The sequence below is a fragment of the Mustela lutreola genome, chromosome 9 (genome assembly GCF_030435805.1).
Source record: "Mustela lutreola isolate mMusLut2 chromosome 9, mMusLut2.pri, whole genome shotgun sequence".
NCBI classification, from domain to species: domain Eukaryota; kingdom Metazoa; phylum Chordata; class Mammalia; order Carnivora; family Mustelidae; genus Mustela; species Mustela lutreola.
In genome coordinates this window covers 71,685,592-71,973,949 of record NC_081298.1, presented here as the reverse complement: position 1 = coordinate 71,973,949, position 288,358 = coordinate 71,685,592, and the positions used below count along the sequence as shown (strand labels likewise).

The 288,358-nt window shown below is 37.4% G+C and overlaps 7 protein-coding genes across 30 annotated transcripts; 4 read left to right on the top strand and 3 right to left on the bottom strand.

Moving 5' to 3' along the window:
• Nucleotides 1–23,308: 23,308 nt before the first annotated feature.
• LYG1 (lysozyme g1) lies at nucleotides 23,309–28,520 on the top strand. Its single transcript, XM_059134683.1, has 5 exons — nucleotides 23,309–23,380; nucleotides 25,365–25,469; nucleotides 26,396–26,589; nucleotides 28,074–28,206; nucleotides 28,402–28,520. The coding sequence occupies exons 1-5, from the start codon at nucleotides 23,338–23,340 to the stop codon at nucleotides 28,518–28,520; spliced, it is 594 nt and encodes a 197-aa protein (XP_058990666.1). The 5' UTR covers nucleotides 23,309–23,337.
• A 36,537-nt stretch (nucleotides 28,521–65,057) lies between these two features.
• Nucleotides 65,058–74,580, top strand: LYG2 (lysozyme g2). The gene is made up of 5 exons (XM_059187675.1): nucleotides 65,058–65,100; nucleotides 70,856–70,996; nucleotides 72,010–72,206; nucleotides 72,979–73,117; nucleotides 74,462–74,580. The coding sequence occupies exons 1-5, from the start codon at nucleotides 65,058–65,060 to the stop codon at nucleotides 74,578–74,580; spliced, it is 639 nt and encodes a 212-aa protein (XP_059043658.1).
• An 8,955-nt stretch (nucleotides 74,581–83,535) lies between these two features.
• On the bottom strand, nucleotides 83,536–111,208 carry MRPL30 (mitochondrial ribosomal protein L30). Of its 5 annotated transcripts, none has more exons than XM_059134727.1 (6): nucleotides 111,084–111,208; nucleotides 93,084–93,161; nucleotides 90,825–90,905; nucleotides 88,430–88,576; nucleotides 88,127–88,200; nucleotides 83,536–88,047 (listed from the first exon to the last, which is right to left on the bottom strand). In XM_059134727.1, the coding sequence occupies exons 2-6, from the start codon at nucleotides 93,132–93,134 to the stop codon at nucleotides 87,918–87,920; spliced, it is 483 nt and encodes a 160-aa protein (XP_058990710.1). In that variant the 5' UTR covers nucleotides 93,135–93,161; nucleotides 111,084–111,208; the 3' UTR covers nucleotides 83,536–87,917. The 5 variants fall into 5 exon arrangements, with proteins under 5 accessions (XP_058990710.1, XP_058990708.1, XP_058990709.1 ...); XM_059134725.1 differs by lacking the exon at nucleotides 111,084–111,208 and adding an exon at nucleotides 97,919–98,034; XM_059134726.1 differs by lacking the exon at nucleotides 111,084–111,208 and adding an exon at nucleotides 97,610–97,912.
• MITD1 (microtubule interacting and trafficking domain containing 1) lies at nucleotides 98,062–115,669 on the top strand. 6 transcript variants are annotated; one of them, XM_059134719.1, is made up of 8 exons: nucleotides 98,062–98,295; nucleotides 100,704–100,805; nucleotides 102,556–102,692; nucleotides 102,773–102,859; nucleotides 103,769–103,884; nucleotides 104,766–104,826; nucleotides 106,018–106,203; nucleotides 115,534–115,669. In XM_059134719.1, the coding sequence occupies exons 1-7, from the start codon at nucleotides 98,145–98,147 to the stop codon at nucleotides 106,117–106,119; spliced, it is 756 nt and encodes a 251-aa protein (XP_058990702.1). In that variant the 5' UTR covers nucleotides 98,062–98,144; the 3' UTR covers nucleotides 106,120–106,203; nucleotides 115,534–115,669. The 6 variants fall into 6 exon arrangements, with proteins under 6 accessions (XP_058990702.1, XP_058990703.1, XP_058990705.1 ...); XM_059134720.1 differs by lacking the exon at nucleotides 115,534–115,669 and adding an exon at nucleotides 111,078–111,214; XM_059134721.1 differs by lacking the exons at nucleotides 106,018–106,203; nucleotides 115,534–115,669 and adding an exon at nucleotides 104,931–105,145 and having other exon boundaries at nucleotides 98,064–98,295.
• LIPT1 (lipoyltransferase 1) lies at nucleotides 114,616–115,794 on the bottom strand. The gene has a single exon (XM_059134718.1). The coding sequence runs from the start codon at nucleotides 115,792–115,794 to the stop codon at nucleotides 114,673–114,675; it is 1,122 nt and encodes a 373-aa protein (XP_058990701.1). The 3' UTR covers nucleotides 114,616–114,672.
• Nucleotides 115,795–121,309: 5,515 nt separating this feature from the next.
• C9H2orf15 (chromosome 9 C2orf15 homolog) lies at nucleotides 121,310–136,037 on the bottom strand. Of its 11 annotated transcripts, none has more exons than XM_059134732.1 (6): nucleotides 135,316–136,003; nucleotides 134,663–134,778; nucleotides 131,486–131,662; nucleotides 130,205–130,299; nucleotides 128,869–128,938; nucleotides 121,310–124,201 (listed from the first exon to the last, which is right to left on the bottom strand). In XM_059134732.1, exon 6 carries the CDS (start codon nucleotides 124,129–124,131, stop codon nucleotides 123,856–123,858), a length of 276 nt encoding a protein of 91 aa, XP_058990715.1. In that variant the 5' UTR covers nucleotides 124,132–124,201; nucleotides 128,869–128,938; nucleotides 130,205–130,299; nucleotides 131,486–131,662; nucleotides 134,663–134,778; nucleotides 135,316–136,003; the 3' UTR covers nucleotides 121,310–123,855. The 11 variants fall into 11 exon arrangements, 9 of the variants coding, with proteins under 9 accessions (XP_058990715.1, XP_058990716.1, XP_058990723.1 ...); XM_059134733.1 differs by having other exon boundaries at nucleotides 130,205–130,282; XM_059134740.1 differs by having other exon boundaries at nucleotides 131,486–131,609.
• TSGA10 (testis specific 10) lies at nucleotides 135,835–288,078 on the top strand. 5 transcript variants are annotated; one of them, XM_059134717.1, is made up of 20 exons: nucleotides 135,835–135,927; nucleotides 149,336–149,422; nucleotides 159,618–159,833; nucleotides 169,156–169,221; nucleotides 170,813–170,980; nucleotides 173,219–173,374; nucleotides 177,486–177,656; nucleotides 177,746–177,823; nucleotides 179,278–179,429; nucleotides 189,153–189,268; nucleotides 191,612–191,766; nucleotides 195,549–195,604; nucleotides 196,692–196,860; nucleotides 200,434–200,544; nucleotides 212,423–212,608; nucleotides 242,537–242,746; nucleotides 267,788–267,990; nucleotides 273,198–273,302; nucleotides 273,484–273,633; nucleotides 287,107–288,078. In XM_059134717.1, exons 5-20 carry the CDS (start codon nucleotides 170,930–170,932, stop codon nucleotides 287,129–287,131), a joined length of 2,094 nt encoding a protein of 697 aa, XP_058990700.1. In that variant the 5' UTR covers nucleotides 135,835–135,927; nucleotides 149,336–149,422; nucleotides 159,618–159,833; nucleotides 169,156–169,221; nucleotides 170,813–170,929; the 3' UTR covers nucleotides 287,132–288,078. The 5 variants fall into 5 exon arrangements, 4 of the variants coding, with proteins under 4 accessions (XP_058990700.1, XP_058990699.1, XP_058990698.1 ...); XM_059134716.1 differs by having other exon boundaries at nucleotides 149,336–149,464; XM_059134715.1 differs by lacking the exon at nucleotides 135,835–135,927 and adding an exon at nucleotides 136,056–136,190.
• The last annotated feature ends 280 nt before the right edge of the window (nucleotides 288,079–288,358 follow it).

The following is a 288,358-nucleotide window of genomic DNA, read 5'->3' as shown; positions in this document are numbered from 1 at the left end:
CTCTTAATCTCACAAAACAAACTGAGGGTTGCTGGGGGGAGGGGGTTTGGGAGAAGGGGGTGGGATTATGGACATTGGGGAGGGTATGTGCTTTGGTGAGTGCTGTGAAGTGTGTAAACCTGGTGATTCACAGACCTGTACCCCTGGGGATAAAAATATATGTTTATAAAAAATAAAAAATTTAAAAAAATGTCCACTCCATCCATTTGCAATTAATTAATTTTAATTAATGCAGTTCTATCAAAAAATCAATGGCATATTTCACAGAAACAGAAAAAAAAATCTAAAAAATCTGTATAGAGCAACAGAAGACTCCAAATAGGCAAAGCAATCTTGAGAAATAAGAACAAAGTTAGAGCCATCACATTTCCTTATTTCAAACTATACTACAAAGCTTTAATAATTATATCAGTATGGTACTGGCATAAAAATAAACAACTAGACCAATAAAATTGAATAGAGAGCCAAGAAATAAAATCCTGCATATGTGATCAACTAATATTTGACATAAGAGCCAAGAATGCTCAATGTGGAAAAAATGGTCTCTCCAACAAATGGCGTTGCAAAAATTGAACAACCACATGCAGGAAAAGGAAATTGGACCCTTATCTTACACCACACACAAAAATAAGCCCAAAACAGATGAAAGTCTTAAATGTAAGACCTGGTACTTTAAAACTCCAAGAAAAGAGGAAAAAAAATTTCTTGACATTGGTCTTGACCATAATTTATTTTAATAGGACACCAAAAAACAAATAACAAACGAAAAAATCAACAAGGGGACTACATCAAATTCAAAGACTTCTACACAGTAAAAGAAATTATTTATAAAATGAAAAGGCAACTTACGGAATGTGAGAAAATGTTTGCAAACATACTGGATAAGGGGTTAATATCCAAAATATATGAAAAGAACTCCTACAGTTCAGTAACAAACAAACAACAACAAAACCCCCAAGCAATCTAATTAAAAATAAGAAGAATGATTGAATAGAAAAAAGACATTCAGAGTGGCAAACAATGAATGAAAATATACTCAACATTACTAACCATAAGGGAAAGACAATCAAAACCACAATGAAATGGAATGAATAAGTCATGGAAATAAAAGGTAGAACATAGGGACACCTGGGTTGCTCAGTTGGTTAAGTGGCTGCCTTCATCTCAGGTCAGGACGTCCTCACACTGGGCTCCTTGCTCAACAGGGAGCCTGCTTCTTCCTCTGCCTCTGACTGCTATTCTGTCTGCCTGTGCTTGCACGCTCACTCTCTCTCGCTCTCTGACCAAAAAAAAAAAAAAAAAAAAGGTAGAGCATAGGAAATAGAGCCAATGGTATTGAAATAGTGTTGTGTAGGACAGATGCCAGCTGTGCTTATGGTGAGCCAGTGTAAGGTATAGACTTGTTCAGTCAATATGTTGTACATAAGAACAAAGACAAACATAACATTGTGCCTCAACTGTACTTCAGTGAAAAATAAAGAACTGAAAACAAAACAAGAAACAACAATAAGACATCATATCATACCTGTTAGAATGGCTATCATCAAGAAGATGAGTGATAACGAGTGCTGACAAGGATGTGGAGATAGAATGTGGCAAGGATTGTGCAGTGTTAATGGGAATGTAATCTGGCATAGCCTCTATGGGCAATAGTATTCAGTTTCCTGAAGAAAAAAAAAAAGTTCTATTTAAAAATAAAGCAACTGGGGCACCTGGCTCTGTTGTTTATGTCCCACTCTTGATCTTGGCTCAGGTCTTGATCTCAGGATCATAAGTTCAAGCCCCACACTGGGCTCTACACTAGGTATGGAGGCTACTTTAAACAGAAAAGCAAAATATGGGCGACTGGGTGGCTCAGTCAGTTGGGCATCTGTCTGCCTTTGGCTCAGGTCATCATACCAGAGTTCTGGGATCAAGTCTTGTGTCAGACTTCCTGCTTCTCCCTCTGTCTGCACCTCTCTCTCAATCTGTGTCTCTCATGAATAAATAAAATCTTAAAAAAATAAAAAGAAAGAAAAATAGACTACCATATGATTCATCAATCCCGCTTCTAGGTATATATCCAAAGGAATGAAAGCAAGATGTTGAAAAGCTATCTGCAATCCCATGTTTATTGCAACATTATCCACAATAGCCAAGATATGGAAATGACCTAAATTCTGTCAATAGATAAGTAGATAAATTAGATGTTGCACTTTCTCTCTCTCTCTCTCTCTCTCTCTCTCACACACACACACACACACACACACATATTCCTTAGCCATAAAAAGGAAAGTCTGCCATTTGGACAACATGGATGATCTTGAGAGCATTAAGCTTCCTGAGATAAGTCGAACAAAGACAAATATTATACAATATCACTTACATGTGCAATCTAAAAACCAAATATCCTAGAAACAAAATATAACAGTGGTTTCTAGAGGCTGGGGTAATTTGGGACATGTTAAAGCGCACAAACCTGCAATCAGAAGATGAATAAGTTCTGAATATCTAACACACAGCATAGCAATTATAGTCACAATACGTACTGTATGCGTTAATATTGCTAAGAGACTAGATCTTAATTGTTCTTACCACAAAAGAGAAATAAGTATGTGATATCACAGAGGTTTTGGCTAAAAGTATGGTAGTAATAAATTTGCAGCCTATAAATCTATCAAAACTACACCTACACCCTAAGCTTGTGCAGCGTTATATGTAAAGTAGATCTCAGGGGCGCCTGGGTGGCTCAGTGGGTTAAAGCCTCTGCCTTCAGGTCAGGTCATGATCCCAGCATCCTGGGAGGGAGCCCCACATCGGGCTCTCTGTTTAGCGGGGAGCCTGCTTCTTCCTCTCTCCCTCTCTGCCTATCTCTCTGCATATTTGTGATATCTGTCTGTCAAATAAATAAATAAAATCTTTTAAAAAAATAAAGTAGATCTCAATTTTTAAAATTTAGAAAAAAAAAGTAAAGGAGAACTGGAAACAGTTGAGGTAAGTCCCTTTCTCTCAGGAGAAGTCACATCCAGAAAGATGGAAAAATGACTTTGGCAAATAACGGCTGTGAGCCAACAAAAACTGCAGCTGTAGCTGTTAAACTTGGATGCATGAATCCATTTCTGTTGTTGCCTGAAAGTTACTGTAGACACGATGACCTAAAGCAAGTTTATTACCTAACTGTTGTAGGGGGTCAGAAGTTAGAAATGGCACTCACTGAGCCAAAATCCAAGTGTCAGCAAGGCCACTGTCCTTCCAGAGGCTCTATAAGAATCCATTTTCTTGCTTTTTCCAGTTTCTCTAGACAGACTCCTTCCCTGGCCCATGGCACCCTCCTCCATCTTCTAAAGCATCTACAACTTGTGGAACCTCACATCATGTTGTTCTGACATCTTTCTTCCGTGTCCCTCTTCCACATTTAAAGGGCTTGGTGATGGCTCATTGGGCCCACCTGGATCATCCAGGATAGTCTCCCTATTTTAATGTCGGTTGATTAGCAATCTTAGTTCCATCTGCTACCTTGATTCCCTTCTGCTGTGTAACACACTTACAGAAACATGTCACAGGTTCAAAGGATTAGGACATGGACTTCTTTGGGAGGTCATTTTTCTGCCTACCACAGCTGGGGAACTTCAAAAGGTACTGATGCCTGGGCCCCCACCCAGAGATTCTGATGTCATTGACCTAGAATGTGCCATGGGCATCCTGCTGTTTTTAAAGCTCCCTAGGCAATTTTAATGAGCAGCCACTAAAAACCACTGATCTAAAAAAAATAGAATGTAAAATAGAATATATAAATATATGATAGATAATATATTCTATTATTGCATGTATATTCTCTCTCTCTCTCTCTCTCTATATATATATATATATATATATATACATCATGCACTCTTCTGCTTTTATTATTTACATACCATTTAGCCTTTATAACAATGTATTTATATGTAACAACTGCTAAAGTAACTAGATTAGGTCTGAGATGGAATGGCTCATTTTAAGCCGATGTCAAAAGTCCAAAACTTTAACCCACTGAGCCACCCAGGCACCCTCAACAGGCCAAAACTATGCTTAGCTCACTCAGGAGAGGAAGGCATTAGAAAACCAATCAGTCCTTGCCTGCTCAGCGAAGTTACCTGACCCAGCTCCAAAATGTCCCTTTGCTCCATATAAGGGGTAACCCTACTTTAACCAGCCAGCAAATGTCCAGTATAACTTCCTTGTTTCTGCTCACTTTGGTCCATAAAAATCTCTTACCTGGATGCAGCATGGGGGGTTTGGGAGGTAGGAAAAGAATAAATGAAACAAGAAGAGATCAGGAGGGAAGACAAACCATAAGAGACTCTTAATGTCACAAAACAAACTGAGAGGGGTTTGGGGGGAGGGGAAAGGGAGCGGGTGGTGGGGTTATGGACATTGGGGAGGGTATGTGCTATGGTGAGTGCTGTGAAGTGTGTGAACCTGGCGATTCACAGACCTGTACCCTGGGGCTAATAATACATTATATGTTTATTAAAATTTTTTAAAAAATCATATAAAAAAGTCTCTCACCTGGTGTAGTTCTCTGAAACTCCTTTCTTTCTTTTTTTTTTTTTTTAATAAATTTTTTTATTTTTTATAAACATATATTTTTATCCCCAGGGGTACAGGTCTGTGAATCACCAGGTTTACACACTTCACAGCACTCACCAAAACACATACCCTCCCCAATGTCCATAATACCACCCCCTTCTCCCAAACCCCCTCCCCCCAACAACCCTCAGTTTGTTTTGTGAGATTAAGAGTCACTTATGGTTTGTCTCCCTCCCAATCCCATCTTCTTTCATTTATTCTTCTCGTATCCACTTAAGCCCCCATGTTGCATCACCACTTCCTCATATCAGGGAGATCATATGATAGTTGTCTTTCTCCGCCTGACTTATTTCGCTAAGCATGATACGCTCTAGTTCCATCCATGTTGTCGCAAATGGCAAGATTTCATTTCTTTTGATGGCTGCATAGTATTCCATTGTGTATATATACCACATCTTCTTGATCCATTCATCTGTTGATGGACATCTAGGTTCTTTCCATAGTTTGGCTATTGAGGACATTGCTGCTATAAACATTCGAGTACACGTGCCCCTTTGGATCACTACGTTTGTATCTTTAGGGTAAATGCCCAATAGTGCAATTGCTGGGTCATAGGGCAGTTCTATTTTCAACATTTTGAGGAACCTCCATGCTGTTTTCCAGAGAGGTTGCACCAGCTTGCATTCCCACCAACAGTGTAGGAGGGTTCCCCTTTCTCCGCATCCTCGCCAGCATCTGTCATTTCCTGACTTGTTGATGAAACTCCTTTCTATCTGTTAGGCTGGATGCTGCCTAATTCACGAATTGCTGAATAAATTAGATCTTTGTAAAATTTATGATTGTTAGATTCTCTTTGTCAAAATATAATTAATATTTATATGCCTGGCATTGTGATAAGTTAACTGTGCCAACATCGTGCTGATATTTTACAAATATTTCCTCTCAAAGAATTCCCACAACAACACTATGAAGTAGATATTGTTTTTATTCCCATTTTACAGACAAAGGAAGAGACTCAGAAATTTGCCCAAGATCATGTGGTAGTAAGCTGTTGAGCAAAGATCCTGGCTGTTTGCTTTTTGATAGTAGAGCTACAATAATATTTAGAGTTTAGACTTAGAAACAAAAACGTGTTAATTAGATATTTAATGTCTAAATTCCAGAAGGATTATAAACTATGATGAGTGCTAGAAACTAGAGCTTTGGTCTGAGGAGTTCTGATACAGGGAGTCAGTGTTTAGAGTAGTAGTAATAAGCTCATAACCAGGAACTTTAAAGTATGTATGGGACACATTACATTTCATGATTTATAAGCCAATACTGAGGTTAAACTTTAAAGTATGTATGGGACAGGTTACATTTCATGATTTATAAGCCAATACTGAGGTTAACTAATTTTAGGTGTGCATTTAAAATAAAACTATATATACATAGTTTTTACACAGAACATCCCTGATTTTTGCTAGGGTTCCATGTCATAAAGTCAGCCAAACTTAGCATAATTTCCCAATCAAGCACCATTCCTCAGCTTTTGACAGTTTTCTTGTGAAGAACTAGGAAGTTTCTCTAGGCCTTACTGGGAAGCCCCAACCCCTTCTAATGATTTAGAAACACCTCCATGACCACATTTGTGGCTTACTATAATTTTTTATTTAACACTTCGGCATCTAGGCTTCCCTTGATCTCCATCTTTGAGAGTAGGAGAATGAGCGACCATGAAAATACCACCAATGGGAATTGTGCTGTGTGGTCATGGATCCTCTCTAGAAAGCAAATGGATATTAAGGCTGAGCAAGGTGCTGGCTGGTTAACCAGACCTCATAGCCTTACACTGACAGTATAACCTGGCCTTCCATCCCTACCTAGTGCTAATAACGTCTTCGCCTTTTGGAGCAATGTCAGAGGAAGCTAGTTAAAACAGGTTTAGGTAAGAACCAGTTTCATACATAGCACCTCAAATGTCCAGGTTTCAATGGAAAAATCACTCATGATTCCAAGAACCAGTAATATCTCCCAACTGAATGCAAAAAGGCAATCAATAGATACCAATATTCAGATGACAGAGATGTTAGACTTATCTGATAAAGATTTCTTTTTTTTATGTTGTTGCTTTTGTTTTATTGTTTTTTTTTAAAGATTTTATTTATTTATCAGAGAGAGAGGGGGAGAGAGCGAGCACAGGCAGACAGAATGGCAGGCAGAGGCAGAGGGAGAAGCAGGCTCCCTGCTGAGCAAGGAGCCCGATGTGGGACTAGATCCCAGGATGCTGGGATCATGACCTGAGACAAAGGCAGCTGCTTAACCAACTGAGCCACCCAGGCGTCCCGTTTGTTTGGTTTTTTATCTGACAAAGATTTCTAAGCGCTTCATCAATTACAAATACATGTAAACAAATGGAAAGAATCTGGGGCACCTGGGTGGCTCAGTCAGTTAAGCATCTGACTCTCCCAATCTCAGCTCAGGTGTTGATCTTGGGATTGTGAATTCAAGTCCCACATTGGACTCCATGCTGGGGAAACTACTTAATGAAAAAAGTCTCAGCAAAAGAAAAAAGGAGGAAAGATATATAAAGGAGAACCAAATAGAGTTAAATAATGTAATAACACTCATTTCCAGAAGTGTAGTGGATCCCATTATAAATTATTAATTTGAGGATCCTAAGGCATAATAGCCAATTGGCATGTCTCAACCTAAATTAAAGTTAATTCAGAGCCAGTGTGATAGGAAGCCCTAGCAGCCTTCAACAGGCTCCTTCTGATATAGATATCAGACAGTTCCATTTATTGAAGAGACTGTCTTTCTTTCATTGGATATTTTTTCCTGCTTTGTCGAAGATTAGTTGACCATAGAGTTGAGCATCCATATCCGGGCTCTCTATTCTGTTCCATTAGTGTATGTGTCTGTTTTTGTAACAGTACCATGCTGTCTTGGTGATCACAGCTTTGTAATATAGCTTGAAGTCAGGCAATGTGATACAACCAGGTTTGTTTTTCTTTTTCAACATTTCCTGGGTGATTCGGGGTTAGCCCAGTGAAAGGTATTAAGGAGGGCACATATTGCATAGAGCACTGGGTGTTACATGCAAACAATGAATCATGGAACACTACATTAAAAACTAATATATACTGTGTGGTGACTAACATAACACAATAAAAAAATCAGAAAAAAAGATATCAGGCAATTATATCTCAAAGGATTACCTGTGAATTATAGGATTTCCTGATTTCATTAGTCAAGTGGCCACCGTTAAAGAGACCCTAGTGACGTGGAATTTTTGGCTGCTAATGAGCTCCTGACACTCAGGCCTTTGCTTCTCAAGGTAAACAAATCCTAATACCGAAATAAGCCTCCATTTCAGTATTTCCACAGTCATTCTTGACTTGGTATTAATGATTCCGTGATCTGGGCTTCCCCTGTCATCTGACTTCATGTAATAACCACAAAAGTTCCATGCTCTTCTACAGAAGCTATAGAGAGCATCCAATCTCCTCCATTCCTGAATACAAATCCTGAAGGTATGGGACACGCAGCTCCATTTCCTGACCTGAGGCAAGAGTAATCTCTCCAGCCTTGGTAGGGATGTATCCTAACCCTGGGTTCCTAGTCACCATCTGAGGACAATCACCTCTATATCATGGTGGACCATTCTGCCCACATAAAAAGCAATGTTTTGGGGCCTTGACTGATGCTGGTTCCCAAATCATGGTACTCCCCAGAGATCCCACTAAATTTAAGAGAGGAACCCTATGTTCTCTGAGGAGTCACAGGACAAAAAGATTGAAGGCAAACAAATCTATCTTAATCAACCATTGACCTGTTGGTAATTTGGTAACCCAGACAAGTCATTTAATTACTGAGTTTCATACTTTGTTCATCTGTAAAATATGGGTAATAGTTATGCCTGCACATGTGAAAGTATTTTATACCCTGGGAAGTAATCCACAACTGTGAGGTGTGACTGAGTGATCCCTTGGGCATTTTCCCATATTTGGGATATTTTAAACAAATTGCATGAATCACAGTATCCTCAAGTTTTATTGGTTCCTGGATAAGACAGTTTTATTTGTCTCACTCTTCCATGCCTTTGGACAATAAAGAATTTACTTAGCATTGCCTCATCATTTTGTTGCTGGATGGCTGATGGATTCTGTGGAGTTTTATGATCAGCACATGAAAGGTTTAATGTGGCTTCAGGAGGAGCCATCAATTTAGCCCCTTTGAACAAAAGAACTTGGGAAAAAGCACATTAACTCTATGACAGAGAGCTTTTTGAGGGCAGAGACTGTCTTATTTTATTCCTGGCCTGTAGCCCAGTGGCTGCTCCACTGTAGGCACTAAGTAAACATTTATTTAATCAGTGGACAGAAATATTTTGTAAGGAATAACGTTGTTCCTTGCTTCCTCTACTTGCCTCTCTCCAAGGTTAGCCTAGGCATTTATTTTTTTGCCTTGATTTTGTGTTATATTTTGTTGTTGTTGTTACATGGGGTCAGTATTTTACTTTACACCTATTAGAGAAAAGACATCATATGAATATAAACTGAAAATACACAAAAAAACTTGTACCAGGTTCATAATTCCATTCTTTTTCTTCATAAACCAGAAGAAACTAAAAACACACTAAAGATCCAGGCTTCCTTCACAGTTAATACCCCAAATGCTTTTAGGCAAAATTAGTTTCAGGCTCATGTGACAATTGAAAAGTACTTCTCTTGGACATTTTATTAGTAGTAAGGGGAAATAAAAGATGTGTGTTTACATATCTAAATTTATATAATTACCCACACACTTACAAATTGGTATTAAATCATTGTTCTCAATGCACAAGGGAATTTCACAAGTCAGGGATGTGCCAAGCCAAAGATAAAAAGCTGGAATGCAAAATAGAGGATTTTTTTTTTTCCCCACAGAAAAAGACAAACATGGTAGAATCTCTCAATGAACTGGGGTTTGACATTTAGAAAAAGTCAACTCTCTCTGAGCCATAAATTTGGCAAGAGGTTTCTTGTGAGCAAGAGAGATCAATCTACTTCTTCTCCAGCAATTCCACACAAGAATAGCAGCAAGATATTTGAGTGGTCTTTGCTACAACGAGCAGTGTATTTAGACAAGACACCTTTTTCCAACTGATGGTTTTAGGTAGTCAAATTTCTCTTACACTGAGATTTCAGTTGTTGCTTTCCTTCATTGACTTTATTTTTTTTATTTACTTTTTAAAGATTAAAAAAAAAAGATTTTATTTACTTGTTTGAGAGAGAAAGCAAGAGCACAAGCAGGTGGAAGGGGCAGATGGAGAGGGAGAAGCAGACTCCCCACTGAGCAGGGAGCCCCACATGGGGCTTGATCCCTCGACCCTGAGATCATGACCTGAGCAGAAGGCAGAGGCTTAACTAAGCCACTGAATGCCCCCTTCATTGACTTTAATGGAAACTGGAAGATGTAGTTTTTTGTAATGATAATGCTTGGCGTGACATATAGACTTTTGTTTCTAAGGATGGCATCATACAGTGTGAAAAGAAATAGAAAAAAAATCTGTACATTTTGTGTTCAATGTATAAAAAGAAATTGCACAGATTTTGTTGTTTCTGATGTTTCAGCTAACATATGGTGAAGAGCAATGATAAGGTTTATATGATCCTAGGGTCTCTTCAAATGAATATAAAGATTCTATAGTGCACATCAGATCAATTTTGCACTTTGCTCTCATTAAAATACTACAAAGATGTTTCCAGGATATGGAAACAGAAGGCCCTCTTGAGGTTGTCTACCGAGTGAGTGTTTGTCATATCATATGTACTGGGTACATGCTCTGAGACTGTACCCCAAAACTCTGTCTAGGACCAGCCTCAGGGGAGGGCAAGAAAAGCTTCCAATTTTTTCCCTAGGAAAGATTAGCAGAACACACTGAGGCATCTGCCCCATCCAGTTACTTCTTATAAGAAGCCACCAGGAGCATTCCCGGGCTTGAACACATACAATAGCATAAAACTCAGAGGACTGGCACAGCTGAAGCCCCTACTGAATGAAGTCAACAGCATTTTCTGAAGGGGGTGCTGGATGCCAATAACAATGCCCTAGGACTGAGATAACTCAAAAAATACCACCCATATTTCCATATTCTTCTATTTAAAAACAATTCAGCACATCAGTGGTGTCTAAAACCAGCACTTTCCTGGCATCTGTGGCCATAATTGCCCCTAGCCTAGTAAAGCTGTCAAAAATGATTAGGCATAATGACTTCTTTGCCCCTCCTTTATCTGAGAAGAGGACGCTGCTGACAGCATTGTTGGCAGCCAGTCTCCTTGTGAGCAGGACTTGTTTAATAGCCACCTCAGAAAGTTCCACAGGACTTAGCTGAAGATTCCAGTAAGTAATTTGGAAGTTCTTAGATGAAAAAGGCTTTACAAATACAAATTTCTATCAGTCTTTCTCCCTTTTCCCTCCTCCTTTTCTTTACTGAGTTGCTACCTTAAAATGTTTGTCCCTACCTTAAAATGAATTGGTAGTGTTGATTTGAGCTGGAAAGAAGGAGTTATAAAGAATGCCAAAAATACCATTGTCATTCACAAACATTATCTCATTTAATCCTTAAAGCCTCCTTGCGAGGTTGCCACCACCATTTTAACAGCCAAGAAAACAGGCTAAAAGAGATTAATTAGCCAAAGGTTACCCAGAACCCTGGGATCTCAAAGTCCTTACTTTCAGACACTCTGCTTTCCTTTCCCAGCCAACCCCTGGCATAAACTCTCAGTCATCTGAGAGTTACTCTCAGTCATCTTCAAGTTGACTACTCCATTTCTTACTCCCTTGAAGCATTTTCAAGCTCTTCCTCTGCTGGGTTTTTCCTGTTAGTGTTCAGAGATGTCTTCATAGTCCCTGTTGTATAAGTAAGTAATAAATACTCCCCCTTTGCTTCTACAACTCAGTCCAGTTAGCACATCATCTCACTTTTCTGAGAAAGTTGCTAAAGTGATTCTCTCTCTCTCCTCTAGATTTGAATGAGAAAGTATGAACCCTGGGAATTGTTGGAAGCCATCTTGGTTGGTGTGTAGGGGAGACAGAAAGCATTAGGATGAGGCTGACACTGAAGAAAGCAGAGTGGAGTACTGGATATTTGCCCAAAGAAAAAGAAAACATTGATTTGTAAAGATACAAAGCACCCCTATGTTTATTGCTGCATTATTTATGATAGTCAAGGTATGAAAGAAACCTAACTGTTCATCGATAATTAATGGATAAAGAAGATATGATGTGTATGTGTTTGTGTGCATATGTGTGTGTATACACACACAATGGAATATTATTCAGATGTAAAAAAGAGTGAGATCATGCCATTTGTGACAACGTGGGTAGATCTAGAGGATTTTATGCTAAGTGAAATATGTCAGACAGAGAAAGACAAATACCATATGATTTCACATATATGTGGAATCTAAAAAACAAAACAAATGAACAAACAAAAAAGCAGAAACAGACCCATAAATACAGAGAACACACTGGTGGTTGTCAGAGGGGAGGAGTGTGAAGGGATGGGCAAAATGGGTAAAGAGGAGTGTGGGAGGTAAAGGCTTCCAGTTATGGAATGAGTGAGTCACAGGGATGAAAGCATAGCATAGGGAATATAGTCAATGGTATTATAACAGTGTTGTGTGGTGACAGATAGTAGCTACACTTGTGGTAAGCATAGCATAATGTGTAGAGAATCGCTATGTTGTACACTTGAAATGATGGTAACATTGTATGTCAATTCTATTCCAATTTTTAAAAAGAAGAAGAAAGAAAGAAAGCAGAATGAAACGACAAGAAAATTCCAGGTGCACAACAACATTGTTGAACTGTTGAATTAAACCCTCTCTGAAACTTAGCCTACCTCTGAGCATCCTGTTATGTAAGTTAATAAATATTTACTGAGTCAAATTTTCAGTTGCTTACAACAGAATGAATCCTGGTAATCAGTATCAGAATGAATCCTGGTACACCTGTATCAAGATTACTCTTGCCTGATATTGAGAGACCTCCATGTAGCTAAATGCAATAATCTCATTTCAGTCTTGTCTTCTCAACAGCATTTGACAAAGATATCATTAACTCCTTGGCTTCCAGGATACCATATCGTTAAAGAACAAAAATTCTTGAGTAAATTTAAAGATCTAACTAGCTTTATTCAACAGTTCATGAATCTGGCAGCATTTCCTCTGACAAATAGAAGGGTGCTCTGAGGAGTTGCATAAAATGGAAGACATTTATAAGGAGGAAGGTGAGACAAGAAAATAATTAGGAAAAAAAAAATGTTGGGTCACCTTCCCTGAGTGAAAAGAACAGGGGATATTATCATGCAGATGACCCTATTAGTGCTGATCTGGGAAACTCCAGACCCATTGGTTTAAAATTCCACTCCTGGGAGATGATGAAACTGCAGTTATGTTCGGTATTAAGTATTGATGGGGCTTAACATAAGTGATTCCATTTTGGACCTCTTTTTTCTTTTTAACAATACTCTACTTGTTTTCCCTTTCCCTGTGGTCTCTCTTTTTTTTTTGGGGGGGGGCTCCTTTTCCAGCTGTTTTTCTTTTCCTCAGTTCCTAAATATTGGGGTTCCTCAGGGAACTTTCTTCCTAGGCAATGTCTTCTATTTCCCTGTCTTTACTTCCTCTGTGTGGCAATGACTCCCAGATGAGCTCCAAATGCCACTGTGATATCTTTACTTTGATATCTCACAGGCATCTGAAACCTAACTAATTATATTATAATATAAGCTTTTTAAAGGGCAGGGGCCATAGCTGTGCTGTTCACCACTGTGTAACCCATTCCCAGCATTGTGCCTGACACAAAATAAGCTCTTTATAAAAGTTTTGAATGAATGAATGAGAGCTGAATAAGTGTGTAAACTAAATAGTACCATTTAGTTGCAGATATCATTATCCTAACTCAAACTAATTTAAATAACAAGAGGAATTTAATATAACATAATTCAATTGAGGTGTCTCAGCTGAACTTGAGAACAGGAATGTGGTTGGACCTCAAGGTCATTTGGAACTTTGGTTTAGGATGTTGTCAAGACTCTCTTCTGTTGGGTCGGTGGCTCTGGGAATGCAGAAGCGACAGTAGAAATGACTGCGGGGCTGCCATCTTCCAGCCCCTTCCCCCCCTTCCTCAACCCTTGACTCTACCGCCAAAAGGATGTATGCCCAGGTCACATCTCCATAGGTAACCCCATACCTATGCAGGAAATAGAAGTATCAGGACCCCCACACACACACCATACTCTCTGATCACCAAATACCCTACCATATGTGGATGTGAGCCCATGCCCTGCCTTGGCCAGATAAAAGACTCCCGCCAACTCCGTCCTAGTGCGACTTCCCAGACTCCGCTTTCCAGAGTCTCGGAACCTCGCTGGAGGGTGCTACCTCCTCCTGGAGCGACTTTGCTGGCTCCCCTTCTCCTGAGCCCTGGAACTTCGCCAGAGAGTTTAATAAATCTTTAATAAATCTTGCCTTGTGCCTACCTTGCCTGGTGTCGTGTTTATCTTGCCTATAAAACCTTACATCTTCAATTATTCCTTCTTCATTCCTCCTGTGCAGCTACTTGATTTTTTCTCTCTAGCTAAATTTTTTGTTTTAGTTCCTCAGACCAAATGGAAATTGTAGACCAGGGGTTGGAAAGCTTTTTTTTTTTTTTTTTTAAGATTTTATTTATTTATTTGAAAAAGAGAGAATGAGCGAGAGAGAAAGAGAGCATGAGATGGGGGAGGGTCAGAGGAGAACCAGACTTCCGCTGAGCAGGGACCCTGACAGGGGACTAGATCCCAGGACTCCAGGATCATGACCTGAGCTGGAGACAGTTGTTTAACCAACTGAGCCACCTAGGCACCCTGGCAAGCTTTTTCTTAAAGGCTCAGGCAGACTTGTGGGCCAGGTGGTCTCTGTCGCAAATACTCACTTCTACCATTATAACACAAAAACAGTCATAGGCAATATGTAAATGAATGCCCATGGGCTGTATTCCAATTAAATTTTATTTATAAAACAAATAGTGGCCCTTGGGATGCAGTTTTCCCACCCCTGTTCGAAACTACCAGCAGATATCAAATCTAGATGTCCTTGATTTCAGCAATTTGGAGAGAAATTATCACCTCTCTCTTGATTCAGTTGCCTCCTGGTCCAGCTCAGGTTATTTTCCCATGCCTGGTCCAGCTCAGGTTATTTTCCCATGCCTGGTCTGGGTGTGTATGGCTAAGAGGCAGGTCAAGTTACAAATAGCTACTCTCATGGTACTTACCCGTTTTATAGGAGAATTGAAGATGCGGGCAGTTCCTGAGAAAGATCATGCTGCAAAATTCTAATGTCTAAAACTCAATTCTTAGTCTTCTTTCACAAAGCTGCTCCATCTCTAACATTCCAGACTCAGCACCATTCTGCTAGTTGCTTATGCTCTCTTTCTTTCCCTCATCTTCTGTGTCTAGTCCTTTCCTTATGCACATGTTAGTGCAACCACCATCTCTCCCGTGGTCTTCTGCAATATCTCTCAACTCTTGTTCAACTCCAATCTAATTGGCAGCCAGGATACTTTTAAAACATAAATCTGTCATTTTTCTGCAGTGTCAAGGAGAGTTTATAGACAATGCTTCCCTAGATCACTAGGAATCTTAGGAAGACACAGGTTCAGTGGAGAGGAGTTGGAAGTCATCACAGAATTGGCAGGGTCCATGAGAAGCCATTTCTCAGAGACATGAATAGCAACCAAAGACAGTAGCTCCACTCAGGACTGAAGGTGGTTGAAAGGTTAAACACTGAGCAGGGCAGGAGGCTGAAGAAACAGGAGTCCAGGAAATACCTGCCTAAAAGAGATGGCCCAGAATTTATGAGCTGAATGCTGCTTTAGTCAGTCAGCATCTAGGGGAAGAGATAAGCTGGGTTCTTAACTCAGTCCCTTCATTCCCAAACAAGGTATTTTCCTCATCTGTCAACTCAGATTTTTAAGTAAGGAGTAAAAGAGATGACATTTGCAATAGGTTCTGAGTTGTGTAAAGGCCACTTTTAGGTAACAGACATGATGATCAAGGCAGAAAGGCCCACAGTGACGGAACTGATGCAAACAGGTTCATTGAGCAACTCACCTTGAAATAGCCAGAGGCCCTACTGGCCAATTACAACCAGGCACAGTTGCTAAGATTACCTGAAAAGGAAAAATTCCATATGCCCCCATACTCCCTTACCCCATCCTAAAACTGGCCCTTTACTACCTCCTCCTGGCAGACAATCTCTCCTTTGTTGTCCTGCCTGCTGCTCCCTTGCAGTGTATTCAATTAACTTCTATCTTCTTTGTTCTGCCTTGGGTGAATTCTTTTACCGCCCATACTGCTGGGCCCCCATCTAATCAGGACACTCTACAATTTGCTCAGTAAACGCTTTAAACCTATATGCAGCAGAATCTTGTAATATTTATTATTTTACTAGATTATTAGAAAATGCCAAGAGGCACCAGGAGCAAAGAAGGATGGGGAAAAGAATATTATTTAGGAGACATTTTAGAGAAAAAATATGGTTGAGAACAGACACTTTCTGGAACTTTGGAGAGATGGATGGGCAAAGAAGATTTTTAAGAAGTTTGGTGTTGTGCAGAATGATTCTATTTTGGTACCTCTCAGTGTAATTTCCTGTAAGCTATCTATTTGTTTTCGGGGCTTTTGTCAATTGATTTGTGTTCCTTTGGAGAGATACTATGCAGAACACAGCCTTAAGGTAAGAGTAAGAAAGCTAAATTCATTTAAGGCACATACTCAAGCTGAGAAGGTCCTGTGTCTGTGAAGTAAGGCTATGGTGGGAGTGAGGTGAGGGAGTATGCTATTGTGATTTGTAATGAGAAATATATATTTGGACTCCAACAACATACATTTATTTTGTCACATTTTGGAGGGTCCAAAATTGAGATGTTGGCTGATTGGGATTGCCCTGAGCCCTCGTTGCTTCCTGGCTTGCAGATGGCTAGCTACCCTCTTGATGTGTTTCAAATGGCCTTTTGTCTACATGCATTCATCTTGGTATCTCTTCCAATTCTTATAAAGACACGACTGGATTATTAAAACAAAAACAATAACAAATATGTATTTGATCTTAATCCCTATTCCTGGTACACGGCTCCTAAAATGCTTGGAATTTCCAAAGGGCTAAGAAAAATAAAGGTGCTTTTTATTATGTTAACGAGGTGGATTTTGGAAAGCTCCAGAGGATGGGGCCTGGGTTGTGGGGTGGTAGACACTAACTTGTGATTAAAGGGTTAGAATTTTCAATACCCCTCCACCCCAAACTCTGGGTAAGGGTGAGGGACTCAAGATTGAGTTCAAGCTCCATGACCAGTGATTTAATCAGTCATGGCTAAGTAATGCCTCCATAAGAACAACCCAAGAGGAAGAGATTGGTGAACATGGAGATTCAGGGCCAGTAGTGTGTATGGAGAGAGCACAGAAGGTCCATACCCTGTCCCTAAACCTTGCCCTACGAAACCCCTCCATCTGGTTACATCCTTTTACAATAAACCAGTAAGTAGGCACTATAAAATGTTTCTCTGAGATCTGTAAGCCATTAGCCAATTAATTAACCCTAAGGAGAGTTCTTCAGAACCTCAGATTTATAGCCTATTGGTCAGAGGCACAGGTGACAACCAGGTCTTGTGATTGGTGTCTGACACGGGGTGAGGGCAGTCTCTGAGGACTGAGCCGTTAACTGCAATCTGATGTTGTCTCCAGGTAGACAGTGTAGGAATTGAGCTGAATTGTAGGACACCCAGCTGGTGTCACAGAATTGCCTGGTATGGGAAATAAAACAAAACAAAAAACAGGTCAGAATTGGCATCAGAATTATAAGGGCACTCATTTCTCGCCTGGCTGTGGGGGCAGGACAGGGAATATCTTGAGCTGTTTGTTTAGTCTCACTCAAGTCTAAGTGCAGCAAGCTTTTTTCTGATACTCCCATCACCTCCCCTACTGATGTACACCAGGTTTATGGAAGGAAGTGTCCATATGGGCACTGGCTGAGGACTGAATAAGCCTGAGGCTTAGATAGGCATCATCTCTGTGGAGCTGTTGCTTGGCAACATGCTGGCTGTCCTCCAGGGAGAACCTTTGAGGACATGAACATGGGCACTGGGTTAGATCAGACCTGGTGACATGGTGCTTTGGCAGAGGGGGTCAGGGTGTTCCCACATTTCCTCACATTGTAATGCATTTTAGTTGCCAGTGTGTGCTAGACAAAATAAAGGGAGAGGGTTTCAGTTTAGTGTAGGCATATGGTTTTTAATGGAGCACATTACTGCTCTGCTTTTTACTCTAACTCTGCCAACAAGAGAGAGAAGACCTGCATTCTCATATCCTCCTTCCCAGATTCAAAGGTTAGGTACTCCCTGGGTGTCCAGTTCTGGATCCTCGCTCAGAGTGCCCTGCTTCCTTACTTCATCTTCTCAGCCATTGATAGCAACAAAATCCTAATCCCCAAAGTCTGAGCTGCAAATGACCAGTCAGTGATTTCCTATGTCCTAAGTATTCTTTAATTCACTTGTTTATTATTTCCATAAACATTTATTGAATATCTCCTATGTGCCATTTAGGGGATACAGGAAAAGAGACCCAGTCTTTGTTCTCATGTTGTTTTCAGGCTGAACAGACTGAAAAAAAATTTTTTTTTGTCACAGATACAGTGATAGAAGTATCCACAGAGCTGCATGGGACATGATCAATGCTAGCTTACCCTGGGACCTGGCGCTGGGGACCCAATCTGAATCTTGTGTGGGGTTGTAGGAGTTCTGCATGCCTTGATTGATTCAACAGTTATTTACTGAGCACTATAATGTGCCAGGCTCTTATTTGGGCTCTGAACACCCAGTCATAATGAAGCAGCCGAGGTCACTGCTCAGGGCTTACATTCTGATTGTGGCAGGGTGGCGGCAGGGGGAGAAGACAAGGGGTTTATAGGAAACAGATTATAAACAAATTAGCAATGAGCAAGCCATTTATTCCACGGGTTTTATTGAGTATTTCCTATGTGTCAGGTAGGGTGTTAGGTGGTGGGGTTATAAGGACAAATGAGACGAAGTCCCTGTCCCTGTCCCTGTCCCTAAGGGTATTTCAGGCAGGGTAAGAGCCTATAGAAAGAAGACATAAAGCAAACATTCTGGCTGTGTTGGGGGAAAAATCAAGTCATTAGAGATGGGCAAAGGGTGTGATTAGTGATAGAAAGGGTTCCCTCTCTTAGTTTTGAAACTCATTTCTTGGGCAATCTAGGGCCATGAGTCCTTCCTGGAAACGTCATATAAAACCTCTTAAAGTATTTATTGAGGTAGACATTTAGGGACAAACTGTATGTACTAGCCATATATAAAAGAAGATCATTCAGCCTAAGGTGTGGTTCTGCTTGCCTGAAATACAGATCAAGAATATGTTTTTGACATTCCAAATTCCATTTCTCCCCCCCTTCCCTCCCTTCTTCTCCCTTTCTCCTTCCTTCCTTCCTTCCTTCTTTTCTTACCTGTCTTTATTCTTAGAAACTGGTGTGAATAAAAGTGAATGTTGGATTGAAATCACCAACATGAATCTACAAACAATGATCTGCCTTCCAAGGTTCTGTTAGGGAACTAGTTGGTTAATGTTTGCAAAATGCCAGGACATTCTTGAATAAAAAGCCCTATATAAGTTCAAAGTATTTGTAATTACTGTGATTATTACTATAACTTGTAAGACTTGACCATAAATCTTTTCATAAAAGGATGAAGTCAACACTTTTAAAAAGAGGAAGCAGGACAGGGACTCTATATAAAGCGTTGCAGACTGACAGCCTCTGAGGACAAGAGGTAACAGAAGACGGGTGAGTGTCAGACAGACTGGTGACTTACATTCAGGCTTATTGAGAATGAAAGATCCAGTCTGTGGTGATCAGATGGTAATGATTGTGTCTTTGCTGCCAAGTAAACAAGACAATTTGGAGTAGGATAAAACTTAAGGACCTTGCAAGGAAAGCCCAAGTTATAAAAGATTATGTAGATGATGGGACGATTTTTTTTCCTGTTCATTATACCTATAAAAACCTAGATTTCTGTTAATGCAAGTATATGGTTACTTTTGGATTTGTGAACATATGCAAAGGAAGAGAAATATATGTGCTTTTAACGGAAGCTGTAATAGGCTGAATGGGATGTCTTTGCTGTGAATTCAAAGCCAAAGGATTGAAGTATTGGCATTTTGCCAGATAGCAATCTCTCCACCACCCTCATTCTCCTGCCAACAGTACATTAACCTCATATTCCTTGCGTGATATGGTATTTTCTCTGGAAGCTCTGAAAGGACAAAGGCCTACATGTCTAATAGCTGAGGCCTGGCAGAGTAAAAGGATAGACAAACTTCAGGAGTCTTGGATGAAACAGAGAAGCCATGGTCTCTTTGATTTTATTTTGTTCAGAAAGGGATATTCCTGGGACAGGTCCTAGCACAGGAGAGAATTCCTGCAATTCTCAACTCTGGGAATCCCAGATGGACAAAGTGAGGAGAACAAGCACAGAGGCCTTATGGAAAGAAGGAAAGGATTTGCCTGCAGGGAGTAAAGAGAAGCTATCACATCTCCAAGCACTTTGGGGCTTATAATCTGCTCCTAATCCAAATTCAGGAAATGTCTATTTTCACAAACCACATAACTCTGCCAAAGAGTGAGTTCAGAAGGAGCCTTTGGATTTTTCTCAAGAAAACATGATCACAGTGGCAGAAACATTTATTATTTGTGACTGTCACTGCTACCATTTTAATTTAGGACATTTTGGTGTATAGCCATCCACAGGGCAATGGGCTGGGGGGTTGCTGTGTGTGAGGAGGGAGGGTAAGGATGGGGTAGCAAGAGGGTGGACGATTAAGATGAGCTGCTGCTAGAAAGGCCTATCAGCTCACAAGGAGCAAGCAGATGGAGAGACCAGTTAGCAGTAAAAGTAGGGTGAGCAGAGAGTGTGGAGTGGGAGACCTATGTGCATGTGTAGAGCAGTCCTCAGTTCTTTCAGGATCAAATGGGAGACCATGATGGGACAGGGACACATTAACACCTGAGGGTGCTAATGCAGCACATTTTCCAGGCTGGTTGGAGGGTCCTAAGGATGCGGAGTGACTATGGTTTAAGGGTTCTGGTGAAGGGGCGCCTGGGTGGCTCAGTGGGTTAAGCCGCTGCCTTCGGCTCAGGTCATGATCTCAGGGTCCTGGGATCGAGTCCCGCATCGGGCTCTCTGCTCAGCAGGGAGCCTGCTTCCTTCTCTCTCTCTCTCTGCCTGCCTCTCAGTGTACTTGTAATTTCTCTCTGTCAAATAAATAAATAAAATCTTAAAAAAAAAAAAAAGGGTTCTGGTGAAGACCTAGGAGAGCATTCCTGAAAAAGACATTTTCACAGGAGTTCTGTGGTGAGATTAAAGACCAAGGACCTTTATTTTCATCTCTTCCAGGAAAATAGTTTAAGGGAGGAGTAAATGGTCTATTACGCCTTACAAATCTAAATGATGCTTTGGGAATGACAAAGTCCTCGGTGGAGGGAAAGGGGTAGAGGCCACCAGGGACTTGAACTGGCCCCAAGGGATGCTTGGGTTGTTTGTTTTCCCTGTGCTCAGCAGGCTATGGCTCCAGTCTGTTGACATCCCTGTGCTGTTTGTCACTGTTTAACTCTCCAGGAAGGGAGAAGAGGGATGCCATCAGAGACACTGTGCTTGGCATTATGAGCACTGTGCTGTCTTGGTCTGACTTTCTAATAATAGTTTCAAGTGCATGGAGCCACAGGGACATTAAGAATTTAGTCACAGGTACAAATGGACACTCCCTGAGCACATTCCCCCCATGCCTCAATAGTCTCTTCCAAACACAGAGAGTTTTGTGACATCTGTAAAGTTGGCCCACAAAGCTTGAGTTGCTTCAACATGCTGTGTTTTATTTTTCCATTGCCATTTCTTGCTTTTTCCTGATGTAATTAAAACGTGACAAAAAGGAACTCTGTGTTTCTAAGTAATTGACACGTGGGATTACATAGACTCTTTTCAACAGAGCTTTTAGTTCAATGCTTGGAACATGAGGTAGCTTTCATCATGAAGTTGAAGTACTTTTCCTCTTGGGTTTCCAGGAAGAAGTATGTCTTTTCCCTGAGAAAGCAGCAACAAGGAAAAGACTCTGGGTTTAGTGTCTGGGTGCCAGCCGCACTCTCTTCTGCAGGGTTCTTTCCATAAAGCCAGGAAGAAGCCTCTGGAAAGATCAAATTTCCTGACTATATGAGCTTTTTCTGTGCCTAAGTGAATCTTTCTCCATTATCTTTCCTGGGATTGAGTGTCTTCTCTCAGTCAGTATGGCAGGGCTGGGGATGGTGGCTCAGTGGATGTCGAATAAATGGTTCTTGTCCGGTGACTGAGCATGAGAATTTCTGCAGACCCAGCTAAAATTCCATGTTCCTGTATCTTTCTGGTGTTGGGACTGAGCATGGCATCTTCTGTTCAGCTAAGGGAAATCAGGTAGACCATTTCAACATTGTAGGGAAGAAAAACAAAACAAACAACAACAACAACAAAAAATGACAATATCTGAGAAGCACACAAATGCTTGGCATAAGATGTAATTTAAATGAATTCCTTGACACCTTTGCTTTATCTTGAGACAAAATCTCCTTCTGGATGTTTGGAAGGAAATACTCATAAGAATAACCTTAAAGCAAAGGAGGTGAGAAAGTACCAAGTACCGACTTTATATGCCTACTCCTACTTATAATGACAGTAATAATTCAAAATGATAGGTAGCCAGGCTCTCCAGACCCAGGGAGAGGTTGGGAACACTCTGCAGTGGGGTGTTGTGGGGAGGTGGAGGTTTTGGGGGTAGGAGGCCAGATCCTCCAGCATTGCCTGGGGTCAACTACAACGTGTTCTGTTTGACATTTGTGTATTCATTTGGAGAACCAAAGCTCTTTGTACCCATGGAGGGTGGTTAAAGAAATGGTTGGATGAGAAAGAGAGAAAAATGAGTGAGTGCAAATGCATGCCAATGACCAGTCACCACTTCTTCCATCTAGCTAGCACCATATGAGTTTAATCCTGCCCATGACCCGACTTTTGGGGATTTGACTAGGTTTTCTCCTGCACAGGAGTTTTGCAGAAGAGGAATGTGGAGAATGGCTCAAGGTGGCCAAAAGGGTCTGAGACTCCCAGGCTCGGGGATTAGAGCAACGGGAAAGGTCTACCAATTCCTTCCTCCAACCAAAGCAGAGTATGTTCCAAGATACTGAGGAATGTGTAACCTTTTCTCTACACTGAAAGAAAAAGAACCCAAACGAAAAGAAACACTAATATAAAATTCTCCTTTTCACATTATCTTTTGATAAGGAAAATTCTACTACTGAGATAAGGCACATGCACCAAAAAATTGCTTTTCAGGATCTGGACTCAAGTCACTATGTTTCTCAGTGTTGGGAATCAAAGTATCTTGGCTTTCTGAAATAATTCTCTCTGGTAGCTCAATGGTCTGGTGAGTCTCTGTGAGCCAAGCAGGAGTCTCGTCATATTTAAGTTAATTCAAAGGATGGATGGAGCACAAGTCTTACTTTTGCTTTTTTCATTATGATTCAGATCATTACTTTTCTTAGTTCAGACATGGAGAAACTTATTCTTTCCTTTTCTTTTTTTACCTCTTTCCATAGAAACATTACATATTGTTCTGATGATAATGGATGTTATCACATCTTTGAACTAATTTCTATTATAAAATCATTTTAGGACCTGTAGAGCCAGCTCATCAAAATGTCTGTGCTGTGGCTACTTCTGGGTCTTCTTGCCCTTACTGGTGAGTGTATTTAATGTTTCCCATTTGACCTGGGAGATGGGAAGGATAAGCATAGGGACAGAATGGTATTTCTGATACTTGCAACTTGCAACTGTGCTGAAAATGTTATTTTTCTTTTAAGTTGTCCGATAAATACTGGACTTACTAACAGCCACTGATGAATGGCCTCTTTCCAGGTGCCCTGCAAAAGGAGGGGGCTCTCCAGAATGTGGAGTAGGTTTAAATCAGCATTGCTGGAGACTAGACTTTAAATATACATCATTGTTAAGTACTCATTGTCCCTCTATAAAAACCATCTCACCAAAAGTAGTTACTGAAATTATTCATAGACCACGTATTTCCATAAGAGGATTGAGATGGTTCACAATAATAAGACTAATGTAATTTCAAATAGTAAACTATCACAAAGGGGATCGAGGACATGTGACTAAGCTAACCACTGAAGCTGACATAATTGCTATGCTTGCATTTCAGATTTGGTCTTAAGGTTCCTTGCAAACCAAAATGGAAAAGTACATGTCTTTTGATTTAAAAAAAAAAAAAAAAAAAAGAAAGAAAAAAAGGAAGAAGCATAGTTCCTCTGGAGAAGCAAACTTTTTCCTGGCTCTAAATTCTGATGATTTCTCTGATGGGGTCTTACATTCATTCATTCATTGAGTGATCCATTTATTTGACAAGTATTTTTAAATTTCTAAAATATATTCTGGGAATATGGAACTTCAAGGAGTATCTAATGTGACTATGGAGTGGCTATGGGGCAGAGAGCAATGAATGACACAATCCATTACAATATTAAGGGTATTTGTCACCAGTTATAAAGACAAACAAATTAAAAAATATGAAAGAACACATTGGGTTGTTTAATTTTTGGTACACTTTTAAAAGACCAGATCATTCAATCTCCACATTTCTTTCAGATTTCTTATCAAAAGTTTGTGAAGTAGAAGCATTTACTCCAAAATATTAATATCTTCAGATGTCAACTCCAAGAAGCTCTTAATAAGAAAATAGAAACTTAAGAGGCATTTACATGAACATACAATACACACATGATGATGTGCAATGGATTTGTTGCCAAAGACTTGCAAACCATTAAGATCTGATGATATGAGCAAAGAATAAAGCAAATAAAAAAGAGTAATCTAATGAGGAGTCCTTACAGGTTTATCACAGTGAGATGATTTTCTCAATGGGCACCTTCCTGCCCCCCTGTAGGTATCTCATTACTGTTCATTACTCTCATGTGTACTTCTAGTTTGAATTATGAATACTAGGAAATGTCCTTTTTTCAGTGGCCTTTGTGAAAAATCTCTCCTCCCTGGAAGGATAGCAGCAGGTAGAGAGAGAGAGATGGAAACGCAAAGACTGAAAAGGAAGAAGTGGAAAGAGGGAGCCCCCTGTGGAGACCTGGTCCTGTGCTCCCTTAGATGTCCTCCCCTCTTTGCTGTCTTAGGCACCCCCATCTAGAAGAACACACATCCAGGGAAAGCCAGCTCCAAGTCCCTGTGCCTTTACTTTGGGTCTGGTTTGAGACCCCGGGGAAGACCAGGCTTTGTACATGTTTCTCTAGAGCAACGATAAATATCTCACCAGACCAGCCAGACAGGAATATTTGAAGGAGAAGAAGTACTGAGGGTTTACCTAAGATATAGGATGAAGACTACTTACAGGGAACAGATCCTCTGGTTTGATTCCAAGACACCAACTCAACAGCACTGGATAGTTCAGGGCTTTTTGCGAGGAATATAGCTGCTACAACAGTTGCTCATGCCTGTAGGATAGGAGGTGACAACTTAGTATTGAGGAAGTTTCTATGATAATTTCCTAGTCACTGTACTGTAAATTTCAAAATGTTTCAGTTCAGAGTGAACTTCTTGTTGTTACTGATTTTGGTAAAATTCTTTTTATTAATGGCATTTCATTTGTGGACAGAAGATGATCAAAGCCGTTCAATGCCTTAGGCCGAAAATTTCTCAATTTGTAGATTTATCTGAAAGCAGCAACTGGGGATGCTATGGAAATATCCGAAACTTTGAGACCCCTGGGGCTTCTTGCGGGATTGGAAAGCGTCATGGCCTGAACTACTGTGGTAGGTTATAATCTCATTGTCCACCTCCCCTCCTCTTCTTTCTCTCAGAAGATGCCTCCTTTTGGCAAGGGTGGCTTTAACAGGATTTTGCCCCTTCCCTTGATATCCCACACCCATGTGTCCCTCTCTTTCTCCTTCATTTCCCACTATTTCCCACAACCCTACACTACCAAGTGGCAGGAAGAGCACTAAACATCGAATCCAAAGAACTTGTCTGAGTGTGGGCTCTGGTTCTTCAACAAGTCACTTAGTTCTCCTCTGCCTCCACAGAAAGGGGTTAAAAATACTCACTTTACAATTTTGTTGTAAACTCAGGTTGATAGAATGTGGATGAGAGTATTTTGAAACCAAAAAAAAAATGCTTACAAGGTGAGTGGGCTAGCCAGGTAAATTAGCATTGGTTTTCATTTTGCCCAATACCCTTGTTATTTTATGAAGATTTAAGCTCATGCAATTTCTGAGTGTCATTTTAGGGTGGAAAGGTGGGCAAGAGTGAGCAAATCTGTCAGGGAAACTCTCCAACAACTTCTTGAAGGCGTTGGAAGAATCTCTCTTTTATATATGGTGCTCATTGTAGCTAATGGACAAGTACTTTTTACTGGGTAACTCTCTTTGGGGTGCTTAGGATGGAGTCAGTGTGCTTGTGCCCAGGGAATTGTCCTGCATGGGCCAGAGCAGCCTCTGAGAGACCAGCAAGGGGCACTGGCAGTCATAAAGAACATTGCCTGTGTGGATGCCAACTCAAGCTTAAAGGAGGAGAATCATAGTCTCAGGTCTAGGAATGGCCTCAAGGGATTTCAGACTGAGGCAAGGACTTCTTGGTCCTAGACCACTACCCAGATACCTGCAGTGTGATTTCTCTTCTCTTGAGCTCCCACGTCAGCATAAGTCACACAGCCACATCCTTCCTTCTGTGTTTGCATTAGGAGTTCGTGCTTCTGAAAGGCTGGCTGAAATAGACATGCCATACCTCTTGAGATACCAGCCTGTGATTCGTACTGCTGGCCAAAAGTACTGTGTGGATCCTGCAGTGATTGCTGGTGTCTTGTCCAGGGAGTCTCATGGCGGCAACGTTATGACCAATGTGGGCAACATGGGCGATGGCATCGGGGCTGTGCAGGTAAACCCCTGTCAGTTATGGCATATGGCCGTCGTGCTGCATGGTGCAATGCTAAGGGGACATCTTCACATTTGTTGTTGTTGACACTCTGGAGCACAGTGCCATGGGATACAGAGTGAAAGGTACTCCATACCAGTAGCAACATCATGGCTTCGTGAGCCATGGTTTCTTTTCAGAATCAACTGTGCTGTGTTTCCAGGATCTTATCCATGGTACCCTATCTTGAATACTTGCTCTGTTATTTTGCTACCATGTGACCTCATTTAATCTCCCTAGGATTCAATTTCCTCACCTATGAAACACCAGCCTCCTGGAACTGTTAATGAAGACTCAATGGAATGTTATGAAAACATGTTTAGTATCCGGCAGATTTTTAGCAAATACTGAATTCATTCTCCTTTGTCTTCTTCCTTCCTTTGTCTTCTCCTTCTTCCTCCTGTCTTCAATCCTGAGTTCTGAAGATCCAGCTTTATTTTTGCACAAATTCTGCCTGGTTTCACTTGTCCCAGAAAATCTCCCAAGGAACTGGGCATTAACCCCACAGTTGAATTAACTGTGTACTGGGGGAATCGGTGATAGCAAGGAGACAGTGGCACAGTGATTTTTTTCTATTGCATTTCACATCATTGTTGCAGCAGTTGAGAAGCCTTTATGTAGTACAGTCATTTCTTAAGCTTTTAGGAAAATATATTCCTCAGTGATCTTTAAACTGGCTTCCCAGTTTAAAGTGGAATGACACTTGCCAATTTAAAAGTACTTTCAAATACTCTATCTTTTTTACTTGGGGCCGCATCCAATAATCGGATGAGGATGGGATGAGGGAAGGCATGCAATCCATCATTTCCAAGTGAGGAAGTAACCACTTACTTACAAGGAGAGGGTCGTTCCTGCAAAGTCACATGGCAGCTGGAAAATGCCGAACCAGGACCAAGAGCAACTTAGGCGATGTTAGGGTCAGCATCACTTAGCACTCTGCCTTCTTTGTAAAATCTTGTTTTTGGGAAAATGATGCCTCCATCTACTTTGAAGTTGAAAGAATTCTCCAGAGTCAGACATTTCTTCTAAATATGTTGAAACAAAGTTGTATAAGAAAAATTAGAAGCACTTTTAGACATTCAGAAGATCTGGAAGGAGAATTACAAGTACAGATAGAAAACCCCCTTTCTGACCTATTTGGAAGGCTTGTGCTTGCAGCATTGAAAGAGGGCATCAGACTGGTATGTCCACTACTTCTATCACCTTTGACTTCCAACTCTTCCGCTCACCATTATAATGAAGCAGCTGTGAAATGTCTGCTCATCCTTCCTTTGCCCAAACCTTGTAGCTTTACTGTTTATCTGCAGGGAGATTAGAGGTGGCATTAGTTTAGCTAAAGGAGAAGGAGAGAAAAAAGGAGGGAAATGAGAATGCAGTACTGGTCCCATTAAGTCCTGTCACCCTCCCACATGGCTTACATCATTTTTCCTCTGCCTCTCTCCCTCTAGGACCCTGGTCTTTATGCTCCAACATCCTGGATCAGCGAGTCCCGGGTTTCTCAAATAACCGAGGTCTTAACTGTTAGGATCAAAGAAATCCAGAGGAGGTTTCCAACCTGGAACTCTGATCAGTATCTAAGAGGTAAGTGTAACACAGGACTTGGTGATTTCACAGCATGGAATTAATCAGAACAAATATAAGACCTTGCACAAGATTCCCCCAAACCTCAGTTGCCTTCTGATGACCAATTAGGAAAGAGAATCTAAGTTAACCACTGAGACCTTGGAGCAATGAGGGGCTACAAGGTCAGCATTAACCGATCTCACAAAATTCCAGGTGGACTCTGTGCTTATGCTGGAGCTCCTGAGTACATCAGAAGCAGCCAGGACCTGAGCTGTGATTTCTGCAATGATGTCCTTGCCCGAGCCAAATACTTCAAGAGACATGGCTTCTAATGTTTCAGAGCAAATCCAAGGTCATTATCACATAGAAGACCTCAGCTGTTACACAGATAAAACTAGCCAATGGGGCTTGTACCTGTGAATCTGAATTTGACCTGAAGTTCATCAAAATAACATGAAGCACATTAAAGGAGGAATTGTCTGCATTTTGTGGTGTGGTGAGTGTGTAAATGAAAGACTGTGTCTCTAATTAAAGTTACTCCCATGGAAGTTAGCTGCAATGTGGATTTCCATGAAATGAATCCTCTTCCTCATTGACTGGCATTGCCAGATTTAGCAAATAAAAATACAGGAAGCCCAGTTAAATTTGTATTCCAGGTAAAGAATGATTTTTTTGTGTAAGTACCAATGCAATATTTAGAACACATTTATCCTAAAAAATTATTCACAGTTTATCTGAAATTTAAATTATCTGGGTACCTGATATTTTATCTGGCAAACTCCATCACTGATTTCTTTGATAAAAATCATAGTTGCAAATTTTAATTAAAAACTTTTTTTTAAGATTGTATTTATTCATTTGAGACAGAGAGTGAGCTAAAAGAGAAAGTGAGGGAAGGGGTAGAAGGAGAGGGAGCAGCAGATTTCCAGTTGAACAGGGATTCCTCATGGTGGGTAGGGTGTGTGCTCCATCCCAGGACCCTGGAACCATACCCTGAGCTCAAGGCAGACACCAAACCTCACTGAAAACTTCTGATGAGAAAAAGGTGAGATGGTGGCTAGCTCCATCTGCTGGGTGGAAAGGTTTCAGAAGAGTCACTTGTTTTTTTTTTGTTGTTGTTTTTTAAGATTTTATTTATTTGAGAGAGAAAAAACATAAGCAAGGGGAGCAGCAGAGGGAGAAGCAGGCTTCCCACTGAGCAGGGAGCCCCACACAGAGTTCAATCCCAGGACCCCAAAATCATGACTTGAGCTAAAGGCAGATGCTTAACCTACTGAGCCACCCAGTTGCCCCAGAGAGTCACTTGTTAACTCCACAGCATTAGCTTAGCCCTAGGAGAGCCTCTCTGTCATCTCATTTTACCTCCTTTCTTGGACCCTGGGCCACAGAATCTTCTCCCACACCCATCTTCCCTCAACTCAGCTGAACTATTCCCTGGTTTGGGGCAGTTAAGACTAACAGAGCCAAGGCATAATACAGTGCTTCATCAGTCAGAATTGCCCTCAAGGATGCTGCCCAGCAGTATGCTGGTAAATTATTTAATTCAAGGGGTTGTGTGTTCTGTCAATGTAATGAGTGTCCTGTTCTACAAAGTATAGGATGTCAACACTCTGCAGAGTGTCATTTTAGGATCACTGTCATCATCTGAGGCAGAAGTGCTTTTAAGAAACTACTGTGTGCTCAGCACTACTTGAAGACCATACCAGAGTCTGTGGCCTCAGAAACAGTTAAGTCACACAGTTTAGTTGGGGATCATAGCCAACCACATGAGTGCAAAAGTTACAGACTCAGTGCCTCCCTCAGGGAGAACAGTGAAGTGCTCTTCTTCTGTGTCAGGGGCTCGTGGAACCTACATGCTCATGATCTTTGGTGCCCTTGACTTCCTTCCTCGTCTCCCCACCCACTGCTTTCCAAGACCTCCTCTCAAGGCTGAATGCAGTTAAGAGATTCCCACCACAAAAACGTGATGAGAAACCTTGTGAATACACTCTCTTTGGGGATTCATATTTCACTGGCACAAGGAAAAGAGATTGTAAGGCACTGATCATGAGCCCACAGGGGAGACATCTGGGTGAATAAAATCTTCCTAAAGTCAGACCCACATGGACAGCCTCATGCAGCCCCCACTATAGACACACAGGCCCAGTAATGTGGATAACTTGTGTACATGCTGACAGAGACTCTCTGAGGAAATATCCAGCCCAAGAAGCCCATGGGAGCACCATGGTGTGACAAAAGGAGCCCTGGAGAAGACACAACTGCGTGAGAGGTTGGCAAAAGTACAGGGTATTAATTATATAGCCATTAATAAATCCTTATTTGTAGAACAAAACCTTCTACCTAGCAACCCCTAAAAACTGTACTAAAAACTGTGAAGGGGAAATCCACGCTCACAAAAGCTCCTGTTCTGGTTGGGATACAGATACACTAACACTTGGGACAAATAAGAATTTCTCTAAAGCAGAGATAAGTAAACATTGACTTGGAACTTCAGTGAAGAACTGAGGCCTGAATTCAAACAAGTGGTTAGGCTGTTCATTAGGTGCTGAATTCTCACACTGGCCCTGACAGGATACACTATTTTCATTCAACTGAATAAAAAGAACTGTGACCAGAACCGTTATGGCCCTTGCCTTAGTCATAGAACCAGAATCCAAGCCCAGGTTTCTTCCATTTAAAACCTTTTTATTTCCCTAGGTGACACATGCACATAATTAGATGATTATATTTTTTAAAGATTATTTATTTATTTGAGATAGCGAGAACAAGTGGGGGAGTAGTTGCAGTGGGAGTGAGAGAATATCAAGGAGACTCTTCCCTCAGTTTGGAGCCCTACGTGGGCTCCGTCCCACAATCCTGACATCATGACCTGAGCCGAAATCAAGAGTCAGACACTTAAGTGACTGAGCCACCTAGACAGCCCTGTGTACACCTTTTTAAAACCTCCTCCTGAGTTAGCTTTTTATCAACTTTATAACTCAGAATTTTTTTAAGAGGTCTGGGAGCCATCCCTTTGAAATGTAAACATTCAGGAAGATAGCTTACCTATGCACCTGTCACTGTAGTAGTTTAACCTCTAGGCATCTACTTGTCATAGAAATAAGAAAATTTTATTACTTCTTCTGAAAAAGGTGAATTTAGGGTAAACTACTAAAGAATATACAGGAAATGGTGCTGTTAAGTTTTCTTATATGTATGTAATGGCTAAAAAGAGAGCAACAAAAACCATCATAACTTCTTGGCTGCTTACATAGGATAGAATTTCTTTCTTTATAATCTCTTTGCAGGTGATCAACCATGTCCATGTTCCAGTTTATGCCTATTCAATAATAAAACTTCTTTCATTTTGATGTTTTGTGTAGATTTTTCATTCCCTAACAACACAAAAAGAAAAGAATGTTTGGTTAAAGATCACTCAGTCCTGGGCTGACAGTCAGTCAGTTCCTGTGTGAGGAACTGGCGTCCCAAAATGTCTTAATCACATCACAGTTCTTTGGTTTTTCTCTCTTCCCAGTACAAGATTGTCATCAAGAGGCCAGAGATTTCCTCATAGAGATTGTGAATCTTGTCACACAAAATGGTTTTGTCCCAGAGCAGACACTATGCAATCACAGTTCACGGTCAAGCTGTGTAGTATCCCAAGATTACTTTCTTGAATAATTTTGGTTTTCCATGAAGTTAATAATCGTCTTTTACTTGCTTACTGCCTTACTTTTCTTTGTATTTATCTAGAATTGAATACTAAAGGGATTCCTCATGGTGGGTAGGGTGTGTGCTCCATCCCAGGACCCTGGAACCATACCCTGAGCTCAAGGCAGACATGATTTACCTCGCATCGGAGGTAAATCAGAAGGCTCTGAGAGCATCGTGGGATCCCCGCCACCATTAGCCCTTTGCGGCTGTCCTGTGTTGCTCCCTCCATTTTTTGCATCCTTCTTAGCTTACCCTTTTGATGGAGGACATCCTCCAGCAGCTTCCTGAGAAAAGTGAGTGGAAGGGAAATTGTTTTGAGACCTCTCATATGCAAAATGTCATTTTTTCAACTGTCACGTGAATTGGTGATTTGACCTGGTACAAAACTGTAATGTGGAAAAAATTCTAAAATTCTTTAAAATTCTGAAAGCATTACCCATTGTCCTTCTGGTTTCCAGGGTTACTCTTGAGAAGCCTGAGGTCATATTAGTTTTAATCCTTTATATATAATACATCCCCTCCTCCCTTCTAGAAGACTGTAGAATCTTTTCTTGTCACACGTTTGATATTTCACAATGATGTGCTTTAGTAGGATTCTGGTTTTATCCATTAAGGTAGGCATTCAGTCAGTCAGTGCTTTCAAATTTAATTTAAAATTTTTTTAAATTTTACCGATAAATTCATTCCCTCCATTTTTCTCTGTCCTCTCTTGTGTTATTAAGCTTGGACCTTCTGGACTGGTCCTCTAGATTTCTGACTTTTTTTTCTTTCTTTCTTAATTTTCACTTCTATCTCTTTTGCTTTCTAGAAAATTTCTTTATCTCTTAATGTTTCCAATAAGCTTTTCATTTCTGCTATCATGTTTTATTTTCCAGGAGGTTTTTTGTTTTACTTTGGTTTTTTGCTGTTCTATGAATGTTTCTCTTCAGAGCATCTTGTTTTGGTTCTCTTACTTCTCTGAGTGTATTATTGAGAGTCCTCCCCACTGCCCAAAGTCTTCTTCTTGAACCACCTCTGTTTCTTCCTGGGTGCATTTTTCTGTTTGTGCTGACATCTATTTCCTGTTGGAGGCTTTAGTCAAATGTCAGGAATTTTTTGTTATCTGGACATATTTAAAAGTGCGGGAACTAGAGAGTTCATCAGACACTCTGAGCACGTGGGTGGAGCTTGTATGAACAACCCCATAAAGTGATCCTGCTGGGCTATTTGTTTGGAAACCCCCTACATCTATGTATCTTTACATATTTTCTTTTGGCTGTTCATATGCCTGGGGGGGGGGGGGAAACATAGTTTTTAGGCTTTTCTAGAGAGTAAAGACCTGGCTGCCTGTGTTCTGGAATCCAAGTGGAAGTAACAGGCCAAGAAACTCAGCATCAATATGCATTTCACTGGGTCTTCCTCTTTTCTATATGGCCCCTGTGCCAAATATGCCATGCATTTTCCTGCCCAGAGACCTTCTGTATTATCCTCTCCACAGACAAAATCTCTGCTGGGATTGGGGAAGAGATCCAGGGTTTCAGCTGCTTCTAAATCATCTTTGAAATGTAAATATCTTTTCTTACCTCCAGTTTCCCTCACTTCTGGAGGTGGCCAATGCCATCAAGTCTGAGTCTTCTGAGGATTTTACAACGTGAATCAAGTTGGTTCTTTGCTTTCTCACTGCCAAGTAAGGATTTTACTTCCTAAGCCTGTTTTATCAGTGTCCACTTGTCCAAGTGTTTTCCAGCTTTAATAATTTTGCTGCTTTTATCTATCAGAGTCTAGAAATGTCTCCAAGGACTAGGCGTTTTCAACCAGAATTTTTCTGCTTTTTGTATGTCATACTTTGAGCAAAGTTTGTAGATTTCTCATGCTGTGGATTTATGTTCTGGTAGATCCTAGTAGATCACTGTGGCAGACAGGCTCTAAGGTGCTGTCTATGGTCCTCTCCTTCTGGTGTTCATGCTCTTGTGGAATTCCCTCCCTTTCACTCTGGGTGGTAACTGGGTCTTGCTTTCAACAAAGAGAATATGGCAAAGATGATGGGATATTACTTCTGTGATTACATTACAAAAGACTGTAACTTCCATCTTGTTAGCCAACTCTCTCTTTAGCTGGGTTTGATGAAACAAGTTGCTATGTTTGGGAAGCCTATGTGGCAAAGAATAGAGGGTGGCCTCTGGCTAACAGTCAGCAAGGTACTGAGGACCTTGTTTCAACAACCCAAAAGAACTGAATCCTACCAGCAAACCATATGAGTGAGCTTTGCAGCTGGTCCTTCCATAACATAAGCTTTCAGATGAGACTCTAGCCCTGGTTGTTTGCAGCCTTATCAAAGACACTGAAGCAGAGGATCTAGCTGAGCTGTGCCTGGATTCCACAGAAACTGAGATAATAAATGCATTTTTAAAGTCACTAAGTTTGTGGTAATATGTTATGTAGCAACTAATACCACCACTATCAAAATAATGGCTGGTCTGCCCTACTGCCAAACAAAATCAGTTATATTTTTGAAGGGTAATCAGTGCAGAATCAAGAAGATTACGTAATTAGATAAATATTAGGGAAGTATAGTTGTTTCCCAAACAAAAAAAAAATTATCTTATATTTTAAAAATTTTTTGTATTGCTCCCTTTTTATCAGTGTAATATAAAAACATACAAAAAATAGAATTGTGCAAATAATAAAAAGCAGAGGGGTGCCTGGGTAACTCAGTAATCGAGTGTCTGCCTTTGGCTCAGGTCATGATGCCAGGGTCCTGGGTTTGAGCCCCAGGGAGCCTGGTTTTCCTTCTCTCATTCCGACTGTTCGTGTTCCCTCTCTCACTGTGTCTCCCTCTGTCAAATAAATCAATAAAATCTTAAAAAAAAAAAACAAAAACAGAAATAGCCTTACTCCACCCCTCCTCACGCAGCTTTAAGGCAACAAAATTCTTTTAATTAATGTTTATTTCATTCCATTATGTGGATATACCATTATTTAATAAATTTCTTAATGGATTTTTGGATCATCGACATCCTTCTCTATGCCTGAATATTATTGTGGAAATTTTCAAACAAATAGGAAGGTTGAAAACTTTTATAGTGAGCACCCACATTACCACCACCTAGATTCTACCCCTTAATGTATTACTATACTTGCTTTATTACATATCTACTCAACTATCCATCTTCTACTCATCCATCAATCCATCTGGTTTTTTTATGCATTTCAGACTAATTTAGAGAGATTGTTTTTACTTCCTTCCAGATGCTTTAGTCAGTATAAGATTAACAGGAGTTCGGTATTTGTTGATGATGATTTTTTTTTTTTTTTTAGAAGCAAGTGAGAAAGAAGGGGACAGAGAGAATCTTAACCAGGCTTCATGCCCAGCAAAGAGCCCAATGCAGGGCTTGATCTCACAACCCTAAGATCATGACCTGAGCTGAAATCAAGAGTTGGTTGCTTAACTCTCTGAGCCAACCCCAGGAGAGGAATTTTCGAGTCAAAGCAATCACTTTTAATTATTTCCTTTGTAGTCCTTATGGTAAACTTCTTAATGCTAAGTAATAATAAGTAATAAGTAATTTTCCCATTATCTATCACTTTTATATTACAATTTTTCCCAGACCTCAGTAATCAGTATTAATTCATAAATACTGGCTAAAGACTATCTCTTATCAAATAATTCAAATGTGGTCTTATTTTTTTGTTATAGTTAGATATAGTTAATTATACAATTGGGTGTTTTTAGCAATTTAATAATCACACAGGCTCACTCTGACACCAGAATAAAAGCTAGGGTTCTAACAATAAATAAGATACTGTTACATGTATTGTTCCTTTTCTTTCACCATTGTACCTCCTTGCAGCTCTCCACCCAGGATAACTATCAACATGAATCTTGTGTTCATCATTCGCTTGCTTTCCTTTACATATAGCTTTTCATTCTTATTTTAGTTTTCAGCATTATAAAAAAGATGATGGGGGAAAAAGCCACATGATCTTCTTAACTGATACAGGAAAATAGTGTGACAAAATTCAACACCCTTTTATGATAAAAACACTCAACAAACTAGAAACAAAAGAAAATTAGCTCAACATAATTAAGGCCATATATGAAAAAAAAAAAAAAAACAACCCTACAGCTATCAATACATTCAGTGATAAAACCCAAAGCTTTCTCTCTAATATCAGGAACAAGACAAGGTTGCCTGCTTTCGGCAATATGTTCAACATAGTATTGGAAGCCCTACTTAACAACAATCAGACAAGAAAAAGAAAGGAAAGACGTTCAAAATGTAAAGGAAGAAGTAAAATTATGTCTGTTTGCAGATGATAAGATCTTATATGTGGGAAACCCTAAAGATTACACATGCACACATATAAACACATATACACAAAACTTGTTAGGACTAATAAATGAATTCAGTAAAGCTGCAGGGTACAAAATCAGTATCTTCTGATTGGTTTTATTTCTATGCACCAATAATGAATGATCCAAAAAAGAAATTAACAAAACAATTCCATTTATAGTATCATCAAAAAGAGTAAAATACTAAAGAACTTAATTAAGCAGGAAAAAGAGCTATATGCTGAAAACTATAAAATGTTGCTGAAATTAAAGAAAGCACAAATAAGTGGAGTGACATCCCATGTTCTGAGATCAGCAAACTTAGTACTGTTGGGTTATGAACACTACCCAAAGTGATCTACAGATTCAATGCAATCTTTATTAAAATCCCAAGATCGTTTTGGTTTTGTTTTTGTTATTTTCAAAATTGAAAAACCGATTTTATTTATTTTTTTAAGGATTTTTATTTATTTATTTGAGAGAGAGCATGAGTGGGGAGAAGGTCAGAAGGAGAAGCAGATTCTCCATGGAACTGGGACCCCAATGCTCGACTCGATCCCAGGACTCCAGGATCATGACCTGTGCAGAAGGCAGTCGTTTAACCAACTGAGCCACCTAGGTGCCTGAAAAGCCCATTTAAAAAATCAAATGGAATCTCAAGGGACCCTGGATTGCCAAAATATTATTGAAAAAGAACAAAGTTGAAGGTCTCCCATTTCTTGATTTCAAAACTTACTACAAAGCTACAGTAATTAAATCAGTGTGCTACTGGAATAAAGGCAGACTTATAGACCAATGGGATAGAATAGAAAGCTTGAAAATAAAGTCTTGCATATATAGTCAAATGATTTTTGACAAGAGTGCCAAAACCATTCAATGGGAGTAAGGATAGTCTTTCCAACAAATGTTGCTGGGAAAACTGAACAATCACATGAATTAAAAAAGACAAAAATGAAGATGAAGACAAAGATGAAGATGAAGAAGAAGCAGCAGCAGCAGTTAGACCCTTACCTTACACCATATACAAAAATGAACTTAAAATGGGTCCAAAACCTAAACATAAGAGATAAAACTATAAATATCTCAGAAGATAGGGAGAAATATTTATGATAATTGGATTTGGCAATGATTTCTTATCAAAATCCAGCCAATGAAAAGCATAGCCAACAACAACAACAACAACAAAAATCATCAAAACATCAAAATTTTTTAGATTGTCCATCAAAAGACACTGTCCCAGAGAAGAAAGGCAATTCATGGAATGGAAGAAAATATTTGCAAATCACATATCTGGAAAGAAATTAATATCCAGAATATTTAGAGAACTCCCAAACTCAACAACAACAACAAAAACCAAATAACACCACTAAGTATATGAAAAGATATTCATCTTCACTAGTCATTAGGGAAATGAAAAGCAAAATCACAATGAGACACCACCTCATACTCGTTACAATAACTCTTAAAATCAACAAGAATTTAAAAAAAAATTTTTTTTTAATGGGCCGAGGGGGTGCATCTGGGAGGCTTAATCGGTTAAACATCTGCCTTCTGCTAAGGTCATGATCCCAGATTCCCAGGATGGAGAACCACATCAGGATCCCTGCTCAGCCCAGAGCTTGCTTCTCCCTCTGCTCCTCACCCACTTGTCCTCTCTCTCTCTCTTGCTTTCTCTCTCATAAATAAAATAAAAAATCTTAAAAAAAAAAAAAAAAGGACCAAGGACCTGTATAAACACTTCTCCTAAGGAGTTTTATACATGGCTTAAAAGTCATTGTTAAAAAGAGAAACACAGGGGCACCTGGGTGGCTCAGTTGGTTATGCATCTGACTTCAACTCTGTTCATGATCTCAGGGTCCTGGGATTGAGACCTCCCCGCCTTGGGCTCTGTGCTCAGCTGGGAGTCTGCTTGTCCCTCTGCCCCTCTTCTCACTCACACACTCTCTCTCTGTGTCTCTCCTTCTCTCAAAGAAGTAAATAAATAAATGAAATCTTTTTAAAAAGACAACACAAAACCACAGGCCAAAATTGGCATCACATATATTAGAACCCCGAGTCAGTAATGCAAGACATAATACCTAACCTAACAGCAGTTTCAACACCCTTGGGAATGTCACCTTTACCCAGTCAACATAGAATTTCCTGGTCAATCCTGGGAAATTTACTGATAGACCCTTTTTGCATCCCCTTAGTAGGGCAAACTTGCCCAGATATTACATTCTTTACTAATAAATTCCTCTCTTCTTCCTTTTTTTTAAAATGCCCTTTTTTTGCCTTTAAAAACTTTTCTTTTGTTTAACTAGTGGAGTTCTTCTCTACTTCCTAGATGGGAAGCTGCCCAAATCATGAACTGTTTTTTTTTTTTAATTTTTTATTTTTTATAAACATATATTTTTATCCCCAGGGGTACAGGTCTGTAAATCACCAGGTTTACACACTTCACAGCACTCACCCAAGCACATACCCTCCCCAATGTCCATAATCCCACCCCCTTCTCCCAAACCCCCTCCCCCCAGCAACCCTCAGTTTGTTTTGTGAGATCAAGAGTCACTTATGGTTTGTCTCCCTCCCAATCCCATCTTGTTTCATTTATTCTTCTCCTACCCACTTAAGCCCCCATGTTGCATCACCACTTCCTCATATCAGGGAGATCATATGATAGTTGTCTTTCTCTGCTTGACTTATTTCGCTAAGCATGATACGCTCTAGTTCCATCCATGTTGTCGCAAATGGCAAGATTTCATTTCTTTTGATGGCTGCATAGTATTCCATTGTGTATATATACCACATCTTCTTGATCCATTCATCTGTTGATGGACATCTAGGTTCTTTCCATAGTTTGGCTATTGTGGACATTGCTGCTATAAACATTCGGGTGCACGTGCCCCTTTGGATCACTACGTTTGTATCTTTAGGGTAAATACCCAATAGTGCAATTGCTGGGTCATAGGGCAGTTCTATTTTCAACATTTTGAGGAACCTCCATGCTGCTTTCCAGAGTGGTTGTACCAGCTTGCATTCCCACCAACAGTGTAGGAGGGTTCCCCTTTCTCCGCATCCTCGCCAGCATCTGTCATTTCCTGACTTGTTGATTTTAGCCATTCTGACTGGTGTGAGGTGATATCTCATTGTGGTTTTGATTTGTATTTCCCTGATGCCGAATGATATGGAGCACTTTTTCATGTGTCTGTTGGCCATCTGGATGTCTTCTTTGCAGAAATGTCTGCTCATTTCTTGATTGGATTATTTGTTCTTTGGGTGTTGAGTTTGCTAAGTTCTTTATAGATTCTGGACACTAGTCCTTTATCTGATATGTCGTTTGCAAATATCTTCTCCCATTCTGTCAGTTGTCTTTTGATTTTGTTAACTGTTTCCTTTGCTGTGCAAAAGCTTTTGATCTTGATGAAGTCCCAATAGTTCATTTTTTCCCTTGCTTCCCTTGCCTTTTGCATTGTTCCAAGGAAGATGTTGCTGTGGCAGAGGTTGAAGAGGTTGCTGCCCGTGTTCTCCTCAAGGATTTTGATGGATTCCTTTCGCACATTGAGGTCCTTCATCCATTTTGAGTCTATTTTTGTGTGTGGTGTAAGGAAATGGTCCAATTTCATTTTTCTGCATGTGACTGTCCAATTTTCCCAGCACCATTTATTGAAGAAGCTGTCTTTTTTCCATTGGACATTCTTTCTGCTTTGTCGAAGATTAGTTGACTGTAGAGTTGAGGGTCTATTTCTGGGCTCTCTATTCTGTTCCATTGATCTATGTGTCTGTTTTTGTGCCAGTACCATGCTGTCTTGATGATGACAGCTTTGTAATAGAGCTTGAAGTCCGGAATTGTGATGCCACCGACGTTGGCTTTCTTTTTCAATATCCCTTTGGCTATTCGAGGTCTTTTCTGGTTCCATATAAATTTTAGCATTATTTGTTCCATTTCTTTGAAAAAGATGGATGGTACTTTGATAGGAATTGCGTTAAATGTGTAGATTGCTTTAGGTAGCATAGACATTTTCACAATATTTATTCTTCCAATCCAGGAGCATGGAACATTTTTCCATTTCTTTGTGTCTTCCTCATCAGAAGAAAGCAGGAGTGGCAATCCTTATATCAGATCAATTAGATTTTAAGCCAAAGACTATAATAAGAGATGAGGAAGGACACTATATCATACTCAAAGGGTCTGTCCAACAAGAAGATTTAACAATTTTAAATATCTATGCCCCCAACGTGGGAGCAGCCAACTATATAAACCAATTAATAACAAATCAAAGAAACACATCAACAATAATACAATAATAGTAGGGGACTTTAACACTCCCCTCACTGAAATGGACAGATCATCCAAGCAAAAGATCAGCAAGGAAATAAAGGCCTTAAACGACACACTGGACCAGATGGACATCACAGATATATTCAGAATATTTCATCCCCAAGCAACAGAATACACATTCTTCTCTAGTGCACATGGAACATTCTCCAGAATAGATCACATCCTCCGTCCTAAATCAGGACTCAACCGGTATCAAAAGATTGTTTAATAAACAATTAGATCTTCAATTTTACTTGTTCGAATTTTGTTACCTTTTTTTAAAGATTTTATTTATTTGACAGAGAGATAGAGAGAGAGAGAGAGAGAGAGTGTGTGTGTGCAAAAGTAGGCAGAGAAGCAGGCAGAGGGAAGTGGGAGAAACAGATTCCCTGCTGAGAAATGAGCCCAATGCAGGGCTTGACCCCAGGACCCTGGGATCATGACCTGAGCTGAAGGCAAACGCTTAATGCCTGAGACACCCAGGTGCCCCTGGATTTTGTTTCTTAACAATAGTCTATCAATAACAAAGGGAAGAAAATTGAAATTTGTTTACTATGATGGTAAACCTACTAGTTTCTCTTTGTAGATCACATTTCATTTAATATATTCTGAGGTTATTTTATGAGCCTTTGCATGTTTAAAATTGATATATCTTATTAATGAATTAAATCTGTCATTCATGTAGTATTTCTATCTTTAATAATGTGCTTTTATCTTAAGGCCTATTTTATTTGATGCAATGTTGCCACACCAGTCTTACTTAGCTAGTATTTGCCATGAATGTCTAACTTCAATTATTGTATATCCTTATATTTTAGATATCTCTTATATTCCCACCAATAACAGTGTAAGAGGGTTCCCCTTTCTCCACATCCTCTCCAACACATGTTGTTTACTCTCTTGTTAATTGTGGCCATTCTAAATGGTATAAGGTGGTATCTCAATGTTGTTTTCATTTGGATCTCTCTGATGGCCAGTGATGATGAACATTTTTTCATGTGTCTGTTAGTCATTTGTATGTCTTCATTGGAGAAGTGTCTGTTCATGTCTTCTGCCCATTTTTTCACATGATCATCTGTTTTTTGTGTGTTGAGTTTGAGGAGTTCTTTATAGATCCTGGATATCAGCCCTTTGTCTGTATTGTCATTTGCAAATATCTTCTCCCATTCCATGGGTTGTCTCTTTGTTTTGTTGACTGTTTCCTTTGCTGTGCAGAAACTTTTGATCTTAATGTAGATATCTCTTATAAGCAGATTATACCTAGATTTTTTAAGTCTAATTTGTCAACAAACTCAATGAATAGTGAATTTATTCTATTTACATTTAGTATAATTAATCATGAAATTGGATCTACTCTTACCATCTTAATGTATTATTTTGATTTGCCTACTCAATTTACATTTTTTTTTGTTTTGCTTTTTTGTTTTTTAAAAAAGCTTTTATTTATTTGAGAAAGTACAAGCTGGGGGAGAGGCAGAGGTAAAGGGAGAAGCAGACTCCCAGTGAGCAGGAAGCCCAATGTGGGGCTGGATCCAGGACCCTGAGATCATTGCCTGAACTGAAGACAAACACTTAACTGACTGAGCCACCCAGACACCCTACATTTCTTTTTAATTCTTTCTTATAATTTAAATTTTTTTAAAAAATTGATATTGATATCTCTCCCTAAATAACACAAGAAACTAGCAGGCTCTCACATTCATAGGTCTCTCCCTATTGCAACCCTATCAGGTTGGTACTTTCTAGATTTTCAATTTTGAGTTATTATGGATTTATTTTTACTCCTTTGTTTTTTGTTTTTTGTTTTTTAAGACAAGAACTGTTAACCTAAATAATGAAGTAAACCAGGGGAAGTTCAAATTAGCAGAAACCAAGTTTATTCAGGAATGGTAGAGAAATTACAACTCGGAAAACGCAGTATAGCAAGCTACAAGGCAAGTCCGCTGAGGGTTTGATTTTGTTTGCAGGTTGTTTTGATGGGCAAAAAGTGTAGAGGGGAAAGCCCACTAAATAGTCCAAGCAGTGAGTTTTATTGGCTTGGGATGGGGAGAGATTCTTGGTGGATATAATATCATTGGTGAGGAAATAGTCTCCATCTTCTATAAATCAGGCATTTACAGGAAATCAGTCCCTCAGTTCTTAAGTTCCATTTTTTTGAAGGTGCATATGTAAGATCCTCTATTTCATATCCTCTGGTTCCACTACAAACATATTTCATTATCTTTCCTTCATTTGTTTTTTAATTAATATTTTATTTATCTAAAATAATATATTTTATTTATTTATTTTGTGGTCTCTCCTGGATATACTACTCTTCTTCTTTTTAAGTATGTCATCCAAAGCTCTCCAATGTAGACTTTTAGTGCAGCATCTCTTTAGAGGCCATATCTGCATGAGGATTTATTTTTTTATCGTGCTCTTCTATTTGGCTAGGTATTAAGTTATATGTCCTAAATTAGTTTCTATCACTACTCTTTACTATTATCCCATTATTAATATTCTTGAATTATCCTATAGTGTATCTACATGTGAATTTGTTATTATCCTTCCTCTTTGCACTCTCTGAGTCCTTTCAATCTGAGGCTTACCACCTTTCTAAAATTCTAGGTAACTAATATCCAGTATTTCTTCAAATAAGTCCTCTTTTCATTTTAATTTTTTTCTCTTTCTGGGACATCTGCTATATAGATTAATATCTGAATAATACTTCTGTTTCTAGCTATCATACCTTTCACTTTTCCCTAAATTTAAAATTAAGCTAATTTAAAATTATTTATTGATCTCTGCTAATATTTTTGCTTTTGATGGAATCTATGTTATTTTCCTTTTGAAATGCTCCCTCAAAGTTCTAATAATCCTAGCTTGTGAATCCATTTGCCCCAGGGTATTGTCTCTGCAGGCAGCTTCAGAAATCAGAGACCTAACAGAGTTGGCCCCCATGGGTGCTGAGGTTTGGGAAGGGGTAGGGTGGGAAGGGCCCCAGGAGAGAGAGTCTTGGGTCCCAGCCAATCATTTGTTCCAGGAGGAAGAGGGTAGGAGAAGGTTAGTTGGTCATTACCTGCTTCTATTCCTCCAAAGCCCAGGGATTCTGTCTGGCTTAATTTGACACTGGGGAACAACTGAACCAGGCTGCAGGTGTTAGCAGGTCCTGTTTTTCCCAAGGTAACACAGAATGGTCTGGAAGCAAGATTAAAACTTGAACAGTTCCCTCCTATTTTACTCTCCAATCAGCCTGGCTGCCTGCAGTACAGGCCTCATCTGAACACATAACATTTAAAAAACAGTCCCACCCCACCTTGGGGGATCGAACTTGACCCTGGAGGGGGATGCACCAGCCTCTCTGTTATATTTCTTGTAGCCCCACCCTTAAAAAAAATCAAATACACATATGTTTTTTTTTAATTTTACATTTTAAAATAATAAATTCTATAGTTTATAATTTATAACTCAATATATTTTTTAAAGATTTTATTTATTCATTTGAGACAGAGAGATAGAGAGAGCATGAGCAGGGGGAGAGGCATAGGGAGAGGGAGAAACAGACTCCCTGCTAAGCCAGGAGCCCTACCTGTGGCTTGATCCCAGGACCTGGAGATTATGACCTGAGCTGAAAGCAGACATTTAACCATCTGAGCCACCCAAGTGCCCCTACTTGTGTGGTTTTAAAAAAGAGAGAGATTAGAGTTTATAATAAAAAGCATGGGCCTCTCACTCTATCCCACCTCCTTCCTAGTCACACTCCCTGGGAGCAAACACTTTAATCCTTTATTTTTTATAGCTTTCCTGATGGATACCTGTAAGGGAAGAACTCTTTCTTTTTCTCTCCTACTAAGGAAAACCTGAATTCTTCCCTATTGTGTTTCCCCCTGGAAGTCACTTACTACTCACACAGAACACATTACTTCTGGTGTGCAGCTGCACCCCAGCAGACTTGAAGCCTGCTTCCCCCTCTTTCTGCCTGCCTCTCTGCCTACTTGTGATCTCTCTCTCTCTCTCTCTCTCTCTGTCAAATAAATAAATAAAATCTTGAGAAAAGAAAAGAAATTGGGGAAGATACAAAGAAATGGAAAAATCTTCCATGCTCATGGATTGGAAGAACAAATATTGTGAAAATGTCTATGCTACCTAGAGCAATCTATACATTTAATGCAATCCCTATCAAAATACCATCAACGTTTTTTAAAGAACGGGAACAAATAATCCTAAAGTTTATTTGGAACCAGAAGAGACCCTGAGTACCCAGAGGAGTGTTGAAAAGGAAAACCAAAGCTGGTGGCATCACAATTCCAGACTTCAAGCTCTATTACAAAGTGTTAGGGCCAATTTAATTATAAAACCTGTTTAACTATTAGGGCCTGCTTAGCCAGAGTGACTCCATATTGCTTAGGTAGCCAAATTGTTGTTTACAACCACAGACTTCATTCCAGGAATAAACGCCCCATTAGCTCCTGGTATCAATTCTGGGTATCGATTCTGGGAGTAAACACCTTAACAATAGAAGCCACGTACCTTGGGTCTGCAGTTATGCCCTATAAAACCAGACTGTGAGATTGGGAGGGGATGGCTTTCTTCAGAGGCAGCCCTGGCCTGTCAGTCTGACTTCTAGTGCTTAGCATAGAATAAAGCTTTGCATAACTTTCACTTTGTCTCAGTCTTGTTCCCCTGGCCAGTCAGTCTAACTTCCAATGCTTGGCATAGAATAAAACTTTGCATAACTTTCACTTTGTCTCAGTCTCATTCCTTTGATAACAGACCCCAACACAAAGCTGTCACCATCAAGACAATATGGTACTGGCACAAAAACAGACACATAAACCAAAGGAACAGAATAGAGAGCCCAGAAATGAACCCTCAACAGTATGGTCAATTAATCTTAGACAAAGAAGAAAAGAATGTCCAAAGGAAAAAAGTCAGTCTCTTCAACAAATGGTGCTGGGAAAATTGGACAGTCATATGCAGAAGAATGAAACTGGACCATTTCCTCGCAACACAAATAAAAATAGACTCCAAATGGATAAAAGACCTGAATTTGAGAGAGGAATTCATCAAAATCCTAGAGGAGAACAGAGGCAGCAACCTCTTCAACCTCAGCCACAGCAACTTCTTCCTAGAAACATCACCAAAGGCAAGGGATACAAGGGTGAAAATGAACTATTGGGACTTCACCAAGATAAAAAGCCTTTGTACAGCAAAGGAAACAGTCCATAAAACCAGAAGACAACTGAAAGAATAGGAGAAGATATTTACAAATGACATATCAGATAAAGGGCTAGTATCCAAAATTTATAAAGAACTTATCAGACTCAACACCCAAAGAACAAATAATCCAATCAAGAACTGAGCAGAAGACATGAACAGACATTTCAGCAAAGAAGACATCCAAATGGCCAACAGACACATGAAAAAGTGCTCAACATCACTCAGCATCAGGGAAATACAAATCAAAACCACAGTTAGATACCACCTCACACCAATCACAATGGCTAAAGTTAACATTTCAGGAAATGACAGGTGTTGGTGAGGATGAAGAGAAATGGGAATGTTCCTACATTGTCGGTGGGAATGCAAGCTTGTATAGCCATTCTGGAAAACAGTACAGAGGGTCCTCAAAAAGTTGAAAATAGAGCTACCCTAAGACCCAGGAATTGCACTACTGGGTATGTACCTCCCAAAGTTATTAACGTAGTGATCCAAAGGGGCACCTGCACCCTGATGTTTATAGCAGCAATGTCCACAATTGCCAAACTATGGAAAGACCCTAGATGTCCATCGACAGATAAATGGATAAAGATGTAGTATATATACACAATGGAATATTATGCAGCCATCAAAAAACTCCCAAATCTTGCCATTTGCAATGAGTGGATGGAACTAGAGGGTGTTATGCCAAGTGAAATAAGTCAATCAGAGAAAGACAATTATCATATGATCTCACTGATATGAGCAATTTGAGAAACAAGACAGAAGATAATAGGGGAAGGGAGGGAAAAATGAAACAAGATGAAACCAGAGAGGGAAACAAACCATAAGAGACTCTTAAACTTAGGAAACAAACTGAGGGTTGCTGGAGGGAGGGATGGGTATGATGGAGTGGCTCGGTGATGGACACTGGGGAGTGTATGTGCTATGGTGAGTGCTGTGAATTCTGTAAGACTGATGAATCACAAACCTGTACCCCTGAAACAAATAATACATTATATGTTTATTAAAAAGAAGAAGAAGAAAAGATTTTTTTTTAAAAGATTTTATTTATTTATTTGACAGAGAGAGATCACAAACAGGCAGAGAGGCAGGCAGAGAGAGAGGAGGAAGCAGGCTCCCTGCTGAGCAGAGAGCCCGATGTGGGACTCGATCCCAGGACCCTGAGATCATGACCTGAGCCAAAGGCAGCGGCCTAACCCACTGAGCCACCCAGGTGCCCGAAGAAGAAAAGATTTTTAAAAAGGAATTGATAAGATGTTGGTTGAAAAAGAAAGAAGAAAATTTTAAAGAAAATAGAAAAGGAAAAAAATTTAAAAATTAAAGAATTAACTTTGAAAGACTAAAGAATCATTGGAAAAAAGCTATGAATTCTATGTACTATATTCCACTAATGCTGGCATTTTGCAGTTCTCATTGATCGGTAAACTTGGTCTTGGTTGGATGTTCTTGCTGATCTGGGAGAGGGGCCTGTTGCAGTGATTCTCAAATTTCTTTGCCAAAGATGGAATTGCACTGCCCTTGCCAGGGGCCAGGCTAAGTATTCTGCTCAGGTTTGTTCCCAGTAGCTTTTGTTCCCTGAAATCTTTCCATACCACTTTGAAGGAGGAAAATGAAAATGGCAATCTCTGGTCCCAGAGATGCTGAGAGCTTGGGGTCCCACTCCTCAGTGTGCCCTCAGAGAAAAGCAGTCAATCACCCCTGTCGCCCTGGTCTCCGGCCGTGCTCTGTGCTCGCTGGGCCTGTGACCAAGCATTTATATCTCTGGCACATGGCCCTGTAGTCTCCAAACCCAGAAGATTCCTGTGGTACCCTCCCATGCTGCTCCTCCCAGGGGAGGAAAGGGAGTCTCCTCAGATCTCCCTGCTCGAAGAGCAGTGGCCCAACTCTGCCTCAAATCATGGTTTAAGGTAACCCGGAGCTAAGAGCCCACTCCTTGGCTCCATCTCTGCAGCTGGCTTCCCTGCTCTGACACTCAGGAGCTCTGTCGCATTCAGGCACCCCCAGTCTTTCTGTGACCCTTAGGGTCTGGAGACCACACTGTCGCAGTGAGGGTTCCACCGTCCCACCCCACCCCCCTTAGCCACTGGAGTGATGTCCCTCAGTGGGGCAGACTTTTAAAAGCTCCAATTTTGTGCTCCACTGCTCTGTCACTTACTGGTAGCCGGCTGACAGAAGCTCCCTCCCCCTGCAGTTTATCTTCCATATATCACCTCGGATTCACATCTCCTCAGGTCTTACCTTCCAGAAAGTGGTCGTTTTTCTGTTCATAGAGTTGCTGCTATTCTTTTCTTCAATCTCCTGTTGAGTTCGTAGGTATTCAGAATGGTTTGATAACTATCTAGCTGAACTCCTGGAACCAGAAAGAATTTAGGTCTCCTACTCCTCTGCAATCTTGTTCAGTTCCCTCAGTCGTACCTTTTTAATAGCAGCTTTATTGAGATACAATTCACATATCATACAATTTACTCTTTTAAAGTATAGAATTAGTGATTTTTACATATTCATGCTGTTGTGTGACCATCACCATGAATTTCAGAACATCTTCATCATCCCCAAAATAAACCCTATATTTATAAATCAGTCACTCCCCATTCCCCCCAAATACCCCATCCCCCAGCTGCCACTAATCTACTTTTTTTCTATGGATTTGTCTAATGTACATTTCACATAAAAGAAATAAAATAATATGTGTTTTTTGTGCTGTGCTTGGGTGGCTCAGTTGGTTGGGCATCTGACTCTTGGTCTTGGGCTTGGGTCATGGTGTCGGGTCATGGGATTGAGCCCTGCATTGGGGTCCCTGCTCAGCCTGGAGTCTGCTTAAGATTCTCTTACACCCCCCCCTGCTCTGAACCACCCTCACCCCCCACCGGCTTGTGCACACATTCTCTTGTCTCTCTCTAAAATAAAGGAGTAAAAATAAAATCTTTTAAAAATAATATGTGGTTTCAGTGTCTGGATTTTTTCACCCTGCATAATGTTTTTCGGTACATTCCTGTTGTACTATGTATAAGTAATTAATTTCTTTTTATAGATGGATAATAGTCCACTGTATAGATATATGCATTTAATGTATTCATTAGTTGATACACATTTTGATTGTTTCCTACTTTTGGCTACTGTGAATAATAGTGTTATGAAAATTTGTTCACAGGAGTGCCTGGCCGGCTCAGTGGGTTAAAGCCTCTGCCTTCGGCTCAGGTCATGATCCCAGGGTCCTGGGATTGAGCCCCACATCAGGCTCTCTGCTCAGTGGGGAGCCTGCTTCCCTTCCTCTCTTTGTCTGCCTCTCTGTCTACTTGTAATCTCTGTCTGTCAAATAAATAAATAAATAATCTTTAAAAAAAAAAAAAGAAAAGAAAATTTGTTCACAGGTTTTTTTGTGTGGACATATACGTTTTCAGTTCTCCTTGTTATAAACCTGGGAGAAGAGGTGCTGGGTCATGTGGTTACTCTATGGATAACTTTTGGAGGCAATGCCAAACTGTTTTCCAAAAGGGCTGTACCATTTTATAATCCTACCAGCAATGAATTAGAGTTCCTATCCCCACATCCCTGGCAGTCATGATTGTCCATCTTGTGATTTTAGCCAACTAAGGAGGGTCAAGTGGAAGCTCATTGTGGTTTTGATTTGATTTTCCTGATGACTAATAATGTTGAACATCCTTTTATTGGCTTTTTGTATATCTTCTTTGGATATACCTATTCAGATACCTTACTTATTTTCAATTGACTTTCTTGTCTCAATTTTGGTTGTAAGTATTCTTTACATATTCTAGATATAAACCTTTGATCAGGTTTATGATTTGTAAGTATTTTCTCCCATTCTGTCTATTGTCTTTTCATTTTTTTGATAGCATGGAGATGGCCCAACTTAGACCATGAGGAAAAAAAAAAAAACACTTAGGGATGGTAGAGCAATAACATAGAAGAAGGATGATTCATCAGAGAGAAGTAAATTTTTACTTTGTTGAATCACTGATGATAATTATGTCATATATCCAATAGTGCATTTTCCCTTTTCGACTGCTGTCATATCTATTACTGGACTGTGTTTCCATAGAAGCTCTGTGAGATAGGTAGAATCATGTTATTCCCATCTTATAAGACAGAAACCTGAGACTCAGAAAACTCAGTGACTGACATGGTGTCACACAGCTTGTGGGTGCAAAGCAGCAATGAATTCTTAGTACCAAGGTTCCCTGCCTCCTACCAGCCCTGAGCTCTTAGCTGGGGAGTAGAGAAAGGTATATTTTGTCTTAAGGGAAGAAGGCATATGGTCACGACACACCTTTGGTCAAAAGTCTAGACTGTTTCTATTTATTGTGTACACTTTTATGGTAACTTAAGCTTTCTGAGCCACAGTTTTCTTACTTAAAAATTAAATAGTTGGACAGGTTGATACTCTGAACTTCCTACCAGGTGTAAATTTCATTTAATATAATTATCCTGCTGCTAGGTAATTGTTTTGACTACCTGTTATGCTAAATATTTGCTCATATGGCATAACCACCTCTACTAAACTTTATATTGGGAAATTCTTTTGGATGCCAGTTTAACAAAGGCAGCTGCCCTTAAGCAACAACAGAAATATAGGATGCCTAGGTGGCTCAGTTGGTTAAGTGTCTGACTTTTCATTTTGGCTCAGGTCATGATCTCAAGGTTGTGAGATTGAGTTCTATGTTGGGCTCTGTGCTCAGTGAGGAGTCTATTTGAGATTCTCTCTCCCTATGCCTCTCCCCCCAACTCTCTCTGTCTTTCTAAAATAAATATATGCATCTTAAAAAAGAGAGAGAGAAAGAGAGATGTATCTTCACAAAAGACCTTTGGGAAGTCACTCCATGTCTCTGCTTGAATTTCCTCATCTGTGGAATGAGAATTAAAGGACATAATGTGTGTAAAATGCTGATTACAGTCCCTGAAATGGGTAGGGACTCAATAAATGACAAAAATAACTATTATTATATGAGATAGATGTGTAATCCATTAACCCCCTGGTAACAAGGGGTCAAGATTGCATGTGATGGAGTTCACACGTACTCATAGAGAAGCTTGTCTGAGGAAGGCATAGCAGGACTCTTGGGAGAAATAGGATTTTCTTAGGCTCTCATTTGAATGAAATCTTTATGAAAGCCCAAGGCTGCACTGATCAATTAAGACACTGGGACCCCAGACAGCCTCTCTTCTTGGGTTGAATGCTGTCACACAAATATCATTACCTAGCAGAAAATTAAAGAGGGGCTTGAGATGGCATTGTTTATGGATTAAGAGTTTAGGGAGGGGAAATCAACTTAGAAAAATAAAGAACAATTGTTCTTGCTAGCACTGGTATGATTCCATTTCCATGTTCTGAGAGAAGATAAAACAAAAACAAACAAAACAAAACAAAACAAAAAAACTAAAGTTGTATATAGTAAAGAACAAAATGCCTGCCCTGCCCTTGGGAAGCCTGTTTTCAGGGAGATCTCTAAGCTCCCAGTCCAACATTAGCATTCAGAGCTGCAGCTGTGATTTCAATTTCCTGGGGAACAGGGTTTGTTATTTGTCAGTCCTGAAGGGAAGCCCTTTCTTTGCTTCTTAGATGAAAGACTGTCTCTACCATACCCCATATAACTTCATCTTTTGTTCTTTCATCTGCCTGAGACCACAGATATCCATGTCTCTGGAATTATGCAATTGAATCTTTCAAAAAAAAAGTGTTTATATGGTCTCAGAGTCTGCTGCTGCCTTATTTGATGAAGCTGCATGGGGACACCTTATTTGAAACATCCCAGGATAGGAAACTGGTTATAAATTCCCTTATAGGTTAAGGTAGCAACACTGATTATAGCATGGCAGGGAAACAGGACTCTCAGAGTTGCTTCTATAATATTACCTTCAAAACTCAGCAGAGTGAAAATACAATGATGAAACATTTAAACATTTAAACTAAAACATTTTTAAAAGGGCTTTGTTACTCTGATATTCTCCTTGACTTCTGTGGGAAATAGTTTGCAGAGCCTGTCTGGGGTCCCAGAACAAAAAAAAAAAAAAAAAAAAAAAAGTATTCCTAAGCAAACTGGGAAGTTATCCTCAAGCATTTCTTTCCTGTGGGGGACTTGCTGCCCTGCTGCCTTCATCCAAGGACCAATTAGCCTCCTAATAATGATTTCTCACATGAATATCTACCTTGTTCCATCAAAATGCACCTCTGTTGCTTCGCTTCTCTATATCTTTCTCTCTGCTTTCTAACTAAAAGAGAGTAGGAAAGATAGTGAAAGAGAGAGAGAGAGAGAGAAGGGGAGAGAAAGAGAAAGATTTAAACCCACCAATGTGCTAATATAAGTTGCAATTTCCTCATCTATAAAGCAAAAATAACACTAGAAATAGTCAAACTGAATTAAAATATATTTAGGAGTGGGGCACCTGGATGGCTCAGCCGGTTAAATGTCTGACTCTTAATTTGGGCTCAGGTGATGATCTCAGGGTCCTGGAATTAAGCCCCATGTTGGGCTCTGTGCTCAGCAGGGAGTTGGCTAGAAATTCTTTCCCTCTCCTTCTACTCCTCTCCTGCACCCCACTCATGCTCACTTTCTGTCTCAAATAAATAAATAAATCTTTTAAAAAATTATATATATATATATATATATATATATATATATATATATATCTGCCTGCAGTTGAGGAAAATGCTCAGGTTACTTCAGATGATGGTTCTCTCTTGTCAAGATTCATAAGGAAGTAAGTGAGAAAGCAGAGGAAGCTGGTTCAGCAGAGGATGAATAGGTGGCATGGAGAACTAGAATGTTCTCCAGAAGACTACAGCCCCCTAGTGGCCCAGGAGCAGCTCTTGGTGGTCTGTTCTTGGGATTCCTTTCATCTTTGTATCAAAAGCTACTACCTCTGACAGCCAAAATGATTTTTCTGACTAATCTCTGGTCTCCTGTCTGCTCACTCAAGTCTTTTCCTGCCTCGTGGCTTTTGCTTCCTGCCTTCTTTCTGTGGATTTTTCTGCTTCTTGCTACTCTACTCTCTGTACCTTACAACAAAACTCTCTAATCAGGAAAACCAACCAAAACCAAAACCTTCCCAATCAGAGCTTCATTGATTGTTCTCAAGTACAATTACCCACAGATTTTTTCAAACTTACTTTTTCTCCCGGCTCATCTTAGAGATTTATCAAAAGTAGAATGACACCTTTACATGTTTATCAGACTTGCTTTTCCCCATGTGCTTTCTCACTTCACTCCTAGGGCCTGTGATACGCCGAATACTATGCCAAGTACTGGGGATAGCAAGATGACAGAACATGAATTAACAGACTATGAGAGAGACAACCCAGAAGGACTCTTCCTCCCTGAATAACAGCCGTCCCCTGGCCTGATCTAGTCATAGAAAGTCCAGCACAACTGAGCAGCATAGGAGAAGCAATAATGGTAATAATGGTAAAGAGTTACCATTTGTTAGCAGGAAAGAATGTCCAATAGAAAAAAGACAGCCTCTTCAACAAATGGTGTTGGGAAAATTGGACAACCACATGCAGAAAAATGAAACTGGACCATTTCTTTACACCACACATGAAAATAGACTCAAAATGGATGAAGGACCTCAATGTGAGAAAGGAATCCATCAAAATCCTTGAGGACAACACAGGCAGCAACCTCTGGGGCAAAAATGAACTATTGAGACTTCATCAAGATCAAAAGCTTTTGCACAGCAAAGGAAGTGGTTAACAAAACCAAAAGACAACTGAAAGAATGGGAGAAGATATTTGCAAATGACATATCAGATAAAGGGTTAGTGTCCAAAATCTATAAAGAACTTAGCAAACTCAACACCCAAAGAACAAATAATCCAAACAAGAAATGGGTAGAGGACATGAACAGACATTTCTGCAAAGAAGACATCCAGATGGCCAGCAGACACATGAAAAAGTGCTCCATATCACTCGGCATAAGGGAAATACAAATCAAAACCACAATGAGATATCACCTCACACCAGTCAGAATGGCTAAAATCAACAAGTCAGGAAATGACAGATGCTGGTGAGGATGCAGAGAAAGGGGAACCCTCCTACACTGTTGGTGGGAATGCAAGCTGGTACAACCACTCTGGAAAGCAGCATGGAGTTTCCTCAAAATGTTGAAAATAGAACTGCCCTATGACCCAGCAATTGCACTATTGGGTATTTACCCTAAAGATACAAACGTAGTGATCCAAAGGGGCACGTGCACTCGAATGTTTATAGCAGCAATGTCCACAATAGCCAAACTATGGAAAGAACCTAGATGTCTATCAACAGATGAATGGATAAAGAAGAGGTGGTATATATACACAATGAAATACTATGCAGCCATCAAAAGAAATGAAATCTTGCCATTTGTGACAACATGGATGGAACTAGAGGGTATCGTGCTTAGCGAAATAAGTCAATCGGAGAAAGACATCTATCATATGATCTCCCTGATATGAGGAAGTGGAGATGCAATGTGGAGGGTTTGGGGGGTAGGAAAAGAATAAATGGAACAAGATGGGATTGGGAGGGAAACAAACCATAAGTGACTCTTAATCTCACAAAACAAACTGAGGGCTGCTGGGGGAAGGGATTTGGGAGAGGGGAGTGGGGTTAGGGACATTGGGGAGGGTATGTGCTATAGTGAGTGTTGTGAAGTGTATAAACCTGACAATTCACAGACCTGTACCCCTGGGGATAAAAATACATTATATGTTTATAAAAAAATTTAAAATTTAAAATTTAAAAAAAGAGTTACCATTTGTTGAATGATTGCTATGTATGATAGGCATCATAATAGGTGCTTTATATAGAATTAAATATAATTCTTACAACACCATAACTAAATAATAGTATTCTGGTTAAGTTAGTTAATCAGGGAGGTTAAGTTAGTTTCTCAAGGTCAAATGGCCAATTAAGGGCAGATCAGGGTTTGATCTAAGGTCTAAGGTTTCAGCACTACAAATACTTTAAGGGAGATTGGGGTTGACATGACCTGGTATAGTGCAACCTGAAATACCTAAAAACATCTCCTCTATAGATATAAAAAATTTCTTTTTTATATCTGTGTTAGGTGACTCATTTGTCTTAAGGCATCAAAAGTTCATGTGAAGTCATCATTCAGAACTGTGTCATCCAACATGGTAACCTGAGTATAGCCATATGTGACTACTGAGTACTTGAAATGTGGTTAGGTTGAACAGAGCTGTGCTGTGATTCTAAAATACACAAATTTAATATGAAAGATATTATAAAATATCTCAATCCTTATACTGAAATTATAATTTAGATGTATTGGGTTAAATATACTTTAAAATTAATCTTATCATTTTTCCCCCTTTTCAATGTGGCTACTAGAAAATTTAAAATCAAATTCATGGCTCATATTACATACCTATTAGACAGTGCTGGTCTGGAAAATCCCTGAACATAGAACTCCCAAAGGTCTATTTTCCAATGGGAATGAATACTACTCAAAAGCTCATTTAAATTTCTGAAGCACTGTGCAAATATAAGATATTTAAAAAACACTGCTTATGTTATAATACTGGCTCAGTCTGGCTGTACAGAGAGAGGTTGATTATTTTCAAAGTGTATAATTACTTTAAAGACAATTTGGCATTGAATATATTGGTGTGTTTATGCTTCTGTTTATGCAGGAGAGCAAAAAGAAATGAAGATGAAGAAAGCCAATAGCTTCCATTTTTTTCTTCTTTTTTTCTATCATAGTTATAACTCCCTAAGGAACTTTGGATGAGAATTCTGGAACACAGCAAAATCAAGTAAATCAGGCTGAGATAATAAATAGAACAAAAGTTGCTGTAGGATGATGTTTCAGGCTGAGCTACTCACTCCACCCAAGCTGGCATCTTCCTGGGTTGGCTCTTTTCAGAGGCAAAGGCAGAACAATGCTTCTCTGTGTTGTTAACAGTGTGGCATGACCAGCTGGGGCCATTTCCCCATTTTTTCTTTAACAGTCAGTTTCCCAGGCCTGTCAGAAGTTCCTACAAAGGAGCCCAGAGAAGCCAGGGGTGCCTGAGGCATTCTTACCCCTCTGTCAGCCTCAGGAATACGGGCTGAGGTTGGATCAACCTGAAGGGTGACTGCTGACAGCTATGACTCCTCCTACATCTCTCCATTACTTGTTCTGGACTGTACCCTCAGGGAGGCCAACGTTCTCCTGGGTCTCTATGTTGCTGTACATATCTGGAATTAAACTCAGGCTCTATTCCCTCAGCCCTCAATTTGATACAAAGAGGATGGACAAATGTAAACGGCCTCTGATGATCCCACATTCCCAGTCACCTTCTGAGGTAAGGCTCCAGGAGTTGGAATTCTAGGAGGTGACCTTGAAGTCTTCACAAAACTCCAGGAGCCCAGGGCCATCTAAAGGAAATCCCTATACAGTATTCATCTGTTGGATAAGGCTCAGCTACACGCTGGAGAACACATAGAGTTCTTTAAAACTCTAGGAAATTTTAAAACAGTGCTTCTTTCTGATAACTAAATTCATACATATTCTTTGTAGAATACTTGAAAGTTACTGAAAGGTACTATGATTACACCTGCATAAATTATTCATTATTTTGTTTTATGTTCTGTAATTCCTTTTTTTAATATTTCATATAATTAATAAAAGGCAAAAAAAACCCCACCCTATCCCAGAACAAAAACAACAACAAAAGACTAGGATCCAGACTGCAATGTACTTAGGATTCCCACTTTTTAAAAATGAGAAAAAAGCAAATGATCCAGTAAAAGATTATCAAAAGATATAAGCAGGTAGTTTAGAGAAGCTGTAAGTGGAATGGTGAATATGCATAAAAGAAAAGACACCCAACCTCAATCAAGAAAATGAGACTTTCCCACTCAGTTTAAAAGTCTGATAATAGTAAAGTTTGGGGGAGACGTGGGGGATTGGGAACACTCATACCCTACTTTAGAGAGTAGGTGTGGTGTAGCTTCTTTGAAGAAAATTCTATAACATCTGGTACGGGTGAAGATGCAGTTCAGCTTATTTTCCATGACTGCATACACATACACTTAAAATAAAATTGGAACCATTCATTAATACAATTTATATCCTACTTAAGTAAAGAGATTAAAGACACATCATGAACATTTTTCTGTTGCTAAACAAGAAAACTTATTATTAAAAAGCCTCCAGCAAATGCTCCTAACCCATGCTTCCCCTCTCTACACTTTGAGGGGCCTAGCATTTTGGTGCTTCCAAAACATTTATGGACTCTGACCTCAACCAGTCCATATCTGGACTCTATTAATCTTTTTGACTCTCTTGTGAGGTCTCTTTTTCTCCACAGCTGCTTTCCCACATTTTCTCCATTTGCCTAAACCTCTAATTTGACATAATTTTTACTCTCAGCACATGATCCAACCTTCTGTTTCATATGGCAATTACAAATCATAGATAACTCTGTTTTCCCCAATTGACTCTATAAGTTGAACTGCATTACTCTCTGATTTTGTCCTCTTTTCGTTCAATTACAATGGGAGAAACATTACCATGCATGCCTCAGGCCAATCTCTATTCCTAGGCATTTGATCTCATGCCTTTAGCCTTATTGGATCACATAATGCTTCCATTCCCATATCCTCATTATCTTCTACAACACTTAAATATTAAGTCACTCCCATGATAAACCATAACAAAGTGACTGGATCCAAGCCTTCCTCCAGATACTGCCCTACCTCGTCTCTCTAACAAGGTATAGAGAACAACTGTGGCACATTTTAAAAAGAATCAGACTTCTCCTTTCTCCTTTTCAAGCAAATGTATTCCTAGACACAGTTGAATGGTCCAGAGGTGGGCACTTAACCCAACCTAGGTTATTTGGAGTTCCTCCCTAATTTGTTTATTAATCTTGGTATTATTCTATTATGCAGCTATATCATGATTGTTAATCCATTCCCCTGTTGGAGAAGTTTTGGAATGTTTCCAGTATTTGGGCTATTGTAAATAAAGTTACTATGAACATTCTTGTGCAAGTCTTTGTATTTGTTTCCATTTCTCTTAGATAAATACCCAGGATTGGAATTGCTGGGTAATATGTTAGATGTATGCAAATGTTCGATGCATAAGAGCCAAGAGTAGACCACTCCAAAATGCGCCACTTTGGCAAATTAATTATTTAAAATTAAAGTTAGTTAAAAGGAGCTAGTGCAAGAACATTCTGATCTCCCTTTGCCTCCAGAAAGCAGAAATTTCCCATGTGAAAAGTACCCTCCCTGTACCAAGAAGTAAAGAGACATCCTTCTTAACAGAGACAGGGAATTCAGGCCAAGAAGGCAATATACCAACAAACCTTGTACTTTTTTGTAATTTACTACCCCAGCCCAAATTCTGTTCAAAATTCCTTATTAACTAAACCTCCCAAACATAATTTATCTTTGTCCTGTCAATTCCTCACATAGTTATTGTCTCTGTCTAAAAACTATAAAAAACTGCCTGCCTTGGTCATTCTTTAGGTCTCAATTTCATTATTGGGCCTCTTTGTGCATATAATTAAGCTTTATTTTTTATTCTGTTAATCTGTCTCATGTCAATTTAATTCTTAGACTTGTTAGAAGAACTCTGAAGGTTGGAGAAAAAATTTTCCTCTCCAACATATGTTTAACTTTACAAAACTGCTAAACAGTTCTCCAAAGCAATTATACCATTTCACATTCTAAACAGTAATGTACAAGTGTTCCATTTCATTTATATTTCCACCAATATTTGATATAAGCACTCTTTGATGTTAGCCTTTTTAAAAAGTGTGGAATGTTATCTCATTGTGGTTTTACTTTGTATTTTCTTGATGCCTAATGATGTTGAGCACCTTTTCATGAGCTTTTTGATGACTTGTATATCTTCTCTTCCGAACTGTTGGTCAAATGTTTGACACTGGAAGACTTTGTACTTTCATCAGGGTACAGTATTCTATTTACTATAGAACAGATTAAACTTAAGACAAAAAAAGAAAAGAATACAGCAGTTTAAGCCAGGCACTAAAATATCTTGAGGTTAAATTCAGCTTTTTTAGTGAAATTTTGTGAAAGGGCTCCCCTTCTGCCTTCCCACAAGCCATTATTCCTATCGTACCTTTGCCATGTATTCTTTGGCAGCCCCTTCATTCTGCAGTTTCTAAGTTGTGCAGTGGACATTTAGACTACATGTGACTGTTTCTGATATCGTCATTCCTCCAACACCACCAGGCAGGGTGCAGAGTTGCAGCAACAGCCTTTGCTTGTCTTGCCAAATGTCCTTCCTGGTTGAAGTGAAGCTTTACTTGTTATTTCCTGTCCTATAAGTCAACTCTTCATTATGTTTCCTGGTGTCCCATGGACAAATAAACAAACAAATGAATAAATCAACAAGAAGCTAAACCATCAGGATTTGTGTGCAACACCATCATAGTAATAACCGGCATGTATATGAAGCATTGCAGTTTATAACATGTTTTCACACATATAATTTATTTTTATCTTCAAAACAGTCATGGGGCATCATTATCATCTCCATTTTACAGATGAAGCAAACTAAGGCTCAGAGAGGTTAAATGAGTTGCCCATGGTAATCATCCCTGGTTGTTCTTGAGAAAGGAGAGGTGAGACTGGGATTCCCAAATGGTGACATGCTGGGGCAACCCAGGCTCTAAAACCATAGACCAGTATTAGGAGGAAGGTAAACGGGGATGAGGAAGAAAAGAGGACCAACCCAGCTTGAGATACTGGGCTCTTTTAACTCCCAAGAGTGCTGACCTAGGCCAGCACATGGCACAAGTGCAGCTCTCTCTGTGATGTGTTCTGAGGAGTCCTTCAAGGAACTCCCACCAAAATCTATTTCCAGGGGCATGCACACTGCCTTAGATTCCATCATCATTCCTTTGCTTCTATTAAATAGGACAATACTTCTAAAAATTTTCCACTGAAACTCTCTCAATGGCATAGGCATAGAAAGGCTATCCTGGGTAGATGGTGGTTTGGAATAGAGTTCCAAGTGGGAGCTGAAAGAGAGAATTTTCTGAATCTGGTTTTTTATCTTAAAAATTAAAGCAGATTTAACTTTTTTCCCCACAATAAAGGCGTGTATTTTCAAAATGCATGTATTTTATTATAAAAATAATAATTTTTTTTGCAAAGAGGTCTGTGTGTGTGTGTGCAAGTGCCTGTGTGATGGTTGTCCTCTAGTTTCTGCATTCCCTTGGCAAACAGACTCATTTCTCACTTTGAAAAAATAAGACTTCAGGTATTGAAGACACCAGTTAAAATTTAAAATTAAATTTTACCTGCAAATGATATCACTTTAAGTTTCTGTCATTAATTAATTAATTAATTAATTAATATAATTCTGTTATCAGATTAACCTAAGGGGGAGCAGGACACTGGTTTAGGAAGCAGAGAGGCAACAGAAAGAAAAGTTAAAAATTCTGTGAATTTGCCAGAGGATTTGAGTCTTGTCTTGGGCTTCAGAATCACAGTGATAGGCATTGTGACAGGAATAATGATTCCCCAGACTGTGATCCCCATCTAGCCCCAGTCTATGAGATACAGCAATCTGAACTTGGATCTAAAAGTCTCCTGACTATTACGACAAAAGCAATCTTGGTTTTTCAGTGTACTATATTTTTAAGTCATTTATATTATTTTTAGCAATTCTGGGACTACTTTTGACAATTGCAAAGTTAAAACTTTCATGGGTCTTGCTCATAGCTTCTGCAGCTCACCCAGCATGACAGGGAAATCTGTTACTATGGCTGAGACCAACAAGTAAGCAAGCAAGCAAACAAATAACATCCCTTTCTTGCTGCCCTTGTCAATATGAAAATGATTGATGATCAGGATCCTGAACTCAAAGTTCTACTACTTGTCAGTTACGAGATAGAGAGGAAAATTTACTTTGAATCCACCCTAAAACATAGGAAGAATTGCATGGCATTTGTAATTTTGATGAGAACTAAAATGCAGTCCAAGTTACCCTGAAAAATTGTAATGTAGACTTAATCCATATTTAAACCTCTCTGTTTGACCTCCCATATTTATTTCCTCTTCTGGATCCAATAGATTGCTAGAGCCAGAAAAGGGGCTGAATATCATCTATTGATGATCTTCCTGCCACACCCTGCTTTGGTGACACTGAGGGAAAGCAAGCTGTTTTTGTGGAAGCTACATACATTTTGGCTTAAGGTCTCTTGGCGAGGTCATTCAGATTAGGGATGATTGGAGTCCTCACCCCTAGGACCAGGAACCACAACTAGAGAACTGTTATCTTGAAAAGTCTTAAAGGTAAACAACTGTTTGGGAGGTTGATGGAACTCAAGGGACTGGTCGCAGTGCTTCATTTGTATAGCAAGAATACTTGCTTTTAAAAAGATGTATTTATTTATTTTTGAGAGAGAGAGAGAGAGAGAGAGAGAGAGAGAGAGCAGGAAGGACAGAGGGAGAGGAAGAGAGAATCTCAAGCAGACTCCAGGCTAAGTGGGGGCCTGAGTTCAGAGGCTGATATGGGGCTCTATCCCATGACCCCAAGATCTCAACCTGAGCTGAAACTAAGATTCAGATGCTTAACTGACTTCAACCAGGTGCCTCAAGGACATTTTTAAAAGAGATTTTATTTCTTCATTTAGAGAGACAGAGATGTGTGCCTGGGCGGCTCAGTTGGTTAAACATCTGCCTTTGACTGAAGTCATGATCCCAGGATCCTGGGATCAAGTCCTACATCAGGATTCCTAATCACCATAAAGTCTGCTTCTTCTGTTGCCCCTCCCCACTGCTCATGCTCTCTCTCTCTCTCTCTCTCTCTCAAATAAATAAAATCTTAAGATAGTAGTAGTAGTAGGAGGAGGAGTAATAAAAAAATAATAATTTTTTTTTAAACTAGAGAGAGATTGAGAGAGCATGAGCGGGAGGTGGGGGGTGGGTGGCTGAGGGAGAGGGAGAGAGAGAATGACAAGCAGACTCCATGCCAAGTGCACAGTCTGATGCCAGGCTTGATCCCATGACCCTGAGATCATGAGCAGAGCCAAAATCAAGAGTCAGATGCTCAACAGACTGAGTCACCCAGATGCCACGAGAAAGGATGTTTTTTTTGCATATAGATTATATTGTTACTTTGGAAAAACAGGGGGTCTGATGTAGATTATAACAAATGACTCATCCATCCAAGTTCCTCCTGGCACCATCAGTACAACCCACATGTACAGTCACTGTTAGCACCCTTGGGAGGAGATGGGGGAATCATTCATTCTGTAAATTACTTTTCAATATCAAAATTTGCCTCAGACCCTTATATGATAGCATCCACACTTAACCATTCATTGAGTTTTAGGTTATTAATTAAAAGTTAAGCTTTGGAATGCAACAAACCTGGGTGCAGACCTAGGCTATACCCCTTACTACTGTTCTTCCAGGCCTACTATAGAAACTCAATGCATGTTATTGGTGAAGATACAAAGTGACAGCCTGTAAATGCAGTTGATTCATATTTGTATTTAAAAATTACAACAGCATCAGGGTGCCTGGGTGGCTCAGCTGGTGAAGCATCTGTTTTCAGCTTAGGTCATGATCTCAGGGTTGTGAGATAGAGCCCCATGTTGGGGCTGTGTGCTGAGCACGGAGCCTACTTAAGATTCTCTTTCTCTCTCCATCTGCTTTCCTTAGCCTTCACTCTTTCTCTCTCCCCTCTCAAAAAAAAAAAAAAATTACTACAACATCTACAGACAAATGACTGCTAAATATCTGCAACCGGAGTGATTTATTCAGATCACAGACAATGTTTTGTGTGCAAATTGATTGATTTGAACCTGTTGTAATAATTATTCTGAAGGGTCATCAGTCCATAGCACTAGTATCTTGGACATAGTAGGAAAGCATGGATTTTGGAATCTTATAGACCTGGGCTCAAATCCCAGCTTTGCCATGTCCTGACTGTGCCATCTTTGACAAGTTGCTTAATTTCTCTGAGTCTCAGTTTCCTCATCTCTAAAATAGGTATAACACCTATCTTACAGAGTTGTTGGAGGATTTAATGATATATGTACATAGGAACCTGATGTATGATGGGTGTCAAATAAATGTTTATTTGTATTCTCAAAATTTGAAGAAAACTTAATAAGATCCACATCAGTTTGAAGGCATTTACTTAAATTACAGAGGGCCTGGACATTAAGAACTTCATACCTAGAAGGACTTGCAGTCCCACTATGTGAAAACAGGGAGAGGAATAAAATAGGCTTCCAATGTTTTAACAGTACTTCCAATGTTTTGTTTTTACTTTTGTTCTATAGGAGCATCTACCTAGAATCTTTTAGATACTTTTCATTCTTCCTTTATTCCTTCTTCTTCCTTTCCTCTTTCTCCCACCTTGTCCTGCAGGGGAGCAGGGGAGTGGGGGAAAGGGGGGGTGGGGAGGGTCATGAGCACAATGTCAGTGTAATGTTGCCACTGTAACTAGTGATGGCCCATGTGTTCCTGAGGACCATGCTGGAGAAGCTGGACTCATGCAAAACCCCTTATTAAAGAGTAGCCCTGACTGCAAGCATTGATGGTGGTAGAGCCAGCCCCTGCCATGAATCATTTTCATGATAGTCAAGGCAGGAATCAACATTGGTTCAGAATATCCCCACCCTTCTTCCCTGGAATGGAAGGCTGGAGGACACTTAAAGGGAAATCTATTCTACAAACAGGAAGGCAGGCAGGGCAGAAGTGAATACAATGAGATAGTGCAGAGATCAGCTTCATGAGGGCATGATCTCCTAGAAGCTGTGGTTTATTTATGGTCAGGGAGCCTAGCAAGTTGTTTACTTAAGGCCTTCATCTTCATCACCTCCTGCTCAGTCTCTCTCATACCTGTGTTCACCTGGTGGGTTTATGGAAGGATTGTGTACAGTCTTAGAAACTTCTGACACTTGTAGTAGGATCTGTGTTAAATTTCTTGCCCTTTGGAAAATGTGCTTGCCTATCTCAAGAATGTCCTTTCCATTTATTATTCCCAGGACTGCACAATGTGCTTTATCTCTTCTTTCAGACATAAGTGTGAAGAGAGAGACACTCCATCCTTGAAAAAATGTTCATCCATGGCCAAATCTTTTTTTCCCATTTCCTCAGATAGTTTGGGAAACTAGTGCTACTCTCTGGCTTTGTACTGATCTCCCAGAGCAGGTGGGCACTCTTGGCTCTATTTGTTAGAGTATAATTGGAACAAGGAGCCATGTGACATATTGGTATGCAGATCATGTGACGATGGAATGAGGAACAAAGAGCAGGAGGCTCAGCCTTCAGGCGAACAACCAATCTGGGAATGAGAGCTGCTCATATTTTCTGTTTATCTTTTTAATGCTAATTATCTGCTTCTTGTTCTCAAATTTAGAAGCTGTTGACCCAGCTCAATTTTAGATACCCAGAAACTATCCACCAAATATATGCCTCCAATATAACTTGGGGGTTCATTAGATTAATTAATTAATAGTGGTTAATAAATGCTTTGAAATATTTTTATTAAAAGGGCCACCTAAGTACAAAGTGTCATTATAATCAGGTCTAATGAGGTCAGTGGTTTAAAGAGAGGGTTTTAAAACCATATATAAAGCTCCTCCAACCATCAGTGGTACAGGATGAAGGTAAGAAGAGGCAGGTAAGTCTACGTACTGGCATTTAGAATCTCCTCCATAGGGGAAGAACCACATTGAAGTTTACTTGGATCAAAGAAAGGTAATCATAAAGCTACCAACTAATCGGTTCTCAAATTGTTTAACTCGTCTTTTAGGGCAAAAGCCACTGCTTTATTAAAGCCTGGCGTGCAAGGTAGTGCTGAAGACAGGGGATTTTCCTAAACAGAGGGGAGAGACTTTCTCTGCAAGGTCACAAACCAGGTTAGTGCTCACCTTCTTGTATTATGTAGAATAATTAAGTTGTCTTTTGAATGAAAACAAAGATAGAGTTGATGGAGGAAGCACAGGGGAGCACAGCAAACCTCTTGAGTCATGATCTCTGATGCTCCTCTCAGTGGCTTACCTTGGTTTTCTAAGGAGACTACAATAGAAGAATGGGAACAAAATTGTGATATGAGCAAGACTGGAGAAAGGATGGGCATATGTGTTAGCCTAACATATTTAAGATATTTGTAGGCTCATGTCAACATGAAATTGGATTAAAATGAGTTGGAAGATTATACTTAGGAAAGAGTGATCCAATGAATCATAATACCAAGCCTATGAGACTAATATCTTGGAACTGGCAAAAAAGGTATTATACTGGAAATGATTCTATACTTTCTTTTAGTTAAAACACATTTCCTTCAGGAAACTTTTAAGTTTTAAAATTAACCAGTTTCTCTTTCAAATTATAATAGGAGCTGTAGGATAAGATTCACAACCATGCTGTCCTTTATCCTGTTTTGGGGACTTATTGCCCTCATTGGTAAGTCATTGATTGACATTTAGCATCTTTTGCAGGGTGTCTACAAAAACGTGTAGCATAGTCATGAATCAGAAAGAGCAATGATTACATGTAATCATTAGGGCTCTTCTAATCAGCCTGGCCATCAATCAGCTGCTGACATCTATAATTAACAGTGTATTCTGCTTGCCAAGCAGGTAAAGGCACTGTTAGTGGGAATTTATGGAACAGTGCCTTCAGAGGCAAGACATATGAAGATAAAATTATTAATACCAGGCAGTAAATAAGAGTTAAATGAGTATAGACAGAAAAAGACTCTAGTCTGGGAAGAGTTTAGGATAAAGAGTTCACATCTAGTCAGGATGTTGAGACCAAAAAGTGGAGGATGTAATACTTGAAGAATGTTTGGTATTATTTGATAAGAGAAGAAAAGAGTCTGCTGGATGGGTAGAATGCCTTTTGTATAGGGAGGCAGAAATGCATGAAGAGTATTGGGAGGGGGAACCTGGGTGGCACAGTGGGTTAAGCCTCTGCCTTCGGCTCAGGTCATGATCTCAGAGTCCTGGGATCAAGTCCCGCATCGGGCTCTCTGCTCAGTGGGGAGCCTGCTTCCTCCTCTCTCTCTCTCTCTGCCTGCCTCTCTGCCTACTTGTGATCTCTCTCTCTGTGTCAGATAAAGAAATAAAATCTTTTAAAAAAGAGTATTGGAAGTACAGTAAATAGATCAGTGCAACAATACAGAAGTGAGGACTTCTGAGGATAAGGCTAGAAAAGTAGGCTGGTGAGATGCTGAGGGACTTTGAATAAGAAAAGATTGAAAATTTGGCTTAGGAAAAATGAAAAGCCATTGTAAATAATGTTCAAGTTGTCTTTATGAATAGAGTGAAGATTGAGAAGAAAGTGTTTCTATAATGTTTAATTCTAAATTTGAAAAAGTGAGGTTACAGAAAACTGATAATTTCCGACTATTTATATGGTCAAAGGCAGAGGAACATAGTTTTAAATTTTTATTCCTTCTTTAATTTCCAGGTAGGAGCAGAGTTATATAACAAGTAGGCTAATTATGAGCTACTCTACTACCTATGTTTAACTGAAAGGGGACTATAATTAAGAAAGACCTGTGTGTTTATGATGTCAACACAAGTAGTGTAAAGTCCATGGTCATATTCTAATCCCCTTAAAGCAAACTTAGGTATGTAAGCTGGGAATCCCGGTTAACCTACACCTTATACCTAAAGACTCTGGTTCAATAGACCAAGTATGAGGAGTCCATAAATATGCATTTTTAATAGGCATCCAGATCACACTGATAACTGTGGTCTGTGGGCTACACATGGAGCATAGCAAAGGCCAGCTCTCCAGTAAAAAGAAATCGAAACTTTTTTTTTCAAGATTTTATTTATTTATTTGTCAGAGAGAGAGAGAGAGCACAAGCAGGGGGAGCAGACAGAGGGAGAAGCAGGGTCCTTGCCAAGCAAGGAGCCCGATGTGGCACTTGATCCCAGACCTGAGCCAAAGGTAGATGCTTAACTGACTGAGCCACCAGGTCTCTCAAATGTAAACTTTTGACATATGGGCTTGTTCCAGATAACTTAGATAATTCCTTTACTTCTCATTCATTCATAAATCTATCCATCCATCCATCCATTCAATATCCATTCACAAATATTTATTGAATGTCCACTTTGTGGGGCGCCTAGGTGGCCCAGTCGGTTGAATGTCTGCCTTCAGCTTGGGTCATGATCCTGGGGTCCTGGGATCGAGTCCCACAACAGGCTCCTCACTTAGTGGGGAGTCTGCTTCTCCCTCTCCCTCTGTCCCTGCTCTCTCTCTCTCTCTCTCTAATAAATAAATAAAATCTTTTTTTAAAAAAAAGAATGTCCACTTTGTCCCAGGCACTATTCTAGGTGCTGAGGAGGAGATAGGATAGGGAAAAAAGTATTCTAGTGAGAGGAATAGATAGAAAAAAAAAGAAAGAAAGAAATATAAGAAGGAAGGAAGGAAGACATGTCAGGTGGTGACAGGTGATATAAATAAAATAATGTAAGGTAATGGATGATAAGGAATGAGGCATGAGTGTGTTGCCTTTTTAATGTAGGTAGAAAAAAAGACTCTTTAATAAGGTAAGTAAATATTTGTTGTAGAATGTTTCAAACACATAAAATGGGGGAGGCAACAGTATAACTCCCATGTACCATCAGCAAACGTCTATGGTTTTCAACACTTTGCTTTCTTATTTTATCTATCCCTCATCTCTGCATTTTTTGGGAGGGGAGGAGGTTAGAATATTGTAAGACAACCCAAAAGATCAAAACATTTTATCTACAAATGTTTTTGTATGTGTCTAAAATGTGTAAGGACCAGCTCTGGTACATGAAGATGTTCCTGGCTCACCTGAACCATTTCCTGCCCCAGACCAGAAATGAGACTTTTTCTGAAGTGCACTGGTTCCTCTGAGTGGGAAATAGTATTTAGAGACCACAGTATATGTCCCAGGGGTGCTCCATTGCTATAGGGCGTAATTCCTTCCAGGTCTTTTCAGTGGGGAGAACTTAGACAGTATATATATATATTTTTTTTTAAAGAGAAAAATAATTATGTATTCATACTGATATTCCATATTAATATTTATGAATACAAAGGATATACTAAAATCCTGGCTCCTAATAACATTAACATGATTAGTTATTTACATATATTAGTTTCAAAATAACTATGGCACTATTACCAACCAACGATGATCCTGTGCATATAGTTTAAGATTTATTTATGATTCTTCATGTTTATAGGATGTATTCCACTAGTGGTATATATTTACACTGACTTGTTTTTAAGTAGCCAGAAATGATCCTCCTCTATGTGTTAATTAAATTTTCAATTTGATATAATGTTAGATTTGTCTTTTACGTTTTAGGATTTTTTCTATTCAATTTAAAATTTTAAATTATAGAAATATTTACATGGCTCCAAAATAAAAACTATAAAAAAGGTACATTTAGAGAAGTCTCGCCTCTATCCCTGTCCCTTTTACCTCTTCTTATCTTGCCCCACAACTAACAATATTTACTAGTTTTTGGTTCATCTTTGTATTGTTTCTTTTGAATATATAGGGAAATCTCTCTCTCTCACACACGCACATACACAAACACATACAATCATATTTTCTCCTTTTTTCAAAGAAAGAATATAATTCTAGAAATATTATTCTGTACCTGGAAATAATGCTATAGAATGTTATAGAATCATATATCTATACAGTTCTTCCTCTTTCCTTTCTGCAACTGCATAGTAATCTGTGTGTGGAAGTGGCTTAGCTTCCTCAGTCCCTATATGGATGACACGTGCGTTGTTCCCAGACGTTTCCTGCTATAAATAGTGCTGAAACAACAGCCTATTGCAAAATCTCCTTCCACAGCAATGTGTAAGACTGATACTTCCCCCACAGCCTCATTGTCACAATACATTGTCAAATTTTTGGATTCTTGCCAATTAAATAGGCAAAATGTAGTGTCTTGATGATGTTTTATTATAGTATTCTCTTTTGAGTGTGGTTGAGCACCTTTTTATACATTTAAGGATTCCTTTCTTTTTTGTCTATGAACTGTTTATTCATATCTTTCACTGATAGGTGGTACTTGAACAGAATCCTGAAGGCAGTGAGGCAGCAAATCATGTACATACCTGGAGAAATAGCATTCTAGGCAAAAGGATCTATAAATATAAAGGCCTTGAGGCAGAAACCTGCCTGGGATGCTGAAGGAGAATCAAGAAAAATGTGACTGGAGAAGAGTGAGGAAAGGGAAGGAAAAGTCGGAAAGTGAGCAGGGACCAGATCAGTCAGGGATTGATGTCCACAAATGAATGATTGGAAAACCACTGGAAGGGTCGGAGAAAGGAATGATATGATCCCATGCATGTTTCCAGAAACCAGTCTCGGTGCTGGAGAACAGACTGCAAAGGTTTGGAAGGAAGATCGATTAGGGAGGTTTTATAATAATCAAGATGAGCAATGGTTGTAGTTTGGACCCTGGTGGTAGCAGGCGTGGTGAAAAGTGGTCATATTTTGGTTATATGTTGTCAGTCTGCACCCTCACTCACAGCTTCTACACCTCTATCTTACATATGATCTATGTCATGGAAATCTATCTATTCATTCACTCATGTGTATTTCCTACACATTTTGGATGCAAAAAGTTCTATGCTGAGGGCCATGGAGACTGCCAATGCCATGCTTTTTGCATCACATGGAAATCCACACTACTTAGAGAAATTTAATGGCTTTGCTGATTTCTACTGCTTTTGTTACCTAAATAGATTTTCTAAGTATTCTGAGTTACTTGACAGTTTCACCATCTGACTTTCTGATGCATTTATAATAGCTTTTTTTTTTTTTTTTTTTTTGCCTGTTTGTAGTTGGGAGAAAGTAGATTGTACCTGTATTTTCATTTGTTTTGATAAGATTTGTTTTTTAAAAAGTTAATCTTTAGAGTTGCTTTGTTTTCCTTCTAAAATCCATATTTATATGGAGTAGTTCCAATGATTGTGTGCCTAATTCTAAGACAGTTTCTTTATACTGTCAAGTTAATCAGAACTAGACCTACAGTGAATGGATAAAATCCATCTCTCTTTAAAAAACACCATTTACAATGCTAAGTGAAACAATGTAGTATTTTACATCAAATATTGTAACAAATATATTTCTTATAACAAGTATTTGTAGTCTTAAGATATAAATCAACAGTTCCAGGAGCTATTAGAACAAATTTTTCAATTTACAGAAAAGATCTTTATCTCCTTTAGTAAATAGACTTGGACAGTAAGTCACTTCATAAGGACAAAATAAAAAAATAAGAATAGGATTTAACTTAAGTTTTTATGGTAGGTTGAATTTTATTTCCAATTTTACTAATTATACTTAGAAGCTCAACTTCACAGAAACATGATATAAAATGGACATTTTAAGTTAATGGTACCCTTCTTTTTTAACGTAAGTGGTATTAGTACCCTTCTTTCTTATTTTCTTAAGCAAAGGCAATTGTTAATCCAGATGTTTACATCCCCAGATGTAGAAGTGGTAGAAGTGTCTTAAGATTTCTCTCAGAGTTCCTGCTTAAAACTCTAGTGGCGATTTTAATTCTGATCAAGATTGCAGAAAATGTTTTTGAGACCTATAAAAATTGGTTTTCATAATACTTTTTACAATGTTTAGAATTAAGTATTTCTTTAAAAATTTTGGGGGGTTCCTGGCTGGTTCAGTCAGTAGAGCATGTGAGTCTTTTTTTTTTTTTTACTGATATCTGATTTTTTAGTGTCTTTTTAAAAATTTATTTATTTATTTATTTGTCAGAGAGAGAGAGAGCACATAGGCAGACAGAGTGGCAGGCAGAGGGAGAAGAAGGCTCCCTGTCGAGCAAGGAGCCTGATGTGGGATTCATCCCAGGAAGCTGGGATCATGACACAAGCTGAAGGCAGCAGCTTAACTGATTGAGCCACCCAGGCATCCCGAGCAGGTGACACTTGATCTCTAGGTCATGAGTTTGAGCCCCACGATGCTTAAAAAAAAATTTTTTTTTAAGGTTGGAGAAAACGGGTTGGGGGGAATCTTCTGTTTTGTGTTCTCTGATGAGGTATCCTAGGGGTCTTCGAGAGCATGTTAGGAAAGAGTAAGTATGGTTTCACGTTGGTGAGCCTTCACCTTGGTTTAGTAATGCTTGTTACAGCAACTCGAGCAATATTTCTCACAAGTTTCCTGAGAATTATCATTCTCTCCCCCCAGGCACTTCTAGGGGCTCATACCCCTTCACTCACTCAATGAACCCTCACCTGCATCCCCGCTTGTACCATGGCTGCTATGGTGATATCATGACCATGGAGACCTCTGGTGCCACCTGTGATATAACCAGGTTGATGAACTGTGGTAAGTGAAAGCAAAGCAAATATTTGGCTTTCCCCCTTTCATCATTTTCATATTCTCCCTTTCATCATTTTCATATTCTTTTTTAGGAGGTAGCTTAATTTTGAAAAGATATAATTGCTGTTATAGCAAAAGATCAAAGTTAAAAATTAGAAGTAAGTGGTGCCTGGGTGGCTCAGTGGGTTAAAGCCTCTGCCTTCAGCTCAGGTCATGATCCCAGGGTCCTGGGATCAAGCCCCGCATTGAGCTCTCTGCTCAGCAGAGAGCCCACTTCCCTCTCTCTCTCTGCCTGCCTCTCTGCCTACTTGTGATCTCTGTCTGTCAAATAAATAAATAAAATCTTTTTTAAAAAATAAAATAAAATTAGAAGTAAGCAGAATCTTAACAAACCTAGCAAACTACTTCTACTCATTTTCCCTCAGTCTTTCCAAACCTTACCTAAATTTGTTTATTTCTACATAATTAAATGATTGCTTACATAAAATATTAAATTCTGCCTTTATTTTTTGTTTGTTGTATTTACTTCATGTTATAGCATGAGCTTTTTAAGAGAGTCTCTTGCTTTTTGTACATCCTCTCTTTTGTAATCCTGTTCCAAAGTCTTCTTTATGTTATCCCAGTATTAGAACATCAGTGCTGGAAGCAACTACAAGGTCAATCTAATCCTACCTCCCCAATTTATAGATCTGAAAACTGAGGCTCAGCAAGAAGAGACTTCTCATGGGCCTGGAGCTAGGTAGTAGCAGAACCAGACTCAAATTTAGGTTGGCTGACTTCTAGTTCAAGAGTCTTCCCAAGGCACCAATGTGGCAGGTAACAGAAGAACAAGAAAGAGAGCAGAAATGGTACTGCCTGGGGTTGTGGACCTTTCTGGGTTTATGCAATTAGAGATTTAAAAAAATGTCCTAGAATAGTTGTCCCAAGCTGTGGTCTGTGGTCGGGGACTGTGATTGACTTACTAAACTTTGAAAAAGGGTTCTCTTCTGGAGTAAACAGTTTATTTTCTATTGACTTAGGGATCCGTGGTTCTGAAATGTTTGCTGAGATGGATTTGAGGGCCTTAAAACCTTACCAGATTCTGATCAAAGAAGTTGGGCTGAGGTACTGTGTGGACCCTGCTCTCATCGCAGCCATAATCTCCAGAGAAAGCCATGGTGGAGCTGTCCTACAAGATGGCTGGGACCACAGGGGACTTAAATTTGGCTTGATGCAGGTACTTGGCCAGAAAATTTCAGTCAGCCCCACTTTATCCTTCCTTATGCAAGCTCAAACCAAACTAGATGTCTATTGGTAGTACTTTCAGGCTTCAGAACACCATGGTATTTCAGATAATTTGTACTTCTGTATTTCTGTAACATGTCTTTGGTATTTAATTCTAGATTTAGCAGTTTTGGGGTATCTTCAGGAAAAGTATTTTATCAGTTTTAAAACTACAGTTTGCAATTAATAATATGCAAAACACTTAAATTGAGAAAATCTTACAAAGGGCACTGATTAGAGGTGTACATTTGGGGTTCATAAAGTAGTGAATTTTATCTATGGATCAAAACACTGTAATTAAGCTCTACTTGAATCAAACGGTTCTTTAGGCAAATTGGAGGAAGGGGATCCAAATTATCTGGATGTTTGAATTTTTATTTTAAATTGTCTGTGGAGACCTAAGCTTTGAACTATCTTAATTAGAAACGAATTTTTATTTTTGATTGCAAATGTCTAGTCATTGAATGCTAATTATTTGTTTTGAAAAATTTTCATATATGTATATGAGAGTTTAATGAAAACTATGCCACACCCACATCTCCCAAATCATACTTTGTTTATCTGACTCTCTTTTCTGTAAGAGAAGGTAGAATTGATTCTTTGGAGATAAAGTAAGGGGGCCGAGGCCAGTGGCTCTGTACTTGAACACAAGGAATAGAAATCAGGAATAGTAGAAAAATGTGCAGCTTCATCCAGATGCTAACATTATTATCTGATTTTTCTAGCTTGATAAAAAAATTCATCACCCTGTTGGTACCTGGGACAGCAAAGAACACCTTTTGCAGGGTGTTGGAATTCTAGCAGACAAAATTAAGGCAATCCAGAAAAAATTCCCCACGTGGAGTGTGGCTCAACACCTGAAAGGTAAGTCATGTTTGTGGAGCTTTGTTTAAAAGAGCAGTGCGTGAGACCCCTGAAGGCCAGATGTGCCCTGGGCCTCCCTGGGAGTATTCCCAAGGGGTCAGCAGTGGGGCTGGACAGGGCTGCCAAAAGGCTGCACTAATGCTCTCTGAACAACTGAGTTTACTTTGAGGGGTCTTCCTCCCCAACTTCCATTTCCCCTCCTGCCAGATGTTGGTATTCATATCATATCTCACATCAGTTAATGCAAAAACTATTGCAAAAAGAATGTTTGCCTTCCTCTAATAGTTTTTATCCTAATGCAAGAAATCAACCACTTTCTTTGTTTGAACAAATGTTTACTCTGAGCTGTGATACCAGGGCTTTCAGTATCGTATCTAAGTGGAGATCTCTGCTTGGCTGATCACAGACCTCAAGTTCCGCATCATCCAGATTGAATTAAGTCACTAGCTTCCCACCATAAGCTTGCTCTTTTTTCTGTTTTTCTGTCTCTTCTCTCTTTTTTTTGTCTCTGTGAATTGCACCATAATATGTCTAGTCATTCCAGCCAGAAAACCAGATTGTTTTTTTATGTTCTCTGGTTCATTCTGTTTTTATATCCAACCACATCAAGTCCTATTAAGTGTACCTCTTACAGACCCATGGTGTACATATAACTTTCTCCTCCCACATTTACCATCCTTAATTTAGAATAAACAATTTCTATTTTTAGTTTCAAGGTCCTTGAAATCAGGGATCAGGATAAGGGGTCTTTTTCTCTATATATCAGAGCAAAGCACAGTCATGTATACACATAAATAATTATTGAAGATTAAAATTTTGAGGTAAAATCACATACACACGTGCATACGCACACATATCCCTACAAAAAAAAAATGATTATGTCTTGGGAACCATTATGTACCCGCACTCGTGTGGCACCCATCCTGGCACATAGTAGGTGCATAAAAACATTTATTGAATGACTGAATGAGGCAGTGAATAAATGAGTAAATTTTTAAAAAATGAGTAAGTTATTTAATGACTGGGAGAATGCTATAAATATTCTCAGACTGAAGATTTGCTGGGGATCAAGTTTTGCCAGGCCTGGACTACATTAGAAGCAAATATGGATTTTGCAGGAAGAAAAACAAAAGTCTTTTAAAAGGAGAGAGAAGGAAAACAATCTGGAATTTTCCCAGAGATTCTTGAGGTGGTTGAACTTTTCAGGAAGGGAGGGAGGGGGAAGGAGAATTTGGGACTGCCTGCTTTGAAAAAACTTGCCTGGAGGGCTGACATCCTGGGAATGCTCATTTCTTATTTCTGCTGAAAGTTAATATTTCAATCTGAATCTCTATTTCATTTCAGGTGGTCTCTCAGCCTTTAAGTCAGGAATTGATTCCATTGTCACCCCAACGGACATAGACAATGACTTGGTCAATGACCTTCTTGCCCGAGCTAAATTCTATAAAAGACATGGCTTCTAAGCAAAAGCTCTGTGGGGGGCAGTGTTGACAGGTGTTCAGATGGCCCCTCTTTGTGAGTTTGATATGGATGTGTTGTAGTCAACACAAAGAAATGGTTGCATTTATGACAAAATTCAGTTTTCTTAATGCAAATAAGCATCAAAAAGAGAAAAAGAAAAGGAAATCTACCCAGTTCATAATATGATTTCCATAAAATGTTCACAGACATATATGCACAATTATTTTATAGTAAATGTGAATATCATGGTATGTGACATCTACATATTTCAATGGACCCTATTTTATTCCATGATTTCAATGCCTGCTGACTCTGTTTTACCAAATTGCTAACAGGAGAGTCTGACCTGAGCCTTTGTCCTTTTCCAAGTATTTGTCCAAGCCACTAGGGCTTTGATTGTGAGATATGATTAACTCATAAGCTAGTCAACCTGTGGGACAATGAAGAAACAAGAGATGGAATTCTAGCTTCACAAGTAACTGAGAGCTGACTGTGGTGAAACTGATCTTCCAAAAGTGAATGCCATGTCCCTGGCTCACACCAACCTTCTGTGTCATCTTCCTCTTGTTTGCTGAAGATCCAGGGAATTGCTTCTTCTATTTTCAGGAATTTCTGCCACACACTTGTTCAAGGAGTCCATCCCCACAAAACATGGCTGAAGATAAGCATATAGGACCTGAATGAGTTTATGGTTCTTTAATTGCAAGCAAACGTAACTAGTTCTGGAAAGTTGAAGGAATAAAAGGCAATTATTAGAAGGCTATCAAAAGACTCATAGAAACAACAAGGTCAAAGACATGAAGAGAAACCAGGCAACTCTGTGTGCAGCAGGAACCAGCTGACCATACTTGATAGCATCCTCAATGCATGAATGAATAAGCACTCTCCTTGCATAAATGTACTCCAGAGAGTTTTTCTTCCATCCTTTCATCATTCTGCTTCACTTTCGTAGTTCCAGGAGAGAGACTCTGATGGGCTTATCTTGGGTCAAATACATACCTACACCTTGGCTACTCTGCTCTTAGGTCTTGTCCAGACTACTCACAATGGAAAAAAGTTCCCTAGAATGAAAAACCTGGTGCAGTTTGTGGCTTTGCTACCATCCTCAGGAGAGGGCACAAATAATAATGTTGGAGCGTAAAACCCTCAAAGTCCTTGCCGACAATGGCACCTGCTTGGCTTTTAGCTTTTGGGAGGAATATTTGATAAAAATTTCTACCCATTACTTTTCTTTCTAAGAAGGAATCAAAATTAAACCCACCTACCTCCAAGTGCCCACGGAGAAAGCTCGGTAAACCTTCTCCGTGCAACAACCTTTTAACCTAGCCTGAAGATTTGACTCAGGCAGAACTGGAACCCTGTATTACACTGGGCAGAGTCAATGGTCAGCTAGTATGGCAGCCCTGCAGAATACAGTCCAACATCTCTTATACTTGGTTGAAGACCATACTGTACCAGTTGTTAAAGATTTTGACATTGTCCCTGCATGTCGCAATCCAGAATGTTTACTTTACTTAAAACTGATTTCCTCCAGGCTTTCCACCACAAGCATGTACTCCCCTTCAATTGCCAGCCCCTTCAATGTCACTACTAAAGCAATAAAGTACATTTAGGTGGGAAAATTTCCAAGTAACTTGAAAAACAAGAAATAGTATGCTGACTTAGATTCTGAATCAATTCCCCCAGTATTCTCTTTATGACTTGGATAACAAGAGATGTTCTATAGCAGAGTCCATATTTAAGGTGTCTAAGGTTGATTCCTACCGAAACAGACCCTGAGACAGGGAGTCAGGTCCAGGAAGCTTATTTGAGATTTGTAGGGACTTGGTGATACAGGGAAGGGAAGAAAGACAGTAAAATGTGGTCATCGAACCACCTACTGTGGTGGGCACTGGAGCTCAATCCTCCAAGCAAACATCAAGAAATGGTACAAAACATAGAGTTCAGGATTATTTTACCTAGGGGATAAGGAGCTGGGGTATTTATACATCTACTCTAAAGAGTCATTGATTGGGGGATTTCCCTTTTGGGGGCTAGGGGAAGGCACGTTACTTCTGTGCTCCTCTGCTCCATCATGCAAATAGGCAGCACACTTTTCTGCAATTCCAAGGAAAAGAGATTGTAAGCACAGAAATGCAGATAATGTCAGTTGGAAATTACCTGAGGATCCAGAAATTCTTAGGAATATGGGAAAGGTACTGAAAGCATCTGCTTCACAAAGGTTAGATATAGCTGGAGGCTGGGGTACCTTCCAACACTGCTTGCTTTCCTCTGTGACCTAACAATGTAGTAAGAACAATATGGAAATAAATACAAGTCTCATTATGCCTCATGGTTTCCATGCCAAGCTTTTCCATAATCTATTAGAATTACTAATTAAATATGATAGAACTGTCCCAGTCTATTTTTCCAGTTGATAATAAGAACAATATTAAAGATGTTAGATTCAAATGTGGCTCCATTAAATATTCTTTCAGTCATCCTCAACTTTCTTTGTAATTTTTTTTTGCCTATGTCTTCTTCAGTGATAATGAATGGCTCTGTTTACATTCCAGTGTATACAATGTCACTTCTTTTTGTTGTCTAAAAACTAAGCTCTCTCTGGAAAATGAAGAAAGATTGTCTTATAAATAGTTTTGAAAGTAACAACAACAACAAAAATTCTCATCTTTTCTTTTCTTGGCAATCAATACCTCACAGGACTTTAAGCATCAGTGCTAAGAACATTATTAGAGGTCACAGATATGGAAGAACTTCCTTCCCTTACTTCCTCTGCATTATGCTAAAGGGAAATACATGATTAATGGCCCTAATAAGACTAACTATGAGTATTGTGGAGACTGAAGGAAAAAGTATTTGAAAAATTACTAAGCAGTCATTGGTGGTGGTATGGTGGTAGCATCCCCAGAATGAAAAGCTTTGCAAGCAGGGTGGGGTTCATGAAGACACAGGATTCCTGGGAGAGAGGGAGCTCTGAAAGTTCAAAGACTCTAAAGGTAAAATGACTGACTGCAGTTTTCTTCTTTGCCAGCCCCACTGGGTGGGTATAGCCTGTGAGGCAGCCCTTAGTTTGTCTGCCTAGTGAATACAAAAGAGAGTGGAGTTATCTCTCGGTTACTTCTTTTTAGTTGTCATCTGGACGTTTATTTGTATTCAATTTAAAATCCACTTTTTTAAAGATTTATTTTAGAGAGAGAGAGCATGCATGCACACAAGTGGGAGGGGCAGAGGGAGAGGGAGAGAAAAATCTCAAGCAGACTCCATGCTGAGCATGGAGCCCAACCCGGGGCTCAATCTCACAAACCAAGAGATCACAACCTGAACCAAAACAGAGTCAGACACTTAACCAACTACACCACCCAGGTACCCCTAAAATCCTCTCTTTAAAAAAAAAAAGCTGTTTTCGGGGCACCTGGGTGGCTTAGTTGGTTAAGCAACTGCATTCGGCTCAGGTCATGGTCCTGGAGTTCTGGGATCGAGTCCCACATTGGGCTCCTTGCTGGCCAGGGAGTCTGCTTCTCCCACTGACATCTCTCCTCTCATGCTTTCTCTCTCTCTCTCACTCACTCTCTCAAAATAAATAAATAAAAATCTTTAAAAAAAAACTTTTTAAAATTGTGAATCAATATACATATGGAAGAGTTTGTGTAATAAAAAACCTGTTTAGCACAATAAATTATTAAAAAAAAGACTAGCCACAGAACAGAAGAAGGTATTTCAACAAGTAAGTAAATATTTTATTGTAGTCTAATTAATCAATCTATTCCCTTTTTATGGGACCCAAAGTGATATTTTAATTGGTTTTTATAAAGTTTTTTAAATGAAGTTTCATTAATATTTTATTCCAGGTCTCATGAAGGAAAAAAAAAAACCCACTGGAAATTCAAATCCTACAATTCATATGTTAAATTATGCACTTATTGTCCTGCTTAATTTTTTTCTTGATTTTTTTTTCAATTTTTAAATTTTGGTAAAATACATAACACAAAATTTACCATGTAACCATTTTTAGGTGTACAGTTCAGAGGCATTAAATATATTCATAACGTTGTGCAATCATTATCACCATCCATTTCTGTAACTTACTTCATCTTATAAAATCTATACTCATTAAACAATAACCCCCAGCCTGCCCAGCACCTGGCAATTACTATTCTGCTTTCTGTCTCCATGATTTTGACTATTCTAAGTACCTTATATAAATATTTCCTTATTCTTAATATTTCTCATGCCCCATTTAAGGAGTATTTTCCATCATCAGATTATGAAGATATTCTCTTACCTTACTTCCGAATGCCTGCTTTGTATTTCACATGTGGGTTTATACAACACTGGGTTTTTGGTGTGGTGTGATTCAGAGATCCAATTTAAATATTTTTCTTTGTAGATATCTAAAATTGTTTCAAAAACACTTATTGAAAGGATCGTCTTTCCCTCACTGTCCTGCATTACCATCTCCATTTCTGATCTCTCTCTTCTGCTCATTGTTTACTTATTTCTACTAAGAAGAAACTGAGTTAGTAGGCTTAATTGTGATCTTGGTTCTTGGTAAGACAAGTCTTCTAAACTTGTTTTTCTCCTTAAATTTTTATATAAATTTTACAATTAGCTTGTCAATTTCCAGAAAAACAACTGTTAGTATTTTTTAATTAATAAATTTTGGTTTCTAGAGAAGTTTTCGATTCACAGAAAAACTGAGCAGAAAAAGTACCAGAGTTCCCATCTACTCCCCAATCTCACATGTGCACAGCTTCCCCCAATATCGATATCCAACACTACAGTGGTATATTTGTTATAATCAAAGAACCTAAACTGACACTTTATCATCTGAAGTCCATAGTCTATATTGGGTTCATTCTTGGTGTTGTACATTTAATGGGCTTTGACAAATATATAAGGACATGTGTCCATCATTAGAGTATCATACAAAATAGTTTCACTGCCCCTAAAACTCCTATTCATCCTTCCCTCTGCCTTACCCTCAGCCATTGATTATTTTATTGTCTCAATAGTTGTACCTCTTCTTGAATGTCTTAGTGTGTACATACAGTGTGTAGTCTTTTTAGATTGGCTTTCTTCATTTAGTAATATGCATTCAAGTTTCCTCCATATCTTTTCAAGGCTTTATACCTCATTTCTTTTTAGCACTGAATAATATTGCATTATCTAAACATACCACAATTTATTTTTCCATTACCTGCTGAAGACATCTTGGTGGCTCCCAATTTTTGGTAATTATCAATAAAGCTGCTATAAACATTTGTATGCAGGTTTTTCTGTGGGCATAGTTTTTGGTTCATCTGGGTAAATACCAGGACCATGATTGCTGGATCACCTGGGAAAGTATGTTTTGTTCAGAAACTGCCACACTATCTTCTAAATTGGATGTACCATTTTTCCCCATTAACAATGAGTGAGAGCTTTTGTTGCTCCACATCTTTGTCAGGATTTCATATTGTTGGTGTTCTGGATTTCAGCCATTCTAGTAGGTATGTAGAGATCTTATTTTAACTTGCAATTTCCTAATGATATATGATGTTGGACATCTTTTCAGATGCTCACTTCCCATCACATATCTTTTTTGGTGAAGTGCTATTAAGGTCTTTGACACATCTTTTAATTACATTGTTTATTTTCCTGTTGTTGGCTTTTAAGAATTCTTTGTATGTTTTGAATAATAGTCCTTTATCAGATGTGTATTTTGCAAATATTTTCTCCCAGTCTGTGTTTTGTCTTGTCATTCTCTCGACACTATCTTTGACAGAACAGAAGGTTTTAGTTTTAATGAAATCCAGCATATCAGTGTTTTCTTTCATGGATCATGTCTTTGGTGTTGTATCTAAAAAGTCATCAATATACCTGAGGTCACATGATATCTTCTCCTATGTTATCTTCTAAGAGTTTTAGTTTTGCACTTTGCACTGATGTATAGATTCATTTGGACTTAATTTTTGTGAAGAGTGTAAAGTCTGTGTCTAGATCTCTCTCTCTCTCTCTTTTTGGGTGTGGATGTCCAATTGTTCCAGCACCATTTTTTGAGTACATGATTTTTGCTCCCTTGTATTGCCTTTGCCTCTTTGTCAAAGATCGGTTAACTGTATTTATGTGTCTATTTCTGAGCTGTCTCTATCCTGTTGCATTGATCTATTTGTCCATTCTTTCTCAAATACCACACTGTTTTGATTAATGTAGTTTTGTAGTAAGTCTTGAAGCCAGGTAATATCAGTTCCTCCAACTTTGTTCTTTAATGTTGAGTTGGCCATTCCTGGGTCTTTGCCTGTCCATATAAACTTTAGAATCAGCTTGCTGATATTCAACAAATAACTTGCTAGGATTTTGATTGGGATTACTTTGAATCTATAAATGAAGTTGAGAAGAACTGACATCTTGACAAATTGAGTCTTCCCATTAATAAACATGAAACATCTCTTTACTGATTTAGCTTCTCTTTGTTTTCTTTCACAAGAGTTTTGTAGTTTTTCTCATAAGATATTATACATATTTTATTAGATTTATACCTAAGTATTTCATTTTTGTGTAGTGCCAATGTAAAGGGCAATGTCTTTTTTATAAGATTTTATTTATTTATTTATTTATTTGACAGAGAAAGAGAGATCACAAGTAGAGAGGCAGGCAGAGAGAGGGGGAAGCAGGCTCCCTGCTGAATAGAGAGCCCAATGCAGGACTTGATCTGAGGACCCTAAGATCATGACCTGAGTCGAAAGCAGAGGCTTAACCCACTGAGCCACCCAGGTGCCCCATGTCTTTTTAATTTCAAATTATACTTTATTCATTGCTGGCATATAGGAAATTGAATGGCTTTAGTATATTAATTTTGTATGCTGAAACCTTGCCATAATTGCTAATTTATTTTAGGAAAATTTTAGTTGATTCTTTAGGATTTTCTACATAGACAACATGTCATCTGAGACAAAGACAGCTTTATTTCTTCCTTCACATTCTGTACACCTTTTATCTTTTTAGTGCATTAACTAGGACTTCCAGTACAATGTTGAAAAGCAATAGTGAAAGGGGACATCCTTGCCTGCTCCTGATCTTACTGGGAAAGTTTTGAGTTTCTCACCATCAAATATGTATGTTTTTTGTGGCTGTCTTTTTAGTCAAGTTGAGAAAGCTCCCCTCTATTCTTGGTTTGCCAAGAGTTTTTCCTGTGATGTGTATTGGATTTTTTGGATGATTTTTCTGCATCTATCAATATGATTGTGTGGTTTTTCTTCTTTAACATGTTGATGTGATTAATTACATTAATTAATTTTCAAATGTTGAAAAGGAGAACCCTCCCTCTTACACTGTTGGGAATGCAAGTTGGTGTAGCCACTTTGGAAAACAGTGTGAAGGTTCCCCAAAAAATTAAAAATAGAACTACTCTATGACCCAGCAATTGCATTACTAGGTATTTACCCCAAAGATACAGATGTAGTGAAAAGAAGGGCCATATGCTCCCCAGTGTTCATAGCAGCAACCTCCACAATAGCCAAACTGTGAAAAGAACAGAGATGTTCTTCAACAGACGAATGGATAAGAAGATATGGCCCATATACACATAAGAAAGGACGAATGCAGCTTTTGCATCAACATGGATGGGACTGGAGATTTTGCTGAGTGAAATAAGCAAAGAAAGTCAAATAGCATATGGTTTCACTTACTTGTGGACCATAAGGAATAGCATGGAGGACATTAGGAAAAGGAAGGTAAAAATGAAGAGGGGGGAATTGAAGGGAGAGACGAACCATGACAGACTATGGACTCCAAGAAACAAACTGAGGGTTTTAGAGGGGAGGAGGTTGGGGAATGGGTTGGCCCAGTGATGGGTATTAAGGAGGGTACATATTATATGCAAACAATGAATCTTGGAACATTACATCAAAAACTAATGATGTACTGTATGGTGACTAACATAATAAAAGAATAATAATAATAATAATAAAATTTTTTTCAAATGTTGAACCAGCCTTGTGTATCTGTAAATCCCACTTGGTCATGGTGTACAATTCTTTTTATATGTTGTTGGATTTCACTTGCTAACATTTATCATTCTGAAAATTGAAATTCTTAGGGCCCTTAGGAATTATGCTAAATCTACTCTCCCTATTCTCCATAAATGGAATGACAAGGCCTGGATGACAGTGCATCTGTTTACAATATAGTTCACTGCATATTTTAGGCCCATGATTGAGACCTACTGGTCAGGAAAAAAAAAAAGATTCCTTTCAAAATATTACTACTGGGGTCCCTGGCTGGCTCAGTTGGCAGAGCATGTGACTCTTGAGGTTGTGAGTGTGAGCCCCACATTGGCTGTAGCGATTACTTAAAAATAAAATCTTTTTTAAAAATCCCAGAAAATATTACTATTCATTGACGATGAACCTCAAGAAATGGGAATGCAAATTGGTTCAGCTACTATGGAAAACAGTATGGAGGTTCCTTAAAATGTTAAAAATAAAACTACTATAAATCCCACTTCTGTATATATCCAAAGGAACTGAAAGCAGGATACCAGAAATATATGCACTCCTGTGTTAATATGCAGCATTAATTGCAATAGTCAAGATATGGAAACAACCTAAATATTTATCGACAGATGAATGGATAAAGAAGTTGTGGTGTATATATATAATGGAATATTCTTTAGCCATGAGGGGGAAAAAAAAAGAAATCCTGCCATTTGCAACAACAAGGATGGACCCTGAGGGTGTTATGCTAAGTGAGATAAGTCAGCAGAGAAAGACAAATACTGTCTTTTAAATGTGAAATCTAAAAAAACCAAACTCATAAAAATAGAGTGTAACATGATGGTTACCAGAGACTGGGGAGTGGAGGAATTGGGGACACATTGTTTAAGGGTACAAACTGGGAATAGGTAGATAAGTAAATTCTGAAGAACAAAGGCATAGGGATTAGAGTCAACAAGATTGTATTTTAAACTTCAAACTTGCTTAGAGTTCTAGATCTTTATTGTTTCCACCACACACACACAAAATGATACTTAATGAGACATGACATAGGTGTTAGCTAATGTTACAGTGGTAATCATAGGACATTATACAATAGGCAACAGTATGACAATATATAAATGTATCAAATGAACACATGGTACACCTTAAAGTTACACAATGTTATATGTCAATTATACTTCAATTTAAAAATTAAAAAATCATTTAAAACATTTGATTGGTTAATCATATAGTTGTGTTTATCTCTGGGTTTTCTCTTCTCTTCCATTGATCTATGTCTGTTTTTGTGCCAATACCATACTGTCTTGGTAACTATATATAGTTTTGTAATATAACTTTAAGTCCAGAATTGTGATGCCTGCAGCTCTGCTTTTCCTTTCTTCTGCTGGCTTTAGCCTTCATTTATTCTTTTTCTAGCTCCTCTAGATGTGAGGTTAGATTGTTTTTAAGATTTTTCTTGCTTTTCTGAGGTAGGCCTATATTACTCTCTTATGACTACTGCTGCATTATGACTGCTGCAGCCCAAAGGTTTTGGACTGTTGTGTTTTCATTTTCATTTATTTCCATATTTTTTTTTTAAATTTCTTAATTTCCTAGTTGACTCATTCATTCTTCAGTAAGATGTTTTTTAGCCTCCGTGTATATGTGGTCTTTCCAATTTTTTTTCTTGTGGTTGACCCAAGTTTCATAGCATTGTGGCTGGAGAATATGCATGGTGTGTCCTTAATACTTTTGTATTAATTGAGGCCTGACCTGTGACCTAATATGTGATCTATTCTGAGGAAGGTCCTATGTGCACTTGGAAAGAATGTGTATCCTACTGCTTTAGGATGAAATGTTCTGAATAAAACTGTTAAGTCCATCTGGTTCAGTGTGTCATTCAGAGCCATTGTTTCCTTGTTGATTTTCTGCTTAGATGACCCATTCTTTAATGTAATTGGGGTGTTAAAGACCCCTACTATTATTGTATCATCAATAAATTCCTTTATGTTATTGTTTTATATATTTGTGTGCTCCCAATTTGGGGGCATAAATATTTACAATTGTTAGATCTTGTTGGAATGACCCCTCTATTTTTTTTTTTTTAAGATTTTATTTATTTATTTGAGAGAGAGAGACACAGCAAGAGAGGGAACAGAAGCAGGGGGAGTGGGAGGAGGTTTCACACTGAGCAAGGAGCCTGACACGGGGCTCAATCCCAGGACCCTGAGACCATGACTGAGCTGAAGGCAGACACATAACAACTGAGCCACCGAGGTGCCCGGGAATGACCCCTTTATTATGATACAGTGCTGTTCTTCATCTCTTATTACAGTCTTTGGTTTAAAATCTAGTTTGTCTGATAGAAGTATTGTTACTCTGGCTTTCTTTTGACATCCATTGCCACGTAAACTGTTACTCCCTTCCCTCACTTTCAATTTGCAGGTGTCTTTGTCTAAAATGTGTCTTCTCTGGCCTGCCAATTTTCTGTGGAAAGATCTGCTGCTACCTTTGTCTTCCCTTGTAAGTTAGGGACTTCTTTTGTCTTGCAGCTTTTAGGATTTTTTCTTTATATTTTGCAAATTTATCTATATGTCTTGGCATTGGCCTACTTTTGATTCTGATGTGAGTTTTCTGTGCTTCCTGTATTTGGAAGCCTGTTTTCTCTCCCAGATTAGGGAAGTTTCCAGCTATAATTTCCTCAAATAAACATTCTGCTCCCTTTTTCTATTTTCTTCTTCTGGGACTCCTATGATAGAAATGTTACTATGTTTCATGGAAACACTGAGTTCCCCAATTCCACTTTCTGATCCAAGATTTTCCTTTCTCTTTTGATCAGTTTATTTTCCATAATTCTATCTTCTGTATCACTTATTCATCCCTCTGCTTCTTCCATCCTTGTGGTCATTATATCCAGTCAGTTTTGAATCTCAGTTATTGCATTTTTCATTTTGGTCTGATGGGTCTTAAGCTCTTTTATCTCTGTGTTAAAGGGGCCCCCTCATGTCTTCTAAGCTTTTCTCAAGTCCAGCTTGTATCCTTATGATTGTTTTAAATTCTAGATCAGGCGTATTACTTGTATCTTTAGAACCCTGGTCGTTCTTTCTTTTGGGATAAATTCCTCCATCTTGCCACTTTGTATAGGTCTCTGTCTTCTACTGTGTGTTAGGAAGCCTATTATGTTCCCTGGTCCTGACAGTAATAGCTTTATAAAGAGGTCGTATAATGTTCAGGGACCTGGTGCTTTAGGAAATGTCTGTGTGTGTATGCTGTGTGTACTCTGCTGCTGTGTTACAGTTCCTCTCTCCCTCAGGTCAGTTCTCTGCAGGGCTTTTTGTCTGCAGTGGTTTGTTTGGACCTTGGCCAGAGTATTAACTAGGTGTACTCTGGTCTGCTTGTTAAAAGAGACATGAAGCTATTCCCACTAGAGCTGAATTTTCACAGTACCCTATGATCAGTAGACTTGGTATATGCAGGTGTTTGTGCTGGTCTTTTGAGGGAGGGGCCAATGTGCTGGTTCTCAGACACACTTGCCTGGGGAAAGCAGTAACAGCAGAGGGCAGGGCAGCAGGTTTTTGTGTAAGCAATTTAAGCATCCAATATTGTGTTGTTAACTGAAGATGGTTTATGTTTAGGTGTGGGGAAGCTAGCTCCTTTATTCCTGGAAAAGAGAGTACATGCTCACTGCTATCAGGGAAGCAGTCCCTGAGCAAATAATTTATCATTGTGTGTTGTAGGTGTTTTTCAGGTCGCTGTTTTCACTGTGTCTCGGTTGCTTGCCCACTTGAGCAGCATAGTGTACTTCGGGCTCTATCCCAGTCAGGATGACTAAGTTTAAAATTCTAAACTTTAGGGATCTGGCATGGTGGGGATCTGCATTGATCCTCTGGGGAAGGTGCAGGTTTGACCCTGAAGGGCAGCTGCATCAGAGTGCAGGAGCATGGCTTTGGAGCAAAATGCACTAAGGAGCCAGTGGCCAGGTGATCTGCCCTCAGCAGGTATCTCTGTGCCTAAGCTGAGGGGTAGAGGAGAATGAGAGAACTGGTATGGTCCTTAACGTTAGAGCCAGGGGTGCCTGGGTGACTCAGCTTGTTGAGCATCCAGCTCTTGATTTCAGCTCAGGTCATGATCTCAGTGTCGTAAGATCAAGCCCCACATTGGGCTCTGCACTCAGCAAGGAGACTGCTTAAGGATTCTCTCTCTTAAGGATTCTCTCTTTTCCTCTGCCCCTCCTGTGGCTCGTATTCTCTCAAATAAATAAATCTTTTTTTTAAAAAAAAAGTTTATTAGACTCTTTGGGTAAAAATTAACCAATGTTCTTTTCCCCATTTTAAACAACACTAATATTAGTACAGTGAAAGAAATGGTAAAAACAAAACAAAACAAAAACCTGGCAGTGATGAGCTTTTACTTACACAGCTATCCTCAACCTGCCTGCAGCAAGGACACATTTTGTTGTAGCACAGAGGTCTCTCTAATGAGAATGAGCTCCCTGAAGTTGTTTAGTGTCCTTTGGCTTTATAGCCCCTCTAGGATTTACACTTATAGGATATTCAATAACTGTTGAATTAGAACTGTTCAAGCTAAGTAATTAATGATACCTGGGGTGCCTGGGTGAAGCAGTTGGTTGAGCATCTGACTCTTGGTTTTGGCTCAGGTTATGATTTCAGGGTCAAAGGACTGAGTACCTTGTTGGGTTCCACACTCAGTGGGGAGTCTGCTTGAGATTCTCTCTCCCTCTGCCCTTCCTCCCTGTTCTTTCTAATAGATAAATAAATCTTTTTTTAAAATTTAAATTCCAGGGCGCCTGGGTTAAGCTGCTGCCTTCGGCTCAGGTTATGATCTCAGGGTCCTAGGATCGAGTCCCCATCGGGCTCTCTGCTCAGCAGGGAGCCTGCTTTCCTCTCTCTCTCTCTTTGCCTGCCTCTCTGCCTACTTGTGATCTCTCTCTGTCAAATAAATAAATAAATAAAATCTTTTAAAAAAACTAAATAAAATAAAATTTAAATTCCATTAGCCAACATAAAGTACATCATTGATGTACAGATGCAGAGTTCAGTTCTTCATCAGCTGCATATAACACCAGTGGCTCATTACATCACATGCCCCCCCTTAATGCCCATCACCCAGTTAACCCATTCCCTACCCAGCTCCCTCCCAGCAGCCCTCCATTTGTTTCTTAGAGTTAAGAGTCTCATGGGTTGTCTCCCTGATTTCTTTCCCTTCAGTTTCCCCTCCCTTCCACTACAGTCCTCTGCACTGAATCTCAAGCCTATATAAGGAAGAATCACACCATGTTTAGCCAGTGAAAAGGACTAGTATTTAAAATATATTTTAATGAGAACACAATGATTTACATTTCTTAATATGAAACTGCTCCAGCCTTAGGACTTAACTGCTTCTTGGTTTATGGGGTTTAGATGCCACCGCACTAATTCCCCAGTGCTCTTGAGGCACGTGTTGGACATGTCCTCCTCTGCTGGAAGTCCTTGGGGTAACTTCAGGGGCTTGATCCTATATTATAAAGAAATGCTTTTAGAATTATACCAGGTAACACATTTTTTAAAAAATGCTGAAGTAGCAAACAACAAACCTTATCAAATGTTTAACCACTTTCAGTTTTGCATTCACTGAAGGGATATTCTTGTGAACTTGAGGAGTATGTGCCTACAGAGAAAGGAAACCATGTAATGGATTGGATTCAGAACAGATGGACCCATATTTCAGCAAAATGTGAAAATGAAGGCCTATTATGTCTAAATCAAAGTTTCAAATAAATTACACTAAATAATATATTTAAACAAAAGAAATAGTAAAAATACACCTTAAAGTTTAAGAATTATAAACTTTAAAGCAAATTTAAACCTCTCATAAGATGACTTAAATAGTTGCGTACTTTTTCTAGTCCAAGCATCTTTATTGTATCTTTTTCCCAGTATGGACGTCTTTTTGTACTTTTTATTCTGGTAACAATATGCAGTTTATGAGGATGCTGTGGATCCCCACCATATTTTTCATGATCTGCAGGTGAAGGCTGAAATACCTAAGAAGGAAAAATTATAAATGGTAAATTTTCAACTTCTATATATGTATGTATTTCAACTTCTATGTATCTATGTGTCTAAGTATCTTTTTTTTCTTAAAAAAAAAAAAAAATGACTACATAATGATCTCATCCCAAATCTTTCTGTAATCCTAGCCTCAAACTGAACATTTATACCCATTTGATTACTTAGATAGACTAAGTCTAATAATTTCATACTCTGAAAAAAATATCGCACAAAGATTGCTTTAAGATTGAAGCAGGAGCAATCAAAGGACACTAAAAAGTTCAAATGCCTGGAGACTGTATTAGCACTAAAAAAGCTCAGCACAGCTGCATCCTCCACCCTATTCAAGCAGGGGAACAAAGATAAGCCTACAATAACAGTAACACATGAGGATCATTAAAAAGTATGTACAAAGCACCAGGAGAGTACAAATGATTCCCTATGAAGGATTAGAAATGGGTCCACAGAACTGATTCTCTAAGAATCAAAAAGTTCCAGTAAGCTATCCTATGGAAAACTTCCCTACGTACATAAAATGTACTGAATAAGGACGTATATGGTAATACTATTTGTAATACTGAAAAATTTAAAGGTCACATCCATGTTCCTCATAGGATAACTGTATGAATTACAATGTATACATTCTAAATAAAACTAAAACTAACAATAACAAAACCGAACAAAATATGATACAACTAAATAATGATGTATCCAATAGGATACAATGCTGCCATTAAAATGTGGTCTACTATCTTAGCAGCTACTAACTTTGAAGAATGGCCACAAAACATTCTTAAACAAAAAAATAATAAAAAATAAAATCCATACAACCATGTGTAATAGGATTTTTTTTAAAAAAGATTTTATTTATTTGAGAGAAAAAGAAGAGATAGAGAGCATGAGCAGAAAGAAAGGGAAGAGGGAAAGAGATGCAGACCCCCTGCATGACACAGGACTGAAACCCCAGGACCCCAGGATCATGACCTGAACCAAAGTCAGACACTTAACTAAGCCACCCAGGCACCCCTGTAGTAGGCTCTTGGATTTGTTTCATCTGTACCAAAATACACAGGTTTGTATTTATGATACATTACATAAATACTGATTCTAAGAAATCATGTTATACACACACACACACACACACACACACACACTTAGGTACCTGTAAAGGTTTCAAAGATACTAGATTAAGAATTATACCTCCTGGGGATCACACGCACAAAAGATGGCACTTTAATCAAAAAGCGTATAATTCAGGGGCACCTGGGTGGCTCAGTCGTTAAGCATCTGCCTTTGGCTCAGGCCACAATCCCAGGGTCCTGGGATTAAGCCCCGCATCGGGTTCCCTGATCAGCAGGAAGCCTGCTTCTCTCCCTTCCACTCCCCCTGCTTGTGTTTCCTCGCTCACTATGTCTCTCTCTGTCAAAAAAAAGGGCATATAATTCAATCATGAAAATAATATTGCAGAAACTTATCTGCTAAGAGGTTCCCACTATATTGCTAAATGAAGAAAGCAACTAGAAAAACATTATACATGAGATGATTCATATCTTTAAAAATATAAAACAGAAAAGGATGTGGTAGCTGTGGTAGGTGGGATTAAGTATGCTTTTCAGTTGTTATTGCTTGTTTGGATTTTCTAGGTGCTTTGAAGAGACCCAGGGTGAGAAGAATGGTGGAAGACAGAGGATGGGGCAGGCATCCCAAAGAGAAGGAGAGAAGAAAGAAAGAAACAGTATAAAGAGCATGGAATACTTGGGAAAATATGGCTAATGTAGGAAAAAAAACCACGAAAAGCAATGTAGCTTGTATTTTCCGAAAGAATGGTATGTACAGATAAATCTAGCAGAGAAAACTCAAAGATCCCAAGTTGCAATATTCGATATAGAAGTGAACACAGAGCCATATGTCTGAGCAGGAAGAAGACTCACTGTTTTCTGAGGACAATGGTAATACGAAAACACAAAATATTAAGGCAAAAAACCATAAGCAGGAATAAAGAGATTCCAGAATGATAAAAACCTACTACTACAAAGGCCAGTAGTACATTTAAAAAGATAAAAAAAAAAATCATTATTTAGATAAATTCTACCATGTTTTGTTTAAACTCTACCCTACCACCAACCTCCACAAATTACTTAACATAAAAGTTTTCAATATTACAAAAGCAGGTACCTTTTAAAACATCACCTGCTAAAAAAATAGTAACGTTCACCCCCTTCTCCCAACCCTTATTCTTACTTTATCTGGAATTCTTGACTTGGTAAATTTGTGACGAATCCAATCCATGTAAATAAGAGACTCCATACCTTTTGTCATCATCTAAAACATGATATAAAACATTTCTTTAAAGAACTCTGTCTAGGGCAGAAATCCATACCTACCAATTTTTAGGTGACAAGTCTGTTTTTACCTAACCTATAATTATCAAACATTTATCTCAGCCCCTTAGCTGAAAGAATATATTCATCTTACCACTAACATTAGAAAGCAAAAAGCACATACAGATTTTCTGTTTTTTTTCCAAGATTTTATTTAAATTCCAGTTTGTTAACATAGTGTACTCTTAGTTTCAGGTATAGAATTTAGTGATTCCTCACTTACTTACAACAGCTGGTACACACTGCAAGTGTCCTCCTTAATTCCCATCACCCATTTAGCCCAACCCCTCCCCTCCAGTAACCCTCAGTTTGTTCTCTAGAGTTAAGTGTCTGTTTTCTGGTTTGCCCCTCTTTTCTCATTTCCCCTATGTTCTTCTGTTCTGTAACTTAAATTCCACATATGAGTGAAATAGAGACTTCCTGACCAGGGGTGCAATATTTTTCTGTAAAGGATCAAACAGGAAGTTATTTCCAGCTTTGGGGCTGCATGGTTTCCACTGCCAAGTCTCAACTCTGCTAATGGGGGACAAAAGCAACCCAGAACAGTATGTAAATAAGTGGGCGTGGCTACTTCCAATAAAGCCTGATTTATAGAAGTAGGTGGTGGACTGAATTCAATCTGCAGACGGTGGTTTCCAACTCCTGCTCTATACAATGTGGAATAATAATCTTCAACAATACTCTGTAAAAAGAAATGAGTTTATCGTTTTCTTTCTAATCCCTATAATGTCATCAGTCCTAGTTCCTATCTCTTTTTCCCCTTCAGCAATCTTCAGTCCTGTTGCTTTCAATTGGCTCAAGTGAAAGGATTCACTGCCAATGCTTCATATCTGGAAACTCCTCTCTGGATGGGCAATATTCACTCTCTTCATGCCTTCTCTGTCCTGCAGAGACCCATACATAATTAAAGAGTAAGTAGAAGTGAATGAGAGATGGAAAGGAAAAATATGGGCTTCTAATTCTGATTCTGCGCTTATCATCTGTAAGAAATGAGACACTTATCCTCTCAGAGAATCAACTGCCTCAGCTATTTCAAAAGGAAATAATACTAATACCACAGGACTACTTGTTATGCCCCAATAATGGGTCCATGATTAAAGGAGCGAGACTGATACAAAGCGAAGGTCAAGCAAAGCTTTATTTCGAGCCAAGCATCAAGAATCTAACCAAACGTTCGGGGCTGCACCTCTTACAAGAGAGGGCGACCCTTCTGTTTCAGACTAGCTTTTAAGGACAAAGGCCATGCGGTCGGGCCTGGCCACGCACAGGTGGCCGATGAGATTGTAACACACATAGGAAACTCCACAGTGATGCCAGGGGACCAACTGAATTACAATTTACCCTAGTAGACATTTGAACCAGCCTATTACACCTTGACTGGGATTGGCGCCCAAAGGGCGCGGCCCATACTCCTTGGTAACCAGGGAGACAGTATGCAACCCCCACTGATGGGATGTCTCCACCTGGCCTGACCCCCCTTTGTATCTGGGCTTTGTTACCTGAAGCTGGTTTCCGGGACTTGTCTCCAAGTAAATCCCTTTGGGGAAGGGGAACAGGGACAGTTTCTAAATAGGTCCTTACACTAACCTAAGGTTAAGGTAATGTATGTAAAGCACCTAACATTATTATCTATAGCCAGCAGCACACCTGTATCTAGACTCTGGCCCTCATGAACAGATTAGGCTGAGCTGCTTAATTTCTGTAAGAAAGACTAGAAGGAAATACATGAAAATATACGCATAAATGGTTTCTGGAGAGTACATTTCTTCTTTCTGCTCCCATAGTTTTTTATTTTTCTATGATTGAAAACACAATGTTTTCATAACTGAAGACAATAAACCCTTAAACTTTTAAAAAGATTAAGGGGAAATCAACATTGGACATTTTTTACCAGCATGTTCTCTAGGAAAAGACCTTTTGTGATGTCAATTCCTTAGTGATAAAAAAGCAGATAAATCATAAATAAAACTGACCCTCAAAATTAATATATATATATATATATATATATAGGAACTTGTGCAGTTTAACTTGCCTGTTTTGTTAATTACAGAAGAGAAAGAAACAGTTATTAAGGAATTAAAAAAAAAGAGAGAGAGAAAGAGAGAACTTGAACACTTACTTGGAGTCTGCCTGGGGGCCTCTGAACTATTGAGCACAAAATCCCCGCCATGAGTGTGGTGACGGTTTTCTTCTGAGGCTACGACAAGCAGAAATAGATCCATGGGTCAAATGTGTCTTGGAAATTGACAGTTAATTAACTTGGAAATCAAGTTAATTATAAACTTGATTTAAGTTTCACAGTGAAATCTTATTATTTTAATAAAATAAAGGTAAGAATTAAGTTATAACAAATATGTTACTTGGAGTTCAGCAAAACCATAGGTAATAACTATACATTAACCACATCCCATTTTTGCCAGATGAGTTAGAACCTAAGCTGACTCAACAAAAATGGGTAAAGGAGGTTATTATTATTTAAAAATATTCTTCAACAATGAGCACAAAGAATGCTTTGTTATAGAATCAGAAAATGGAAGGGCTAGAAGGGACTGAAGAAATCCTGACTCCTACAACTAGAATGAACAATCTTCTTGTGTGGAAAATGAAATATCAATCATTTACCCAAGGGCATCCAGCAATCCAAGGAGTATATGGTCTGGAGCCCAATTCTAGTTCCTAGTCCAGTGCATTTTCACTAAATCATAACCCCTTTCTGATAAAAAGCAAACCATAACTTCCTTTTTTGCTTATTTGTATTTTTAAACTATTCTTAAATTTCTATGATGTGAAGTTATGTTAATTTAGACACAAATAGTTACAACTACTATACTGATATATACTGAAAACAGAGAAGATTAGGTTTATGAAGTACATGTATATTTTGGATAGGTTATTTAATTTGTGTGCTTCAATTTTTTCCCAAAAGAAAGAATATAATACCTAACTTGCAAATGAGTTATTCTAAAACTCCTAAAACAGTATGTAGCACATAAGAAGCCCTCAATAAATGGTAGCTTTTACTAAAACAAAAACATTAAATTATTAGTTGACATTATCATGTCAACTCCTTTTCTCATTCTTATTACAAAACCGTAATAAGAATACTCTAACACACCAAAATAGGATATAATGCTGTATTTCAGTGAATCCACCAGATTCTGACTCATTCAAGCTCTGCAAGTCTTTCCTGTGATGTGGACAAAGCAATGAAGTTGTGGGAATCAATGCAAGGTGTCCCATTAAAAGAGCCAGACTTCAGAAAAATTTTTAGCTACTGAACCAGTCTCTCAAAATTAATTACGTATTCAGTTTTAGAAGAGTTAACTACCAAATCCTTAGAACCATAAAAGCAGAATTTTGTCTTGTTCACTTTCTACTCTCAGTATCTAGCACAGTATCTGATGAACAGTAAGCATCCAGTGTTTGTTTCTGAATGTCTGAATCAAATAATGGGTTAGAGCTATGATCTGCTCAACTCAGAATTCAGAAGTACATCGAAATACCTTGACTGTCATTCCTACTTCAGACCTTAAACACTATCACACAGAATATCAATTTCTAGTTCAAATCAGCATCTAGTTCAAATCATCAGCCACTGCTTGGCTGGTTGTTTATATATAGATTTTGTATCAAGGCTCTTAGAAGAGATGCTTAATTTTCCTTAGAAGCGATGCTTATTTAATCCTCCCACCATTCAATCAAATGGGTTATGAAAAAGTATTTACTTTACCATACTTCCTCCCAAGTTAAACAATATACTAATCCAACTCATCGGGCTTCACACTTTGTTACTTTTTTTCTTATCACTTAAATGTCAACAAAAGCCTCCTCAATGGCCTTCTGGCTTCCATTCCAACTTCCCTAAGATCTCTTCTCCATGGCAGCACTCATCTAATTAAAATCCTAAATCAGAGGGGCACCTGGGTGGCTAAGTGGTGAAGCCTCTGCCTTCAGCTCAGGTCATGATCCCAGGGTCCTGGAATCGAGCCCCGCATCAGGCTCTCTCCCTGCTCGGGAGGGAGCCCGCTTCCCTTCCTCTTTCTCTGCCTGCCTCTCTGCCTACTTGTGATCTCTGTCTGTCAAATAAATAAATAAAGTCTTTAAAAATAAATAAATAAATAAATAAAATAAAATCCTAAATCAGATCATGTCAACTCCTTTTCTCAAAACCTTCCAGTGAGCCAGCCTTTCTCACCATTGGATTAAGAAGTAACATATAAACAAGAGGAAAAAGCCAGAATAAATACATGTGATCCAATGACACAGATTAGAGTTTGAGCTCATGTTTAGCTAAATATAGTGATGGATAAAGAAATAATCACAGGCACGTATGTACATGTGGGTTAGCTGTTAGCTAAAATGACCAAAAAGCAATGGCATCCCAGTAGCAATGAGCATACCCAGCACCCTGATCTTGGCATTCTCTAATAAAAGATAAAATGGCTGATTGGAGGGCTACAGCAGGAAATATACAAACAAGGGCATCTTGTAGCACTAGAAAGGAACCAATCAGAAAATCAAAATGATTGGACCATGTCAAAGGGACATAGGAAAAGAGCTTCCAGTGGCTAAAGCTGGACCAATATGAGCAACAAAGTAAGTAACAAAGTATTGGCTTATAATCCAAACTATAAAATAACCATTTCCATACTCATATAAATGAAGAAGTAAATTAATGGGAGAGAACAAATCTCCCTTAGAGAATTTCAAATAACTTATGCAGATACTTCCCTCTCAAACAGGTGGAGAAAAACCACTCATCTCTTAAGTATAAGCTATGCTTAATAACTTGCTCCCCAAGTACAGTATAGAAAGGGGGAAAATAACATTGTACTAGAGGAACCTCACAAACACTATGTCTGCCAGGTGATCACGGTTAATATCAACTGTTATAAAAGTCAAGTTGATAGCATGCACACTTGATACGATGGAATGAGAATGGCACTTCTTGTCTGTGGTTTTCTTCCCCAAAACCCCTAACACCAGGCTGAGAGAAAAACATCAAATTCCATTTGAAGGACATTGTGAAAAATACTTGACCAGTACCTCGTCAAATACCTGAGTGCCTTAAAACTGTCAAGGTCACCAAAAACAAGGAAAGTGAGATACTACCATAGTCAAGAGGAGCCTAAGGAGCCATGACAACTAAATGGGATTCTGGAACAGTTAAAGGACATCTAGTAAACACTAAGAAATCTGAACGAAGTATGAACTTTGGTTAATGATGCATCAGTAGTGATTCATCAATTATAACATATGTACCATACTAATGTAAGATACTAATAAAAGGGGAAATCAGGTGTGGGGTATATAGGAACTCTGTACTATCTTCACAACTTTCCCATAAACCCAAAATTATTCTAAAATAAAAAAGTTAATTTATTAAATACCCAAAAGCTTTAATGCATGAGAGTGACAGCCAGTCCTTAACCCCCACCTCTAGGACTTCATCTCCAATCACTCTTAGTTAATACACACACTGGCCTCCTTACAGGTCCTCCAAGTTGCCAGGCAGCCATGCTCCTTTGGACAGGCTGTTCTTTCTCCTGGAATGCTCCTGATATTCATACTTAATTCTCTTAGTTCCTTCAATTCTTGGCTCAAATCTTTTTTCAGTGGGGCCTACCCTTATTCCATTATTCAATATTCTGATGGACCCCCAAATTGTCAGACTTTTTACTTCCCTTGATTTTCTTTCCATAGCACTTTTCTTCTAACACAGTTTATTAGGTTTGTTGTTTACCGTCTGTCTCCACCCAGAAACATGTTAATTCCACAAGGACAATAATTTTTATATTTTATTTTGTTTTTGGTCTGCCCTGTCTCTTCACAGAGGTATCCCAAGTATATACCTAAAACAGCACATGTCATGGACTAGGCACACAATCGGTTTTTGTTGAACTAAGTTTAATTCACCGACTTCAGAAGGAGTAACAGTCAAAAGTTATAAGTTCTAATAAAAAGTAAAGATTATTGCTAATAATAAGGCACACAACTCTTGGACCTTGAAGTAACTATACCATCTTCTACTGTACAATAACTTCTGTTGCACCGATGCAAAAGAATACATACGTCATGAGGAATATGATCCCTTTTCCATTAAAAAAAGGAAAAAAAAAAAAGAATGTGTGTATATAGAGAAAATCTCTGGAAGGCTATCAGTAAGCAAATGTTAACATACCCTTGCGGGGAAGGCTATCAAGGCGATTTTCCGCTCCCAGTTAATGTCTGAATAGCTTTTTAATTAAAAAAAACATCTATTTAACAACAAATGGAGGGGAAACACAACTGAAAATGCACAACACAGAATATCCCTTTCAATAAACCGAGATCTCTGAAGGCAATAAATGTCTCTTCTTGTAATTCCTCATGCCTATCAAGTAATGGGCAGTCCTCCTCCTCATCCGCGCCTCCTGGCAAAAGGACACAGAACAGGCCGCTATGGCGAGGTGGTGATCAAAACAGGGTTGCAAAATGACAGCTTTGGGTAAAACGGCAGATTTTTTAACTGCCAACCCTGGAAGTTTTGCCTTCTAAAATGCAATTGGGTAAGATTTTATCTTTATTAACAAAAATCAAGTTACGCTGACCCCCAGTGGGAAACCGAAATAGTAAAACAGAAGCAAAGAAACTGCTCAAACCAACCTGAACCCCCCTCCTCACTAGCTCCCGCGCCTAGGCGGCCCGGCCCTCGGGCTCCACAAACCGAGGGGCTCGCGAACTGGGAAACAGCATCCGGTCGACCGCTGGCTTTTCGCGAGGCCGTGGGACAGTACATGGGCCCAGGGCCAGTTAGGCTCCTGCGACCCGCAAACTCAGAATCCAACAGGAAAACCAACCGGCATCTCCCTAGCGTTCCCACGTACGAACTCCAAGAAAAAAGGCAAAACTTTCCGCCACTCATTCCCCTCTCACCAGCCACCGCTCAATCTGGTTCAAATCGAACCTACTCACCGAGTGAAAAGTGAACAGTTAAGAAGAGGAAGCGCCACACTCAACCCCAGCCGACACAGCGCGCACCGACGGCGAAAACACGCACTTTTCGTTCCGGCTTTGTCCCGCCCACTTACGGGCCATAAAAAAGAGCGCAAGCGCACTGGTATCACGTGCTCGCCCCCGGAAGCGCGACCGACTGGCTCGGCTCTGGTTGGGCTTGGGAGCGAAGGAGAGTTTCCGAGCTATGGCGAAGTCCGGGAGGGAGGTGGATTCCCAGAGCGTGGCTGCGTTCACCGTGTTAAAGCGGGCGGTGGAGCTAGACTCGGAGTCCCGGTACCAGCAGGCTCTGGTTTGTTACCAAGAGGGGATAGACCTGCTCATGCAGGTTCTGAGAGGTGAGCAGGGAGCCGTGGAGAGAGGAGGAGAAGAAAGGAACTGGATCCCTTTATCTGGGGGCGGAGTGAAAGTTAAAGATCCTTTCTGTGAAAGGAAGCAAATACAGAAGGTGGATATTCTACAGAACAAGTGGACTGGTTTCTTTTATATCTTTAATAGATGTCATCAAAAAAGAGGGACAGTACTCTAGACTTTTAAGAGACAGAATAAAATGTAATATATAAACTTTCATAGGACTAGTTTTGAGCAAAATGTAAAAGACTTTTGGAGCAGTTTTGGAAAGTTTGAGTATGGATTGGGTAACACTCAAATTACTGACTTCGTTAAGCAGTATGGTATTTTTGAAAACTGTCTTTGGTTTTTAGAGATGTAGACTGAAGTGTCCTGGGAAGAATTTGTCATGATGGCTGAATTTAATTTTAAGAAAAAACAAACAAACAAAAAAACAGGTGGAGCAAATGTGGCAGATCTACATGATGTAGATCTACATGATGTAGGTAATAAGGGTGTTCATTACACTATGATTACTTTTCTGTTTAGACATTTTGGTTAGAAGTAAACAAAAATAAAATCATGTAGCGGTAAAAGAAAAAACATTTGTAAGAAACATGTATACTGAATTTCAGTGGGAGAAATGCATAATTGTGGGTGGGGCAGTGAGAATTTATCTGTCCCGTAGTTATTCAATTTTGAGAAGTACCCAAACAACCATTAACAGCTAGTACAATCCCTGGCCTGTAGTAGACACCAGTAATTAGGTATTAAACTGATTTTAGACTGGTCCCTGCTCCACACCCTCTGGGGCTCCCAGTCTGGCCTAAGATCTCCCCATTGTGCCTTTTAGCGTAAGTGTTAAAGAAGCTTTGAAAAGACAGCAGAGAGTGGGGTGCTTTGGTCAGATCTGTGAAACTACAGGAGCATCTGGATGACTCAGATGGTTAAGCCTCTGACTTCAGCTGGTCATGATACTGGAGTTCTGAGATAGAGCAGCCCACTGGGTTCCACACTCAGCTAGCTGAGACTCTGCTTCTCCTTTTGCCCCTCCCCCCCACTCCTGAGTGCCCATACTCTCTCAAAATCCAACCAAAAAAAAGAACTATCTGCTTTGGGGGGCGCCTGGGTGGCTCAGTGGGTTAAAGCCTCTGCCTTCTGCTCAGGTCATGATCTCAGAGTCCTGGGATGGAGCCCCACATCCATCGGGCTCTCTGCTCAGCAGGGAGCCTGCTTCCTCCTCTCTCTCTGCCTGCCTCTCTGCCTACTTGTAATCTCTGTCAAATAAATAAATAAAATCTTAAAATAAAAATTTAAAAGCTGCTTTGGGAAAGCCCATTTGATGATGATAGTGATGGTGATGATAAAAGTAATTATCATTTATAAGTGCTGAGTGGTGGCACTGTGCGGAGCACATCAAAATCATGATCTTGTTTCATCCCTACAATTGCCCTATAAAATAGGAGGTGAGATCATCCTCATTTGCAGCATAACATTAAGCTTTTCAGTTCTACCACAATTAGTTGGGTCACAATTGGAGCCCAGAGTTTTAAAGACTCAGGTATACTGACTGCCCAAAAGACAGTGTACCCTGTTGGTCAGGTGTTGCTCTGCTAAAGTTCTGGTGTTTTAGGATTTGTTTGTTGGAACACTGCTCAAGTTCTGGCACTCTGGGAATCTGAATCAGGAGAATCACAGTTTTGCTCCAGTGTGCTCTGCTGATTCTGTGTGGAATTTAAGAAACAAACAAACAAAAAAAAAAAAGAGGGAGGCAAACCAAGAAACAGACTCATAACTATAGAGAATAAACTGATGGGAGTTTAAAAATGAAATTATTATGGAAAATATAAGCAATATCAAAAGGATGGAATGAAGAAACTAGAAGTGAGTTGATGACTAAGTTTTGGGGGGTGGGGCTTGGGGTAAGATTTTATTGATAATGTATATTTTAAAAATACCTTACATTTTTGGGGTGGCTGGGAAAATGATTGAACATGAATTATAATGGGGAAGTCTGAAAGAGAAGCTGGTTTTGTGGAAGAAAGATAGATATTGTTTGGTGTGTTTTGATTATGCTAAGATTTCAGGCTTGTGGTTGATTAGACAAAATAGTTCTCATACTCAGCTTTGACGTGTAATAAGCCCCCTTTGTCACTTCTCCAAATTTGGGGTCCCTGCCAGTGAGTCACAATTTCAGAATCTCAACTCCTATATAAAGCTGTTTCAGAGGCTTAGTGTAAAAAATGAAGGTCTTTTGTGATCAGGGCAAATTTGAGCCCATTTGTGCATTTTAGGACTGAGGCAAACCATGTCTAAGGATAGGAAATTTGTAGAAGACTTGAGAAACTGGAAATAATTCCTGTACTAATTAGAAAAACTTTTTTGGAAATTTGAGAATGTATTTTTAAATTTGTAGGTACCAAAGATGACACAAAGAAATCTAATCTCAGAAAGCAAATTACTGGCTACATGGATAGAGCAGAAATAGTGAAGAAATACTTGGATCAAGAAAAAGAAGGTAAAGGCTGATTTACAGAATGTGTCTATAAACTGTTGCAACAAAGCCCATTTTGTGCCTTGTTTCTGGCTCTGCCTTTTGGAACTCTTTGTGGTCTGGACCGTTTAAACCTAGAGATTTACTCTGCACTTCCACTTCCCTATACATAATCTATTCTTAACCTTTTTTGTGGGATCCAGGGGGGAGGTGGTTTTCACATACCCTGTTGAGAATCTGATGAGAGCTATACATACTGCAAACTCTGCATGCTGTTTTAAGGAATTCACAGATCCCCCATGAAGCTTAGTGTGAACTGCACTTGAAAGAATACTGCACAGAAATAGGGAATGTAAATCATGTATTTTATTTGTGTTTCCCGTTAGAAAAGGACCAAAATGTTGAAGTAGCTAAAGAAACTCCTGGAACTTCTTTAGGATTTTGCTTTGAATCAAAACATTTCAGGAGTTAAGTATTCCTAATGACTAGAGATGCCGTAGGTGTCCATCTCTACTTAGTAGTCTTATTTTTGGTTTCCGCTCAGGTCTTGACCTCAGGGTTGTGAGATTGAGCTCTGTGTTGGGCTCTGTGTGCAGGCAGCATAGAGGCTGCTTAAGATTCTCTCTCCCTCTGCCCCTCCCCACACCCTGCTCTAAATAAATAAATAAGTAAAATCTTCAAAAGATCCATTAAAAAAAAAAAAAAAAACCAACCCACATCAGTGGCTCCAGCCCTCAGCTGCTCTTCTTACTGTTTATACAGCAACCCCCCGCCCCCACCTTCCTAGTATTCTGTATGAGCCCATACCATGGGTGTCTCCCTCCCCGAGCTCTTCTGTTGGGTTGGAACAAAATGGTGTTTTCTTCACCCTAAATTGAAATGTACAATGAAATTTTCTTTTAGAACATGGGTGAAATATAGTACCATCAGCATTGTGTTTTGAATACATTGGCTTGAAAACTGATGCATAGTTGCTAATATTATATTTGTGGAAACATTAGGAACAGAATCCAAACTTCTGGTTTTTAAATAAACTTTAAATATGCAACCATAATATAAATTAGGAACTGCCATTAGGGATCATATTGTTAAAAAATCTTAAGGGTCTGTGATAATGAATTAATAATTACTCATTTGGAAGAAACAAAAACAATGGAACTATTTTACTGATCCTGTGGCATCCTAGTCATTGGCTTGGGTTGTTAAGAAGTGCTATAAATTTCTGCGTAAAATATTCTCTGTAAGTTCTAAGAAAGACTTCTAAATTCCATATAATACTGCATTTACATGTTTCATACTTTAGCTATTAAATTGAGGATATAAAATACTTAAATCTGAAGAGGATAAGGTAGCCCCTGAGTTCTAGCTTACGGTTCTACTCACGGTGACAGAATGTCAGCTATCATACATCTAGGCTTCTCTTGAATCAACTGCCTGGTTTATAGGATTCGACTCAAGAACATGTTCCAGGAAATCTCTGTAACTTTCCTACTTGGCCTCCATGAAGATAGAAGTCACTTACGGAATTGTTTGCCTTATTTATCTCTGCGTATAGCATCTTCTATTATCTCTCGTATATCTGTAGTAGGTATTTAGATATGTCTGCTGAGGGAGAAGTTAAGAAAATGAACTTGTACCTGATCCTGATTAATCACTGTATGTAAATATGTGTAAAAAGAAAATAAATGCTCGCTGATTTTATTATTATTTTATTATCGATCTTTATTATTATTTTATTATTGAAATTATTATTGAAACGATTATTGTTTTGTAGATGGAAAATATCACGAGCAGATTAAAATAGAAGAGAATGCAACAGGTTTCAGTTATGAGTCGCTTTTTCAAAAATACCTTAATGAAACAGTTACAGAAGTTTGGATACAAGATCCTTATATTAGACAGATTCATCAGGTAAGTGAAGTGTACAAAAGTATGATGAAATGTTATTTAAAATGTATGAGTTAATAATAACCTATCCCAATATCTTTCAGCTATATAACTTTCTTCGATTTTGTGAGATGCTTATTAAGAAACCATGTAAAGTAAAAACTATTCATCTTCTCACCTCTCTGGATGAAGTAGGTATCTGGAAGCATTTACTCTTTCTTCGTTAACTTTATTCAGTTACGAGATGTAGTTTGAGTAAGGAAAATGTGGACACATTTCAGCTAGAACTATTTCTTTGGGAATTATCTAACAATAGGCCTAAAATACCTGCCAAGAAATATTGTTGATTTTTTTCTGATTTTGTTTTACCTTGGTTTGGCCACTTTGCTAAACTCTCAGATTCAAGTAGCTCATCAGTTTAGTCTCTTATATGTTCCAGGAGATGATCACATGCCTGCACTATTGGTAGTTTTGTCTCTTCTTTACCAGTGATTATATCTCTTTTTCTTGATTTATTGTATTGGCCTTTGGGTGGATCATAGCATGATAGTGAGCATTTCCATCTTGATTTTGACTTAAATAGGAATGCTTCTAAATAAACCAGATTCCTGGGGCGCCTGGGTGGCTCAGTGGGTTAAGCCGCTGCCTTCGGCTCAGGTCATGATCTCAGGGTCCTGGGATCGAGTCCCGCATCGGGCTCTCTGCTCAGTGGGGAGCCTGCTTCCTCCTCTCTCTGTCTGCCTCTCTGCCTACTTGTGATCTCTCTCTGTCAAATAAATAAATAAAATCTTTAAAAAAAAAAAAAAATAAACCAGATTCCTAGGATTAATTTGAAAAGAAAGCAGCCCCATCTGAATAACTAAACAGCATTACTAAAACACATTTTAGGAGAAGGGACAGAATGGTGTTATGTACACATTAGAAAAAGACATTTTCACAAAAACAAGTGCTATTAAACTGCTTCATACTCTGGTTAATAGACTTTGAAACTAATATGGAATCTTTCCCATTTTAATTCACCCATGATACACATTGCACAGCTTAATAATGATTTGAAATACTAGTAACTGAACAGAAAATTGTATTTTTCCTATTAACAGGGTAGTGGGAAACAGCAGCAAAGTAGTGGTCTGCAAGAAATAAAAGAGTCACTCCAGAATCATGGGGTGCTGTTGGAAATAGAATATTCTTCTTCAGTTCATGACCGAGAAATTAGGTTAGTGTATACCAATATTTTAATTTTTATGCTGTTGAAAATACTTATTTTTATTTCTTTTAATACATTTATATAATTGTATATAAATATTATTAAAATTTTAAGTAAAGCTCAATTTTAGTATCTTTTCACTTTTGAGGAAAAAATCTGGCTTATGTCTGAGTTCATAATGGAATTCATAATGGAATAAAGTTTACGTGTTCTATTTCATGTTAGAAGAGGAAATACTTTTCTATTCAAGTAGGTAGTGTTATGGTATTGGAATAATTTTCTGGTGATAATATTTAATATTCTGATGATTTTAGTATTCTTACAGTTTATTAAATAATCTCATAGGTGTGATAGTATGCGACAGTGTCAGAAGGAAACAGTATATGCAGGTATGTTAGTAGTGTGTTCCTCTATTTAGCACAGTGGCTTTCATACATTTATAGTAACTGCACCCTTAGTTTTAATGAAAACTTAAGCACAACCTAAATGCAGAGCAGGTGAAAATGCAATGCTGTGGTTGAAGCAGAGGTCAGCATCCAGAGCTCTTCTTGCTTATGTCCTCCATCTCTAGGTAACCCCTGTAACACACTATAGTCTGCCTGAATACATGTAGCAAAACAGGAAGGTTTTGTCAGAAATCTGAAATTCAAGAGTAAGATTTAATTGAATTGTCACACTTATTACTGGCTAATCAAATCAATTCATGGTTTCTTTGGATATTTTTATTTCATTGTAGACATAGCCCATGAGTAACCCCTGATTTTGTTCAACTCATGGCACTGCAGAAAGTGATTTTCTTTGTTAGGAGGAAATGTTGCTGATGCTTGCTATACTACACCTTTGATAACTGTCTGACCTAAATTTCTGGAATATAATACTGTATTCAATAGGTTTAATAATGGATGGATGATTAAGATTGGAAGGGGACTTGACTATTTTAAGAAACCACAGGTAGGATATAGTCTTATGAGTATGTTATACTCTTTTTGTATCATTTTAACAACATGGCTGTGGGTATTTTTAATTAAAAAAAACCTCTTTTCTTCTCTTCTTAGAGTCGTTTTTCCCTTGGATATTGTGATTTTGATTTAAGACCATGTCATGAAACAACAGTGGACATTTTTCATAATAAGCACACAAAAAAAATATGATGGGTAGCAGCTTAATTTGCATTATATATTTCTATTTTAAGTGAATATTGATTTTGTTACTTTGGACAGATCATTCCTATAATTATGAATTTAACAATAAATTTTTACATTTCTACTAATTTATGGATCCATTTTTCAGTTATGTAACCAATCCTAAATGTTTTTATAAATACATTATTCAGTAGATTTACAGCATTTCCAGTCACAAGATTAATTTGAACATTTTACTAGCTTTTCTCTTATTTGACTGTTGGAGAATGAATCAATAAATAATGAGCACCAATTATGAAAATGAATTGGATATTAATCTTGCCCTGGGAATTTAGCATCTGGGAGGAAAAATCATGGATTAGAGTATTCTTTTAAGAGGCAGATGGGCTTGTGGGTCTAATAACCAGGAAAAAAATGTTAATTTTATTACAATTACGTGTCCCTGTTAGAAATTCACCAACATTCATTTATCCAGTATCACTTTACTCTGTAAAGGCAAATCAACCTGCTTAGTTATGCAGATACATTTTGCATCTTATTCAACCTTGGTTGGCACATTTGTAAAGCTTTGCAGCTTATAATCAATTGTTCGGGTAAGCTTATCCATCCAGATGCCAGTTGACTGGTTGGGGATGAAGACTAGGTTCCATGGAGATAGGCTGGGATTGGGAATAAAGGTAGAAGTAATGGGCAGTCCAGAAGCTTAAAGAATAAGGTAAGCCAGTCTGTGGAGGGAAATAGAAGTACTCGTGTTGGGGAATACATGCATATAAATATCATATCTGGAGAAGACTGAAGATTACCTTCAAGATTAAATAGTGTGTAAGACCAAAGCCAGGTAGAAGCCATGGGAACAAGGTCAGGCAGAGTGGTCCTGGGTGACTTGGACACCAGGTTTATGTTTTACCTCTGGGAGCCAGCAGTCACCTGACTTAGTTGACATAAAAGACCAACAAGGGATTCCAAAAAAGTTCCTAATGTTTTTGTTTAATATTTTCAGGTTCAGGTGCTGGTAATGCTGAATCTGAAAAGTCTCAAGCCAGTTTGTCAAGCTTTTTCATATGGAAATTCAGGGTCTCAGGAGAGCAAGTGTTGGACTTAATCAGAAGTTACTTTCTACAAAGTATTGTAGCTTATTTTGCCAGGTGCCTATCAGGATGTGGAAGTAGAAGGGCTTTTCATTCAGGTGAGAACATGTATTAGACCTCCTCCTTTTTATGTTAAAATAACCACTCTGATTTCTTCTAGAGCATGTGAATCTATCACTATAGAGATTCAGCAGTCACAACCCTATGAAATTAACTTTGGGTTAACCAACCTACATAGGGATACTGCCTAAGAGGTACTGATATTTAAGGAAGAGCACCTATCCATTATTTATAGTAATGGATAAAACAGTAATGCATCCATTATTCTAGATATTTGAAATCTATCCCCAGATTCAATTAAAACATTAGAAGACTACCATATGCAAGTTACTTATTAAATACATCAAGAAATGTGCAAGAACTGTGTGATAAAACTGTAAACTTTATGGAAGAATGTAAAAGAAAACTAGGAAAGACAATTATATTCTTGAATGGGAAGGCTTAATAAGATGTTATTTCTCCCTAATTTGTAAATTAAATGACAAAGAGACTAACACTAGGAGACTTGCTTGATAAGTTTAGAGACAAAAAGTTATAATATATATATTTTTAAAGTATGAGCATAAGAATGGACAAATCAGTGGGGTAAAGAGTCTGGAAACACCGGAGAGAGAAAGTAAATGTGTATATGGGTCCTTAATGCACAACAAAGGTATGATTCATATTAGTGGGGAAAGAGTAGACTATACAATAAATGTTTGGAAAAAAACATTAGATCTCTACCTCACATAGAGGTTATTCTGTTAAAGAGCTAATTAAATGAAAAAAGAAAATTTTTTTTTCCCCTAAGATTTTATCCATTTGGGAGAAAGAGAACATGAGAGAGAGACAGAGAGCAAGGGCAGATATATAGAGCAGGGAGCCTGATGTGGGACTCCATCCCAAGACTCTGGGATCATGACCTGACCCAAGGCAGATGCTTTTTTTTTTTTAATTAAATTTATTTATTTTTTTAAATAAACATATAATGTATTTTTATCCCCAGGGGTACAGGTCTATGAATTGCCAGGTTTACACATTTCACAGCACTCATCATAGCACATACCCTCCCCAATGTCCATATCCCCTCCACCCTCTCCCGTCCTCCCTCCCCCCAGCAACCCTCAGTCTGTTTTTTGAGATTGAGTCTTTTATGGTTTGTCTCCCTCCCAATCCCACCTTCTTTCATTTTTTCTTTTCCTACCCCCCAACCCCCCACATTACATCTCCACTTCTTCATATCAGGGAGATCATATGATAGTTGTCTTTCTCTGATTGACTTATTTCGCTAAGCATGATACCCTCTAATTCTATCCACTTCGTCGCAAATGGCAAGATTTCATTTCTTTTGATGGCTGCATAGTATTCCATTGTGTATATATACCACATCTTCTTTATCCATTCATCTGTTGATGGACATCTAGGTTCTTTCCATAGTTTGGCTATTGTGGACATTGCTGCTATAAACATTCGGGTGCACGTGCCCCTTTGGAGCACCACGTTTGTATCTTTAGGATATATACCCAGTGGTGCAATCGCTGGGTCATAGGGTAGCTCTATTTTCAGTTTTTTGAGGAACCTCCACATGGTTTTCCAGAGTGGTTGCACCAGCTTGTATTCCCACCAACAGTGTAGGAGGGTACCCCTCTCTAAGGCAGATGCTTAATTGACTGAGCCATCCAGGTGCCCTGAAAAGTTAACGCTCAACTAAATATACTAGGATAACACAAAACCCAGGAATTATCAAGGAAAGGAAAAGGCAAAAGATTTGATCATGTAAATATTGAAAACTTGAGAGAACCATAAAAAGTTATGTTGACATCAAATTTATAGCATATAAAGGGTTAATAGTACTAATACATAAGGAAGATAGCCAGATTTTCCAGAAGTGAGTTCAACCTTGCCTCCCTTAGCCTTACTAAGGACTTGGGGCGATCTTTTCCTCTCTGCTGCATTGTTTCTGCCAGTACAGACCTGCCCAGCCAAGATACTACCCACCCTATTTCTTTGTTCTTTGTGAACAAACTCCCTAAAGTTCTCTATACAGTTTTCCCCATTTCCTTACCACGTATTAATACTTCAGTGCACTTTAACCAGGCTATCCAATCATTCCACTGAAATTCCTCTTGCTAAGGTCACCAGTGACTTCCATTATTACAATATCTGGTGGGTACTTCCTAACCTTCATATTACTTGAACTTTCAGGAGTATTTGACCCAATTGGCCACTCCCTTCTTAAAATTCTTAAATTCCATGAAACATACTTTCCTTCTCCTCCATCCTGTTTTTTAAATATTGATATTCTCCTAAATTAGATATTAAGTAGAACCACTTTTTTTAAAAAAAAATCTACACTCTCCCTCACATGATTATACCAGTAATTTCTTATTGAAAAGCCACAGAAACTGCTTTTACTTGATGTAAGCAAAAAAGAGATTATAAAGATAGTGGGTAGTTCTGACCATCACCCCAAGAGTTACAGACTGGGCCTTGGAAGTGCTGCAGTGAAAAAAACCCATATCTAGAATCACATCACAGAACTAATTGTTGGTACTACTGCTGACCCTAAGGCAGCCTGAACTTTAAGTAGCCTTATTACCACTTCTGTCACTTAAATTATTGGGCACTTAAATGCTGCCATGCTTAGCACCTACACCCCAGAAATTCAGGCCCTGGTACTACTGCCAGAGAAGGGTTTTCCCCACCCTAGGTTCACTTCATCATGTTCCATTCAGAGTCTGAAGCAAGCACATCAGATTGGTCTAAGTCATGTACCCTCACCCTAGATTCAAGAGAGGCTTAGGAAGAGAGTACAGTGAAAATTTCAGTGTCCACAGAGGGGAGTGATGTTGTTTTTTAACCTCTGGAGTTCCCCAGGTGAAATTCAAAACTGGTGTCCATACACTCAGGGAAAGGAGAGACTAAAGAAAGAGGCAGACCACTCCAGATTGGTAGGTGGGGTTTAATAAGCAATGGAACTTACAAATGAGGCTTGTCTTGGGTGGCTACAAGATAAGTAATCTCCACACATGCCGTGGAGAGGTGGTCAAGAATTCATGGAGGCCTTGATGGGATACAAGTCACATACACAATCTGGATAGTCTCAGTAACATATTACTCTCTCAAAGCTGAGTCCATGAAGTGGCTTCTAGTGTGGGAGCACTGGGCAGAACACACATTCCAAGGATGGGAGGGTGTAAAGAGCCACTGATTGCCCATATCCAGTTCAGGGGTCAACTGCAGTCACATCCTTTTGACGTCTCCAACAGGTGGGTTCTGCCTTGCAGCAAGGTTTTTTAAGTTGGAGAAATCCTCAAAGAGTGAGGGGACTCAGGTGCTAAACACTTATGCTTTAAGATGAATATAAAGATTCACAAGTATCCATTTTCATGACTTAAAATACTATGTATGTGCTGTCACCTCCTAAATATATAAATTAAGCCAAAGCTTTCCTTGGAGCTGTGATCCTATAAATTCAGCTGCCTATTTGGCATTTTTTCTGGCATTTCAGAAGCACACAGTCATTTCAAATACAGGATGCTGCAACCGAACTTCAGAAACACATTCCCCCACTGGGAGTGGGATGGGAGCATCCATCCAGTTGCTCAAATAAGAAATCTAGGAATCGTTCTTGATTCCTCATCTCCTTTATCCTCATATGGGAGCAATCAGAAAATTCTGTGGACTCTCACTGCAAAACATACCTTTTCTATTCCAGGTGATGTTTGTTAAATTTCCCTTTTGGAACTTGAAGTCTTTAATCACCTTTCAACTGATGATATCCTTGCTTTTAAGAAACAAGTGGTATCAGAAAAGCATGAGTTCTTTATTGTCCCAAAGCACATCATGCCAGGTTTTTACACCTTTCTTGGAAAGCAATTTTAACACATTGCAGCAAATATGATGCATAAAAAATATGCCCATGAGAAATTTCTTCAAAATTGTTTATTTGCTATTTAATATTGCTGGAGAAGAACAGAAGGACCTGCCTATGAAACCTGACTCAAATGAAGAATGGTTAGACTGCCAATTATGTTTGTCCCAGGAGCCCCTTGAAAAGTAAAATCCTCTTCACTTATTCCACTCCCACACTGAGAGAACTAGCTACAGGCAAAACCCTGTGTGTCCACTCCTCTATCCCTCCCCTTCATCATAAAAAAAGGGGTGAAATGTGGATCCACTCAGTTACAAGAGCTCATAAGAGCTAAATTCACGTGTTAAAATCCTAACCCCCAGTACCTCAGAATGTAACTGTATTTGGAGATAAGGTCTTCAAAGAGTTATAGAGTTAAAATGATGTCTTTAGAGTGGACCCTAATCCAGTAAGATTGGTGTCCTTATAAGAAGTGGAAATTTTGACATGGATATGCACACTCAGAGGAAACCTAACAGCACCCCAGTTGGCGTTAAAGGTTAATGTGCTTCAAACTTATGCACTTCTTGCTTGCTGTCCTAAATCCAAGTTTATAGCAGTACTAACCTACTTCCTTTAAGATCCTGCACACTGAGGAACTTGAGGAACAAAGAACCAGACTTTCCAGAAGATAAGGCTTGACCACACTTAAAAATAGCCACCACTGACCAGGGGCATCCTCATTAAGAGACATATGGGAGCCTTGATTCCTGGTACAGGGGGAGGAGTCCATACTGCTTTGCAGGATATGGCTCATTGGGCTGCAGGGGCATCCTTTACTGAGAGACACTTAGGAGCCTTGATTATTGGTAGAGCAGAGGATTCTTTAAGATTTTTAGAAGACCGATGATTAACTGCTGAGCACCAACTTCTGCACATAGCACCCCTCACCATTTCCTGCACCTTCCCTTTTAAAAAGGTATTTCCCCTAGACAGGAAAGAAGGTCTCTGAGACGTTAATCTCCCCTTTTTCCACGTTGCCAACTTCTTCAATAAAGCAACCTTTCCTTTTCCACCAAGACTTACCTCTTGAGTATTGCCTTTGGAGTGGTGAGTTTGGAAATGGCCCCCTCTCTGATAACAGAAAGATGATGTGAGGATACAGCAAGAAGGCAGCTATCTGCAGGCCAAGGAGAGAGGCCACAGGAGACACCAAACCCATTCAGCACTTTGATCTTGGACTTCCTGGCCTCCAGAACTGTGAGAAAATATATTTTTATTATATAAGCCACATAATCTGTAGTATTTTGTTATGGCAGCCCTAGCAAACTAATATACACTGCTTTATTGTTTCCCTTTAAAAGGAACCAGAATGAAACCTTGTCCTGAAAATGGAAGTCATCCTTAATTTTTGACAAGGCTTAACACAATGTCAGCATCTCTCCACGGATACTGCCAGCATTACCTCTGCTGGGATTCCTGCAGTGGTCTCCTAAAAGACTTTCTGCTTTCTGTCTTCTCTTCCTCCAATCCATTCTCCACAGAGCAGATGGAAGAGTCTATAACAACTGCAGTATCGTTGCACTTAAAATAAGATCTATGTCTACCTTGGGCTGTCTGTCCCTACATGATCCGGTCTCTTTTCTCTCCATCCCCATCTTGCTCCATTCTCCCCCTTGTTCTCACACTTCAGTTTGCTTATACTTCCTTTGCAATAACCTTTTACCTGCTTTAGGGCTCTCTGAGTGCTGTTGTGTGGTAGAGTATACTTTAGAAAAATGTTTGCAATAAGATCTCTCAGACCCAGTAGTAATTTTTATAATGACTTTAACATTCCTCCCATGAAGAGGTGGTTATCGGTGTTCTCTCCTCTTGGATTTGGGTGCATGTGAGACTATACAGGTTGCTTCCAGGATAAGATATAAAAGGAAATCATTTCTGTTAGGCTTTCTTGAGTCACTTGTTCTGGGAATCCAGCTACCATGCTGTGAGGAAGTTCAGGCAGCCTTGATTAGGCCCAAGTGGAAAGGACTTGAAGCCTTCAACCCATAGGTCCAGCTGAGCTCCCAGGCAATTGCCAGCACCAACTTGCCAGCCATGTGAGCCATCTTGAAACAGGTATTTCCAGCTCTTTAGGCTGTCCTAGCCTATGCCACTGGATCATACGCATTATCCCCATGAAAGCTCAAATTGTAGATTTATGAATAAAATAAATGTTGTTTTAAGCCACTAAGTTTTGGAGTGGTTTGTTAAGAGGCAATAAATAACTGACAAAACTGGGAATGCTCTCTTCCCCATGCCACTTGGCTTGGCTGCTTCTCATTCTTCAGGTCTCCATTTCAATGTTCTCACCCTGATAGCTCTAGCTAGGTAGCCCCTATTATTGTCCGTTTTAACTACCAGGGCTTTTCTTGCCTTATAAATTATATGCTGATTTGTTTGTGTTAGGCTCATGTTTTTTAAATTCCAGTCTTGACCTAATAGTGGTGATAAAATCATTTTTAAAAGATGAAATAAAACCAAATATAAAATGTCAAGTAAGTAACTGGTATAGGATAAACATTGCATTGTAAAACTGGTTAGGTATAGATAGTATCTGTGCTAGTACATTATATAAAACATATTTTTTTACTCTAGTCTTTAAGGAGTTTGATATATAAATTGTCAATTCCTGAGCTCAGTGTCTCTTTCACTCACCATGAACATCCAACAACTACAAAGTACCTGGCACATAGTAAGCATTCAGAAAACACACCCAAAGTACTGTAGAAATCAGAGGAGTATGTGAGCGAACTATAAAAACACAAAGTGGTTGTCGGCGATGTTACTCCTTGAAGAAATTTGGCAACAAGATGTAGAGATACAACAAAACCTTAAGCAGGGATTCTGGGGAGAGAAGAGACATGAGCATGTTTATTCACTATGTCTGAGGATCCAGTAAGTGGAGACAGAAAACGTAAGATAAAAAATATAAACATTTAATAGTAGAAGGCCCAAAAAGGTTGGAAAGGACAAAGATCCAGGTACAACTAGCCTTAAGGGAAAGGTGTTATTTGAGAACGAATGAGAAATGTTGAGAGGAAGTGAGGTGCAGAAGGAGCTCATTTATGAAGGCTTCCACTGTCAAATTATGAGTCAAGATTTGTGACAAGAGGAGTAGAGTTCCGAGTGAAAGAAAAGTGGAAACACTTATGAATAAGGCTTCTGAAGCATGAGGGAGTCAATGGAGAGGAACTGAATCTGACACCAATAAAGGATAAATATAAATATGAAATTGGTTTAATTTGCATGATTATGTGAATTTTCTTCCACCATTGCCTGTCATTACTCCTATGACAGGAGTAAAAATTCAGCTGATGGGATAATAATATAACAAAGGCCATTGTAGGTCAAGAGAGAAAAGCAAATGAGAATGCTGGTAAGATAAGACAATATACTTGAAAGAATTCAGGGTTGGGTAGGAAGGGAGATGAAGCAAGAGATTTTGAGGGTTAAGAGCTTAGAAAAGTGCAGTGGGTTTAATTTAACAGGAGAGGACAGTGGATGAGAAAGTACAGCTGATACTTGAATAATGTGGGGATTAGAGGTGCTGACCATGGCAGTTGAAAATCCTCATAAAACTTTGTCTCCTCCAAAAATGTAACTAGTAGCCTACTGAACAGCAGCCTTACTAGTAACCATCAAGACATATTTTGAATGTATTATATACTGTATTCTTACAATGAAGCTAGAAAAAATGTTACTTAAAAATCATAAGAGAGGGGCCCCTGGATAGCTCAGTTGGTTGGGCGTCTGCCTTTTGCTCAGGTCATGATCTCAGGGTCCTGGGATTGAGTCCCACATTGGGCTCCCTGCCCTGCTTCTCCCTCTCACTCTGCCTCTCCCCCTGCTTATGTGCTCGCTCTCTCTTTCTCTCTCAGATAAATAAAATATTTTTTTAAAAAATCATAAGTGGGGACACCTGGGTGGCTCAGTGGGTTGAGCCTCTGCCTTCAGCTTGGGTCATGATCTCGGGTCCTGGGACTGAGCCCCGTGTTAGGCTCCCTGCGGAGCCTTGATTTCCTCGCCTCTCTCTGCCTACTTGTGATCTCTCTCTCTCTCTCAAATAAATAAAATCTTTTAAAAAAAATTGTAAGAGAAAATACATTTATAGCACTGTAAAACATCTACATGTAATTGAAACCATGCAGTTCAAACCCACTATTCAAGGGTCAACCGTATAATTAAAAGGAAGAATTTTAGAGTTTAAATTATCAGAGGTGACAAGAAGCCTGGGTTATATTCCTTAGGGGTGAGAAAAAGAACTAACTCAGAGATCATAGTGTTGAGTATCATATACACCCCCCCATGATGGTAACAAAAAGGAGCAGATATATGTGTGCTAGATGAAAAAAAAAATCATTGAAAAAAGGGGACTTAAGAAAACACAGACTAGGTGACAATTCCTAACAGTGAATAGTCACTGAAAGAGACTAGGTCTTTTTTAAGAGACTTATGATGAGGGTTCCTGGCTGGCTCAGTTGGTAGAGCATATGACTCTTGATCTCTTGATCTCAGGGTTGTGAGTTCAAGCCCCATATTGAGTGTAGAGATTACTTTAAAAAAAAGATATACAAGGTACCTTAAACATTTTATTTTCTCATAAAATTGTTAATATTAAGAAATTTATTTGGAATCACATTATTCCCTTAATTTTTTCACAGAGAATATTCCATCTATTGTGTAGTTCATCATCTTCTGGACATGTTCTATGTAAAATATTTGTTAGCATAGTAATTTCATTTGGGCAGAACTTACTGCCAATAAAACTTGAATTTAATTTGTCACATATTTCCAGTGGCAACCAATGATCAGGTGCTTCAATATTACAGATTTCAATCCTTCCATCCTTTATGTCTATAAATATTTTAATTTCCAAGTGTGACTGTTCATATAATACATTAAAGGAAGTATTTATACTAAACTTCGGAGTTTTGCCATATATCCACTCCCAGGTCTGTAGTTCTCTGGCTTTGTTATTTATTCCAGGAAACAGGGTCTCATCTGTTGGATTTATTAGATTGATATGGTTATCAATTTGATGATAAGCAGCATACTCTGCTGCAATAGCATTCATGAGTACTTCGCAGGTCAGAGTGGGATCTTTTTCCAAAAGATTTTTTACTATGGAAGGTATGCTTGCAGTGGCATTGCTCCTGATCCCTTGGTAAGGGCTCTTCAGCAAAGATGACAATGAGGTCCTATCGGTACTACATAATAAAGTGCAATGGTGATACGCAGTAGTCCGGCCAATTTTAGAAGCTGTTCCTGAGATTTTAAACTGCCCATCTAGCAAAAGGTCACATCTTTTGGTGGCCTGTATATCCAGCTGGGGTTGGACAGCATTCAGAGCCCTCACAACTAATTTTAGATTCTGCATTCTGTCGTACTTTTTTTTGGTTGTAAAGAAAGTCAAATTGATATTACCCATATCATGGTAGACTGTTCCTCCTCCACTTCTTCTCCGAGCCAGTTTCACACCTTCTTCTCTCATCAGATTCAGGTTGCACTCCTGCCAAGGATTCTGATGCCTGCCTATTACAACAGAAGGAGAATTTCTCCATAAGAAAAGAACCGGCTTGCCTTCTAGATTCACATGGTCATGGATCCAGTCTTCTACAGCCAGATTTTGATAAATATCACTGGAAACTGATTGGAAAATGAGCCCACTTTTTACTTTGTTTTTAAACCCAGCTGCTGGGACCTTGTAGTTACAAAGTAACTGGAAGCAGTTCTTCATGGAAAATGGGATCAGCATGCTTTTAAAAATGGAAGACTCTGGCACCTGCGTGGCTCAGTTGGTTAAGCATCTGCCTTTGGCTCAGGTCATGATCCCAGGGTCTTGGTATCGAGTCCCACATTTGGCTTCCTCATCCGTGGCGAGCCTGGTTCTCCCTCTTCTTCTGCCGCTCCCCTGCTTGTTCTGTGAATAAATAAATAAAATCTTAAAAAAATAATAATAAGAATGGAAGACAAATTAATCGATTGGGAAAAAGAAAAACTATTTTCTAGCTATTGATTCTTGGTCATTTTAGGTAAACTTTTCCAAGTATCCAGCCGCTTTTCTTGTCTTTTAGCTTTATCCTTAGTCTTTAGCAACTCTATAAGAGTACTCAAAGAAAATAAACAAAGACAAACCTCAAATAATTTCAGTTGAAACAAAGGGCACAGAGTTTTCAAACAATAAATCTGCAAATTCATTATTTAATATCTCAAAGCGAAACAAATTATCCTGAATTCACAGGTAATACATGTTCACTGAGAAAATACATATAAAAAGCAAAATAAAAGAATCCATAATAACACCCTCTGTGGATAACCACAGTTCACACTTTGGTGTGTACCTTTTTTCTGTGCATGTGTAAACACACACACCTCCAAATTGGAACCATACTGTTATTTCAATGTTAAAGCTATTTTTATATCAGTTTTAATGTGTAATATCTCATTGTCATATATACCACAGTTTACTACCAGATCAGTCTCTTAGTTTGTAATTTTTGGGTTGTTTATAGTTTTCTGGTGTTATCAATGATATATTAATGAACATCTCTGTGGAAAGCTTTAATTTTGTCCTTAAAATACTTAAAAAAAAATTCCTATATGACTTTGAGACTTGGTTTACTAAGTCTCAGTATAATTCAGTTACAATATAATTCTTTTATTTAGTTTAATATTTAATTAGAATAGACCCCCCCGAATTTAGGGGAAGAGGCCATTAGAGTATCCAGGTTATATGGAAAGGCTATGGACAATTTCATTATGTTTGGACACTTTACATGTTATTTTTGTTAGCAGTGCTGATGGCAACACGCTGAAAATACTAGCTATAATAAGTATTTTGACTAGTATGTTTGTAAAGAAACCATTCTATTCCAACTCTATAACTTAGGATTCTCATAATTTTTCTTTAGCATAAAGAACCGGGATAAAATGTGTTACTAAAGTTCAAAACTAGGTCAAAATCTTCCGTAGTTCAGTAGTGTCTGACAAGCACAAATAAGAGAGTCTTCATATTTTCATCACTCTTCATACATTTTGATAAATTACAGAAAAGTTAATTCAATTTATATTTTCTGTGTCTAGAAAGGTCAGGAGAGGTTTAATAGAATGATACTTGAATTGAGTCTCAAAATATGATGGTGTTGGGGCACCTGGGTGACTCAGTGGGTTAAAGCCTCTGCCTTCGGGTCTGGTCATGATCTCAGCGTCCTGCCTGCCGAATCAGGCTCTCTGCTCGGCAGGGTGCCTGATTCCCCCCCCCCCCGCCACCCCCCCCCCCGCCTGCCCCTCTGCCTACTTGTGATCTCTCTGTGTCAAATAAATTAATAAAATCTTTAAAAAAAAAAAAGGTGACATTTGAGTAAAGACTAAGAGCTCAGTGAGTTAGGCTGAGAACCTACTATGTGCTAGAAACTGTTCTAGACACCTGAACACACAAACGAAAAGGCTCCCCTGAGGATGTAACATTTCAACTGAGCCCTGAAGGATAATCACACAAAGAATGGGGAAACAAAAGGATATCGGAAAAAACCCCAAGTGCCAGTTTATTAATTTACCAAGAGAACTGAAGGCTATCAGCTGGATCAGATCAGCCTGTCCGAATACTCTGTGTAGAACTACTGATAAGCCAACTTATCCTGTTTGGTAGGTGAAGACAGAAACTGAACAAAAGGACTTGAGTTATAGGACTTCAATGTCTGATGGGGTGAACCTTGAAGAAGCCACCTTCTCAACTTCTGGGCTCTGGAAAGATCCTGTTAAGAGCCAGGATATCCTCTCTCTCCAAGAGGAGGCCTGGATTCATCTGGGACAGATGCATCTCTCCTTTATTCAGTCCTTCAGTAACAGATCAGACCTCTAGCTGAATGATAGTCTTTAATTGCCAGGATATAGTCCAGCCTTGAAGGCCTGGTGAAACGCTGTTTCTTTAAATCAACTCTAAGTCAACTCTCACCATTTAATGAATGATTTTATCGTTTTTCCCCAGAGAACAACCCATGTTCTAGGGGGACACTTTGCTATCACCACTTTGCATTGTCAAACATGCTTCTTCAATACTGAAAAGAAAGCAAAAAATAACAATCCTATATATCGTCCTAGGTAGGCCCGGCTACTTCAAAACACCTTATTAAGTTATTCTCTCCCATCTTTGACAGTATGTAATTTATCCAGAGTCTCACGACGGTTATGTGCTTGTTTTATTTCGCCTTCTTGGCTCCCGGTGGGAATGCACAGAGCTGGCACCCAATACGTTTTAGGTTTTTACCCTCTAATGTTGAGGATACGCCGTACCTAACCGAGAAGTTAGGTCTTTTCAAGGGCTGCGCGAAAAGCAAGGCATGGACACCACCGGCAGCCGCGGCCCGGGGCGGTGTGTGCGCAGGACGCGGCCTTAGGGACCCATGCCCCCCCCCCCCCCATCCCCCGTTCCCTGTTCCCCGTCCCCCGTCCAAAAGGCTGCCCGCCCCAGCGCCCCGCGAGCCCCGCTTCCAGCTTCGCCCACCTGCTGCTTCCGGTGGCGCCCACGGCCACGCGCGGGTTCTGCGGGAGAAGGACGCGTGTGACCCCGCGGTCAGCAGGCAGCGAGCGCCGCCAGCCGGAAACGCCGAGAGGAGGAGGGGCTGCGCCGGGAGCCGGGGCGGGGCTGCGCCCCTCCGGCCTCGCTCTTCTCCGGCGTTCCGCGCTGGGGCTGGCGCTGCCCGCGGGGCTCCCGAGGGGCCTTTGGAGCCGCCGGGTCCGCGCCAAGCCAGAGTAGAGGCGGGGACGCAAGCCACGTTCCAATGGTAGGATGGAAAGTCAGAGCGCCCCCCGTTCCGATGGAGGTCCCCGTGTGACGGCGCAGAGCTAACAGTCACCGGGGCGAAGGTAGGAGGTTGGCTGGGTCCAGCTGGGGGGCGGGGAGGGCGCTCGCGGAGCGAGGCCAGGGGGAGGGCGCCAGGAAGTCGGGGCCGTCAGCTTACTGGCCTCTCCAGGCTCCAGACCAGCAAACACCTCCTGAACTTGAGGCCTGGAACCAGGTCTTCACGCATCTGCTCATGGTGCAAAGATCACGTAACAACAGCTGGAAGCTGAGGAGACTGAAATCCGTTTTAAAAGATAGGTTGCATTTAAAGGAATAAACGCTGCTATTCCCAGTGGAGAGATGGTAACTGGTAGGAGGGGGTCAGAAAACACACACTTTGGGGCTAATGAATGTTACCCATCTGAAGCTGGCAAGAAAATACTTTCTGCCCAGCCAGATGGGGGCAATTCCTCCAGCAAGCCAAAGTTTCAGTTAACTATTGCCGCATAACAAACTGCCTCAAACATCAGCAGCTTAAAACGGCTTATTTCTAACATATATATGGTTTCACCCGAGCTTTATTCAACCAGGGTTGGCTGAACTGGAAGGTCCAGAATAGTCCTGAATATTCATGCCCTTGGCAGTTGACACTTAGTGGCTGCTGGGACATCTCAGATCAGGTGTAGCCTTGGAAGAGGCACTGCAGCCACAATTCTATTGTCCAGAGCAAGAGTCAGGCCGAAAATAAAGGGTGGAGCAGTGGACTCCACCTCTTAATGAGACGACCCCAAATAATTTGGAGTCATCTTTTTCAATCTTCCACAGAAGTGAAAATTTTCAGTTCGAATAGAAACTACCAAGACTTGTATCTTGGAATTAGAAGCTTCCAGGGTTCACAATTTGGTGACTCTGAGCGGGTCTCCCTAAAAAGCAACAATAAAGATACAGTGGCTCCTCATTTACCATTACCCTTTTGATTGAAGTCACTCTGAGCTCCTTCCTTGTATTATGCAGATGGAAAAAATTGGGTACAGAGTGAGCCCCAGGAGGAATTTTCCTAGTTATTAAAAATAGCCACACAGAACTGTTTCCCTAAATTTCATTTCTCTGAAAATCCCATTCCCTCCTTTCTGCTTTGAGACTTTTGTCTTTTGGTTATTTTTTTTTTTTTTAAGATTTTATTTATTTATTTGACAGAGAGAGATCACAAGTAGGCAGAGAGAGATGGAGAAGCAGGCTCCCTGCAGAGCAGATAGCTGGATGCAGAACTTGATCCCAGGACCCTGAGATCATGTTCTGAGCCGAAGGCAGAGGCTTAACACACTGAGCCACCCAGGCGCCACTTTTGTCCTTTGGTTATTCTTAACCCCTCTCCTACTGCACCTTCTCCACTGATACTCAGATGTAAACTCTGACTCATCATAATCCTCCAGTGACCTCACTTCTTTTTCCACCTTTTATCCCATCTACTTCCCTTTAGGGCAGAGCTTCTTCAAGGACTTGCTGCACATTCAGTATCTACTTCCTTCCTTCCCATTCATAAGCAGCCTCCTCCAACATTTCTGCTGTCCCTATTCCGTCAATAGTGCTTTTTGGATGGATGAGGGTGAAATGGGTCAAGGTGGTCAAAGGTATAAACTTCCAGGAATAAGATAAATAGGTCCTGGGGATCTAATTTACAGTGTGGTGTCTATACAATATTGTCTTATATATTTAAAAGGTAGATCTCAAAAGTTCTCGTGGTGATGGATATTAACTTATTATGTTAATTGTTTTGCATTGTATACATACAAAATATCATTATGTCATACACCTAAAACTAATACAATGTCATGTCAATTACATTTTCAGTAAAAGTAGAAATAAAGAATAAATAAAATTCTTTAAATCATTATAGAAATTATTCAGGGTTGAGGAAGAATGAGGTCAGCTACTTATTCTCAGATGGTTGTGGGAGAGGGAAAGTTCTTTGAACTAGTAACTTTTCTGTAAATTTGACATTGTTTCAAAATAAAAGGAAAATAATATGTTAGGTGTCTTATACTGTAGTAAAGACTGTTAGTGCCCTGCCCATGTCCCCTTTACCCTTAATCCATGCTTTCATTCTTCAGCTGCCATGAGTGTAGGAGCTTTTGTGCCCAGAAACACCTGAGTGATTCATGCCACCTCCTTGCCCCTCCAGCTTCCCTCTTCAGCTTTGTGGTGACAACCAAGGCCAGACCAGTAGGGGGTACAATCATCCCACCCTTTGCCTCAAAGTGAGTAACGGGACAACTGTGCTGTCTGGTCCTTCTAGAGCACCCTGTGGATCAGGCCAAGAATTTATCTAAGCTCTGCATCCTTAGTTGACTCTTCATGTTGCCCCATCTTGCTGTCTTCACTCCCTTAAATGCTTTTCCTACAGAGCATACTCTCAAAAATCATGTGTACCTGAAATCCCTGTCTCAGGTAGCTTCTGGGAGTCCCAATTAAGACAGTCCACACTAGCTCAAAAAATGAAAGCTTTTATTATTAGCATCATGACAACACCAATAGATGCGATACCAATGCATGTATAATAGGTTTAGATATCTTATTTTATGGATATTTTGGATTTAAAGTCTCCTAACACCCTTATTTCTGCTGAAGTACACTTTTTAATATGGAGAATTTGCTATCTTAGTAGAACCAACAAAACTCTGAAAAGTAGTCACTTTAAGATACCACTTGTAGAATTTTCCCAGAACATCTAAGTGAGGTTATTGTCCTTATTGAGCTTGGTCCATTCTATCTCTTCAAGGAAGTCTTTGTGGAATTCCCTTCTTGAGCGGGCTGCTAAAACTATGGTTAGATTGGATTTGGGGATTCCAATTTTCTGTTGTCTTAGCAGCAGTGGTTCTCAATGAGAGTAATTGATGTTTGCATTTTTTATAGTCTCAATGACTGGAGTGTGACACTGTATTTCACATCCTGCAATGCAGGAGGCATCAAGCACAATGAAAGATCATCCCAAATTCAGCACCCAACATGACTATCAAATGTTCTTTTTGACACTCATGGAGATGAAAAACAAGGCTGTAAATATCTGAGCCATGCCCCTGTTTAAAAAAAAAAAGAGGAAAGTAGTTTTTGCTAAGGTTACTGCAACATTTCATACTGCTGGATCCAATGGACCTTTCCATCCTTGCCTGACCTTTCAGTTGACTACCTCCACCATAACAACTACTGTGGGCAATCTTGACATTACCTTGTCTTAGTTTTCTACCATCTCACTGCCAAGTCCTCAGTTCTCTTTGCTAGCTACCCCATGCTGACCAGCTCCTAAATGTTTGAGTTCCTCAGGACTTTAGCTCACACTATACATGCACCTTAAACAATCTTATTCATTCCCAAGGCTTTCAATACCATTTCTACATACAACTTCAAAAGTCATATTTTTAATTCCACACATATAACTGTCTACTTGCCTTGGAAACTGTGTTATGTCCCAAAACCATGCTCCTGAGCTCAATCTTTTCCCCAGAGAACCTCCATGCATAGCCTTTTTAGCTGGAATTCCTTTCTTTTTCCTCACTTCTCCCTTTCAAACCATCATTCTGTCCTGCTAACCTTCACCAGGACTCTCTCTAATTCTCAAGACCTTGACCATTACCATCATCTTACTTGGACAACTATCTCACTGCAAAAGCTATAAATGACATGACCTTAGAGAAAACTTCCTAGTTCCCACAATTAAAAATCAAGTTTATGTGTCCTGTCCCTCTAGACATTTTACTTTTTCTTCATGGCACATCATAATTTTTATCTTATATAATTACTGTCTGATGTTCTATCTTCTGGCAGACAGACAGTAAACATTATGATGGCAGTGCCTATTTTATTCACCACTATATCTCTAGCAACAAGCACAGTGCCAGGTTACATGAACAAATGAAATAATTTAGTTTTTTTTTCTGTCCCAAAGAATTATGTTCTGTAAATGATAAAAGCATCATCCTATTGGCTTATATCCCATTCAATAATTTTATTTAGCTCTAAGCTTAATATTCCCTATAAATATACTACATTTGTGTTTTTCTGATTCATAAAATGTTGATTCCCCTAAGAGAAGATGCCTTTTCATCTTTGTTTTTATGGCTATTATGGAGATAACTCACAATTGGGCATTAGAAATAGCCAATAAATATTAAAGTACAGGAAAATGTTCAAAACATACATAATATAGTTACAGGTCATTATATGTCCAGACACAAAATGGTTTTAATTTCATCTTATAATACTTGGGACAATACTGCTGTCTCAAACTACTAGACATTTCAGTAAGAATGAGAAACTGATATATATATGTATCGGTACATATATATATATAAAACAAGATTTTTTTAACACTAGGCTATTTTCTTATATTAAATATTGGTAGTATAAAATGGTAGTATCTAAGATAAACTGTTACACTTGAAAATAACTATTTTGTAATTTTGAAATGAATTCAGTGTGGAGGCAAACAGTTTTAAAAGGGTGATTGATTTAAAATGTGAAATGCTTCACAAGGTATGTAATTTACTGATCTTTTGCAGAGTTTACCTGAAGTGATCACTTATAGAACAGAAATGCAAAAATGCAGGAAGATAAAGTAATGTAAAGCAAAATCACAAACTAGAACTCTTACAAAATTGGTACACCATATGTAGTGTGAAATACAGATGTCAAATTGTTTGGGCACTGTTTTTTGATCACTTGTTAAAGAAATACATTATAATTAAAATATTTTGGTACCATTTAAATACTGTTATTCAAAAAATTCTAATTTTTGACAAGGATAGAATGTAATACCAGAGAATTTTGCCTTGAGTTTTGGAAAGTTTTTTTTCCCCTAAAAAATTAACTTTTTAAAATATGTATCAAAAAAGTGCAGCCTAATGTGATTTGTGAATAGTGAAAAATAAGCAATTGTCTTCCTTCATTAGGTTTTCCTAGTAAGGTTAAGTTCTCATTCAACATGCACTCGTAGTCAAAAGCAAATTCTGGTTTCTTTGGTAGTATGTACAAATAACTTCATTCCACATCTGTCATTTCTATTCCATCACTTTCTTTAACATATACCACAGAACCCGAGGTCTTCTCTGAAAGAGATCCTGAGCCAATCTCTTTACTTCTTGTAAAGTTTTCTTGGTTTGTGTCTTCTAATCTGATTTTCTTGGTGTTTTGAAATAATCGAGTCACTGGTTCCAACTTGCTTTTCTCAGTTCCTTGCATCAAATGATCATCCATTTTTGAATCCATGTGCATAGCAGATACCTGAGTAGCAGATTTACTAAGGGAAAATCCCATGGGGATGGTTGAATAAATATAGTTTGCAGATACCTCTTTAAGTAGTAGAAACGTTTCTTCAACTTGATTGCTTGGAAAAGAAATAACAACAAGTGAATACAGTGGGAATTTCAACTAACCTCATGGCAATGCTTGTTTTCATGAAACATCATGAGGATGAAGCCAAAAATATAAGGCAAAATTGCCTTCCATCTCTGTGTTCACATTTTCTTTGTGGAAGGGTTTGCAGGCTCTATAGATTCTCTGAAAGTCTTTTTAAAAAGGAATTTATCAGGTTTTATGCTTTGTCACCTTTCAGAAAATAAAAGAACTTCTCTATTTAGTCCATTATATCATTTTTGCTATCAAAAACTTTTAACAAATTATTAATGGATTAAAGAAATAATTACTGAAGAAATACAAACAATTAGAATAGTATTAGCAATTATATACCAATAAATTAGGCAACCTGGAAGAAATGGATAAATTCCTAGAAACCTATGAACTACCAAACTAAAACAGGAAGAAATAGAAAACCTGGACATACCCATGATCAGCAAAGAACTGAATTAGTAATCAAAAATCTCTCGGGGCACCTGGGTGGCTCAGTGGATTAAGCCACTGCCTTTGGCTCAGGTCATGATCCTAGGGTCCTGGGATCGAGTCCCAAGTCGGGCTCTCTGCTCAGCGGGGAGCCTGCTTCCTCCTTTCTCTCTCTGCCTGCCTCTCTGCCTGCTTGTGATCTCTCTCTTGTCAAATAAATAAATAAATTCTTTAAAAAAAAAAATCTCCCAACAAATAGGAGTCTTGGGCTAGTTGGCTTCCCAGGGTATCCTACCAAAGAAGTCAAACATTCACTCTTCACAGATCACATACTCTATTTGAAAAATCCAAAGGACTCCACCAAAAAATTGCTAGAACTGATACAGGAATTCAGCAAAGTCATAGGATATAAAATCACATTTGATCTTAGCCAAAAGGCAGAGAAGCGATAGGATATAAAATCAATGCACAGAAGTCTGTTACATTTCTAAATCCTAACAATAAAGAGAAAGAGAAATCAAGGAATTGATCCTGTTCACAATTGCACCAAAAATCACAAGATACCTCAGAATAAACCTAACCAAAGAGTTAAAAGATCTATACTCTGAAAGCTATAGAATACTCATGAAAGATACTGAGGAAGATGCAAAGCAATGGGAAAACATTCCATGCTCATGGATTGGGAGAACAAATATTGTTAAAAATGTCTATGCTACCCAAAGCAATCTACACATTTAATGCAATTACTATCAAAATACTACCAACATTTCTCACAGAGCTGGAATAAACCATTCTAAAATTTGTATGGAACTAGAAAAGACTCCCGAATAGCCAAAGTAATATTGAAAGAGAAAACCGGGTTGCCTTTGTGGCTCAGTTAATTATCTGACTCTTGATTTCAACTCAGGTCATGATCTCAGGGTCCTGGGATCAAGCCCTGTGTCAGGCTCCACACTTGTGGAGGATTCTTTCTCTCCCCTCTGTATTCTCTCTCTCAAGTAAATAAATAAATCTGAAAGAAAGGTGGCGGGGTGAGGGGAGAGATGTGGAAGGGAGGGAGGGAAAGAAAAGAAAAGAAAAAAGAAACCAAAGCTGGGGGCATCACAATTCTGGACTTTAAGCTGTATTACAAAGCTCTAATCACCAAGGCAGTTGATACTGGCACAAAAACAGACACATAGATGAATGGAACAGAATAGAGAACCCAGAAATGGACCCTTAGCTCTGCAGTCAAGTAATTTTCTACAGAGCAGTAAAGAATATCCAATGGAAAAATGACAGACTCTTCAATAAATGGTGTTGGAAAAATTGGACAGCCACATGCAGAATGAAATTGGACCACTTTCTTACACCACACACAAAAATAAATTCAAAATAGTTGAAAGACCTCAAGGTGAGACAGGAATCCATCAAAATCCTAGAGGAGAACAGAGCCAGCAATCTCTTTGACCTCAGCCACAGGAGCTTCTTGCTAGACACCTCTCCAGAGGCAAGGGAAACAAAAGCAACAATGAATTACTGGGACTTCATCAGGATAAAAAGCTTCTGCACAGCAAAGGAAGCAATCAACAAAACTAAAAGGCAACCTACAGGATGGGAGAAGATATTCACAAATGACATATCAGATAAAGGGCCAGTATCCAAAATCTTACATACTCTACACGCAAAACCCAAAAAAATCCTGTCAAGAAATGGGTAGAAGACATGAACAGACAATTCCCCAAGAAGACATACAAATGGCCAACAGACACATGAAAAAAATGCTCAACATCAGGAAACTACAACCAAAATCACAATGAGATAACACTTCACACCTGTCAGAATGGCTAAATTGAACAACTTAGGAAACAACAGATGTTGGGAAGGATACAAATAAAGGGGAACCGTTTTACACTTGGTGGAAATGAAAACTCATGCATCCACTCTGGAAAAAAGTACAGAGGTTCCTCAAAAAGTTAAAAATAGAGCTATCCTATGACCTAGGAACTGCACTACTAGGTATTTATCCAAAGGATAAAAACATAGTTATTCAAAAGGGCACCTGCGCCCCAACGTTCATAGCAGCAATATCCACAATAGCCAAAATAGGCAAAAAGCCAAGGTGTCCATCAACAAACAGATGAATGGATAAAGAATACGTCATGTGTATATATATGTAATGGACTATTACTTAGTCATCAAAAATGAAATCTTATCATTTGTAACAATGTGGACAGAACTAGAGAGTATTATCCCAAGTGAAATAAGTCAGTCAGAGAAAGACAGATACCATGTGATTTCACTCATATGTGGAATTTAAGAAACAAAACAGACAAACAAAGGGGAAGAGAAGGAAAAATAAAACAATATAAAAACAGGGAGGCAAACCATAAGAGGCTCTTAACTATATGAAAGAAACTGAGGTTGGCTAGAGGGAAGGGAAGGGGATGTGGTAATCAGGTGATGGGCATTAAGGAGGGCACTTGATATAATAAGCCCTGGGTGTTATATGGAACTGATGAATTGCTACATTCTAGCATTGAAACTAATAATACACTACATGTTAATGAAATTGAATTTGAATAAAAATTTTTTAGTTGCATTTCTATGCACTAACAATGCATAATCTGCAAAGGAAATTAATAAATCCATCTACAATGGTGTAAATAGAACAAAAAAAAATACTTAGGAATTAACCAAGGTAAAAGACTTGTATGATGAAAACTAAAACATTATTGAAAGAAATGAAAGAAGACATAAATAAAACACATCCCATGTTCATGGATTAGAAGACCTAATATTGCAAGATGTCTATATTACTCAAAGTGATCTACACATTCAGTGCAATCCCTATCAACATCCCAGTGACACTTTTTGCAGAAATAGAAAAATCCACCCCAAAATTCATTTGGAATCATGAATAAACAAAATAACCTTGAAAAAGAAGAAAAGCTGGAAGATTCACACTGGCCTAAAAGCAGACACACAGACCAATGTAACAGAATAGAGAGCCCAGAAATAAACCCTCAGATACATGGTCAAATGATTTTTGACAAAGGTGCTTAGATAATTTGATGAAGAAAAGGACAATATTTTCAACAAAAGGTGCTGGGGAAACTGGATATCCATGTGCAAAAAGAAAAAAGAAAGAAAGAAAGAAAGGAATTGATATTTACCCAACACTATATGCAAAAATTAATTCAAAATGTATCAAAGACCTAAATGTAAGATCTAAAACTATAAAACTGGACACCTAGACAGCTGGTACCCATCTATTAATGTGGGATCCAGAGTCAGAAAAAACTTTTTAAAATCTCAAGAAGACCTTATTCCATGCCCCAGCTTTAAAGGGAATGACCTTGGATGTTCTAACCCAGGCCTGGGGACCAGCTTAATAGCAAGTGGGATATTTACCAACTGCTTGCTAGAACCTATCTGGGAAGGCATACAAACAGTGATTTTAGCCACTCCAATAGCAATCTAAGTGCCTAAATTTGAAGCCTGTATCCACTATTTCAGTCAAACCCTGGTCCCCAGTGGGAACTAACAATAAGGAACTGAAATCCCTTTATGAACCCAGAAAGGACCTCAAACTAGACTTGAAGATACAAGTCACAGATAACTCTTCTTAAATGTTACCTTCCCTTTAGCCCATCAAAATCATAGTCCTTATGGGTTTCCCTTTTCCTGCCCTCTCCTCAGAGTGTGTGGGGGAGTTCACTAAAACATCCCCTATCTCTCACTAGACCCCTGGCTATACTCGGTCTTGCATTGTGCTTTGGGCTTTGCCTCCTAAGTGCCCTAACCGGCTTTATATCTTCCAGAATAAAGGTCATCACATTCCAAATGGTGGATCAGGTGGAGCCTCACATAAAAGTCAAACCAGACACCTACAGGGGACCCCTTGATAGAATGAGATGAGAGGAACCCTGACTGCTAACCCATCCAATGCCCCTGACCAGCAGGAAGTAGCTACAATTGGTCATCACCCTTCTTCCCTAATAGCAGTTAGGGTTACCTCTTCAGAGGGGGAAATGATGAAGGATAGCTGGAAGGCAGGCGGGAGGGACAGGGGGCCCTCCCACCCTAAGAGAAAACTACCCTTAAAAGGATTTAACATCATGCTGAATGTCCTTAATACACTGAACTGTACACTTAAAAATGGTTAAGATGGTAAATTGTATGTATATTTTACCACGGTACAAAAAAAGAAAAAGTCCAATAAAGATACAGTACCTCTTAGTATAGATACCCAATCGGTTAGGAGATATGAGTGTGCAACATGGAGGGAGGACTTGGAAAGGTTCTGAAAGGAGGGAACCAAAGGTCAAGAGTTGGGCTTTAAAAGATGGACAGATCTCTCTGATGACATTCTAAAATGTAGGTATACCTCTTTCTTAGAGTTGGAAACTGAAGGTGAATTTTTTTCTCATCAAATATATATCTAATATTATCTTCGAATTAATAAAATTGTATTTCTTCTATTCTTTGGTCTGTCCTCTTTGATTACTTAAAAAGGAAGTCCTTCTGTTAAAAATGTATAACTTCAATCTAATTATGAGGAAACAATCAGATAAACCCAAATTGAGATATTATATAAAACAGCCTCTACTAAAAAATGTCAATGTATGAAAGACAAAGAGAAACTGAAGAATTGTTACAGATTAAAGAAGATTAAAGAGACATGATTTCCAAATGCAATGAATGATCCTTATTTGGGGAGGTGGGGGAGAAATGTATCGTAAGGGCCATTTCTTGGACAATTGGAAATTTTGAATATGGATAGTTTATTAAATAATAATATTGCATTAATGTGAAATGCCTTGAATCTGGTAACTGTACTGTGGTTATATTACTGAATGTTCTTGTTCTTAGGAGATACGTGCTGAAATAGGAGTAAAGGATCATATCTACAACTTGCTTTCAAATTACCTAGCAATAGATAGATATGAAGAGAAAATAAATGTGTTAAATGTTAATAATTGTTCAGTTTGGTAGGAAAGGATAAAAAATTGTTCAGTGTATTATTCTTGTTAAGTTTCTGTATGCTTAAAACTTCAAAATACAAAGTTGAAAAAAGCTAAAAATAATATACAATTGACACCTGATCAACACACATTTGAACCACATGTATGCACTTATATGCAAATTTTTTCAATAAATACGGCATAGTAATGTAAATGTATTTCCTCTTAGACTTTTTTAATAACCTTTTCTTCTCTGTAGTTTACTTATCATAAGAATACAGTATGTAATACATATGACATACAAAATATGTGTTAAATTTTTATATTATTGGTAAGGCTTCTAGTCAGCAGTAGGCTATTAGTTCAGTTTTGGGGGCTTGATAGATATATGCAGATTTTTTACTGCATGGGCAGGGGGTTGGTGCCTCCCACCCCTGCATTGTTGAGTCAACAATAGTAACAAAACTGTAAAACAACAACATACTGCATTTGAAATCAACAATGGTAACATACAGATTCTCAAATAGCACATTAAATTTCAGTTTAATAGAGGGATTGAGGAGGGATCAAAAGCAATAAGGTAGATTTGGCCCTTTGAGTCTCACCTTAACTTGTCTGGAATCTTGTGGACACGAAGGGAGAACAAGTGTATTTGGGGCCCCTTTGGCCTGACATTCACGTTGCTATTCAAGAAAAAAATCTTAAATGCATAAGGAAGAATAAAGTTCCATTAAAAACTAAATAAATTTGGACATACACAACAGGAGACTTGCCTTATCATTAAGGTATGCTACAAAGTGAAAGTGAAAAAGAAAGTGTACAGTTTAGTACAGGTGAAGGAACAAATAAAGGACCAACAGAACATGACAGAGTTCTAATCTGGACCTAGTTATGTGCCAGAACTTCACATATGGTAAAAGTGGCACCATACAACAAAGGGGGATAGAATAGACCAAGTTAGTAGAATGATACTGTGAATATCGACTCATCATGGGGATTAAAATAAAGCAGGATCCCTATTTTAGATATAAACAAAAGTAGACTCCAAATGCAGTAAAGACCTATATGTGGTATCATAGAACTATAAATGAAATTTTTTAAGTGTAGGACAATATGTTTGTCACCTTGGGTGGAGAAGGATTTATTGAATAAAAACTGAAGGGCTTAAAGAATAAGGAAGAAAACAGATGGACCTGACTACTCATAATTAAGCACTTCAATAAAGTATAAAAAAAGTTAAAATGATGGAGATTGGAAGATGTGCTATAGAAAGCAGACAAGGGATTTACAGCTAGAATATGAGAATAACTACAAACCAACAAGAAAAAAGGAAATCCAATAGAAAAATGGGCAAAGGGTATAAAGATATAATTCACAGATTGGAGAATCCCAGATAGATAATAAGTACATAAAGAGAATGTTCAAACTTACTAAGAATCAGAGAAATGCAAGTTTACTACCATCAGAATGGCATACTAGAAAGGTGGATAACATGGAGATTTAAGGAGAATATAGGATGATGGGAAAACCTGTGCATTGCTGGTGGAGTAATTTCTAGCTCCTATTGACATTCCACACATCCAATCCTTCAGTGAATCTTGTTTCTGTTTCTATACTTTCCCAGTGTATGTTCTTCAGACTATATCTGGAATGAGTCTTTTAAATCATGAACCAGATCTCATCAATCCTCTGCTCACCACTCTGCTCTAGGTACCATCCATGTCAGAGTGAAACCCAAATTGTCTACATGTTGAGTCACCAGCTGTGTTAGGCAGAAAAAAGGTCCCCAGAGATGTCCACATACTAATTCCCAGAACCTGTGAATATGTCACATAGCAAGGGGAAATCCAGGTTGCAGATTCAATTAAGGTTCCCATTGAACCAACCTTAAGGTGGCGAGATTATCCTGGACTCATCACTGGTGATCACGGGTCTGCATAGGTGAAGAGAGGTGGGAACGTCACTGCTAGAATGATGCAAGGTGGGAAGGACCTGACTGGCTATTGCTGGCTTTGAAGATAAAAGGACACCATGAGCCGAACAAAGCAGGCATTCCGCAGAAACTGGAAAGATAAGAAAATGGATATTCCTGGAGAACTCCCAGAAGGAATCTTCCAGCTGATATCTTTTACTCTAGTGAGATCCATTTTGGACTCCTAACCTCCTAACCTCCTAACCACAAATATCATATATTTGTGCTGTTTAAAGCCACCAAGTTTGTGGTAAATTGTTACAGCAGCAATAGGAGACTGATATGCCAGTTAACACTGTGTCCTCTCAGACTCCTACCTCTCTCACTTATTCTGCCCCATGTATTCATTGCCATTCCTAAGTATATGCTGTGCCAACCCGTCTTCTGCTTTAGGGCTCATACGCTTACAGTTCCCTCAGTCTGAAGCAATTTTTAAATTTCAAACCACTGTTATAAAACAGACAAAACACATGGTTTTTAGATAATGTATAAAAGGCAGTGCAAGAGAGTAATCCCTGACAGAAAGGAAATATACGAGGTGAGCCCTGTAAGTGCTTACTGCCTGAAAATTTCAGTCTTCTGCACAAGGAGGGGGAACCCAAAGTGTGCCCGGTTATTTCAATGAGTTGAGAAGACAGAAATTCTTGTGGAAGGAGGGGCAGTGAGAGGAAGAGCTCCAGAAATGTGCAGAGGATTGGCTGAATACTAATTAGGAAACACATGTGTAAGGAAACTAATGAGGCCTGAGAAAGAACCACCAAAAAGGAGAAGGCTGAATAGTCTGTAGAGCTTGCACAGGGCCAAGAATGGCGTTCCCACCAGCCTGAATGTAAAGAACTAATATATCGGGCATTGATCAGAGTTCTCAGAAAGGGAACAGATTAGCCCTAAAGAGTATTTGGACCTAACAAAGCTTAAAAGCAAGCTTCTAGGGACGAGTGGGTGGCTCAGTCGTTAAATGTCTACCTTCGGCTCAGGTCATGATCCCAAGGTCCTGGAATCAAGCCCTGCATCTGCTTAGCAGGAAGCCTGCTTCTCCCTCTCCCACTCCCCCGTCTGTGTTCCCTCTCTCACTGTGTCCTTGTCAAATAAATAAATAAAATCTTAAAAAAAATTTTTTTCTAAAGCATTGCTCTCCAACAGAACTTTCCTCAATTACTTAAATATTATCTATCTATTGTCCTCTATACTAGCCACTAGCCCCATGTGGCTTTGGAAGTTGAAATGTACATAGTACAAATGAAAGTTTAAGTTTTATCTAATTTTGTTTAATATTTAATATTATATAACCTTATTTATATTATATATAAATATTTAATATTATATAACCTTATTTAATATTTATCTAAGTTTTATCTAAGATAAATCTATCTTATCTTAGATAAATCTTATATATTTATATATAAATTATAAATTTAAATATAAATAATATAAATATATATTTTTAATATTTATATATAAATTATAAATAAATTATATATAAATATATATTATAAATATATAAATACATATACATGTGGCATTTTGAGTTTTTATTAATAAAAGTAGATAAAACTTAGATAAATATTAGATTTATCTAAGATAATATATAAGATTTATATATAAATTTATAAAATTATATATAAACATATAATTTTTATATATAATATATTATATATATATAATTTTATATATAATTTATATATATTTATAAATATATATAATTTTTATATATAATATATTTATATACACAAAACAGAGAGAACTCACAAGTTGGGTGGGGGGCAGAGGGAGGAGCAGGCTCTCTACTGAGCAGGGAGCCTGACACGGGGGGGGGGGCCCGACGGGGATCATGACCTGAGCCAAAGGGAGAAGCTTAACGGACTGAGCCACCCAGGCACCCCAAAATAGTCTTTCATAGTGAAGACTGTGAAATGATGGAGAGAAACTAAGGGAGCAGAAAACACAGGCCTTAGAATTACACAGGAGTGTCTGTAACAGTTGGAGAGCAAAGGATTAGTTGAGGCAGGATGGAGCACTAACCACTCTTTGGACTTCTAGAGAGGGAAGAAAATATTCACTGTCTTGGGTTAGGGGACAAAGTTAATAAGAAAAGTGATAAGAAAAGAAAGGAAAGGAAAATCTTCATGCCCTGGTTTGGCCTTAAAATGTCCTTTTCCCTATAGTCTTTCCAAAGAATCATCAGTAACATCTAGATAGTGCACATAAATGCTAAAGCTTTTCTTATTTTTTCCCTTAGAGAAGTACTAACATGGGAGGTAGGAAAGTACTTTTCAAAAGATTTTATTTATTTTATTTAATTGAGAGACAGTGAGAGATGGGGAGAAGATGAACAGGGCAAAAGTCAGAGGGGGAGGGAGAAGCAGGCTCCCTGCACTGGCCTAGGATCCTGGGATCATGACGTGAGCCAAAGGCAGACACTCAACCAACTGAACCACACAGGCACCCCTAATTTTAAAATCTAAAAAAAGAAATTTTAATTAAAAACATTTTAAGTTCGGGTGCCTGGGTGGCTCAGTGGGTTAAGCCAATGCCTTCAGCTCAGGTCATGATCTCAGGGTCCTGGGATCGAGTCCCGCATCGGGCTCTCTGCTCAGCAGGGAGCCTGCTTCCTCCTCTCTCTCTCTCTGCCTGCCTCTCTGCCTACTTGTGATCTCTCTCTGTCAAATAAATAAATAAAATCTTTAAAAAAAATTTTTTTAAGTTCTACACCAAACATGGGGCTTGAACTCACCACCTCAAAAGCAAGAGTCACATGCTCTACCAACTGAGCAAGTCAGGTGCTCTAGTTCATGTTTCTTTGTAACTTATTTTATCAGTTAGGCATAATTATATGTACCTCTTGAAATCTGTGACTTCTTTGTTTAAAAGAACAAGGACACTCAAGGTAAATTTTAGTGTCTAGCTATACTTACAAAGTATACGATAGCTGAAATAAATGCAAAAAAAACTAGGAGATGTAATGGCACAAGTAATGGCGAAAGAGCAGAGACGGGGAAAACATATGGCCCTTATAATTAAATGTACTTCTACGAAGAAATTTGTTCTAACGTGTTTATGACTGCCAATATATTGGGGGGGTGGTACTCACCTGGCAAAAACAGGAATTGTTAGTCTCTTCAAATGTGAAATTATTTGAAATACAGAGGTGCAAACTTTATCAAGATCATCAGAGAACAGCTATAAAAATCTAGTTACCTATTTCATCTGTCGGAAGAGACAAGCAGATAAAGCCATTAGAATTCAGAAACCCTTGGGTTAAGACAGTTTATTTCATATTAAGAAATGTTAAAACTAGTATTTATTTTCAAGCCGGACTCCCAAAATTTGGCAGAGTAATGCAGTCCTCATTCTTTTTCACTAAAAAGCTAATTTCTCCACTTTTAGGTAATACGGTTAATTTTAACATAGATGGATGGCCAAAAATATTACACCTGGCTAAATTAAAGGAATGTTCCAAGACCGAAGGCTCCTACTCGGGAGCAGACAAATGTAAATGGTATTAAACAGGCAAACAATCAATACAATATTAAATATCAAGTGAGAGAGTATACCCTTTCCTCTTTTGTTAATCATCACCAGTTTTTCTGGAAAGGGGTCTTGGAGAAGAACTGGCATGTGGAGAAGGAATACCAGTCAGGAATCTGCGCCTTTTTGCATAGCAATGAAGTTCTGCCACTTCCTAATTCAACCGTGACTGAATCGTGCAGGGTTGACCGGGTCGTGGGTTCGCTGGCTCCTTACCCGAACAGAAAGAACTTCTCCCTTCTGAGAGGATGCAGCAGCAGAACCCAACCTAGGAGATTCCCTGAAAACCGGCCCCTTGCCACGGCAGGAGAGCTCAACAACCTCCCACTGCCCAAAAGCAGCTCTGGGGAGTAACGAGTTCACTGAAAGCGGGTCCAAAACGGTAATATATCCCTAGGGGGGAAAAAAATGCTACAAAGCGGCAATAGCGAAGCAGCAAGTGTTCTAGAGCCAAGGGAGGGAGGCTGGCGGAGATGCAGCCCTGCGCATGCGTGTTCTATTCAGGTGCAGCTGCAAGCAGGGAATTTAGTGGTGAAGAAGAGGGCAGCGGCTGGTTACTAGGAGACGGGACGCTCGTGTGGGAAGGCTAAGCGCAGCGTGGGCCTACGCCTGCGCGGCGCGGATGGACCACGAAGAGGCCTCTACTACGCACCCTGTACGGCGGGCAGGTGGACGTACGCGTCGCTACGTGCGTGGCTGCGCACGCACGGCTTCTAGTCCCCGCGAGAAGGAAGGTCGAGCCAGGTACGCGTGCGCACGGGAACTGGGGGCGCGCGGGACGGAAGCGGAGCGAAGGCGCCGGGGAGGTGGAGGACGAGCCCCCCTCAGGTACAGAGCGTGAGGGCGGGGCCGACGGCGGCGCCGACCGGCGCTAACCGCCCCCGCCTCCTTCCCTCTGGGTCCCTCCTTCCTCTGCCTCCAGAGGGGTGGGGCCAGGTTGATTTGGGGGTGGGAGGGGAGGGGAAAAGGGCGGAGGATGGAGACGGGGAGGGACCTGAATCCCTGGCACAGGCCAAAACTTGCCAGTCGTCAACATGAGCTCCGGGGAGGATGACGGGCGGAGAAACCCGGGGAGGGACTCGCAGCTCCAGGTAGAGGCAGCAGGGATGCGCCGGGTTGGGGTAAAGCAGCTCCTGGACCAGAAGGCCCTGCAACAGGGAGGATATGACGGGGATTAGGGGCTGAGGGTGATCTCTGAAGTGGGGATTCGCTGCTTGACGGCTGTGAGGGACGGTAGCGGGCTGAGCTGCAGTCCAGGGAAGCCCTCCAGGAGCAAACTTTGCCGCTGTTGTCGTTTCTTGGGCGCTTAGGGTTGAGTCCAGTTCCTATGGTGACCGCTTCGCTTCCTGCCGCAGCTCTCCGCTTGGTTGTTGCGGGGACTGTTTTGTTTAGAAACGCTTGGAGTGGAAGTGAGGGATTTGGAAGTCAAAGATTTGGTAGTTCAACCTGCCCTTTCTGACTCCCAGCCTCTCACTTCCAAGCCTCTTTATAGACTTTGGGAGGTGAAGGGCCGAGATTACATAGGCATTTGCATGAATATTTCATAAAATTTCAGTAGAAATTGTTACACAGGAAAGGCAGGATAAGCTGGGTTTCGTATGAAAAAAATATTTGAGACTAAAGTAGTGTAACAGCGGCGATTATGGACCTGACAATTAAATATGCATAGGAATACATTGTTATTATTTTTTTAAAGGCAAGAATCAGGGCTTCAAGAACGGTTTGCACAGATGACACAGCCCCGGTGTTTTCCTTCTAACATTCCAGGATATTCGTTGTTTTAAATTTCCTTTACTGGTTTTCAGCATTTAAAGTACACTTTTTTAAAAAACCTATATGGAAATAAATGGAATAATACTGGTTTATAGCTAGAGGAAACTAGGTTAGTTATAAACAAATGGAAAGTGGCACATTCAAATCTGCCTTCAGGATAAAACAGATTCTTGTTTGTATCTGAATTGCTCAAGGAACTGAACCATTCCATTTTAATTAGTGAGAAATAACTAGGAAGGTATATGAATGAAACATTTATTGTAAACAAACTTTGGCATTATTTAGTGGCAGCTTGCAAAATAGATCTTATTTTGTTTATTGTCTGGAAATCACTGTTTGTAGTCCAGCATATAATCAGATGTAGAGATTTTGTTGGCTCCTTTTCTGTCTTTTTTAGTTGCTTAGATCAGTTTTAGGGTAATTTACTTTTAGAGTATTCCATATATGAAGACAGAGCAGGTGTTATCATTCATTCTCTTTTCTCATCACATGCTCCCTCTTCTTCCCAGATGTAGCCACCATCCTGATTTCTATGATAACCACTTCCTTGCTGTTCCTTAGAGTTTCACCATTTTTGTATATGGGAACACGCACATTCTACTTTGGCTTGTTTTTGAACTTCATATAAATGGAATTGTAGTTAAGTATTCCTTTCTAGTTTGCTTCTTTAATCAACATTATGTTTTTTAAGATTTATGCTTGTTGCTTATAGTTTGTTGTTTAGTGTTTACCTACTCTACTATTAAGGTTTTTACAGTTTTGGTAAATATGAACCACTGCTGTGGACTTTCTCATACATGTACCCCCATTATAATCTTTTGAATTGACCTAGTTAGTAAGGTAGTTGTATTTGTCTTAGTTAGGGAATTAACATCAGTTTATTATTAATATTTTTTAGTTCAGGAAAGCCTCTTGAAAACAAATCCTTAATCCCCTATGTTTCTTAGAAGTCTTGGTAAATGATACTTCTCCTGGGGCCATTATTTTATGCTCCTTTAAAAAGACAAGTTATTTCTTTACAGAATAGTCTGCATTGAAGATAACTAAAGAGCTTGAATTTGAATGGATAACTGGAGAGATTATTTCTTTTTCTTAAGAAAGGTTAAGCATTGTGTCGTTATTGTTTTGTTTGAAGTGAGTTCTCAAAACCTTTATTCACTTATTTTTATAATAGAAAAACCTATCTCAAAATTATTCATGAAACTGTGTGGTTTTCTACATCTTTCTTTGATGTTATTCTTTCTTTGATGTTATTCCTTCCTACTTCAAAGGATCTGTAAACTTTTTTTATAAAAAGAAAACAAGTTGACTTTTTGTGGAACCAGATTTCAGAAGCCCATATAAAATACTGTAGTATTTTTAATTATTCTACTTTTGTTGAGTGTGTGTTATATGTGTGATATTTTGCTCAGGATTGGTATTTTTTTCTTTTTAGTGCATGATCTTATCTCCTATTTCATGAAAAATGAAAATTCTATCAGGCAAGACTCTCTTCAGATTTCTACCCCTTCTTATCTAAATCTTCACCTGACCTTGCTTTCCTCTTTCTTGTCTCCAAGGATAGTGCATCTGCCATTTATTTGGGTTTCCTTTAATTGGCTTTGTGACTTTTCCCATTAGTTAACATTAACCCTTGTCTTAGAAATCTTCTATGTGTTTATACTGTAGGACTTAACCGAGAGCACAAAAACTTTAGGGAGTTCTTCAACCCCCTGAAATTGTTTGTAAAGTTTTGTATGTGTTTTTATTTTACTGAGGAGAGGACTTGGGCTTTTGTTTAATTCTGAAGGGGATCCTTGATATAAAGAGAATTAAGAAATAAGTTTTTCTCCTTTGTAAATAACTCTTCAACAACAGGGTCTTCTACCTTTTGCTCTACTTCTTGTCTCATGATCATGCTTCCTAAAAGAAGTCTACATTTTCTATTTCCTTTTGTTCATTATTCATCTATTAGTCCTCTTTGAATATGCTTCTACTCCTTCTGTACTATTGAAACTACTTTCTTTGGATCATCAGAATTTTGTTATTTTGAAAATGTTCTTTTGGCCACCAACTTTGTGTTGGGTACTTCTGTAGGCATTAGAGATATAAGAGTGACCAGACAGAAGCCTAGATCTCTTGGAGTTTACCTTCTAGGAGTGGGGAGACAGACCATAAACAAGTGAAAAATAAATGATGTAATTTCAAATAGTGTTAAGTGCAAATAACCTGATGAGAGAGTATCTAGGAGAGAGGTTACTTTAGGGAAGAGGTCACTTTAGGGAAGAGGTCAGGGAAGACCTGCTGACATTTGAGCCAGAGGAGGAGCTGGTCATGCACAGGGCTGGGAGAGAGAGTGTTCTGAAGAGAGGGAAAGCAAGAATCCACTTCATTCCTTGAAGTGGAATGAGATTGGCACAGTGGAGGAACAGAAAGAAAACCAATAAAGCTGATGGGTGAAAAAGAGAGTACTAGATCTACTTAGGGAACTGAAAGCAAGGGCCAAATTATGTAGGACCTTTAAAAGTTTGGATTTTTATTCTAATTACAGTAGGAAGACATTGGAGTCTTTTGAGCAGGATCTTATGATTTTAAAGTGATAGTTTTGATTTTGATTTGGAAAAAAAGTTGTAGCGAGCAATAGTATAAATATAAAGACCACTTAGGGAACTGTACCAGTAGTCTTGTAGGAGAGGAATATGGAGGTGGTAATAAGCATGTTGAGAAGTGGATGGATTTAGAAAATATTTTAGAGGTCAATCTAACAGGGTTCATTTTGGGGGGTTAGATAAAGAGGAAACAAAGACAATCCCTTGGGCACTGCACAAATGATGGTACATTTCACATGGGAAAGACTGGTAAGGAACATAGTAGAAGCAGGGTTGAGAGCAGAAGTGCAAGTGGGGAACTTAAGAGGTCTGTTCTAGATGTGTTAAAGTTGTGATGGCTCTGGACATTCAGTAGACACAATACAATGTGTTAAGTGCTCCAGTAGGAGTATATTCATAGTTTGGGGGAAATATGGAAAATACATCCTAAGTCTTTTTTGAGGGGAGTTGAAGTCATAACTACTTTTTTTGTGGTCTTTTTCTCTATATTCCCTTAGCATTCATGTGCATTCCTCTGATATGGCACTAATCCTGTTTTACTGTAATTTTTAATTTATTTTTCTGGACTTCCCTAGGCCCATTGAGGGTTGAGATTGTAGGTTTTTATTTGTTTTTCATGTTTCTTTCTTTTTTTTTTTTTTTTTGAGAGGAAGAGAGAGAGAGAGAGAGAAAGAGAAAGAGGGAAAAGGGTAGAAGAGGAGGGAGAGATGATCTCAAGCCGACTCCATACCCAGCGCAGAGCATGACATGGGGCTCAATCACACAACCCTGAGATCATGACCTGAGCCGAAATCAAGAGGTGGATGCTTAACTGACTGAGCCACCCAGGCATCCCAATATTCTATGGCGATATTAGATTGCCATAGAATCTAATATTGGTTCATTCTTATTCTAGCTGTTTATGAATTTGTTTGATAAGTGAATAACTGTGAGTGTTAAAATGTGAAACTACAAACTGAAACAGGGACAGTGGATACAGAAGAAATGTACTTAAGAGTGATTTTAGTGAAAAGATAAGTAGAACTTGATGGCCAATAATATATATAGAGCACTTCTTGCCAGGTGGTGTTCTAAAATGCTTTACTGTAACTCATTTAATCCTCACAACAGATCTTGGAGGCAAGTACTATTATCATTCCTATTTTATAGATGAAGCCATGGCCAGAGAAGTAACTTGCTCATGGTCATGCAGCTAAGAAGCAGCAAAGCTAGCATTATGAACATAAGCACTCTGAGGCTAAAGAACAAGTTCCTAACTACTATGCTATGTTGCTTCCTCATTGAGACTGTGCTTCTAGCTTGGGTTTTTATCATAATGATTTGCTGCTTCCAAAGTACTTTTACTTGATTCTCTGAAATCTGTACAGGAATACAAGTTCCATTTTGATAGAGATTGTGGAAATGTGGAGGATATTCAGGTGGCCTGAGGTGGGGAACGTGGCAGAAGAGACATGGGCATTTCAGATATACCAATTTCTCTCCCTTTTCATTTACCTCCAAAGCAGAGCAAGTAGCAACTCTAATATTGCTACTCAATTGCTCACACTTGTCAGGTAGACTTTTGTTCTCTTCCTACTTTTAATTTCTAGTGTAACTTGATAGGTAATTTTATAGAATCTCTAACTGACTGTTCAGTTTACCAAGGAGAAGAAGGAAAGTTCAACTTTATCTGCTTTTGTACACTCCTTTAATATCAATCTATGTAAATTTTTATTGGTACTTATTATGCAAAGAATTCTATGTAGATTTGTAGGAGTATGGAGAGCTCTAGGACATTGCCTGTTCTTAAGATTCTAATAATTGGGATTGTGGGAAAAGATGGCAGAGGAGTAGGGAACCCTAATTCTACTGGTCCCCTGAATTTAGCCAGTTGTCTATCAAACCATTCTGAACATCCATGAAATCAGCCTGAGATGTAAGAATATATATCTGGATCTGTACAAACAGAAAATCTCCAGTGGTCTTGAGGTATGAAGCAGGGAGCCATGATTCTGCACTCAGATATCAGAAGATAAACAGAAAGGGGAGGGAGCCACCATAAGCTGATGCCAGGAAGGTGATATAACACTGGAGTGCAAAAAGCATCCCACACTGGGGATCATGTACAGACTCACAGACCAGTAGCAGAGGTGAAAGGATTTCAGTGCAGCCCCCAGATAGGATCTAGGTCTGCGCTCAATTTTAGAAGCACAAGGGCAAAGACATGCCTGGCACTGGGTTCTACCACTGGGAGTGTTGCTATGGGGCACATGACCATGGAGCCTGCAGTTTTTAGCAGTGCAGACAGAAATGGAGACAGTGTGGCATAGAGAGCTCAGTGAAGAGCAGACTGCAATTTCTTTGTTCTGAGACAGATTTAGATGCAGTCACTCTGCTCTGACTCTGGGAAGAGACATGGAAAGCTGCCAGAGAATAAAAGTGCCCCGCCCCATGGTTTTCACTAAGTCCACTCCCTCCCCAGGGGACAGGGCAACTCTGCCCAAGCAGGGTTGCCTGACAGGCCCCTCCCCAAGAAGAGAGGCTGGAAGAACAAGAGGACGACAACGCAAAGGTCCCTATAAAACAGGTACATCTTGATTGTGGCATGGTTAATACTTTGAACTCTGTACATTCCCTCAACCACCCCCCAACAGAATGACTAAGAGGAGGAACCCCCAACAAAGAAAAGAATAAATGTCCTCTGCTACAGACCTAATGGATATGGATATAAGCAAGATGTCAGAAATAGATTTCAGAGTAACAATTATGAAGTCGATATCTAGGCTTGAGAAAAATACAAGCGACTATATAGAATCTCTAAGGGCAGAAATGAGATCTAATCAGGTGGAACTTAAAAATGCTATGAATGAAATGCAGTCTAAATTGGATACTCTGACTGCCAGGCTAAACAAGGCAGGAGAATGAATTAGTGAGCTGGAAGATAAGAAGATGGAAAAGAAGAAAACTGAGGAGGCCTGGGAAAAACAGATTAAAGCCCAAGAGATCACACTGAGAGAGATTAATAATGCCATGAAATGTTCCAGTGTCAGAATTATTGGGATCCCTGAGGGAGGTGGAGAGAGAGTGGTGTAGAAGATATATTTGAGCAAATTGTAGCTGAGAATTTACCTAATCTGGGGATGAAAACAAGCTTTCATGTTCAAGGGGCAGAGAGGACCCCTCCTAAGATCAAAGAGAACAGACAAGTATCCTGACATATAATATAGTACAAGTCACAAATCTTAGATCCAAGGAAACAATCTTGAAAGTGGCTAGGGGAAAGAGATTTCTTATGTATAGAGGAAGGAATATCAGAATAACATCAAACCTATCCACAGAGACCTGGAAAGCTAGAAAGGACTGGCAAGACATATTCAGGGTACTAAATGTGAAGAACATGCAGGCAAGGATACTTTACCCAGCAAGTCTGTCATTCAGAAATGGATGGAAAGACAAGGGACTTCCAAGACCGGCAGAAACTGAAGGAATATGTGACCACAAACCAGCCCTGCAAGAAATATTAAGGGAAGTTCTATAAAAGAAGAAAGACCTGAAGAGTAATATAGGCCAGAAATTTACAGAGACAGTCTATAGAAACAGGGACTTCACAGGCAACATCATGGCAATAAAATCTTTTCTGTCAATAATACTCTCACCGTGAACGGCCTAAATGCTCCCATGAAATGGCACAGAGTTGTAGGTTGGATAAAAAGACATATCCCATCCATAGGCTGTCTACAAGAGACTCATTTTGAATCTATAAGATATATTCTTTTTTTTATTTTAAAGATTTTATTTATTTTTTAACAGAGAAATCACAAATAGGCAGAGAGGCAGGCAGAGAGAGAGGGGGGGAAGCAGGCTCCCTGCTGAGCAGAGAGCCCGATGTGGGACTCGATCCTAGGACCCTGAGATCATGACCTGAGTCGAAGGCAGCAGCTTAATCCACTGAGCCACCCAGGCACCTGAGACTCATTTTGAATCTAAAGATACATCCAGACTGAAAGTGAAGGGATAGAGAACCACGTTACATGCCAACGGACCTCAAAAGAAAGCTGGGGTGGCAATTCTCATATCAGAGAATCTTAGCTTAAAATTAGATTTTAAGCTAAAGACTATAGTAAGAGATGCAGAAGAACACTATAATTCTTAAATGATCTGTCCAACAAGAAGATCTAACAATTGTAAATATCTATGCTCCCAACATGGGAGCAGCCAACTATATAAGACAGCTGTTAACCAAAATAATCATTGGTAATAATACTTTAATAGTAGGAGACCTCAATACTCCACTCTCAGCAATACACAGATCATCAAAGCAGAAGATAACAAAGAAACAAGAGCTTTGAATGACACAACGGACCAGATGGACTTCATAGATATATACAGATACACCCTAAAACAACAGAATACTAATTCTTCTCAAACACACATGGAACTATCTCCAGAATAGACCACATACTGGGTCACAAATCAAGTCAGAAGCAATACCAAAAGTTGAGGTTATTCCCTGCATAGTCTTAGACCACGATACTTTGAAACTGGAACTCAATCACAAGAAAAAATTTGGAAGGAATTCAAACACTTGGCAGCTAAAGACCATCCTGCTTAAGAATGTTTGGGTCAACCAGGAAATTAAAGAAGAACTTAAACAATTCATGGAAACCAATGAGACTGAAAACACTCCAGTCCAGAACCTATGGGATATGGCAAAGGCAGCCCTATGAAGGAAATAGGTCGCCATCCAAGCCTCACTCAAAGAAATAGAAAAATCCCAAATACACAAGCTAACTTTATACCTTAAAGAGCCGGAGAAAGAACAACAAATAAAGCCTAAGCCAAGCAGGAGAAGATAAATATTAAGATTAGAGAAGAGATCAATGAATTAGAGAGCAGAAATATGGTAGAGCAGATCAACGAAACTAAAAGCTGGTTCTTTGAAAGAATTAATAAGACTGATAAACTGCTGGCCAGACTTATCCAAAAGAAATGAGAAAGGACCCAGATTAATAAAATGATGAACGAAAGGGGAGAGATCATGACTAACACGAAGGAAATAAAAACAATTATCAGAAATTATTATCAACAACTATATGCCAATAAATTAAGCAACATGGAAGAAATGGATACCTTCCTGAAAACCTAAAACTATCAAGACTGAAACAGGAAGAAATTGGCAATCTGCATAGCCCAATAACCAGTATTTAAAGAAGAAATAATACCTATTCTCTTGAAGTTGTTTCAAAAAATAGAAACAGAAGGAAAACTTCCAAACTCAGTCTATGAAGCCAGCATTACCTTAACCCCAAAACCAGTCAAAGACCTTATCAAAAAGGAGAATTACAGACCAATAGTCCCGATGAATATGGATGCCAGAATTCTCAACAAGATCCTAACCAATTGGATCCAACAGTACATTAAAAGGATTGTCCATCAGGACCAGGTGGGATTTATTCCTGGGATGGAAGGGTGGTGCAATAGTCACAAATCAATCAGTGTGATAGAACACATTAATAAAAGAAAAGACAAGAACCACACGATACTCTCATTTCATGCAGAAAAAAAAACTTGACAAAATATAGCATCCTTTCCTAATTAAAACTCTTCAGAGTGTAGGGATAGAGGGAACAGTTCTCAGTTTCTTAAAAGCCATCTATGAAAAGCCCACAGCAAATATCAGCTTTTCCCTTAAGATCAGGAACATGACAAGGATGCCCACTCTCACCACTATTGTTCAACATAGTGCTAGAAGTCCTAACATTAGCAATCAGACAACAAAAAGAAATAAAGGTATCCAGATTGGCAAAGAGAAATAAAACTCTCTCTTTGGAGATGACATGATACTTTATGTGAAAAACCCAAAAAGACTCCACCCCCAAATTACTAGAACTCATATGGCAATTCAGTAATGTGGCAGGATACAAAATCAGTGCACAGAAATCAGTTGCTTTTCTATATACTAATGATGTAACTGTAGAAAGAGAAATTAAGGAATTGATTCCATTTACAATAGCACCTAAAACCATAAGATATCTTGGAATAAACCTAATGAAAGAGGTAAAGGATCTAGAAACTATGGAACACTTAGGAAATAAATTGAAGGAAACACAAAAAGATGGGGATACATTCCATGCTCATGGACTGGAAGAACTAATATTGTTAAAATGTCTATGCTGCCTAGAGCATTCTACACTTTCAGCTCCATCCTGATCAAAATACCAGTGGCATTTTTCAAAGAGCTGGAACAAAAAGTTCTAAAATTTATATGGCACCAGAAAAGACCCCAAATCACCAAGAAAATGTTGAAAAAGATAAACAAAGCTGATTGCATCACATTGCCTTATTTCAAGCTATATTTCAAAGCTGTGATCACCAAGACAGTATGGTACTGGCACAAAAAGACACATAGATAAATGGAACAGAATAGAGAGCCCAGATATGGACCCTCAACTCTATGGTCAACTAATCTTCAACAAAGCAGGAAAGAATATCCAATGGAAAAAAGACAGTCTGTTCAATAAATGGTACTGGGGAAATTGGACAGCTATATACAGAAAAATGAAACTTGACTGTTCTCTTCCACCATACACAAAGATAAACTTTAAATGGATGAAAGACCTCAATGTGAGACAGGAATCCATCAAAATCCTAGAGGAGAACATAGGCAGTAACTTCTTTGACATCAGCCACAGCAACTTCTTTCAAGACATGTTTCCAAAGGCAAGGTAAACAAAAGCAAAAATGAACTTTTGGGTCTCGAGCAAGATAAAATCCTTCTGCATAGCAAAGGAAATAGTCAACAAAACAAAGAGGCAATCCATGGAATAGGAGAAGATATTTCCAAATGACACTACAGATAAAGGGCTGGTATCCAAGATCTATAAAGAACTTCTCAAATTCAACATCCAAAAAACAAATAATCAAGTGAAAAAAAGGGGCAAAAGACATGAACAGACACTTCTCCAAAGAAGACATACACATGACTAAAAGACATATGAAAACATGTTTAGCATCATTAGCCACCAGGGAAATCCAAATCAAAATCACACTGAAATCTTAAACCAGTTAGAATGGCAAAAATTAACAAGTCAGGAAACAACAAATGTTGATGAGGATTTGGAGAAAGGGTAACCCTGTTACACTGTTGGTAGGAATGCAAGTTGGTACAGCCACTTTGGACAACTGTGTGGAGGTTCCTCAAAACATTAAAATAGAGTTACCCTGTGATCCAGCATCATGCTTCTGGGTATTTACCCCAGATAGAAATGTAGTGATCTGAAGGGGCACATGCACCCCATTGTTCATAGCAGCAGTATCCACAATAGCCAAACTGGGAGGAGATGAGCTGCCCTTCAGTAGGTGAGTGGATAAAGAAGATGCGGTCTTTATGTACAATGGAATATTAGAATATATATATTAGAATATATATAATGGAATATTCATCAGAAAGGATGAATACCCACCATTTGCCTCAACATGGATGGAACTGGAAGGGATTATGCTGAGTGAAATAAGTCAAGTGGAGAAAGACAATTATCATGTGGTTTCACTTACATGTGGAACATAAGGAATAACATGGAGGACATTAGTAGAAGGAAGGGAAAATGAAGGTGGGGAGATCAGAGGGGGAGATGAACTATGAGGGACTCTGGGAAACAAACTGAGGGTTTCAGAGGGGAGGTGGACAGGGGGATGTGTTAGCCTGATGATGTGTATTAAGGAGGGTATGTATTGCAATGAGCACTGGGTGTTATATGCAAACAATGAGTCATGGAACACATCATCAAAAACTAATGAAGTACTGTATGGTGACTAACATAACACAATAAGAAAAATATTCTTTTTTTTTTTAAGATTTTATTTATTTATTTGACAGAGATCACAAGTAGGCAGAGAGACAGAGAGCCCGATGCGGGGCTCGATCCCAGGACCCTGGGATCATGACCTGACCCACTGAGCCACCCAAGCACCCCAAGAAATCTATTCTAATAATTGTGTGAGGAAGACCTATCTGGTAGAAAAATATAGCTATGCAGTTTATTCTATAACCAATACCTATAGAAGTTTCAATGAAGAAGTGATCACTATTTGATGGAGAATATTGAGAACACGTCCTAATAGAATATGGAATTCAAGCTGAGCCTCAAAAGTGTCTTTAAACGGAGAAAAGAGCAAGGCTCATGAGCAAAAGTTATTGTATATTTGTAATGATAATATGAACGTATGTATAAAGAATATGGAGAATAGTTTGTCTTTTATAGAGGTATTCTTGGAGGTACCAACTAGGAGATAAGATTGGAGAAGTGGGAGGTGACCAAATTATGAAGAGCTCTGAATGCATGGCAGGTTACAACTTTAATTGAAGAGATCCTTGCTATTCAAAGTGGTCTCTGTACTAGCCAAATAAGGAATTACTGAGCAGCATTTTTAGAAATGCAGTATTTCAGACCTACTGTAAATAAGAAAATTCATAAGTGATTCATATGTTCAGTAAGATTTGAAAAGTGCTATTATAGTGTATAGTCTGAATCTGGTATTCTAAGTCAAATGTTTATGAGTAAGAACACTTTTTTTTTTTTTTTTTAATGTTCAGTTAGCATGTAGGAACACATTTTTCAACAGAAACTATGTGAAAAAAAAAAGATACTTCGGATTTTGGCCTAAGCTATATAGGCCTAAATGATTCATAAGTTAGAAATACTCTGTGAGACTTAGTGCTGAAATTCCAGGTGAGGCAATAAGTGCTGAAATGAAGAACTGAAATCAGGTTTATGTCTGGTTTAAGGGAGGGGAAAAAGAAAATAAGTCTGTCAGACTGCTAAGTAGTGGGTCATAGAGGGTGTAATAGAAAGTCAATGACTGGGGCATCCTGATCCTATAATTTCCCAAATGCTAGTTTTTGTAGAATAGCATCTGTGTTGCCAGGAGAGATCTAGGATTCTTATAGCAAATTCTCTCTTCCTTAACATAACAGCAGGCAGCCTTGATTCAGGGAAAGAACAAATTATTTCCCTAAATGATATAATTTCTGAAATACATTGTTATATTAAAAAAGCAAAGTATGGGGTAGTACATATAGTACTCTAAGGTGAAAAATATTTTAATGATATTATTTTGCACATGTGCAAATATGTATTTAGGAAAATTTCCTAAAATTGGAATTATTTGTACAGGAGCTTTGTACATTTGTAATGTTGCTAGATTTTGCACAGCTGTTCTCCAGAAATATTGTATCAATTTATGCTGCCATCAGTGATGTATAAGAATGTTAAATTATATATCCAACTTCCTGATCTTTGCCAGTGTGAGGTTAAAAAATGGTATCTCAGTGTTGTTTTAATTTGTGAGATTGAATATCTTTAAATCTGTTTAAAAGCCATTTCTATGAAATATCCATATTCTTTGCCACTTTTTCTATTAGGGTATTTCATCTCCTTTTTTATTTATACGAGTTATTTCTGTATTAGGAATGTTAGCCCTTTGTGGTATGGGTAGCAAACCTTTTTGTTAATATACAAAAGCAGCAATAAATAGGTAGCTAGTAGCTATTATATTGGTCAACACAGGCTTAGAAGTAGCCTGCATTATTTCCTGATGACCCATATTTCCTTAGAACGGTGGTTACAAATGGGATAGGATAGGATATGTTGTTTTGTTTTGTTTTTTTGAAAAGCATGTTGAATATTGTAGTTTTATATTTGGAAAACAGAAAAAGTTTCATAACATGGGATTTTAAGAAAGTAAAGTTTGATGAAAATCCTCTTAGCTGGTAAGACAGAGTTAAAAATAGTTATCTAAGAATATTGTTAATTTCCAAGTATCGTTGACAGTTGTGAAAAATTACAAAACTATTTTAAACTGAATGCCTCTGTATCATTCCCATTTTTTTCCACTAGGTTACCACCAAAGAACATGATTTTGGTCTAGGGGCTCCAGTTTCTGAAGCTGAAAAATACCAGAATACTCTGCAGCTAGAACAAGAAGTGAGAAATCAAGATAAATTCATCTCTGCACTGAAATTACAGGTTACATTTATTTCCCTGAATTAATTTGAGATGAGGGCCAATTTTGAAACAAGAAGATGGAGAATAAATACTAATTCAGTGCTCCTTGGAATTTTATGGGTCTAAAATCGTTCCATTTATATCCTAATCATTTTGATACATGAAGATTCAGATATATATGAGTGCAAACTATGTGGAAGTGTTGTGTCCAGTGCTTTTATGTACATAATCTTATTTAATTCCAACCTTGCGAAATAGTGCTTTGATTTCCATTTTACAGACATGGAAGCTAAAATTCCAAGAAGCTATAGAATTATATTTGACTAATAAGTGACAGAGCTAGGCAGCATTTGTCTGGACTCCCAAGTTAGCTAGGATTTGAACCCAGTTCTCTGGAACCCAGTTCCAGGCTTGATATTTGTTTTCCTGGTGCCTGATCTGTGGTAACCCTACTAATGAAGGCTATTAAAAGAAACTTCCTCTTTTAGGAAAATGGAGTAGACTTACTTTACCCTATTTGTCCTACTTAGTACAACTAAAAATGCTGAACATTTTGTTATAAAACAAACATAAGGACATTCTGAAAGGTGGGCAGGAGCAGGAAGACTGGCTAGGGACCTCAGCATACAATAATTGACATGTTAATGAATTTCTGGGTTTTCCTTTTGCTCCATGTATCTCATTGCTAGAAAAACTGGCATCTAGAATGGATGCAGACAAAAAAGAACTAGGAAGGGGGCAGTCTAGCAATGTAGACCACTTTTTTTTCTGTCCTGGGTCTTTATAGTTTATATATATATTTAATCTGGAAACAATCTCAAACTTCTCTAAAAGTTGCAATTACAGAACAAAGAATATCCCCCACCACAATCCCAAACCATTTGAGAGTAAGTTGCAGGCCTGATGTCCTGATATCCCTAACGTTTGAGTGGGTCTTTCCTATAAATAAGAACTCTCTACTACAAGATCACAATACAACCTAGTAAAAATCAGGAAATGAACTTGAATACATTACTGCCAGCTAATCCTCTGACCCCATTCAAGTGTTTTCCAGTTGTCCCATAATGTCAGCAATAACAAAGAGATCCAGCATTACACATTGCAATTAGCTATTGTGGCCCTTTATCTTCTTCATTCAGAAACATTCTTCCTTGATTTTCATGACCACAACACTTTGAAGAATACAGGCCAATTATTTTATAGAATGGTTATTGATTTGGGTTTGTTATGATCATCTTTATGTTATGAACCTTTGGCTGTGTGGAAACCAGCCTTCAAATTGGCCCATCTCCTTTATTCCCACTCTAATACAGTCTCCTTGCACATGGTACCAGAATTTATCTTTGTGCCCAAGAGCATAGAGCAGAAGTATTTAAGTTATAAAGTGATCTCTTGGATCACTTGCTCTAGAGGAAGCAAGTTTCCATGTTGTGAGCAGCTCTGTAGATAGGCCCACCTGGAAAGGAACTGAAACAGCCAATAGCCAGTGAGAAACTGAGGTCTACCAAGTATGTTGGGTGAGTTTGGAAGGGGATTCTGTAGCCCCACTTAAACCCTCCTATAGTGACAGTCACCCTGACTGACTCTTTTTGACCTAGTGAGAGACCTTAAACCAAAATTACCAAATTAAGCCACTTCAGATCCCTGATACCAACTGTGACATAATTGTTGGCTTAAGATACAAAATGAATACAGACAGGAATACCACAGAAGTGATGGTGGGTTCTTTTCATTGCCTCCTATCAAATAGCACAAAATTTCAATTTGTCCCATTACTAATGATCTTTATTTGGATCCCTTGCTTAAAGTGTTATCTTCTGGGCTATTCTCTGGTGAAGTTCCTCTTTTTGCTCTACTAATTATTTTTTAATTAAAGTATAGTTGACACATAGTATTACATTAGTTTCAGATATATAGCATAGTGATTTGACAACTCTATACTTCATGCTCTGCTCACCACAAGTGTAGTTGCCATCTGTCACCATACAGTGCTATTATAATAGTATTGACTAAATTCCCTACATTTTACCTTTCATCCTTATGACTTACTCATCCCATAACTGGAAGCCTATACCTCTCACGCCCCTTCACCCACTTTCTCATCTTCCTCCCCTCTAGCAACCATCATTTTGTTCTCTGTATTTATGGGTCTGTTTCTAATGAAGACTGTTTGGGGGCAATAACTACCTGTTCAAACACCATGAAAAAAAACCGTAGCCTCATTCCTGCTGGAAAAATCCGAGTAAAGAGCCTAGACTTCCATCCTTGTCAAGCTGTGACAAGGAGTCCCAGCCATACCTCATGGCTCACTCTCCAAGCCCCCACATCCCACCAAGGTGATATCAAAAAGGCATGCTGCGGAGCCAAGACTGTATTGTCTACTAGGTAGTAAGTATCCCCCACAACCACCTAGTGTCAGCAAAGACCACATCAGGAGCCTAGATATCCATCCTCACTGAGAGTAACAGGTTTCCCCTTTCCTTTTTGTTGACGTGGTTTCAGAGGGGACCACAGGCAGATTCAGGATTTTTACTTTTTTCTAGCAGTAACAAGTCCACCTACCCACAGAGTTGGTGGAGGACACATGAGAATAATAACAAGGTACCTGTATTCTTCCTTACTGTGGTGGTATCAGCAGAGTTCTGGTGGGGACCCTGAACTCCCATCCCTGCCTAATAGTAACAAGAACACCAGTCCTCCCCAGGTATCAATAGAGGCACAGTAGAGAAATTGGACTTCCTTCACCTGGCAATAAGAGGTAGCATCCCCATTTATTAGCTGGAACTAAAGTCACAGAAGTGTGAGAAGAAGCCTACTAAAAACACAAGAGCAGATCTCAATGAAAAAAATCACTTCTTATCTCAAAAATCAGGAATATCTCAACCTTAATGAGAAAAGACAACCAGAAGATGCCAACACAGAGGTGAATTAGAGACTATCTCACAAGGATTTTAGATCCATTATCATATACATGCTTCAGGCAGTTCTGACCATGTTTGAAACAAGCACAAAGCTAGAAAATCTCATCCAAGAAATAAAAGATATAAAGAAGAACCAAGTGAAAGTTTTGGAAGCAACCAAGATGTTCTTCAGTAGGTAAATAGATTAAAAAATTGTGGTATATCTGTACAATAGAATATTATTCATTGATAAAAAGAAATGAACTATCAAGTCACAAAAAGACATGAAGGAAACTTGAAAGCAAATTGCTAGGTGAGAAAAAGCTAACCAAAAAGGTTACATACTCCATGATTCCAACTATTTGACCTTCTGGAAAAGATAAAACATAGAGACATTAGAAAGATCACTGACTGCCAGGAATTTGAAGGAAGAAAGGGTGGGAAGGGTGAGTGGAGCACAAGTTTTTTTAGGGAAGTGAAGCTATTCTGTATGATACAATGGTGGTAGATACATGTCACTAAGCATTTGTCAAAAGCTGTAGAATCTACAATGCAAAGAGTAAACCCTAATATAAACTCTGGACTTTATTTAATGTGTCAATATTCATAAATAAGATGGGAAACTGTGTCCCATGGGGAGAAGGAGTATGTGGGAACTCTGTATTTCCTGATTAACTTTTCTGTAAGCCTAAAACTACTCCAGAAGAAAAATGTGTAAGGGCACCTTGATGGCTCATGCAGTTAAGCATCTGCCTTCAGCTCAGGTCATGATCCTGGGGACCTGGGATCAAGCCACACATCTGGCTCCCTGCTCAGACTGGAGTCTGCTTCTCCCTTCCCCTCCCCCTGCGTGTGTGTGTGTGTGTGTGTCTCTCAAATAATTAAATAAAACTTAAAAAAAATAAGGTCTATTAAAAATGCACAGGAGAAAATATTTCTAAATCATATAGCTGATAAGGGATTAATATCAAGAATATATAAAGAACTTTTACAACTCAATAATCAAAAACTAAAACAACCCAATTCAAAAGTGGGCAAAGGACTTGAATAGACGTTTTTCCAAATGGCAAGTAAGCACATGAAGAGATGGTCAACATCATGATCCATTGAAAAAATGCAAATCAAAACCACAATGTGGTATCACTTCATACCTTTTAGGATTGCTCTTATCAAAACAAAATAACAAGTGCAGGTGATGTTGTGGAACAGCTGAAGCCCTTGTGCATTGTTAGTGGTAATATAAAATGGTGCAGCAGTGGTGGAAGAAGTTTAGCAGTTCCTTTAAAAGTTAAATATAGAATTACCACATGATCCAGCTATTCCACTCCTAGATATAGCCCCAAAAGATTGAAAATAGGAATTCAGATACTTGTACACTGACATTCATAGTAGCATGATTTTCAATGGCCAAAAGGTGGAAGCAACCTAACTGTCTGTCAATAGATGCATAACAAGATGTGGTGAGTACATACAATGGAATATTATTCAGCCTTTAAAAAGACTGAAATTGTGATGCAATATTGCAACATGGGTGAGACTTGAAAACATTATGCTAAATGAAATAAGCCATGCACAGAGGGACAAGTATGTGATTCCACTTATATGAAGTACCTAGAATAGGCAAATTCATAGAGAGTTATTGTTTAGTGGGTACAGATTTTGGGATAATTAAAAAAAAATTCTGGAAATGGATGTGGGATGGTTCCAACATATTGTGGATTGTGGATGTACTTACTGCCACCAATTCACACACTTAGGAGTGGTTAAAATGGTAAGTTTTATGTATGTTTTACCACAATGAAAATTTTAAAAAATACAGTAACTGAAATTAAAAACTCAGTGCTCTCAAACAACAGGATGGAAAGGAGATAGGAATGAGTTGGTGAACATGAAAATAGAAAATGGAAATAACCTAATTTGAACAGGGAGAAAATGGATTGAAAAAGTGAAGAGAGGCTCAGGACAGGTGGGACTATAACAAATGGTCTAATATTTAGATCACTGGAGTCCCAGAAAGAAAGTTAAGAGAGGATCAGACTGAAAAAATATTCAGAGCATTAATGGAATGGAATCCTGCCTGGCATACAGTATATTCTAAAATAATAGCTGGACTGAATTTTCAGAAACAAAATTAGGACACGGAACAGACAGAATGAAAACAAAACCAACAGGTGATGTGTAACAGGCCATAAGCAGAAGAAAATAAAGTAGGAAGCTGAAAATAAAGTGGGAAGGCTAAATATTCTCCAAATTTGGCAAAAGACTTAATATGGATTAAAGAAGGTAAGTGAACACTTACCAGGAATCTCTCAAAGAAACCCATGCCGAGACACCTTGTATTCAAACTTGTGAGAACTAAAGACAAAAAAAAGTAATCCTGAAAATAACAGTTCATTACTTATAGGTGAGCACCAATTCAAATAACAGCAGAAGCAGATCTGAAAACATGGAGGTTGAAAAGAGGTGAAACATTTTTTTTTATTATAATTTTTTATTTTTTATAAACATATATTTTTATCCCCAGGGGTACAGGTCTGTGAATCACTAGGTTTACACACTTCACAGCACTCGCCAAAGCACATACCCTCCCCAATGTCCATAATCCCACCCCCTTCTCCCAAACCCCCTCCCCCCAGCAACCCTCAGTTTGTTTTGTGAGATCAAGAGTCACTTATGGTTTGTCTCCCTCCCAATCCCATCTTGTTTCATTTATTCTTCTCCTACCCACTTAAGCCCCCATGTTGCATCACCACTTCCTCATATCAGGGAGATCATATGATAGTTGTCTTTCTCTGCTTGACTTATTTCGCTAAACATGATACGCTCTAGTTCCATCCATACAAACGTAGTGATCCAAAGGGGCACGTGCACCCGAATGTTTATAGCAGCAATGTCCACAATAGCCAAACTATGGAAAGAACCTAGATGTCCATCAACAGATGAATGGATCAAGAAGATGTAGTATATATACACAATGGAATACTATGCAGCCATCAAAAGAAAAGAGGTGAAACATTTTAAACAGTATTCTGTATTCAGTGAAAGTATCCTTCAGAAATTAATGGAAAATCAAGGCATTCTCAGATAAAGAAAACTAAGATAGATAATTGGTTGCCAGCAGAACTATCCTACAAGAATAGCTAAAGGAATTTCTCTAACTAGAAAGGAAGTGATAAGAGAATCTTGAAAGAATAGAAAAGAAAGACAAAGAAATGTATGGCCAAATGCAATACAGTTTCCTTTTTTGTTTTCTAAATTGTGTTTGTCAAATGTAATTCTCAATGGATGTAGATGAAATATCTAAGATAATTATTTTATTAGTAGAAGAGGGTAAGGGATATAAGGGGTATAAAGGTAAGTAAGTTTTCTACACTTGAACTGGTAAAATGCTGTGCTAAGTTACAAATAAATTACGCTTTGAGCAACCACTAAAAAGCTGTGCAAAGAGATTTCTCAAAAACACTATAAGTAATTCAGAATGGAATTTTTAAAAAGTTCAAGTAACCCCCAGAAAGGCAGAAAAAACAAAACAAAACAAACAAAAGCAAAAAAACCACAAATGACCAAAAAGAAGTCACACTTGAATGTTTTTTTAAATTGAAGTATAGTTGACTCACACTTGAATATTAATATAACAGTCTAAGTATAACAATTAAAAGACAGAAACTAGTAGACTGGATTAAAAACCTAATCTAGCCTTAACGCTATCTGTAAGAAATTCACTTCAAATATAACTGTACATGTAGGTTGAAAGGTTGAAAGGCATACAAACTGGAGATGAAGAAATAAAACTGTCGTCCCTAATGGTAGATGACATGATCCTCTACCTAGAAAATTTCATGAAATCTGCAGTACAAAACTAAAAATATATGTTTATTAAAAATATATGTTTATAAAAAAAAAAAAACTAACGTACAAAACTAGAACTAGCAAATGAGTTCATCAAGGTCACAATACATGTTCATTTTCTTTATATTAGCAATTCACATGTGGAAATCAGAAAATGCAATATCATTTACAATTACTCAAATAGAAAATTGAATCCTTAGATATTTGAAGTATGAACTTCTAATCTGAAAACCACAACATGCTAATGAAAAACCAAAGAAGGTCTAAACAAATGGAGCGACATCATGTTTATGGATTGGAAGCCTCAACATAGTAAAGATGTCAGTTCTCTCCAAATCAGTATACATTTAATACAGTTCTCATCAAAACCCCAACAAAAACAATTTTGAAAAGGATAATAAAGTGGAAAGAGTCATTCTCTTTTGTTTCAAAGCTTATTATATAACTACAGTAGTTAAGACTGGTATCACCAAAGAGATAGACAGATCAATGATACAGAAGAGAGAATCCAGAAATACCCTTACACAAGTAAAACCAAAAGGCTTTTGACAGAAGTGCAAATGCAGTTTAATGCAGGAAAGATAGTCTTTTCAACAAACGGTGCTAAAACAATTAAAAATGAATCTAGACCTAAACTCACACTTTAACACAAAAAATTAATTCCAAATGGATCATAAATTTAAATGTAAAACATAAAACTGGAAACTTTTTAGGATAATATAGAAAATCTTCAGGACCTTGGGCTTGGTGAATAGTTCTTCAGTATGACACCAAAAGCATGACTGATAAAAGAAAAATTGATAATTTGGACTTCATCAAAATTTAAATCTTTTGCTTTGAAAAATCCATCTAACAGGATGACAAGACAAGCTACAAATCATATTTCTTCCAGAAGACTCATATGTAAGATACATGAAGAATTCTTAAAATCAGCACTAAAAAGGATCAATCCGATTAGAAAATGAGCAAAAGATGTGAAGAGATATTTCATAGAAGGATATATGTTGATAAGCACATAAAAAGAAATTCATCCTTTCTAAAGAGGATGGGGAAATGCAGATTTAGACCAAGATGAAACAACAATGCATGCCTATAAGAACAGTTAGGATTGAAAATAGTGACAATACCCAGTGCTGGCAAGGATGAGGAGATCACTCATACATTCCTGGTAGGAATGGGAAATGGTACAACCACTCTGGAAAATAGTTTGTTCTTTATAAACTAAAGATATATTTATCTTACAGCCCAGCAATTGCACTCCTAGGTATGTCAGAGAAATGAAAACTTATGTCCACTCAAATACCTGTATGTGATTGTTCATAGCTGCTTTATTTGTCATAAAGACTGGAAATAACTACAATTTCCCTTAATTAGTAATGACTAAACAAACTGTTAATCCATACCATGGAATATTAGCAACAAAAAAGATTGAACAATGCATTCATGTAACTTGGATAGATCTCAACGACATTGTGCTCAGTGAAAAAGACAGTGTCAAAAGATCACATACTATGATCTTTATCACGATTTTACTTATATAACATTCCTGAAAAGACAAAATTATAGAGATTAGTGGCTGCTAAGAGTTAAGGATGGGGAGGGGAGAAGATGTGACTGAAAGGGGTAACAGGAGTGCAATCTTTGTGATAATGGAATAATTGTATTTCTTACCGAGATGCTGACTCTACATGGGATCGCATTGTACCAATGTCAAATCTCTGAGTTTGATACTGCATTATAATTATTTAAGATGGAACTATTGGGAAAAGTGGGTTGAGGGCCAAAGAAATCCTTTTGTATACTTTGTAACTTCCTGTGACTCCTTTGTTATTTCAAAATAAAAAGGTTTTTTTCTAAAGCTACTTTTTGAGTACTGTCATCTTCCAGAAATTTTATTTGAACTTTTATACTTGTTATACTTGACTACAATCCTGAAAATTGTAGGTATTCTCTCCATTTAGCAGATGAAAGTCCAGAGGCTTCCATTTATTTTTCCTAAAGTCAGATGAATCTCTTAGGATCAAGAAAATATGGTAAATTGTCAGGATTAAGTAACTGATTGAAGAACTACAATAGGACTTGAACTGGTTTGCCTAATTCCAAAGCCTACATCCTTTCTACCACTTGAAACTGCCTCTTCTAAAATAGTTGTATCTTGGAATTTAGTAAAAGTGTATGGCTTGATGCTAGAGGTGAGGAGACTGGGTTTTTAATTTATAATTTATTAGTTTTATTTCATTTTAAAAATTTGAGATTATATGTTAGGTAGATAGGAAATGATATAGAAGTTAGAGGTGTGTTAATACTGAAGTTAGAGACAATCCCTTTAAAGTTGCTTAGAATTTAGTGGAAGGGACAAGGAAGTAAACAATAATATATGTTATCAGATACCAAGATTAAATTGTGTAAGAGCTTTATGGTGGCACAGAGAGGAAAAGCGTTTAACCTCTCCTGGTGCAGTGGAAAGTTAGCAAACATTTTCAGTGTGTCCTTATTGCTCAGAAATATAGCACTGTAGAAGCCATGAACAAAGATAAAAAGACATATGGATAGATAAATTGAAGTTTATGTGTGTTTATCCTATATCCTATAGTTTTAAAAAAGATACAAGAAATAAAAATAACTTAGGTAATAAGAATATGGGAAAATAAACTTAACGAAAGCACGGGACAAGAATAGCAGACAAGAGATCATTGCACACAGGTTCTGTGGGTTCTAGAGGTGGGTTGCAGGTAGGCTTTAAAATATCTTGAGGCCAGGGCAAAAAAGGAAACTTTATTTAAATAATTCACCATATGTCCTGACATATAGTCATTTTCAATGGGTCTAATATATTTTTTTTCCTTTAAAGGCATTTGGATACCTCCGTGATAGAAAAGGCCCTTTTCTTCATCCGTTGATGTTTTGATAGTGGGCTGGGAAGGAAAGCTGTGGTCCTCCACATTAGTCAGCAAATACTTGATTGATTTGGTATTTAGCTTAGTCAAGTAAGTTATTGATATGTTCAAAAGAACTTTTTTTTGAGTTAACATATTTTGGCAACAAAAATTAGAAATTTAATTCTGAAGAACATCTAATTGGTATTAAAATTAAGTAATTTCAAGATTGGTTTCTTTTGTGTAGATATAAATATTTGGCTATTTTTCTAATAGTTTTGGCTAAAAAGAAATAATAATTAAGTTTATTAATTGTAAATTGTTTTGGAAGATGTAGCTATAAACCTTTGAATTTTCATTAAATATGTTTTTTCAGATAGGTATTACATTCACATGGTACAAAATTCAGAAAGTGAAAAATATATATATAGGTAGGTCTCCTTCTAGGGACGCAAACCTCTTTTCCTGATTCCAGTCGCCTGCTTGTTCTCCTCAGAGGAAAATAAAGGAAATATTTTAATATGTTTATTTTCTTTCTAATTATAACAGATTGAAGATCTCAAACAGACAAATCATGGCTTGGAAGAATATGTTAGGAAACTCTTGGATAGTAAGGAGGTGGTAAGCAGTCAAGTAGATGATTTAACCAGCCACAATGAGCATCTTTGTAAAGAATTGATTAAAATTGACCAACTAGCAGAGCAACTAGAAAAAGAGAAAAATTTTGTGGTGGATACCGCTGACAAAGAACTTGAAGAAGCAAAGGTATTACATTTACCACAATAGGATTTTTTATTGAGTTCTAACTGATATATAGTATTGCATTAGCTCAAGTTGTACAAAATAATGATTCAGTATTTCTGTATATTGCGAAATGATCAATGCAGTAATTCTAGTTAGGATTTCATTTCTACTCTAGGATAAGGATTTTAATTCTACTCTAAACATCATGCAGTTATTGAATACAATAGAAAGAGTGACGTTCACATTTATATCATTTGACAGTTTTTTAGATTTGACATTACATTTCAATATTTAGGGATTAAATTATATTGCACGTTTAATTTCTTTTAAAAAGTTTTGCTCAAAAAATTTCCGAAGTAATATGTAGTCATGATAAAAACTGGCAGGCAATAGAAATGTTCTGTATGGGCCATATATATTTATATATATGATGGATGATTGCTCAGCCATCAAACAGGGTGAAATCTTGACATTTGCAACAACATGGATGGAACTAGAGGGTATTATACTAAGCAAATTAAGTCAGAAAAACAAAATATCTTATTTCACTTATATGTGGAATTTAGGAAATAAAACAGATGAACATATGGGAAGGGGGAAAATATTTTAATGTAAAAAATGTTGGAAATTATAACTTCTCACAATTATAATTTTTTTGCCTAACAGTTTATAAGCAAGATACAATGTATTTCAAAGCCAGAATGAAGCTTTTGAATTTTTTTTTCTTCTCTCGAAGATTTTATTTATTTATCTGACAGATCACAAGTAGGCAGAGAGGCAGGCAGAGAGGAGGAAGCAGGTTCCCTGCTGAGCAGAGAGCCCAATGCGGGACTCCATCCCAGGACTCTGGGATCATGACTTGAGCCGCAGGCAGAGGTTTTAACCCACTGAGCCACCCAGGCAGAACCTATTGAATTTTTTAAAAAAGATTTTATTTATTTATCTGCCAGAGAGAGAGAGTGGGAGAGAGAGAGTGAGAGTACAAGCAGGGGGAGTAACATGCAGAGGGAGAAGCAGGCTCTCTGCTGAGCAAGAAGCCTGATATGGGACTCGATCCCAGAACCCTGGCTTCATGACCTGAGCCGAAGGCAGATGATTGCTACTAAAGTATTTGAAGGACACTAAAAGGTAGCTTGAATATTTTAAACATTTTTCAATAAATTCTTTTCTTTATACTGTTTCTTTTAAGAATAGTTCATTAACAATTTAGTGTCAAATTAAGTTTAGTCTTAATAATAAAAATTATCGAGATGCTTAGGTGGCTCAGTTGGTTAAGCATCTGCCTTCAGCTCAGGTTTTGATCCCAGGGCCCTGTGATTGAGTCCCCATTGGGCTTCTTCCTTGGAGGGGAGCCTACTCCTCCCTCTGCATGCCACTCCTCCTGCTTGTGCCCTCTTTCTCTCTCTCTGACAAATAAATAAATAAAATCTTTAAAAAATAATAAAGATTATCAAATTAAAGAATATTGGGTTAATGTTTTATTTTCTTGTTTTCGTCCTCAAATTAAAAATTATATTGCTTCCCAGTCTAGGAGGCCTAGCTAGCTAAATTCCCCTGAAGAGAGTACCCAGTTTCGAAGTCATCAATTTTAAAGGATTCTTAAAATCTGTGCTAGAGAGTGAGTACTCTGTCAGGGTGAATCCTCTGCTATCAAAAAGAGAATTTAAGGAATGGGAAAGATTTAAAATAAAAGAGCTAGGATCTACCTAAAACTGAAAATGTTAAGCCCATAGATGGAAATTCTGCCTAGCTTCAAAAAGAGCATTTCCAGGAAATAGACATTCACATATGATGTGGAATGTTTGGTATATCTGAGAATTGGAAAGCTTGAGTAGAGATAGCATTGCTGATGCAGGAAAGACATTGAATAGTAAATAAGAGGGAATAAAATGGGTTGTTTGAATGTACTGAAATGAAGTCACCAACCTCAATAAGTGAATGTTACAGGTAGAATGGGGAGTAGAAAGTACATGACCAGTGTTGGGGATATGAACACCAGTGCATGTTGTCATCATTCTTATGTCATTGGGTATGTAGTTTAGGTATCCAGTTACTGGGGAGAGATTCCTTGTCTGATTTGTGGGATGAAGCTTGAAACAGAATTTCTGATTTGAGAGTTGAGAAAGAATATTTGTATTCCTGTATTCTTTGGGCTTATGCTCTAGAGAGGTAGAGTTTGAGGTTAAGTCAGTTTATCTGGAATTGAGGTAGATAATATTCAGTGTATTTATTTGCAAGAGTTTACTTTTAGTCATATTTTTAAAGATCAAGAGAATGACTTCTTCCATCATTTATTACATTAAAATATATTGAATATTTACTATTTTATTTTCTATTTCTGTGTAACAAATTATTCCTAAATGTTAGTGGCCTCAGATGACAAACATTTGTTTCTCATCAAGTATAGCTTATTAGCTGGGTAGTTTTGGTTTACCATTTCTCAGGAAATTGTAATCAAATGGTTGCTAGTCTGTAGTCATGGCTTGATGGGTACTGGAGGGTTTGCTTTTAGATAACATATTCAGATGACTGTTGGCTTTTGGCGGGAGGCTTCAGTTCCTTGACAGGTGCACCTCCCTTAAGGTTGTTTGATAGTTTTATATCTGCTTACTTAACCTGAGCCAGTCATCCAAGAGAGGCAGAAAGGAGGAATCTTCAATGCCTGTTATGATTGTCTCAAAAGTTACAAACCATCATATCCTGGTCACTAGAAGTGAATTACTAAGTATATGCCACATTTAAGGGGAAGGGAATTAAGCTCCATCATTTAAAGTAAGGAATATCAAAATTTATTAATGTATTTTAAAACCACCAGAATTATATGCCTCCTTTTATCTTCTCATTTTGAAGTTTTTTAATCATTCATATTTTAATAATACAGTGTTTCTCAGCTGATTCAACATAAGTTTTTGAAATAAGCAGAATTGCAATTTTACCATTACTAGTTTCTTCATACAATTTATATTTTAATTAACATAAGGGCTATTCTTGGACTGGATCTTCAATAGCTCTTGTCATTGTTACATTGGTATGTGTTTAATCAATCAAAAATATTTCAAAGTTTACCATTGAAAGATAAAGTATAAAGGCTATTTAAGTCCTTCCACTCCTCATGCTGATTCCCCCCTCTTCCTTCCCTGCTTTATTTTACTCTGTAGTACTTTCCAACTACTTTTCCCTATGCACACACTACTTCAGCCACACTAGCTCCTTACTATTCCTTGGAATTTAGCTGACATTCTTTTACCTTAGGACATTTGCTTTTATTTTATCTTCTGCCTGGAATGTTCTTTCAGATTTTTATATCGTTGATCTCCTCTCTCTCTCTTTTAAATATAATAATCTTTATTTTTTTAAATTGCTTTTCAGTGTACCAGAATTCATTGTTTATGTACTACACCCAGAGTTCCATGCAATATGTCCCCTCCATAATACCCACCACCAGGCTCACCGAACATCTCACCCTCTGCCCCTTTAAAACCCTCAGATTGTTTTTCAGAGTCCATAGTCTCTCATGACTCATCTCCCCTTCCAATTCCCCTCAACTGCCTTCTCTTCTCCATCTCCCCGTGTCCTCCATGTTATTTCTTATGCTCCCCAAATAAGTGAAACCATATGATAATTGGCTCTCTCTGCTTGACTTATTTCACTTAGCATAATCTCTTCCAGCCCTGTCTGTGTTGCTACAAAAGTTGGGTATTCATCCTTTCTGATGGAGGCATAATACTCCATAGTGTATATGGACCACATCTTCCTTATCCATTCGACTGTTGAAGGGCATCTTGGTTCTTTCCACAGATTGGTGATTGTGGCCATTGCTGCTATGAACATTGGGGTACAGATGGCCCTTCTTTTCACGACATCTGTATCTTTGGGGTAAATATCCAGCAGCGCAATTGCAGGGTCATAGGGAAGCTCTATTTTTAATTTTTTAAGGAATCTCCACACTGTTTTCCCGAAGTGGCTGCACCAACTTGCATTCCCACCAACAGTGTAAGAAGGTTCCCCTTTCTCCACATCCTCTCCAACACACATTATTTACTGTCTTGTTATTTTTGGCCATTCTAACTGGTGTAAAGTGGTATCTCAATGTGGTTTTGATTCGAATCTCCCTGATGGCTAGTGATGATGAACATTTTTTCATGTGTCTGGTAGCCATTTGTATGTCTTCATTGGAGAAATGTCTGTTCATGTCTTCTGCCCATTTTTTGACATGATTATCTGTTTTGTGTGTGTTGAGTTTGAGGAGTTCTTTATAGATCCTGGATATCAGCCTTTTATCTGTACTGTTTTTGCGAATATCTTCTCCCATTCTGTGGGTTGCCTCTTTGTTTTGCTGACTCTTTCCTTTGCTGTGCAGAAGCTTCTGATCTTGGCAAAGTCCCCAAAATTCATTTTTGCTTTTTTTTCTTTTGCCTTTGGAGACATATCTTGAAATAAGTTGCTGTGGCTGATATTGAAGAGGTTACTATGTTCTCCTCTAGGATTCTGATGGATTCCTGCTTCACATTGAGGTCTTTTATATCCATTTCAAGTTTATCTTTGTGCAAGGTATAAAAGAATGGTTGAGTTTCATTCTTCTACATATAGCTATCCAATTTTCCCAGCACCATTTATTAAAGAGACTGTCTTTTTTCCACTGGATATTTTTTCCTGCTTTGTCGAAGATTATTTGACTATAGAGTTGGGGGTCCATACCTGGGCTCTCTACTCTATGTGTCTGTTTTGTGCCAGTACCATCCTGTCTTGGTGATCACAGCTTTGTAGTAAAGCTTGAAATAAGGCAGTGGGATGCCCGGAGTTTTGTTTTTCTTTTTCACCCAGGGGTACAGGTCTGTGAATCACCGGTTTACACACTTCACAGCACTCACCAAAGCACATACCCTCCCCAATGTCCATAATCCCACCCCCTTCACCCAAACCCCCTCCCCCCAGCAACCCTCAGTTTGTTTTGTGAGATTAAGAGTCACTTATGGTTTGTCTCCCTCCCAATCCCATCTTGTTTCATTTATTCTTCTTCTACCCACTTAAGCCCCCATGTTGCATCACCACTTCCTCATATCAGGGAGATCATATGATAGTTGTCTTTCTCTGCTTGACTTATTTCACTAAGCATGATACGCTCTAGTTCCATCCATGTTGTTGCAAATGGCAAGATTTCATTTCTTTTGATGGCTGCATAGTATTCCATTGTGTATATATACCACATCTTCTTTATCCATTCATCTGTTGATGGACATCTAGGTTCTTTCCATAGTTTGGCTATTGTGGACATTGCTGCTATAAACATTCGGGTGCACGTGCCCCTTTGGATCACTACGTTTGTATCTTTAGGGTAAATACCCAATAGTGCAATTGCTGGGTCATAGGGCAGTTCTATTTTCAACATTTTTTTTTTAAAGATTTTATTTATTTATTTGACAGAGATATCACAAGCAGATGGAGAGGCAGGCAGAGAGAGAGAGAGGGAAGCAGGCTCCCTGCTGAGCAGAGAGCCTGATACGGGACTCGATCCCAGGACCCTGAGATCATGACCTGAGCCGAAGGCAGCGGCTTAACCCACTGAGCCACCCAGGCGCCCCTATTTTCAACATTTTGAGGAACCTCCATGCTGTTTTCCAGAGTGACTGCACCAGCTTGCATTCCCACCAACAGTGTAGGAGGGTTCCCCTTTCTCCACATCCTCGCCAGCATCTGTCATTTCCTGACTTGTTGATTTTAGCCATTCTGACTGGTGTGAGGTGATATCTCATTGTGGTTTTGATTTGTATTTCCCTTATGCCTAGTGATATGGAGCACTTTTTCATGTGTCTGTTGGCCATCTGGATGTCTTCTTTGCAGAAATATCTGTTCGTGTCCTCTGCCCATTTCTTGATTGGATTATTTGTTCTTTGGGTGTTTAGTTTGCTAAGTTCTTTATAGATTCTGGACACTAACCCTTTATCTGATATGTCATTTGCAAATGTCTTCTCCCATTCTGTCAGTTGTCTTTTGATTTTGTTAACTGTTTCCTTTGCTGTGCAAAAGCTTTTGATCTTGATGAAATCCCAATAGTTCATTTTTGCCCTTGCTTCCCTTGCCTTTGGCATTGTTCCTAGGAAGATGTTGCTGCAGCTGAGGTTGAAGAGGTTGCTGCCTGTGTTCTTCTCAAGGATTTTTTGTTTACTCCAGCTCTTGGAACTATAAACTTCCAAAACTGAACCAGGAAGACCCCCTTTCCCTTTGTTCACAGGTCTCCTTTCAAAGAGGACTTAATTGATAACCCTATTTAAAATTCCAACCTATTCCTTCATAAACACTCTCAATATCCTTAACTCTTCATTTTTTTTACCCTAATGTACTATATAATTTATTTGTTAGGTTTATTTTTCATTGTCTGCCCAGATGGACTGTAAGCTCCACAAAGGCAGGAATCTTTATTTTTTTCTTATCTCAGTTGCTTAGAATAGATGTGAATGCTCATTATGTATTTTTTTAATAAGACAGTAACTGTCTGATATATATTTCACCTGTTATCTTTTTCTTCTCTTTTCAGCTAGAATATAACTTCCATGAGGGCAGAGATTTTCTTTTTTTTTTTTAAATTTAAATTCTCTTAATAACATAGAGTGTATTATTAGTTTCAGAGGTTGAGTTCAGTGACTCAACAGTGTTATATAACCCAGTACTAATTATATCACATGCCCTCATTAATGCCTATCACCCTGATACTCCTCTCCTTCAGCAATCCTCAGTTTGTTTCATATGGTTAAGAGTCTCTTATGGTTGGTCTCCCTCTCTGATTGCATCTTAATTTATTTTTCCCTCACTTCCTCTATGCTCCTCTGTTTTGTTTCTTAAATTCCACACATGAGTGAAATCAAAAGACAACTGTCATTCTCTTACTGACTTATTTCACTTAGCATAGTACCCTCTAGTTCCATCCATGTTTTGCAAATGGCAAGATTTCAGTTTTTTTTTTTTTAAGAATTTATTTATGTATTTGACAGACAGAGATCACAAGTAGGCAGAGAGGCAAGCAGAGAGAGAGGAGAAAGCAGGCTCCCCGCTGAGCAGAGAGCCCGATGCGGGACTCCATCCCAGGACCCTGAGATCATGACCTGAGCCGAAGACAGAGGCTCAACCCACTGAGCCACGCAGGTGCCCCAAGATTTCAGTTTTTGATGGCTGAGTAATATTCCGTTGTTTATATATACCACATCTTTATCCATTCATCTGTTGATGAACATCTGGGCTCTTTCCGTAATTTTCCTATTGTGGACATTGCTGCTGTAAACATTGGGATGCAGATGGAAGGCAGAGGTTTTTGTCTATTTTATTCCCTGCTATTCCCAGCATGAAACACAATGTCAGGTGCATAATAGGTCCTCATTAATCATTTGTCAGATAAATGAAAACACTGGGTTAATATCTTTTCATTTGGGCTAGTTATAATTTTGTTTTTCAGATTAGAATCAGCATTATGTTTTTGGTTTTTTTAATTTTTATTCATTTTTTAAATTTCTTTTCAGTGTTCCAGAATTCACAGCATTATGTTTTTTATGTCTGTAATAGTAATATATGTTTATCATAAAAATTTAATTTCATATAGAGGAGTATAATGAAGAAAATAACATCGTACTATAATTAGATATCTTATCTTGCTGAGTGTACATATTACTGGTTATGTTCCATCTGTATCTATGATATGTGTGTATAAATTTCCTTTTTACAACGATATGTCAGATAAAATTTTTGGCAGTGTGAGTTTTTATACCTAATTTAATGTGGGCATCTTTATACATAATTTAATATAGATCCATTTTTTTGGCATCTACATAATAGTGTAAGTTAAAGCATTGAAAATTGCCTATCCAAAACTGTATAAGCTTATCCAAACTATACATAAGTTTTGTTTCATACCATTGCCCCTTAGTATTTCATGGATTACAAAAGATATGACTTTCAGAGAAATCTTAGAAAAGAATTTGGGTCTAAATAACAAATGAGGAGCAATAATTCCAGAAAAGTTAAATTTAAAATATAGCAGGAAACAGTTTAGAATAATGAGTGGAAGGTTTATGAATTGAAAAATAAGTTTATTAAACTAATGTGCCATTTTTAGCATAGATTATATCAAATAAATCTTTGCATGAAAACATAGTCACTGTCTTATAGAGACATACAATCTAGTCATATACTAACTACATGACTACGGGTAGCTATACTATAGGACTGGGTATGTTCAATGTTCTAAAACTGATACAAAAAGTATTTTATAGGTTTGATTGAACTAAACTATTAAAAGAGTTCAGAAGAGAAAGCAATCACTCTGACTTTGGTGATTTGGGAATACTTTTATCCTACTCATTCTTTTGTCTCTTCCCTATTATTGTCTTCAGAATTTTAATTAGTATTGACATTTTGTTGCAGTTTGTAGGGAGTAATTTGGTAAAATATAACCAATTACTATTTCATAACAAACTTGGGTTAATGGAAAGGAACTGCTATATTTTATTCTATGTTCTTTTATCATCCAAAGGTAGGTGAACAGAAAGGCTAGATTATCATTTCTTTTGTAAATTGTTCACTACATGATTTTATTTTTAAGTAGCTTCCCTTTTTTAGTTTTTAATTTTATTTTTTCATCATGGTAAGTGTACTATTTAATCTCTATCCCCTCTTTCACCTACCTCATCCACCCCCAACTCTGGTAACAGTTTGCTCTCTATGGTTAAGAGTCTATTTCTTGTTTTTTCTCTCTCTCTTTTTATCCTCTTAGCTTATTTATTTTGTTTCTTAAATTCCACATATGAGTGAGATCATATGGTATTTGTCTTTCTCTGACTTTTTTTGCTTAGCATTATACTCTAGAACTTCATTGTGCCATTGCAAATTGCAAGACTTCATTCTTTTTATGGCCGAATAATATTCAGTGTGTGTGTGTGTGTGTGTGTGTGTGTGTGTGTGTGTGTTTATGTATGTATATGTAACCACATCTTTATCCATTCATTTATCTATGGACACTTGAGCCGTTTCCATAATTTGGCTATTGTAAATAATACTGCAGTGAACAGACGGGTTCTTGTATCCCTTTGAATTAGTGTTTTTATATTTTTTGGGTAAATACCCAGTAGTGTGATTATTAGATCATAAGGTAATTCTAATTTTAATTTTTTGGAAACCACCATACTGTTTCTGCAATGTCTGCACCAGTTTGCATTCCCACCAACATAAAGATTCCTTTTGGTCCACATCCTTGCCAGTACCTGTTTCAAGTGGCTTCCTTTTTTGATATTCTCTTTTTAATCTTTTTTTAAATATTTTTAATCTAAATAACCTTTTTTTCTGGCTTATTTTTCAGATTGAACTCATTTGCCAACAAAATAATATAATAGTATTGGAAGATACAATAAAAAGGCTTAGATCTGTAAGTACATTTTTTATACATTTAAGTTGTGGAGTCATTTTTATTCTGTTAGACTGTGAAAAATGGTATATGTGTTTTAGTTCTTCTGCATTTTGTGAACATTAAAAAATGTCTGCTTTCTAAAATCAGCACTCTGCTTGGTGCACAGGGGCGTTTCCCATCTGTAAGAGCATTGTTGTTCCTGCTCCATTTCATCGTTATGCCTTCCTTTCCCAGAGGTGGAGAGAACTTTGGTTGGTTTTATTAGTACCCTTAGCTGTTACTTGATTTAAAATGATGACCATGAGTAATTTAATTCTCAAAACATAAGGTACATTTGTTTACACATTAACTTTTATCCCTCTTAATAATAAATATTAAATCAGATGTTGTAAGTTAATTCAGAGTAGTGAGTTTTTTTTTTCTAACAATGTGAAATGAAAACTCATTTTAGACTGTTTAATGTTATCATTTAAAATATCATTTGGAACACCCTTTCTGAAAGCATATCTGTAATTTTCTCCCAATAAAGTATTGGTAAAATAAAGATTATAAAAGAAAAACTGCTTCTAAATACATTAAGGTAAATGGGAATGTACCTGAAAGTGTATATAAGTATAAAATATCCAGCATTCATTTAATTTATTCATTCATTGAACAATTATTGAACAAAATTTAGATGCCGTAAATAGAAGCTCTAATATTAGCATACAAGTTTCCTAAGCAGGAAATTTCTTATTAATTTCCTAATAGAAATTAATTCAATTTCTAGGACTTACAACTAGATCTGTGTGCATTTCTGTCCCCAAAATTTCTTTACCATTTTTCCTTAAAATTATTGAATTGTCGTGACTAGTGCGACAAATCGACCAGGAAACGTGAGGGTAAGAGGATGGTGAAAAGAAATTAAGAGACAAAGAGATGAGGGCAGGAGGAGCACTGAGGATGATGTCCAACAGTACTAAGTTTATTCAAAGCATTAAGGCCATATGTATAGTGTAGGAGAAACAATACACCTGTGTTCAGTTAAACAACCATGAGTTCCCATAATAAGTTTCACATTTAACTATAAGCAGACCTCGTGACGCCAAACAGCTGATGCTAGTACAATTGTTCTGTATTGATACGGCAAACCTGAAAGTAATTTATGAGCAGTACCAGGGCAGCAAGGACCAGCAATGAACTTTTGACCCCAACTGAATTGTTCTCATTTGTTTAGCAAGCATGTGGGAAGTCACATAGGCGAGCGCACAACACATAGCACATACCCTTTCTCAGCGCTACTCAACTTTTCCCGTCCTAAACCTTTTGTTAGGTTATTCAGACTTTAAAGGGGGCACAAGTCAGGGCCTGGTTTGGTCCTCGACTCAAGCCTTATTGCAGCTTCCCACATTGAATAAATTTAGGGGTTCTTTCAGTTAAATAAAAATATAGTACATTCACAAATGCTAGAAAAAGAAGGCAGCTAACTGTTTTTTAAAGAGTACTGATGAATTATCTTCTAAAATACCAAGTTAATTATTTTTAAGGATCCTGTTTATTCATTTTTATATAGAAAATGATGCTATAGTATAGCTTGAAATAATAACCTAATTTTTTCCTCCCTGGCAAGATAATTTTAGAGACTGAAAAAGGACAAAATAAATCTCCTTCCAGACTTGATTCCTTTGTCAAGACTTTAGAAGCAGACAGAGATTACTACAAGAGTGAAGCTCAAAATTTGAGAAAGATGATGAGAAGTAGATCTAAAAGTCCAAGACGCCCATCTCCATCTTCCCGGGTAGGTTTTAGAAACTTACAAATATTTTGGAGTTTGTTGCTCAAACACTGACTTTTATTCTTTGATTTACCTAATATGCAAACAATTCATTTTGATTTGGCATGAATTGATATATCCAAGAATTGGGGAGACAGAGATCTCTTTGATGGCACAGTGGACCATTGAATTTGGTTCTGTATCCCCAGGATTGGTAGTAGTTGGGAGGTAATCAGATAAATGTGGACCAGTTTGGGACAAAGCTGTTTAAAAGAGAAGTGATTTTTTAAAACTTTTTTTTTTTTTTTAATTTTTTATTTTTTATAAACATATATTTTTTATATACATATATTTTTATCCCCAGGTCTGTGAATCACCAGGTTTACACACTTCACAGCACTCACCAAATCACATACCCTCCCCAATGTCCATAATCCCACCCCCTTCTCCCCAACCCCCTCCCCCCGGCAACCCTCAGTTTGTTTTGTGAGATTAAGAGTCACTTATGGTTTGTCTCCCTCCCAATCCCATCTTGTTTCATTTATTCTTCTACCCACTTAAGCCTCCATGTTGCATCACCACTTCCTCATATCAGGGAGATCATATGATAGTTGTCTTTCTCTGCTTGACTTATTTCGCTAAGCATGATACGCTCTAGTTCCATCCACGTTGTTGCAAATGGCAAGATTTCATTTCTTTTGATGGCTGCATAGTATTCCATTGTGTATATATACCACATCTTCTTGATCCATTCATCTGTTGATGGACATCTAGGTTCTTTCCATAGTTTGGCTATTGTGGACATTGCTGCTATAAACATTCGGGTGCATGTGTCCCTTTGGATCACTACATTTGTATCTTTAGGGTAAATACCCAATAGTGCAATTGCTGGGTCATAGGGCAGTTCTATTTTCAACATTTTGAGGAACCTCCATGCTGTTTTCCAGAGTGGCTGCACCAGCTTGCATTCCCACCAACAGTGTAGGAGGGTTCCCCTTTCTCCGCATCCTCGCCAGCATCTGTCATTTCCTGACTTGTTGATTTTAGCCATTCTGACTGGTGTGAGGTGATATCTCATTGTGGTTTTGATTTGTATTTCCCTGATGCTGAGTGATATGGAGCACTTTTTCATGTGTCTGTTCGCCATCTGGATGTCTTCTTTGCAGAAATGTCTGTTCATGTCTTCTGCCCATTTCTTGATTGGATTATTTGTTCTTTGGGTGTTGAGTTTGCTAAGTTCTTTATAGATTCTGGACACTAGTCCTTTATCTGATATGTCGTTTGCAAATATCTTCTCCCATTCTGTCAGTTGTCTTTTGATTTTGTTAACTGTTTCCTTTGCTGTGCAAAAGCTTTTGATCTTGATGAAATCCCAGTAGTTCATTTTTTCCCTTGCTTCCCTTGCCTTTTGCGTTGTTCCTAGGAAGATGTTGCTGCGGCAGAGGTCGAAGAGGTTGCTGCCCGTGTTCTCCTCAAGGATTTTGATGGATTCCTTTCGTACATTGAGGTCCTTCATCCATTTTGAGTCTATTTTTGTGTGTGGTGTAAGGAAATGGTCCAATTTCATTTTTCTGCATGTGGCTGTCCAATTTTCCCAGCACCATTTATTGAAAAGGCTGTCTTTTTTCCATTGGACATTCTTTCCTGCTTTGTCGAAGATTAGTTGACCATAGAGTTGAGGGTCTATTTCTGGGCTCTCTATTCTGTTCCATTGATCTATGTGTCTGTTTTTGTGCCAGTACCATGCTGTCTTGATGATGACAGCTTTGTAATAGAGCTTGAAGTCCGGAATTGTGATGCCACCAACGTTGGCTTTCTTTTTCAATATCCCTTTGGCTATTCGAGGTCTTTTCTGGTTCCATATAAATTTTAGAATTATTTGTTCCATTTCTTTGAAAAAGATGGATGGTACTTTGATAGGAATTGCATTAAATGTGTAGATTGCTTTAGGTAGCATAGACATTTTCACAATATTTATTCTTCCAATCCAGGAGCATGGAACATTTTTCCATTTCTTTGTGTCTTCCTCAATTTCTTTCATGAGTACTTTATAGTTTTCTGAGTATAGAAATTGCATCCAAAACCATAAGATACCTAGGAATAAACCTAACCAAAGAGACACAGAATCTATACTAAAACTTTTTTTTTTTTATCATTTCTTTTCATTGTATTGTCATGTTTGATTGAGTAGAGATCGTGTAGTGCTTTTTTTAGAGCCATGTGTCAAAGAAGAATTTCAGATTTCTTATATAATAATCTTAGGGTACAAACTGTGATGTAGAGCTTTTGAAAACAACAAGAGACCGTGAAGAACTAAAATGCATGCTGGAAAAATATGAGCGTCATTTGGCAGAAATTCAGGGTAATGTCAAGGTTCTTACATCTGAGAGAGACAAGACCTTTCTTCTTTATGAACAGGTAAATTTATTTATAAATAACATATCTAATAATAATCAATTTTTGAGATATGTAATTTTTAAAGTTGAATAAGAATGCTTAAATCTGCCAATCAAATTAACCTAACATTTGGGAATTACTTTGTTCTTAAGGTATTCTTAATGAAATGTAATGTATTTCCAATACAATAAGTGTATGTGTACATACACAAATATATACGTTTTTCCTTATATCCAAAAAAGATCATATACATGTATAGAAATATTCTGATTTTTGGCATGAGAAATGAAGAAATTGTTAAATGACTGGAAATGGTGAGTTCAAGGTAAACTTGAGATTTGGGGTTAGAGAATGCTAATATTACTTTGATATCAATCACTTTAGGAAATGCCTATAATTTTCTTAATTTAGGAGAGTAAAATCAGTTTGTAGTTTATACCCATTTTTAGCTTAGTTTTATCTATATATATATATATATATATAGCCCTTATTAATCATTTAGCTTATTTATTCAACAAATATTAAACCTCATAAATCACTAACAATTTCTTTTAAAAATATCAAATTTTATTAAGAATTATCACTATCAGGGGTGCTTGGGTGGCTCAGTCGGTTAAGCATCTGCCTTTGGTTCAGGTCATGATCCCAGAATCCTGAGATGGAGCCCAGCATCTGGCTCCCTGCTCTGCAGGAGGCCTGCTTCTCCCTCTCCCACTCCTCCTGCTTGTGTTCCTTCTCACTGTGTCTCTCTCTATCATATAAATAAAATCTTTTAAAAAAAAAGAATTATTACTACTGTATGCAGGGTTCTGAGCTTGCCACTCTAAGAGATAGAAAAAAATGAAAAATACCAACAGTGTTTTCTATGTTCACAGTCTACTTGGGGAGATAAAGTATAGTATAGTATAAAGTAAAGTCTTGTATGTATTTTTTATTACTTAAGTATAAGTAGTCTAGAAAATGTTGTAACAAATAAAAGAAGTGGGTATTTTTAGTTGTTGTGATTAAGGAAATCTTTGCTAGATGATATGGAATTTGAGTCCTAAAGGAAGAAGGGAGTTCCTATTATCCTGAAAGGGGAAAGGAACATTCCAGACCAAAGGAATAGTGAGAGGCAAATGATAAAGGCAGGAAAATCAGTAGATAAATGGATCAGGTTAAGACTAGACTAAAATCTATATGCCATTGGAGTAAGGGGGAGCTAAGTCTTGAGAGGTAAATTGAACTAGAGCTTAGAGCAGGGGTCTGCAAACCTTTTCTGTGAATGCCAGAAAAGAAGTATCTTGGGCTCTGCAGGCCACAGTTTCACAGCTATTCAACTCTGTCATGGTGTGAAAGTAGCTATAGACAATTACCAAATGAATGAGTTTGGCTGTGTTACAATATAACTTTACTTTTGGACATGGAAGTTTGAATTTCACATTATTTTTACTTATGATAAATATTATGAAATCTGTTTGGTTTTTTTTTCTCATTTTTTTAAAAGTGTAAGAAACATTCTCAATTTACAGACTTACAAAAACAGTAGACAGGCTGGATTTGGCCTGTGAACTACATGTAGTTTGCCAACTTCTGAAGTACATGTAGAGGCTGTTTAATGGGCTTTATAAGGGGTTTATACTTTGCTTTATAAGCAATGGGCAATCTGTTTTTTGTTTTGTTTTGTTTTGCTTTTTTAGGATAGAAGAAATGACCAATGCCACATTTTTACAATTTAAACCTGTTAACAATTTTATATTATCTGTTTCATAATCTTTTTGTGTTATCTTTTTATAACAATTTTTCTTTCAAGAGAATTGGAGGAAGGGGAAATTGTGGACTCTTTAGAAGGCTGTGAAAGCAGTCCATGCATGAGGCATTAAGAACTAAACTAGCATGCCATCAGTGGAAATAAGGATAGGGAGAGATGCAATAGATACTGTAGCAGAAGCCTTGACAAGATTTGGTTTTAGCAAAAAGGAGGGATAAACGGACCTCACTGAAGTTCTTTTTTGAATGACTGAAGAATTTTAGTAGTAGAAAAAGAAATAGTGAAGCCATTTGTGATTTGAGGGAAAAGATGTATTAATTTCAGACAGGTGGAGTAAGATGATGGTCATACAATCAGGTGGTAATTGCATTTAGGCAGAAGAGAATGTGGGACTACAGTGGGGAGAGAGGTAAGAACTGAATGTGTAGATGGGGAATTCATCTTCTTAGCGGTGACTTTGTGACCTTCAGAGTAGATGAGGTCTCTGAATGGGAAAGCTATAGAAGAACAGATGAAATGTTGGGATTTTTTTTTCCAATTAGTATGGGAATATTTGAAAGAATAAGAAGATAGGAAACTAAGGTGGAAAAATACTAAGCCCAAGGAAGGAATGAGTCTAAAACAGGGTGTTGAAGATAATGTCAAATGTTGCCAAATATTAAAAATGGGAACTGAGAAAAGGCCATTTGGTGAGGTCATTATTTGAAATTCTGCAAAGTGATAGGTATAGGAGCCAAGTAGTTTACACTGGGGTGGGATAGTAGGTGCTGAGGAACAGGCAAATGGGTACAAACCATAGGGTAAAAAAAAAAAAAAAAGTCTAATGCAAAAGAGATATGGGATGGTAAATGGGGCAGCAAGATTAAATGGCAGTTTTTTAAGATATGGGAGCTGTGTGTTATGGTAGAGGGAGGGGAGAAAGAGCCAGTGGAGAGGGTGGTATTCAAAGTGAGAGGAAATAATTATACAGCCGAGTCTTGAACAAGGTGGGACTAGGGGTGCCAACCCTCCTGCACAGTTGAAAATCTTTTTTAAATTAATATTTTATGTATTTATTTGTCAGAGGGAGAGAGAGAGAGAGGGTGTACAGGCAGGCAGAGTGGCAGGCAGAGGCAGAGGGAGAAGCAGGCTCCCTGCCAAGCAAGGAGCCCTATGTGGGACTTGAACTCAGGACACTGGGATCATGACCTGAGCCAAAGGCAGCTGCTTAACCAACTGAGCCACCCAGGCATCCCATGGTTGAAAATCTTTGTATAACTTTTGACTCCCCCAAATTTAATTGCAACTAACCTACTGTTGACCAGAAGCTTGCTGATAACATAGTGAATTAACACATTCCTTATGTATGTATTATACACTTATTCTTCCAATAAAATAAGCTAGAGAAGAGAAAATGTTGGTAAGAAAATCATGAGGAAGAAAAAATACTTTTACAATATTGTACTGTATTGTTGAAGAAGTATGTGTTTAAGTTCAAACCCATGTTTTTCAAGGGTCAACTCTAATTGAGTCAAGAGTATCTTAGAAAGCATTTTAGGCATTTTAGGAGATGAGGTCCAGGATTCTGGTCAAAGTTTTGCTATGGAAATTAGAAGTAATATATCTTCCTCTGAGACTTGGAGGCCAAGTGAATAGGTAGTGATCAAAATTAAGAAAGATTAGGGACTTTTAAGTAGCCCAGTAGGATATGAAATCATCTGTAGGTGTAGAATAGGTTTAGGACCTAAGGATGGTTGAAATAGTATGAGAGAGTATATTGGGTTGTCAGTAAGGATTGATGAGCCTTCTGTCAGGATAGAAGTAGCTAGGACATGGAAATGGCATATACATTTATTAGAGAAAGATAGGAACACTGTAATATTTATTAAAATAGTATTTTACTGGAATTTTGCTGAATTCAAATTTATATCATGAAACATTAGTAAAACATTCTCTCTTATATTGACTTCCTCCAAATTAAAAAAATTTGGCAAAGATATTATAAACCAAACTTTTATTTTTATTCATCACTTGCATTTTTGGACATCATTTGCCTTTATATAAACTCATTAAAAAAACATCCTGTTGGGGCGCCTGGGTGGCTCAGTGGGTTAAAGCCTCTGCCTTCAGCTCAGGTCATGATCCCAGGGTTCTGGGATTGAGCCCCGCATCGGGCTCTTTGCTCAACAGGGAGCCTGCTTCCTCCCCCCTCTCTCTGCCTGCCTCTCTGCCTACTTGTGATCTCTGTCTGTCTAATAAAATAAATAAAATCTTTAAAAAAAAAACATCCTGTTGCATGCATTTTTATAAATGGTTTGTATTTTAACTAGCTGGATTGAAGATTGCTGTATTTATGTCTGGTCTAAAACTTGTTAAATAGAAATCTGTGTATTTAAATAATAGGCACAGGAAGAAATTGCTCGACTTCGAAGAGAAATGATGAAAAACTGTAAGTCTCCTAAATCAACAACAGCACATGCCATCCTCCGGCGGGTGGAGACTGAAAGAGATGTGGCCTTCACTGATTTACGAAGAATGACCACAGAACGAGATAGCCTGAGGGAAAGGCTAAAGGTTTGGATGAATTTTATCAGTATGACCATTTGTGAAACACCATGTAGCAACACTGAAAACATTTTGTTTTGTTTTTGTTTTTTAAACAGATTGCCCAAGAGACAGCATTTAATGAGAAGGCTCATTTGGAACAAAGGATAGAAGAGCTGGAGTGTACAGTTCATAATGTAAAGAAAAATCACTTTTGTGTTTTCAGCTATAAACTGTCAATAGCTTCCCCCTTTTCTTTGTTTTTTTCTATGTTCAGAGAAGTTCTTTTATTTTTCTGAGATAGTGTTAATAATCCTAAAACATTTAAGTAGTATGTGTAGTATAAATTATCACTTTTTCACTGTTTATGTCCTTCCAAAAAATGTAAGCAAAGTCTTTTTTCTTTTAGGTTGAAAAATATGTTCTTTTAAAAAAAAATCCATTAGGAATACATCTGTGGGATTTTAGCAGATTTCTCATCTCTGTCTTTCATTAAACATAGCGTTGCCAGATACAGAGAAACTGGCTTATTCTATCTAAAGTGTAGCTAAGGTAGAAGAAATTATTATGACATGAAAAGTTATGAGAAGATTATATTTAAACTGAATTTAAATGTGAAGCATCACCTTTTCACTAATCAAGAATTCTAGATGCTATGAATTTGAGATGTTATGACTATATAAACAATTTGAGTTCTGTTATCAAATTTAATTGAATATATTTATACATTCATCTGTGTTGTCATGATGAGAATAAAAAGCATTTTTCAGGAGAGAAAAAATTTTTTTTTCATAATTCCACTTTATATGTATAACTTATTAATGTTGAACAATAAATAAATCCTTTTGCAAATAAGATATGTATACTACAGTCAAAATGAACCAGATTGAAAATGTAGATGCATGTACTGTGATAGGCTCTATGCACAGATTGTGCAGTGGTTTGTTCTTTTTTTTTTTAATTTATTTTTAATTTATTTTCAGTATAACAGTATTCATTATTTTTGCACCACACCCAGTGCTCCATGCAATCCGTGCCCTCTATAATACCCACCACCTGGTACCCTGACCTCCCACCCCCCCGCCCCTTCAAAACCCTCAGATTGTTTTTTAGAGTCCATATTCTCTCATGGTTCAGCTCCCCTTCCAATTTCCCCCAACTCCCTTCTCCTCTCCAACGCCCCATGTCCTCTATGCTATTTGTTATGCTCCACAAATAAGTGAAACCATATGATAATTGACTCTCTCTGCTTGACTTATTTCACTCAGCATAATCTCTTCCAGTCCCATCCATGTTGCTACAAAAGTTGGGTATTCGTCCTTTCTGATGGAGGCATAATACTCCATAGTGTATGTGGACCGCATCGTCCTTATCCATTCGTCCGTTGAAGGGCATCTTGGTTCTTTCCACAGTTTGGTGGATACAGATGTAGTGAAAAGAAGGGCCATCTGTACCCCAATGTTTATAGCAGTGGTTTGTTCTTAATCGTATTTCACAGTACCTTGCCCATACAGCCTCCCACAACATTCAGGTCTAATCTGATCATCTCCTGGTGTAAATCTTGTCATATGCCACAGTTTGCACAGAAAAGATGTCTCTTTAGGAAGATTTTGTTGGTGGTGGCAGTAACCTTGTCATTCTACTTGCATAGCTTGATGATGAACGTATGGAGCAAATGTCAAATATGACTTTGATGAAGGAAACCATAACCACTGTGGAAAAAGAAATGAAATCACTAGCAAGAAAGGCAATGGATACTGAAAGTGAACTTGGCAGGCAAAAGGCAGAGAATAATTCTTTGAGGTAAATTACTTTTAGTTTACTATAACTACTAGATCTGCTTTTTGTAGAGTATTTTATAATGATAATTAAGTTATTTGTTGACTTTAATTTCTGAGAGTATTATTATGAAGGAGTTGTAGAAGTCTCGGCATACATTAAATGATATCCCAGAGATCACTTACAGACTAGTAATGGCATACTAAACTAGCAATCAGACTTCTAGTAATCATCTTACATTTGCAGAAAGCCTAATGTTTAACTGAAGTACCTTTCACAGCGTCCTTCTGGGCACAGAGCATATTTGACTTTGGCGTTTGAATATGTAGGAAAATGTAATGGAACTTCTTTTAATTGAATGCAAAGTAGGTTCTTAGCCCTTCCTACATACTGGAATGGTAGCAGAAGAAATTCCAATTAAAGCAACCTACAGGCAATAAATATAAGGGAATAAGTTTTTGAAGACCATGTTAGCAGTTTTAGTATCTGTTGATACAAAAGATAGAGCTCTACAAATTTAGTAATATTGAATTACAGTGCATCTGTGAACCTTTGAAAAATAGTAGTTCATATGAGTGTGAAATATTAAGTCTACAGATAATACTTGGTTCACATAAGAGTTCCTAGATTCCCCTCTTTGATCATTCAGGGGTCTGTGGTATGTATGTTGAAATGATTTGTCAGGACAGATAATGACTCAAATTTTTTTCCCTTCATTAATTTTTTTAAAACTTCCTGTTTAAAAGGATATTACAGGCTCAGGTAAAATAAAAACAATAATAAAATAAGACAACAATACAACAAAAACCTTGGAGAATAGAGAAAAGTGTAAAGAAAATGTAAATCATCTATTACTCCATAACTCAGTGAAAGCTATTATTAATATAGATCTTTTTCTAACCAGGAATAGTTCCATCTGTGTTATGTAAGCTTTCTATGTAATTGATGTCATTCTATTAGGTTATATATTTGGCCAGTTTCACTTAATTGTATATGATAAGCATTGTCCATGCCATTAGAAATTCCTGGAAAGCATTTTAGTAGTTTACTAAAAAATTCTATCTGATAGGTGTATAATATTTTGGAAGATTTTTGCATAATTTGTTTTCTTTTAACAGTATTATTAGAATCTAGTTGGCATACATACAGTAAACTGCACATATTTAAAGTGTTCAGTTTGGTAAGTATACTGGCACAATCAAGATAGTGGCCCTACCCATCATTCCCAAAAGTTTCCTTGTGCCCCTCTGTAACCTTTCAACTATGCTGCCATCCCTAGACAACCACTGATTTGCTTTCTGTCCTAGAGATTTGTTTGGGTTTTCTAAAATGTTTTATAAATGTAATCATATAGTATATATATATTTTTAGTGGGCTGCTTTCCCTCAGCATAATTATTTTGAAATTTATCCTTGTTGTATAATCAATAGTTTATTCCTTTTTGTTCCTGAGTAGTATTCCATATGTGAATATATGAACATTTTAGTTGTTTCCAGTTTGGGCCTATAACAAAACATTTATGTACATTCTTATATGAGTTTTTGTATGGACATAAGCTTTTATTTTTCTTGGGTGAATACTTAAGAGTAGAGTGACTGAGTTATGTGACGGATATATGTTTAATTTTGAAGAAACTATTAAATTTTTCCAAAGTGGTTGTGCTATTTTATTTTACATTTGTACCAGTAGTATATGAGTGTCACAGGTGTTGTGTAGCCTCATCAACACTTGGTATGCATTGTTTTTTTAATCTTAACCATTCTAATAGGTATGTTTTATGGTTTTAATTCACCTTCCCTAATAACTGATGCTTTTGAGCATCTGAGCATGTGCTTATGTACATAAATTTATTTATTTATTTGTTTATTTTTTATTTTTTATTTTACAAATATTTTCTCCCACTCTGGCTTACATTTATAGCAATTGTCTTTTAAAGAGCAAATGTTTTTCATTTTGATTAAGTGAAATTTATTGATTTTTTAAAAATTATATCCAGCTTCCTGTACTCTTTTAAAGATATCATTGTCAAACGTAAGGTCACTGACTTTTGTTTTGTGTTTTCTTCTAGCAATTTTTTAGTTCTCAACATTTAAATCTGCTATTCATGTCAAAGTTTTCATATATAGTCAAGGTATAAGTCAAAGTTCACCTTTTTTTGCACAAGGATATCCAGTTGTTCTGTAATTTGTTGGAAAACTATCCTTTCTTGTTTTTGTGCTTTATAGAATGTCAGTTATCCATATATGTATAGCTCTTTTCTTGATGATCAGCTTTATTTGATGGATCTATTTATGTATCTTAATCCCAGTATAACCTGCCTGATTACTTTGTTTTTGGGGTTTTTTTTTTAACTCTTCAAATTAGGTAATGTTAGCCCTCCAAAATTGTTCTTTCTCTAAATAGTTTTGGCTATTCTAATTCCTTTGTATTTTAAAGAATTTCACGTGTTCCCCCTCATAAACAGTATATCTCTTCATTGTTTAGATCTTTAATTTCCCTCAGCAATGTTTTGCTGTGTTTAGTGTATAGGTCCTGTACTACTTATTTCAGATTTATATGAGTATTTCCTATGTTTTTTGATGCTGTTGTAAATGGAATCTTAAAATTTCACTTTCTGATTGCTTATTGTTTATATATGAAAATATAGTTGTTTTTAAAAGTAAACTTTGTATTTTACAACAGTTTTAGATTAACAGAGCAATTATGAAGAAGGTAGAGCTCCTACATATCTCAGACCCTATTTACTCTCTTATTAACATTTTACATTAATACATTTGTTAGAATTAATGAATTATTTGATATATTATTAACTGAAGTCTGTACTTTATTCAGATTTCCTTAGTTTTCCCCTGATGTCCTTTTTCTGTTCCAGGATCCCATCCAGAACACTACATTACATTTAGTTGTCATGTTTCCTTAGACTTTTCTTCACTATGACAGTTTCAGACTGTCCTTGTTTTTGATGACCTTGACAGTTTGGAGGAATACTGATCAGGTATTTTGTAGAATGTCTCTCAGTTGGGGTTTTTCTGCTGTTTTTGTCATGATTAGACTGGGTAATTTGTTTTTGAGAGAGAGGTCATAGAGGTAAAATGCCATTTTAGGGTACATATCTATCTAGGGTATTATGGGTATGTACTGGATTTATTACTGTTGATTTTGACCTTTATCATCTGGCTGAGGAAATGTTTGCCTTTTCCAGAATATCATATAATCGAAATCACACAGTATACAACCTTTTCAGGCCAGCTTCTTTCACTTAACAATGTGCATCTTAGGTTCATTCATGTTTCTTTCATACCCGGATAGCTTATTTCTTGTCACTGAATAATAATTTATCATGTGTATATACTATAGTGTGTTTATCGTGCACCTATTGAAAGACATCTTGGTTGCTTCCAGTTTTTGGTAATTATGAATAAAGCTGCTATAATCTTTCATGTGCAGGTTTTTGTATGGACATAGGTTTTCAGATCAGGTGAGTAAATACCTAGGAGCACAATTGCTAAATCATAGATTGAAACTACATTTAGCTTTATAAGAAAGTGGCCAACTCTTTCAAAGTGACTGTACCATTTTGCTTTTCCACCAGAAATGAATGAGAATTTCTTTTGCTCCATATCCATGTTACTATTTGGTATTGTCACATTTTTGTATTTTAACCATTATAACAGGTGTGTACAATACTTCATTGTTTTAATTTGCAGTTTGCTAATGACAAAGGATGTGGAGCATCTTTTCATATTGTTACTTGCCATCTTTATGTTTTCTTTGGTAAGGTATCTGTTTAGATACTTTGCCATTTTTCAATTTCTTTTTTACTTATTATTGAATTTTAAGAATTCTTTTAATATTTTGGATACTTGTTATTGGGTCATTTGCAGATATATTCTCCCCATCTGTGCCTTGTCTTTTCATTCTCTTAATGGTATCTTTTGCAGAGCAGAAATTAACCAATGAAGCCATTTGGGTCTGACTTTTATTTATTTATTTATTTTGAGGGAAGTTTTTCTTTTATTTGTTTAATGGGTAAAAGAACAATTAGAAATTTCTTCTTATGCCATTCAATATATATTCTCAAGGCATTTGTTCATTTTTTTTAAATTTTAAAACATTTTTAGGATGATGTTTATAATATCCTATGAACATTTTAATGTCTATCAAATTTATAGTGATTTCTTCCTTTTTAGTCTGTTGTTATTAGTCTTTTCAAAGAACCACCATTTTGCTTGGTGATCCTCATTAAGTTTTGTTCTTTATTATTTCCTTACATTTTCTTTAGATTTTTAAAAATTTTTTTTCTAATTTCTTTAGATGAATGCTTATATTATTACTTTTTAGGCTTTTTTTCTCATATAGACATTTAAGGCCATAAGTTTCCCTCAAAATACTTACTTGAATGTGTTTTACAAGCTTTGTTATGTACTTCTTATAAAATATTTTCTAATTTTCACCATTACTTCTTAATTGAACTTTTAGTTATTAGTGTGATTTTAAGTATCCAAAAACATAATGAGTTTTCACTTACCTTTTTGATTGACTTTTTGCTAATTACATATTTGTAGTAAATTTTTTATCTTATTTACAGGGATTTTATTGAAAGAGTTGTCTAAACTTCTGGCTCCAGTGTCTTGCATTTTGTTCTCTTTTAAACCTGCTGTAATCTGCCTTTTTCTCCTACCATGTCATGAAAACTTTTTTTCATGGTAATATTTTTTTTTCAAGGTAATATTTACTTTCATGTTACTCAATTCAGTAGTCAGTCCTCAGTCTTCATTTTATTTGACCTATCAGCAACATTTGATAAAGATGTTCAGTTGTGCTTTTTTCTCTGTTCCTTTAAATACTTTCCTTATTTGTCTTCTGAGGTACCATGCTCATTTGATTTTCTTTTCATCTCTTTGGATGTCCTTCTAAGGCTCTTCTGCTAGTTCCTCCTCATCTCCATAATCTGCAAATGTTGGAGTGTTCCTCAGCTCAGTCCTTAGACCGCTTCTTTTGTGTATGTGTACTTATCCCTCATCCAGTCTCGTGTATTTACTCTTGACTCTCAAATATATATCTGTAGCATGAACTTTTTTCTTGAACTCAGGACTTGAATGTCCAACCCCTCCTTTTCATCTTCACTGGAACGTCTAACATACATTTCAAACCTGGAGTTCTGCTACCCACTACCCTTCATTCACCCTCCAACACACATAAATTTGCTTTTTCAATCTTCCCAGCTTAGTCTGGGAAGTCTGTTCATGCAATTCTTGGCCTGAAACCTTGAATAATCTGTGGCTTCATATATCCATATCCAATGAAGTTTGTTTTGTCTTCAAAATATACTCAAAAGCTGAGCATTTCTCACCACCCCTGTTGTAACCTTGCTGATATTGAACGATATTTTTGCTAGGTAGAGAATTCTAAAAGTTGGGAATTATTTTTATTTTAATACTTTGATAATATCTTTCTACTATCTTAGATGTACATTATTTCTGCTGAGAAGTCAGCTGTCAGTTTATTTTTTATAAATCAATATCTTATACCTTATAATATATTCATATTATATACATTTACAAAAGGCAAGGAATTACAGATAATCTAATTAGAAGCTACATAATCCAACTACATTGATTATAATTAAAATATTGTTGTTCCTGTTTTCTATTTTGTCAGTTGGTAAGAAAATTATGTTTTGTCCCGTGTGTGAACATACACTAGAAATTGAGTCGTAAGCGCCATTCAGCACACATATCTGGATTCCTGTATCTCTAAACTGAAGTTCCATAGTATTCCAAGCCAAATCAGCCAAAAAGAAATTAATCCATTTCTGATTGGGTTTCACTGCTGGTGGAAGAAGAAATTTCCCAGTGTTTCAAAACCAATACTCATTATCTGTGTTCCTATACTGCTTAGGTGAACTTTTCTTTCAAACAGGTTTATTTTAGTGTAGCACAAGTCCTTCTCTTTGGGTTTCTGTGTCAGACAATGATAGTAAAAAGCTAGAGTATTTTCAGAACATTTCCTAGAAGTAGATTAAAAAACGAAACAAAACAAAACCTGTGTGTCTGCATCAGTGTATCAAACATCTGTAGGCCCAAGAAGAATTTTCCATATAGTTGAATGATTGATAGAGCTTTCTGTTAATAAAAAGTTAGTTTGGGTCTTTGTGTCCAGTGATTCCAAGACCAGTTCAGTTTGAGTCTGGGTATTTGAGACCAAAAAGATTTCAGTATTAAAATCTATTGTAGATGACATGATATTCTATGTCAAAAATACAAAATATTAACAAAAAATCTAGAACTAATAAGCAGTTGCTACAGTATTGCAGAATATGTGGTTAATATAAAAAATCAGTTGTTTTTTAATACTAGCAATGAAGAAATAGAATTTAAAATTGAAAACACAGTACCATTTATATTAGTACCTCCCCCAAAATGAAATCTTAAGTATAAATCTAACAAATTATGTATAAGATCTATATGAGAAAAAGTACAAGACTGGTACAAAAGAAAAAAAAAGTACAAAAGAGATCAAAGTGGAACTAAATAAACTGAAAAATATTCTAGGGGTGCCAGCGTTAGCTCAGTTGCTTAAGTATCCTACTCGTGATTTTGGCTTGGGTCATGATCTCAGAGTCATGAGGTCGGACCCTGAATTGGGCTCTGTGCTCAGCAGGGAGTCTGCCTAAGGATTCTCTTTCCCTCCTCCCCTGCAAATAAATTAATCTAAAAGAAAGAAAAATATTCTATATTCATGGATGGGAAAACATAATATTTTCAAGGTGTCCATTCTTCTCAACTTGATCTACAGATTCAGTAAGTTCTAATTGGAATTACAGCAAATTATTTGTGGGTATCAGTGAGCAGATTTTAAAGTTTATAAGGGGAGGCAAAAGAGTAGGCAACAGAACACTGAAGAAAAACTAAGTTGGAGCACTGGTCATACTTGACATCAAGACTTGAGATAAAGTTACAGTAATTTAGACAGTGTGGTATTGGTAAAAGAATAGATAAATAGATCAGTGGAACAGTACAGAGAGGCCAGAAATAGACCCAGATAAATATAGTCAACTGATCTTTGACAAAGGAGCAAAAGCAATACAATAGAGCAGAGATAGTTGCAACACAGATATCAACCTTCAGATTAATTCTGAATGGATCACATTCCTAAATGTAAAATGCAAAACTGTAAAACCTCTACAAGATAACAGGAGAAAACCTAGATGACTTTAGTATGTTGATGACTTTTTTAGGTATAACAGCAAAGGCACAGTCCATGCAAGAAATAACTGATTAACTGTACTTCATTAAAATTAAAGACTTATGCTCTGCAAAAGACAATGTCAAGAATATGAGAAGCCAAGCCACAACTGGGAGAAAATATTTGCTATGCTAAAGACACAGCTGATAAAGAACTGGATCTAAAACATACAAAGAACTCTTAAAACTCAACAATCCTGTACCCCTGGGGATAAAAATATATGTTTATAAAAAGTAAAAAATTATATTAAAAAAAAAACTCAACAATAAGAAAACAAACAACCCAATTAAAAAATGGGCCAAGACCTTAGCAGATCTCCACGAAGAAGATATACAGGTGGCAAATAAGCATATGAAAGGTGTTTTACATCATAGGTCACCAGGGAAATACAAATTAAAACAACAGTGAGATACCATTACATACCTATTAGAATGGACAAAATCCCAACCACTGAAAATAAAAGCTGGTGAGGATGTGGTTCAACAACAACACTTATTCATTGCTGGTGGGAATTCAAAATAGTACAGCCACTTTATTAGACAGTTCAGCAGTTTCTACAAAGCTAAACACACTCTTACCATATAGCGCTCTGTTGTACTTAAAGTAGTTGAAATCTTATGTGCACACAAAAACCTGCACACAATTTTATAGCAGCTTTAATCATAATTGCCCAAGCTTGGAAGCAACCAAAAATCTTCTCTATGAATCTGAGCACTTGGAGAAAAGAAAAGTCGGTTGTTTAAAGTTCTAAATATATCTTAGAGGAGTTGTAAGAGTCTTTTCTGACATCAGTGTTAAAATAGTCTGCAAAAGAAGCTAAGAGCTTTACTTCTAAAGTTGTTATTAAATGTCTGCTTTAGGTGTGGGTTTGTTGGTCAGTGATTTAAAGGTCTGATTTGAGAAATTCTGCTTATGTGTGTAATTTTCTATTTTGTTTTTCTTAATAGAGGGATCCCTGTGTTGTGCTGGGGAATATGGCTATTTTGGAAAGTGTATGGCTGCAATGCAATTTAATAGCATAAGAGTAGCCACACTATGCCTTTGAAGGTATATGCCTCTTTCAGGACTCATCATTATGTGAATTGATAGGCTTGTTACATTTATACTTCTGATTTTAGCATGCAGTTTTAAAGGATTTTTTTTTAAAGTAATATCTATACCCAGTGTGGGGCTTGAACTCACAACCCTGAGATCAAGAGTTGTGCACTCCACTGAATGAGCCAGTGAGGGACCCTTTAGCATGCAATTTTAAATGCTGCTTTACAAGAAAAAAAGCTAAGAAAATACTTTGTCAAGGCATATGAAAAGATTCTTCATTTGGACTACAGTGGAATTTCACTATATTTTCCAAAAATTTTTTATACTCACAATGGTGGTTTTCCCAGGGCAAGGCTTATCCATTGCACTCCAGATGTGGTAACCCGCATGATTTCCCCCAAATGTGGGGAATTCCGTAGCATAATTTGTGGTAGTGGGAGACTGCATTTGTACTTTCCTCTGCTTTTGATAGTCGGTGGTTTTTTGTTTTATGTTTTTTTTTTTTTTTCATGGTAACTTCTGTTGGTGTGTATATACTGGAGGGGGGTTTGTTTTTATAATTTCGGTTGTGGTGGGGTATTTCTGATAACCTGGTTTTCTGTGGGTATTGTGTCAAGAGTACTCTATGCTGGGACACCTGGGGTGGCTCAGTTGGTTAAGCGTCTGCCTTTGGCTCGAGTCATCATCCCAGGGTCCTGGAACTGAGGCCCTGCATTGGGCTCCCTGCTTAGTGGAGAGCCTGCTTCTCCCTCTGCTCCCTCTGCTGCTCTCTCTGCTCCCCCTGCTCCCTCTGCTGCTCCCCCTGCTTGCGTGCTTTCTCTTTCTGTCAAATAAATAAATAATAAAATCTTTAAAAAAAAAAAAAAAAAGAGTACTCTATGTTTGGGACATCTGGGTGGCTCATTTGGCCAAGCATTTGCCTTCAGCTCAGGTCATGATCCCAGAGTCCTGGGATGGAGTCCCACATCCAGCTCTTTGCTTGGTGGGGAGCCTGCTGCTCCCACTGCTTGTTCATTTTTTCTCTCTCTGACAAATAAATAAACAAAATCTCAAAAAAAAAAAAAAAACGCTATTGTTCATGTAATACTTTCCAGCCATAAAATGGTGATTTGGAGGGCTGTATTATAGGACTAAAAATTATTAAAGATTAAGTGTAAGTGAAAAAAAAAAAAAAACAGGATTCAATTTTGAATGTATAGTATGATAACTTTAAAAAATATATTGTGAAAAAGTACTGAATACTGAACACAAAAATGCTTTTTTATAGTAGCTTTTTTTTTTTCCTAATAGTAGATTTTGATGGAGAACTTTTTACTCTTCCTTTAGTGTACTTTTATTTTAAAAAATCAAAAAGAAAAAAATGTGTATTACTGTCCTTACCAGTTTTTATATTTAAATACGCTAAAATGTTGATAAAACATAAAAATTTCAGAATTAGTTTTATTATTAAAATGTTTACAGACTTTTATATGAAAACACAGAAAAAGATCTTTCGGATACTCAGCGACATCTTGCTAAGAAAAAGTATGAGCTACAGCTAACTCAGGAGAAAATTATGTGCTTGGATGAGAAAATTGGTGAGCTTTTTCCCCATGATAAATATATATATTTTACAATCTGGTAGAAAAACGTGTTTTCTTCTCTTCAGTTATAACATAAACTTGGATATAGCCCATAAATTAAACATTTATCACTTAAGAATTGTGGAAAAATGTGTTTTTTCTTTGATAGTAAAAAATTTTTTACTATATTTAGGACCATAAATATTTAGACATGGCTTCATATTTTTCAGTGAAGAAATTGCTGAACAAAACAGTGACATTTTGTAAATTTGTCCTGATCCCTTGTAAGTTTACAACTGTTCATACTACATTATGGCTTGTCCATAGTGTTGTAATAAAACATAATACATATCTGTATATTATTTTGGTGGCAAATGTACATATGTTTGACTATATGCTATCACTTGGGTTCATAGAGAAAATTGTCTTTATGAAATATCCTATTTATGTTTCTTACCAGTGATTTCTGTGAAAATGTGGTCATAACTTAATCTTCTTATAATTGTAAAGTAAAATTTTGGTCAGGACTATTAAAAAGCCCGTCTTAAAATGGGGAGTATTTTTTTAAAACATTTTCTGTTTTGTAGTTAAAAAATGTCTGGCATAAACAATTAGGTGAGTAGAAATGCTTTTTATTAAAATAGTAAATATTACAAGAGAACTGTAGAAGGGGAATATTAAAGAAGACATTTTTGGATATTTTAAGTCTAAATAAAAATGTAAGGTAAGCAGTTAAAGAGATAAGTTTTTATCTCAGAAGAGAAATCTAAGCTAAAGATAAACATCTGGGACACATCAGCATATAAATGATATTTTAAAACCATGAAATTGCCTAGGGAAAATGTAGAGAAAGAGAAGAGGATCCAGGACTCAGTAAGAAGCAGCAAAAGAAGTAAGAGAACCCAGAAGTGAGTGTTATTTTGGGAGGCAAGAGAGCAAAATATTTTTAAAAGGAAGGTATGATCAATATTCAGATATCTTTGAGAAAGAAGGTAAGAATGAAAAATATTGATTGTATTTGGCACATTGGAGGTTTTGGTAACATTGACCAAAAAAAGTGTGAATGGAGTGTTGGATGTGGAAGATGGAGTAGGTTGAGGAATGATTGGGAAGCGAGGAGGTAGTGACAGGAGAGAATAGAAGTTTCTTAAACTTAGCTATTAACAGAAGCAGAAAAACAGTATGGTAGCTTGAGTGGAATGTGAGGTCGAGAATTTTTTTTAAGCGAGGAGATAAGTAGAGGTGTTTTAGAGTTTTAAAATGTATCTATTTTATGCCATTGAGAAAGAACTCAAATAACAGAATACCCAAAGCATGTGATTTACCTTAAAGACAGTGCTCTCTGGAAAAGAGACATGATGTATTTTTAAGTACTGTATAGATCATCCTCTTGGCATATGGTTTTACCTCCCTTAGCACTGCTCTGGATGACTGTTGCCAAGGTTTTACCTTGTGGTATGGTGTAACAAACTTCCCTTGTAGAGCTGTGGACCAGGGTTTCTCAAACTTTGGTGTGTGTCAGAATGACTTGAAGAGCTAATAAACATCACTGAAGCTAGGCTCTTTGAAATAAGATATGGCCAAGGCTTTTTGTATCTTTACTAATCCTCAAGTGGTTCTCAAACTTTGTCATGCATTAGAATCACATGGGTGGGGTGTTTCTGAAAATATAAATTGCTCTGCCCACTCAGAATTTCTGATTCAGAATGTCTGGTATGGGACCTCAGAATTTATATTTCTAATAAGTTCCCAGATGATGCTGATGGTGCTGGATGAAAAACCGCAATTTGAAAACTGCTATTCTATACCAGTCAATCAGGCCTTCAACACTGACACTGTTGGCACAACACTAACACTATTATCACAAATCAAATCAGACTTTATGGGATTTTTCCCCCCTGGGAATTTTTATAACCCTACTTTAGAAAAATCAAAATATCAGGAGACATTTGACTCTGAAGATGAACTAATTAAATATTATATTATTTTAGTTACCAAGTTCTGTACAATGGTGGAGAAATTAGAGGGAGAGAGGTTATTTTGACTACTCATGCACCATCTCTTCCTCCACCACACATGTAAATCTACTTCAAGAACTTGTGATAGAGAGCTTTCCTTTGCTGTTCTAATTTAAATGTGTTAATTGTGCTTTTACATTTATGAGTCATTTAGAATTTCATGATTCATCTTAGTTTTTAATCACTAACAACGAAAGCTATTTTTTGTTTGGGATACAGTACTTATTTTTAGTCATTGAACACAATATAGGAGAATTTACTTTGAAAAACATTTTAATCTGCTTGAACTAGAAAAAAAATTATCTTGATTAAAGCAATGCCTTTATGATTACATATTTAGACAATTTTACCAGGCAAAGTATTGCCCAGAGAGAAGAAATCAGCATTCTTGGTGCAACCCTCAACGATCTGGCTAAAGAAAAGGAATGCCTGCAAGCATGTTTGGATAAAAAATCTGAGAATATTGCATCCCTTGGAGAGAGTTTGGCCATGAAAGTATGTTCTGAGAACTGTGCTTTAAAAGAAATGTTTGAACTTGAATCTGAATAAAATAATAGAATTTTCTCAATTTTTTTTGCTAGAGATTTGAAACTATAGAATCTGATTTGGAAAATTTCAAAGATAATTTCAAGATAATCTTGGGAACTGAGTGTTCAAGTCCACTAATTTTTTAAAATTGATTTTCTCTCATAAATTTGTGATTAACATTCACTGGTAATAACTAATTCAAATATCAAAATGTGAAGCATAGTAATAAAACGGTGAGACAGATTTGTTTTTAAAAGAACACCAGAACTTATATTTTCAGACAGCCATTTTGGGAAGCAATATGTCCATTAAAACTGCCTTTTGTGATTGTGCTCAAAACTAGAAGCATATTTTTGCATCCTCCTCAGCCTTTGAGAATAGATCATATGTAGCTGGTAAATAAAGATGGATGATAATCTCCATCCCACATTTTTTGTTGTTCAAAGAACGCTAACAAAGGTGTTGCCAAAAAGGCAGAGAAATATTGATACCCTTTTCTATTTCATAAACCAATTCTGAAGACAATTCCTAAACTGTTTCCCACGAATGATTTAAGTGAAGGTAGCATCATTATAATAAGGTCTTTTCCCTCTCTAAGGGATCTAATTTATTCATTTATCCCTCTGTCCATCCATCCACCCATCCATGCATTTAACAAACATTTATTGGCATGTACCAGGTACAATGTTAGAAACTGAGGTTGAGTTGGTATGCCTTCCATAAGGCTGTAGTATAATTGGGAGAAAGATAAATTAAGATGTTATCATGATGGAATGTGCTAAGTGCAATAACAATATGTACATAATGTGCAAATGGAGTTAGGCAGAAACACATCTTATTCAGGCTGGGGGTTGGATTAGGGGAGGAGAAAGATCTAGAGAGCCTTCCAGGAAGTGCCTGGGCTGCTGTCTGATGACTAGGAATAGCCGGGACAAGATTTAGACAAAGGGGACAGTGAGAGAATGGGAGATCCAGACAGGTTAAGCAGCTTCTGTGAAAGCCCAGTGACTTTCATAAAAGAATCTCAAGAGAAGTCAGTATGGGAGGAGGGCTGGGTAGCAAAAGATGATGTGGGACGGTTAAGCAACAAATCATAGAAATACATGTGATATTGAGTTTAGACTCTATCATCATGGATATAGAGGATCATTTAAATACTGTAAAAGATGTGTCACAGTTAGATATTTTTGTTGAAACAAATATTCTGGCGCTTGTTAATCCATGTAAAGAATGGACTATAGGGAAATGAGTGTAGTGACAAGGATACCAGCCATGAGAAAAACAATAAGAATTTTGTTAGGATAGTAGCAGTATCTGTAAGAAAACAGATCTTTTAGGGAAGATTGACAAGGTGTGCTTTCTGACTTAGAAACTACATGGATAGTTACTGTGCATGAACTAAGAAACAAATAAAACAGGCTTAGGAAGATTATTGACATGTCTTTGGAACACATAGTTGAAATAGTCATAGACTCTTGGATTTTTAAGTTTGGAGAGAAAGTTGAAGTGAAGTTAATAGATTTGGGAATCATGAGCACAATTGAGATCTTGCTATCTAAGTTCATGAGATAGTAAATTTTGATTTGTTGAAAAGGCTGACTCATTACTTTATAGTTATGCCTTAATATTTTTGATATTTTATGGGTTTGGGGAAGTAGAGTTTTACTTCTCATTTTATTCAGAACACTTTTTGAATAGTTTGGCACGATTTTCTTAAAAACACTTACATTTAGAAACAAATTATTTAGAAATTTCTAAATTGATTTCCTCTGCTATATCTAATATTTCATGTATCTTCGATTCTGCTAACTTGCCAACATTATTTTTTTCTTCATGAGAAATACTGAGTTGCAAATCCATCTCAAAATCAAGACCTTCATATAAGATCATGAATGTAAAAAAAAAAAAAAGATCATGAATGTAAGCACATCCATCCTCTGAAGGGAAAATAACTTTTTAAAACAGTGTTAGACATTCAAAAGAGAAAATATTCTCTACAATAGTATTTCAGAACTGAATTTGCAAATACCCTTCAGTAAAAAGCAGTAATTTTACAGTCTAATCTGGTGATTACATAAATAGATTACTATAGAAAAAGCCTACATTATAGTGAATAAGGAGAAGTTTTTTTCTGGTAATCATAGTTTTAAAGCATATTTTACTAGTTGCTACCAATTAAAGTTAGAAAACTCGATAGCAAGTTCACAGTTTTTTAATAATAACAGAACTATTTGTGAAACATTTTAGTTCATTTCTTTTTTCCAAGTAGATTTATGACCATCCTTTTCACATTGAATTTTTAATAATTGAGTCTGTATCTCTGGATAAGCATATTGAGGTTGTACAAGGAATATTACATTGATATTAGGGTCATATTAAGAGAAAAATAGGGTAAGAGGATATTAGATTTTACCCAGTGATTTTATTGTCTGGATGCTTTACAATGTTCTCAGAGAATCTTACTTCCAATATAAATTTCTGCTGATAAAGGATGTCATTATAACCCATATTTAAAGTTTTACCAACTAATGGCTTTCAGAAACACTAGAAGTTCAGTTAGTTTTTTAGAATTAGATGATAGAATTTATTTAGAAATGTATTGTTATATTTTAAAACCTTGTGTAAATATTCCATTTTAGGCAGTATTTTCTCTTTATTGGTTTGTGCTTCTTAAAGGGGTTTAACTGTTTTGCTAATACGTATTTTAACTATATCCTGCTATTCATTACTGCCAGATGTGGACTCTGCACCATTTTACCAGAAAGCAGAATGGGAAACTGGAGTTAAAATACCCTCAAGAGGAGCACATGAATAAAGGAAGATAACTAACATACACTCACATACACACAACTGTCTCTCTAAAGAACAGGAACAGAACTGGTTGGGAAATACGGATTTAGTTTTTCATCTTACTGCTTGGTTACTAAGGATTTGAAAATTCAAAGGGCAAAATGAAATGTAGTTCCTTAATGAAAGAATAATTTTCTTCCTTTTTTTTTTAAGATCTAATGTAGCCCTAATTATTTGTGTATAGTTATATATAACTAGTTCAGGATCAATGAGAGTTTTAGAAAGATGAGGTGTAAGGATGGTATTGATGGCATTAGGATATTCACACCCCAAGCCTTAACCGATTCCATTAATTCCCCCTCACTAGGAGTTTATTTTTATATTTTTGCTCTATGCCTAATGCTTATCTCTTTATTAGCTTACATCTAAAATTAATAGTATACTTTTATAAGTAATTCATTTGGAATAGCTTTTTGAAGATGATGTTGATGACTAATATAAATAATTTACTTGATCACAGTTATTATTGCTCAGAATTAAAATTAGTGTTACATAATTCACTTTGCTGGGTTTTACAACATGGAGAAGTGAGGAGGTAAATCAGTTCTGTTCCCAGTATACAACACTCCAATGTCAAACCACTGGTTTGCCAACAAGAACAGGGTGATTATGGGGTCTTTGTGTTGCTAGGTGACTACACAGAACATTTTAACAAAGTATTTGCTATATTGATTTCATACCAATGTACCTAAGTGTGGTCTTTTATAAGCATAATCTTGCTTTTATCCAGTACATGTACACTGATATATATGCTTTAGTTTTAAAGTGTAGAAAAGAATAGATGTGAATGTTTAAAACTGAATGGGAATCAGAAAGGGAGGATTTCTTTTTGTTCATTTAGTTTTAAGAGAAATTGTTTAAAATAATTTTTTTATTTAATACTTGTATTATTTTTCAAGGAAAAGACCATTTCAGGCATGAAGAATATCATTGCTGAGATGGAACAGGCATCAAGGTAAATCGTTCACTCCACCAAAATTTGAGCACTTATTGGGGGCAAAGTACAATGTTAGGTACAAAGACAGTAGGAGACAAGGGGCTTAGTATTACCTATGAGGTGATAACTTTCTAATGTTGAAAGGAGGCATAAGTCTGTCTAGGGAAGTAAAAGAAAACATGGTGTTAGCCATGTAAAGGTAAAAGGAATAGCAAAGAACCACAGATCACATTCAAGAGCCTCTTGAATGACAAGTAGGTAAGTGTGTTGGAACCCAAAGTATACGAGAAGCAGTAGAAGGAAAGTCTAACTAGGCAGAGGCCTGTGGTATAGACAAATGAGTCTTGATTTTATCTTTTGGACAATAAGAAATCATTAAAGAAAATTGGGAAGATTTTTGTGTTAGAAAAATTACCCAGGCTGAAGAGATGATGCTAGATTGGGGTAGATGGGTTGGGAGAGAGGAGTGAGGTGCTTATGAGGGAGAGAATCTAGGAGAATGCCAGGTTTCTGGCTAGGGATGAACTGGGCTTTAAGAAAGTATGCGGAAACACATGATTTTCCTCTGAATTTGAAGAGCCTTTGAGACTTTTCTGTAGATATGTCTAGTAATCAGTTAAATATTAGTCTGAAGTATTAAGGAAGAGGCTGAGGCTAGAGATAAGAATTCAGAGTCATCTGAAGATGGGGCTGGGAGCCATGGCTATGAATGGATTTTCTGAGTAAGGGGTAGAGTGAGAAGAGGAAGGAGGCTGAGAGTTACGCCCTGAGAACCATTAATTTTTAAGAGGACAAAGGACAAAGAACCTGCAAAGAAGGCTAAGCTATAGCAGCTAGAGGTAGAATGAAGGCTTTCTTATACTTGGAACATCAGAAGTTTTGAAATACTTAGCAAATCATTGACTATTATGTATATTTAACCTCCCTTTTTATTGTGAACTGTAGGTAACATAGAGAAATTCCTGTGAGCTATATTTAAATTTTAAATGTGTTTAAAATGTCAAATGTTTTCTTGCTTAACTGTCACTCTTCTATCTTATGAGAATTTGTTATTCTGTTTTTGGTAAAATGTCTCTTCTTATGTATTATTTGATCTGTGGAATAGACAGTCTACTGAAGCCCTAATTATGTGTGAACAAGACATTTCCAGAATGCGTCGGCAATTGGATGAAACAAATGATGAGCTGGCTCAGATTGCCAGGGAAAGGGATCTCTTGGCTCATGAGAATGACGGTCTCCAAGAACAGTTTTCTAAAGCTAAACAAGAAAACCAGGTATATTTCCACGTAGAATCTTTTTTCTCCAAGACAATTTTTGTTTTTTTCTGAGACACAGTCCTCATTTCATTTTGTAGAAGAGCTCAGACTTTGGAATCAGCCATTTTTTAAATCTTTATTACACAGAATATGCCACATAATTTCTAAATGAAATTTTCAGACATGACGTATTAAAGGAAAGAGGGAGTGGTGATATAATAGATTTATATTAAACCTTAGGAAGTACTTCCTTGACAATAAATATTTGAACATATTAACAAAGGACGATAAAAGTCTTCAGAAACTTTTGAGAGACCGATAGATTTATTTGATGGACTATTATTCTTTTTAAGTATGAATGTATGGACTACGCTACATATTTTGGTCCTCTTTAGCACTGTGATTCTTTGGGAAATTTTATAATTATTCCCTCTTTAAGCCAATATATTTCAGTATATCCACTCTTTTCATTTCCAATATCATTATTTTAATTTGAGCATAAAAAACTCTTTTTGGAAGCTTTCTTACCCCACTTAAAATGACTTCGTCTAAATGGTGCCCTCACTTGCTTTCACTCTCAGTGTGTTTAGTTTGCATCATGAAAGTCTGTAGTTTTAATTGTTAAATATTTTTTATTTATATAAACAGATATAAAACTGCAATAATTTGTTATTATAAAAAAAATTGCCTGAGCTGTTAAAATACTTTGGTCAAAAATTAATGAAGAATGTTTGGGTGGCTCAGTTGGTTAAGGTTCTGACTCTTGATTTCAGCTCAGGTCATTGTCTTACAGTGGGGAGATTGAGCCCAGGTGAGATCAAGCCCACATCAGGCTCCACACTCAGCAGGGAGTCTTCTTGAGATTCTATCTCTCCCTCTCCTTCTGCCCCTCTCCCTGCTCACACATCCTCTCTCTGAAAATAAATAAATAAAATATTTTCTTAAAAAAAATTAATGAATAATGGGACCCTGGGATAGAAAAAGCATACTATATAAAAACAAAGTAATTTTGCATAAAATATGGACTTTAGTTAGTAATATATCAATATTGTTTCATTAATACGTGATAATTATACCACACTGATGTAAGAAGACATCAAGTATAGGGTAGATGGGGACTCTTTATACCACTTTCTTTTTTTTTTTTTTTAAGATTTTATTCATTTATTTGACAGACAGAGATCACAAGTAGGCAGAGAGGCAGGCAGAGAGAGAGAGAGGAGGAAGCAGGCTCCCCGCTGAGCAGAGAGCCCGATTCGGGGCTCGATCCCAGGGCTTGATCCCAGGATGCTGGGATCATGACCTGAGCCAAAGGCAGAGGCTTTAACCCATTGAGCCACCCAGGCGCCCCCTTTGGACCATTTTCACAACTTTTCTGTAAATCTAAAATTATTCTGAAAGGTTTTTTTGAGTTAATGTATAGCAATAAAAAACATATGAATAAGATCTACTTTTATATACTCTACTTATAGCTAGAGCAAATAGACTAAAAGTAAATATACCTTATATTTGTGAAAAACTAGATTGAACACTTTTTACCATGTTAATGGTAAATGGCAAAATGGTAAAAATATGTTAACGTATTTTTTTTTACTGATTTTCCATGTGTTTTAAATACTTTTTATACTTTCATTTACATGAATTTTTAATGTAACTGGGATAAAACCACATGCCATTTTATATCAAGCTTTTTTCTACATGATAAGGCAGTAGAGTGGAGTATTTAAGATTCATGAGTTTGAATGTCCTGCCTGGCTGTGGGATTATACCATTTAACTTCTCTGAATCTCAGTTTATATATGTAGAAATGGAAAGCAAATGAAAATATTCCTGAAAAGCACTCATTGGAGCATCTAACGTAATCACTGGATAAATCTCTTGTAGCTATTATTAGCTTACTGTGACATCATATGCACTCCTCTGCTTTGTAAACTTCATAAATGTTTTTTAATAATTATAAGAAAATTGTTGTTTAAACAATTTACATTTGTTCAGGAATAGTTTTTTCCCTTTGTTTGAGTTATAGGCCCAAGGGGTAGAAGACGGATCACTCTGTGGACCACAAGTTTAGTACCATATCATAGAAAATTTAAAAAGCAGAAGCCTTTAAAAAAATATCATCCTCAAAATCACAATTTTTAAAAAATTAGGAGAAAGTATTTTTAGTGTTTTATCCTGACTTTTTCACAAAATATAGATGAACATTTTCCTTTGTTATTAAAAATTATTCTAGGGGCACCTGGGTGGCTCACATGGTTAAGCGACTGCCCCATTTGGCTCAGGTCATGATCTTGGGGTCCTGGGATCAAGTCCCGCATCGGGCTCCCTGCTCAGCGGGGAGCCTGCTTCTCCTTCTACTTTCCCTGCTTGTGCTTTTTCTCTCTCTTTCTGTCAAATAAATAAGTAAAATCTTTTTAAAAAGTTACTCTAAACATTTCTCATAGATATCTTGTATATGGACTATGTAGATACTATTTTTTATGACATCATTCACTTAATGTGAATATTTTCACCATAACAGATACTGCCTTAGTGAACATCCTTTATGTTAAATTTTTCTAGTTTTAAATCAAATCAGAGTTTATGAAGTTCGTTTTATAAATTAAAAATAAAAACTTTTCTAAGTGGACATTTTCAAAGGTAGTGAATACTTATGTATCAATGTCCCACCTTCAAAAAATATTTTTCCAAAACAACATATTTGTCTTTCCTGTTTTTATGAACATTTAAAAATGTTTCTTGAAATAGATGATAGATAACAGGTAGCAGACCACAGATTTGCTTTATGCAAATTTATGTTTACACCAAGATACATGGAAATGCTTATTCCTTGCCATAACAGAGTAACTTTAATTCTTTGCTAATTTGATAGGCAACATAGTATTTGATTTTAAAAATTATTTTTAAAATTAAAATTTAAAAATCCAAAAGTTTAAAAAGTTAAACACATATTTTTGATTACTAGTAAATTTTAACTTTTTTCAAGTATTATCTACTTGTGCATCCTTTTTGTGAATTTTCTGCTTGGGTTCTTCGCTTATTTACTATTTTGATTCTTGTGTTTTCTGTTTTGTTTTTTCACTAGTAGGATAATGGACCTCATGTCACCCATAATCCCACAGACTCACCCAGATTTATTCACACGGTAATAGTTGCAGTATTCTCAAAAGCAGCAAACAAAAGTCCCAGAACATAAATAAATAAATAAATGAATGAATAAATAAATAAATAAATAAATAATTTTCAAGTCTGTATTTGTGTTTTATTGTTTATTGTTCCATTAGCCAAACAAATTGTGAAGGCAAGTTTAGAAAGAGGTGTGGTTAAATGGACTTCGACTCATTGGAAGGAGTTGCAAGGTCTTAAGGTGAAGAGTGTGATATTAAAAGGCATGAGAATTTGGGGTGTTTTAGGTTTTTATGAGTTTTGTATATTAGGTATATTAACTTTTATTTATCACTATTTATTAAAAATATTTAAAATTTATGGTGATTTTTGACACAGAGGGTTTTTTGTTTTGTTTTGTTTTTTGTTTTTTTTTTTGTTTTTTTACTTTTTCCATAGTCAAATCTAGCTATCTTTTTCTTATAGGCCCTGTCTAAAAAATTGAATGATACGCACAATGAACTTAATGACATAAAACAGAAGGTCCAAGATACTAATTTGGAGGTTAACAAGCTGAAGAATATATTAAAATCTGAAGTATGTATATAATTTTTTCCTCTTTGCTCATCACACCTAATAGAGTTTGCTAAACTTATTGATCATAGGAACCAACTGAGTCAAGTCTTTCCTTAATACATAGCATATTTTTGTGTTGACAATGATGGGTTGTATGTTTACTGTATATGTAAATGTCATTGTAAATGTGACCATATATTTAGAATGACACCAATGTCCAGAAAGATAACTCAAGAATATTCCACGTTTAGTTTGCCACTCAGCCATTCTAGATAAGTAGAATCCTGCTAAATAGGTGAAGGAAAAAAGACAAAATTCACTTATATTTGAAAAATGGTAGTTTTCAGTGTATAAACCTTTGACAAAAGAGGCTCCACCAGATTTGGTAGCAGATCAGAATTGATCGCCCTGTTATGGGGCCATCTATTTCTTAGGACCTGAGAATATATGACTCTGCTCTATAATTCTCTGTTAGTAATCATTTGACCAAACATTTGTAGCATACATCAGATAATACCAAATAAATCTGGGTATATGGGTGGCAACGCTGGAATAGACAGCTTGACCAAGGATATTAGGTTAGCCCATTTGGTAAAATATTATCTAAAATGCGGTAGTTGGGGGGGGCAAGATGGTGGAAGAATAAAGGACCTGGTTTCATCTAGTCCCTTTAATTTAGCTAGATAACTGTCAAAGCATTCTGAACACCTACGAATTCAACCTGAGATGTAAGAAAAGAATTGCTGGAATTCTACAAATAGAAAAACAACCATTTTTTGCAAGAAGTGGTGTGGAGAAGTGAATCTGAGGAGATGTAATATAGTATGATAAACAGTGGGGAGAGGGAGCCGCTATAAATCAGCTACTGTAAAGTGATATAGCCCCAGAGTGCAAAATCAGGAGTTTTAGAAGTCTGCCCCACTGAGAGATGTCCCTGCCTGAAAGGTGCTCAGGTGGCAAAGTGGGGCAGAATCCTAGATGGGATAGTGCGGTTTCGGGATCCCTGGGGTCACAGAAAGAACAGGGATGCCTGAGCTAGCATAGTTCCCAAGCACTGGAGCAGGGTGGCTATGGTCAGTGAGCCCAGGAGTGGGCTTGCAGCTTGGTTTGCCATAAACCACAAACCTGCTGTCTATGCAGGGGCCCTGCAGGCCTATGGCAGGAGGATTGTTGTGGGTGCATAGAGCAGGAGTCTGCAGAGTTTGGCACTCTGAAAAGTGAAGATTGCCTTTCCCTGAGGTTTTAAGAAAGAGAGGAGGCCACCATCTTTCAGCTCCAGGGCTGGAGATCAGCACACTGCCATTTTTTATTTTCGTCCTCTGAAGTAGCACAGAAAGCCTCCAGGGAATGAAAGCTACATAGAAGAACCCAAAGCAGCTTACACTGAGCCTGGCCCCTTGGCAAAGGGTGGTACAACTCTAACCAGGCAAAGACTCCTGAAAATCAGCACAGCAAGTCCCTCCACAAGATGACCAGCTATAGCATTAGGAGAATATCAAGTTTACCAAGCACACAGAATTGCAAAACTCCAGCACTAGTGGAAAATGTTATATAGAATTTGAGGGCTCTTCTTCATTATTCTTTTATCTTTCAATTTTAAAAATTTCCCCTTTTCAACTATTTCCTTATTTTATCAACTCTGTTTCTAAGTTATTTTTTAACATGAATTTTTAATATTTAACATTTTTACATTTATATTTTATAGATATATTCATTTCTGGTTTCCTTTCATTGTATTAAATTTTATTTTTGTTTATATATAAGTTTTGCTTTCTTTACAATTTTGAGATTTAGTATCTTCTAACAAACAGACCCCAGTACACCCAGGACAAAGTGGATCACCCTGTTTTGTCCACCTGGGATTCTATATTCTCTTTTTTCACCCTTTTTTTCTTTTTCTTTCCTTTTTTGGATTCTGACCTCTTTGGATATGTCTACTGTGGTTGATTTTGTTTTGTTTTGTTTTGTTCTCTTGTTCGTCCATTCTTCTGTGGGCAAAATAACTAGTAAGAATTCAAAACAAAGGAAAGAACCAGAGGTAATACTTTCTGCCACATATCTAAGTGATATGGATATAAATAAAATGTCAGATCTGGAATTCAGAATAATGATTATAAAGTTATTAGCTGGGTTTGAAAAAAGCATGAAAGACACTAGAGAATCTCTTTGTGCAGAAATAAAATCTAATCAGGCCAAAGTTAAAAATTCTCTAACTGGGATGCAGACTAAGTTGGATGCTCTAACAGTTAGGGTAAATGAGGTAGAAGAGAGAGCCAGTGACATAGAAGACAAACTAATGGAAAGGAAGGAAGCTGATGAAAAGAGAGAAAAACAACTAATGGACCATGAGGGGAGACTTCAAAAAATCAGCAATACCATAAAGTGAATCAATATTAGAATAATTGGGGTCCCAGAGGAAGAAGAAAGAGAGAGAGAAAGACGGACAGAAGGTAAATTTAGCAAATCATAGCTGAGAACTTCCCTAATCTGGAGAAGGAAACAGGCATTCAAGTCCAAGAGGTAGAGGGAATGCCCCCCAAAATCAATAAAAATAGATCAATACCCCAACATATAATAGTGAAGCTTGCAGATTTCAGAGAAAATCCTGAAAGCAGCTTGAGGCAGGAACTCCTTAACCTACAATATTAGAAACAGTAGACTGGCAGCAGACCTATCTACAGAGACCTGGCAGGTCAGAAAGGGCTGGCGTAATATATTCAGGGCAATAAATGAGAAAAACATGCAGCAAAGAATATCTTATCCAGCAAGGCTGTCATTCAGAATAGAAGGAAAGATAAAGAGCTATAAGGACAAACAGAAAATAAAGAAATTTGTGATCACTAAACCAGTCTTGCAAGAAATATTAAAGGGGATCCTGTAAGTGAAGAGAGAGCCCAAAAGTAACATAGACTAGAAAGAAACAGACAATCTACAGAAAGGATTTACAGGTAATACAATGGCAATAAATTCATATCTTTCAATAGTTACTCTGAATGTAAATGGGCTAAATGCTCCAATCAAAAGACACATGGTATCAGATTAGATAAAAAAAGAAGACCCATCCATATACTGTATACTTAAAGACATCCAAATACTTAAAGACATCTCCAGATTGAAAGTGAGGGGGTGGCATTGATCATGCCAGTGGGCATCAAAAGAAAGCTGAGGTAGCAATTCTCACATTAGACAAATTAGATTTAAATCAAAGACCATAGTAAGGAATGAAGAGGACTACTTCATCATACCTAAAGGGTCTATCCAACAAGAAGATCTAACAAATATAAATATTTATGCTTCTAATTTAGGAACAGCCAATCCCATAAACCAATTAATAACCAAATTAAAGAAGCACATTAATAATAATACAATATTATTAGGAGACTTCAAAACCCCACTCATAGCAACAAACAGATCATCTAAGCAGAAGATCAACAAGGAAATTTGAATTTTTTTTTTAAATGGACAGAGCATTTCATCCTAAAGCTGCAGAATACACATTCTTCTGAAGTGCACATGGAACATTCTCCAGAATAGATCACATACTGGGTCACAAATCAGGTCTCAGCAGGTACCAAAAGATTGGGATTATTCCTTGCATATTTTCCAACCACAATGCTTTCAAACTTGAACTTAATCACAAGATGAAATTTGGAAGGAACTCAAACACTTGGAGGTTAAAGAGCATCCTACTAAAGAATAAATGGGTGAACCAGAAAATTAAAGAGTACTTAAAAAATTTCATGGAAACAAATTAAAATGAAACTACAACTGTTCTGTGATTTGGTGAGTGCTGTGAAGTGTGTAAACCTGGTGATTCACAGACCTGTACCCCTGGGGATAAAAATATATGTTTATAAAAAATAAAAAAAATTAAAATAGAAAAAAAAAAAAAAACTTTGGGATTTAGCAAAGGTGGTCCTAAGAAGGAAGTACCTAGCAATATAAGCTTTTCTCAAGAAATTAGAGAAGTCTCAAGTACACAAGCCAACCTTACACCTAAAGGAGCTCATGAAAGAACAGCAAATAGAACCTAAACCAAGTCAGAGAAGAAAAACAATAAGAATTAGAGCAGAAATCAAGGAAATAGAAACCAAAAGACTAGTAGAACAGATCAGTGAAACTAGAAGCTGGTTCTTTGAAAGAATTAATAAGATCGATAAACCCCTAGCCAGATCTACTAAAAAGAAAAGAGAAAAGACCCAAATAAAATCATGAATGAAAGAGGAGAGATCATGATCAACACCAAGGAAATATAATGAATATATGAGCAACTATATGCCAACAAATTAGGCAATCTGGAAGAAATGGACACAATCCTGGAAACATATGAACTACCAAAACTGAAACAGAAAGAAATAGAAAACCTGAACAGACTGATAACCAGCAAAGATATTGAAGCAGTAGTCAAAAATCTCCTAGCAAACAAGAGTCCAGGGCTGCAGGGCTTCCCAGGGAAATTCTACCAAACATTTTAAAAAGAACTAATACCTATTCCTCTGAAGTGGTTTCAAAAAATCAAATTGGAAGAAAAACTTTCATACTCATTCTATGAGGCCAGCATTACCTTGATCTCAAAACCAGAGGAAGGCCCCACCAGAAAGGAGAATTACAGACCAATATCCCTGATGAATATGGATGCAAAAATTCTCACCAAGCTACTAAACAGTAGGCTCCAAGAGTACATTAAATGGATTATTCACCATAACCAAGTGGGATTTATTCCTGGGATGCAAAGGTGGTTCAGTATTCACAAATCAATCAACATGAATACATCACATTAATAAAAGAAGGGATAAGAGCAATATGACCCACTTAGTTGATGCAGAAAAAGCATTTGACAAAATACAGCATGCTTTCTTGATATAAATTTTCCATGATGTAGGGATAGAGGGAACATACCTCATTATCACAAAAGCCATATATGAAAAGCCCACAGCAAATATTCTCAGTGGGGAAAAACTGAACGATTTTCCCCTAAGGTCAGGAACGTGACATGGATGCCCACTCTCACCACTGTTGTTCAGTATAGTATTGGAAATCTTAGCTTCAGCAATCAGAAATAAAAGGCATCCAAACTGGCAAAGAAGTCAAACATTCACTCTTCACAGATGACATGATACTCTATTTGGAAAACCCAAAAGACTCCACCAAAAAACTGCTAGAACTGATACAGGAATTCAGCAAAGTCATAATCCTATGACTATATATATATATTTTTATTTTTCAATGCACAGAAATCTGTTGCATTTCTATGCCCTAACAATAAAGCAGCAGAAAGAGAAATCAAGGAATTGATCCTGTTCACAATTGCACCAAAAATCATAAGATACCTCAGAATAAACCTAACCAAACAGTTAAAAGATCTGTACTCTGAAAACTATAGAATACTCGTGAAAGATATTGAGGAAGGCACACAAAAAATAGAAAAACATTCCATGCTCATGGATTGGAAGAATAAATATTGTAAAAATGTCTATGCTACCTAGAGCAATCTACACATTTAATGCAATCCCTATCAAAAAACCATTAACTTTTTTCAATGAAATGGAACAAATAATCCTAAAATTTTTGTGGAACCAGAAAAGACCCTGAATAGCCTGAGGAATGTTGAAAAAGAAAACCAAAGTTGGCGGTATCACAATTCCAGCTCTATTACAAAGCTGTAATCATCAAGACTGTATGGTACTGGCACAAAAACAGACACAGAGATGAATGGAACAGAATAGAGAGCCCAGAAATGGACCCTCAACTCCACAATCAACTAATCTTCAACAAAGCAGGAAAGAATGACCAATGGAAAAAGTCTCTTCAACAATGGTGTTGGGAAAATTGGACAGCCATGTGCAGAAGAATGAAACTGAACCATTCCCTTAAACCACATACAAAAATAGACACAAAATGGATGAAAAACCTCAATGTGAGACAGGAATCCATCAAAATCCTTGAGGAGAACACAGATAGCACAGCAACCTCTTTGACGTCAGCCGCAGCAGCTTCTTCCTAGAAACATCACCAAAGGCAAGGGATGCAAGGGCAAAAATGAACTTCATCAAGACTTCATCAAGATAAAAAGCTTTTGCACAGCAAAGGAAACAGTCAACAAAACCAAAAGACAGCCGAACGAATGGGAGAAAATATTTGCAAATGACATATCAAATAAAGGGCTAGTATCCAAAATCTGTAAAGAACTTATCAAACTCAACACCCAGAGAAAAATATTCCAATCAAGAAATGGGCAGAAGACATGAACAGACATTTCTGCAAAGAAGATATCCAAATGGCCAATAGACACATGAAAGTGTTCAACATCACTCAGCGTCAGGGAAATACAAACCAAAACCACAGTGAGATACCATCTCACACCAATCAGAATGGCTAAAATTAACAAGACAGGAAACAACAAATGTTGGTGAGGATATGGAGAAAGGGAAACCCTCTTACAGTGTTGGTGGGAATGCAAACTGATACAGCCACTCTGGAAAACAGTATGGAGGTTCCTCATGAAGTTAAAAATAGAGCTACCCTGTAGCCCCACAATTACACTATGGGACATTTACCCCAAAGATACAAATGTAGTAGTCTGAAGGGACACCTGCAGCCCAGTGTTCATTTCAGCATTTTCCACAATAGCCAAACTGTGGAAGGGGACAAGATGTCCATTGACAGGTGAATAAATAAAGATGATGTGGTATATCTGGAAAATTAGTATATATGGAATAAATGGAATATTTTTCAGCCATCAGAAAAGATGAATAGTTTCATTTACATCAATGTGGGTGGAACTGGAAAGTATTATGCTAAGCAAAATAAGTCAGAGAAAGACAATTATCATATGGTTTCACTCATATGTAGAATATAAGAAATAGCACAAAGGATCAGAAGGGAAGGGAGGGAAAACTGAATGGGAAGTCATCAGAGAGGGAGAACCACAAGAGTCTCTTAACTATAGGACAAAAACTTACGGTAATTGTGTGGTAGGCATTAAGGAGGGCATGTGTTGTGATGAGTGCTGGGTGTTATATGCAACTGATAAAAAAACTGAATTCTACATCTGAAACTAATTATATACTATATGTTGGCTAATTAAATTTTTAAAATAAATTAAATACTGTAACTGGATTGATGACTATAATAGGTATAGTGTTCCCTACATATCACTCAGACTATTAATAGGAACTTTGCACCCCAAAACTGTTTTCCTTGTTTTATATAACATCTCATTTATTATCAGTCTGCAAACATTTCCTGAACATTTTTGGTGTATATGAGACTGTTTAAAACCTTGAGAGAGGGGCTCCTGGGTGGCTCAGTGGGTTAAGTCGCTGCCTTCAGCTCAGATAATGATCCCAGGGTCCTGGGATTGAGCCCGGCATTGGGCTCCTTGCTCAGCCTGCCTCTCTCTCCGCCTCGCCTGCCTCTCTGACTGCTTGTGTGCTTTCTCCCCCTCTCTTTCTGACTAATAAAGAAATATAATCTTAAAAAAAAAAAAAGATTTTTTTAAAAAAACAAAAAACCAAAAACCTTGAGAGAGAAGAAATTCTGAGGACACCTAAACTGCAAGTAAGGCAGTAAGGCAGCAGCCTTACATTGGCAAAGCAGGTGGTTTCCTACAAGTCTTGATTTTAAGGTGTCAACAACATAATACCATAAACAGTTGGAAGCTTCAGTGTCAGATAAGTCTGACCCCTCTTCTCACTAATAACATGGATTTAGATGGGCTGCTCAACCCTTCTGAGTCTCAGTGGCCCATCTGTAATGGAAAGAAGGCCCAAGTGAGAAAGATAGACCTAACATAGTGAACCATTTAAGTATATTCTGGAAGAAGGTAGAATATAAATAAATGAATATCTGAACATTTAATGTACTAAGCTTTCAGTACATTCATTTCAGTACATTCAGTACATTCAGTGTTAGACTTTTCTCCCTAGCCTGTCACATTACCTGAAATTCCACCATTAAGTACTGGGTCTTTTAGGTTGTGGAATTGTATTTTCAGACATCACACATAAGGCTGCTCTCAGCTGGTGGCATCCTAGTATGAGGGTTTTTTTGTTTTTGTTTTTGTTTTTTCAGGAAAAGAATGCTTTTTTTTTATTATTATTATGTTCAGCTAGCCCAAATATAGTACATCATTAGCTTTGTTTTTTTAATACTTTTTTTATTATGTTCAGTTAGCCAGCCCAGAGTCCATTAGTTTTTGATGTGGTGTTCAGCGATTCATTAGTTGCATGTAGCACCCAGTGCTTATCATAACACATGCCCTCTTTAATACCCATTACCCGGCTACCCCATCCCCTCACCCTCCTCCTTTCTGAAACCCTCAGTTTGTTTCCCAGAATCTAGAGTCTCATGCTTTATCTCCCTCTCTGATTTCTTCCCATTCAGTTTTCCCTCCCTTCCCCTATGGTCCTCTGTGCTATTCCTTATGTTCTACATATAAATGAAACCATATGATAATTGTCTTTCTCTGCTTGACTTATTTCACTCAGCATAATCTCTTCCAGTTCCATCCATGTTGAAGCAAATGATAGGTATTCATCCTTTCTGATGGCTGAGTAATATTCTATTGTATATTTGAACCATATCTTCTTTACCTGTTTATCTGTTGAAGGACATCTTGTCTTCTTCCAGTTTGGCTATTGTGGGCATTGCTGCTGTGAACATTGGGGTACAGATGTCCCTTCCTTTCACTACATCTGTATCTTTGGGATAAATACCTAGTAGTGCAATTTCTGGGTCATAGGGTAGCTCTATTTTTTAATGTCTTGAGGCTAGTATGAGGGGTGGTTTTTTTGTTTTTTTGTTTTTTGTTTTTAAGATTTTACTTACTTGACAGACAGGGATCACAAATAGGCAGAGAGGCAGGCAGAGAGAGAGGAAGGGAAGCAGGCTTCCCGCTGAGCAGAGAGCCTGATGTGGGGCTTGATTCCAGCACCCTGGGATCCTGACCTGAGCTGAAGGCAGAGGCTTTAACCCACTGAGCCACCCAGGCACCCCTAGTATGAGGTTTTTAAAAGAGATTCATTTCACACAAAACTCTGTGGATCCAGCAGTCCCTTAAGAGAACAAACCATAGGTCCATTAAGAATTGTTGAATACTTGATTCATTCACTCATTCATTCAGTATGCTAGGTGCTGAGGTAGGTGCCAGACATGACAAACAGGAAAGAGAATGGCACCCCAATCAGTGGGAACAACAAGAGCAAAGGTGTAAGGCGGGAAAAGTGGGTTCTATAGCTCAAGGGGAGTGTGTAAGTGGGTAATAATGCAGGGGGAGAAGCACTTGTTTGAACTCTTGTTTTTAGGAACCTTTTGTTGCAACATGAGCACAGAAGTTATTTGAAGAATTGGTGTTTTAGAGAGATAGTTCTGGCAATGTTGGCAAGAATAAATGAGAAGGGTAACAAAATCACAAAGAGAGAGATCATTTAGCAGGGGCTATATCCATAATTCAGTCAGGTAGCACAAAGAATTCCAGCTGAGACAACCCCAGCTTTGCTGTGGGGGAGTATTGCAATGAGCCCAGTTTTAGATCAGAGGGAGCTGAGAGGTACAGGGATGGGGATAGCCCCAGAAAGTGGTAAACAGATCCTGAAAGAGGGAATTGGAGAATACCAAGGAATAGTTTCACTTTCTTTCAAATGTTGCCTGTCTTGGGCCCCCCACTTCTCTGGCTGCTTTGAGTGGGTACAAAAAAGAGAAAATAGGGTCTCTGGTTGCCCAGAGGGAGGTGCAGTCGGTATTTGGTGGCCAGAAGAGACATTTAATACCAATCATTTTTACCGCTTAAACTTAAACTTTGAACCATGTGACCTGGGAATCACAAAACTACATTTAATAAAAAGGATGGTTCATATTTTAGTCAGAAAACTAAATGTAGTGTTTAAAAAATGGTTTCTATCTTCAAGGAATTCAGATGTTAGTGGGAAGACTGGACATCCTCACCTAATAGTGTAAAGCAATAAGGCAGTGTTAAGAGATAGTGAGTACTACAGAAAGTTAAAGAGAGTGGAGATTAATAGGGATAACATTTAGTTTATGTATACTGTACTCTGTACCTCCGAGGTACACACTGTGTACACAACTGTTATTTTTAGTAGAATGATGGAAAACACATCAGATTTTTTTTTTTTTTTTTTTTTTGCTGATTAATAGAGAATGCTTTCTTTTATTTTTTTTATTTTTTTTTTTAATTTTATTTTTTATATACATATATTTTTATCCCCAGGTCTGTGAACACATCAGATTTTTAGTGGCACCTTCAGAATATCTGAATCTTGAAAGCCAATGCAGTAGTATAGTATGTTAACTTATTTACTAACAGAATTGGCAAAGATCTTTTGCATTAGCTATAGGTAACCAAACCACAAGGTGGAGATATTAACTGAATTTCAACCAGGCTTGTGATTAATCATATTGGTAAAAACTTAAATCTGACTTGAAAGCCTTATTACAGTGAGACATTGCTTATTACAATTTGGTCACTTTATAGTTCTGATAGAGATATTCAGTGTTTATTAACAGGTTAGGAGAGAAAGAGATGTAGTTCCTTTTTAATTAATTACCAAAATTATAAATGACATTTTAAGAAGGAGTTGACCAAACTGTAATACTAAAATATGTTTTTAAAACTATCCTCATAATGATTACTCAATATAGTATGTCATTTGTGGAGCTGATTGTTTTCCTTTAGAAATAAGATGCCCAGGATGCCTGGGTGGTTCAGTTGGTTAAGCAGCTGCCTTCGGCTCAGGTGATGATCCCAGCGTCCTGGGATCGAGTCCCACATCGGGCTCCTTGCTCATCAGGGAGCCTGCTTCTCCCTCTGCCTCTGCCTGCCATTCTGTCTGCCTGTGCTCTCTCTCTCTCTCTCTCTCTCTCTCTGAGATAAATAAAATCTTAAAAAAAAAAAAAAAGAAAGAAAGAAAGAAAGAAATAAGATGCCCTGGGGGCACTCCAGTGGCTCAATTTGGTTAGATGACCAACTCTTGGTTTCTGCTCAGGTCATGAGCTCAGGGTTCTGAGATCAAGCCCTGAGTCAGGCTTGAAATTCTCTCTTTCCCTTTCCCTCTGCCCCCTCCCCCCCCCACACACACTCCTCTCTCTCTCTCTCTCAAATAAATAAAATCTTAAAAAAGAGAGAGAGAAATAAGATTCCACTGTAGTCTGTCATGATAGACATTTTAAAGTTTTAAAAATGTGGTTCTATATCAAATGACCACTGTGACTGTATATTTATGAACAGTGTTTATTGGCATAGGTTTGGTATTTTACTTCTTAGTAATTTTGGGCAAATTAATAGGGTGGTGAATAAAAGTGAATCATAGAACTTAGTCCATGATGGAGAAAATTGAGGTTGGGGTAATGAATGAATGTCAGGCGTTGACAGGATATGTGCCAAACCAACAAAAATATCAGAAGCTGATGCCTGAGATATGTAAACAGTCAGAAGTTCTGTGACCAGTACAGCCTAGAAAAGCAGTCAAGAACAAGGGAATACACAGATACAAAAGGCAGAGACTCAAAAATCAGACCAACAAGTAGTAAGTAAACAGATATATAGGAAAAGGAGGCAATGAAGGATTTTGTTTGAACAAAAGCAAATAAATATAAATAAAGAACATATTCACCCAGGTTCTAAAGATAAGAGTAAACAGCTTAACTTTACTAGGTGGATGAGTGTGACTCAGGAGCCAGGACAGATCCTGGTACCACTTCCTTTTCTTAATTACAAGATGTCTGACATTCTAAATTGAGTATGGATAGGATTCCTTGAGGTTATGTTATAAATCATACTGTAGCAAATAAATTTCCAATGACCTGGCAAATAGTGTTTGATTTGCTCATATGTTGACCATTTTACATCTTTTGAAGTAATACCTAAGATTTGCTTTTTTAGGAATCTGAGAACCGGCAAATGATGGACCAACTCCGAAAAGCCAATGAAGATGCTGAAAACTGGGAAAATAAGGCCCGTCAAGCAGAAGCAGATAACAATACTCTCAAATTAGAACTTATCACTGCTGAGGCAGAGGGTAACAGATTAAAAGAAAAAGTAGATTCTCTCAACAGAGAGGTTGAGCAGGTAAGTTTGGGAAAATATACTTGTAGGACATTCTGCATCATTGTTAAAAGAGTTTTGTTTGACATTCTATAAATATATAAATAAACATTTAAATTATTTAAATATACTGTGAATTGTAGACTAACTATTCTCCTATATCCACTCTTGTTCTGCTTTAGTCTATTACCTGCCCTACAACTGGAATAATCTGGCATTTTAAAAAATTAGGAATTATTTCAAACATACTAAGAAAGTTTTAAAAAAAAGGTAATATAAATAGCACACATATACCCATCTCCCTAGTTGAAGGATACTAACATTTTCCCAAGTTTCTTCAAGACTCTCTGTTTGTGAAAAAAACAAAACAAAACAAAACAAAATATTATGGATACAACAATTTATCCTTTCACCACCTCTCTCCCTAATGGTTGGCATGGATAACTTTCATCAGTTGTGTAACTCTTTGGTATGTGTTTATAATTTTTCTGCATATTTATTACCCATACGTTATGTATAATGTTGTTTTGTGTGATTTAAGTTTTTAAGTGATACTCTAGATATCCATTTGCATTTTGCCTTTTTTGTTCCATATTATATTTTGAAATTTATCCATTTTGATACCTACAGTATATATCCAAACAGTTGCATCTGTAGTCATTGTATAAATATTTTATTTTTAAAATTCATTCTGATATTAAAGGAAATTTAATTGTCTTCACATTTTCTATAATAAAATGCTGCAGCATACATTCTTTTACATTTCTTCTTGGGTGTATATTTCTCTGGGTTAATGCCCGGAAGTGGAATATCTGGATCCAAGATATGGACAGTTTTAACTCTTATGTATATTGTCAAAGTGCTCTCCCAAAGTTTTACCCTTTCAATAGAAATCATGGAATTGTTATCAATACTTGATGTGTTCAGATTCTTGTTTTTTCTTTTTCCTATATAGTCTGTTTTCTTTTTCCTTGATTAAAAATGAAATTGGGGATCTTTTCATCTTTCTTGGCCATTCAGAATACCTCCTGTATAAATTTTCTCTTGATTCTCCCTTGAATGCATTTTTGTAAACTTTTGCCCATTTTCTATTGGGTTACTTATCTTTTTCATATTGATATGTAGGAATTATCTATATATTCTTGATAATATTCCTTTTAAAGACACCATGGTTATCCTTTCTCTGTGGCATGTTTTTTTCACTGTGCTTGCAAGATAAACAGAATTATCATCAGTCTTTTCCCATATGGTTTTTTTTATGTCTTCTCTAAGAAATACTTTACTATCCCAAGACCAGAAAGATATTTTCTTATATTTTAAAAGTTTTTCTAAAATTCTTAAAGTATGTGAAATTTTGCCCTTCACATTTAGACCTTTAATCCATTTGAGATTGATGTGTGTATGGTTTGAAATAGAGATGTGATTTTTGTCTTTGTGGATGGATATCCAGCATCCTTTCTTCACTGAATTATAAGTCTACTTTGTCTACTTTGTTTCCATTTGTTCTGCCCCATTGGCCATTTTATCTGTTTTCTAACAATAAATCCTTGGAGCTTCTATAGTTTTATGTTAAGCCTTAATATCTGGGATTAATGTTCCCCCCATTTTTAAAAAAATATTTTAAAGATTTTATTTATTTATTCATGAGAAATGGAGAGAGGCAGAGGCAGAAGGAGAAGGAGAAGCAGGCTCCCGGAGAATTAGGGAGCCCAATGTGGGACTTGATCCCAGGACCCCAGGATCATGACCTGAGCTGAAGGCAGATGCTTAACTATCCGAGTCACCCAGGCTCCTCTCCTCTGAAATGTTTTTGAAAATTTTATTTATTTATTTGAGAGAGAGTGTGTGTAAGCATGAGTGGGGGTGGGTGAGAGGCAGAGGGAGAAGCAGACTCCCCACTGAGCAGGGAGCCGGGAGCAGGGCTCCCTCCCTGGTCCTTGAGATCATGACCTGAGCTAAAGGCAGACACTTAACCCACTAAGCCACCTAGGCACCCCTGTTCCACATCTTTATCTATTCATCAGCCAGAGGAAATGTGGGCTATTTCCATAATTTGGCTATCGTAGATAATGGCTGCTATAAACATTGGAGTGTATGTATCCCTTTGAATTAGTATTTTTGTATTCTTTAGGCAAATACCCAGTAGTGCAATTACTGGATCTTAGGGTAGCTTTATTTTTAACTTTTTGAGGAAACTCTGTACTGTTTTCCAGAATGGCTTTACCAGCTTGCATTCCCCTTTCTCTACATCTTTGCCTACACTTGTTGTTTCTTGTGTTGTTTCTAGACATTCTGATAGGTTCGAGGTGATATCTCATTGTAATTTTGATTTGTATTTCTCTGATGATGAGTAATGTTGAGCATCTATTCATGTGTCTGTTGGCTGTCTGTGGGTCTTCTTTGGAAACATCTATTCATGTCTTCTGCTCCTTTTTAATTGGATTATTTATTTGGGAGGTGTTGAGTTTTATAAGTTCTTTATGTATTTTGGATACTAATCCTTTATTGTTAACGTCATTTGCAAGTATCCTCTCCCATTCCAAGGTTGCCCTTTTAGTTTTGTGATTGTTTCCTTTGCTGTGCCTTTTATTTTGATGAAATTCCAATAGTATATTTTGCTTTTGTTTCTCTTGCGTTGAGACCTATCTAGAAAAAAATTGCTATGGCATGTGGCAGAGAAGTTGCTGCCTGTGTTCTCCTCTAGGATTTTTATGGTTTCAGGTCTCATATTTAGGTGTTAAATCCATTTTGAATTTATCTTTATGTTTGGTGTAAGAGAATGTCTTGGTTTCATTTTTTAGCATGTTGCTGTCCACTTTTCCCAACACTATTTGTTGAAGAGACTCTCTTTTTAAATTGGATATTCTTTCCTGTTTTTTTGAGTATTTATTGACCACATAGCTGTGGTTAATTTCTAGGTTTTCTATTCTGTTCTATTGATTTGCCTATTTTTGTGCTATTACCATCCTGTTTTGATCACTACAGCTTTGTAGTATAACTTGAAATCTGGAATTGTGATGCCTCCAGTTTTGGTTTTCTTTTCCAACATTCCTCTGGCTATTCAGGGTCTTCTGTGGTTTCATACAAACTTGGGATTGTTCTAGCTCTGTGAAAAATGCTGGTGGTATTTTGATAGGGATTGCATTAAATGTGTAGATTACTTTGGATAATATAGACATTTTAACAATATTTGTTCTAATCCATGGGCATGGAATGTCTTTCCATTTCTTTCTGTCATCTTTAATTTCCTTCATTGGTGTTTCATAGTTTCAGAGTACAGGTCTTTCACCTCTTTGGTTAGGTTTATTCCTAGGTTTTGGTGCATTTGTAAATGGGATTGATCCTTCATTTTTCTTTCTGTGGCTTCTTTGTCTGGGTATAGAAATACAACAGATTTCTGTATGTTGATATTTGTGTCCTGTGGCCTTACTGAATTTGTGTATCAGTTCTAGTGTTTTTTTCCCCCTTTTTGAATTTAAATTCAATTAGCCAAGGTATAGTACAGCATTAGTTTTTGATATAGTGTTCAGTGATTCATTAGTTCAGTATAGCATCCATTGCTCATCATATCACGTGCGCTCTTTAATTCCCATCTAGCAGGTTTTTGATGGAGTCTTTCAGGTTTTTTATATAGAGTATCATGTCATCTGCAGATTGTGAAAGTTTGACTTCTTCCTTACCAATTTGGATGCCTTTTATTTATTGTTGTTTGCTGTGGCTAGTACTTCCAGTATTATGTTAAATAACAGTGATATGAGTGGACATCCTTATCTTTTTTCCTGACCATAGATGAAAAGCTCTCAGATTTTCTCCATTGAGGATATTAGCTGTGATTTTTTCTGTTTCTGTTTTTGTTTTTTTGTTTTCGTTTTTGTTTTTTTGTATATGGCTTTTATTATGCTGAGGTATGTTCTGTGTAAACCTACTTTGTTGAGGGTTTTTTGTCATGAGTCGATGTACTTTGTCAAATGCTTTTTCTGCATCTATTGAAGTGATCATATGGTTTTTATACTTTTTATTATTAATGTGGTATAACACACTGATTGATTTACAAATATTGAACCTCCCTGCAACCCAGGAGTAAATCAGACTTGATCATGGTGAATGATTTTTTTTTAGTAAGTTATTGGATTCAGTATTTGCCAGTATTTTATTGTGAATTTTTGTATCCAGGCTCATCAGGGATATTGACCTGTAGTTATCTCTTTTTATTAAAGTTTTAATTTATTTTTTAGTAATCTCTATGCTATGTGGGACTTGAATTCGTGACCCTGAGAACAAGAGTCTCTCACTCCACTGACTGAACCACATACTCCTGTCACTCCTATACTTCTCTTTTTTAGTGGAGTCTTTATCTGACTTTGTATTAGGGTACTGCTGGCCTCACAGAATGAATTTGGAAGTTTCTTTTTTTTCCTTTCCTTTTTTTTGGGAGTAGGGGGAAATAATTTGAGAAGAACAGATATTAACTCTTCTTTAAATGTTTGGTAGAATTCACCTGTGAAGTCGTCTGGCCCTGTACTTGTGTTTCTTGGGAGTTTTTTAAATTTCTGATCCAATTTCTTTGCTGTTCAAGTTTTCTATTTTTTCCTGTTTCAGTTTTGGTAGTTTATATATTTCTAGGAATTTACCGTTTCTTCCAGGTTGTCCAATTTGTTGGCATATAGTTTTTCATTATATTTTCTTATAATTGTATTTCTGTGGTCTTGATTGTTATTTCTCCACTCTCATTTGTGATTTTATTCATTTGGGTCCTTTATCTTTTCTTTGTGATAAGTCTGGCCAGAGTTTTACAATTTTATTAATTTTTTCAAAGAACTGACCCCTGATTACATTAATCTGTATATTGTTTTTAAAATTTTTTTCTATATGATTTATTTTTGCTCAAATTTTTATTATTTCCTTCCTTCTACTGTCTTTGCTTCATTTGTTGTTCTTTTTCTAGCTCGTTTAGGTATAACGTTAGGTTGTGTATCTGAGATTTTTCTTACTTCTTGAGGTAGGCCTGTATTGCTATATACTTCCGTCATAGGACGGCTTTTGCTGCATCCCAAAGGTTTTGGAGTATTGTGTTTTCATTTTCATTTGTTTGCATGTATTTTTAAATTTTCCTTGATTTCCTGGTTAACCCATTAGTTGTTTAGTAGCATATTGTTTAACATCTATGTATACGTGCTTTTTCCAAATTTTTTCTTGTAGTTGACATCTAGTTTCATAGTGTTTTGGTCAGAAAAGGTTCATGGTATGGTTTTCATCTTTTGTATTTGTTGAGACCTGTTTTATGACCTAATATGTGATCTGTTCTGGAGAGTGTTCCATTTGCACTTGAAAAGAATGTATATTCTGCTGCTTTAGAATGAAATGCTCTCAATATGTCTATTAAGTCCATGTAGTCCATTGTGTCATCCAAAGCCATTGTTTCTTTGTTTATTTTCTGTTTAGATGATCTGTCCATTGATGTAAATGAGGTGTTAAAGTCCCTACTATTATTATGTTATTAAAAATTAAATCCTTTGTGTTTGTTATTGTTTTATATATTTTGCTTCCATGTTGGGTGTATAAATATTTATGTTATTATATTTTCTTGTTGGATTGTCCCCTATATGGTTACATAATGCCTCTTATGTTTCTTTTTATACTTTTTGTTTTAAAGTCTAGTTTGTCTAAGATAAGTATAACTACTCCATCTTTCTTTTGACATCCATTGGCATGATAAATATTTCCCCATTCCCTCACATTTTCTCTGCAGATGTCTTTAGGTCTAAAATGAGTCTCTTGTAGGCAGCATATAGATGGGTCTTGATATTTTATCCATTCCAACATCCCATATCTTTTGATTGGAGCATTTAATCCATTTACATTCAAAATAATTATGATCACTGAAGTTATTTTTTAAATTTTCAGTGTATAGGGGAATTGAGGTTATTTTGTTTGATTTCTAGTTTTGTTTTACATTATGATGAAATAAAATGGCTTATATGATATTCATTCTTTGGTATCTGTTAAAATTTGCTTAGTGGTAGAGTGCACAATTAATATTTGGTAATACTCTGCATGAGCCTGAAAAGCATGTGTATGAACTTATTTTGGGGGAATGTATGTATGTTGTATAGATTTATATATACATGTGCTTACTTATGAATAGTGTCATTCACTTCTTACAAATCCTTACACTTTTGTATTCTTTATCTTTCAGTTACTGAAAGAAATGTGTTAAGATTGTCCTGTAATTGTGGATTTGTCTATTTTTCTCTGAATGATAACTGATTTTGCTGTATTTTTAAGACTTCTGTTTGTTCAGCATTTTATATCTTTATGATGAAAATGTAAATGTGTAGCAAGTTACCTGAATAATACTTTCTGCTTAAAATTGTGTTTTATATATTAATAAAGCTATCTGGTTTGTTTATTGTTCACAAACTGCTGAATATCTAACTTTTTAAAAAAGATTTTATTTATTTATTTATTTTTGTCAGAAAGAGAGAGAGAGAGAACAGAAGTAGGGGGTGTGGGAGAGGGAAAAGTAGGATCCTGCTGAGTCGGGAGTCAGTTGTGAGGCTTGACCCCAGGACCCTGGGATCATGACCTGAGCCCAAAGGCAGATGCTTAACAACTAAGCCACCCAGGTGCCCCTAGATATCTAATTTCTAATCACCTGTATTGAAGTAGGGATGCCTGGGTGGCTCAGTTGGTTAAGCTTCTGCCTTTAGCTCAGGTCATGATCCCAGGACTTCCTTCTCAGCAGGGAGTCTGCTTCTCCCTCTATCTCTGCCTCCCCACCACTCAGGCTCTAGCTTGCTTTCTCTCTCTCAAATAAATAAATAAGTAAAATTGTTTAAAAAACTATATTGAACTATAATTTACATGCAATAAAAAGCAATTTAAAGTGTGATATGATGGTTTTTGACAAATTAATACATTTTCACAATCACTATAATCAAGTCCTAGAACACCCCATTACCTCCCTAATCTTCCTTCAAGCCATTTTGCAGTCCATCCATCCTAGTCCCTAGGCAACTACTGATTTGCTTCCTGTCCCTATTACTGATTTGCTCTCTCTAGAATTTTATATATATGAAATCAGGTAGTAAGTATTCATTTGAATCTTGACTTTGCTCTCTCAACATAATGATTTTGAAGTTCATGCATGTTATTGTGTGTTAGTTTCATTATTCATTCATATTGTTGTATAATATTCCACAATTTGGAGCTATCTCACAATTTGTTTATGCACTTTTTGACAGACATTTAATTTGTGCATTGGTCTGCTCAGTGTGACATAACAAACTATCACAAATTGGGTGGCTTAAAGAATAGAAATTACAGATTTATATTCTCTTATTTCTGGAGTCTGGAAGTCCAAGATCAAGGTGCTGGCAGTTTAACTTTCTTCTGAGGCTTCTCAACTTGGTCTGCAGATGGCCACCTTATTACTGTGTCCTCACAGTGCCTTTCTTTTGTGCCTGTACATCCGTGATGACTCTCTCTTCTTGTATGTTTACCAGTCATCATGGCCCCATTCTTATGACATCATAGTCTTAATTACCTTCTTAAAGGCCCTATCTCCAAATACATTCACATTCTTAAAGGCCCTATCTCCAAATACATTCACATTGGGTGCTTAGGCCTTCAACAGATGCATTTTGAGGGGGAAAAATTTAGTCCATAACAAGTTGTAGTTTTGGGCCATTATGAATAAAATTGCTATGAACATCACATGTGAGTCTTTGTACGTAGGTTTTTATTTTTCTTGGATAAACAACTAGCAGTGATCTTGCTGGATCATATGATAAGTGTGCTTAATTTTGTATGAGACTGACAAACTATTTTCCAAATTATATCACTTTACACTCCCACTTGACTTGAATTAGAGTTCCAGTGGTTCTACACTTTTCAAAACACATGTGTTGGTAATAGATGTGTACAGCTATCACACTATAGTTTTAGTTTGCATTTCCTTTTTGACTAATGGTGTTGAGCATCTATCCACATTCTTATTGATCATGAAAATATCTTCTGTGAAGTATCTGTTCAAATCTGTTGCTAATCTTTTTATTGGGGTTCTTGTTACCAAAGTTGTAAGAATTTTTTTTTTAACACTCTAGATGTTCCTTTGTCAGATACATGTATTTTTAAATATTTTCTCCCTGTCATTGGCTTGCCTTTTTATTTTAGATCTTTAGCAAAAGTTTAACTATTTTAAAATTTTTATTGTGTTATATTAGTCAATGTAATACATCATTAGGTTTTGATATAGTGATCCAAGATAAAAGTTTTGAATTTTTTATGAAGTCCACAGTTTATCAATTTTTTCCCCATACTTTATAATTCTGTGTCCTATCTAATGAATCTTTGCATACACCAAGATTCATAGGCTTTCTTTTATGTTTCTTCTTGAAATCTTACACTTTTATGTTTTGGTCTATGATACATTTTGAATTAATAGTTATGTATGATGGAAGATAATGGTCAAAGTTTATTTTCTTTCATCACATGGATTTGAAGTCTTCCAGCACCATTTGTCAAAAACTGTCCTTTCACCACTGAATTATTTTAGCACTTTTAGCAAAAACAAAATGATCCTATATGTATAGATCTATTTATGAACTCTTCTGTCTCATGGATATACAATGTCCATTCTTAGCCAGTATCATAGAATCTTTTTTCATGTAACTTTATAGTAAGTCTTGAAATTAGTTAGTATGAGTCTTCCAAATGTGTTCTTTTTCAGAATGTTGGCTGCTATGGGGCCTCTTCATTTTCATATACATCTTAGAATGAGTCGTTTTCTATAGAAAAAAACCCTACCTACTTGGAGTTTGATAGCCTGGTATTGAATGCACAGATCAATATGGGGAGAGTGGAGATCTTAATGATTCTGAGTCTTCCAGTACATACATATAGTATATCCACATGTTTTATACTTTTCAGTGAATAGATATATATATTTTGTTATTATCCTATCATCTCATGTGTCTTTAAAGTACCACTATAAATGATATGTCATTTTTTAATTTTGTATTGCAGTGTTTGGTAGCCTGTACACAGAAATAGAGGGGATTTTGTTGTCTTTTATTCTGTAGTATTGCTTGAATTTAATTTTTTTAGTTCTAGTAGGGTTATTTTTGGTAGATTTTTAAAGGATTTTCTATATAAGCAATCATGTCCTTCACATATACAGTTTAACTTCTTTCCCAATCTGAATGCTTTTTATTTCTGTCTGGTAAGAATAAAAGTGGTGAGAGTGGACATCTTTGCCTGATTTGTCATCTTATGAGGAAAGGATTCAGTGTTTCTTTTGTGAATATGATATTAGCTATATGTTCTTGTAGAAATATTTGATCAGGTTGAAGACCTCTTATAAATTTATTTAGAGTTTCTTATCATGAATGGGTATGGAACTTCATCAAATACCTTTTCTATAATTATTGAGATAGTCATACCTTTTTAAAATTTTTTTTTGTCAGTTAAAATGGTTACTACATTGATTGATTTTAAAAAATCTATTCCTGGAATAAATACCAGTTGTTCATGATATATTACTTTTTAAGTAAATTTTTATATTGCTAGAATTTTAAAATAAATTATTAGATTGCTAACATTTTAAAGAAATTGTTAAATTATAATATTTTGTTGTGGATCTTTGTATATGTTTCATGGGGATTTGTCTGCAATTTCATCATTGTCAGATTTTGTTTATCTGCCTTACAGATTAATGAGGTATGTACCTCATTAACCTCAATAACCAGGTTATTACTGTTAATATTGTCTTTTGATTGGAGCACTCAGATCATTTACATTTAAAGTAATTATTGATAGGTATGTACTTACTGCCATTTTATACATTGTTTTCTTGTTGTTTGGTAGTTCTTGTCTGTTTCTTCTCCTTTTGCTCCTTTTCCTTGTGATTGGTATTATGCTTGTCTTTCCTTTTCTTTATTTTTTCGTGTATTTATTATAGGTTTTTGGTTTGTGGTTACCATGAGGTTCTATATAACACTGTAAGTATATAATAGTCTGTATTAAATTGATGGTCACTTAACTTCTAATGCATTCTAAAAGAACTTTATTTTTACTCTCTCCTTCTTCCATATTCATATATTATGAATTTGTTGTCATGTTTTACATATTTTTATTTTGTGAGTTGCCTTAAATAATATTTTAAGATATAATTGATTTTACTACTTTTGCCTTTTAACCTTCATGCTAGCTTTATAAGTGACTGATCTATTAACCTTACTGTATATTTGCTTTTACTCATGAAATTTTTTCCTTTCATAATTTTCTTATAGTTATGGCCTTTTTTTACCTTTATTTATTTATTTATTTATTTATTTATTTTAGATTTTATTTATTTATCAGAGAGAGGGAGAGAGCGAGCACAGGCAGACAGAATGGCAGGCAGAGGCAGAGGGAGAAGCAGGCTCCCTGCTGAGCAAGGAGCCCGATGTGGGACTCGATCCCAGGATGCTGGAATCATGACCTGAACCGAAGGCAGCTGCTTAACCAACCGAGCCACCCAGGCGTCCCTTTTTACCTTTATTTTTTTTAATTTCTTTTCAGTGCTCCAGAATTCCATTGTTTATGCAACACACCCTGTGCTCCATGCAATACGTGCCCTCCATAATACCCACCACCAGGTTCACCCAACCTCCCACTCCCTTCCCCTCCAAAACACTCAGATTGTTTCTGAGTCCACAGTCTCTCATAGTTTGTCTCATAGTTTGTCTCCCCCTCCAATTTCCCCCTTCTCCCCTCTAGCTCCCCAAAAATGCTGGTGGAATTTTGATTGGAATGGCATTGAAAGTGTAGATTGCTCTAGGCAGTATAGACATTTTAACAATGTTTATTCTTCCGATCCATGAGCATGGAATGGTCTTCCATCTTTTTGTGTCTTCTTCAATTTCTTTCAAGAGTGTTCTGTAGTTCCTTGAGTATAGATACTTTTCCTCTTTAGTTAGGTTTATTACCAGGTATCATATGGTTCTTGGTGCTATAGCAAATGCAATTGATTTTCTAGTTTCCCTTTCTGTATTTTTATTGTTAGTGTATAAGAAAGCAACTGATTCCTGTACATTAATTTTATATCCTGCCACATTACTGAATTGCTGTATGAGTTCTAGTAGTTTGGGGGTAGAGTCTTTTGGGTTTTCCATATAAAATATCATGTCATCTGTGAAGAGAGAGAGTTTGACTTCTTCATTGCCAATTTGAATACATTTTAACCCACTGAGCCACCCAGGCACCCCTAATACCTTTTATTTCTCTTTGTTGTCTGATTGCTGTTGCTAGGACTTCTAATACTATGTTGAACAAGAGTGGGAGAGTGGGCATAATTATGGCCTTTTCTACTTAACAAAGTCCCTTTAACTTTTCTTGTAAGGCTGGCTTAGTGATGATGAACTACTTTAACTTTTGTATGTCTCAGAAACTCTTTATCCCTCCTTCAATTCTGAATGATAACCTTGCTGGGTAGAGAGTTCTTTGTTGTAGGGTTTTTTTTTTTTTTTCCTTTTGTCACTTTGAATATATCATTCTGTTCTCTTCTGCAGTTTCTGCTGAAAAATCAGCTGGTAATGCCATGGGGTTTGCCTTGTATATAACTAATTGGTTCTCTCTTGATGCTTTTAAAATTTTTTATCTTTTATCTTTGACATTTTAACTATGTCGTGATGTGAACCTCCTTGGGTTCATGTTGTTTGGAACTCTCTGTGATTCCTGAACTTGGATGTCTATTTCCTTCCCAAAGTTAGGGAAATTTTCAGCTATTATTTCTTTAAAAAAGCTTTCTACCCTTTTCTTCCTCTCATTTCCTCTGCAATCCCTATAATGAGATTATTTGTTCACCTGATGTTGTCTAAGAGATCCTTTAACCTATCTTCCTTTTTAAAAAAGACTTTATTTATTTATTTGACAGATATCAGAAGCAGGCAGAGAGGCAGGTTGGGGGGGGGGGCGGTGAAGCAGGCTGCCTGCTGAGCAGAGAGCCCAATGCGGGGCTCAATCCCAGGACCCTGAGATCATGAACTGAGCCGAAGGCAGAGGTTTAAACCACTGAGCCAGCCAGGCACCCCATCTTCATTTTTAATTTTTTTTTCTGTTTTGGTTGGGTGCTTTCCATTACCCTGTCTTCCACATTGCTGATTCATTCTTCTGTGCCCTCCGGTCTATTGTTAATTCCTTCTAGTGTATTTTTTCATTTTGGTTATTGTATTTTTCAACACTAATTGGTTCTTTTTTATATTTTCTGTTTCTTTGCTGAAGTTCTTACTGAGTTCATCCAGTCTTCTCTCTAGTCCAGTGAGTATGTTTATGATCATTACTTTGATCTTTTTATCAGATGGTTTGGTTATCTCCCATTTCATTTTGTTCTTTAAGGTTTTATCTCTTTCTTTTATCTGGAGCATATTCCTCTGTCTTAATTTTCCTTGCCTTTCTGTGTTTGTTTCTATGAATTAGGCAGAACAGCTACTTTTCATAAACTTGATGCAATGTTCTTGTGTGTGATCTTTCTCTGTGTAGAATGTGCCTAGTAAATTTTTCTGGCTGGCTAGAGCTGTGGCTGAATGGGCTAGGGGATCTGGGACACTCAGTGCTGAGACTGATGGAATGGATGGAGCTAAAGTGGGCATGGGTTGGGGCTGTCCTTGGATTCTCTGCACAGAGGGCAGCTTGGTTGGACAGCAGAAGCTGAGGTGGGTGGAAACCTGAGAGGTCCTGGGTTCCCTATACAGAGGGCTCTTTGGCAGGACAGCTGAAGCTGAAGTGGCTCTAAGTCTTAGGGAGACCCAGAGCTCTCTAAACAGAGGACCTTATGATATGATGGCTCAACCTGAAGTGGGTGCAATTTGGGGAGTTCTTGGGTGCTCCGTAGTTGGGGCACCTTGTCAAGGTTTTTGGAGCCAATGCAGATATGGCCTTGGAGTGTTCCAAGGTATTTTGTTCCTGAATCATCTTGCCTGCCTTCATTTATAGGGAGCTTGAAATATTCTATTATATTTCTATTATGCTCGTATAAACTATACATCATTTTTTGTTTTATTTATTGCTCTAAGAGTATATACCATGCATTTTTGATTGTCATAGTTTGTCTTCAAATAACATATTACTACATAGTACACTTTTATTTCTTCCCTATTTGTTCCCTCCCATCATTTATCCTACTTCTTCACCTATCCTATTTCTTCATCTATTGTGTACTCCATAGTGTTTTTATTATTTTCACTTTAAGTTCATTATTTCACTTTAAAGAAATTAAAATATGTGATGAATGAACGGCTTTTTAAAATTCACCCACATATTTACTATTTTTTATGTTTTTCCTTCCTTTGGTTGGATCCAAGTTTTCATCTATTATTATTTTCTTTTTGCTAGAAGAATTTCCTTTAAACATTTCTTGCAGTTTGTTGACATTAAACTCGGATCTTATTTGCATTAAAAAGTGTTTGTTTCACCTTCAATCCTAAAGAAGATATTTGCTGGATAGAGAATTGAGAATTCTAAGTTGGTAGAAATTTTTTTAAGCATTTTAGCATTGTTGTTTCTTTTTTCTTAAAGTTTTTATTTAAATTTCTGTTAGTTAACAGACTGTGTAATATTAGTTTTAGAGATTCAATTTGATATAGAGATTCAATTCTTCTATACGACACCTGGTGCTGATCAAGTACACTCCTTAATCCCCATCACCTATTTAACACATCTCCCCCACCTCCTTTTTGGTAACCTTCAGTTCTCTATAGTTAAGTGTCTCTCTTTCTTGGTTTGCCTTTCTTTCTCTTTTCCTAATATTCTGCTTATCTGCCTTATGTAGTTTCTGGAGAGAAATCTGAAGTCAAGTTTATTTTTAGTTCTCTAAAATGTTCCTTTTTTTTCTTTCTTTTTGTTTACTCTGGCTATTTTTATTTTTATTGTTTGAATATTTTATTATTTTAGAGAGAGAGCACATTAGCAGGGGGAGAGGCAGAGGGAGAGGGAAAAGCGGGTAGAAAGAATCTCAAGCAGACTCCACACTGAGTCGGAGCCAGCCCAACACAGGGCTTGATCTCACGACCCTGAGATCATGACCTGAGTTACTCTGGCTATTTTTAATTTTTTTCTATTTATCACTGGTTTTTAGCAATAGCACTTTGCACAGTTGAAATTATGTTGTTTTCCTTGTGTTTGTTATACTCCATTATTTCATTAAATTCAGAAAATATTTGGCCATTATTTTTTTTTAAAGATTTTATTTACTTATTTGACACAGAGAGAGAGATCCCAAGTAGGCAGAGAGGCAGGCAGAGAGAAAGGGGGAAGCAGGCTCCCCGCTGAGCAGAGAGCCCGATGCGGGGCTCAATCCCAGGACCCTGAGATCATGACCTGAGGCGAAGGCAGAGGCTTTAACCCACTGAGCCACCCAGGTGCCCCTTGGCCATTATTTCTTCAAATATTTTTGGCTTCTCACTTTTTCTCTGTCTCATATTTTCCTGGAACTCCAATTCAAAGTACATTAGATACTTGATATTGTTCCACAAATCATTAACATTACATTTTTCTTCTGGTCTTTTTTTCTTTTTGCTTCATTTTGTATTGTTGCCATTTTTGTGTCTTCAAATCTAGTGATTTTTTTTTTCCTCTGACATATATAATATGCTATTAATTCCATTTAGTGAAATTTTTACTTTGTGGATTATATTTTCATCTTTAAGAAGTCTATTTTTTCCTCATTATTTTTTCCTCTAAATCCTTGAGCCTATTGAGTGCATTTATAAGAGCTATTTCAGTGTCCTTGTTTGCTAATTTCGTTATGTCTCCCACATTTGACTGTTTGATTGATTTTTCTCTCTTTCTTCTTTTAAGATTTTATTTATCAGAGAGAGATATAGAGAGAGTGAGTACAAGCAAGGGGAACAGCAGGCAGAGGGAGAGGGAGAAGTAGGCTTTCTGCTGAGCAGAGATTGACCCCAGGGTCAATGCAGGGCTTGATCCCAGGACCCTGGAATCATGACCTGAGCTAAAGGCAGATGCCTAACTGACTGATCCACCTAGGCACACCATGACTGATTTTTCTTTTATTATAGATCTCATCTTCCTACTTTTGGCCCATTTAGTAAATTCTAATTGTATTCTGGCTATTGTTAATTTCATATCCTTGAGAACTGGATTTTGAAATTGTTGGATATATCTTACCTTGTCAAACTAAGTTACTTGACTTTCACTTTATCTTTTCAAGGATTATTTATAAGTTCTTCAGGTTAGCTCTAGAATAGTCTTTATTCTAGGGCTAACTTATCCCTACCACTAAGGTGAGTTCCTAGTTTTCTGCTGAATGCCTTGTATAGTCAGTGACATATCAAAGTGTCTCCACTCTGGATGATGATATACTCCCTGGTCCAATATCAGATGTAGGAATTGCCTGGCCCAGTTTTCTTGGTTATTGTTTTTTCCTAGGAAGTTGTTCTTTGCCTGGCTTCACAGTTTCACCCATGTATATGCAGATTTCTGGAACTCTGTCTTTGCTTAGCTCCCTTCTCTCTAGTGTTCTGCTCCACAAATTCTAAACACTTCAGCTTCCTGAAAGCTGATAATTGTCTTTTGAACTCATTGAGGTAACCAGACTGGTTCCTTTTCCTCATGGTCCAGAATTTGTATGTAAGCAAGATGCTACAGGAACTGTATTTACTTTGTTTTCTTTCCTTTAGAGATCAGAATTCTCTGCTACCTGCTATCCATGGTATGAAAACAAGTTTTCCTTCCTATATTTTGTCAAATTTTCTAGCTGTTTGTGGCAACGAAGTAATTTAGACTCTTGTATCATGGATAATAGCTGTTTTTTACATTTTACTTAAAATCAGTTCATTAACATATAATGTGTTATTATTAGTTTCAGAAGTAGAGTTTAGCACTGCATATAAAACTCAGTGTTCAGGGGCGCCTGGGTGGCTCAGTGGGTTAAAGCCTCTGCCTTTGGCTCAGGTCATGATCCCAGGGTCCTGGGATCAAGCCCCGCATCGGGCTGTCTGCTCCGCGGAGAGCCTGCTTCCTCCTCTCTCTGTCTCTGCCTGCCTCTCTGCCTGCTTGTGATCCCTGTCTGTCAAATAAAAAAAAAATAAAAAATAAAAAGATTTATAAAAAAAAAACAAAAAAAACCCTCAGTGCTCATTACATCAAGTGCCCTCCTTAATGCCCATCACCCAGTTACCCCATACTCCTACCCATATCCCTTCCCGCTACTTTGGTTTGTTTCCTACAGTTAAGAGTCTCTTATGGTTTGTCTTCCTCTCTGATTTCATTTTATTTTATTTTGCCCTCCCTTCACCTATGTTCATCTGTTTTGTTTCTTAAATTTCACATATGAGTGAAATCATATGAGTTGTCTTTCTCTGATTGACTTATTTCACTTAGCATAATACCCTCTAGTTCCATCCATGTCATTGCAAAATAGCAAGATTTCATTCTTTTTGATGGCAGAGTCATATTCCATTGTGTATGTATATACACACCACATCTTCTTTATCCATTCATCTCCCGAGGGACATCTGGGCTCTTGCCATAGTTAGGCTATTGTGGACATCACTGCTATAAACATTACAATACCTGTGACCCTTAGAATCACTATGTTTGTATTCTTTGGGTAAATACAAGTGCAATTGCTGAGTCTTAGGGTAGCAATATTTTTAACTTTTTGAGGACACTCCATACTGTTTTCCAGAGCAGTTGTATTCCCCAGTTTGCATTCCCATCAACAGTGTAAGAGAGTTCGCCTTTTTCCACATCCTTGCCAATAGCTAGCTGTTGTTTCCTGACTTGTTAATTTAAGCCATTCTGTCTGGTGTGAGGTGGTATCTCACTGTAGTTTTGACTTGTATTTCCCTGATGCCAAGTGATGTAGAGCATTTTTTCATGTGTCTGTTGGCCATTTGTATGTCTTTTTGGTGTAATGTCTGTACATGGCGTCTGCCCATTACTTGACTGGGATTATTTTTTTTAACTTTTTTTTTTTTGCTTTTTTTTAAAGCAAAAAAATAAAATTTAGTTATTTTCAGAAAAACAGTATTCATTATTTTTTCACCACATCCAGTGCTCCATGCAATCCATGCCCTCTAGAATACCCACCACCTGGTACCCCAACCTCCCACCCCCCCGCCACTTCAAACCCGTCAGATTGTTTTTCAGAGTCCATAGTTTCTCATGATTCACCTCCCCTTCCAATTTACCCCAACTCCCTTCTCCTCTCTAACACCCCTTGTCCTCCATGATATTTGTTATACTCCACAAATAAGTGAAACCATATGATAATTGACTCTCTCTGCTTGACTCATTTCACTCAGCATAATCTCTTTGAGTCCCGTCCATGTTGCTACAAAATTTGGGTATTCATCCTTTCTGATGGAGGCATAATACTCCATAGTGTATATGGACCACATCTTCCTTATCCATTCGTCCGTTGAAGGGCATCTTGGTTCTTTCCATAGTTTGGCGACCTTGGCCATTGTTGCTATAAACATTGGGGTACAGATGGCTCTTCTTTTCACAATATCTGTATCTTTGGGGTAAATACCCAGGAGTGCAATTGCAGGGTCATAGGGAAGTTCTATTTTTAATTTCTTGAGGAATCTCCACACTGTTCTCCAAAGAGGCTGCACCAACTTGCATTCCCACCAACAGTGTAAGAGGGTTCCCCTTTCTCTACATCCTCTCCAACATATGTTGTTTCCTGTTTTGTTAATTTTGGCCATTCTAACTGGTGTAAGGTGATATTTCAATGTGGTTTTAATTTGAATCTCCCTGAGGGCTAATGATGATGAACATTTTTTCATGTGTCTGATAGCCATTTGTATGTCTTGATGGGAGAAATGTCTGTTCATATCTTCTTCCCATTTTTTGATATGTTTGCCTGTTCGTGTGTGTTGAGTTCATTATAGATCCTGGATATCAACTATTTTTTTTAACTTTTTTTTTCTTTTCACTGTAACAGAATCATTGTTTATGCAACACACCCAATGCTCTGTGCAATACGTGCCCTCCATAATACTCACCACCTGGCTCCCTCGACCTCCCATCCCCCGCTCCTTCAAAACCCTCAGATTGTTTTTCATAGCCCATAGTCTCTCATGGTTCATCTCCCCTTCCAATTTCCCTCAACTCCCTTCTCCTCTCCATCTCCCCATGTCCTCCATGTTATTTGTTATACTCCACATTATTATTATTATTTTGCATGTTGAGTTTGATAAGTTCTTTATAGATTTTGTGTACTAGCCCTTTATCTGATAAGACATTTGCAAATATCTCTCTCCCTTCTGTAGTTGTCTTTTAGTTTTGTTAACTGTTTCCAATATCCATTGTCTTTGTGAATTTTGCATCCACTTATATTGACAAATTTTTATCCTGCTATAGGCTACATTTCTTTTTTTTAATTTATTTTTTATTTTCAGCATAACAGTATTCATTATTTTTGCACCACACCCAGTGCTCCATGCAATCCGTGCCCTCTAGAATACCCACCACCTGGTACCCTGACCTCCCACCCCCCGCCCCTTCAAAATCCTCAGATTGTTTTTCAGAGTCCATAGGCTCTCATGGTTCACCTCCCCTTCCAATTTCCCTCAGCGCCCTTCTCCTCTCTAACTCCCTATGTCCTCCATGCTATTTGTTATACTCCACAAATAAGTGAAACCATATGATAATTGACTCTCTCTGCTTGACTCATTTCACTCAGCATAATCTCTTCCAGACCCGTCCATATTGCTACAAAAGTTGGATATTCGTCCTTTCTGATGGAGGTATAATACTCCATAGTTTATATAGACCACATCTTCCTTATCCATTCATCTGTTGAAGGGCATCTTGGATTTTTCCACAGTTTGGCAACCGTGGCCATTGCTGCTATAAACATTGGGGTACAGATGGCCCTTCTTTTCACTACATCTGTATCTTTGGGGTAAATACCCAGGAGTGCAAAGGCAGGTCATAGAGAAGTTCTATTTTTGATTTCTTGAGGAATCTCCAAACTGTTCGCCAAAGAGGCTGCACCACTTGCATTCCCACCAACAGTGTAAGAGGATTCCCCTTTCTCCACATCGTCTCCAACACATGTTGTTTCCTGTCTTGCTAATTTGGCCATTCTAACTGGTGTAAGGTGATATCTCAATGTGGTTTTAATTTGAATCTCCCTGATGGCTAGTGATGATGAACATTTTTTCATGTGTCTGATAGCCATTTGTATGTCTTTATTGGAGAAGTGTCTGTCCATATCTTCTGCCCATTTTTTGATATGATAGTCTGTTTTGTGTGTGTTGAGTTTGAGGAGTTTATTATAGATCCTGGATATCAACCTTTTGTCTGTACTGTTATTTGCAAATATCTTCTCCCATTCTGTGGGTTGCCTCTTTGTTTTGTTGACTGTTTCCTTTGCTGTGCAGAAGCTTTTGATTTTGATGAAGTCCCAAAATTTCATCTTCGCTTTTGTTTCCTTTGCCTTTGGAGACATATCTTGAAAGAAGTTGCTGTGGCTGATATTGAAGAGATTACTGCCTATGTTCTCCTCTAGGATTCTGATGGATTCCTGTCTCACGTTGAGGTCTTTTATCCATTCTGAATTTATCTATGTATACGATGTAAGAGAATGGCCGAGTTTCATTCTTCTACATATAGCTGCCCAGTTTTCCCAGCACCATTTATTGAAGAGACTGTCTTTTTTCCACTGGATATTTTTTCCTGTTTTGTCGAAGATTATTTGACCATAGAGTTGAGGGTCCGTATCTGGGCTCTCTACTCTGTTCCACTGGTCTATGTGTCTGTTTTTATGCCAGTACCATGCTGTCTTGGTGATCACAGCTTTGTAGTAAAGCTTGAAATCAGGTAACGTAATGCCCCCTCCCCCCGTTTTATTTCTGTTTTTCAACATTTCCTTAGCGATTCGGGGTCTCTTCTGATTCCATACAAATTTTAGGATTATTTGATTCTTTGCAGAATGCCGGTGGAATTTTGATCGGAATAGCATTAAAAGTATAGATTGCTCTAGGCAGTATCGACATTTTAACAATGTTTATTCTTCCGATCCAAGAGCATGGAATGGTCTTCCATCTTTTTGTGTCTTCTTCAATTTCTTTCATGAGTGTTCTGTAGTTCCTTGAGTACAGATCCTTTACCTCTTTGGTTAGGTTTATTCCCAGGTATCTTATGGTTCTTGGTGCTATAGTAAATGGAATCGATTCTCTAATTTCCCTTTCTGTATTTTCATTGTTAGTGTTTAAGAAAGCCACTGATTTATGTACATAGACTTTGTTTCCTGCCATGTTGCAGAATTGCTGTATGAGTTCTAGTAGTTTGGGGGTGGAGTCTTTTGGGTTTTCCATATAAAGAATCATGTCATCTGCAAAGAGAGAAAGTTTGACTTCTTCATTACCAATTAGGATACCTTTTATTTCCCTTTGTTGTCTGATTGCTGTTGCCAGGACTTCTAATACTATGTTGAACAAGAGTGGTGAGAGTGGGCATCCTTGTCATGTTCCTGATCTCAACGGGAAGGACACAAGCTTTTTCCCATTGAGGATGATATTTGGTGTGGGTCTTTCATAGATAGATTTGATGAACAGAGGATGGACCTTCTGCAACAGAGCTAATGGCTATCAACATAGACAATATGTTGGAAAAAGAATTCAGGCTAACAATTATCCAAGCAATAGCTAGGTTGGAGAAAGCCATGGGTGACCAAATGGAATTGATTAGGGCCAAACTGAAAACGACCACAGATCATGTTTTCAATATTAGGGAAGAGCTGAAAGCTACCAGGGAACTCTCAATGAGAACTCTCAATGAGTTCCAATCTAATCTAAATTCTCTCAAAGCTAGAGTAACTGAGACAGAAGATAGAATTAGTGATCTGGAGGACAAACAGATAGAAAGAATCAAGAGGAAGCCTGGAACAAACAGCTTAGAAGCCACGAAAACAGAATCAGGGAAATAAATGATGCCATGAACGGTTCCAACATCAGAATTATTGGAATCCCTGAAGGGGAGGAGAAAGAAAGAAATCTAGAAGATATAGTGGAACAAGTTCTTCATGAAAATTTTCCAAATCTCGTGAATGGAACCAGCGTTTATGTACTAGAGGCCGAAAGGTTCCCCCCCAGGATTACAGATTCTCAAAAGTCCTCGAGACCCCTAATAGTAAGAATGAAGAATTATAATTGTAGGCAGAACCTCTTGAAAGCAGCTAGGACAAAGAAGATCCTTACGTACAGAGGAAAGCCCATCAGAATAACATCAGACCTGTCCACAGAGACCTGGCAAGCCAGAAAGGGCTGGCAAGATATATTCAGGACACTGAATGAGAAGAACATGCAGCCAAGAATACTTTATCCAGAAAGACTGACATTCAAAATGGAGGGAGAGATAAAGAGTTTCCAGGACTGGCAAGGCTTAAAAGACTATGCAACTACCAAGCCTATACTGCAGGAAATATTAAGGGGGCTTCTTTAAAGGAGGAAAAAGCCTAAGAATAGCATTGAACAAAAATATAGAGACAATCTACAGAAAGAAAGTCTTCAAAGGTAACACGATGTCAATAAAAACGTATCTATCAATAATCACCCTCAATGTGAATGGCCTAAATGTGCCCATAAAACAGCACAGGGTTGCAGACTGGATAAAACGACAGGGCCCATCCATATGTTGTCTACAAGAGACCCATTTTGAACCTAAAGGTACACCCAGACTGAAAGTGAAGGGATGGAGAAGCATCTTTCATGCCAATGGGCCTCAAAAAGAGGCTGGGGTAGCGATTCTCATATCAGACAAATTAGATTTTTTTTTTAATTTTAATAAATTTTTTTATTTTTTATAAACATATATTTTTATCCCCAGGGGTACAGGTCTGTGAATCAACAAATTAGATTTTAAACTAAAGACTGTAGTCAGAGATCCAGAAGGACACTACATCATTCTTAAAGGGACTATCCACCAAGATGATCTAACAATTATAAATATCTATGCCCCCAATATGGGAGCAGCCAATTACATAAGAAAACTATTAATCAAGATAAAGAGTCATCTTGATATGAATACACTGATCGTTGGAGATCTTAACACACCTCTCTCAGAAATAGATCATCGAAGCAGAAAAATCAATAAAGAAACAAGAGCATTGAATGACACATTGGACCAGATGGACCTCATAGACATATACAGAACATTCCACTCTAAAACAACAGAATACTCATTCTTCTCAAGTGCACATGGAACCTTCTTCAGAATAGACCACATACTGGGTCATAAAACAGGACTCAACCGATACCAAAAGACTGAGATTATTCACTGCACATTCTCAGATCATAACGGTTTGAAACTGGAGCTCAATCACAAGGAAAAGTTCGGAAGGAACTCAAACACCTGGAAGCTAAAGACCACCTTGCTTAAGAATGCTTGGATCAACCAGGAGATCAAAGAAGAACTGAAACAATTCATGGAAACCAATGACAATGAAGACACTTCAGTCCAAAACCTATGGGATACAGCAAAGGTGGTCCTAAGGGGGAAATACATAGCCATCCAAGCCTCCCTCAAAAACATTCAAAAATCCAGAATACAGCAGCTGTCTCTACACCTTAAAGAACTGGAGAATCAACAACAAATCAAACCAACTCCACACATAAGAAGGGAAATAATCAAGATTAGAGCTGAGATCGATGAGGTAGAAACCAGAGATACAGTAGAATGTATCAATGAAACTAGAAGCTGGTTTTTTGAAAGAATCAATAAGATTGATAACCATTGGCAACACTAATCCAAAAGAAAAGAGAGAAAGCTCAAATACATAAAATTATGAATGAAAAAGGAGAGATCACAACAAACACCAAGGAAGTAGAAACAATCATCAGAAGTTATTATCAACAGTTATATGCCAATAAGCTAAGCAACCTAGATGAAATGGATGCATTCCTGGAAAACTATAAAATCCCAAAATTGAACCAGGAAGAAATTGACAACCTGAATAGACCAATATTTAGTAATGAGATTCAAGCAGTGATCAAAAACCTCCAAAAAACGAGAGCCCCGGACCAGACTCTTTCTATGAAGCCAGCATTACCCTTATCCCCAAACCAAGTAAACACCCTACCAAAAAGGAGAATTTCAGACCAATATCTCTGATGAATATGGATGCTATGATTCTCAACAAGATCCTAGCAAACAGGATCCAACAGCACATTAAAAAGATTATCCACCATGATAGGTGGGATTCATCCCTGGGCTACAAAGATGGTTCAACATTCGCAAATCAATCAATGTGATAGAGCAAATTAATAAGAGTAGAGAGAAGAACCATATGATCCTCTCAATTGATGCAGAAAAAGCATTTGACAAAATCTAGGATCTGTTCCTGATTAAAGCGCTTCAAAGAATAGGGATATAGGTTACATTTCTACATCTTTACATATCTGGTAATTTTTTAAAGATTTTATTTATTTATTTAACAGACAGATCTCAAGTAGGCAGAGAGGCAAGCAGAGAGAGAGATGGGGAAGCAGGCTCCTTCTGAGCAGAGAGCCTAATGCAGGGCTCGATCCCAGGACCCTGGGATTATGACCTGAGCTGAAGACAGAGGCTTTAACCCACTGAGCCACGCAGGTGCCCCTACATATTTGGTATTTTTTTTTAAATATTTTGTTTATTTATTTGAGAGAGAGCATGAGCCATGAGCAAGGGTGGGGTGGTGGGAGCGGCAAAGGGAGAGTGTGAAGCAGACATCCTGCTGAGCAGGGAGCACAATGCAGGGCTCCTTCTCAGGACCAAGATATCATAACCTGAGTCGAAGGCAGACGCTTAACCCACTGAGTCACCCAGATGCCCCTGTCTGGTATTTTTTCAATTGGGTTCTGGAGACTGGAAATTTTACTTTGTTGAATTTCAGACTTTGTGCCTTCCTTTTAAGAGTGTTGTATTTGTTCTGGCAGGTTGTTAAATTACTTGCAAATAAACCGATACTTTTGTGATTGTCTTTAAGCTTTGATGGCACAGGCTTAAAGTAGCCTCTTCTGTAATACTAGTTTAATCCTACAACTATGGCGGGACCTTTCTTTGTTCTCTATTAAATGCCCAATCTGGGGTGTTCATTAAGGACCCCACTTTGGCAGGTTCGAACATAGGATTTTTCCAACTGTGTATCAGCTGTGGTTTTGGTTATTTTAGAGCTCTCTGGTTTTCTTTCCTAGCCTTTTGGAGTTTCACAATATATATTCAAGGCTTAATATTCAGCAACAGACTCAAGGAGACTCCTAGGCAAATTTCTGGTTGTCTTTTTTTGTGTGTGTAGACCCTTCATTTCTAGAACTCTATCCCACATATTTCAGATGCTTATTTCTGTCTCCTCTGCAAATCAGCTGTGCTCTGACTGAAGTTTCTTTCCCTGAAGACTGGAAAATCGTCTCCTGACAGAAAGCTGGAATGATCATATTGCTCATCTTGTTTGTTTTCCTTCTCTCAGAGATCACAACCCTGTGGTGCCTATTGTTCAATATCTAGACGCAATCCCCCCACCTTTCCTTCTTCCCTCCCTCCCTTCCTTCCTTCTTTCTTCCTATTTCTTTTCCTTTCCCTTCCTTTCTAGTTTTATACTTATTAACAGTGGGAGGATAAGTTCAGTCTCAGTTATTCTATCAAGGCTGGAAACAGAAGTATAATCTATATTTTCTTAATCCTTTTCAACTGTCTCTAATAAACATCATATATTCTAATTTTTTAAAAAATTCTATCTTAGAATACCTTTTTTAAAATTTTTTATTTTTTATTTTTTATAAGCATATAATATATTTTATCCCCTGGGGTACAGGTATGTGAATCACCAGATTTACACACTTCACAGCACCCACCATAGCACATACCCTCCCCAATGTCCATAACCCCACCCCCTTCCCCCATTAGAATACCTTTTTATTAACTAGTAAATTTACCATTTGTGTTTGAATTGCTGACTCATTTATATTTATTATTTCCATTTTTTTGTATTTATACTCTATTCTTTTTTTTACATTTCTTTTCAGTGTAACAGTATTCATTGTTTTTGCACCACACCCAGTGCTCCATGCAATCCATGCCCTCTCTAAAACCCACCACCTGGTTCCCCCAACCTCCCACCCCCCGCCCCTTCAAAACCCTCAGATTGTTTTTCAGAGTCCATAGTCTCTCTATACTTTATTCTTTTCCTGATTCTTTTATCTTTCTTTATCTTTTTAAAAATTTTATTTATTTATTTATTTTTAAATTGATTTATTTATTTTCAGAAAAACAGTATTCTTTATTTTTTCACCACACCCAGTGCTCCATGCAATCCGTGCCCTCTAGAATACCCACCACCTGGTACCCCAACCTCCCACCCCCCACACCACTTCAAACCCCTCAGATTAATTTTCAGAGTCCATAGTCTCTCATGATTCACCTCCCCTTCCAATTTACACCAACTCCCTTCTCCTCTCTAACACCCCTTATCCTCCATGATATTTGTTATGCTCCACAAATAAGTGAAACCATATGATAATTGACCCTTTCTGCTTGACTTATTTCACTCAGCATAATCTCTTCCAGTCGCATCCATGTTGCTCCAAAAGTTGGGTATTGATCCTTTCTGATGGAGGCATAATACTCCATAGTGTATATGGACCACATCTTCCTTATCCATTCATCCGTTGAAGGGCATCTTGGTTCTTTCCATAGTTTGGCGACCGTGGCCATTGCTGCTATAAACATTGGGGTACAGATGGCCCTTCTTTTCACGACATCTGTATCTTTGGGGTAAATACCCAGGAGTGCAATTGCAGGGTCATAGGGAAGTTCTATTTTTAATTTCTTGAGGAATCTACACACTGTTCTCTAAGGCTGCACCAACTTGCATTCCCACCAACAGTGTAAGAGGCTTCCCCTTTCTCTACATCCTCCCCAACACATATTGTTTCCTGTTTTGTTAATTTTGGCCATTCTAACTGGTGTAAGGTGATATCTCAATGTGGTTTTAATTTGAATCTCCCTGATGGCTAGTGATGATGAACATTTTTTCATGTGTCTGATAGCCATTTTTATGTGTTGATTGGAGAAGTGTCTGTTCATATCTTCTTCCCATTTTTTGATATTTTTGCCTGTTTCATGTGTGTTGAGTTTGAGGAGTTCATTATAGATCCAATAAATGGTGCTGGGAAAACTGGACAGCTATATGTAGAAGAATGAAACTTGACCATTCTCTTACACCGTACACAAAGATAAACTCAAAATGGATAAAAGACCTCAATGTGAGACAGGAATCCATCAGAATCCTAGAAGAGAACATAGGCAGTAATCTCTTTGATATCAGCCATAGCAACTTCTTTCAAGATATGTCTCCAAAGGCAAAGGAAATAAAAGCGAAAATAAACTTTTGGGACTTCATTAAAATCAAAAGCTTCTACACAGCAAAGGAAACAGTCAAGAAAACAAAGAGGCAACCCACGGAATGGGAGAAGATATTTGCAAATGACAGTACAGACAAAAGGTTGTTATCCAGAATCTATAATGAACTCCTCAAACTCAACACACACAAAACAGGCAAACATATCCTTTATCTTTTATATATTTGTTTCTTTACCCACTTTCTACTCAGCTACTTATTGGTTTGGAAGCTATAGATTTTCAACCTAGTCTTTTAGAAGTTACATCTGTAATATGCATATTTTTAAAAAGTCTATTATTAGTATTTCCAACTTTCCTCCTAAAAAATATGTGCTCCTAAGAATATTTGAATATTGAACACAGTATCCTGCTTACTAATGAATGTGTTTTCTTATGCTCTCCCTCCCACCTTACACAACCCCAATCTGTTATAATATAGTTGCATACTCTTATATTCACATTGGCTTTTTATAGCATTAAAAATAAATCACTACTCCTGTTTTTATTCTTTCAGTCAATGCTTATTTGTATCCACTTATGTGTCTACAAAATTTTTCAACATTGCTTCTTGCATTCTATTTCTTACTTCTACATTCAATTTCTTTCTTAAGACTACTTCCTTTCTTTGATTTATGAGTTAATTTTCTCAGTCTTTGCCTGAAAATAGATTTATTTTACCCTTATTCTTGAGTATTAGTGTAGATGAGTATAGAATTCTGGGTTGTGGGTTATTTTCCTTTCATAACTTTCAAAAATAGTTTATTGAGAAGTCTGTTCTCATTCTAATTGTTTTTCTTTGTAAGTCTTTTGCCATTGTTTTCTTTTACGGTCTTCTTTTTCTCTTTGTAGTTTTACTATATATGTCTAGGTATTGTTTTGGGGTTTATCAAAAGGAAGGGTTTGGGTTTTGCCATTTTTCAGTCAGAGTATTAATACTTTTAGTAGGTCTGGAAATTTTCAGAAGAAAATGAAAAACATAATGAATGCATCAACAGACTAGTACAGCTGAAGAGAGAAGAATGAACTAGAAGAGAGATATCAGCACAGAGAGATAAACACATGGAAACTATAATAAAAATATTAACAATCATTTAGACTAGGAGATATTACTTATTACTTATTTGAATATTATCACCTTTAAATTCACTCTACTCTTTCCCTCAACTTTTATAATATGCTTGTTGGATCTCCTAGTCTAAATGATTGTTAATATTTTTATTATAGTTTCCATGTGTTTATCTCTCTGTGCTGATATCTCTCTTCTAGTTCATTCTTCTCTCTTCAGCTGTACTAGTCTGTTGATGCATTCATTATGTTTTTCATTTTCTTGACTGCTTTTCCCTTCTTTCCAGAAGTTCTATTGGCTCTTCTTCAAATTTTCTTGTTTTGTCCTAAGTCTCATTCTTTGCAGTTTCTTCTTTAATATCTTTAATACTTATAAGCATATTTTTCATGTCTTTTAAAATATTTTGTTTAACAACTTGATGTTCTAGAGTTCTGTTCCTGCTATGTGTTATGTTGCTCCTACTCTCACTCATGGTGGATTAAGTCACCCCAAGTTTGTAAACTCCTTTAAATGAGAATTTTCCTGCAGAATTTTTTATGGTCAGGAATATGGGTTTGCTTCTACAAAGGGATTCTGTGTTATCATTGGAATGGGACAAACTTTATGTTAAAGTTTAGAATTGGTAGTCAGTACTGTGCATCAGATTCCAAAACTGAATAAAGTTAGACCTAAGGTTTCTTACAGAATACATTTTTTTCCCTACTTAGAGAGTAGGAGAAGATAAACTTTCAGTAGTATCTCTGTGAGGGTGAGTGGATTTTCCCTCTGGAACCTCTTTTCAAGTGTTCCGGATTATGAAGAGGACCTAGTTCCAATTACCCATTAGTACTAACTTCTTTTCTCCTGTCCTTTATTCAGTGTTTAAACACAAGCCTTTCACTGTCACTGTGTCTTCCTACCCCCAACTTTTAGCTTCAGGCCTTCTAAATTTCTTCCTGCTCTGAATTTGTTTTATCGTTGTCTTCAGCAAATATGAAAATTTATTTTTATTTTCTGCAAGCTCAGCTGTGAATTGTAAAATTTTTTTCTATTTTACCAAAAAGTTTTCCTCTTAGCTTAATCAGCTATCTTACTAGAACCTGAAATATCCAGTATTAATCTTTTCAAGGCACAAAACTGATCCTATTACCTCCCTCTTTTTTTCCATGGATAAAGACTTAAATTTTAACCCAGCTTATCAGGCTCTGTCTTGTGAGTTTTTTAATACATATGCTATCACTCTTCTCTGTGGTCTCTTGAGTTCTAGCCATACAAGTTTTCTCTTTGTTGTTGGAGTATGTCATTTTCCCTCCCTCAACACATTCCCTCTGGGGTCTTTGAATTTAGCATTCCTTCAGTTTGAAAAACCACCTTCCCCAACCCACACTGTATATCTATCTACACACCATTCAGATCTCAACTTATGTGTCATTTACTCGGAGAAGACTTTCCTGACTTCTCTGACCCTCCTAGTCTGGATCACTTTACTTTGTTATATACTTTTTTTTCTCTAGAAGTATTTGGTTAATATGTATTTATATAGTCATTTGTGTGATTATTTGACTGATGTATGGCTCCCTCATAGTATGGAAGTGTCATGAGAACAGAGACTATTTTGGTATCACTGGGTATGCATCTAAGCACATTGGTTGGAACATAGAATATACTAAAAAATATGAAATGGATGGATAGATGGATGGGTGGGTAGATGGATAGAAGGTTGTTTGAAGAATGACTAAGGAAGTAAGGGGGGGCAGAATTTTGGCCAAGTAACTTCTAGGAGCAATTTTTTTGGTGTTTTGTACTTTTAAAAGCAGAAAAATTTCTTTGTCTCTCAGTTCTGTCAGCTTCACATAATAGCAAAAACTTCTCTGTAGGTGGCAGTGTACTTATGTAAGATATTTCTCTGAAACAAAAAAATAGGGTGGTATTATCTTGAACTTTTAAAAGCATTTATATAACTTGAATCTCATTGTACAATTTTTAAAACATGCTCTTATTTCCCATAATGTGGATTAATCTTTAATTTATTCTAGTCTAGAGTCTTTTTCCCTTAGAGTTATTAGTAAGTACCAGAGAGATATCAGTCCTCATTTTATGATATTATGATTTAGGTGAACATGCCATTTAAGAATTGGAAAGTGGGTATTGTGAGTGAAACAGTGGTGGCTAATGTTTTATCTTTAACAACAATAATGTTTATCTTTTAGAATAATTGAAACTGTGGTAAAAATAGAACTACAGACCAAACATGTATGTATCTCAACTAACTTTCAGGTTGAGACTTTTATGAGGGGGGGAAGTTGTTTACTAAACACATTTGAAAGTCGAATTTGTTTTTCCCAGGGTGTTTCTGTATATATTATTACCACCTATATTGTATAAAGTTCCTTATAATCTCAGTGTGCCATCAAAAGATTTTCCCCACTTTTCCATGTTTTAGTCTTTTCAAGTTAAAAAGATGTATATATATATGTATGCAGATATATAAAATAATAATTTTGTCCTTGCAGCACTTAAATGCAGAAAGGTCTTATAAGTCCCAGATTTCTACCTTACACAAATCTGTTGTAAAGATGGAAGAGGAACTTCAGAAGGTTCAGTTTGAAAAAGTGTCTGCCCTTGCAGATTTATCTTCCACAAGGGAACTTTGTATTAAACTTGACTCAAGCAAAGAACTTCTTAATCGACAGCTGGTTGCCAAAGATCAAGAAATAGAAATGGTATGTAATACATTTTTAAATGGTTTTTTAAAATACTATTGTTACTATAAAGTTACTACAATTTTAGAAAATCAAATTCTTTTTTATAAAATATTATATCAAACCATGTCTATAAACTTTAGATTTTATTTCTAAAGTCCAGAATATAAATTGATGACAGCTGTATTCCAACAATTAAAGAAAGTAACAAACTTTTTCTTTGAGTATGTAACGTTTACTTATAGCCAGAAAAATTATAAAACACATTAACATAGCAATCAGCAAAGAACTGTGAAGTTGGGGTTTATTCAGCTAAACTATAACTTTAATGATATTTTTTTAGCCTAAATTTATTTAACTGGGTGGGTTCTTTTAAGCTATAATTCATTTGATTGTATATACTGACATTGTGCTTGCCACTGTGAACATAATGTTCAAAACAGGGTTGGACCCAGTGGATATTACGCTAAGTGAAATATATCCGAGAAAGACAAATACCAAATGATTTCACTTATATGTAGAATCTATAAAACAAAATAAATGAATAATCCAACCCATAAATACAGAGAACAAAATGATGGTTGCCAGAAGGGAAGGGTGGGAGTGGGGGTGGGCAAAATGGGTGAAGGAGAGTGAGAGATACAGGCTTCCAGCAATGGAATAAATAAGTCATGGTGATAAAAACTATAGCATAGGGAATGTAGTTAGTGGTATTGTAATAGGATAGCATGATGACAGGTGGTAACTACTCAGCATAGTCTAACATAATAGAGTTGATGAGCCACTATGTTGTACACTTGAAGCTAATGTAACATCATGTGTCATATATACTCAAAAAAATAGAAGAAGAGAGAAAGAAAGGAAGAAAGAAAGAAGAAAAGAAAGGAAGGGAAAGGAAAGGGGAAGGGAAAGAATAAAGGAAAGGAAAGGGAAAAAAAGAAAAAGAAAGAAAGAGAAAAAGAAAAAGACAGGTCCTTGCTCTTGAGGACCTCCCAGTATTGAGATACAAATTGTGTGGTATGAATGTTATACTAATAAAAAATATTCAAGGCTTGAGAGAGGGAATTCCTAATCAGTCTATGTGTGTCAGGGAGGACTTCATAAGGATGTACTACTGAGCTCAAAAGAGAGGAGGCATCCTATTCAGAGAGAACAACATAGACGATGGCATGGAGTTATAAATGAATTCTCGAGTGAATAGTAAGTGATTTACAATGGCATGCACAGGTGAAAGTGGCTAGAGTTGTATCTGGAGAGATCTTGGAGCCTGGATCCTAAAGGAATATGTGTACAAGTTGCACAGGGTAATTGAATTTACCCAAAATAATAAAAAAAAAAAATCAAAGGGATATATGCACCCCCATATGTGTCTCAGCCAAATTATGGCAACAGCCCAAGTGTCCACCAATGGATGAATGGATAAAGATATGGAATATATATACACAATGGGATATTACTCAGCCATAAAAAAGAATGAAATCTTGCCATTTGCAATGACATGTATAGAGCTAGAGAGCATTATGCTAAGTAAAATAAGTCAGAGAAAGACAAATACAACATGATTTCACTCATATGTGGAATTTAAGAAACAAAACAGATGAGCAAAGGGGAAAAAAAGAAAAACGAAAAGGCAAACTAAGAAACAGACTCTTAACTGTAAAGAACAGACTGATGGTTACCAGAAGGGAGGTAGTGAGGGGATGGGTTAAATAGATAATGGGGATTGAAGAGTGCACTTATTGTAATGAGCCCTGGGTGTTGTATGGAAGTGTTGAATCACTATACCATTCACCTGAAACTAATATTACACTGAATGTTAACTAACTGGAATTTTAAAACTTTTAAGGTCAACAAATTTTGGTCTTTACATTTCCAGTTTTTTAATTTTGTTAATCTACTATTCGCTAGGAGGATATGATGCATTTAAGAATCACGAGTCTGTTGATTTCTATAAGAATCCACTGTTAATATTTTATTAATGAAGTGGTATATGTAAGGATTTTCTGAGTCTTCCTTTAAATTATTTTTCTTATTTTAACAAGAATTTTTTTAGCAGCTTAACAAGAATTTTTAATGATGGAAGTAACTCATGAATATATTTTCACTGTAAAAATTCAAAAAACATCAATTTTTTCTTTAAAAATATTTTTTTACTTGCTGTTTTCAAATTGGAAAAGTAATACATGTTATTGCAAATGAAACAATATTAAGATGAAATGCCAGAAATATTATCTCAAAGCTTATTAAGATAATAATACACCATGACCAAGTAGCGTATATACCAGTAGTGGTACCAGTAATTTTCTTTAAGCCTTAAATTCATTACCTGTAGAAGGACAATATATAAACTTGAAAGTGATTTATATGAATTTTTAACCATTAAGGATGTTTACTTCAAGTTTTGTAGCTTTCTATTCTCATAGTATTTTTTCTATTTTTTCTTTTATTTTAAAATACATATTATATAACCTTTTCTATCTTAACCATTTTTAAGTGTACAGTTCATTTGTATTACATACATTCACATTGTTGTGCAGCCTTCACCATCATAACTCATTTGATCTTGTAAATCTGAAACTGTATCTATTAAACAATAACTCCTTATTTTCCCCTTTCCCCAGCCCCTGGAAACCATCATTATACTGTCTCTCTTTATGGTTTTTACTACTCTAAGTATCTCATGTAAGTGGATTTATATAGTATTTGTCTTTTTGTGACTACTTTTTACACTTAGCGTGATGTCCTCAAGGTTTATCAGTGTTGTAACGTATTACAGAATTTCTTTTTAAGGCCGAATAATATTCCATTATATGAATATACTACATTTTTTCTTTTTTAAAATTTTTATTTATTTTTTAAATTTCTTTTCATTTTTCCAGAATTCATTGTTTGTGCACCACACCCAGTGCTCCATGCTGTACGTGCCCTCTACAATACTCACCACCAAGCTCACCCAACCTCCCACGCCTCCAAAATCCTCAGTTAATTCCTCAGTGTACTACATTTTTAAAAATTTATTCATCATAGACACTGGGGTTGATTCCATGTTTTATCTATTGTGAATAATGCTGCTATGAATGCGTTTACAAATAGCTCCTCAAGCCTTTCAATTCTTTTGGATTTATACTCAGAAGCTGGATTTCTGGATCATATGGCAATTCTATTTTTAATTTTTTGAGGGAATTTTGTACTGTTTTCTACAATGACTGCATCATTTTACATTCCCAACAACAGCACAAACAGGTTCCAGTTTCTCTATATCCTTGCCGACATTTATTATATTTTAGCTTTTTTTACCCTGTAATTTTTTTTAATTTATTTATTTTTAGCATAATAATATCATTATTTTTTCACCACACCCAGTGCTCCATGCAATCCGTGCCCTCTAGAATACCCACCACCTGGTACCCCAACCTCCCATCCCCCCACCACTTCAAAACCCTCAGATTGTTTTTCAGAGTCCATAGGCTCTCATGATTCACCTCCCCTTCCAATTTACCCCAACCCACTTCTATCTAACTCCCCATGTCGTCCATGTTCTTTGTTATGCTCCACGAATAAGTGAAGCCATATGATAATTGACTTTCTCTGCTTGACTTATTTCACTCAGCATAATCTCTTCCAGTCCCGTCCATGTTGCTACAAAAGTTGGGTATTCATCCTCTCTGATGGAGGCATAATACTCCATAGTGTATATGGACCACATCTTCCTTATCCATTCGTCTGTTGAAGCGCATCTTGGTTCTTTCCACAGTTTGGTGACCGTGGCCATTGCTGCTATAAACATTGGGGTACAGATGGCCCTTCTTTTCACTACATCTGTATCTTTGGGGTAAATACCCAGTAGTGCAATTGCAGCACTATTTTTAATTTCTTGAGGAATCTCCACACTGTTCTCCAAAGAGGCTGCACCACTTGCATTCCCACCAACAGTGTAAGAGGATTCCCCTTTCTCCACATCCTCTCCAACACATGTTGTTTCCTGTCTTGCTAATTTTGGCCATTCTAACTGGTATAAGGTGATATCTCAATGTGGTTTTAATTTGAATCTCCCTGATGGCTAGTGATGATGAACATTTTTTCATGTGTCTGATAGCCATTTGTATGTCTTTATTGGAGAAGTGTCTGTCCATATCTTCTGCCCATTTTTTGATATGATTGTCTGTTTTGTGTGTGTTGCGTTTGAGAAGTTTATTATAGATCCTGGATATCAACCTTTTGTCTGTACTGTTATTTGCAAATATCTTCTCCCATTCTGTGAGTTGCCTCTTTGTTTTCTTGGCTGTGCAGAAGCTTTTGATTTTTTTAAAAATTAATTAATTAATTTATTTGACAGAGAGAGATCACAAGTAGGCAGAGAGGCAGGCAGAGAGAGGGAAGCAGGCTCCCCGCTGAGCAGAGAGCCCAATGCAGGACTCGATCCCAGGACCCCGAGATCATGACCTGAGGCGAAGGCAGAGGCTTTAACCCACTGAGCCACCCAGGTGCCCCAAAGCTTTTGATTTTGATGAAGTCCCAAAAGTTCATCTTCGCTTTTGTTTCCTTTGCCTTTGGAGACATATCTTGAAAGAAGTTGCTGTGGCTGATATCGAAGAGATTACTGCCTATGTTCTCCTCTAGGATTCTGATGGATTCCTGTCTCACGTTGAGGTCTTTTATCCATTCTGAGTTTATCTATGTATACGGTGTAAGAGAATGGCCGAGTTTCATTCTTCTACATATAGCTGCCCAGTTTTCCCAGCACCATTTATTGAAGAGACTGTCTTTTTTCCACTGGATATTTTTTCCTGTTTTGTCGAAGATTATTTGACCATAGAGTTGAGGGTCCGTATCTGGGCTCTCTACTCTGTTCCACTGGTCTATGTGTCTGTTTTTATGCCAGTACCATGCTGTCTTGGTGATCACAGCTTTGTAGTAAAGCTTGAAATCAGGTAACGTAATGCCCCCTCCCCCCGTTTTATTTTTGTTTTTCAACATTTCCTTAGCGATTCGGGGTCTCTTCTGATTCCATACAGATTTTAGGATTATTTGATTCTTTGCAGAATGCCGGTGGAATTTTGATCGGAATAGCATTAAAAGTATAGATTGCTCTAGGCAGTATCGACATTTTAACAATGTTTATTCTTCCGATCCAAGAGCATGGAATGGTCTTCCATCTTTTTGTGTCTTCTTCAATTTCTTTCATGAGTGTTCTGTAGTTCCTTGAGTACAGATCCTTTACCTCTTTGATTAGGTTTATTCCCAGGTATCTTATGGTTCTTGGTGCTATAGTAAATGGAATCGATTCTCTAATTTCCCTTTCTGTATTTTCATTGTTAGTGTTTAAGAAAGCCACTGATTTATGTACATAGACTTTGTTTCCTGCCATGTTGCAGAATTGCTGTATGAGTTCTAGTAGTTTGGGGGTGGAGTCTTTTGGGTTTTCCATATAAAGAATCATGTCATCTGCAAAGAGAGAGAGTTTGACTTCTTCATTACCAATTAGGATACCTTTTATTTCCCTTTGTTGTCTGATTGCTGTTGCCAGGACTTCTAATACTATGTTGAACAAAAGTGGTGAGAGTGGGCATCCTTGTCGTGTTCCTGATCTCAACGGGAAGGATGCAAGCTTTTTCCCATTGAGGATGATATTTGGTGTGGGTCTTTCATAGATAGATTTGATGAAGTTGAGGAATGTTCCCTCTATCCCTGTACTTTGAAGTGTTTTAATCAGGAACGGATGCTAGATTTTGTCAAATGCTTTTTCTGCATCAATTGAGAGGACCATGTGGTTCTTCTCTCTTCTCTTATTAATTTGTTCTATCACATTGATTGATTTGCAAATGTTGAACCATCTTTGTAGCCCAGGAATGAATCCCACTGGTCATGGTGGATAATCTTTTTAATGTGCTGTTGGATCCTGTTTGCTAGGATCTTGTTGAGAATCTTAGCATCCATATTCATCATAGATATTGGTCTGAATTTCTCCTTTTTGGTAGAGTCTTTGCTGGGTTTGGGGATCAGGGTAATGCTGGCTTCATAGAAAGAGTCATGAAGTTTTCCTTCTGCTTCAATTTTTTGAAACAGCTTCTGGAGAATAGGTGTTATTTCTTCTTTGAAAGTTTGGTAGAATTCCCTGGGGAATCCATCAGGTCCTGGGCTCTTGTTTTTTGGGAGGTTTTTGATCACTGCTTCAATCTCGTTACTAGATATTGGTCTATTCATGTTGTCAATTTCTTCCTGATTCAATTTTGGGAGTTTATAATTTTCCAGGAATGCATCCATTTCATCTAGGTTGCTTAGCTTATTGGCATATAACTGTTGATAATAACTTCTGATGATTGTTTCTACTTCCTTGGTGTTTGTTGTGATCTCTCCCTTTTCATTTATAATTTTATGTATTTGAGCTTTCTCTCTTTTCTTTTGGATTAATGTACCAATGGTTATCAATCTTATTGATTCTTTCAAAAAACCAGCTTCTAGTTTCATTGATACATTCTACTGTATCTCTGGTTTCTACCTCATTGATCTCTGCTCTAATCTTGATTATTTCCCTTCTTATGTGTGGAGTTGGTTTGATTTGTTGTTGATTCCCCAGTTCTTTAAGGTGTAGAGACAGCTGCTGTATTCTGGATTTTTGAATGTTTTTGAGGGAGGCTTGGATGGCTATGTATTTCCCCCTTAGGACCACCTTTGCTGTATCCCATAGGTTTTGGACTGAAGTGTCTTCATTGTCATTGGTTTCCATGAATTGTTTCAGTTCTTCTTTGATCTCCTGGTTGATCCAAGCATTCTTAAGCAAGGTGGTCTTTAGCTTCCAGGTGTTTGAGTTCCTTCCGAACTTTTCCTTGTGATTGAGCTCCAGTTTCAAACCGTTATGATCTGAGAATGTGCAGTGAATAATCTCAGTCTTTTGGTATCGGTTGAGTCCTGTTTTATGACCCAGTATGTGGTCTATTCTGGAGAAGGTTCCATGTGCACTTGAGAAGAATGAGTATTCTGTTGTTTTAGAGTGGAATGTTCTGTATATGTCTATGAGGTCCATCTGGTCCAATGTGTCATTCAATGCTCTTGTTTCTTTATTGATTTTTCTGCTTTGATGATCTATTTCTGAGAGAGGTGTGTTAAGATCTCCAATGATCAGTGTATTCATATCAAGATGACTCTTTATCTTGATTAATAGTTTTCTTATGTAATTGGCTGCTCCCATATTGGGGGCATAGATATTTATAATTGTTAGATCATCTTGGTGGATAGTCCCTTTAAGAATGATGTAGTGTCCTTCTGGATCTCTGACTACAGTCTTTAGTTTAAAATCTAATTTGTCTGATATGAGAATCGCTACCCCAGCCTCTTTTTGAGGCCCATTGGCATGAAAGATGCTTCTCCATCCCTTCACTTTCAGTCTGGGTGTACCTTTAGGTTCAAAATGGGTCTCTTGTAGACAACATATGGATGGGCCCTGTCGTTTTATCCAGTCTGCAACCCTGTGCTGTTTTATGGGCACATTTAGGCCATTCACATTGAGGGTGATTATTGATAGATACGTTTTTTGTTTGTTTGTTTGTTTGTTTGTTTTTATAGCCAAGTTTTTTTTTTTAAGATTTTATTTATTTATTTGACAGAGAGAAATCACAAGTAGATGGAGAGGCAGGCAGAGAGAGAGAGAGGGAAGCAGGCTCTCTGCTGAGCAGAGAGCCCGATGTGGGACTCGATCCCAGGACTCTGAGATCATGACCTGAGCCGAAGGCAGCGGCTTAACCCACTGAGCCACCCAGGCGCCCGATAGATACGTTTTTATTGACATCGTGTTACCTTTGAAGACTTTCTTTCTGTAGATTGTCTCTATATTTTTGTTCAATGCTATTCTTAGGCTTTTTCCTCCTTTAAAGAAGCCCCCTTAATATTTCCTGCAGTATAGGCTTGGTAGTTGCATAGTCTTTTAAGCCTTGCCAGTCCTGGAAACTCTTTATCTCTCCCTCCATTTTGAATGTCAGTCTTTCTGGATAAAGTATTCTTGGCTGCATGTTCTTCTCATTCAGTGTCCTGAATATATCTTGCCAGCCCTTTCTGGCTTGCCAGGTCTCTGTGGACAGGTCTGATGTTATTCTGATGGGCTTTCCTCTGTACGTAAGGATCTTCTTTGTCCTAGCTGCTTTCAAGAGGTTCTGCCTACAATTATAATTCTTCATTCTTACTATTAGAGGTCTCGAGGACTTTTGAGAATCTGTAATCCTGGGGGGGAACCTTCCGGCCTCTAGTACATAAACGCTGGTTCCATTCACGAGATTTGGAAAATTTTCATGAAGAACTTGTTCCACTATATCTTCTAGATTTCTTTCTTTCTCCTCCCCTTCAGGGATTCCAATAATTCTGACGTTGGAACCGTTCATGGCATCATTTATTTCCCTGATTCTGTTTTCGTGGCTTCTAAGCTGTTTGTTCCAGGCTTCCTCCTGATTCTTTCTATCTGTTTGTCCTCCAGATCACTAATTCTATCTTCTGTCTCAGTTACTCTAGCTTTGAGAGAATTTAGATTAGATTGGAACTCATTGAGAGTTCTCATTGAGAGTTCCCTGGTAGCTTTCAGCTCTTCCCTAATATTGAAAACATGATCTGTGGTCGTTTTCAGTTTGGCCCTAATCAATTCCGTTTGGTCACCCATGGCTTTCTCCAACCTAGCTATTGCTTGGATAATTGTTAGCCTGAATTCTTTTTCCAACATATTGTCTATGTTGATAGCCATTAGCTCTGTTGCAGAAGGTCCATCCTCTGTATTTTTCTTCTGTTAGGCATTTCTCCTCCTAGTCATTTTGGTGAGAGATGGCTGAACGGGTGTAGCTGGGTGTTTGGACTGTGGTGCAGTCAAGGTGCACCCTGGAATGCTTCTGAGCAATCAGCGTTCCCCACCCAAATGAGAGGAAAAAGAAAAAAAAAGATAGAGGGAGAGAGACAGGAAAGAAAGGTGAGATAAAAGAGAAGGTTTAGTCCAAATGGGCCCCACGGTAAGATTTATGAAGTATACAAACAGACACAGACAAACAAAAAGACTGATAAAAGTGTATGACAAGAGAAAAAAATATATATATATTTGCATATATATATATGCAAATAAAGGAAGAACCTCGTCAAAAAGAACCCTGAGTGTAAGATTTATATACTATCAGGACAAACACAAAAACACAGAAATACTGGTGGAAGAAAAAGATGGGAGAGTGCTTGTAAATTCTCAGTGTGGGTGAGGAAGGTTGTTTTGCTTCTTCCTGGATGTATCTTGATATCTTTGTTAAAGGACTCAACTTTCCTAAGATAAGAGGGGATTAGGAATTGATTTACCTATAGGGGTGGCAATGATTGGGGAAAGGGGATTACCTTGAAGTTTAACTCTATATGAGTATTAGAAAATAAAAATTAAAAAAGGAATAAACTAAAGTAAACTAAAATTTAAAAAAAAAGAAATTTAAAAAATAGAAATGCAAAAGGAAAACACAGGTTCAGGTTAGAAGGTTATTATGGAATTTGATGTACTAGACATCTCACTGTGATGGTAAATAGATTAAAAACTTATCTATATAATAATAAAATATTAACTATATAAAAAAATGAGCCAGAATAGTGGGATCGAATTAATAATAAAAATTATCCTATGAAGTAGTGGTGGTTGTTCTCTTGTTGTCTTTTTTTTTTTCTTTTTTTCCTTTCCTGGTTGGTTTTCTGGGGAAGGGGCCTGCCACGTGGGTTTTCAGTCCCTGAAGTTCTCTCACCTAAGTCCTCCCGCCCCCCTCAAGGGGGTGGGCTCTGAGGAAACTGGTTTTTTCAGGCTTTTGTTCTCTGGAGGCTTTTATATTTGTTCACTTTTGTTTTTCTTTCTCACCTTGACAGCTTTTGATGGTTTTTGTAGGTTTAGAGGAAAGCAAACTGCACCCTGACCTCCCTCTCAGAGAGAAGCCTCAGTCTGGCTGCAGAGCCCAGATAAATCCCCCCTTGGCCGCTGGCAGAGCAGGTTCCCAGTCACTGTCCCTGGGGACTCAGGATTTTTTGCTTGTACCCAAAACCACAGCAGCGGTGGCTGTCTGGGCAGCTCCAGACTGCCAGAGAAGTTCCAAGCAGGGATCACACACTGAGATTTTCCCGCTGGCCAGGGCTAAGAGTGCCTGGTCTTTCCAGGTCCGAGAGCACCAGGCTGGCATTTGTGTGCACCTCTCTCAGGGGAGGGCGCTGGGCATGACTTGGACTCTGATGGCACAGCAGGACACTTGCGTGGGGACTGCAAAAAGGCTGTGCTTCTGTTGGCTGGGGAGGCTCCCAGCCTCTCACGGGAGCTGGGCGCCAAGCACTCTCAGGTGCGCTGGTGGTTCAGGGACCGAGACCTGGTTTCTCTGCCGCACTCTCTCTGGCTCTGCGCCAGGGGTGGCTGTCCTGGGTATGGGGACTTAAGCCCCAATCCAAACAACCCTATTCCTGAAATTTCCCCCCATGATCCTTTGCTCTTTTTGAGTGCTTTCTACCAGACTCCCGAGTTAATGCTAGTCCCCAGGCACAGGGCACTCTCGTATTGGGGTATTACTTTCCAACGGGTCACCTCTGGTGGCTCCCTCCCCCTTTTGTTTATCTTCCGATATCAGTCCGACTTTCCCACTCTGCTTTACCTGCCCACTGGCATCTTCTGCTCCAGTAGAGATCCAGACATGTATAACTCTGATCTCAAGCTGATTTCGTGGGTGATTGGAGATCTTTGGAAGGTAATCAGCTCACTTTAGGGTGCAGGTTGAACAGACGCCTCCTCCTACTTCCCCGCCATCTTGTCTCCCCCTGCCTACCCCTATTTTATATCTTTTTTCCCCTGTTCTTGATAATAGTTATCCTAGTGGTTGTGAAATGGTCAGGCTAAGTCTAACTGTATTTTAAAATACTCCTGACATAAATTTTTTGCCTTAAAAGTTAGTTATTTATGTATATATGTTTACCCCCATTTTAGGCTATAGTTTCAAATGCAGGGACCATCTTATTTACATTTGTATTTCCTCAGCTATGTGTATAGGCTATAACCAAATAATTTTATAAATTAAATTTTGATTTTGAGATAATTATAGATTCACATGCAATTGTAAGAAATGATACAAAGTATCATTTACCTGGTCTCCCCAATTATAACCTCTTGTAAAATTATTGTATAATATCACAACCAGGATGTTGACATTGAATCAGGCAAGATATGGAACATTTCCATCAAGGATACATCATGTTGCACTTTTGTAGCCCTGTCTTCTTCCCTTCTGTCCCTACCCACCCCCTTAACCCATAGCAACCCACTAATCTAGTCTTCCTTTCTCTAATTTTATCACTTCAAGAACGTTACATAAATGGAATCATATGGTATGTAACTTTTTGGGCTTGGGTTTTTTCACTCAGCATAATTCTCTGGAGAGTCATCTAGGTTATTGCATGTATTAGTAGTTCATTCCTTTTCATTGTTAAGCAGTATTCTGTGCTTTGGGTATAACACAGTTTGTTTAACCATTCATGCATTGAATACCTGGGTTATTTCTAGTTTTTAGATCATACAAATAAAACCATTGTAAACATTGTCTACATGTTTTTGTGTGAAACCTGTCTTCATTTCTCATTAAATGCCCAGAAATGCAGCTTTTGGATTATATGGTAGTTGCATAATTCATTTTTTTTTAAAGTGCCAAACTTTATTCCCCCAGTCTATACCGTTTTGCATTCCCACCAACAATATGTGAGTGATCAGTTTTTCCACATCTTTGTCCATAGTTGGTGGTGTCACTATTTTTTATTTTGACCATCCTGATATAGGTATAGTGCTATATCATCGTCCAGTTGCATTTTCCTAAATTAATGAAGCAGACCATATTTTTATATGATAATTTGCCATTTATATATCTTCTTTGGTGAAACAGCTCTATCTTTTGCCCATGTTTTCAATGAATTATTTACTTTTTTAATGTTGAATATTAAGCATTCTTTATACATCTTAGATACTGGTCCTTTATCAGATATGTGGTTTGTAGATATTTTCTCCCAGTATGTAGCTTGTGTTTTCATATTCTTATCAGCATCTTTCTAAGAGCAAAGTTTAAGTTTGGGGAATGTGCAGTTTATCAGTTTCCTTTTATGGATTGTGCTTTTGGTTTTAAGTCTAAAAATTCTTTGCATAGCTCTCAATCCTAAAGGTTTTTCCTAGGTTTTATTCTAAAAATGTTATAATTTTATGTTTCACATTTAATGCTATGATCCATTTTGAGTCAGTTTCTACATAAGGGTGTGAGTTTTACATCAAGCTTCACTTTTTTGCCTATGGGTGTCCAATTGTTTCAGTACCATTTGTTTGTAGCTTACTATTGTCATAGTATTTTTTCTAAAAATTACTCCCTCCATTAAATTGATTCTTTACATTTGTGAAAAATCATTGGACATACAGAGTGGGCCTATTTCTTGTTTTTCTATTCTTTTACATTTATCTATGTGTCTGTCTCTTCCCTAATACCACACAATTTTTATTACTGTAGCTATATAATGTCTTTAAATCAAGTAGACTGATATTTTTTTCAAGTAGACTGATTTTGTCCACTTTACTCTGCTTTTTCAAAATTTTCTTAACTATTCTAGTTTCCTTGCCTTTCCATATAAATATTAGGATATTGTATATATTTTCATTAAAAATCTTGTTGAGATTTTGATAGGAATCACATTAAACTGGGGAAGAAATGACATCTTTACTGTATTGAGACTTCCAATCCATGAATATGGCATGTTTTATTTAGATCTTCTTTGATTTCTTTTATCAGATTGGTGTAGTCAGCACGTAAGTTCTGTATCTGTTTTGTGAGATTTACAACTACAAAATGTAGAATACTTCTTTTTTTTTTTTTTTGAGTTACCATAAATGGTATTGTAGTTTTAATTTTGCTAGGAATATGTTCATTGCAAATATATGTAAGTATTGATTTTTGAATGTTTATCTTATATTCTGTGACCTTACTGAATTCACTTACTAGTTCTAGTGGTTTTTCTGTAGATTCTTTGCAATTTTCTACATAGATGAGCATGTTATCTGAAGATAAGAATTTTATTTCTTCATGTTCAATCTTTATGCTATTTCTTGCCTTATTATACTGGTTAGTACTTTAATGCTATGTTGAATAAGAGGGGTGAAAGTTCTTGCTTTATTCCAGGAGTCAGTTTTTACCATTAAGCATACTGTTACCTGTCAAATTTTGTAGATGCTTTTTATTAAGTTGGGGATATTTCTGTCTATGTCTGTATTTCTGAGAGTTTTTATCATGAATGAGTATTGAATTTTTGTTAAATGCTTTTTCTACATCAATTAATATACTCATTTTTATTCTTTAGCCTGTTGTTATGATAGATTATACTGATTAATGTTTGAAAATTGAGCCAGCCTTGCATTCCTGGAATCACTCAGATGATTTTAAACAAGGAAGTAGAGGTTAAGGGGAAAAGATCTATACATCTATCTTCATTCTCCAGTGAAATAAGGGTTTTAGAATCTTTTACAGTCTTAGTTTACTTTTCTTCTTTAAAAAAATCATTTTGGTTTGTAACCCACCTAGAAGCTTTCTAGGTGTAATTTGAAAATAGTCCCTGTACTCAGAGCAGATATATAGATCACAAAAAGAGACAAGCTACTCCAGACTGATAGGTGGCAGTTTTATTAAGCAAAGGAAACTTACATATGAGGCTTGTCTTGGACATAAGAAGGATGAATGGATCTTTGCACTAACCTACCAAATCTTAAACATTTATAAAGAGGTCCTAACTGAATTCAGTCATATACTGTGTGGGTATTTTCAACATTGTATCAATATACCACCTCTGTGTCTTTGGAGCAGCCTCTGGGAATGGGAAAGACTAATAGAACCCACATTTTAGGTATAGGGGAGAGGGTAGGGAGTCTTTGAGTATCTAGGTCCAGTTCATAGGTCAATTGGTAGTCACATATTTATGAGGATGTTCCCCAACACTGAGATATGTATAACCATACCAATTCACCCAGGCCTTGGTTTTCTATTTTTCAAATAAATACAGTATATCTGTCTCTTATCTAACTCTTCTTAAGAGGAATGTCAAGAATATGAATTTCAAATATACATCCTTTAATGCTCTTTAATTAATACTTGTATTGTAGATGATTTTCTTAGGAATAATATGGGGCGCCTGGGTGGCTCAGTGGGTTAAAGCGTCTGCCTTTGGCTCAGGTCATGATCCCAGGGTCCTGGGATCGAGCCCCACATCGGGCTCTCTGCTCAGCAGGGAGCCTGCTTCCTCCTCTCTCTGCCTGCCTCTCTGTCTGTGATCTCTGTCTGTTATTAAATAAATAAAATCTTAAAAAAAAAGAATAATATGAAATGTGCTTTGGAGAATCTCATATAATTTTTAATGAAACAAAAGATTTTTAAAAGTATACTAATCTTCTTAGACTACAGTGAATTTCAGAAACTAAAACTAGAATGAGAACTATTCTCTTATTATAAATGTTTTGGTATATTTTCTTCAAGCTCTTTTCTTTTCCTAGCCAAATTTTTGTGTTCATTTACATATTTGCAATAGTAGCATATTAAATTTAGTATTCTACTTTTCACTACTTCCCTATTGCTGGGCAGTAAGAATTTTTCAGATTTTTTTTTAAATTTTTTATTTTTTATAAACATATTTTTATCCCCAGGGGTACAGGTCTGTGAATCACCAGGTTTACACACTTCACAGCACTCACCAAAGCACATACCCTCCCCAATGTCCATAATCCCACCCCCTTCTCCCAAACCCCCTCCCCCCAGCAACCCTCAGTTTGTTTTGTGAGATTAAGAGTCACTTATGGTTTGTCTCCCTCCCAATTCCATCTTGTTTCATTGATTCTTCTTCTACTCACTTAAGCCCCCATGTTGCGTCACCACTTCCTCATACCAGGGAGATCATATGATAGTTGTCTTTCTCTGCTTGACTTATTTCGCTAAGCATGATACGCTCTAGTTCCATCCGTGTTGTCGCAAATGGCAAGATTTCATTTCTTTTGATGGCTGCATAGTATTCCATTGTGTATATATACCACATCTTCTTGATCCATTCATCTGTTGATGGACATCTAGGTTCTTTCCATAGTTTGGCTATTGTGGACATTGCTGCTATAAACATTCGGGTGCACGTGCCCCTTTGGACCACTACGTTTGTATCTTTAGGGTAAATACCCAGTAGTGCAATTGCTGGGTCATAGGGCAGTTCTATTTTCAACATTTTGAGGAATCTCCATGCTGTTTTCCAGAGTGGCTGCACCAGCTTGCATTCCCACCAACAGTGTAGGAGGGTTCCCCTTTCTCCACATCCTCGCCAGCATCTGTCATTTCCTGACTTGTTGATTTTAGCCATTCTGACTGGTGTGAGGTGATATCTTATTGTGGTTTTGATTTGTATTTCCCTGATGCCGAGTGATATGGAGCGTTTTTTCATGTGTCTGTTGGCCATCTGGATGTCTTCTTTGCAGAAATGTCTGTTCATGTCCTCTGCCCATTTCTTGATTGGATTATCTGTTCTTTGGGTGTTGAGTTTGCTAAGATCTTTATAGATTTTGGACACTCGTCCTTTATCTGATATGTCGTTTGCAAATATCTTCTCCCATTCTGTCAGTTGTCTTTTGATTTTGTTAACTGTTTCATTTGCTGTGCAAAAGCTTTTGATCTTGATGAAGTCTCAATCATTCATTTTTGCCCTTGCTTCCCTTGCCTTTGGCGTTGTTCCTAGGAAGATGTTGCTGCGGCTGAGGTCAAAGAGGTTGCTGCCTGTGCTCTCCTCAAGGATTTTGATGGATTCCTTTCACACATTGAGGTCCTTCATCCATTTTGAGTCTATTTTCGTGTGTGGTGTAAGGAAATGGTCCAATTTCATTTTTCTTCATGTGGCTGTCCAATTTTCCCAGCACCATTTATTGAAGAGGCTGTCTTTTTTCCATTGCACATTCTTTCCTGCTTTGTCGAAGATTAGTTGACCATAGAGTTGAGGGTCTATTTCTGGGCTCTCTATTCTGTTCCATTGATCTATGTGTCTGTTTTTGTGCCAGTACCATGCTGTCTTGATGATGACAGCTTTGTAATAGAGCTTGAAGTCCGGAATTGTGATGCCACCAACTTTGGCTTTCTTTTTCAATATTCCTTTGGCTATTCGACGTCTTTTCTGGTTCCATATAAATTTTAGAATTATTTGTTCCATTTCTTTGAAAAAGATGGATGGTACTTTGATAGGAATTGCATTAAATGTGTAGATTGCTTTAGGTAGCATAGACATTTTCACAATATTTATTCTTCCCATCCAGGAGCATGGAACATTTTTCCATTTCTTTGTGTCTTCCTCAATTTCTTTCATGAGTACTTTATAGTTTTCTGAGTATAGATTCTGTGCCTCTTTGGTTAGGTTTATTCCTAGGTATCTTATGGTTTTGGGTGCAATTGTAAATGGGATTGACTCCTTAATTTCTCTTTCTTCTGTCTTGTTGTTGGTGTAGAGAAATGCAACTGATTTCTGTGCATTGACTTTATATCCTGACACTTTACTGAATTCCTGTACAAGTTCTAGCAGTTTTGGAGTGGAGTCTTTTGGGTTTTCCACATATAGTATCATATCATCTGCGAAGAGTGATAATTTGACTTCTTCTTTGCCGATTTGGATGCCTTTAATTTCCTTTTGTTGTCTTATTGCTGAGGCTAGGACCTCTAGTACTATGTTGAATAGCAGTGGTGATAATGGACATCCCTGCCGTGTTCCTGACCTTAGCATAAAAGCTTTCTGTTTTTCTCCATTGAGAATGATATTTGCGGTGGGTTTTTCAGATTTTTTGTGTGTATAAAACAACATGGTATTATTTTGCTACATAAAACTTTTATCACATTTTGCATTATATTCTTTTTTAAATTTTTTATTTTTTATAAACATGTAATATATTTTTATCCCCCGGGGTACAGGTCTGTGACATTGGGGAGGTTATATGCTATGGTGAGTGCTGTGAATTGTGTAAACCTGGCAATTCACCGATATTTTGCTTTATATTCTTAAGATGCATTCCCAGAAGTGGGAATTTGGGCATATATAGTCATAAAGCTCTCAGAAAGTTATGAAACACAATTACAAAGAACCTAGTGGTGCTCTCATGGGCAGATGTTCTGAGCATGATGTAGCAGAAATGTCTTCTCTTTGATATCAGCTATAGAACTGAGATGATGAAGTGAATGTCATCATGTGGAAATCATAGCAAGGAGATGCACATGTGCTGCTGCTGTGGCTCTAAGGCCTACCACTTTTAGAAGTCAATGTGGCAAATTATTGTTGCCCTGCCAAGTAGAACAGAAAGTATAACTTGAGTGCAAAGTCTAAACGGTGAAATACCACTGAGACCAGTTCAATGAGGCATGTAAAAGTTGTATATCAGAGATTCAGGCATGGATTCCATGAAGAAGCAACACCTAAACCCAGAAGGGCAGCTGTTGCATTATCCAGTTCATCCTAAGGATTTCAGCAATTAGTCATGCAATAAAACTTTTTTTTTAAAAGAAAACTAGTAACTTCATGATAATAAGAAGCAAAACAATATGCTACTTAGAAGCTTAATAAAGAACCATGGAAAGTGATAGCTAAGAGTCCCCCTTTAGAGTTAGAGCAAGCCTTAAAGACTTATCCCTACCATCTGGCAAAGGAGTCCAAATTTAATTGGATCAGACTGTAAAGCAATTTATACCCATAGGCCATTGTGAAATCAATAGAGCAATTAGTCAACAATTAATGGAGACTAGCATTTAGATGATAGCAATAGAAACAGACCAGCTAGAAACTTAACAGGAAGATCAAGGAGAGAGACAATCAAAGATAGCCTGACTAAATCCACTGTCATCTCAATAGAAAGCTTTAGAGAGACTGTAAACATGCTGATGGTAAATGAGTCAGAGTGATTATGGATATACCCTGAGGAATAACACCAGAAGTTGTACACTGCAAGGGAAATAGACTTCATGGGAACTGTCAAGGGAAAGGAAGGGAGGGAAGGAGGCAAGGAGGAAGGAAGGAAAGAAGGAAGGAAAGGAAGGTAGGGAAGGAAGGAAAGCAATGAAGGACTACAGTAAGTCCTGACATGGAGAGGGTCAGTATTCAGAGTTGTTATAATATAGAAGCTTAAATGCCCAGTGTTCATCAATGACAAGAATTTGACTTTCAAAGAAATAAGAAAGTGTGACTCAGCTACAGGTAAATAAAGCAAGCAAAAGAAACTGCCTTTGAGAACAGTTCATAATTCCCATATCCTTATTATTAATCTCTACTGCTGACACATTGTCATCATACATTCCTTTACTTCTTTAAACATGGTTTCCTATAGAGTTAAGGAGGAATAGGGAAGCCATAAGTTTGTCTCATCTCTCAAACACAGCTAGATAACTATCAAATCACTCCAAATACCCAAGAAATTGACCTGAAGACTGGTAAAACAAACTGCACATGTAGAGGTAGAAAATAGGAGTTACAGAGAGTTGATTTGAGGGAGAAAAGAACTGCAGGTGCTGCAGGAAAGTTGGAGCCCCGATCACAGAGAGAAGGGTGAGAGAGAAAGAGAGAGAAAGAGTTAAAGCAACACACAAGGGATTGCACAAGAAAAACTATTCCTCAAAACTATTGATTGGGAAAAGGAGAGGGGATGCCTACACAAGTAGTGGTGCTCAAAGTCTGAAGCTTTAGAAGCCTGTGCCATTGTCACAGTAATGACTGGTGGGCTTAGCAGTGCTCCAGTGAGGAAGGAGGCTAGAGATCAGGAGCAGACAGTATGGTTTGAGGATCCCCTGGGTCCCACAGGGAGAAACATTTGCCCTTCTTGGAGTGCATTTGGGAAGGGTGGCATGGCCTCTCTGGGAACAAAAGAGCTGGCAGGCACTAATATGCTGCCCTGCTTACTGGCATAGGAACAAAGAAACTGGTTAAGGGCAGCAAACCTGGGTGCTAGCTTTTTACTGTGCTTTAACATAAACTCTGAACCACTGCGTGGTCATGCAACTGCTTTTCAGGGACAAGCCAGCACCAGCAACAGCATGGCAAGACCCTCCCGCAGCAGATCAGTGTGGGTCCCTAAAATTTGGAGTTTTGAACCTAGCTGCATGTCTGAGATAAAACACATGAGTACTCTGGCAGGCAGACAGATCAGACACAGACAGGCAGCAATCTGATGAAAGCTGGGGACACAAGGGGAGAGATTGTTTGCTCTTCTGGGGGGCTTCTTGAAGAGTGGTGGGAGCAAACTCCCTGGTCTGGGGTCAAGAGAGAATGGCATCACCCCCTGCCAAACCCAACAGCACTGACCAACTTGACAGCAACAAAACACCCCCCCCCCCCAGTGGATGCTGGCCCTACTTAAAATAAGACCCACCCCTTTGTGCCCTGCAGGTGCATCTCCATAGGGCAAGTCTGCTTGAATATCAGCACAGCAGGCCTTTCCCCCAAAAGACCAGCACAAACCCCTTGCACACACCAAGTCATAGAGTGTTGCAAAGCTTCAGGTCTAAGGAAAATAGAATCCATCTTCTTTTAACAAGTAGACCAAAACACACCCAGTTAAAACTTGGCAGAGTGGACAAGGTCCAGACACTCCCCCAGTGCAGGCAAGAAGAAGCTCTGCAGAGGACTGACCTGAGGGAAAGAGCAGCCAATATAAAACAGCAGAGTGCACACTTTGAAACACTTCCTGAAGCACCAGGCCCAGCACATATAGGACCTCTTCTTAACATAGCTATTACTCTCAGGAGCAGGAATGTAACAGTCTTTCTTAAAAATCACACACAAAAAAGTGACCTAAGCAAAATTACAGGTTTGAGGAAGTCACCCCAAAAGAAGGAATAAGAAGTAATGGCCAGGGATTTAATCAAAACAGATATAAATGAGATTCTTGAACCAGAGTTTAAAACAACAATCATAAGGATACTAGCTGGGCTTGAGAAAAGTGTCAAAGACACGAGAGAATCCTTTACTGTGGAGATAAAAGAACTAAAAAATGGTCAGTCCAAAATAAAAAAAAGTGCTATAACTGAGATGCAAAACTGACTGGATGCAATGAGGATGAGAATGGCTGAAGCATAGGAATAAATCAGTAATATAGAAGATGAAATTATGGAAAATAATAAAGCTGAAAAGAAGAGGGAAGGAAAAGTATTGAATCATGAATGTAGCCTTAGGGAACTCAGTAACTCCTTAAAGCATAATAACATTTGTATCAGGAGTCTCAGAAGAAGAGAGGGAAAAGTGGGCAGGAAGATTATTTGAGAAAATTAGAGCTGAAAACTAATTGGGGGAAGAAAACAGACATCAAAATCTAAGAAGCACAGAGAGCTCTGATCAAATTCAACAAAAGCTGACCTCCACCAAGACATTTCATATTCAAATTCACCAAATACACAGACAAGGAAAGAATCCTGAAAGCAGCAATGGAAAAAAGTCCTTAACCTATAAGGGAAGACAAATTAGGTTTACAGCAGATCTGTCAACAGAAACTTGGCAGGCCAAGTATATTGTATATCAATATACAATAATCAATTACATCTCTATATACAATGTACAATCCAAAAAAATGAAAATAAAACAATTCCATCAGATGAGATTGCATCAAAAGGGATTGCACCAAGAGGAGATAAAATGCTTAGGTGTAATTTTAACAAAAGAAGTGCAAAATTTGTACTTTACAAAACATTGCTTAAAAAATTTTAAAGAGGACCTAAGTAAATGGAAAGACATTCTGTATTCATGGATTAGAAGATTAAACATTGTTAAAAAGGCAGTACTACCCCCAAATTGATCTATAGATTCAATACAATGCCTATCAGAATCCCAGCTGGTTTCTTTATAGAAATTGGCAAGGTGCTATGAAGTTCAAGTGCCCCAGAGTAGCCAAAACAATCCTGAAAAAGAACAAATCTGGGGTGCCTGGGTGGCTCAGTTGGTTGAGCATCTGCCTTTGGCTCAGGTTATGATCTCAGGGTCCCGGAATCAAGCCCCACATTGGGCTCCCTGCTCAGCAGGGAGTCTGCTTTTCCCTCTCCACCTCCCCCTTGCTCATTCTCTCTTTCTCAAATAAATAAAATCTTTTTAAAAAGAGGTAGAGTGAGAAGAAAAAGAATAAAATCAGAGAACTAACACTTCCCAATTTCAAAACTGGGTACAGAAGTACAGTAATCGAGGTAGAGTAATACCAGCATGAAGAAAGACATACAGGCCAGTGGAACAGAATTGAGAATCCAGAAATAGTGTTAAGTTTGTGCTCAAATTATTTTCAGAAAATTGATGCCAATACAACTTAATGAGGGAAGAGTAGTCTCTTCAGTGAATGGTTCTGGGACAATTGAACATCCACATGGAAAAGAATAATGCTGGATTCTTACCACATACCATATGCAAAAATTAACTTAAAATAGATTATAGGCCTGAATGTAAGAGCTAAAATTATAAAACTCTTAATGAGAAAACATTAAGTAAATCTTTGTGACCTTGGGTTAGGTAATGCTTTCTTAGATCCACATCAAAAGCACAAGCCACAACAGAAAAAAATAGATTAAAAGGATTTCCTCAAGTTTCCCAGCATCATATGTTGAAAAGACTGTCTTTTTTTCCATTGTATATTCTTTCCTGCTTTGTCAAAGATTAGTTGAGTGTCCATTGTTGGGTTTTCTATTCCATCCTATTGATCTGTCTGTCTTTGTGCCAGTGACAGCTTTGTAATAGAGCTTAAAGTCTGGAATTGTGATGCCTCCAGCTTTGGTTTTCTTTTTCAAGATTTCTTTGGCTCTTTGCGGTCTTTTGTGGTTCCATACAAATTTTAGGATTATTTGTTCTAGCTCTCTGAAAAATGCTGGTAGTGTTTTGATAGGGATTGCATTAAATGTATAGATTGCTTTGGGTAGTTATAGGCATTATAACAGTATTTGCTCTTCTGATACATGAGCATGGAATGTTCTATTTGTGTCTTCCTCAATTTCTCTCATAAGTGTTCCATAGTTTTCAGAGTGCAGATCTTTTACTTCTTTGGTTAGTTTTATTCCTATTAAAACAGGTTTTGGTGCAATTGTAAATGGGACCAATTTTTTGATTTCTCTTTCTGTTGCTTCATTGTTGGTGTATAGAAATGCAGCAGATTTCTGTGCTTTGATTTTATATCCTACAACTTTGATGAACTCCTGCATCAGTTCTAGCAATTTTTTGGTGGAGACTTTGGGTTTTCTACAGGTATCATGTCATCTGAAAAGAGTGAAAGTTTGAGTTCTTCTTTGCCAATTTGGCTGCACTTTATTTTTGTTGTCTGATAGCTGAGGCTAGGACTTCTACTACCATGTTGAATAACAGTGGTGAGAGTGGACATCCCTGTCATATTCCTGACCTTAGAGGAAAAGCTCTGTTTTTACCCATGGAGGATGTATTAGCTGTGGGTCTTTCATATATGGCCTTTATGATGTTGATGTATGTTCCCTCTATCCCTACTTTATGGAGGGTTTTTTATCAAGAAAGGATGCTGTGTTTTGTCAAATGCTTTTTTCTGCATCGTTATTACTTAGCCATAAAAGAGAATGAAATCTTGCTACTTGCAATGACGTGGGTGGAGCTAGCATGTATTATACTAAATGAAGTAAGTCAGTTAGAGAAAGACAAATATGTTATGATTTCACTCATATAAAGAATTTAAGAAACATAACATTAATATAGGGGAAAGAAAAAAGAGAGAGAGGCAAAGCATAGAAGAGACTCTTAATTACAGAAAACAAACTGAGGGTTGCTAAGGGGCAGGTAGGTGGGGGATAGGATAAATGGGTGATGGGCATAAAGGAGGGCACTTGTTGTGATGACCACTGGGTGTTATATATAAGTGATGAATCACTAAATTCTATTCCTGAAACTAATATTACATTATGTCTTAACTAACTGGAATTTAAATAAAAACAAACAAATGAAAAAAAAAAAACAGTTGAATTGTAAGTAAATGGAAATTGGGTGAGTTGTATGAGTTGTATGTAAATTATAATCCAATAAAGCTATTGCCAAAAGAAGTGATTCTAAAAAAAATTTTGTATTCCTCCTGGCAGAGTGTATGAAATTGCCATTGCCCACTTTAATGTTAATCAATACACACTAAGAAATTTGCCAATTTGATAAACTAGGACAATGGTTCAACTGAAAGAGATTTTGCTCCCCTGTGGCCATTCCACAATGTCTGGAGATGTTTTTTTAAAAGATATTTTATTATTTATTTGAGATAAAGACAGAAAGATAAAGAGAGAGAGAGAGAGCACAAGTGGGAGAAAGGGAAGAGGGAGAGAGAGAAGCAGTTTCCCTGTTGAGCATCGAGCCCAACACGGCTCAATCCCAGACCTAAGATCATGACCAGATCCTAAGTCAGACACTTAACTGACTGAGCTACTAAGGTGCCCCTGGAGTTAGTTTTGATTGTCACAAGTGGGGTAGGAGGATGCTATTGGCCTCTAATGAGTTGAGACCAGGTATGCTACTAAATATCCTACAGCACATAAGACACCTCCCTACACCAAATAATTTTCCAACCCAAGAGGTCAGTAGTGTTAAGATTATGAAACCATGGACTAGAAATAGCATCTTGTTTCATTTTGTATTTATTAGATTATTAGTAAGGGTAGTTTTTCCCCATATGTTTTCTAATGAGTTGTATTTTGTAAATCTTCTGTTTGTATGATTTGTTCATATTTCTCATCAATTCACATAAGTTCCTTTTTGTATAAGATTTAACCATCTTACTTATTGAGTTTCTTTAAAATAAATTTTTTAAAATATGAACATGTGTTGGGATGAGCACTGGGTGTTATATGCAACTCATGAATCATTGAACACTACAGCGAAAACTTATGATGTACTATATATTGGCTAATTGAACATAATGAAAAAACCTTGAGTATAGATGACACAAAATTTTAATTAGTTTCAGGTGTACAATGCAATGATTCAATAAGATTATACAAATGCTGTGCTTACCACAATTGCAGCTACCATTTGTCACCATACAAACTGAGTTTATATTCTTCCAGTTGTTTCCTTCCAATTTTTGGTTAGGTTTATATTGACTATTGCTATGTTTATTTTTTATATGGTTATACATCATTCTTAATTGTATCTAGTATAGACAGTCCTTCCCCTATCTGCTCACTCCTCCCTCATAATTTCATCTTTATTAAATTCTTTTTTCTTAAGGTTCTATTTTTTCCACATTTAACTTTTTAAATACATCTATAATTTATTATAATGTGTATTATGAGATAAAGAACACCTTTTTTCTAAAAAAATATCTGGTTTTCCTCCTTTTGAAGAAATATTTGGCTTACAGAGCATTTTTGAGACTCAAGAAAATCTTTAAAAAACTAAGCTTTTCACAGCTTTATGCAAGAGAGAGAATGTGCAACTCCTTATCTTCCTTAACTATGAGGGACAATAATATTCTACAAGGTAGTTAGCCATTAGTAACTCACCTAACTTAGGACAAAACAGTAGTCATGTATAGCACCATGTCAGTCTTGCAGAAATATATTAAAAAAAAATTCTGGGAATGGAAATCCTTTGCAGTTTGGGATTATTAGTAAGTGTTAAATTAATGAATTCTTTATATGATCAGAGAATTGAAGAAAATGATACTGTGTGTGTGTGTGTGTGTGTGTGTGTGTGTGTGTGTTTGGTAGGAAGGAAGACATAATTTCTAATTAAGAAATTAAAAGCAGTTTTCAGGGGGCCCCCGGGTGGCTCAGTGGGTTAAACCTCTGCCTTCTGCTTGGGTCATGATCTCAGGGTTCTAGGACTGAGCCCCGCATCAGGCTCTCTGCTCAGTGGGGAGCCTGCTCCCTTTACCCCCAGCCTGCATCTCTGCCTGCTTATGACCTCTGTCTGTCAAATAAATAAACAAAATCTTTATAAAAAGAAGTTGTCAATTTATAGCATTATATAGAAATTTTATGAGTCTCATAATAGATCAGTTAAATGAATGGGAATAAGTATAGATATCTTCCTATTATCATACAGATGGAGAATGAGTTAGATTCTGCTCGCTCTGAAATAGAACTCCTCAGGAGTCAGATGACAAATGAGAGAATCTCCATGCAGAATCTAGAAGCTTTGCTGGTGGCCAATCGAGACAAAGAATATCAGTCTCAGATAGCGCTTCAAGAAAAAGAATCTGAAATTCAGCTTCTTAAAGAACACCTTTGTTTGGCAGAAAATAAAATGTGAGTTGGTTAGCAATACAGTAGCATGAATTCGTATTTTAAATTTTTTTATACTTTATAGGTTGGTAGAATTTAATGGCTGGAATTTAGACAATTTAGTGCCCATCTTTTGCCATTAATTAAACTGAGAATCAGAAATACTGTGATTTGCCTAAGATTTAGTACTTGTTTCTATTATACGTTTATCTAAATTTAAATTGAACCATCTTTGTTGATTATTTCCAACAGAGCTTTGGATATAATAAAATGTCTGACCTAAAACCTTACCTTTTAGAAATATTATAACAAATTTTTAGGGAAAAAAATGAGCACTACTGAAACCAGAGGAATTTTTCTGTTTATGGATGCACCTGGATTGCTGCCGAGTATTTAGACTTGTCACTTAGTATTTCCTTAGTATTGGGTACCTGGAAGAACTCTTACATTTACAGAATACTGAAGACTTCCCTTAGAGCACTGACTTTGGGTTTTTTGTTTTTTTAAGCATTCCTAGCTCCATTACCATCTTGTTACAAGACCCTTGGCTAGGAGGTAGTAGAAATGCCTGCCTGGACAGTGAATGTTTTATTATTAAACCTGGTGACCTCTCACAAAAACCAATGGGGACCCTTAGCCTCATTGTTTTCTGTCCCATCTATAACACTTTTTCATCCCCTCAACTCTGTCCTCCCATCCTAGAATGGGGCCCAGGGGGAGGATAGGAATCATGGTCTTAGGAATCAGTCACTCCTAGGACCCCCTGACTGAGGAAGGGTTGCAAAGCCAGGGCCAGTTTCCTTGAAAAACTATTTTCAGGTTATGGCAGCTGTGAGTCATTCTTTTCAGTCACAGTAGCTGGGCTTTTGTAATATGTTCAACTGGTTCTGCAGGATCACTTTCTCAAGCTGCTATTTGGAAATCCACCTTGGTGAAATATGCCCAACGCCCTCAACTTTAGGGATGCATTTTGTTTTAGAATGTATAATCACTTAGAACTGGTAAGCATAATAAAGTCTTATGTTCTTAATCTCTAAAGTTTAGATTTCAGCAGTCAGCAGTGCTGTCCGGCAGGCAAAGAGGATAAAATGTTCTGTGCAAGCAGCATTCGTTGCTTTCACCATCTTCCTTATGATAGTGTGCCTTATCACAGAGTTTTTGAGGCATTGTTTGGCTCTAAGGAGGATCCTGTTAAATTGAAGAGATTTTGTTTTTTACAGTTTGTATATGCAAATATAAATTGCATGAATCAAATTTCATTATAAGTATATACAAGACACTTGATTTAATAAATATACATAGTAGGAATAATAATGGTATTGATTATTTGGTTTTAATACTACTTTGTATATAATACCTTAAAGTACTTTAAAAAATAGATAATATAGATAGATAATAATAATATTACCCATCTAAACATAGGGTTAACAGAGAGAAGGTTTAACTAATTGAATGGGATAAAGAAACAAGAGCATTGAATGACACATTGGACCAGATGGATCTCATATATACAGAACATTCCACCCTAAAAGAACAGAATACTCATTCTTCTCAAGTGCACATGGAACCTTCTCAAGAATAGACCACATACTGGGTCACAAATCAGGACTCAACCGATACCAAAAGACTGAGATTATTCCCTGCATATTCTCAGATCACAATGTTTTGAAACTGGAGCTCAATTACAAGGAAAAGTTCAGAAGGAACTCAAACACCTGGAAGCTAAAGACCACCTTGCTTAAGAATGCTTGGATCAACCAGGAGATCAAAGAAGAACTGAAACAATTCATGGAAACCAATGACAATGAAGACACTTCAGTCCAAAACCTATGGGATACAGCAAAGGCAGTCCTAAGGGGGAAATACATTAGGACTCAAAAACATTCAAAAATCCAGAATACAGCAGATGTCTCTACACCTTAAAGAACTGGAGAATCAACAACAAATCAAACCAACTCCACACATAAGAAGGGAAATCATCAAGATTAGAGCAGAGATCAATGAGGTAGAAACCAGAGATACAGTAGAACGTATCAATGAAACTAGAAGCTGGTTTTTTTGAAAGAATCAATAAGATCGATAAACCATTGGCAACACTAATCCAAAAGAAAAGAGAGAAAGCGCCAAATTCATAAAATTATAAATGAAAAGGGAGAGATCACAACAAACACCAAGGAAGTAGAAACAATCATCAGAAGTTATTATCAACAGTTATATGTCAATAAGCTAAGCAACCTAGATGAAATGGATGCATTCCTGAAAAACTATAAACTCCCAAAATTGAACCAGGAAGAAATTGACAACCTGAATAGACCAATATTTAGTAATGAGATTGAAGCAGTGATCAAAAACCTCCAAAAAACTAGAGCCCAGGATCTTGTGGATTCCCTAGGGAATTCTACCAAACTTTCGAAGAAGAAATAACACCTATTCTTCTGAAGCTGTTTCAAAAAATTGAAGCAGAAGGAAAGCTTCCAGACTCTTTCTATGAAGCCAGCTTTTCCCTGATCCCCAAACCAGGCAAAGACCCTACCAAATTGGAGAATTTCAGACCAGTATCACTGATGAATATGGATGCTAAGATTCTCAACAAGATCCTAGCAAACAGGATCCAACAGCACATCAAAAAGATTATCCACCATGACCAGGTGGGATTCATCCCTGGGCTACAAAGATGGTTCAACTTTTGCAAATCAATCGATGTGATAGAACAAATTAATAAGAGAAGAGAGAAGAACCACATGGTCCTCTCAATTGATGCAGAAAAAGCATTTGACAAAATCTAGCATCCATTCTTGATTAAAACACTTCAAAGTATAGGGATAGAGGGAACATTCCTGAATTTCATAAAATCTATCTATGAAAGACTCACAGCAAATATCATCCTCAATGGGAAAAAGCTTGCAGCCTTCCTGTTGAGATCAGGAACACGACAAGGATGCCCACTCTCACCACTCTTGTTAAACATAGTATTAGAAGTCCTGGCAACAGCAATCAGACAACAAAGAGAAATAAAAGGTATCCAAATTGGCAATGAAGAAGTCAAACTCTCTTTCTTCGCAGATGACATGATTCTTTATATGGAAAACCCAAAAGACTCCACCCCCAAACTACTAGAACTCATACAGCAATTCAACAATGTGTCAGGATACAAAGTCAATGTACAGAAACCAGTGGCTTTCTTAAACACTAACAATGAAAATACAGAAAGGGAAATTAGAGAATCGATTCGATTTACTATAGCACCAAGAACCATAAGATACCTGGGAATAAACCTTACCAAATAGGTAAAGGAACTGTACTCGAGGAACTACAGAACACTCGTGAAAGAAATTGAAGAAGACACAAAAAGATGGAAGACCATTCCATGCTCTTGGATCGGAAGAATAAACATTGTTAAAATGTCTATACTTTTAATGCCATTCTGATAAAAATTCCACCAGTATTTTTCAAAGAGCTGGAACAAATAATCCTAAAATTTGTATGGAATCAGAAGAGGCCCCGAATAGCGAAGGAAATGTTGAAAAACAAAAATAAAACTGGGGACATCATGTTACCTGATTTCAAGCTTTACTACAAAGCTGTGATCACCAAGACAGCATGGTACTGGCATAAAAACAGACACATAGACCAGTGGAACAGAGTAGAGAGCCCAGATATGAACCCTCAACTCTATGGGCAAATAATCTTTGACAAAACAGGAAAAAATATACAGTGGAAAAAAGACAGTCTCTCCAATAAATGGTACTGGGAAAACTGGGCAGCTATATGTAGAAGAATGAAACTCGACCATTCTCTTACATCGTACACATAGATAAACTCAAAATGGATAAAAGACCTCAACGTGAGATAGGAATCCATCAGAATCCTAGAGGAGAACATAGGCAGTAACTTCTTCAATATCAGCCACAGCAACTTCTTTCAAGATATGTCTCCAAAGGCAAAGGAAAAGCGAAAATGAACTTTTGGGACTTCATGAAGATCAAAAGCTTCTGCGCAGCAAAGGAAACAGTTAACAAAACAAAGAGGGAACCCATGGAATGGGAGAAGATATTTGCAAATGACAGTACAGACAAAAGGTTGATATCCAGAATCTATAAAGAACTCCTCAAACTCAAAACACACAAAAGAGACAATCATATTAAAAGGGGGGGGGCAGAAGATATGGACAGACACTTCTCCAATAAAGACATACAAATGGCTATCAGACACATGAAAAAATGTTCTTCATCATCACTAGCCATCAGGGAGATTCAAATTAACCACATTGAGATACCACCTTACACCAGTTAGAATGGCTAAAATTAGCAAGACAGGAAACAACATGTGTTGGAGAGGATGTGGAGAAAGGGGAATCCTCTTACACTGTTGGTGGGAATGCAAGTTGGTGCAGCCACTTGGGAGAACAGTGTGGAGATTCCTCAAGAAATTAAAAATAGAGCTTCCCTATGACCCTGCAATTGCACTCCTGGGTATTTACCGCAAAGATACAGATGTAGTGAAAAGAAGGGCTATCTGTACCCCAATGTTTATAGCAGCAATGGCCACAGTCGCTAAACTGTAGAAAGAACCAAGATCCCCTTCAACGGACAAATGGGTAAGGAAGATGTGGTCCATATACACTATGGAGTAGTATGCCTCCATCAGAAAGGATGAATACCCACTTTTGTAGCAACATGGACGGGACTGGAAGAGAATATGCTGAGTGAAATAAGTCAAGCAGAGAGAGTCAATTATCATATGGTTTCACTTATTTGTGGAGCATAACAAATAGCATGGAGGACAAGGAGAGATGGAGAGGAGAAGGGAGTTGAGGGAAATTGGAAGGGGAGGTGAACAATGAGAGACTATGGACTCTGAAAACAATCTGAGGGTTTTGAAGGGGCGTGGGGTGGGAGGTTGGGGGAATCAGGTGGTGACTATTAGAGGGGGCACGGATTGCACAGAGCACTGGATGTGGTGCAAAAACAATGAATACTGTTATGCTGAAAAGAAATAAAAAATTTGAAAAAACTAATTGAATGGGACTGAGAGAGCTTAGCCTTTTCAAGTAGGCTATATTCATATTCACTACTTCTAAAATTGGCATATTTTAGATGTACTAATACATCCATAAAAATCAGTCTGGCATGGTTCCTACTGAGCAACCATTGCCAACATGGTTTAATGTGGTAAGTCCTAGCTATATTTTAAATTTAATCAGCTGTCACTCTTACTTTTTTTGAATACAGGGCCATCCAGAGTAGAGATGTGGCCCAGTTCAGAAATGTTGTAACACAGTTGGAAGCTGATTTAGACATTACCAAACGACAACTAGGGACAGAGCGCTTTGAAAGGTAAGTTCGTCTCTATGCAGTGTTCAGTCTGGAAAGCATTGTTGTTGTTGTTGTTTTTACATAACAACAGATTTTGATAATTTCATGACAGCTTTTAAAGTATGAACTGAACTACAGTTTTATGATGGTATTAGTAACATCACTGGATATAAAATTTAAAAGCCTCACTATTTTGCTTCAGGGAAAGGGCTGTACAAGAACTTCGCCGCCAGAATTACTCAAGTAATGCTTATCATATGAGTTCTACAATAAAGCCAAATACAAAATGTCATTCACCAGAACGTGCTCACCATCGATCTCCTGACCGAGGCCTAGATCGATCATTAGAAGAGTAAGTAGTTCAAGGATCCATTCTCTGGAGACCATATATAAAATTTGAGGAAGTAAGGAAGTTCAAATCAGTCTATCATTAATAGTGCTATTTAAACACAATTACATCATTAAGTATATAGACATAAAACTGAAATATTTTGATGATTAGTTTTATGTAAATTTACTAAAATAAAAGATCTTTATCTAATGTTTATATAAGTTATATATTTAAAATGTAATTTTATTCTTATTCTAAAACTTAAATTTTTCCATATGCTCACATTAACAAAATATTAGATAATTACAGCACTATAAAATGCTTATGCTTTAGGAAAGCAGTTTATTTTTCAGAGGAAAATATTTTAGATATATTCTGATGTGTCACAAATTTTGTACAAATGCTTGAATTTCGAAATAAATTCAAACTTATAAAAAGTTATAAAAATAAAGTAATGCGGGGGAGGAGTCAAGATGGCGGAGAAGTAGCAGGCTGAGACTACTTCAGCTAGCAGGAGATCAGCTAGATAGCCTATGTAAAGATTGCAAACACCTGCAAATGCATCGGCAGATCGAAGAGAAGAAGAACAGCAATTCTGGAAACAGAAAACCACTTTCTGAAAGGTAGGACTGGTGGAGAAGTGAATCCAAAGGGAAGGGAAGATAGGCCCCAGGGGGAGGGGCCGGCTCCCAGCAATCGGTGGAGCAACGGAGCACAAAATCAGGACTTTTAAAAGTCTGTTCCACTGAGGGACATTGCTCCAGATGCTAAACCGGGGCGAAGCCCACGCGCGGTCAGCGTGGCCTCAGGTCCTGCAGGGTCACAGAAGTATCGGGGGTGTCTGAGTGTTGCAGAGCTTGCGGGTATTGGAACGGGAAAACTGGCTACAGAGACAGAGCTGACAGTAAGCTCACAGCTCGGTGTTACCTTGAACCAGCCACAGGCTCGGTGAGCTAGGAGCGCGGCCGGAGGTCAGGCAGATGGGAGTAACTGGGCACTGGTCTCTGAGGGCTCACTGAGGAGTGGGGCCCGGGGCTCTCGGCTCCTCTGGGCCGGAGACCAGGAGGCCGCCATTTGTATTCCCGTCCTCTGGAACTCTACGGAAAGTGCTCAGGGAACAAAAGCTCCTGAAAGCAAACCTGAGCGGATTACTCAGCCCGGCCCCTGGTAAGGGCGGTGCAATTCCGCCTGGGGCAAAGACACTTGAGAATCACTACACCAGGACCCTCCCCCAGAAGATCAACAAGAAATCCAGCCAAGACCAAGTTGACCTACCAAGGAGTACGGTTTCAATACCAAGGAGAGCAGCAGAATTCCAGAAGAGGAGAAAGCAAAGCACGGAACTCATGGCTTTCTCCCTGTGATTTTTTTAGTCTTGCAGTTAATTTAATTTTTTTCTTTTTCATTTTTTTTTTCTCGCCTTCTGGTAAATTTTTTTTTAACTTTTACCCTTTTCTTTTTTAACGTTTTTTTAACTAGTTTATCTAATAAATATATTTTTTCTTTCTTATATTTTTCTTTATTCGTTTTCTAAAATTCTTTTCTTTTCTTTCTCTTTTCTTTTTTTTCTTTCTTCCTTTTTGAACCTCTTTTTATCCCCTTTCTCCCCCCTCACGATTTGGGATCTCTTCTAATTTGGTTAAAGCATATTTTCCTGGGGTTGTTGCCACCCTTTTAGTATTTTACTTGCTCCTTCATATACTCTTATCTGGACAAAATGACAAGACGGAAAAATTCAACACCAAAAAAAGAACAAGAGGCAGTACCGAAGGCTAGGGATCTAATCAATACAGACATTGGTAATATGTCAGATCTAGAGTTCAGAATGACAATTCTCAAGGTTCTAGCCGGGCTCGACAAAGGCATGGAAGATATTAGAGAAACCCTCTCGAGAGATATAAAAGCCCTTTCTGGAGAAATAAAAGAACTAAAATCTAACCAAGTTGAAATTTAAAAAGCTATTAATGAGGTGCAATCAAAAATGGAGGCTCTCACTGCTAGGATAAATGAGGCAGAAGAAAGAATTAGTGATATAGAAGACCAAATGACAGAGAATAAAGAAGCTGAGCAAAAGAGGGACAAACAGCTACTGGACCATGAGGGGAGAATTCGAGAGATAAGTGACACCATAAGACAAAACAACATTAGAATAGTTGGGATTCCAGAAGAAGAAGAAAGAGAGAGGGGAGCAGAAGGTATACTGGAGAGAATTATTGGGGAGAATTTCCCCAATATGGCAAAGGGAACGAGCATCAAAATTCAGGAGGTTCAGAGAACGCCCCTCAAAATCAATAAGAATAGGCCCACACCCCGTCACCTAATAGTAAAATTTACAAGTCTCAGTGACAAAGAGAAAATCCTGAAAGCAGCCTGGGAAAAGAAGACTGTAACATACAGTGGTAAAAATATTAGATTGGCAGCTGACTTATCCACAGAGACCTGGCAGGCCAGAAAGAGCTGGCATGATATTTTCAGAGCACTAAACAAGAAAAACATGCAGCCAAGAATACTATATCCAGCTAGGCTATCATTGAAAATAGAAGGAGAGATTAAAAGCTGCCAGGACAAACAAAAACTGAAAGAATTTGCAAACACCAAACCAGCTCTACAGGAAATATTGAAAGGGGTCCTCTAAGCAAAGAGAGAGCCTACAAGTGGTAGATCAGAAAGGAACAGAGACCATGTACAGTAACAGTCACCTTACAGGCAATACAATGGCACTAAATTCATATCTCTCAATAGTTACCCTGAATGTGAATGGGCTAAATGCCCCAATCAAAAGACACAGGGTATCAGAATGGATAAAAAACCAAAACCCATCAATATGTTGCCTCCAAGAAACTCATTTTAAGCCCGAAGACACCTCCAGATTTAAAGTGAGGGGGTGGAAAAGAATTTCCCATGCTAATGGACATCAGAAGAAAGCAGGAGTGGCAATCCTTATAGCAGATCAATTAGATTTTAAGCCAAAGACTATAATAAAAGATGAGGAAGGACACTATATCATACTCAAAGGGTCTGTCCAACAAGAAGATCTAACAATTCTAAATATGCCCCCAACGTGGGAGCAGCTAACTATATAAACCAATTAATAACAAAGTCAAAGAAACACATCAACAATAATACAATAATAGTAGGGGACTTTAACACTCCCCTCACTGAATGGACAGATCATCCAAGCAAAAGATCAGCAAGGAAATAAAGGCCTTAAACGACACACTGGACCAGATAGACATCACAGGTATATTCAGAACATTTCATCCCAAAGCAACAGAATACACATTCTTCTCTAGTGCACATGGAACATTCTCCAGAATAGATCACATCCTCGGTCCTAAATCAGGACTCAACCGGTATCAAAAGATTGGGATCATTCCCTGCATATTTTCAGACCACAATGCTCTAAAGCTAGAACTCAACCACAAATGGAACTTTGGAAAGAACCCAAATACATTGAGACTAAACAGCATCGTTCTAAAGAATGAATGGGTCAACCGGGAAATTAAAGAAGAATTGAAAAAAATCATGGAAACAAATGATGATGAAAATAAATCGGTCCAAAATCTGTGGGACAAAACAAAGGCAGTCCTGAGAGGAAAATATATAGTGGTACAAGCTGCCTTTCTCAAGAAACAAGAAAGGTCTCAGGTACACAGCTTATCACTACACCTAAAGGAGCTGGAGAAAGAACAAGAAAGAAACCCTAAACCCAGCAGGAGAAGAGAAATCATAAAGATCAGAGCAGAAATCAATGAAATAGAAACCGAAAAAACAATAGAACAAATCAACGAAACTAGGAGCTGGTTCTTTGAAAGAATTAATAAGATTGATAAACCCCTGGCCAGACTTATCAAAAAGAAAAGAGAAAGGACCCAAATAAATAAAATCATGAATGAAAGAGGAGAGATCACAACTAACACCCAAGAAATACAATTATAAGAACATACTATGAGCAACTCTATGCCAACAAATTTGACAATCTGGAAGAAATGGATGCATTCCTAGAGACATATAAACTACCTCAACTGAACCAGGAAGAAATAGAAAGCCTGAACAGACCCATAACCAGTAAGGAGATTGAAACAGTCATTAAGAATCTCCAAACAAACAAAAGCCCAGGGCCAGACGGCTTCCCGGGGGAATTCTACCAAACATTTAAAGAAGAACTAATTCCTATTCTCCTGAAACTGTTCCAAAAAATAGAAATGGAAGGAAAACTTCCAAACTCATTTTATGAGGCCTGCATCACCTTGATCCCAAAACCAGACAAGGATCCCATCAAAAAAGAGAACTACAGACCAATATCCTTGATGAACACAGATGCAAAAATTCTCACCCAAATACTAACCAATAGGATTCAATAATAGTACATTAAAAGGATTATTCACCACGACCAAGTGGGATTTTTTCCAGGGCTGCAAGGTTGGTTCAACATCTGCAAATCAGTCAATGTGATACAACACATCAATAAAAGAAAGAACAAGAACCATATGATACTCTCAATAGATGCTGAAAAAGCATTTGACAAAGTACAGCACCCCTTCCTGATCCAGACTCTTCAAAGTGTAGGGATAGAGGGCACATACATCAATATCATCAAAGCCATCTATGAAAAACCCACCACAAATATCATTCTCAATGGAGAAAAACAGAAAGCTTTTCTGCTAAGGTCAGGAACACGGCAGGGATGTCCATTATCACCACTGCTATTCAACATAGTACTAGAGGTCCTAGCCTCAGCAATAAGACAACAAAAGGAAATTAAAGGCATCCAAATCGGCAAAGAAGAAGTCAAATTATCACTCTTCGCAGATGATATGATACTATATGTGGAAAACCCAAAAGACTCCACTCCAAAACTGCTAGAACTTGTACAGGAATTCAGTAAAGTGTCAGGATATAAAGTCAATGCACAGAAATCAGTTGCATTTCTCTACACCAACAACAAGACAGAAGAAAGAGAAATTAAGGAGTCAATCCCATTTACAATTGCACCCAAAACCATAAGATACCTAGGAATAAACCTAACCAAAGAGGCACAGAATCTATACTCAGAAAACTATAAAGTACTCATGAAAGAAATTGAGGAAGACACAAAGAAATGGAAAAATGTTCCATGCTCCTGGATGGGAAGAATAAATATTGTGAAAATGTCTATGCTACCTAAAGCAATCTACACATTTAATGCAATTCCTATCAAAGTACCATCCATCTTTTTCAAAGAAATGGAACAAATAATTCTAAAATTTATATGGAACCAGAAAAGACGTCGAATAGCCAAAGGAATATTGAAAAAGAAAGCCAAAGTTGGTGGCATCACAATTCCGGACTTCAAGCTCTATTACAAAGCTGTCATCATCAAGACAGCATGGTACTGGCACAAAAACAGACACATAGATCAATGGAACAGAATAGAGAGCCCAGAAATAGACCCTCAACTCTATGGTCAACTAATCTTCGACAAAGCAGGAAAGAATGTGCAATGGAAAAAAGACAGCCTCTTCAATAAATGGTGCTGGGAAAATTGGACAGCCACATGAAGAAAAATGAAATTGGACCATTTCCTTACACCACACACGAAAATAGACTCAAAATGGATGAAGGACCTCAATGTGTGAAAGGAATCCATCAAAATCCTTGAGGAGAGCACAGGCAGCAACCTCTTTGACCTCAGCCGCAGCAACATCTTCCTAGGAACAACGCCAAAGGCAAGGGAAGCAAGGGCAAAAATGAATGATTGAGACTTCATCAAGATCAAAAGCTTTTGCACAGCAAATGAAACAGTTAACAAAATCAAAAGACAACTGACAGAATGGGAGAAGATATTTGCAAACGACATATCAGATAAAGGACGAGTGTCCAAAATCTATAAAGATCTTAGCAAACTCAACACCCAAAGAACAGATAATCCAATCAAGAAATGGGCAGAGGACATGAACAGACATTTCTGCAAAGAAGACATCCAGATGGCCAACAGACACATGAAAAAATGCTCCATATCACTCGGCATCAGGGAAATACAAATCAAAACCACAATAAGATATCACCTCACACCAGTCAGAATGGCTAAAATCAACAAGTCAGGAAATGACAGATGCTGGCGAGGATGTGGAGAAAGGGGAACCCTCCTACACTGTTGGTGGGAATGCAAGCTGGTGCAGCCACTCTGGAAAACAGCATGGAGATTCCTCAAAATGTTGAAAATAGAACTGCCCTATGACCCAGCAATTGCACTACTGGGTATTTACCCTAAAGATACAAACGTAGTGGTCCAAAGGGGCACGTGCACCCGAATGTTTATAGCAGCAATGTCCACAATAGCCAAACTATGGAAAGAACCTAGATGTCCATCAACAGATGAATGGATCAAGAAGATGTGGTATATATACACAATGGAATACTATGCAGCCATCAAAAGAAATGAAATCTTGCCATTTGCGACAACATGGATGGAACTAGAGCGTATCATGCTCTGCGAAATAAGTCAGGCGGAGAAAGACAACTATCATATGATCTCCCTGATATGAGGAAGTGGTGTTGCAACATGGGGGCTTAAGTGGGTACGAGAAGAATAAATGAAGGAAGATGGGATTGGGAGGGAGACAAACCATAAGTGACTCTTAATCTCACAAAACAAACTGAGGGTTGCTGGGGGGAGGGGGTTTGGGAGAAGGGGGTGGGATTATGGACATTGGGGAGGGTATGTGCTTTGGTGAGTGCTGTGAAGTGTGTAAACCTGGTGATTCAGAGACCTGTACCACTGGGGATAAAAATACATGTTTATAAAAAATAAAAAATTATATTAAAAAAAAAAAAGTCAAAGCTCTGCAAAAAGTAATAACCAGAGAAGTATTACTTTCTCTTATATACCCTCCATCCCGTGTCCCCCATATTGCTTTATGGTTTATATAATGACATTCAGGTATATTTTTCTTTTCATATGCAAAAGGTCGCATACTATATATGTTTCTTTACACTTTTCTTTTCTCACTTCTTTTAGTAGTCAGTTTATATTCATACAGTTTCCCCTTGTTCCTTTTTATAGTTGCATAGTATTCCATACCATAGTTATGCAACTGACCTCCTATATTTGGACATTTAGGTAGTTTTCAACAATTTGCAATTACAAATAAGACTACAATGAATGTATTTTCATATTGGTGGAGGTGTATCTTCAGGATAAATTCCTAGAAGCAGGGTTTCTGGGTCAAAGGGTAAATGTGTATGTATATAGTTTGGTTAAATAGTGCCAAAATCCCCCTCTGCCAGGGTTGTAGTATTTTTCATTCCCACCAACTATGGTTTAAAGTGCCTGTTTCTCTACAGCATCATCAGCAGAGTATACTGTCAAGTTCTTGAGTTTTTGTGAGTATGGTGGGTAAGAAATGGTATTTCAGTGTAGTTGTAATTTGCATTTATTTCTCTTTTTATGAGTGAATTTTAATATCTTTTCATATGTTTAAGGGCTGTTTTATATCTTTTTTTAAAATTAGCCATTTCTTTTGCCCATTTTTCTAATGGAATGTTCTCTTTTTGTTAAATTTTCTTTGTAAATGTGGGAAATTAACTTTTTTTATTTACAAAGCAGTTTTTATTTCTCACTTTTACTTTTAGTACATGAATTTTTCAATGTTATCAAAAAGTAAACTATTATCTTTATCCTCCCACCCCCATTGACTTTGCTGAGAAATGAATCACATTGCTTTCTGCTAACATATTTAATGAGCAACAATAGATTTATTTCACATTATAAAAGAATAATGGGAAATTAACTTTTTATTACTGATATATGTTGCAAATATTTTCTTCCATTTTGTCACTTTTCTTTTGAATTTACTTAAACTATTTTTTACATGGAAAAGTTTCTGTTTTTATGTAGTCAAATTTTTAAATATATTTTAAACATCCACTTTCTGTTTATAGTTAGAAAAATCTTTTCTTATACCCAGATACATAACAGAGAAAATCAGTGTTTTTAGTTTCAATGTTTTAGTACTTAAATAAGTATTATATACATATATATATAAAACACTTATTACATTTAGATTTCTGCTTCATTTAAAGTTAATTTTATATATGGTATGAAAAATGCGTCTAATTTTACTTTTTTCCAAATGACTAACCCGTTTTTCAAAGATAATTTAGTAAAAATATTTTGTCCAAGTGATTCAAGTCTCTCTCTGGACTTTCTCTTCTGTTCCTTTGGGTTTATGTATGTTCAAATCCCACACTATTTTAATTATAGAGCCTTTGTAATATTTTTCATTTTTTAGGACTAGTTTGATGGTTTGCTGGTAAACTGGCTCTCCGAAGAAGGGAAGGGAGCAGTCCTGATTTGTAGCATTTGCCAATTTCAATGGTGTAAATATGTCCACTGTGGCCAGGAAGCCACTTTGTTTGTTTCCTCTTTCTTTCTTGTTTTCTTTTTTTTTTCTTTCTCTTTCTTTATGTTAATGTGTAGTTGATATACAGTGTTATCTTAGTCTCAGGTGTACAATATAGTGATTACACAATTCTACATATTCTATAAATATATTGTACAGTTTCAAGCTACCAAGCTAGTTTAACCACCAGCTCACAAAATTTCTGAATATTTACAATCAGCTGTGAGCCAGCTCCAGCATACTGATAATCTACCGCCTATAGGAGCACTTCCTTTTAAGTATTTGCCTATATTTTCATGTGAGTTTGTTTTGTATGTTACACAACTAATGAATCGTTGAACACTACAACAAAAACTTAGAATGTTGCATCTGAAAGTAGCATTAGCTTATCTAGCTCCAATTTAAAAAGCCCATTGGAATTTTTATTAGAATCACATGAAATTTATAAATTAACTTGGGGAGAACTGACATCTTGGTAATGTTGAGCTGTCCTAACCAAAAAACAAGGATTTCCTTCCATTTTTTCAAACTCACATGTGTCATTCAAGAATAATAAAAAATAGGGGCACCTGGGTGGCTCAGTGGGTTAAAACCTCTGCCTTCAGCTCAGGTCATGATCTCAGGGTCCTGGGATCAAGCCCTGCATCAGGCTCCCTGCTCAGTGGGAAGCCTGCTTCCCTTCCTCTCTCTCTGTCTACTTATGATCTCTGTCAAATAAATAAAATCTTAATAAAAAAAGAATAATTAAAAAAATAAATAAATAAAATCAAAAGCTTTTTTTAATTAAAAATGAGTTGCAGTTTTCTTTATATAGGTTTTGAACATTTCTTAAGTTTATTCCTAAATAGTTTATCTTTAGTTTTTTCTCCCCATTCATTTTCTCTTCAAAAAATGCTATTTTTGCATGTTAATTTATCATCACATTATTGTGCTAGATTTTTTTATTGTTTCATTGAGTTTTATTATTGATTAATTAGAGGAGTCCAGATATGTTATCAAGTCATCTGCAAAAAAGAGATCATTTTATTTCTTCTTTCCCTATTTTTATCTCTTGAATTGTATTCTCTAATTAATTGCAATAGCTAGTATCCTCAGAATAGTGATAAACAGTAGTGGAGAAAATGGGCACCTTTGTTTTGATTTTGACCTTAAGTGGAAATGCCTCTAGGGTTTGTCAAGTAAATTTAAGATGCTGGCTTTAGGACTGAGGTGTAAATGTTTTATGATATCTGCCCATTTTTATTTTCTCAAGATTTTCTATTTTATTAGGAATGGGTGTTTAATTTTTTCAAGGGCTTTTTCAGCATCTGTAGAGATATGGTTTTTCTCTTTAGAACTATAACTTTGTGAATTATTTGAAAAGATTTTCAGATATTGAACCATCTTTGAATTTATGGTATAAACCTTACTTGGTCTTAATGTATTCTATTCTTAATGTTCACTCATATTTTATTGTAGATTTGTGTATCAATATTTGTGATATTGGTCTATAATTTTTTTCTTTCTACTCTCTTAGCAAGTTTAGATATCAGTGTTATATTTGCTGCAAAAAAGGAATTTGCGAGTTTTCACTTACAGTGCTTTGAAACAATTTATGTAGTTTGTGATCATCTCTAAGGATTTGTTTGGGTTCACCTTTGAAACCACACAGTCTTGGTTCTTTCTTTTTTGTGATATTTCCTTGATAAATTTTTCTGTTTGGGGGGGTTGTTTTAAGCTTTTAATCTCTATTTGTCTAAAAATAATCTATTTTCTCTAGGATCAATTATTTATTTATTTATTTTTAAACAATTTTTTTTTTAAGATTTTATTTATTTGTCAGAGAGAGGGAGAGAGAGAGCGAGCACAGGCAGACAGAATGGCAGGCAGAAGCAGAGGGAGAAGCAGGCCCCCTGCAGAGCAAGGAGCCCAATGTGGGACTCGATCCCAGGATGCTGGGATCATGACCTGAGCCGAAGGCACTGCTTAACCAGCTGAGCCACCCAGGCGTCTCGTAGGATCAATTTTTTTAAAAGATTTTATTTATTTGAGAGACTGAAAGAAAGAGAGCACGAATGTATACATGAGTGGGGGAGGGATAGAGGGAGAGGGAGAAGCAGACTCCCCACTGGAGTCTCAAGATGGAACTCATCCCGAGACCCTGGGATCATGACCTGAGCTGGAGGCAGATACTTAACCAACTGAGCCATGAGGTGCCTCTCAGTTTTTGAATTTATTTGCACAGAAGAAACCAATGCTTTATCTTGTGAATTTTTAAATTTCCTTTTTATAAATAGCTATATCCCATTGGCATTTCTTAATTGTAGATATGTGCTTTCCTCTTCTATTTCTTTGTTACCTTAGCCAGTGACTTGTTTACTTTGTTTATTGCCTCAAAGAATAGCTTTTTGATTTATTGATTTATTTTATCTTACTAATTTATGGTTTCATTTATCTTATTTCTTTCCTCTGCTATCTTTTTATTTACTTGGTTGGTTTTGTTCCCTCAGTATTTTAAGTTAGGAATTTAATTCATTTATTGCCATTCTTTCATTCTTATTGATATAAATACTATGAATTTTCCAGTGATCATTACTTTAAATGTATCCCATAGATTCTGATATGTTGTTTTTATTATCATTTTTTTAGAAGTTCTGTAATTTCTGTTTGTGTTTTCACTTTTACCCAAGAGTTATTTGATAGAAAATCTTATAATTTCCAGTTAGAAGAGCTTTTTGTGTTTCCATTTCATTTTTAAATTTCTAGTGTTATTGCATTGTGATTAGAGAGTATTGTTTATAATGTTTCTATTGCGGAGACTACTGATGTTTTCTTTGTACTTTACTACATGATGAATTTGTGTGGATAGTTCATGTGCCCCTGAAAAAATGTATTCTTTCTTATCAAGATATATATTTCTAGTGTGTGTATATACATATAAAAGATTTACCTTTTTAATTTTATTTAGTTCTTTTATGTCATTTCTTAATTTTTATTCACTTGACCTGTTTTACTAAGAATGGTGCTCTAAAATCTCCTGTTAGTATTGTTTTTATTTCTTTATCTATCTCCTATAAATTTTGTTTTATGTAAGTTTGCTGTTTTGTTTGCTGCATGGATATTCAGAACTGCCGTATCTTCATTGTGGAATGTGGATTTTATGAAGTGTGCCTTTCTAATACATTTAATTTTTTGGAATTGGGAGGGACTTGGTGTCTACTTATCTAGTATTAGAGTTACAGGTACTTAATATCTCCATCTGCCTTGCAAATCTTTGTCCATCTCTTTATTTTTAGCTCTTCTGAGTCACTGAATTTTAAGTGTCTCTCTTATTTATAGTATGAATTTAAGTTTTGCTTTATGAGCCATTTTAAAATAGTGGATGAGGTAAGCTTCTTCACATTATTGACATGACTTTAAAATTTGGTCTCAACTCTGTCATATTATCATATGATAACTGTGTTTATTGTGTGACATTTACTGCATTTCTCAATTTGGTTATTCTTCGCTTTTGGTCATTTCTTTTGATATTCAAGGCTTGTATTTTATTATAGTAGTCACCTTCCTCTTAATAATTTAAAGAATGCCATTAATTCTCCTTTTTATTACTTAGCCTTTTGCTGTTAGTTTTAAATGGTATATTTTGACTGCCACCTATTAACAGTCAATGTATTTAATTTACTTTCCCCAACTGCTGATATGTTAACTACCCCTATATTTTTAACTCTTCAAAGTTGTCCGATAAATGGAATCACATATATATCCTCTAGTGGCTGACTTTCATGCAGCATAATATATTTGAGATATATCCAGGTTGTTAAATGGATCAGATTTTGTTGCATGTTCCTTTTAACTGCTGAGCAGTATTTCCTTGTATGTCCACACCACAGCTTTGTTTGCTTTTTATACTTTTTATTTTGAAATGACTACATTCTCACAAGTAGTTGCAAAAATAATACAGATAATCCCACATATATATATATATATATGATAAATGTATAATAAAATTTTATGTAACTACATTTTTTTAAAAAAGATAATCTTACATATCCTTACCCCAACTTCCCCAATGGCAATATCTTATAAACTGGGAAATTGATTTTGGTACAAAATGATTAACTAGGCCATAGGCCTTATTCAGATTTCATTTTTACATACACTCATATATATGTGTGTGGGTGCAGTTGGTTGTTGTTTTTTTTTTTTAAGATTTTTTATTTATTTGCCAGAGACAGAGGGAGAGTACACACAAGCAGGCAGAGAGGCAGGCAGAGGCAGTGAGAGAAGCAAGCTCTCTTCTGAGCAAGGAGCCTGATGTGGGATTTGATCCCAGGACCCTGGGATCATGACCTGAGCTGAAGGCAGTGGCTTAATCAACTGAGCCACCCAGGCGTCCCGGTTTTGTTTTGTTTGTTTGTTTGTTTGTTTTTAAATAAGACTCATCTACCACAGTTACAAGTGGAGTACCATACTATATTGTCCATCAGAACCAAGGAATTTGCTCCCTCTTGTGATAACCTTTTTATAAGTCACAGCCCTCCCCTCCTCCTCCCTGGAAAACACTAATATGTTCTTCATATCTTTAATTCTGTCATTTTGAGAATGTGATATAAATGAAATCACACACAGTGTATAACATTTTGAGATTGGATTTTTTCATTTAGCACAATGCCCTTGAGATCCATCCAAGTTGTATTTACAACCATAAAAGACTCTTAACTATAGGGAACAAACTGAGGGTCGCTGGAGGGGCTCTGGGTAGGGGGATGGGGTAAGTGGATGAAGGACATTAAGGAGGGCACTTGATGCAATGAGTAGTGGATGCTATATGCAGCTGATCAATCACTAAACTCTACCCCTGAAACTAATAATATACTATATGTTAACTAAATTGAATTTAAATTTGAAAAAGATAGTTCATTTCTTTTTATTGTTGAATATTATTCCATGTTATGGATATATCACAGTTTATGAAAGCTGAATAAAAAAGTACATTGTCTATGTTTTCCTTCACAGAGGCTGGGAAAATATTTTTAAGTATTAATAAAGTAATGTCAGAATACATGTTGTACATCAGTGAAATCTTAAATTTATTAAATTTATTAATCTGCAATTTTTTTCTCTCTCATAGGAATCTTTGCTATAGAGATTTCTGACACAGGAAAAGATTCTTCACATCCTTGGGAAAGGTCAAAGTTACAAACTGATTTTTTTTTTTTTTGCTACATGATTGCATTTATCTTTTGAATGCTTGACAATGTTAAATGTATTTATTAACTTTGTGCCTCTGAATCTCTGTTCTCATGTGCCATATTGCAGTGATCTGAGATGACTTATAAAAACAAAAATGCATATGGCTTTCTATCCGTGCAGTAATAGTGAGTGTAAAATCTGCTTACTTCACTATTGAACACTGTTATGTTAACTATCCGGAGTAAATAAAGAAGCTTATAAAAAGAGGGAAAAGTGTTTTTACAAAACTGATTTGCTTTCCTTTCTTGATATCTCAAATAATTGGTTGGTTAAATTTTTCTTTGTGATTTGTGCTTTCATTGATGGAGAAGTTGTGTCAAAATAGGCAAAGTTTACTAATACTGGCCTGGAACCCAATATTCCATTTGGGAACCAACCTGACATAATTTCCAGGCCATAATCTGATTTCAAAGCAGCAGATAGTAGGAGTGTTTCAGAGTTTTTAAATCCATAGTATTGTACCACTAATTAACATACATTTTCTGCAATTGTGTTTACCCATACTATTTTTAGAAAGGTAGGTGATGCTATATTGTCAAGAATGTAAGATTTTTTAAAAAATCTGTATTTTAATAAGTTTTCTTTACCATATTAAAGTACTGCAATCAACTTAATTGCCATTTTATTCATTTAACTTTTTTGCCTGTGGCAGGTGTCTGTAACTTAGAGTAACAAGTTTAGTGATGTTTTCTTATTTCTCCTAAAATTTCTTAAATCTCTTCCCTTTTCTAGCCATAGGCTTTGATTTAATGTTGATATTAAAGCCTGAACACTACTGTATTTTACTGATTGATATGAGCTATTTGTATTCTTTCCATTTTAATAAAAAAAAGTCCTGTCATTAATAATATTCATATGAAGTAGACAATTTCTCATTTTATGTAGTTACTATACAGTATCACTACAATAGAACAGTGCAATGATTTAGGTCTTGTTTAATCACTAGCACTCTAATATTTTACTATAAATCCATGCTATATATTGACTTTAGTTTGAGTTTTAAAAACCTTGAGGTTTACTCATCTAGTTCAAGACAGTCATTACAGCTTGGTTTTAAAAACTGAATAATTTAGGGGCACCTGGGTGGCTTAGTGGGTTAAAGCCTCTGCCTTTGACTCAGGTCATGATCC

Bases quoted from the DNA above. Each gene is read 5' to 3' on its own strand.
- LYG1 (XM_059134683.1), top strand. From the start codon at position 23,338: ATGTCTGTGCTGTGGCTACTTCTGGGTCTTCTTGCCCTTACTG. The intron at 26,590-28,073 runs GTAAACCCCTGT...CTCTCCCTCTAG, and splicing joins ATGGCATCGGGGCTGTGCAG to GACCCTGGTCTTTATGCTCC. The intron at 28,207-28,401 runs GTAAGTGTAACA...ACAAAATTCCAG, and splicing joins CTCTGATCAGTATCTAAGAG to GTGGACTCTGTGCTTATGCT.
- MITD1 (XM_059134719.1), top strand. From the start codon at position 98,145: ATGGCGAAGTCCGGGAGGGAGGTGGATTCCCAGAGCGTGGCTGCGTTC. The intron at 100,806-102,555 runs GTAAAGGCTGAT...ATTGTTTTGTAG, and splicing joins CTTGGATCAAGAAAAAGAAG to ATGGAAAATATCACGAGCAG. The intron at 102,693-102,772 runs GTAAGTGAAGTG...AATATCTTTCAG, and splicing joins ATATTAGACAGATTCATCAG to CTATATAACTTTCTTCGATT.
- C9H2orf15 (XM_059134735.1), bottom strand. From the start codon at position 124,131: ATGGGATTTTCCCTTAGTAAATCTGCTACTCAGGTATCTGCTATGCAC.
- LYG2 (XM_059187675.1), top strand. From the start codon at position 65,058: ATGCTGTCCTTTATCCTGTTTTGGGGACTTATTGCCCTCATTG. The intron at 65,101-70,855 runs GTAAGTCATTGA...CTCTCCCCCCAG, and splicing joins GGGACTTATTGCCCTCATTG to GCACTTCTAGGGGCTCATAC. The intron at 70,997-72,009 runs GTAAGTGAAAGC...CTATTGACTTAG, and splicing joins AACCAGGTTGATGAACTGTG to GGATCCGTGGTTCTGAAATG.
- LIPT1 (XM_059134718.1), bottom strand. From the start codon at position 115,794: ATGCTGATCCCATTTTCCATGAAGAACTGCTTCCAGTTACTTTGTAAC.
- MRPL30 (XM_059134727.1), bottom strand. From the start codon at position 93,134: ATGGCGGGGATTTTGTGCTCAATAGTTCAGAGGCCCCCAGGCAGACTC. The intron at 90,906-93,083 runs GTAAGTGTTCAA...ATCATGTTTTAG, and splicing joins GGCCCCCAGGCAGACTCCAA to ATGATGACAAAAGGTATGGA. The intron at 88,048-88,126 runs GTTTGTTGTTTG...TTTATAATATAG, and splicing joins GTGGTTAAACATTTGATAAG to GATCAAGCCCCTGAAGTTAC.
- TSGA10 (XM_059134713.1), top strand. From the start codon at position 136,134: ATGAGCTCCGGGGAGGATGACGGGCGGAGAAACCCGGGGAGGGACTCG. The intron at 200,545-212,422 runs GTATGTATATAA...TTGCTTTTTTAG, and splicing joins AGAATATATTAAAATCTGAA to GAATCTGAGAACCGGCAAAT. The intron at 267,991-273,197 runs GTGAGTTGGTTA...TTTTGAATACAG, and splicing joins TGTTTGGCAGAAAATAAAAT to GGCCATCCAGAGTAGAGATG.